Genomic DNA, 287,280 nt, shown 5'->3' with positions numbered 1-287,280 from the left:
GTGGTTTGGGAAGCAGAGACCCTGCTGGTGGTCCGGGCACAGGTGGGACTTCCAAACCACAGGCAGCCCCTGCTGCTGTCCCTGGGATGCCTCTGGCTCCCGCCACTGCTATGGGGCACCTGTCTTAACTGGGCTGCTGTCCTTGGCTGCATGAGAACTCTGTACAGGATCCACACTCCTCGCTGGGGCCCCGTCCGCGAGCAGGAGGGTCTGCGTGTGAAGAGTGGTCTATGGACGCTGGGGCCCCGTCCGCGAGCAGGAGGGTCTGCGTGTGAAGAGTGGTCTATGGACGCTGGGGCCCCGTCCACTAGCAGGAGGGTCTGCGTGTGAAGAGTGGTCTATGGAGAGACCCCAGGGCAGGGACTGAGAGGGGCTCGTTGAAAGACACCACTGTCCAGTCCCCAACGGTGAACACCCAGCAGGGGGCCCGCACGCCATGCCCCCCTTGGCCCCATCCTCAGCCTGGCATGCTGGGCCCTGCCTGGCCACCCCCACAGCTCAGCCAGCAGTGGAGCTCACCCCTGGCCTCGCTGGGCACAGACATCCCCTGCAACACATACCTGCCAGGAGGACCCTCACCCCCGCATCTCTGGTTCGCTCCGCCCTAAGCACCTCCTCTTCCAGGAAGTCTTCCCTAACCACCCCGGCCCAGGTGGAAGCACTTCCCTTCCTCTGAGTCCCGGATACTTCCTCTGCCTCTCTCCGGGCCTAATCGTCTGCTAGACCGTCGGTCACCTTAAGAGCACAGTCTGCACCTGACTTCCCTCCCTCAACACAGCCCTGACACAGCATGAGCTGAGCACTGGGGTCTAGGGAACCAAAGAAGAACTGGAAAATTCTGGCTTCACTGAACCCACCGTGTGCCGGGCACCAGGGACAATCACACACACCACCCACTTCACCCTCCAGGATGAGGGACTGCTCCCCTCATTTTACAGAAGAGGAAATCGCTGCCCAGCAAGGACAGAGCTGAGGGCCCAAACTAGCCTCGCTGCTCCGGAGCCCTGGGTGGGCAGGTGCCCTGCCGTCCAGAACCGGTGGCACCGAACCACAGCCACGGACAGACAGGCACCTGCTCCAGGACGGCACATCCACGCTCCCGAGCTGCGGGGATTGCGGTGCTGAGACTGTCTCTGCAGAAGCCATTCCTCCACCCCTCCCCTCTCCCCAGCCCTGACCGCTCACGGCTTCAGGTGCATAGGCCACCTCGGCCAGAGGCCTTCCCAGCGCTGGACTGTGCAAATATTGGTTTCTTTAAGAGAAAAGAAGACCCTCTGGTACCTCCAGGGGGAGCATAAATGAGGCCCCGGGAAACCCCACCAGGATATGGCGCTGGCTGATGCCTGGAAGCACCTCAGAGCAAACCAGGGAATTACCAAAAACCCAGGTAAAAACCAAAAACAGACCAGCCGGAGCAGGACCTGACTTCACAGTGAACAAATGTTCTTTGTGTTTTCAAGTGAATGCTGCATTTTAAGCCAATCCCTTCCCACCCGCCCCTGCCACTGCCAGGCTCCCCCTGTGCCCAGGTCACCTGGACAGAGGCTCTTCCTAGACCAGCCCTGAGAATTTGAGGGTCCTGACGCTGCCATGGCAGTGGGGCTGGGTTGGAGGCACTGAGGGCGAGGAGGGAGTCCAAGTTCATGTCTTGGTTCCAGAAGAGGATGAAACAGGGCCCCCGGGAGGGGTGCATAGGGGAGAACAAGTCCGAGAGATCTGGGAGCCAGAGGGACGTGGGGCAGATACCAGAGAAATGACGGGATTGCAGCTCTGGGGCACAGGGATGGGATCTGGGGGCCAAGGTTGCCCAGGGGGACGTGAAGCCCCAGGGCAGGGGCAGGTGGCCCAGAGAGCGTGCAGGGAGGAGGACAGGGCTGAGGGCTGCAAAGGGAAAGACCAACGACACATCCACAGGGTGGGGGAGTGGCCAGGGTGGGGGCCGAGAAGTGGGCACAGATGCCAAGAGAAGGGCACTGGGGCTCTGCCCTTGAAGGCTGTGAGATCTCGCCCTGGCAGAGGCCTCGGTGGTGAGGGAGGAGAGGGCTGAGCAGCCTTGCAAGAGGAGACCGCCCCCCGGCCTCCATTTCCCCAGGGGTGCACTGGGGTAGGTCCCTGGGACAGGGCTGGAGTCTCCCACAAGGCCTCCCTGGGGGCTGCGGACTCATTTCCGAGTTTGCTCAACCTGCCCTGGCTCTGTGTTCATATATTGGCACCCGAAGCCATGATGCCTGTGCCTGGTGCACTGCCGCTAGAAGCTCTCAAGTGTGGCGGAGGCCCTCCTTACCCACCTTACAGCAAAGGGACCAGGAGAGAGAGTGGGCCAGCCAGCCACGGGTGGGGGGCATCCCAGCCCCTGCCTCAGCTCTGGATGAGGCCCTTGGGAGACAGAAGCAGGACAGCCCCCAAGAGCTGGGCAGAAAGACAAGGGCAGAGGGCTCTGGGTAGCTGAGCCTGAGACTGGGGAGCTGCCTGGAGGAGGGAGCCAGGTACACACAGTGGCAGGGCCATCCCCAGACCAATACCCAGCCACAGGCCTCAGCAGGCACATCCCATGTGCCAGCCCACCCAACGCCCAGCCCCTTCCTTCTCCCCTGCCTCCAGCTCATTCCTCGCCCCCAGAAGCCAGAGCCTGTCCCACTGACCCCACCATCCCATCTCAACCGCCACCCAGCTCCTCCAGCTGGCCGGGCTCTGGGTGCTGAGCTGCTCTGAAGAGTGAGGGCACCAGGCTCCCGGATGAGCCCTCAGGGCCAGCCAGTCTCTGGAGAGTCCATGCCGAGTGGGAGGAGGCCCCTCTGCCCCCTTGCAGTGCCCCTCTGGCCCCACCAGGCTCGCTCCAGGGGCAGATGCAACCCAGTGTGGCCCCGGGGGGGGCTGGCCCTCCTTGTGGCTGCCCATCCTCCTGCCCGGACCCAGGGCTCTGCTGCGAGGTGAGGTGGGGAGAAGCCTGGCTCTCCTTCCTTCCCTGTCAGCCTTTCGAAGGCTGGCCTGCCCTGGACCTGGCCTTCCTGGTCTGTAACAGGAGGTGACTCAGATACTTGCCCACACCTGGAAACGGAAGGCCCCCGATAAATCCCTGTGGCAATGGCAGCAGATAGTCACTGCCCTAGGGAGGGCCAGGCAGCGGCTCCTGGTGCCCCTGCCCTGCGCTGCTGGCTCCGGGCACTTGACAGGCCTTTTTCTATTTCCCAGGCTCCATGTGAAGTCCACACCACTGGTGGGAGCAGAGCCTGGCCATGGACCCAACGGAGGCTGCACTGTCCCCACGGCATCCTACCCCTGTCCACACCATCCCCATCAGAACCAAATCCATTGGCGTTCCTTATGTGCCAGGCATCACTAAGCCGCATACCCCCGGTCAAATCATATACCTGAGCCCCAGCGAGGTAGGGGTGAATACGGATCTCCAGTTTCAGAGGAGCACAGAGAGGTTCAGTAGCACACCTGGGGTCACACAGCAGGCAGAATTTGCACTCAGATAGCCCAGCTGGTGTGGGCACTGAGGCCAGTCACTGCCTGACACTCTGTCTTTGTGACACTAGGTGAGCCCCACCCAGGAACGAGAGGCAGGAACTGGCAGGCCCTGGGCCGTGTGGTCCATGCAGGTGGGTTCCCAGGCAGAGCCGCCTCTCCTGCGCCGCTTCTCTGTGATGAACACGAGACCCAGGAGGTCAGCCTCGATGGCCGCCCCAATCCACAATTGCCATTCAGCTGACGGCAGCGTGGATTTACAAGCAGTTCTCCACCTCCCCACAAGGCCGAGCCACCATGCCCACCCCAACCTGGGCCCAGTCCTCAGACCTCCGAGGGTCTTGGCCTGCACGTCCTCTGTTCCCCTGGATGCAGGTGCAAGGGGAGGCCCCTGCCCGCATTCCCCACCTCTGCCTCTCACCCACCAAAACTTCTTGCCCCAAAGCCTCTGCTCTCCCCATTCAGGGACCCACCCACCTCCACTGTTCCGGGAGCCCTAGGCCTCCAAGTTCCTGTTTCCATAATGGGGAAACTGAGGCCCAGGGGGCTGAGGTCACAGGTCGGAGCTGGCTCCTGCAAGGCCAGGCTGTGGCTCTCGCCAGATCTTTCCAACCTCCATCCTTTGAGATGCAAAGGTCAAAGGGCAGTGTCATTTCACCAGTGCGAGGCCAAAGGGCTTTCCTAGGTCACAGGGCGGTTTTTGATGCTGAGTCTGGGAACACAGCCCACCCTGCAGCCTGGCTCATGGCGGAGAGTGGGCAGGAGGCACGGGATGGAGGCAACTGGGGTTCAGGACAGTGAGCTGCAGGCCGGGCCAGCCCCACCCACTGCCCCCAGGGTAGGAATCAGGAATGGAGACAGCTAGCCCAGACCCCCAGCCTCCCCAGCACTCCCACCTCAGCCTCTGCGCCTGCCCTTCCCGCTCCTAGAGTCCCCTCTTCAGAACCAGCCACATAATTCTGGGGGGCCCACCGCGTAATAGAAACCCTGGGCACCTTGTCCAAGAGTCGTCATGAATTTCAAGGTGGTGGTGACTGGACATAATACAGTGTGGGTCCTTCTGAGTGTGGTGCCATTGCTGCCCAGGTCTCAGCCCTGCCCTTTCCTTCCATCCTGCCTCCTCCACCCACATCCCACCCTCAGCAGCCCCCTTGCCCTCCCGCACGCCCCCTCCCCTGGGCTCCACAGACGCAGCCTACACCGGGAAGCCCATCTGCCCTGGGGGACCCTCTGGGGGTCTGGGCCAGCCTACCTAGGCTCTGGCCTGGAAGTCACCAAGCACAGCTGGCCACAGGCCACCAGAGGCCGCCTTCCCATGCATGGCCTGGCCGGGTACCAGTCTGAGATAATACTGACCCAATAGAAGCTTCTGGAAGAAAATGCTGGTGCTCTACTCCAGGTTCCTTCAGGGGAGAATCCAAAGCAGCACTGGGCTCTAAGCTGAAGCTTCAATCCCCAAACACAGATTCCCAGGTCCTCCCACCTCAGATCCTCAGACCCAGGACCCCCAGACCTCCAAACCCACAGCCTTGAACCCCCAACCCTGGAGCCCGGCCTCTTCCTCCTGGCAGCAGCTCGGAGGCCTCCTCTGCCTGCAAGCGGCAGCCCTCGGTCTAGCACCTGAGCCCAGTGTCCAGCAGACTGGGCTTGGGTCCCCAGGCCATCCAACCTTTGCTGGGCAGATTTGCTCTTCATGCCTGTCTGTGGGAACCAAGGCCAAGCTCCTCCCCTCCCCACGGACTTGCCAGGAAGAGCTGGAGGTGGGGACCGGTGGGGGAGCCCCCAGGCCAGGGCTCCAAGAAGATGGACATAAGCACGGGGCATTGGGTCCCATCACTCCTGAGTGCACGTGTGTGCGTGCATGCACCCATGTGTGCATGTGTATGTGTACATGTGTGTGCCCACGTGCATGTGCGCCCATGTGTGCATGTGTGTGTGCATGTCCCTAGGTGCATGTGCACCCGTATGTGTGTGCACGTGTGTCCCTACATGCGTGTGCCCGTGTATGTGTGCACCTGCACAAATCTGCACACACCAAGTGATAACTCTGGCCGCCTGGTGGAGGTGTTTTATTCTCCTCTGCGTCTTATTAACAAATCGCATGGCCTGACGCACACAGCGGGGACTGAATCTCTCAGGCAGATCAGCATAACAGGAAGTAAGTAAATGGTGGCCTGCACCAGCCACCTGCTCGGCCTGACCTGTGTCCTGCACCCACCTCCAGGTCCCGCCTCGGACTGACTGAGCCAGGGGGCTCCTCCTGCAGCAATGGCTCAGAGCTCTGGCCATGCCGCCAGCCCCGTGGCACGGTGAGGTTGTGGGGGGCCTGCTACCTGCTTCTTCACCCCCTGTACTGTCCCAGGGACCCTGGCTCCCCTCACACAGCAGCCAGCCCTGAGGAAATGCCCTCCCAGGCGCTCAGCCAGCCCACTGGGTAAAGCTAACGGGAGCCTTCTGGGCTGCTGAGGAGGAGACAATGAACGCAGGTGCATGGGGACCTCACTGGGGTTCCCCCGAGACAGAGTGCATCGCCCCCTTGCTCTCCAGGCCCCCGCCAGACCGGCTGGGCCCCATCCCTGCCCATCCCGGGGAGCTTCTCCAGCAGCCCAGGTGGTAAAAGTGGCAGAGCTGGGGTTGGAACCCTGGCAATTTCCAGTGCCGATGCTTTGCAGGCTGTCTCAGAAGCAGATGCCCTCCTGGCTCACCCACCCTCCAGGCCAGAACGGACTGATCCCTCCTGCCTTGGCAGAGAGGTGTCACCTGCCCACACCCCAGGAAGCCTGGGTTCCCTACGGGCAGGACCTGGATCTCCCTCATCAGTCCCCTCTCAGCTCAGCTTGGCCCAGAGCCCAGCCCACGCTGCTCGGGAAGTGCCCCCCTGGACAGCTGTGTGCTGTGAAACCTTCCTGAAGGTGAATTCCAAGGCTCCCGGAGCAGGAGCAACAGGAGGCAGACACCTGGCTGCCCTCAGCCTGGGCCAGAGCACCCCGCCCAGTGGGTGTGCATGGCCGCTGGTAGGCGGGGGCCACCCAGGCTGTAGATCACACCCAGCCTGCTCTGGTTCTCAGTGAGGCTCACCCTGCCTCATAAAGATGCCAGCGAGCCCTGCGCCAGCACAGGCAGGCCCACAAATCAGCCTGGGCGCAGGATTTAGAGTGTCACCCCTCTGCCAGGCGGATTAGCTTTGTGGGACAGCCGCTGAGGCTGCAAGAAATACGGCCCACCACCCCTGGGGCTAGAGAAATGGCAAAGATTTATTCCAAATCAACCAGCTCAGATGCAGCGGACAGCTACAGGAGGGGAAATCAAGGCACAGAAAGGGGGCACCTGCCCAGGACCCGCAGCGCAGTGGCTGGCCAGGCCCCATCCCTGCGCCCAAGTCCCTGGTCCCTTCCTGCCCAGCTATGCAAGGTCCCTTCAGGGTTCCAGTGTCACCAACGGCCCTGCCTGGGACTTTCCTCTGTGACGCACGTGGGCTTTCCCTTGAGGGCAGCAGAGCCATTTCCGGAACTTGGACCAAGTGTTTCCCCAAAGGGCTGAGACAATCAGGAGCCCACCAAGGAGAGAGGCTGCCTTCCTCCAGGTCAGCAGTGGGAGCAAATGGTGACCCTGCAGCCCCCCAGGAATGGCAAGGAAGTGGCAGCAGTCTCAGCCCTCTCCACCCTCAGGCCATCCCCGCCAGGTCCAGGGGATGCTTCAGAAAGCCGGCTGAAGCTGCGGATGGCAGGCGGGGCAGACTCGCAGGCGGGGCAGACTGGCTGGCACTGGCAGGGGGCCTGACACCCAGGGCAGCATTTCCATCTGACCTCACACTCCCGTGATGGTGACGACAGTGTGAAGGCAGCTATGCAGTGATGTCACCCTGTGGGTTCTCAGGAATGTGACTACCCCAGGGCCAGGCCGTGTCACAATGGCAGCTAGCCCAGCATCGCGCTCCTGCAGCCAGCAGGCGCCTCCCACATGCCATTCATCCACTCCAGCCCACCGAGTTCACCAGGGAGGCCCCAGCCTGGCACGGGGCTGCGACCCTGGACAGCACCCTCCTGGGGCATGTCCAGGGGCCTCATTTCACCTCAGACCTCCTGGGTGGAGGGTCCTGGGCTGCTCAGGGGCCTGGGCTGGGGAGGGGTCCCTCTTCCCAGGTACAGTTCCGCCCAGCAGGAGCTCCTGTCTGCTCAGGGGCCCAGAAACACTCCCTTCCACCTGGGTGCTTGGAGATCTCGACCTCGCACCACGCTGGGGCCTCAGTCATTTCAACCCCCCACTTCTGCGGCTTCAGACGGGTAGAGACTCCCAGGCCTGTGGGCTCGGGGTCTGTCAAGCAGAGAGCTAAGGACCGTGCGAGGCAACTGGTGTGAAGTGTTATCCAAGGGCTGGGGCAATGGCTCATGCCTGTACTCTCAGCACTTTGGGAGGCCAAGGCAGGAGGATCACTTGAGCCCAGGAGTTCCAGACCAGCCTGGGAAACAAAATGAGACCCCTCCTCTGCAAAAAAAATACAAAACTAGCCAAGCATGGCGGCACACCTGTGGTCCCAGCTACATAGGAGGCTGAGGCTGGAGGATCACTTGTACCTGGGAGCTTGAGACTGCAGTGAGCTGTGATCACGCCACTGCACTCCAGCCTGGAAGATAGCGAGACCCTTTCTAAAAATAAATAAATAAATATATAATCACACGTCACAGCAGGGACGCGTCAGCCACGTATGTGGCGGGTGGGAGAAGGGAACGCACATGCCCGCGGGCCTAGGAACCAGACAGCACCAGCTCACCTCCGGGGGCCACGGGGGACTGCGGGCAGTGGTTGAGGACTCAAAACCAATGCCAGCCAGCTGAAAGGCTCCCAGTGGCCAGAGCTGGAACAGCTTTAGTCATGAAACTAGTAGTATTGAACGTAACCCATTCTACTGTTAAGTATTTGAATAAATTAATAAATGAGAGAGAAGAGACAAATCTCTCGCGCAGAATTCCAAGGGCTTTACGTCTCTGCCCCAGGAGGTGGATCGTGGAAGGGGTAGTAGACAGGAACTTGGGCAACCTGAGTTGGGGCCACCGCCACCACCTCGCTGCATTGCTCATGGGAGGCGGCACTGGAGCCTGCAGTCGGGTGTGGGAGCTCTGTGTGAGCCTCAGAGTTTTTCTGCAAGCCCAAAAGAAGGCTTAGTTTTAAAAGATGACTCTGAAACAAACAGCACCCCCGAAGGCCAAGGTCTGGTGCAGCTGGGGGCAGGTAGACAGGGGAGGGCGGGGGGGACCCACATTTGGGACATGACACCTCCTCCTGACAAGGCAGCCAGGAGGGCGTTTAGGTGGGACTCTCTGGCTGCCCCAGGCCCAGGTGTGGAGTGAGCACCTTCGAGACCCCACTCTGCTCCCAGCCCTCCTGGAAGCCCCTGCCCTGAAATTACAAACATTTGTGCTCACGTGTCCCCTGTGCCGGCCACAAGGACTCTGCAGAAGGAGACACTGTGCCTCTCTGCCTTGGCCTGTCTGAAGGGAGACAGACCTGGGCCTGGGCCTCCAGGTCCCAGTGACAACATGGGGACACAGGGACGTTCAAGGCTGCCACCAAATCCAGAGCTCTGAAGCGGGTTCCACCACAGCCACCCGGAGCCCCAGGAGCCTCTCTGGCCTCCTAGCTGCTTACCACCTCTACCCTCAACACTCACCCGACTCCCACCCCATCCTCCACACCCACCCCAACCCCATCCCATCCTCTACCCCACCCCACCCCATCCCTCTACCCCACCCCATCCCTCTACCCCACCCCACCCCATCCCTCTACCCCACCCCATCCTCTACTCCACCCCATCCCTCTACCCCACCCCATCCCATCCCTCTACCCCACCCCATCCCATCCCTCTACCCCACCCACCCCATCCCTCTACCCCACCCACCCCATCCTCTACCCCACCCCATCCCTCTACCCCACCCCACCCCATCCCTCTACCCCACCCCATCCCTCTACCCCACCCCATCCCATCCTCTACCCCACCCCATCCCATCCCTCTACTCCACCCCATCCCTCTACCCCACCCCATCCCATCCCTCTACCCCACCCACCCCATCCCTCTACCCCACCCCACCCCATCCCTCTACCCCACCCCACCCCATCCCTCTACCCCACCTCATCCCTCTACCCCACCCCACCCCATCCCTCTACCCCACCCCATCCCATCCCTCTACCCCACCCCATCCCTCTACCCCACCCCACCCCATCCCTCTACCCCACCCACCCCATCCTCTACCCCACCCCATCCCTCTACCCCACCCCATCCCTCTACCCCACCCCACCCCATCCCATCCTCTACCCCACCCCATCCCTCTACCCCACCCCACCCCATCCTCTACCCCACCCCACCCCATCCTCTACCCCACCCCATCCCATCCTCTACCCCACCCCACCCCATCCCGCTACCCCACCCCATCCCATCCCGCTACCCCACCCCATCCCATCCTCTACCCCACCCCACCCCATCCCTCTACCCCACCCCATCCCATCCTCTACCCCACCCCACCCCATCCCTCTACCCCACTCCATCCCATCCCTCTACCCCATCCCTCTACCCCACCCCACCCCATCCCATCCTCTACCCCACCCCACCCCATCCCATCCCATCCTCTACCCCACCCCACCCCATCCCATCCTCTACCCCACCCCATCCCATCCCATTCTCTACCCCACCCCATCCCATCCCATCCCTCTACCCACCCCATCCCTCTACCCCACCCCATCCCATCCCATCCTCTACCCCATCCCATCCCATCTCATCCTCTACCCCACCCCACCCACCCCATCCCTCTACCCCACCCCATCCCATCCTCTACCCCATCCCATCCCTCTACCCCACCCCATCCCTCTACCCCACCCCATCCCTCTACCCCACCCCATCCCATCCTCTACCCCATCCCATCCCATCCCATCCCTCTACCCCACCCCACCCACCCCATCCCTCTACCCCACCCCATCCCATCCTCTACCCCATCCCATCCCTCTACCCCACCCCATCCCATCCTCTACCCCACCCCATCCCTCTACCCCACTCCATCCCATCCTCTACCCCACCCCATCCCAACCCTCTACCCCACCCCATCCCATCCTCTACCCCACCCCATCCCATCCCTCTACCCCACCCCATCCCAACCCTCTACCCCACCCCACACCACCCCACCCCATCCCTCTACCCCACCCCACCCCATCCCATCCCTCTACCCCACCCCACCCCATCCCTCTACCCCACCCCACCCCATCCCTCTACCTCACCCCCACCAATCCCCTATAATCACTCCCACCCCATCCCCCCCATTCCCACCCCATCCATGTACTCCCCACCTCTACCCCTACCCCATCCCCCCATACCCACCCTCACCCCACCCCATCTCTCTACCCTCTGACTCCATCCCTACCCCAACTCCATCCCCCCACATCAACCCTAACCCCACCCCATCCATCTACTCCACCCCATCCCTCTACCCTGCCCCCACCCATCCCCTACAACCACCCCCACCCCTTCCCCCCACACCCACCCTCACTCCACCCCCATCCCTCTACCCCCCACCCCATCCCTACCCCCACCCTATTCCTATCCCCATCCCCACTACCACACCATCCTTTTACTCCACCCCCATCCCATCCTTCTACCACCACCCCATCCCTCTACTCATACCTCCCACACCCACCCCACACCTCTACCCCCACTCCCACCTCTACCCCATCCCTCAACCTCAAACCCACTCACCCCACAGCTCTACCCCCATCCCACCCCACCCCCACCCCACACTGCCTGCCCATCCTACAGGAAGCCGGAGCGTCTTGGCCGGCCCAGGGAATTCCTTCCCGGCCTCTTCCAGCCTCCTGGGTTTCCTGTGTGGAAACCGGCCTGGATCCCGCCTTGGTAAACACAATGTCAGGAGGGAGAAGCCATCCTGGGCTTCCTGTTTGCTGGGAGCACATCCCAGGCCCCCAACCCCGTGGGGCGGGGCTCATTCCCAGGAGAGGAGCAGGCAGGGGGCCTCCACCCCAGGAATCACCCTCCTGCCAGGGCTGCAGACAGGCCCTGGGGGGTGGGGTGCAATCACAGGGCAGGGGCCTCCTCCGATTCCCAGGGAACCATGGCGTGGGTGCCCGAGACTGGTCCCCTTCCGGAAAGCCCAGAGCACCGTCCATGCCATGGCAGCTGGGGGTGGCCCCGGGGACGGGAAGCAGATGAGGACAGGGGCTGAGCCATGTTCACACACATGCCCGCACACGTGAACACGAACCTCGGCAGAGGGGGAGACTGAGGCTCGAGACACAGGGGGACTAGCAGAGCCTCCCCTCCCAGCCCAGGACCCGGGGAAAACGTAAGCATCATCGGGCAATAACCCCGCTGCTGTTTATTTAGGGCTCCCATCCCGGGCACTCCAGGCCGCCCCCATTCCCCCAGTTCAGCTGTTGGGGCTCAGGACCCAGTGAGAACCCCGTGGAGGCTGCTGATGTGACCTCACTCCCAGTTCCCAGGGAAAAAGGGGTCAGGAAAGGGCCAGGCCCAGGCCACGTCCTGCTGGTCTCATGAGGAACCCAGGCCCGAGGGCAGCGAAGGGACCAGCAGGCCAGGAGGGGCTAGTCACTCCACTCCAGTCCAGGACGCTGCCCCATCGGCCAGGCTGGTGCGATCTCTGCTGCCACCATCCCCAGTATTGCTGCTGCTGTGCCAATGGCCCCACCCCGGCCACCGCCACCAGCCTCCCTGCCACCAACGCTCCTCCGCCAGGATTCCCACTGTCATTGCTGCCACTGTCCCCTTACCACCCTACTGTCACCGTCCCACGACCATCGCCATGGGTTGCACTTGCGGTCCCTGGGATGGTGACCACAGAAGGACCACAGTGCCTGCTACTGAAGCTGCAGGCCACTTCCCAGACGCCTGCCATGCCCAGCCAGGTAGGAGGATCCTGAGTCCAGGGATGAGGGGCCTCTGCTCTTCCGCCTCCTGCGGATCCCAGTCCTTGGAATAGGAAACCCCCTGCCGCCCTCCAGTAGGAGGGGGGCAGACAGCCTGGCAGGGCCCTGGGGAACCGCCACTCTGGGAGCAGGGCAGGCTGTGGAGTAGTTCTGTGGGCCCCCCAGGCCATGTAGCTCAGTTCCTGTCCCACCGGCCTGCCCAGCCTACCCAGCTCTGGCCTCCTCTCAGCCGCCTGATGGCCCCTGCCCTGGCTGCCTCATCCCACAACGTGGTCTCCCGTGCTAGGGCTGGGGTGGGCAGGGCTGTCAGGGCAGGCCTGGACTTACTGGGTGAGTCAAGTGGGCACCTCACCCCACGGTAGGGGCAGGTTGGCCAGATGCCAGGCCAGCCTCAGAGGCTACAAAAGACGCCAGCTGGGAGGACCTTGCCAGTGCCTGGCACAGCCCAGCAAGGTCCTTTCCTGCGCCCACTCCCCTAACCCCAAACCCCCCTCAGCCCTGGCCATCCACCGTCAGCAGCTGCCTGGCTCCCCCTGGGCCGCCACTTCTCCCGGCCTGAGCTGACCCTGACCCTTCCCCAAAAGCCCCTCCCATCCTGCCCCTGTACGCTCCAAATCTGCCCCCCCTACTCCTCAAGGAACACCTGTTGGAGGCTCAAGCAGTCCTTGCCCTCTCAGGGCCTCAATTTCCCCAAAGGTTCCAGAAGCAGGAGGTGGAGGCTCCCTGCAGGCTGCGTCGGTGCCACTGCCTTAGCTTCGGCTTTAGTCAAACAGCTGGGTCCTGGGCAGCTGCCGCTTTCCCATCCATAAAATGGGTGACTCCTACTTGGGCCGCTCCCCAGCCAGCCTTCCAGCCCCTAATGACAGGGCTGAGGGCTTTGAAGTCCCAGATGAAAGGCCGCCCCAGCTCCTGGGGTGGCCCCAGGACAGTGGATTCCACGTCCAGTAAAACAGGCACCGCCCTCTGAGAGCCAGGCCTGAACTGTGGGAAATGGGCCCAGCCTGACCTGCCCAAAGGCCACCATCCCCGAGGCCCCAGCCAGGCCAGCCCAGCAGGCAGGGGACCAGGGTCCAGGCAGGGAGGCTCCCCAGCAAGAGGCAGGCTCTGGACCCCTCCAATGACAGAGAGACTGGGACGGGGCAGTGGTGCTCTATGAAAGAAAGGAACCCACGCAGACACACCTCAGTACCCACCCATCCCCTGCAGGTGTGCAGGTGCAGGGCAAGAAGGGAGCAAGAGCCTAGCACCCCACAGTGGTCTGGGCTCCAGGGCAGCTCCCCAGCCTCCCTCCTGGGTCCAGCATCACCCTGGTCCCTGAGGATGAGGTACCCTGACCCACCCAGTCCCACTCAGACCCCAGCACTGTCCTGGATCCCATGGACGGAGTGCCTGGCCAGCGCCTCTGTGCAAGTCAGCGGTCACAGCCAGCTGTACCGGGTTTGCAGGACATGGGGTGGGTGAGCTTCTCAGGCTCTCCTGAGAGCAGGGTCCTGAGAGGATCACCCCTCCCCACTCCATGCTCCATGACACCCTGCCCCGACCTGACCCTTTTGCCGAGGTCTCCAAACCCAGCACAGAGCCGGCATTTGTGGCCCTTGGCTTCTTGGGAACAACCCAGCCCTCCACATTAGTCTGAGTTTCTGCTGGGATGCAAGCTGGCCTCAAACAAAAGCAGAGCTGGGGCTGGAGAATCAGGGGCCCCAGTGGCCTCCTGGGCCGGCCTGCAACCCCAATCCCAGAAAGGGCCACTTGTGATGGACACTAGGGGCCTGGGTGTGGATGACCCTGTGGCCTGATCTGGGGGGCCCTGTGGCCACACGAAGGACTGGGTCTGTGTGGGACCACAGTGCAAGGCCGGCAGGAGACTCTCTGCAGACGGCCAGAGCTGTCCTGGACCTGCTTCCTCCACAGCCGGAGCCTCTTTAAGGGGATGCCGTCATTCACGTATTCATTCATTCCTTCTTCAGCCTGTGTCTCCCCAACCCTGTGCCCAGGATCGGGGAAGGTGATGACTCCAACCCCATCAGGCACCAAGAGCCCCATCAAGGCAGGGAGAGAGGCAGAGACCACACAAGGTGTGACGTGCCATGGCGGAGAGGCCTAGGGCAGCCACCAAGGAGGGACCCCACGATCTCCCGCCTGGAGCCAGGGAAGGGCACCTAGCCAGGGACAGGGGAAGTCCCTAAGGGAGGGAGGGGCTGCACAGCCAACTACTGGGCAGGGGATCACAGCACAGGGGATGGTGAGGCCTCATGGCCAGGACCTCACACATTGAACGTGGAGTGGGGCAGCTGGAGGCCAGTGCAAAGCTGCAGAAAGGGGCAGGTGCCCAGACGAAACCTTCGCAGGCCAGGCAGGTGGGGGATACTGGCATGGGGACAGTGTAACAGGCTTAAGGAAGCTAACTGGTTCAGTTGGGGGCCTACCAGATGTGAAAGAGGCCAGAGAGGCCAGGAGGCAACCAGAGCAACAGCTAAGGTGGCCCCAGAGGGCATATGTACAGGTCAGGTGAGGCCATGAGCTCAGAGCACTCAAAGGGCTGGGGATCCCCAGAGGGTCTGGGGCCTCTGACCGTGGGAAAACCCAGCAAACCAGGGCCAAGACAGACCCAGGCCTGAGTCCTCCAGGGAACAGCCTCCATCCAGGCTGCTCCGGGAAGGGCCTCCTGTGGTTCAGGGGTCCTGAGCCCATGAGCAAAGGCAGGCAGGGGGCAGAGAATGGCAATAACACTCTGGGAGGGAAATGCTGCCATCACTCCTGCCTCAACTTCCCCATATAGCATAACCCAGAGAGAAGGGAGCCAGGGGCCACTTACACAAGGCTGTTTCCCACCAGCCCAGCCCCCAAGCCTGGCTCCCTCCCCCAGCCTCGGGACCCTAAGATCTAGGCAGAGTCAACAAGAAAGTGGATCAGAGAGGAAGCACAGGCTTGAATCCCAGCTCTGTCGTGTTCCACCTTCTCTGAAGGGCCCTCATGGCATCATGGGCCCCACAGGGGCTGCAACACAGGCCCTGGCACAGCACCCAAAGCCCTGGTCCCCATGGATGTATCCTTCCCACACTTACTGCCCCTCACCCGGGAACCCTCAGAGGGCAGCACACCAGGGCATGAGGGGTCTGCCGACACCCAACGAACTCAGCAGCCGTGGGAACCACCGATGCATCTTTAATTCACAAATAAAAGCTGTAGCAAGATGTCATCTACACATTTGTACAAAGGTTCAGACGTCCTATACTATGCACGATCCTCAGAAAGTATGAGCCTGTCGTGCGGGGACGTCGCAAATGCTGGCAGGATCACCCCTCGTCTGCACTCGGCAAGAAGTGCCTCCCAAGGCCCCCCACCCTGCTCAGGGTGCCCCCCACAGGGAGCAGGCCTCCCACAGCTGGAGACAGCCTGGCCCCCAGGACACCTTCCCTAGAAAACCATAAAAACATAGATCATTTGTCTTCAAATTCCCACGGCAAATTCCGCATTTATGAGCAAAATGATATAAAAATATGAACCTAACAGAACCTTTACAAAACCCTATCCCCCTATCTCTGTTGTTGGTCGTGGTGGTCTGTTTTGTTTTTTGCTTGTGGTTTTGGTAAAAATTCCTGCCGTGGAAGAGGCAACCTGTGCCTGGGGCTCAGCCCTTGTTAGCTGCCCTCGGGACAGAGCAGGTTCTCGGGAAGGGAGGGGACTCGAGGTCAGCCGCCCCTGCCCAAGAGACCCCGGGATGGATCCGCATTGAGAACCCCACAACCCGGGCTCTGCCGAGAGGAAACCATTGTAAAAGAAAAGTCATCCTAAATCCTGAAAGACCCCTGGGGCACGCAGGTAAGTCCCGCTCCACAAAAACTGCTTGGTTGCAAAGAAGGCAAGATGGACGCAAACACAACCGGCGCCAGCCCCAGGCCAGACAGGCGCAGCGGGGCCGGGCTGAACACAACTTCTGCTGGTGTCTCAAGTCTGTAGCACCAAATGCAAAAGGGAGAAAAGTCCAAATCAAGGTCAAAGGCACTTGCGTTGCTGTTGGGTGGTGACGGTCTTCTGGTCACTCTGGCACCCTCGCTCTGTCCACCGCGTGGCCGGCCCGCCCTCCCTCACACTCCGTCTCCTCTCCGAGACTCCCATCCTGCACATAAACCCCTCCCTCCACATCCTCCTCCTACAGCCCCCACCACATCCTCGCTCCGTCCCACGTCCCGTCCTCCAGCCCCCTGCACGCCCCATCCTGTCTGGTGCCCAGCCTCAGACGTCCACCTCCTGCGTCCCCGGGACTGCAGCACTGGCTGCAACGCTGATGTCGAAGCAGGTGACCATCATGACGTGCGCCTTGCACAGGTTCACACACTGCTCCAGGGCTGCCGTGGCTCGCTCCAGGGCCACCAGGTACTCGGCCGACTCAGGCTCCAGCTCCGGGTCCACCTCAACTGGGGAGGGGAGGAGAGGGGAGGGGCACCTGTGTCAGGCCCGAGGCTGGGGGCAGCCACCTGGCCCCCCAGAGTCCCCAGGAAAGGCATCTTGGCCCGGCCGACCCTGCCTTCCAGCCTTCCCACCACGAGGTACGGGAGAGCAGGTACAGGAGAGCAACGGGGCTCGGGGAGGGGAGGGCGGGCGTCAGGGCACATGGTGGGCCAGGCTGGGTCCGTGGGCAGGCGGGACTCACACTGCTCCAGCCAGCGGCCAGGCTCCAGCATCAGCCGGCCCTGGGTCTCGGCCAGCTCCTCACACAAGTGCTGGTGCTTGGCCTGCACCTCCCGTAGCCGCTGCTGCCTGCGCTCCACCAACCGCAGCCTTGTACTGACACACGCCAGACCCTGGGAGGCAGGCCGGGTGGGGGACTCAGGCATGGGACCCTCTCCCCAGAGACCCCCAGCAGCCCTGCCGTGGCCCCCGCCTCCCTTCACCTGCCAGACCTTGGCAGGCACACAGTGGGGCCCCAAGGGCGGGCAGGGGGCAGACCCGGGGCAGCCCAGCCATGCCCGTCTGGGTCCTGGCACCGCTCTAGGACCACCCTCCCCACGACTGGGGAGAATTCCAGCAGACAGCAGCAGTGGCCTCAGGACCCCCCAGCCACCCACCCACTGCCCAAGGAAAGTGTCGGAGCTGCCACAGGGCAGAGCCACTCTTACCTTCGTGTCCTGGGAGGGCTGTGGACAGAAAGTGAGGTCAGGAGCTGCACGGCCGCAGTCCCAGAGGCCTGATGAGCCCATCAGATGGCTCACTCTGCCATCTGTGACCAGGCCTCCCCACCAGGGCTCACAGACCCCAGCCCTACCTGGGTGGGGGCCTCCCTCGGGGTGGGGCGGGGCCGCTGAAGGCGCTCCACGTCGTCAATCTCGTACACCTTGATCTCGAACGGCTCCTTCAGGGAGCCGGCCAGGGGCGGGGGTAGGTCCACCCACTGCCCGGGGAGGCTGGGCTTGCGGCCCAGGGCAGAGGAGTCAGGCAGTGGGGCGGGAATGAGGCGCCGCCGCTGCAGACCTGGAACAGAGAGCCAGGCACAGGGTGAGCAGAGGCGGGGCCCAGTCCAGGCACAGCCCCTGAGGGGACGCTGAGGAGCCAGCCCAAGTCCTGACCGGGAGACCTTAGGGGTCCATTCCAGGAATCCTCAGCCTGGTGCTCTGCCCAGGGCAGGGAGGGAGCCGAACCCAAGCCAGGCCCACAGCTCTCGAGAGTGCCGCCACTTTCCCTGCCATGATCTGAGCAGTTCTGTCCCTTGGGGCAGCCCTGGTGGGGCCCTCCCAGGCAGCTGGACACTCGCCAGCAAGGCACCAGGCCCGGGACCCAAACCAAGTCCAGTGCCCCAGCCTGGCGACCCGTGCAGGGCTGCCCTTGTGTTCGCCCTGACACAGACTAGGATTGACCCCTGGGGCAGGGTGGGGCCACAGAAGGGCAAGCACAGGGTGTTTATAAACTGCAGAGGGCTGTGCACGTCCACACATAGGAAGCGCCAGGCGAGTCTGTAAACTGTCCAGGGCTGTGTGCGTCTGGGACCTTGAAGGCTGTGCCCGTCTGTCCAGCATCTCCTGGCCCTATAAACTGTAGAGGGCCGTGCACAGCTACACACAGCAAGCTCTGTAAACTGTGGAGCGCTGTGCACAGCTACACACAGCAAGCTCTGTAAACTGTGGAGCACTGTGCACAGCTACACACAGCAAGCTCTGTAAACTGTAGAGGGCTGTGCACCTCCACACCTACCTGTGGCCCTCTTCTTGGGGGACTTGAGGCTGCGGGTGCGGGCACCTGGGGAGGCAGCCCCACTCTCGCTCATGGAGTCAGGGGCGGAGGAGGCGCTGCCAGTGGCCTCACTGTCACGCCGCAGACTCTCATAGCCGCTGCTGCCACCACTGTGGTGGAAAAGGGCGGTGCGGCCCATGGCGGGCGGCAGCTCTCCACTCAGCACGCTGCTGTTGTCACTGCCATGGCCGCTGCTGTAGCGCTGGGGCCGCCGTGGGGCAGTCACCTTGCTGTAGGGTGAGGGCAGGGCCGGGCCTGGGGGTGGCCGCTCCTCCCCAACATTCACACCGCTGTCATGGCCGCTGTCCGAGTCTGCTGAGGCCCAAGAGGAGCCACCTCGGCCCGGGGCTCCACTGGCCGACAGCTCATGGACGCGGCTGTGAGCAGCCCGGAGTGCCTGCTTGGTGCCCATGATGGTACCCCGGCCGGCCTTGGCCCCGACACTGGGCCCGGCCCGTGGGGCTGCTCTGGGACCGGCCACAGGGCCGCCAGGGCTCCGGCCCGGCACAGAACCCGCCGACAGCTTCACCGAAGGTCCCAGAGCCCGCGACCCGCCAGCCACTAGGCTACGGCCCTTGCCTCCACCTGCAGGGGGCTTGGGGGCCCCCACAGCCTTGGCTGCGCCGCTCCTACAGGCAGGAGCTGGACTGTGTGTGGGGCTGGACGGTGGCACACCCAGCTTGGGTACGGCTCGGGGAGGCCGCCCAGGGGCTTCCCGGCCCTTGCTGCTGCTGTGCGCCAGGCCTTCGTAGCGCTCCAGAGACGCGTGGCCAGCAAGACGATGTGCCGCTTCTACCTTGCTGGCCCGGGCCTTCAGGCTGGATGTGGCCCTGGGGACAGAGTGGTCAGCCCGGCTGCCAGGCCTGGGCTCCTCCTCTCCTCGAAGGACGGCAGCAGCCCCGGCACGCGCCAGGTTCACGGCATGGGGAGGCGCCAAGGCCGGGCTGCTCCTGTGCTCCAGGCTGGACTTTCTCATGGGTGGGGCCGGGGGGGCCGCCCCACTGGGCCTCGGAAGGAAGCCCCCCTTGGGAGCCAGACTCTTCTTGCTGGTGGGGGAGGCCTTCAGGCTGCCCGAGCAGGCCACCACCTCTGCCGGAGGATCCCCCCAGGACACAGCTGGCGCTGTCACACCCAGTGTGGTGGCACCCCTCCGCAGCGGCGGGATCCGAGCCACAGCCTCTGGCCTGCGGGCCACCCTGGCTGCCACCTCACACCCATCCACCACTCTCTGGGCACAGGCTAGCATCGCCTGAGCCTCAGGCAGCTGGGGGGAGCCAAGTGTGGGGCTGGGCGCCCTGCTGGCAAAAGCTGCCTGGACATCACACTGCCCTGTCCGGAGCAGCCATGGGTCCTCAAAGAGGCCTCCACGACCAGGTGGGCTCTGGCCCGGGCGAGTGCAGCCCACACGGGTGGTAGCAGAGGCAGTCCTCGGTTTCCGGGGCAGGCTGGAGTGGATGGTCTGTGCTGCAGATGCCCCCCGTGAGGGCCCGGCCTGGGGCTCCCTGCCGGGTCGGGATGGGGCCACTGCAGCCACTTCCCCAGGGCACGGACCCCAGGTTGGCCCGGGACTGTCAGGTCTGTCTGGCTCCAGGAACCCAGAGCTGCCATCCCCCAAGGAACCATCCAGGGCAGGGGGGCCCCCAGGGTCAAGCCCTGCCAGCGAGTCGGGGCGGAAGGGGGGCTGCGGCGTGGGGCCACGGCTGTCGGCAGTACAGATGCTGACCTCGCTGAGCCAGGAGCTGATGGAGGAGCTGTGACTGCTGCCAGCCCAGGCCGCCCCCTCCAGTGGTCCCCCTTCAGGGGCCTGAGAGGTGTAGGCGTCGAACTCATCGTTGATGCTGCTAATGATGCTGACCGGCCGGGATCCCGAGGCCAGGGCCCTCAGGGAGCAGTCGCTGTCGAAGCTAGCCAGGCTGGTGGGCCGCCCAGCTCCAGCAAGCCCCCCCAGGGACAGCTCCTCCACCACCGTGAACACCAGCTCGTCCTCGCCGTTGAGCTCCACAGGCCGCTGCAGGGTCACCGTGGTGGTGAGCAGGCCCCGCTCCGGACAGCGACTGCCAGCAGCCAGGCGGGGGCAGGTGGCCCCAGGAATCATCGGGGACCCAGCCACCTGCCCACTCATGCCCACGGGAGGGGTCCGTGCCACTCCATCAGTGCCCTCTCCCCCAGGCTCCTCTGGGGCTCTGCAGGCTTCCAGCAACTGAGGGGGTTGGGGAGCCGGGCTGGGCAATGGCCTCCTGCCTCCAACCACTGCGGCCTTTTCCGGGACCACCAGCTGGGGCCAAGTGCTGCCGTCCTCTCTCTGGTCACCCCAGACAGTGGCCTTGCAGGGCTCAGGGGCACTCTGGTGGGTGTCTGGGCCAGAGCTGCCTCGAGGGGTGCTGGCAGCCATCGGGGTGCCCACGGCCTTCCTGGGGGACTCAGCCTCCGGTGGTGAGGGCTTCCGGCCCCCACGGGCAGGGCTGGCCTGAGCTCCACTGGTGCCACCTGGACCTCCTGAGGGACCCTCACTGCCGTTCATGCATTCCAGCCGCTCCTGCAGCTCCGCGAAGGTGCTGCAGCGGAAGTGGTCTGCATCTCGGGGGACCTTGGAGGGCCGGTGGCGGCTCAGGGCAGGGATGATGGGCACAAAGTCAGGCGGACCTTCATTGTCGGTGAGCTCCCGGTCTGACAGCGCTGCTCCACCAGGCCCCACGTAGATGACCGTGTCACAGGACTGCTCGCTGCTGGAGGAGTAATCGGGGTCGCCGGGCAGGCAGGGGGGCATGGGGTCGGGGTCCAGCGCCACAGTGCGTGGGTGGAAGGGCCGCAGGTGCGGGGGCCGACGGGCCCGGCCTTCCTCGCAGGAGCTCTCCCCACCAGAGGAGCTGGAGGCGTACTGGGGAAAGAAAAGTGGAGCTGGTGAGCCCAGTCTCCCCTACACCCACTCATCCCATCCCAACCCCACTTCCCCGACCCTCCCCAGAGCACTGGGCCAATGCTGTGGTCACTGTGATGAAAACCACAGCAGCCACCACCGACCATGTCCCGCCAAACACTAGGAGCGGTACTGAGTCTCAGGGGAAGAACCTAAGTGACCATTCTTAGCAACTTTACAAAGAAAACGGTGTTACTCCACACAGGGAGGGAACGGGAAGCTCAAAAGACAAGCATGCATGCCCAGGCCAGGGGCCGGGACTCACACCAAGGGCTGTGTAACCCCAGAGTGCCCCTAACTCCACCCTCTAGCCCCAGAGATGGGTCCCTAAGAAGTCCCTGTGGAGTTGGTGTGGCTCTCCTGAGCACCCCAGGGCCTGTGCAGGGGCAGCAGGCTGGAGTGAGGCCACCACAAGCCGCATACAGCAAGCCCCAAGGCATCCAGAGATCTCAGGCTGCGCTCCTCACCCCCCAGGGAGGGCCACATGGGCACGGTCTCATAACACCAGAACACCCAGGACATGTACCCAAGCTCCAGGCCACCTGCTGCCCGCCCTCACCCCAATCAGGCCAGCAGAGAGGCCTGCAGTGGACACAGGAGCCGGGAGGGCCCCCGGATGAGGTGGGCAGGAGGTGGGGAGCACCTTGGCCTTCTTCCTGCGCAGGCGGTGGATGCGGGCGGCGAGCTGCACAGTGCTGAGCGTCTCTGCATGCTGTGCTGGCGCGTCCGACACGTGGGCGATCATGGTGGTGCGGCAGCCGGCGGTGGCCAGGGACTCACGCAGCAGCATGGTGAGCCTGTGGTCCCTGGGGGTCGAGGCGGTTCAGATGCCAAGGGCTTGGGAAGGGAACTTAGGGAAAGGCTGGCCAAGGGCAGCCCTGGGATGAGTCTCGTTCCCACCCAGCTCCGGCACCAGCACAGCGTGGTGCCCCAGGCAGCCCACGGGCAGCGAGGCCTGTCAGGTGGTGGAGGAGCAAAGCCCTGAGGAGCTGGGGACCACAGCAGCATCGGGCACACCAGACACGGATTTACCAGGTCACCAAGGGGCCACCCTGGTCGGCACCTGCCCAGGCCCCACACTCACCGGTATGGCACATGTTTGGCTCCATTGACCAGGGCCAAGATGACACTGCCCAGGGCTGACAGGGACAGACACAGGGGACCCCCAGCAGCCTCCCCGGCCCTGCCAGATGCCGCCTCACAGCTGCCCAGGTCGATGAGGTGTAGGCGGCTGCGGCCTCCGGACACTGGAACCGCAAGACAAGCAAATGATGGTGTAGCCAGGGGCCCCCAGACCCTGCTCCACAGCCCCACCCCAGGCCCAAGCAGGGGACAACCCCAGGGACATCCCCAGGGGCCACTGGATGACGGGCCCCTGTGCCTGGGTCTCCGCTGACACACGTCCCACAGGGGTCTGGGAGTGCGGGCGTGGTACCTACTTCCTCCCCGGCCGCACTTCTCCATTCGGTACTGGTAGACGTGCAGCGTGAACAACATGTGGGAACTGCGTCGGGCGTCCTCGCTGCAGCCCGCTCGGCTGGTGCTGCGGGCCGCCAGGGCCGCATCCAGGTAGAAGGCCGCCTTCTCAGCCGTGGGTGCCCGCAGCTCGCTCTGGTTCTGGAGCTGCAGGAAAGGCAGAGCCTGCAGTGTCTTCAGCAGCTCAGGGCCGAGCACAGCCCCCCTCCCCCAAGGTGGGACAGTAGGCAGGCGCACCTGCGCCCCACACACGGGGTCCTCCTGCAGGTACACTCCCGGAGACTGGGCGTCCTGGAGGCTGCCAGGGGCCACCTCAGCCAGCAGGTCCCGCAGGCTCTGGTCACGCCCGCACACCTCCACAGCTGAGACCCGGACGGAGAATCGGGTGCCTGTCCTCTCCCTGCGCTCCTCGATGAGCCTGAAGAGCCAGGAGATGGCGCAGGGCACGATGCCCAGGCTCTGCGGCGAGCTGTCCTTCCCGATCATGGTGTACGACTTGCCTGGGGGCCATGCAGGCGTCAGGCCCCACCACACACCATGCAAGGAGCCTTTATGGCTCCTGGGGTCCCTGGGGTCAACCAGGGGCACTGAGATCTGAGGGGCCTCTTTGGATCCATCCTAAGCCCTCTGCCTTTTAGTTCTGCAGGGGTTCAGCTTCCTCTCCACAAGCCCCTCACCCCATATGCCCACGACTGCCCATGTGTAGAACCAGCCTCCTTTCCCACCAGAAGCTGCCAACCACCACCATAATGAGGACGGGAGGGGGTGGCCAGCAGGACCCATCCAGGGTAGGGCAAGGGCACTTACCCAGGCTCATGTGGCCAAAGGAAAAAATGCAGCCATCAGCCCCGCTGACCACCGACTGGAGCACGTCGGCCACGGTCCCCGAGCAGACTTCGGCCTGGGGGGGCACAGAGAATCAGGCAGGTGCCAGGGCCCAGGGGCTGTGGCCCCTTCCTTCTGCCACATCTGTGGGCCTGAAGCCAGTCTGTCCTGGCACATGCAGGCAGTCAGCCCACAAGGAGATTGCGCTGCACACCCGGGACCAAGGACAGGTCCCATGTGCACACGGAAAGCACAGAACACAAGAACAGGACCCAGGACACACGCAGGAGGGACTGGCCAGACACGTGCAGACACACACCCGAAAAGCACAGAAGTCCGGCTGCCAAGGGCAGACCACCACGCGTAGAGATGCACACATGGCCACACAGTCCACCGCTTAGCATAAGCAGGGAGCACCGGGCGACCCCAGAGCCCAGAGCTCAACAGCTGCTCAGAAAACTTCCCCGGAGGGCGGGCTCCGGAAAACCAGGCCTTTCCCTGTGGACTTGGCCCAGAGCCTCAGCAGGGGCAGGTGGAGACACCCAAGGACGCTGGCCAGGTGGATGAGGGAGGTAAGCCAGCAGGCACCGCAGGCAGCGGGCCCCCCTTGCTCACTCTTCCTCTGCACCCTGCACGGAAAAGCAGGCGCAGATCTAACCCATGTGCTGAGCCAGCAACCCGGCTCCGGAACCCCAGGAGGACGCCCAGTCCACCTGCCCATACCTGCTCGGAGTCCTGGGGGAAGACGGCATCGAAGGCAAACATCTTGGGAACTGCAGCAGTGGCGGCTCGCCGGGGGCCTGCGCTGCCTGGGGGACCGGCGGTGGGATCATAGAGGATCACCTGCTTCTTCCGAGGGTCCACCTTCAGGAAGGACATGGCCTCGGCCGAGCGCTGGGCCCCCTGTGCGGGCCAGATCCGAAGCATAACCTTCACCTGGGGCAGAGGTGGGCGGCACCTGAGAAGCTGCCTCCGCCCAGCTGGCCACTAATTACAGGGCAGGAGGGGCCCAGCTCAGGAGGGGACAGCGGGCCAGGCCTCACACTGGCCCCCCACCGCAGGAATGTGGACACCGCGCCCCTGCTCCAGGCGAGAGCAGATCCCATGTGAGGTCAGCAGAGCAGAGAGAAGGTGAGAGAGGGCCAGGGAGAGGCAAGGCCTGTGCACAGCCTGTCAGCACCGAACGCGCAGCACAGAGAATGAGGGGGCGGCAGGCTCCGGGCGCCTCCATGAAAAGACAGACGGATGCTCAGGTCCTGCAGAGCAGCTCAGTCCAGGAAAGGGCAGGAGGGAGGAGCACAGCCCCCCGGCCCAGCCCCTGCAGGCTGCTCCCCAGGCTGAGGTGGAGCACTTGGAAGATAAGGGAATGAACTGCCCCACAGAGGGGTGAGAGCCGCAGAGGGCTGGTGCTGCCAGGGGAGCCATCCAGGGGCATGGCTGCCTCCGACCTGGGCCAGCTGAGGGAACCGAACCCTGGCACCCTGTGGCCTGCCGGACTAGGGTCAGCAGAAAGCAGGGGGAAGCCCATTCACATGCAAACGGGGAGGGGCAAGACAAGAAGGATCCCATCCAAGGGAAGATGTAAATTCTGATGCCTCAGTCTCACCGGCCCCACTGCAGGCTTGGGGAGACTGAGGTCTGGGGGGCAGACTGAGGGTGGGGCTGGGCTTCCAGCCTGACCTCCTGAGCTGGCAGGGAACCAGGCAGCCCTGGTGCTGGGCAGAAGCAATGGTGTCTCCAAAGCACACACACACAGATCCCAAACTGGGCCCCACACGGGCACCGGAAGATCCTGACACCAACCCCAGCACCCTGAGAGGGGACAGATGCTGGGGAGGGGCAGGACCCAGGATGCCAGAGCCCAGAGCAATCACTGCAAACACTCCGAAACCCACGCACAGGAGGGACACCCCACACAGGTGGATCTGGTGTCTCGATGCTAGGAGGCAGCGGCTCCGACCCATCAGAGGCTGTGCACACGAGGGCCACCCTGAACCAGGGCTCCAACGCAGGGCCGGAGACAGGCCCCATTTCCTGCTGGAGGACACCACAGTCCACTCTGCACTGATATCTCTGATTTCTCCACTACAGCATAAATCAAATTACCCGAGACGCATTTCAGAGCCAATATTTTTCACAGATTTAATTGTAAGTGACACATACATAACGCCGGCAAAATTGGTTTACCGTGGGTAGTTCGCACCAGGCGCCATCTACTCCCCCTGGGCACGGGGCACATTGATATGCAAGCCGCTGGAGTCGGGAGTGCCCGCTCTCTGGGGAGCAGCGTGAAGAAACACTTTTCTATTGTACTACTCAGAACCTGGGCTCCATTAGGCGAGAATCGATTCTTTTATTCCCCTGACAACGTGAACAAAACTATTTCATTTCCAGACGCCGCCGCAAAGCAGACGAAAACGTGCACTTCCCGGTAATTTTTGGCAATTTTTTTTCCAGCGTGAACTCCTCACCACTTCAGGAGCCAAATGGGTTCTGCAGATTCGAGAGAATTCCTAGCAGGAAGGAGTGGCGTGGAGAGGCCCACGGTTCGGCTCTCAACACCTGCCGGCCGCCCTTTCCACCAGTGGCATTAATCCCAGAACCGGCTCACAACCAGGAGGGAGGGGAGGGTGCGGGCCTCCCCAGGGAGGGGATGGAGCAGCCCACAGTGCGGGCACTGGCCATCTAGCCTGCCCCACACTGCCCTGGTCCCAGCCCAGGCCATTGTCTGCCGAGAGTGAACCCTGTCATTACTTCGGGGAAATGACAGGGTCTTTGCAGGAGAAGGCACAGCAAGTCTCTCCCCTAAATGTTCAGATATTACAAAGCCCTGCTGAATAGCTGCCTGGTAGGGAAAAAACACATTTTGCATTAAAAAAGGGCTTCCAGCTCTGGAGAGGTGGCCCAGGCAGCGAGGGGGAGGGGCGCTGCTCAGCACCCACCCAGACAGGGATGTCTTTTTTAATACCACAATGTGATGAATTATCTTAAGTAGCACATTAATGTCAGAAATTGAACGTAATCTAACTTCTTTTCTGTGACAATATTAAACGCCTTTCAGGCGGCATTTCTGACTATGTGACATTAGTGCTAATAACACCCGGGAAGCTGCGGGGTGTGGAGGGTGGAGGGGCTGGAAGGCTGGTGACCCAGGGCTCCTTGTTGCTGGGGAAGCACTGAGCGCTCCAGGGCAGGGCGGGGGTGTGACTGCCATGGAGAGAAAGGAGAAGCCCCGCCAAGGCTGCCCCCAGGAGGAAGTGGGGCAGAAGCTGTCCCCTAAGAAATGCGGGGCCCTGGGAAAAGTGCTGAGGACTCCTGAAGGAGCTGCTGACTCCTCTGCCCCCTGCCCCAACCGGATGGCACAAACAGGCTGAGTGCCAGGCCCAGGCCAGAGCCAGGGCCCCGATCCCAGGCCGGGCGGGGAACTTGGATGCTGCCTGCCCACCACCGCCCACACCTGACCTCGGCGTCCTCCCCAGCTCTCAGCACAGCTCTGCAGCCCACACAGCCGAGGCAGCGGCCGCCTGGCCCACAGCACCCACCTGCCCCGTCTCAAGGGGACTGTTGAGGGTGGGGAGGACCCAGGGTCAGGACTGGGTCACGCCAGGACTGGCCTGGAGAGGTTGGGGGGCTCAAGTCACTGAAATTAGCATTCCAGGGGCTGCAAGTACAATGCTCACTACATCACTGGGCGGGCAGGGGGCAGAGCCCCCCGACAGCTGCACCACTGAGGGCAGGGCGGGACACACAGTCACTTAAAGCCCTTCCCCGAAGCCAGCACGTTCAGAACCCTCCCACTAGCCTGCCACCTCCCGAGCTCTAACAAAGCCCCAAGGTGTGGAGGCCCCTGCAGGACTACAGAGCTGTGAATGTCAAGCAGGCTGTCACCAGGACCACGGGGGCGGGGGGTGCTCCTGGCACCCTAGACCCAGTGCAGCTAGGGCAGTGGGAGGGGCCTGTGGCAGCCCCAGACCCAGGGACAGGGGCCTTCTGTCAGGGGGTCTCCAACGTGGGCATAGAGTCCCCTCCAGACCCTGTCCCTGGGGAGCAGAACCCCTGGGAATCATGGTCCAACTGAGTCCAGAAGGGCACGGAGCCTGATGGCCCACGTGGGGCACAGAGCCTCCAAGGCCTCCTCTGGGCCTAGAGGCGCCAGGCAGTGTTTTCGGGGTGCTGGGCGGGAGGGGGCTGGCTGCAGAGCAGGCAGAGGGACGGGAAAAAGCCACAGGGGGCACACACAGAGCTGTGTGACTGGCTTCCCACCCTCCATGGGCACGGACAGCCTGCCTCACTCCATGGGCCCATGAACCAGGCACTGCCAACTCCTAGCAGAAGGCAGGGCCACCATCCGGCCAGGGGCAGGTATTTCTCCAAGACTTGGAGGGCACAACCAGCAAGCCACAGGCCCCAGGCTCAGAGCTCCAGGGGCAGCCAGGAGCCAGCCTGTCCTATCACTGATGGAGACCCTGTGCCCTCCACAGGCTGCAGCCTTCCCTGGAGCGTGGCGCCAGAATCAGCCTATCACACATTCCCCTCCCACAGCAGGGGCCCACCTGCCCACGGTGACTCTGGAGAGCAGAGAGTCCCCTCCTGCCCTCAGCCCCCTCAGGGCCGCGTCTCAGTGGAGCCTTCGCAAGGGGCTTCCCTGAATCAAACCCAATCCTTAGTCCCTGGGAGCCCCGTGACCTGGCTGTCCCACCCCACGATGAACCTAGCACGTGCCCCTGGGACCCCTAGGACATGCCACTCCCCGCCCATCCCCTCAGTCCCAGCCCAGCACAGGCTCCCAGGCGCCCTGCTGCCGCCTGGGCCTCAGTCTCCCCACTGACCACTCTTATCCAACCCAGAGAAGGAAGTGGCAGCCCCTCCACTCCCACGCCCCTCCTGCATCTTCTCAGATGCCCCTGGCCTCCCCACCCAGGGCCCCGAACTCAGGGCTGCGTCTACCTTCCCGATGCTGCCAGGGTTGTCCTTGGTCTTGGAGGCAGCCCTGAGCAGGCAGGGGGGCGCCGGGGGCGGCCACAGCTGCAGGACCCCACTGAAGTCGGTGGGGTAGGTGGAGGCGCCGCGGGTGGCTGGAGGTGGTGGCGGGTGGGGCTTCTTCCGCTTGGAGGCCAAGCTGAGCTTCTGCACAGCCCTGGGGAGGAGAGGCAGAAGCAGGATCAGTGGTGGGTGACAGCAGCTGTTCCTGTCATCCGCCTTCGAGTCACCAGGCGGTCCCACCCGGGGACCTCATCAGCCACCATCCCAGGAAACACAGCCCAAAATGTGGCTGGGAGGCCTGCACTTCATTTCTGCAACTGGATGGTTCAGGCTGACGCCTCCGTGGCGTCCCTGCCCCAGGGGCTCTGCCCAGCATTCGGACCAAACTTGTGACAGGGTCCAGACCCACACGGGCTGAGCGCCCCTCCATGCACTCCACACTGAATGCCACCCCCCACCACAGGCTGTGCCCTCATCCCCCACCTGCAGCTGCTGTGGGGGTTGGACAGTGAAAGCTGCTCCCACCCGATGCCCAGACTGTGGGCAGCCATGCACAGCTGTGACCCGGGCATGTCCACCTGGCCTGCCTGTGCCTCAGTTTCTACATCTCCAAAGTGGGATGAGGTGACAATGGAGGCCTCTGTGTGGTCCTAATGAACTGACACACTCAGGGCACCCAGCACAGTGCCCACATACAGGAGGGGCTCAATGAATGCTGCTATCAAGATTACCACGCCCCAGGCCCCAGGTGAGGCTACCTCGCCCCTTGCCGTACACTGAGGCCCTAGAGCCATCCTGGAGCCACTGCCCCGCTCCTGGCCCCTGTGGCCCTTCGCCACTCAGGGCTGCTGGGAAATGCCCCCGCTGCCACCCTGCCCCTCAGCCAGGGTGAGCGCCTCCCTACCCCACAGTCCACCCTGAGGCTCAGCCTTGCCCCAGCACCTCCAGGGCTGCGGGATTCCTGCACCCACAGTGCAGGACTCCCAGAAGGTGCAGTCTCCTGAAGCCTCCAGACCACAGGACCTCCCGGGGAGAGGCTGACACTTGGGTTTAACACACCCTCCAGGGGAGGCCAATGCATGCTTGGGAGCCACTGGGGTGGACTCCCAGGGGACCTCGACATGCACACCCTACAGAGACACACACAGAAACACACACATGCATACAAAAACACAGAGACACATGCATACAGAAACACAGATACACACAAGCATAGAGACACAGAGACACACACATGCATAGACACACACACACATGCAGAGACACAGAGACACAGACACACACATGCATACAGAAACACACAAAGACACACACATGCATACAGAAACACAGACACACACATGCATAGAGACACAGACACACACACACAGAAACACAGAGACACACAAGCCCATAGAAACACACACGCATACAGAAACACAGAAACACACAGACACACATGCATACAGAGAGACACACACAGAAACAGATGCACACACAGACACATGAACACATACAAACACACACAGAGACACACACATACACACATGCATACAGAAACACAGAGACACACAGAGACAGAGACACATAAAGACATATAGAGACACACATACAGAGAGACACAGGCACACAGACACTCTAGAGACACACACATACACAGAGACAAGGATACGGAGAAACACAGAAAAATGCAGACACACACAGAAATGCACACACAGACACACGCACAGACACGCACACATACAGACACACACACAGACATGCACACAGACACGCACACACTCACACACAGACATACACAGATGTACAAACAGACATACACACGCAGACACGCACACATACCAACAGACATACACACACAGATGCACAAACACACACAGACATACACAGACACGCACACACAACCCCACACACACATACAGATGCACACATGCAGATATACACACGCAGACATACTCAGACATGCACACACAGACACGCAAATACACTCATACACATACACAGATGCACACACACACACGCAGACATGCACACGTACACCCACACACACACACACACAGATGCACACACACATACACACGCAGACATGCACACATACACCCACACACACACAGCGATGCACACACATACACATGCAGACACACACACACATACACACACAGATGCACAAACACACAGACACACACACACGCAGACACACACAGACATACACAGATGTGCGCACACACATGCAGACACACACACAGACATACACACACAGGTGCACAAACACACAGACACACACACACATGCAGACACACACACACACAGAGTACAGGCCCGCTGCGCCTGAGCCTTGGCTGCGCTAACCCTGCTGCTGGGGATGTGTCCCCAGCTCAGGTCACTGGGCCACACCCACTCATTCCCTGGCGTGGCTTCTCTGTGGCCCACCCACCCGACCCCTGCAGGGCCCCACACCCTCCCAGCACATTTTCTGCTGCAGGCACCCAGAGCCCCTACCCTGGCTTGTGGACCCACCAGCACAGGGACACCAGGACGCCACAGGGGTGCACGAACACACACACTGGGTGTCACCACCTCCCAACAGGAGTGCTCCCATGTGGGCCAGAGGCCAGGATGCCACCCGGCGAAGGGTGTGGTGAACGCTGCCCACTGGTGCTCTCCCGACCCACCTTGGGCTCCTCTGTCCCCTAACGTGCCCCACGCCGCCCACAGCCCTCGGCCTCTCAAGTCTATCTTGACTCCCTAAAACTGACCCCAGTGTGGAAGGACCTGCACCCCAGAGCCGGGCCCAGCCTCTCGCGGCCCCCACTGCGGCGGCTGCAGCACCGGCGTTTTGCTTAACTTCTTTCATCTTGAATAGGAGCTGTCTTTTAAGAGACCCCAGGGACGGCGTTCCTCCTAGTGAGGTGTCATCGTGGAAAATAAAAGTAATCTACGACACATGGTGGAGTCCTTAACAGGGCAGTGGCAGGCGGTGCCTGCAGCCACCCAGGCAAGACGTGGAGCTCGGGGGGAGGGGGGGTGCCAGGAATAAGAATCCCAGGAACCAAACCCAGGGTTACCCAGGAGAAGCCCTGGTCGTTCCAGGTGTGGGAAGCCCACTGCCGCGGGGACCTGGGTTCTTCGCCCACAGCTGGAGGTGGCAACAGCACCTGCATCCTGGGGCCCAGGCTTGTGTGCCTGAGACCCCTGGATTTCACCTGGCATCGCCAGCATGTACCCCATACCGTGCCTAAGCCTCATCTCTGTAAACCTCACAACTGCCCCACAAGGGAGAGGCCCTTGTCCCCTCCTCACCCAAAGATCACTCACACAGCAGATCAGGGACAGGGTGGAGGCCGACACAGTCGCCCGTGCTGTCTGTGTGTCTGTGCGCCTGTGCGTCTGTCCACAGGGCAAGAAGCCCGGGCAGAGGGGAACGCTGGGAAGTGCAGAGGACAGAGCCACAACCCAAACTCAAAGTGAGCCCCCAGAGGGGCACAGAGACTGGGCAGGGGCCCGGGCGAGGCCAGAGGCAGGCAGGCAGGGCTGCATCTGTGCGTGTAGGGGCCTGGGTGGGAGAAGGCTTGGATTTCACCATTGTCTGCTCTGGGGTTCTTCCTGCCCACCCACCACCCCAGCCTCAGCCTCCTGTTCCAGACCCCCCCACCCCACAACCCTGGGTTATACCTCAGCTTCCAGCCAGCCGCCCACAAGGGAAGAAGCTGCAGCCTTGCTCTGGAAAACATCTACATCTAGCAGGCAGGACAGGGACAGGGCTGCCCCACCCCGCTGCCTGGCGCTGCCCCAAGGCTGGGACCCCAGGTTTCTCAGGGCATGGAGGGAGGAAGGGTAGGGCCCTGCAGGTGCAGGTGGGAAGCCCCCCAGCCTCCCTGGACAGGCGGGGCTAAGGATGGTCCCCACGGTGGCCCCTATAAGGGACAGGGAGACTCCCTGGACCCCTTTACTCCTCTGGAAATGGATGTAGGGGGACACCCAGCACAGGCCCTCACTGGAGGGTGTTGGCTCGGCCTCAAGTGGACAGGGAGAGGTCACGCCCACCCAGAGCCAGCTCCTCAAACCTCCCCTGCAGCCCCTCCCTAGGCTGGGTGGGGTCAGGGTACCAGCTCTGACCCAAGGCTGTGGGCAGTAGGGCATCGGCACCCACACCCCCAAGCCTCCAGGGGACACGGAGCACCGGAGACTGCAGCAGCACTTGGAGAGGCCAGAGGGATACTGGGGCTGGAGCCTTAGGTCTGCAGAGGCCAAAACCAGGCTGGCGCTTTGCTCCATCGGCCACGCGAAAGGCCACAAGGGCTCTGCCCTTCCAGTGACTCTCCCAGGAGCCAGCGCCTCCAGCACAGACCTCAGGTGTGCCTGGGCCACAGCAAGCACACCCAGGGCCCAGGCCGCCTAGACATATGCTGGGACCCGGCGTCTTCTGCGGTTCCACCAGCCCTGGAAGTCTGGAAGGTTGGTTGCCGCACATCTCCACCCCACAATCTGACCTAACTTGAGGGGTCCCCTCCTCCTGGGGCCCATCGCCAACACGCTGCACCCCAGCCCTGGGCCCTCCCAGTGCCGGCTTTTACGGGGTTACCTCCCTGGTATGACTCAAAGGCCTGTCACTGCGTTAACGAGGCCCCAGAACGGGCATTCTCCTTTGATGAAATTCAGGTCCCCATGGAAACACCCGTCAGACACAGCAGCCCCACCCGGCTACCATGCTTGGGTTCAACAGCCCTTGAGGGCCGCCAGCCTTGCGGAGGCATGAACTTACTTTCTGAGCAGTGGGGGTTGTCTCCCCCAGGCTACAGCAGACACCACTCACACCCAACACTGCCAGGGAGCAGCAGCCCTCAGTGTGCAAGTCTGAGGGGTTTGACTCTGAAGGGAAGACTCAGAAAAGCAGGAACTTCACCTGCATAAACAGCCCCCATCTTCACAAGCCACCTCCTCCAGGAAGCCTGCCCTGATGCCCTGAGATGGGCGTCCCCAGCCCCTGCGCCTCCTGCTTCTATAGAAACTACCCCCTGCCGTGAGACACCAGTTTACACAGCTGTGTCCCTCCCAGGAGGGGGTCTGGGGGCAGATGCTCACAGAAGACCTCAGAATATGCGTGATTGAGGATGAACCGCTCCTGAGCGGCCCACAGAGCCACCGGGTATCCTGCTGCAATCCCACAGCCTTGCCTGAGCTCATTGGCCCTGGCCATCGATTCATGTCAACAGAAAGGGAAATATTTTCCTTTTTACAGAGAAAAATCACCTCTTCCAAACAAGAGGGTAATTTCACAGGCAGTTGGCCTTGATGGCAAGGCCCTTAATTACCCCAAGGAGACACACGAGCCTGTTCTGTCGCATGCAGGAATCAGTTATGGCCAACCCAGAGATTCCACACTGGGCCGTGTGGGGCTGGTGGACTAAGCCCCACCCTCCCTACTCCACCTCACCCCAGGGACACCTGCCACCTGCCACCTGCCAGACCTGCCTCACCAAGGAACCAGGGCAGCCGTCGGGGGACCCCAGCTGGGTCCTGCAGACCTGCGAAGGGGACCCTGGACCCCAGCTGGAGGCAGCTGGGGCCTGAGGCCAGGAACTGAGGCATCAGCCCCACCAACTCCCAGCCCTGCTGTGGCCCGCACTTCCTGTGTCCTGGATTTTCAGCCACAGGCCAGAAGACAGGTGGGGAGGCATCTCCCCAGACGGTGCCTTCCATGTGGGTCCCCAGCTAAGCCTCTGGGGAATGCACCGCCCCCCCAGGCGCTGCACTTCTGCTGGGTGCCAGCCTGACCATCCATGGGCCTGGGCATCCAGGCAGACACCGGGGGGCTCTGCTGAGGCCATAATGGGGTGGGGAGTGGGGGGTTTGGGTACCTGCGTGTGCCATGAGGTGCCCCCCACCAAAGGGAAGCAAACTCCTTCAGCAGTTTTTTCGAAGACATTTGATTTGGGGTCTTGGAGGTGACCCCCATACCAGCATGGCAGCGAGCAGGTGAGAGTGTGATGGTGGAAGTACCTCAGAGGAGGTACTGCAGAGGCTCCCAGTGCCAGCACAAACCAGTGGGGCCGCAGACAGTATCATCAGAGTTGTCAGAGCCTTCAGGGGTCACCGTAGCCTTTGGAAAACTCCTAACCCTGGGGGCCACCCGGTCCACGCACCCCACCTTTCTGAACACTTACTGGGCCAGCATGCCAAGCTCTATCACAGCTGCGCGGCCTCAGTCCCTGCAGCTCCCCCAGGCCCCACCCACGGGGTGAGGGCACGGGGCTCAGCCCCTGCTCTATCTATGCCCCTGTTAGCATTAACGAAACCCAGGCACCCGGGCACCCATGGGATCACTGCACATCCCAGCTTCCCGGTGTGGAGATGAGGAGTCCAGAGGCCATTGGAAGGATTGGGGGCAGCCTGAGGCTGGTGTCCTAGCCAGGGTTGGGGCACTTGTGGGCAGCAGCAGAGTTGAGACTCCCTAGGCCCACAAGATTCAAAAACCCAAACTCCTGACCTCTACCCTATTCTGTCCCCACTTGGCAATGCTGCCTGCCAGACTCCTACTTAACCCTCAAAGCCCGCTCCCTGAGAGACCACTCTGCCCCGGCTGCTGCACGGGTCCCATGCTGCCATCTAAGGCTGCCTCCACAGAAGTGTCCCTCGTCCCTCCAGACTGGAAACTTCCCAAGGGCAGAGCAGGGGCTGGAGTCAGTGCCACCCCCTCCCGGGTCCTCTGCAAGGGTGGAGGTGGGAACACAGAAGGTATCCTCAGCACGTGCCCAAGAACCCTGGGGCGGGGGCTGAAGCTCCACTGTCTCCTAGCAGACTCATCCCCACTCAGAGCCACGCCCACATCCACAAAACCCAGGAGCAGACACTCCCTCTGATCTCACCCCGAGGGTTCAGGGTACTGCAGTCCCACTGGAGTCACCCAGTGGTGGGTCACCCACCACTGACCCCAGGCCACGTCAGGCACCCACCAACGGGGCCCACCTGCCAGGACGTCCGCCGCCACAACCTGACCCACGGCCTGCCACCTGCAGTGGCCTGGCAGGAGCCGCTGAGACCCAGGGTGCCTAACAGGCTGGAAGTAATGGCGGCCGGCAGCACCCCCCGCCTCAGGAGACCCGCCTCTGGGTCCCCAGCCTGATGCGCTGGTTTCTATGGTAACTTCCCAAGGTCAGCAGGCAGCGAGGCTGGGGAGCGGCACCAGCCTCAGTTCCCAAACAAAAGGCAGCCAGGGCTGCTCTGCTGGACTCCAGGACAGCCAGGCTGGGGGCCGACACCCTACCCTACTCCTACTTCCTAGGGTCAGGAACTCTCCTTGGGCACCAGGGGGCTTAGCATCAAGGATGGGGGCAGCTCTGAGCACTGCAGCTATTCTTTCTTTTCTGGAAGTCTCCACGTTTCAAATCCTCCTGCCAAACAGGACCCAAAGGAGCATGGCCACAGGTCCGTGCCCGGTCCGGCCGCACAGGCCCTTTAATTCAGGACTAGGCGGGTTGTGACGGGGTGGGCTGGCACACACACGGGGGACCCCAGAGCAAGCTGGGCAGGACCCCCATCTGCTCCCACCAGGGTCCCCACCCGCCGTGCTCTCGGCGCCTAATTGGGGTAGCGCTGAGGCCACACTGGTCACGTGCGCGGCCTGGCTGGGCTCCAATGCGGTGGTGTGCTCATCAGCCCTCAGCCCGGCACACGGCGTGCGACAATGCCCTAATCATATGCCCCGTCACTCTGCAATCAGACCGCAGTCCCCAGGGCCGGCGCCGATAAGACGCCCTCGTCTCTGGCCGTCGGGTGTGATGCATGTTCAAGCTTATCAGCACCCGCGCGGGGCTGCTAATGGGACAGTGACCCGCGGCTGGGCCTGCCATTACCAGGCATTATGGCAATTACATCCTGTGATCCGCATCCTTACACCCAAGGATAAGAGGGGGCTCTGCCACGGGTCCCCAGGACCAAAGGGCCTGCCGGGAAGGGCCCAGTGGAAGCTCCCACGCCATGCCCCTCCATGCCGACTCCCCCTCCCCACCTCTGCTCCCCTGTTCCCTCTGCCTGGCCCACCACATCCACAACAGCAGTCAGTCGAGGACCTGGTGCCTGCAGGGCCTCAGGCTTGGCATTCTGGTAGTGGTGGGGGTCAGCAGAGGGGAGCGCAGAGAAACCAGGCACCCGAGCTCACGGCCTAGGAAAGGAACCAAGTGATGTCAGACATGGTCCCCCAATGGGGGATGCCCTGGTGGAGCCGGACCTGCCAACCAAAAGCCCGACTGGCACTGTGGGCACCCACTCAAGCCCCTGCTGCCCCTCCCTTCGTGCTGCCCTGAAGACCGGCCTTGTCATCTCTGTGGCCCCAGCCTGCACCTGCCCCGAGCAGCCCCCAGTGTCCACAGCTGAGCTGCCCCACTCTGGGCCAGCCACATTCTCCGGGCTTCACACACATTTTCTTGCTGCAGTCACAGTGACTCTATGAGGAAGAGCCCAGCTGATGGGAGGAAACCCAGGCACAGAGAGATTAGGTGATTTGCCCAAGATTGCACAGCTCAGAAGAGGCAGGGACCAGGCTCCAACTCAGGCAGGGTCCTGGCCACAAAGCCCCTCCTTGGCAGCGCTCCCCCAAGGGTGAGATGCCCCCCAACATTTCTCTTGACACCCACAGGACAAGCGCTGTCCTGGCATGGGGCCCAAGAGGCCGGCAGGCTGTGAGCAGCTCAGCAGTTGCGTTCTGTGCAGCTCCCTGTCCACTCATCTTGGCAGCAAGCACGCCCGACGTCCCCCAGGAACGGCCCACAGGTCCCCAGGGGCTCAGAGCCGGGGTCATGGGGCCCCGCCCATGAGGCTACCCAGGAAACCCCAGGACATACCTTATGAAGAAGGAGGCTGCAGCTGAGGGGCCTGTGGAGCCCCCCACCGAGCCCGGGGTGGGGGTGACCAGAGCAGATGTGCAGGCCCCACCACGGCCCCAGGCCTTCGACAAACCATCAGGGCCCGCCACGGGGGGGCCTTCTCGGACCGTGTCTGCCACCGCCACGGCCGCCACCGCTGCCTCGGCCTGGAGGGAAGGAGAGAGTGCGTATGAGGAACCCAAGGGCAGAGACACCACCGCCCCGGCACCTGGAGTGGAAGAGACAGGCCTGGGCACCCCAGAGCCTAGCACATTCCTGGAGGCTCTGCACCCCCAGGGCCCAGCCTGTGAAGCCGGGAAGGCCCCAGAAATCAGAGCTGGGAGACAGGGCCAGTGGGGAAGGCCTGCCTGGGCCCTGAGGTCACAGCCCCGGCTCGGGGTATGTGGGTGCTCTGCCAGCAGGACTCCTTGGAGGCAGAGAGGGAGGCAGACGGTGGCCCAGGAGCCAGACTTTCTGCCACTCCCCCATCAAGCTCCAGAATCGCAGTGACCACACTGGTCAAGACCGATGGACACAGACCCCCCACCCTCCCACCCTGAGCCACCCGGGAGCACCCAGCGGCATAATTCGAGAAGAAACCACAGTAACTATTTGGCAGGAGCACTAATTGCCCCACGTATGGTGATGTATGGCGCTCCCTCATCTGAAATACTACCCTGGCATTTCCAACTCATTAGCTCAAATAAATCCCAGAAAGGGAGGCCGCCTCATAATGAAGCACAAACGTAATTAAACGTCCGGGACAGCCGAGCAAACATGAGCTCCACCTCCACACGTTCTGTTCCCAGACACGTGGGACCCTCAGGCCAAACCGGGCCCTGGGCTGCGTGGGGGGATGCAACCCCAGGCAGGGCAGGGAAGGCAGCCTGCTTCAGCCTGGCCACCCCTCGCCCCGGCCGCCCGCCCCAAGGGCCCACTGCCCCAAGCTCTCCAAGGACCCCTTTAGGCACTGTGGCCTGGTCAGGTCACAGTCACCCGGGTGCCAACCGTCATTCGGCCCCAAGTGTCCAATCAATAACCACTGCCCGAGGTGTCCTTTGTGCCCAGGCTGGCAGAGGACTGGGGTCCCCATGCTGAGGGGACATGGGCTGGTCTGGAGGGCCCAGCATCCTCAGGGTGTCCCAACTGGCACAGGTCAGAGTTCAGGCATGGCACATCAGCAGAACAAGTCACCCCAGGACCTGGGAGGGACACTCCAGACAGAGGCCCTGCCGTCCCAGACAGTCTCCTTCCTCACCACCATGGAGGGGCTCACCCTGCCCAACCCATGGCCGGCACCAGCTTCCGGGCCCCTCCCGGGACCTGCAACAGAACCAAGTCTGCGAAAGGAAGTTCACAGAGAGCGCCAAGACTTAGGCTGGATGGAAGCTGGGTGCCCTCCCAGGCCCTAGGCACCAGCCACTCCTCCGGGGCTTCCAGAAGGACTGCCCAGTAGCAGAAAAGGGCGAACCTGGGACCTGGAACAGCTCACTAGACACTGTGCCAGCACACCACACCCCACCACCAGCCTGCAGGCCAGGAACTCCTATACATCCCTCTGAACCCAGCCCGGCCAGCCCTCTCCTTCTCCAAGCCACCCCCTCACCTCAAATGTGAATTCTATGTCATCACTTAATGTACGTGTTCCTTATCAAAGGCCTAAACTCCTTTGCTAAGCAGACAGCAAAGAGTTATCTTTAAAGTTACAATGTTAACAGCAGGTCCTGAGTCCCCTAAGCAGAGCTGGGTCTGGTTGAGCACACCTGGGCATGGCAGTCAGCACCTAGGGCCAGTTCTCCTGGGGGCCAGGGTCGGGGTCGTACCCCCCACAGCTAGCGCGGCACCCACAGGTGGCTTGTCGCGATGGCACCACCGTGGGGCCACATTTGGCATCCTGGGCCAGGCCCAATCACAGTGTCCAGTGAGGCACCAGGATGCCCTGCCTCCCCCACCGGACAGGGGCACTGAGGCTGGAGGGGCCACAACAGGGACAGAGCTGCTCCACCACAGCCCACCCGGCTCCTCCGCCCTCTTCCCACAGGGCCCGAGCCCTCCCCCAGCTCAAGCCGGCCTCTCCGCCTCCAGCCAGAAGGCTCCGGCCCCGCCCAGCAACGGTGCAGGCCTGCGGCCAGCTGGGCCTCCCCACACTGACCTGTGTCAGGACTCCGGCGCGCGCCTCGGCTCCACCGTCCCACGCGCTGCCGGGACACCGCCCCATCCGCCGGGACGGCCACTGCCAATTCCTGCCGGAAGCAGAGCCCGGGCATGCCAAAAGAAGCCGTCTGGCAAAGCGAGAGCCGGGGGCGGGGGAGGACGGCGAGAGGGAAGACCACAACACGGGGGCAGAAGAGAGGGGGGGCGGGCGGCCAAACAGAACATGTGATGGAGGCGCCACAGCAGCAGCGGAAGGAAAGGCAGGAGAGAGGGGAGCGTCAGGCCGAGGGGCGCAGAGCCAAGGGCCCCAAGCATAGCCGCACGGGACCCACCCCAGTGGGAGCTTCCTAGCCACAGCAGGCACCAGGCGGCCAGCAGAGAGCACCTGTGACCTCGGGGAACACCAGGGTTCCATGGAACACAGTTTAGGAAACGCCAAGCTAACTCTTTTCTTAGGAGCCCTCCAAGCCTAAACGCATCTGTAAGGTTCTGGCCCGCGAAAGACACCAGCCCCCCAGATAAATGCTTCACTGGGTGCTATTTTGTGCTGAAAAGTCGGGGGAGAAAGGGAGGAGGAGGGGCTGAGGAGCGGCCAGGGATGCTCAGAGCTGAACTCTCCGTTGCCAGTGTCACCCCTGCACAGGTGTGGATGTGTGCCACCCTGTAGAGCCCCATGGGGCAGATTCACCCGCCCACGCGAAGCTCCAGCCTCGTCACTCAAAGGGCCTTAGGGCCTGGACAGCCCTGAGTTGAAAGATCTGGCCCTGCCTGGCCTGTCTCAGCTGTGAGGACCATGGGACACCCTCCAGAGCCCCTGCAGTCCGGCACAGGGGTGGCAGGAGCCCCCAAGCTGGTGCCACCCAACCTCCATGTACAGAGGCACCCCAGCTCCTCTGGGCCACCGCCAACACTTCCAGCACCCCACACTGCCCACCGGGCCGCCCCTCTGTGGGCGTCCACTGTGCTGCTTGCAGCCCACTGTGGGCCCTGAAGGTCACAGCCTCGGTCTCGCGGCTTGGTTCACAGTGTGAAACGTGCCACGGTTCACAGCGTGTCCCAGACCCTGACAGCCTCTGGTGGTGCAGACGGGGCACTGGGGTGGCCCCCATGACCACTGTCCAGAGCTCTCAGGCCAGGACGGGTGGGGGGGACAGGCACAGGGACAGGCACAGGGCCAGGTTCCGTGGGCAGCTTCTGCCCTCTGCAATGGCAGCGCTGCCCCGGCCCAACAGCCAGGAAAGAACCGCTGGACAGCCCTGCCAGGCAGCTCTATAGCCCAGGAGTCTCCGGATGCTCAAGATGTGGGATGTCCCAGGCCCCACCTGTGGCTGTAGAGGGTCCTGGGAGCCCTGGGCCACCCACCACCCCTCCAAGGATCAGCCTCTTCTGGCCAGACCCAGACACATTCAGCATCCCCTGCCAAGCCTCGGCCGAAGCCAAAGTGCCATGGCTGGGCCCCGCCCCTCCTCTCCACACCGTGTAACAGAGAGGGCTACAGCACCCCCGTCCCACTCGCTCGCCCCAGATCAATGTTCGCCTTGGAACAATCTCACTCGGTCCAGGGGTGGCTGACGGTCTGTGGTAGAGATTTGCAGCGCGTCTCTCCACAAGTATTTAACTCTAGAGTCTAACAGGCAACATTAACATTCCAGGGCCACGCTAATGATCGATGCCCTAGTTCAGGGGAAATTACCTCATCTGAATCCTAAAGTTCTATTTATGGTTCTAATAATCTCCCTATTGATTGCCCAGACTGTTGTCTAATTATAAATCCATTCCCACCCACCCTGGCCACGATCAATGTGCACATAACACAGAGAGGGTGCCTAAATGCCTGCCGTTCACAGTGCGCCATCCACCAGCAGGGCTGCCCAGCAAGGGGTCTGCAATCTTCTCCACCCCCACCCGCTGGGACCCTCAGCAACAGACAGGGTGCAGTGAGGCCGACTGGCCAAGGGAGACAAGAGCAGGAGACGGAGGCACCTGTGCCCACCATCCTGGGTTTCAGGCCCAGCCCCTGATTCTTCCACACAGGCCCAGCTCAATGCCACCTCCTCCAGGATGCTGCCCAGCTCACCTGCTGCAGCCCCCAGCACCGTCCCCACCTACCCCTCCCAGGATGCCCAGCTCTGGGGCCAGGAGGCACCTCATGGCAAGGGTAGGGCTCCCTCCTCTCGGCCTCACCAGGGAGTTCATAGGTGAAAGGGTGTGGGTCCCGAGGCCACCGGGGAATCACCACACCAGCTGGGACTCAGGGGGTGTCCAGAAGTTCCTCCCATGGGCCTCTGTGCACCTTGACCCCTAGGGCAGCCCAGCAGCCAGTGCCAAGGCAGCTAGAGCCAAGGCCAGCCCCCAGCTGGGGCAGGATCTTGATGTCCAGACAGGCCACCTCACCAGTCACAGGGAGGCCAAAAACCCAGAAGGCAAGGGCAGGGTCTGGCTGGCCTCAGGATCAGCGGCCAATGTTGCCCCAGAGACTACGGGGTCTCTGCACCTCTGTCTGCCCTTGGAAATGCCACCAGGCCTGGAGACCAAGGGAGAAGGGCAAGCTTGCGCTGGTCACTCTGCGGTGACTGGACAGTGTGCCAGGCAGAAACAGGGCTCTTCACAGCCACCCACACGTCCCTCTGTCCCCGGGGTGCCACAGGGGCGGGCGATGCAGGGGAGGCCCACACGTCCCTCTGTCCCCGGGGTGCCACAGGGGCGAGCGATGCAGGGAGGTTTCTCCACGCAGCCACACACACCGATGTCCATGGATGCCTCGCACCCCCAGGCCTCCGCACGGGCCCTCGCTCTGCCGCAAGGCTCCTCCTACTCCATCTGCCTGGTGAGCCCTGATCTACGTACAGTGCACTGTGCATCGTCAAGCCCTGTGTTGGGCGCTGGTGAGCCCTCAGCCCCAGTCTCAAAAGACAGCCAGGGAGGGGCACGTGCTCCCAAAGAAGGTCAGGCAGGGACCTGAGAGCAGCTGCAGTGCATCATGGAGGGTGCATCTGATGTGGGGCCCCAGGAGTATCTGGGGAAGCCCCATGCCCGCAGTCCCTCCCTTCAGGGAAGCCTTACTGCAGGGCACTCAGCGTGGACAGAAACCCCCGAAGGAAGCCCAGTTCTGAGGGAGGAGGCCAGCGGCCCCCATCCACTGAGAAAGGCACTCACCAGGCACGCCGGCGGGAGGAAGCTGTTGACCCGCGAGACGCTCCACATGCCCTCCAGGCACTGCTGAGCCTGGATGGTGACCGTGCTCAGCGCCCCTCCAAGACCCGCAGGTGCCACAGACACCTGGACACTGGGCCCGGGGGGCCAGGCCAGCCCCTTGGTCCTGTCTGGCCCGGCTCGGCCTGGCTGCCTCCCTGCAGGACCTGCTGGTCCTGGCGTGTCCCTCGAGCTGGTCGTGGTGCTGGGGGGTGTGACGTTAGGGCCTCCGTGGGGGACGTCGAGGTCCTCGTGGCTGGCAGGGGCCTGCAGCAGGTGCATGGCCTCCCGTGTGAGCTGCTGCAGGTGTGTGGCGCAGACGTCACAGCGGTGCTCGGCCTCTGGGCGACAGGCTGGCAGGGCCCCAGGTGCTGGGAGCTTGTCAAGAAGCAGGGCGGAGAGGCAAGGATCCTGAGGACAGCAAGGGACAAAGGGAGGGTCAGCGCCTGGGGAGGGAGGGCCGGCACCCAGAGCCCACCAGCACTCTCGCCCTCCATGAAGCCTCGAGCCCCCGCCTGGCCACCACATCATCCGTAACAGATTAATAAGCCCCAACAGTTTCATCCACACGAGCCCAGCAGGAAAATAATTATCGGGCTTCATCGTGAGGCTCGCAGCGTCCTTGTTAACTGCCCACCTTCCCCAGCCATCATTAACCGCCCCAGCCTGCGGCTAACAAGGAAGGTTTGTGGCTCCTGGACAACCAGACCACTGTCAGCTAAGGTCGCCTGGCCGGGGACACGCAGGAGACTGGCGAGAAGCAGCGCCCCTTAAAAGCAACGTCTCTTCCAGAGCCACGAGGGCCTCCCTCACCCACACTCACTCAAGGCGGAGTGGGTGGCAGGAGACCCTCCCCCTTCCTCTCCAGGTCTCCAGCCCCAGTGGGGCAGGTGGAAAATCAAACCAGTGCTGCTGTAACGGTGTCAACAGAAGCCAAGGCCGCCCTCGGAGACACTCCTAGAGGGCACACGAGCTCAGCGCAGGGGCGCAAGGGCCGCAGGATTGGGTACAGCCCAGGGCACCGCCCCCTGCCACACACTCCAGCTGCCCCCAGGGCCTGAGCTGTGCGCTGGGCTGCACCCTGTTTGGTGACTGTCCCCTTCCCTGAACTGGTGGGACACACAGGTTTCTCCGGCCATGAGACTGGGTTTTAGAAACGGCTAAAAGCAAGAGCCAGGAGAACCCAGAGGATGCTCCTCACCCAGTCTCAAATTCAGGGAGGGCTTCCTGGAGGCAGTGACGTCTTCCAGAAGGAGGAGGAGGAGGAGCAAGAAGGAGACGAGCCACAGAGCAAAGCTCACCGGGAGAGAATCAACCAAGAGGCTTACTCCTCCCAGGGCCCACCCGTGTCCCTCACCACCCCACCAGGCTCTGGCCTTGCCCCTCCCTGGGACCGCTCTGCAACAGTCAGGGCCAGAGCTAGGACCAGTGTCTGTCCTGCTCTCTGTGGAGGGGGCCAGGCCCTCTGCGTCTGCACCCCCTCCCCAAGGGGTGTTCCAGCTATAGGGCACCCAGCCTGGGCAGCCCCCCGGACAGCACCAGCCCAGCCCTGCTATGGTCATGACCACCCAGGGCTTTCTGAACACCACCCGACAGGGGTCTTCCACCAGCCCCCAACTTCCCCACCAGCCGCAACCTGGGCCTCCCCACCCCACCTGGTCCCAGGCAGACCCTGGCTCGATGGCTGGCCACACTGCCCCAAGGGATGCCAGGCAAGACCAGACTCCAATGCAGCCACCCTGTTGGCCACAGAAGGCACTTCTCAAATGTGCCCATTTCTCAGATGAGGGAGCTGAGGCCCATCATACCGGGGAAAGGGTGTCTCATTCACCCCACCCACATTCCTTGAGCCTGTCCTTGGCTGGCTGGGCCCTTGTCCACAGACGCCTTGGAGGTTCACAGTGGTGACAGTTGTGGTCCAGAGTGGCCAGTGTCAGCCAAGCATGTGCGGCAATCATGTTCCCCCAGGACCACCTCACACTCCCCACGGTCCCAGGCAGACCGGGTCGCATGAAAGGGCGACCCCCACCAGGCCTAGATGCCTGATTTATGGGCCACTCCAGAGGCCTGGATTTCCTCCAGCCAGGGGCCTGCAGAGCCTCTGAAGTGCCTGGCGCGTCTGGTCCCGATTAGCCAATGCCCCTCCCTCCTGCTGCTTTGGGGATTCGCTGAGGTCAGCCACAAGGAGCCCTGCAGAGGAGGAGGAGGGGGAGGGGGAGGGCCCTACCAGAGCAGACTCTGCAGGAGCCCCGCTTAGCTCTGCTGATGCAGCCAGTGGGCACACAGGTCTACATGTGGAACCCAGAACCGGCCCCTGGCCTCAGTCCCAGCCACAAGCTGAGGGCAGACAGGGCCTGTTTTCCAGTCGGGCTCAGATTATGCTGATTTTCCACTCAGCAGGAGGCTGCCCTGGTGGCCCGAGTGAAGGGGAAGGAAGTCCCCGCCTGCTGGAGCCATTAACCCAACCTGACAAGCGGCGGCCCTCAGCCCGGCCCCCAGCCCCCCGTTCTGCAGCTTCTCGACAGGCCAGGCGGCCTCTGCCCATCCAGCGACCTCAGCCTTGGGAAGCCCACCCTGCCCTTCCCTCCCGGGCTGCACGGCAGGAGGCAGGAAGCAGAGCGAGGGCAGGGGAGGGAGGGAGCCCCGACCAACCTGAGAATGCACCGCCCACCACGGGCTGGCCAGGCAGAGGGGTGGCAGGGAAAAGGGGACAGGAAGCCAGAGGGGCCTCCGCCCAGTGCCCCCCACCCAAGCCCCCACCCAGCTTCGCCATCAGGAATTCAGACAGCAGCTGCCAGGGAAGCCCCAGACCTATCCAGGCCTCAGAGCTCCGGGCATCCAAGTCCCAGGTGTTTGGGGGCCTGTGCTGGAGGGGGGCCCATCAAGCTGAAGCCCCCACTGGGGAGAAGCCGAGGCTGCCGGTTACCTGCTCAGCAACAGCGGCGGCCCTGGCATCTGGGCCAGGGTACCTTCCCCCAGCAGCCCAGGTGCCAGGCAGCATCCTGGAGGCCGGGCCCCACGGCGAAAGCCCTGAGTGGGCCACGCATCCCTCCCCAGGACGGGCCACCAGGTCCTCCTCTCAGGGACTCTCACCACCCAACCCTGACCCAGCGGGCTCCATGGGGGGCACTGAGAGGCCCACCCAAGGCCCCAGGAATTCAAGCCCCTGAACAGACACAGGGCAGGGGCCATCTCTCCAACCCTAGTCACTCACGCAAGACCGGCCTAGCACAAGACAGCAAGATGCTGAATGGGGCCGGGCGCCATCACCCCCACCACTGAGCCATCACACCAGCCAGGCTGCACCAGGCTGGCACAGCACAGGGGCCGGGGCACAGGCTGCTCGGGCAGAAACAGAACCACAGGGCTGCTTGCCGGGGCCACGCAGAGCCACACAGCCCAGCCCAGGGGACCCGAGACCTCCCATTTGTGAGGACCAGCCTGGGGCCCAGCACACTGTCCAGCTACGACAGGAGGAGAAGTCAGCGCCTCACCCAGCACACTGGGCTCCAGGGCGGGGCTCAGGGAGGCCACTGCTGACACGGGTGGCTCCCAGAGATGGGCATCTTGGGCTCCAGAAGGCAAAGGCGAGGGTCTCCCACACCACTGACTGCTCCCCGCATGGCCGACTCCAGACGTAGCCCTCAGAGAGACAAAGGCCGCCCAGCCCTGCAGCCCTGCCCCTCCCCCGCCCCGACCGCACAGCCCCCGCCGCCAACAACAACAAATCCTGCACTGTGGCCACTTCCTGCACCTTCCAACCTCTGCACAGGCCGGGCAGTGGGGCCAGGCCTCCTCTCCCAGCCATCCCGGAAGCTCGTGAGGTCCTCTGGCCCAAGCCCCCAACGGGTTACTGCCCCAATTTCAGGAATCTGAACTCCTAAAAGCCCCAGACAGCAGGACTGCCTGTCACCCAGGCCTCCACAGCCTTGGTGCCTTGAGGCACAGCCTTGGTGCCTTGAGGAAGACAGTAATTACTCCACTGCAAAATATGACTTTTAATTTTCTCTTTATGGTCTAATTAAACAGATACTTTACTTGCATTTGGAAAATGTTTTTCTTCATTTGATTCAATTTAGCATCAAGCACAGCCTACCCATCAGGCGCCTGGGTTTTAGGGAGCCTCCCCGCTACTTACAAATCATGACTTTGTTCTTTATTTTGTTTCTGGGGTCTCTGAGTTGCTTTAAGTAATCTTTCCATTTTCTCCTGCATGTGAGGCCTGAGGGACTTCACCGGGGACTCCCCGTTCCCCGTCACTGAAGGAGAGAAGTCTCCCAGCTCCAGCCAGCCAAGCCACTGCCCATGGGAAAGAACAGCTGATCAAACCTCCCCGCCAGGCAAGGCCACCCTGGGACAGCGAGCGGGGGGGCGGTCCTGCTCCCAGTTCAGAGACCACGCCATCAGACCCCAGGACCTCAGCCATACGAGGCCCTCTCTGAGTCCCCATCACCTGTCTCCACAAAGGGAGCTCTGGCACTCACTGGGAAGGCAACTGGGCCCCAAAGCCCCTCCTTGATCCACGCAGTGAGGCGTGCATGTGTGGGCAGCCCGCGTGAGAACCCCACAGGTCATGACCTCTAGATCTTGCCCTCCCTTTCCTTCCCAAACAAAGCGTGCTGGGCTGCAACCCCGAGCCGCCACTGTTTCCGGAGCTGACAACAGGTCCAGGAAGGGACCCCCGGCCAGGCGGCAGCCCTTCTGTCCAGGGCATTTCCACATCTGGTGCAGCCCATCAGGGCGGGGGGCAAGGAGCCGGCTCGGTGCTCCGATCTGGAAACTGGCTGGCCACACCTGGCTGCCCCAGTGCCCCTCCTGCCCAGCTGGGCACCTCTCTAAAGGCCCAGACCCTCCCAGGTCTGCCAGCCAGGACTTCAGGGACCATTCCCATCCTATGGGTCTGCAGTTCTGAAGGCCTCCTACCCCCTTTCTCTTCTGCTGGGAGGGGAGGGAGCAGGGACACAGCCCAGTCCACCCAGCACTGGCCGGCACGCCATCCCCAAGGGCCTGTACCAGGCGCCAGCCCAGCTGGGCAACTCGGGGCACAGACAAGCTCATTGAGACCCTCGTCCCCTCAATGGCCTCCCCTGTCTTCCCCCGCATGCCATGCTGGGGCCTGCAGCTATGGCTGGTAAAAGGCCAGATAGGCAAGGATGGCCCCAGCGAGGTGGGGTGGCAGAGGGGCAGGCTCATCAGGACCCCCAGTGCTCAGAGGCATGCTCAGTACACTGCAGGGGCTTGGGGGTCACCTGCACACTCAATCCAACTCTGTACAGGCTGTAGTCACCGGGCAAGGCAAGGGGCCCCGTGAACTCAGTTTCAAATCAAGCCCCTGCCTCCCAGTGGCCCCAGCCATCCCTGGGCAGAAACTCAGAAGCCTCTGCATGTGAGAGGCCACAGGACTGCGCACACCACCAACTCCTCCTCCAAGGCTGCCAAGAGTGCCCAGGATCCCAGGGCTGGAGCGCAGCTCCACTCCAAACACGGCCCCCAGAGCGCCCACCTCCTGTCAACTGGCCTGCCCCGTGACAGTCTTCACGTGAGCTCCAGCCAGGCCCATCTGGGGGCTTTTCACAGGCCCACCCCTTGGAGACCCCCGCGCCGTCTCATGGGTTTAACTCTGAGATCAAACACTGCCGCCCCAGGAGCCGTCCAGACGCCAGGACCACACCTTCCCAGGACCTTTCCCATGGTCACAGCACTTTGCTTATGGAAACACAGTGGCGAAGGAGAAGCCAGGGAGAGCCTGGCTCTGTAGCTGCGAGTGAAGTCACTCACACCCCACGCCCCCACTTCTTCCCCAGCGGGCAAAGAGGGTCTGTGGTGGTTGCCGCCCCTGCACCCCTGCTGCCCAGCTCCTCAGGCCCGAGCCCTCCGTGCCCTTCACGCCACACAGTAGGCACAGGGATGAGTTCAGACCTCCCGGCCTCCGCCCTCAGGCCCCTCTCCTTACAGGCCTCTGGGGCATCTACAGAGGGCAGGGACCCCATGCCCCACAAGGTACAGCCCTTCCCACAACACCAAACGCAGCCAGGAAGCTGGGCAGGACCAGGACAAGCCTTCTCCCAATCACCCAGCAGGCAGGCTGGGCCCCTGGCACCATCCCAACACCCAGACACACCCCTGCCAGGCACCCCAGGCCTCCCTGCACAGCCTTAGCGGCCACCCACCCCCAAAAACAACCACCTTGTTCACTGGTTGCCATGAGTCTGTGACCCCTTAATCGACTGAGGCTCAGAGAGACTGAGACACCTCCCTCAGGCCACAGCACCAGGGCCACAGAGCTGTGGTTCCAACTCAGACCTGGGTGACCACAAGGCCCAGAGACGCACCCTTGCCACTGCCTTGCTGGCCCCTCTTGGGGAGCCTCTGGGTTGAAGAGGGGTCCCAGCCCCACCCTCAGGAGAAAAAAAAAGAAAGCCAGGCGTGGAAAATAACGCTTGGAGCCAGGTCGCCTGACACTTCTTCCTGGTGAAGGCAAATGTTGGGGGGTGGGGGAGAGGGAGCCCCAGGGATGAGGGAAGGAGAGGCCTTTCGGCCTTGCTCAGGGGAGCCCCCACCGACTAGGTCAGGTGGCTGGAGGACAAGGGCTTTGTGGAGGTCATGTTGGCGGCAGGGGTGAGGGTCCTGGAGGCCGCTGGGAGGCAGAGCTGGGTGGCAGCCATGAACTGCACCTATGAGCTGGAGAAGGAAGATGGGGACAGGACACTTAGAAAGAGTTCCCTGAGGGCACTGGGCAAGGGCCAGCGTGTGGCACGCTCCACCAGAAACAGAGGCCAAAGCTCAGGCAGCACCCATCACATGGGGTCAGAGGCCAGCGCAGGAGGGACGCAAGTAATCCATCCCAGGCCCAATGCAGCACGTTGAGCTGAGCGGCCTGGCTCTGGGCCAGGTGGGACTATACGTTGCCTTCAGCCCCAGGCACCGGGCTGGGCCACACACCCCTCCCCAGCCCTACAGCTGAGGCCTAGGATGCTGCTGGGGTCGGGGACAAGTGGACTGAAGAGTCTCCATGGAGCACAGCGCAGCCCTGCGGAGGGCCTCGGGCCACCACAGCCCACGGGTCCTGCCTAGAAGACTCCATCCTGGAGAGGCAGTTGTGGCCACAGCATGCCCCTGAGCAAAATCAAGACACTGTGACACCTGAAGTAAAAGTGACCCTGAGCGCCAGAGGAAGCAACAGTGACGACGCAGCCCAAGGACTCTGTTCACAGGCGGGAAACTGAGGCCCTGCAGGGCAAGGATACACTGTGGTGGGGGTGGCAGCCTCCAGAGCCTGCCCTGAGAAAGTCTCATCAAGCACAGTGTTCACCCCAGCAGGAAGGGAGCAGCGGGGGTGCAGAGCTCAGAGGCTGACGAGGGCTGCCCATTCCTGGGCCAGGATTTCCAGAGGCCAGACCACCCAGCCTGGCTGCCACCAGGAACCGGGGAAAGCCCAGCTGACAGCCACTCCCCCAACAGCCCAGACTCCGCTTCCACGGACCAGATGGAGCAGGCTGAGGCAGACACGCCGAAGGCACAGTCAGTCCACTTTTACTCTGTTTACTTACTCATAGCCCACACTGTCTTGCATAAAGATTGTGTGATGGCTTGCAGGAACTACAAAAATAAATTAAAAACAAAACCATGCAACCACAGTCAGTCGTAACTGGAACAAAAAGAATGATCCGTTCCCATTAAAGACAGAAGAAAAGTCCCATGTGGTCCAGAGCTGAGTAGCAGATTTGCCATGAGTTTCCTAGCAGGCAAAGGAAGAGAAGAACTAGACTTTGTTACTTAAGGCAAAAACCAGCTCTTCTGATTTCCAAATAAGAGATCCTTCCGGGGTACTTAAGGGAGCTTTGGGAAGGCCCCAGACTCATTCCCTTAGCCCACTCCAAACCCTCACAACTCCCTCCAGCAGGACTCTGAACAGCTGAAGGTTTGGGGGTGGCCTGCAGTCCCCCTCCTTCGCTGTCCTCCACCTGGAAGCAGAGAGGCAGTGAGACCAGTGGCCACAATCCCATCCCCACCCAGCCCACGTGTGACCACGGCCAGACTCCCCCAGAGCACGCCCTGCCTGACATAAAGCCTGTACCCCGGAAGCCGCTAGGGCTCCATCTCCGCTTCTGGCTGGTGTTCAGAGGACGATGGTTCACATCCCTTAAGCTCAAGTCCTCCCCCAAACGCCCACTCGCAATCCCTGGGACCCCAGAGCAGCCAAAAAGACAAGACAAGCACAGGGACGTGCCCTCAACCCATCACATGCTGAAGCACAGGGATACCCGGAGGCAGCACCGCCCGTCCAGGGAAGAGAAAGCCCAGGTCCCACAGAGGCTGCACAGCAAGGCTGGGCCTGACCAGGCTTCCTCCTGGCCCTTCCCCGGGCTCTGTCCCCGAGAGTAACTGGGAGCTCCGAGCTCCACAGCCTCCCGAGCAGTGCCCTTCCCAGTAGAGTTAGCCAGTGCCCTGCCTGCCAGCCAGGGAGCCGTGCCCCTCTCACCTCCAGAGGCTGCCACCAAAGCCTGCAACACCTGGGCTCAGCTGGGAGTGCTGCTGATGCCAGGCACCCCACCCTGCGGATCCCCGAGGCGGGTGCCATTGCCAGATACAAAGGTGGCCCCAGCAGCAGCGGAAGCTGGGCCAGGCTCCAAGCAGCAAGGGAAGGCGGCAGCCCCAAGTCTGGGGGTCCAGGACCCTCCCAGGACCATTGCCTATCTGGGGGCAATAGACCCGGGACCCTCAAATCACAGGCCTGGAGGCTGTGAAGACAGAGATGTCCCCATCCATCCAGGGGGCTAAGAGGGCTTCCTCAGACAAGTGACGGAGGAGGAACGAAACGAAGAGCTGGCAGGAGTCACCTCCAGTCAAACCAGAGAGGCAACAGGAAAAGCAAACAGGACTCGCCAAGCCATGCAGAGCGGGAGGAGGGTTCCCGGCTTCAGACCCGGGACAGCTGATTCCCTGTACACAGGGGCCACTCCAGAGCTTCGCTGGGAGGAGAACCCAGAGCCACAGCCTCGATGGGCAGCTTCCCTCACTGTTCAGCTGCGTGGCACCAGCGGGTGGCACCAGCAGTGGTTCTGTAGCTCTTGGGGGCATAAGGACGAGGCCCCTGCCTGGATAAGCAAGAGATGCACAGGAGCTAAATGAGAATTGATCATTTTCCCCATCAGGGGCGATAATCAATTCAGCACTGGTATTGACGCTTCAAATGTCATGGGGTCTCAGGAGGAGCCAACACCTCACATGACATGTCTGTCAGCAGCTGGAATGGATCCCCAAGCAGGGACCCTCTCCTTGAAGCAGGGGACCATCCTTTGTGGGGGAAGGGGATCGTCATCCTCCACTTGAACTGTCATTTTGAGGGGCAGAGAGACGGAATCCAGCCCCAGCAGTCCCTAGGGTGACCACCAGCAAGTGGGGTGTGGGAGGAAAAGTCTAGTCACTCAGTCATTCAACAAACACCTCCAGGTGACCCGGACCCCATGCCTGACCTGGCAGAGCTCCTTCTTGTGGGGGAAACCAGGACTGGGGTCGGGGAGAGGGAAGAGGTCTGTCAGAACCAGTTCATGGTGGTGGGTGAGCATGGGGAAGGGAAGGGGCCTCACGGAGAAAGAGGGAGGCCCCAGCTTTGCCTGCTGAATGGGAGGCACTGGGATGCAACCTCCCACAGGGACATCTCAGAGCTGGGGGCACCTGAGAAGGGGCCTCAGAGGCCAGAGCAGGGACACTGAAGGGCCTCCAGCCCAGGGAGGCCAGGGGGTCTGGGGAGAAGGACAGCATCTGTAGCACAGCAGACAGAGCAGCCCATTAGAGAAAGGACCCTGGAGGCCAGGGGAGGCCAGGCCACAGGGGGCCGCTCCAGGCCATGGGGGTCCTGAAGTAGTCAGCCCGGAGACAAGGCCTGAGGACCCTGGTAAGAGCGGAGGGCACAGTGTGGGGGCGCAGTGAGGAGCAGGAGCCACGGCCAGAGACCCAGCATGGGGCTTCGCCTCCACACCCAGGGCCAAGCAGCTCAGGAAAGACAATGCCCTGGGGCTCCAACCTGGGCAGGAAGAGAATGTCCCCCTCCCCTACAGCCCCAGACAGGGCACCAGGCTCAGAAAGGTGGGGAGGGCACAGTCTTATCCATGCCATGGGGATGAGGTCCCCAGATGGGAGACCATGGTCACCCTCACTGCCCAGACAATGGAACTGAGACAGGCTCAGGCAGATGAGAGCACGCAGCAGTAAGGGAGAGGCAGGCCTGGAACCCGGGCTCTGACAGACCCAGGCACAATGACTCGGAGTCCCTAACTCAGCAAATAGCAGGAGCAGCCGCCAATGTGAGAGTGCATCCTTTCCGGGCACTGCTCCACATACCTGTGCAATGGGCACAAAGATGGTCCCGTGTCACAGACGAGGAAACAGAGGCCAAGAACTCTCAGGAACCTGCTCAAGGGAACTGCCTCCTGGCAGGAGGGTGGGCAAGGGCCCAGCAGGGGATGAGCATGGGCAGGACCATGGGGGCATCGTGGGCTGGCTAAAGAGCAACACATTCAAGGAGATGCTAGCAGGCAGGCCCTCGACCCTCTAAGCGCCCCTCTACAACGGAGACAGGCAGGGAGCCCAGAGGTGAGGGCCTCTAACATACAGGCCGGGTCCCAGAACGTTTCCCCACTTCTCTGGGCCTCTGAAGATCCAAGCATGAGACAGACAGATGATTGTGAACCTCTCTGTAAACTGTAAAGGGCTATCCTCAAGGAAGCTCATCTCTCCCCTAAAAAATACGAAATGGGCCCCTGGGGAAATCCTAGAACACCAACCCTAAATACCGCTTGCCACGTTGGCCTTAGACAGCAGAGGCCAGGGCCCCTTGGACAGTGCACCGGACTCCAGGGAGCACACTGGGGTCACCCTGGCCACCCCAGAGATTTCCCTCCCAACCCAAACACAGAAGCAGCCATGTCCACACATCTGGGCCCAGAAGGCCAGGCCAGGGCTGCAGGCTGCAATTCTGCTGGGACTCTGGGGACCTACACCCACACAGGGGACAGCACAATGACACCCGTAAGGCCCCAGGATAGCAGGTGCAGCCCCCTGTGCCCTGTGGAGAGACAGTGGAGGATGGGGCCTTCTCTCCTGGGGGCACAGCACCCTGCAGGCGGGACAGCACTTCAGAACAGACCCCAGGTGCCAGAGGAGGCCACAAAGCAGAAGAAGGGGGCCCAGAGCAGAACAAAACCCTGGCTGAACCCAGCCCGGGACCCCGGTGTGCTAAGTGCCAGTGCCAGCCAGAGAAGGGGGAGCCCCCAGCTGGCACGGAAGAGGAGTTTCCAGTGTCAAAGGCCAAGTTCAGGGGAGGCTGGAGATGAGTGGTCTGGGACTCCCCTGATGACCCGTCTGCCAGAAGAGAACAAGACGCCCCCCTAGATGAGGAACCTCGAATCCACCAGGGACTAGTATGACCTGCAGCTCTCTCCACTAGGACCCCTGGCCTGCCCACGACCAGGAGCCCCCTCCCCTCCACGACGCCATACCAGGACCATGGTCCCAGGGCCAGGCAGCAACAGCTGTTCAAGTCCACTCCAAGAATGGGGAGACCAGCTCAGCCCTAATGCCCCTCCTGTCTCTGGCCTGTTTCCCCAATGAGGCAGCAAGATGGGCCTTTAGCTCTGGCTGGCCCTCTCCAGGGGGCCCTCAAAGGTCTCCTGCTGCCTTTTAAACTAGATATAGGCCATTGGGGCACAGACTATAGCCAAGGCTGCAGCCTGTCCAGAGCAGAGAACAGGGTGGGTCCAGTCCTACCCCAGGACAGGCCCACAGGTGCCTGGCCTGAGCCAGAGAGAGAGCTGCAGCACTCCTATCCCTCGGCAAGACTCCTGAGGGCCCAGAGAGGGTGCCCAGGAGACCAGTGCCCTGCCCTACCCTGCCCAGCCCCAGACAGGGCAGTCAGGGTCTCAGCTCACTCCAACCCCCACAGCCCTCCTTAGAGAACTATATTTAGATTCAATGGGGATTATGTGGACTTCCCAGGAACTCTTTCATAAAGGCTGAAGGCTGGGCAGCGGGCTTCCTCTGGAGACCCCCACCTGCCCCCAGCCTTTGCAAACTTCCAGTATGCATTGTTCCTGGAACAATGGTCCCTGCTCCCTCCAAAGCCGGCAGGCCCACTGGCTGGAAATCCAGAACCCCTCCCCTGCAAGCACCTGCCCCTGGGGCTGGAGCCTGGGGAACCCAGAGGGCCTAGACTCAATTCCCCATGGGCGGCCACTGTCTCACTCTGTCCCAGGAGGTGTGGGACAACAGTTCTTATCCTTGAGGCTGGGAGAGAAGCAGACAGGGACCCCCCAGCTGCTATGGCCCACCCTTTCACCTGCCAGGCCCCCCGGCCCCAGGTATGCAATTTCCAGACACCTGGCTGGGGGCCCAGGTGCCCCAAGGGCCACAACGCACCAAATAACCTCTCCCTGCTGGCAGGGCAGGAGCTGTCCCGCCCTGGGTGGAGTCCCTGCCATCCGCTCTCTCTCCTCCTCCTCCCACGCAAACCTGCGTTCCAGCTGTGGGACATCTGGGCTGGTGGAGGAACGCCAGCCCAGGCCCCTCCCATCCGAGGCAGCAGGGCCCCTGGGGGGGGGAGCTGAGCTGCCCTAGCTCACACCTGGTATTACAGACCGGGAAATTGAGGCCCGCAGAGGGGAAGTCCTGGCTGATAACTCTCCGTGGAAACAGCAGCAGGGAAGGAGTGGAACCCTGCTTCCCTCCAAGTCCCAAGTTCCACCCAAGTTCGGCGTGGCCCTGCCCGGAGGGGTCGGCCTAAGGAAGGGTCACTTACCCGGAGGGTCGTCCCGGGCCCGCTGACCAGCTTCCACGCCTGTCGCTTGAGCTCCACAAGCTTCGTGTGGCAGTGGCGGCACCAGCCGCCTCCGCCGGCCGAGTGGCCCTGCTCTGCGCCGGCCCCGGCGCCCTCGGGCGCAGGGCGGCTGCCGTATGGGTCCTGGTCGGGCCCGGCGGGTAGCCTCTTTCTGGGGGACACCTCCAGCAGCGGCGGCGGCTCGCGGGCCGGGCCGCCCTCGGCCACCTGCAGGGTGTGGGGGCGGAAGCGGACAGTGAGCCTGGGACGTCCGGCGGCTCCAGACCCCAGCGCGCCCTGCCCCAGAGTGACGCTCTCGCCAAAGTTAGAAGCCTTGGGCACGACCCTGGCGCTCACCCACTCCCTCCATCCCCGGAGGTCCCGCCTGCGGGTCCGCTACCCTCAGCAGGAGGCCCCGCCCCCAGGGACGCCGCGCAACCCGCGAGTATCTTCGCCATCCCGGGCCCCCGCCGCCCGCCTCCCTCTCCAGGCCCGGCCGCGCGTACCGCGGGCTGCGCCGCGCACAGAGGGACGCCGCGGCCGACCATGGCCCGGGCACGGGAAGAGCCCGGCGGGCGCTCCAGGCCGCGCTGGCTCTCCGAGGGCGCCGCGGCTACGTGATCCGGCCCCGAGGCGCCCCCATGGCCCGACCCAGCCGCTCGGAAGTTCGCAGATCCTGCGAGTGTCGCGGGGCGCGCGGTAGCTTCGGTGGGCGCGCTCAGGAGGCGAGGGCGGGGCCGGGGCGGGGCGGGGCTCGGGCTCCCGGGGCTGGCGGCAGGGGGCGGGACCCCAGAGAGTGCCCCGCCCCTGCCCAGTGCTGGGCGGCGCGTCGGGGTTAGGGTCCCCGCTTCCCTGCGCGGCCCCGCGTACTCCAAGGACCCCAACCTGTTAGGTGAGTCCCTCCCTTGGGGAGGGGCGCTGACGGCCGCGCGAGGCGCTAGTTGCGCGCGCGCATGCGCCTCCCGCCCCTCTCCCGGGACACCAGGGCTGCGCGTCTCCCAGGAGGCACAGACGCCCCTCCCTCTACAGGCGGGAAAACTGAGGCTGCGGAGGGGACGCTCTTGACCAAGTCCCACGATGTGGTGGGCCGAGGAAGGGGTGGGACCCCGGCCCCCAGACTCCCAGGCGCCTTTCCAGGAAGCCCAGCGTACTCTGCGTGTCGCGGGCCACTTTTGGTCTAACTGTCGCGCGTGGGTGAGTGTCGCGGCGGTGTGCGCCTCGGGCCGGGAAGCGCCCGCGCCGGCGTATCTGTGCCTCGGCGCGTCTACGAACGGCACGTGTCTTAACAGCCGCGCGTGTGCCCGCAAGTGGGTGTGCACGCCGTGCCGCCCGGGAAGCGGGAGGTCCCGCGGGCGTGCGCCGGACCTGTTGTCAGCAGGCCTGGCAGATGGGAACTCAGCTCCGGAATTAATTGCCTGTTTGTCTCCGGCTGGGAGGCCGCCCCCCCACTTCCCTGGCGACCAGTTGCTCTGTGCCTAGCCGGGCCCCGAATGTCGCCGGCATCCGCGGCCGCAGGCAGCTCCGGGGCCAGGCTCCGGGTCAGCCCCAAAGCCGGGGTCAAGCCAGGCGGGCGCGGCGGGCGGGCTCCCTGTGACGCGAGCGCCCCCTGCCGGCCGCTGCGCACACGGCTCCGAGACGGGCAACCCAGCGCCGCGCGTCCCAGGCCTGAGGCGCACGCGGAAACTCCGAAGGTCGTGATCCCGGCGGAGACCGGGACACGCGACTGCCGGCGCATACAGTGAGGCCTTCGCAGAGACTCAATACGTCAAAGTGGCCCTTTCCGTTTTGCCCACCCTCTTTTACTTGGATAAGCCTCCCCGCCCACGCACGCACTCCCTAGAAAGTGGGGTGGGTGATCCCCCTCCCGGCTTTCCGGGTCGTTGATGACCTTCGGGGTTCGAAAACGCAAGGGGGTATGGAATAAAGTGGCAGGGGCTCTCCACTCTCTGAGATCCGTAAGCCTGCAGCCCCTTTCCACCCAGCCTAGGGGTCCGGAAGCGCTTCCCCTACCCATCTCATCGCAGCCTGGAGAAAGAAAACGGGCGTCAGCCCACATCAGGATCGGGGTACCCAGAACAACACCCAAACCCCACCCGGCACTGCCGGCTGACAGCACCACCACTCGCCGCTCCACTGCTCCTGGACACACACACTCTATATCCCGGGCCCCCCACCCACACACGCAACCCAGAAGCACGCAGCGGTCGGGAGCCCTGGTCCTGCGCCCCGGGCCAGCCACACCCGCAACTTCAGCGCTTCTACCGCTGTGGCGCTTCGGGAAGCACAAGCTCACATCCTATATCCGCAGAACACGGGGTGCACGAGGGGGCTGAAGTCACCTCGGGAGCTCACAATCAGTCAGGGGTCCCTGACCCCCTACTTCGCCCATCCTAGCAAGGCGCAAGGTGAGCCCGAGAGTCCCTGCGCTGCGCTCTTCGCCCTAGCCACAGCCTCCGGGTGGGTCCGGTTGGGGCACAGCCTTGATGGGAGAGGGAGACGCGGACAACGCTAATGGGGGAAAGTGCGGCAGCGAGTCCCAGCCCGGACTGCGGGACGCCGCTCCGGACCGGCTGGCTCCTTCCCCGCGCCGCACCCCCGGCCGCGCGAGCCGCGCCGCAAAGTCGTGGGACGGCGCCTACGCCGCCCGCCCCTCCCGCCAGCCCTCACCTTGCCTCGTCGCCGCAGGAGGTGGCTGGTGAAGCCCAGGATGATCTCCGAGTCCAGGCAGAGCGCCCCCATCTCCAGCAGGCTGGGAACCTTGCGGGGCGCGCCGCGGGGCGGCTCGGGCGGTCCGGGCAGCGCCATGGAGGAGCGAAGCGCGGGGAGCAGCCCCGAGCGCCTCCCGCCACCGCCGTCCCGCCCGCGCGCTCACTGGCCGCGCGCCCGCCAAGCCCTGGTCCTCCGCGGCCCGCGCCCCCGAGCCCTACGCTCGCTCCGCGCCGCGCGCCCCCGCGCTCCGGCCCCGCCCGCCCGCGCCGACAGCGCCCCTTCCGCCCGGGCGGCGAGCCAGACATCAGCCACGCGGACTGGAGGTGGGGGGGCGACGGCCCCGCCCGCCACGGGGCGGAGGATGAAGACCAGAATCGGGTCGCGGTCTGCACCCACCTGCCTCGCGCGCCCCCAGACGTCGGCGCCTACTGCCGGGTATCCGGCAGGGAGAGGGCAGCGCGGCTGCTGTAAAACCCTTCCGACTGGGGCATAATCGCAGCCCAATCTGTCCTGAGGACACCGGGCGTTGGGGTCCTGGCCCATGGAAACGCTCAGAGCCCAGTGACCTGTGCACTCCACCCCGCCCACGCTCCGGAGCCCCCATTCAACCTTGGCCTATGGACCTCCAAGGCCCACCCCAACCGGACCACGGAGCGTGCCCAGCGGGACCCGCAGTCTGCACCTCCACTCCAGGATCCCGATCCGGTGGCGACCGGTGGCCTTCCCTGCCCGACCCCGACTCCCTGAGGGCTGGAAGATTCGGGCTGGCCGCCGGGCACGACGACTTTACTTTCAGGGTCCGGAGCTAGGGGAGGGGGTGGGCGCTCTGCCTGGGTGCAAGCTCAAGCCCGGGTCCGCTCTCCTCCTGTGGGCTGTCCCAGCCTCGAGCGCAAGTGGGTGGGATGCCTGGCTTGAGACAGGAAGGGGGAAGGAGGATCAAGCAGGCAGAGAGGTTCGCCTAAATGCGCTAGGCCCACGTGGAAGGTCTTTGGGAGTTAAGGAAGTGTCAGGGACCCTGCCCAGGGGACATTATGCGCCTTGAGCAGGACCTGGAAGGTGAGCAGGCGAGGGAAGGAGAACGTTTTCAGCAGCGCCGGCACGCACCTATGGCCTGGCTGGGGTGCTAAGCTGGGCTAGACTTTCTGTGCTCTCTGCCCCCTGCACTCCCCTGCTGTCCCTTGGGAAGGACTCTGGCCATGCCCCACAACCCCACTGCCCCAGCGCCTGAAGACCGTCCTGCTCCCCCTTCCCCTGACTCCCCCCAGTGGAGGCTGGAGGACATTGTCTCAACCTGACTCTAACCCAGAGCCCAGCACTTCCATTTGTCTCCAGCAGAATCACCATGAACGCTGGATTTGCTGACCACATGGCTGATCGAGACCACATGCTCTGTACCCACCCAGGCTTCAGGTCAGGAGAGAGGCGGGGAAGAGCTGCTCCCTCTCTGCGTCCACTATCACTCCTGGCCTGGGATCAGGGCAAGTTATAAAGGGGGCCAGAGTCCCCCCTTTCTGCCTGTCCCTGTCCAGGAGGACACTCTGGGGACTTTCCACCCTCCCTCCCCCACAGGAAGGGGACTGGGGAGGACTGTCCTCTTCCCCACCCTGTCTCATCCAAGACCTTGAGCCTGAGGTGAGGGTGGGGGGGCTCCCTTCAGCGGACCAAGGGCTTCTGGGAGGCCACCCGCCATGTCAGTGGATTGATTAAAGTCATTGTGGGGATTTTTTTTAACATTTAATTTACCAGGCAGGCGGCGGCTGGTCAGAGCTGTCCCCAGGGAAATCTAGACCAAGGGAGCAAAACAGGAAAAACCTCCCACCATTCAGCAGGGCCCCTCTGATGGGATTAATGCCGGAACTCAGCTTCCAATCAGACCACACGCAGAAATGTTTCAGGGAGGGAGGAGGACATGGGGCTTGAGTGCTCAGATTCCTTCCCTGGGTGCTTGGAGCCCAGGGCCCTCCATACTGCCATCTCTCCCCAACCTGCTGATGCCGGCCAAGAGCCGCACACCACCACCCCCCCCACCCCCCACCTCTCCGCGCCTTCCTGTCTCCATATGTGATGAGGTGGACGGGACCTGGAGGCAGACCAGTCCTTCTAGAGCCCACCCCACCCCCATTCACATCCCTTCAGCCTGCGGGGTGGGAGCTAGGAGGCACCCCAGACACTCACGGAAACTGAACACCTGCCAGAGGTGTCTGTAGTAATGGAAACCAGCTAGGTAGGAATGGCCAATCCTCACTTCATCCTTGGTGACACTGGATGGACGGCAGGTGGCCCCAGGACAGGTACAGGGACAGGCATGCAGTGTGCGGCACAGCCCGGTTCGCCTCTGCAGAGAAGGTTTATGCTTGTGAAGGTGGGGACCTTTCCTGGGACAGACACAAGTTAACAGGTAACGCTTGTTGCCTCTGGAGAGAGTAGGGGTGGGGTTCAGGAGAAGTTTAACTTCCATTTTACACCACTTTGCATGGTTTTGACTTTTGTGGGGTTTTTAACCATCCTGTTTGGCATTTAATAAAGAGATAAGGAAGGGTTACAGGGCCTAAACTGTCCACAATAAAATGCTCCAAGGTCCTTGGCCCTAGGATCACACCTGGTATCAGAGAGACCCTCATCCTCTCCAAGAGTTGACGGGGATGGAAAAAACCCTTCTCCTCAAGGAGACCTCGGGACACTCCCCACACTTTCCCAAGCTTGACCAGCTCCCTGGGCTCCCCACTCACCTATCCCTCCTGGAGGCCATGTCTGGGGTGCAGGAGAGAGGGTGCCTCAGGAAGGCAGCCACAAGGGAGGCTGACCCCGGCTCAGGGTAGGGACCCCTAGCTAAGCGAGGCCCCGCCTCCTCCTCAGTACCAAGGGCAGGCTTCAGGTGGTCACTGCACCAGTTCTTCAGAGAGTGTCTGAGTGCTTAGGGGAGGGTGGTTGGCCGTGGGGTTTAGCCAACAACCGCCTGTTCTCCGGACCAGGCTTTGTCTTACGCACTTGGTGGTATCCACTCATTTAGTCTGCCCAGCAGTGCCAGGCGAGGGTATTGTATGATCGTTGTTTTACAGACGAGGAAATGAGGCCCAGAGTGGGGAAGTCAGTCTCCAGGTTTCACCCCAGGAGTCTGTGCTCCTACGCCCTGTGTTTACAGCCTCCTTCCGCCTTCCCCCAAGGCCCAGCCTCAGGAGTGTGGCTGCAGAGCAAGGGACCCCAGCCCTGGCCTCGGAGCCAGGACAGAGCAGGAGGGAGGGTGGTCAGCTCTGAACTGAGCTGTGGGAGCCCAGCCAGGATCCCACAGAGGACCCTGTGCTAAGGGTTTGCTGAGTAGGGAGAGACTGGGGATGCTCGCTGGTCACCAGCTGACACAGACCTCCACAGACCTCACCCTGCGCCAGAGGAGCCCCAGGTCCAGCACAGCGGGACAGCCCAGGATGTGTGGCTTCAGCACCTTGGCCAGCGCCAGGAGGGGGCCTCTAAGGGGAGGGGGATGGGGGAGTGTCCATCACTCATTCGCTCATTCACTCTTTCAATTCAGTCATCCTGGAGTCGTCCTTGACTCCTGCTTGCTCACCACCCCCGCAGCCCATCCATCAGGATCTTCCATCCTAATGGAATGTCAGCCCCTGGAGGGGGTTCTGCAATGCCATGCCCGCTTCAGCACAGCCACCAGGTGAACCTTTAAGAAGGCAGTGGGCTCCTTTCACGTCTCGGCCCTGGCTGACCCCTCTCCTCTTGCTCTGCACCTCCTCCGCATTCTGCTCCAGCCCCAAGGGCCTCCTCGCTGTTCCCAAATGTGCAGTCACCCCCATTTGAGCGTTTGCTCCACCATTCCCACTGCCAGCGGGCTCTTCCCCCAGACATCCACATGCCTGCCTTTCTCCAGGTCTTTTCTTTTTCGAAATAGGGTCTTGCTCTTTCGCCCACCACAATCACAGCTCACTGCAACCTCGGCCTCCCAGGCTCAACCGATCCTCCCACCTCAGCCTCCTGAGTAGCTGGGACCACAGGCATGCATCACCACACTGAGATGACTTTTTGATTTTTTTTGTAGAGACCGGGTTTCACTATGTTGCCCAGGCTGGTCTCGAACTCCTGGGCTCAAGCAATCCTCCTGCCTCAGCCTCCCAAAGTGCTGGGGTTATAGGCATGAGCCACCAGGCCTTTTCTAAGCAAAGCATTCCCTGCCCACCTTACCTAAAACGTCAGGCCCGTCCTGCATCCTGCAGCCTAACCCATGTTTCCTCTCCCTCCTTAGCACTTAACAGGAGCTGACTTAGATGTTTCTTACTTGTCTAGTTTATTGTCCTTCATCCCCTTTAGAATATCAGCTCCATGAGGACAGGAAACGTTTGGTTGAGCACCTGGCACAGCATTGAAGCTCATTCACATTCGTTGAAGAAATAAAGGAATGCATGAACCCCAGGCTTGTTCTCTGTGCTGCCAGGTCCTGCTGCGTTCCCCCTGCAGAGGGTCTCCTGTCCTTCCTATCCCAGCCTTGTCCCAGCCCTGCCACGCCCTCACCCTGTATTCTGCTCTGACCACCTCACTGGCCCCACCCTGGCTCCTCCCACCCCCCACCACACTGCACCTCGAGGCTGCAGTGCCAGACCCCACCCTCAGGATGCCTTGCCCGGGCTCCCACAGCCCAGCCCTAAGCCAGGTTGACCTCATGGGACCTGCAAGCCAGTGTGTGGCTCCCAGCCGCCCCAGCCTGAGGACTGTTCCTGGGCCCAGGTGGAAGTATTCCTGATCTACCTGCACCTTCTCTATTCCCTGGGAGGAAATGTGTGTAGCACCAAGTGGCCTCCAAACCTTCCAGCCAGTGCCCTCAACACCAGGATGGAAAGCCCTAGCCTCCAGCCCAGCCTGCAGGGTCCGCAGCCTGGATCTCTTCCCGCCGTGCTTGGCTCCCCTCTCACCTCCTACACAGGATCTGACTGCCTGAACCTCCCTCCCTGCCCACAATACCCAAGCCCTGGCAGGACTCCGGAGTCTCTACCTTCCTCAGCCACATCTGTAATGGGGACACTGCCACTTGTGGCCAGCAGATGGCACACTTTGGCCACAGTCTGTGGCCAGAGGAAGATTAAGCATTCTCTTGGTCCATTTCCCCTTCTACACAGATAGGAAAACTGAGGCCCTGAGACAGTGAAGGGTGCACCAGGGCATGGAGCCTAGGGCCCACCTTCAAGGCCCATGAGGCCAGCCCTGTGGCCTTACCAGTACCCCTACTCCACCTAACAGGCCTTGGCTCATCTAACCCCATATCCCTGACTTCCTTCTCCCCTCCTGTTCCTGCCTCTTCTCCCTCTACTCCTTGTAGGCTGGGCTCAGCCTCCAGCTTGAGGACAGGCAGTGACCGGGGAAGAAGGGCACCTGGATCAGGAGTCTTACCGAGTCCCCAGGCACTTTGGCTGAAGGTGCAATCTGCAAAACTTTGGGAAACCCCTTAGCACAGGTGCATTGCCTGGACAGCCCCACCAACATGCCAGAAGTGGCCCCACTGCTTCCTGAAGAGCCTGGGGGTGAATCTCATACAAAACCCCCAGCCCCCCTCAGCTCTGGATCCCCAGGGACCAGGGCTGGGCATGAAGGCAGCCTCATGAGTAGAGGCTGTGGGGGGGGGGGGGTGTATGTGTGTGTGTGAATATGGCTTACACGAGAGTGTAGAGTATTGACGCACCACACAGAGAGTGAGGTGCTGAATCAGTGAAGATGGGAATGCTGAGGGTGCCACTCCCTCAGACCCTGGGGTCCAGGCAACACCATTAACCACATCAAAGACACCACACCCTTCAGGAGCTGCCACCCGGGGCCAAACAGGATATGGCATCTCCACAACTAGTCCTGAGCATGGCCGTGAAATTTCCTCAGAGAAAGAAAATATTGACTTCCATAAACTTGAGTGCAGATGCAGTTCAGAGGACAATTTAAAAAGCCCTTGGGAAATAAAAATATAATAACAGAAATAAAATTCAAGAAAGAGGGTGAAAGACAAAATTAAGGAAACCTCCCAGAAAGTAAAGAAAAAAGAGTTGGAAAATAAGATGGAAGCATTTTTTGAATTACAGAATTAGAGTAGGAAATTCAGTGTCTGAATCACAGGCATTCCTGAGAAGGACAGAAAAAATAAAAGTGAAGTAATAATACAAAAATATTTTCCCAGAACTAAGAGCTAGAAATCTTCAATGCCCAGCACAAGAAAGGGGGGAAGAAAAGGCCAACATCTTGAAATTTCAAAATAACCCCAGGAAAAAACAAAAGATACTAAAAACTTCTGGGGGTGAGGAGGAGGATGGATCAGGAAGCCGACTGACATCTGACTTCTCAACAGAAACAATGAAAACTAGAAGACGATGGATTTCAGCTTCCAAAACTGAGGGAAAGATTCCCTGTCTAGAATTCTATACCCAGCTAGACTATTAATATCAACTTAACATAAAAGTAAAGACAAAAAGTTTTGCCTTTGATTTTTCTCTTTCTTTAAGTTCTTGGATAATGGGCTCCCCCACAGCAAGGAACTAAACCAACGAAAAAGAGGACGTGGAATCAAGGAGATGGGAGCTAACCCAAGAAAGTGTTGAATGGAGATGAAGGATGTCCACTGAACCACAGTCCCAAAAGGTCCATATTGGAGCAAGCATTAAGCACTCCCTACAGGTAGGGAGAAGGAAAAGAAGGAAGGAATTAGATTACTTCATGTATTTTAACACATTTAGAAGAAATTTAAACTTCTATCAAAGAGCATGGGGCTGGACATAGTGGCTTATGCCTGTAATCTCAGTACTTTGGGAGATCCAGGCAGGAGGATCACTTGTGACCAGGAGTTCAAGATGAGCCTGGGCAACATAGTAACACCTTGACTCTACAAAAAAAAAAAAAAAAAAAAAAAACCACTAAAATTAGGCATGGTGGTGTGTGCCTCTAGTCTCAGCTACTCAGGAGGCTGAGGCCAGAGGATTGCTTGAACCCAGGAGTTTGAGCTTGCAGTGAGCTAAAAAAATCACACCACTGTACTCTAGCCTGGGTGACAGAGCAAGACACCATCTCAAAAAAAAAAAAAAAAATCAAAGAGCATGGGAATCATTCATAATACAAAATATAATTATACCAATTTTAAAACAAAACAAATTTTAAGTTTAAAGCTATATCAGAAAAGAACTGTGATCACAGTATGCTAAAAGGCTCAGTTGTTAATCATCTTTACATAGCTCACAATCCTAATGTAAACTCTGAATGCTGATTTAATCAAAAATTGTGACCAAGCTATAAGAAGGATAGGAGTAGGGTGGAAAGAGAAAATGATCATAGTGATATAAAATCCTCAGCTTCCATAGTAGATCCCTAGAAGGACATAAGACTGAAAAGTAAAAATTTCAGGAAAAGTGGGTTATTTGGAATACAGAAGTAAATAGGAGAAGCAGCTAAAAGAGGTCACTGCCAAGAAGTGGGACTTGAGGTAGGAATAGGTGGGGCAGGAGGCTTCTGTTTTTCTTCCAACACTTATGATCATTTGACTTATTAAATTATATACTGTTTAAATTTCATTTTAAAGTAATTATTTGTTTAATTTAAATATGTAGATTTATACTTCTGAGTAACTCCCAGAAGAAATCCCAATGGAAATTATAAAGAAAGCAAGTGAATGAATACTACCTATCACCGTGTGTGGTCTGAGACCAAAGTGGTTCTCAAAGGAAAATTAAATCCTTACATATGTCTATTATGAGACAAGAAGGAGTATTAATAAAGGCTAAATGACACTTTGGGAGGCGGAGGTGGGTGGATCGCCTGAGGTCAGGAGTTCAAGACCAACCTGACCAACATAGTGAAACCCTGTCTCTACTAAAAATACAAAAATTAGCTGGGCATGGTGGCACCTACCTATAATCCCAGCTACTCGAGAGGCTGAGGCAGGAGAATCGCTTGAACTCGGGAGGCAGAGGTTGCAGTGAGCTGAGATCATGCCACTGTACTCTAGCATGGGCGACAAAGCGAGACTCTGTCTCAAAAAAATAAATTAATAAATAAAAAGACTAAATAAGCCAGACTTTGCAAAATGTGCTACCAAGTGCTGCCTTAGCCATGGAGTGTTGCTTAGCCTGTGTGTTGGTGTGTCTTTCCAATAAACTATTCAGTCAGGAGGATGATTTGGGCAAAAAAAAAATTTTTTTTTTGAGACGGAGTCTCGTTCTGTCGCCCAGGCTGGAGTGCAGTGGCACGATCTCAGCTCACTGCAAGCTCCGCCTCCCAGGTTCACACCATTGTGCTGCCTCAGCCTCCCGAGTAGCTGGGACTACAGGCGCCCGCCACCACACCTGGCTAATTTTTTTTTGTATTTTAGTAGAGACGGGGTTTCACCGTGTTAGCCAGGATGGTCTCGATCTCCTGACCTCGTGATCCACCCATCTCAGCCTCCCAAAGTGCTGGGATTACAGGCGTGAGCCACCGCGCCTGGCCAGGGCAAAATTTTAACTGGAACTAAAGGAAGGCTGGCAGGGAGTGAGGTGGGGGAGGGGAATACCTGGAGAGTCTCCTCAGAAGGGACTGAGTTGGGCCAGGCGCGGTGGCTCATGCCTGTAATCCCAGCACTTTGGAAGGCTGAGGCGGGTGTATCACAAGGTCAGGAGATCGAGACCATCCTGGGTAACACGGTGAAACCCCATCTCTACTAAAAATACAAAAAATTAGCCGGGCATGGTGGTGGGCACCTGTAATCCCAACTACTTGGGAGGCTGAGGCAGGAGAATGGCGTGAACCCAGGAGGCAGAGCTTGCAGTGAGCCGAGATTGTGCCACTGCCCTCCAACCTGGGCAACAGAGCAAGACTCTATCTCAAAAAAAAAAACAAAAACAAAAACAAAAAAGGAGGGGGGGACTGATTTGGCTGTATTACTTAGACATCATCAAGTGGCCACTTCTAAAGGTAGCCTCTCCTGCATGGTACTTCTGCTGACCCCAAGCCTTCAGGGAAGATGTATGAGTATGTGAAATGGTACATACGCATACAACTTGCTTATGATGGGTGAGCACACGTCCCATCCCTGAGCCAGTTGGTACATCTGAGCCACTAGGAGAATGCAGCAAGTGGTGTGAGGAGTCTGGCAGAGCTCTGGCTCCAAATGAAGGCATAACAGAGAGCATGGCAGAGGCCACCAGGGCGTACCTGCAACAACACTGGCAGGCCCTGGAGACAGCCACAAATGTCTCAGGAAAAGGAATGTGGTTTTAAAAAAATGTCAACAGTCCACAGGTAGGAGTATGAGCCAGTGTTCTTGGTGTAATAAGAAGATGGGTTAGGACTTTCACTCTGGGCCAAGATAAAGTAACAGAGACCAGATTTATACTCCCACCAGAAATAACTTAAACATTGGACAAAGTATATGAAACACCAGTTTACAGACATTGTCTATCAGGCAGGACAGGAGAGTGATCCCTGAGAGCAGGAAAACAAAGGTGAACCCTGACCGCCCCAGCCCACTGCCTGGAGAGAAGACAGGCCTCAGCATGAAAAGGGAGGACCCAGAAGGGGCCCACAGGTACCCCTAAACAGAGGAGACAGAGTTGAGAGTCTGGAAAGACCAAAGTGGCTAGAGAATGCAGAACAGAGTATGCACAAAAACTTAGTTCTGGAGATCTGCAGAGAGTGCCCCTTAAATCTTCAGCTGAGTATGGATCAACCCATGAGGGTCCATAAATTACCCATGGCTTTGGATAAAACCACCTAAAATGAGTTGAGGGAAAGCTGCCCACATTCCAAACCATGCTGGGAGCTAAAGCAGATGTTTGTGTACCTATGTTCATTGCAGCATTACTCACAGCAGCCAACAGATGGAAGCAACCCAAGTGTCTGCCAGTAGATGAATGGATAAACAAAATGTGGTATATCCATACATGGAATATTACTCAGCCTTAAAAAAGGAAGAAAATTCTGACACATAGTACAACACGGATGAACCTTGAAGTTGCTATGCTAAGTGAAATAAGCCAGTCAAAAAAGGACACATACCACAGGATTCCATTTAGATGAGGTCCCTAAAGTCATCAAATTCATAGAGACAGAAAGGAGAATGATGGTTGCCAGGGACTGGGGAAGGGGAAATGAGGAGTTATTGTTTGCAAGGTAGAGAGTTTCAGTTTGGGAAGATGAAAAGTTACAGAGCTAGCTGGTAGCAGGTGGTTGCACAACCATGTGAGTGTACTTAATGCTATGAACTGTACACTTAAAAATGGATAAAATAGTAAATTTTACATTATGTATTTCCTCAATTTTTTTTTAATTTAAAAAAAGGACGTTAAACCCATGGTGGAAATAGTTTCTGTTCCCACCAACCAGAAGGAAAAAGTCTTATCATTTAGAAGACATACGGTAGACTACTCAGAAAAGTTGCCTCACTGTTGGGGAAAAATTAGTCCCATAATAAAGGATGAACTGGTCCCACTTAACAGAGCTAAAAGCAAGCCTCAAAAGGATCAAGCAATTTCACAAGTATTTACAAGTAATTTAACTATGTCCCCAAACAAAGCTCACAAATATTTATAGGAAATGAAATTATCCAGCACCCAACAATGTAAAATTCACAATGTTTAGCAACCAACAAAAATAACCAGGCATGCAAAGAAACAGAAAAATACATGATGAGAAGAAAAAAACCTATCCGTAGAACCCCAAAATGAAGTAGATGATGTAATTCATAGACAAGAACAATAAATGTTTTTATAACTATATTTCAATATGTTCAAGAAGATATAGAAACATTGAGAAGATATAAAACAGACCTAATTTAACTTAAGAAGTAGTTATTTGGATAGCAATAGGAACTATTCAAAATGAAACAAGAAAACCCGAAAGACTATTTTAAAAAATGAACAGAGCTACAGTGATCTTTGGGACAACTTTAAGTGGCCTGATAGATATGTAATGAAAATGCCAGAAAAGGGATAGGAGTTTGTAAACAATATTTAAAGAAATAATTGCTGAAAACTTTCAGAATTTGGTGAAAAACATAAACTCACACATCCAAGAATCTCAATGAACCTCAAGCACAAGAAAGATGAAGAAAACATCAAGGCACATAATCAGATTTCTGAAAACAAATGAAAAAGGGAAAATCTTAACTACATGGTAGAAAGGAGGAATATTAAATGCAAATGAACAAAGATAAGAATGACAGCATTGTTCTCATCAGAAGTAATGCAAGCCAGAAGACACTGGAACAACTTTAATGTAGTGGAAAAAAAAAAAAAAAAACCACTTTCAATCTAGAATTCCACAGCCAATGAAAATATGTTTCAAAACCACATGCAAAATAAAGATGTTTCAGACATTGAAAAGGTGAATAATTTATCAACGGCAGACCTGCACTACCAGAAATGTTAAAGAAGTCTTCCAGGCATAAAGCAAAGTACACCAAATGGAAATCTGGATCAACACAAAGGAGCACCAGAAATGGTACATATGCTGGCAAAAAATAAAATATTTTGGCCAGGCATGGTGGCTCACACCTGTAATCCCAGCACTTTGGGAGGCCAAGGCAGATGAATCACCTGAGGTCAGGAGTTCAAGACTAGCCTGGCCAACACAGCAAAACCCCGTCACTACTAAAACTCCAAGAATTAGCTGGGCATGGTGGTGCATGCCTATAGTATCAGCTACTTAGGGAGCTGAGGCAGGAGAATCGCTTGAACCCAGGAGGTGGAGGTTTCAGTGAGCCAAGATCATGCCACTGTACTCCAGCCTGGGTGAAAGTGTGAGACTTCGTCTCAAAAAATAAATAAAATAAAATAAAATATTTTTCCTCTCATTTTTACATATCTTTAAGAGATAACTGACTAAAGAAAAAACTATACTGTAGGGCTTAGAACATATATAGAAATAAATTGAAGAATAACAATAGTGGCCAGGCGTGGTGGCTCAAGCCTGTAATCCCAGCACTTTGGGAGGCCAAGACAGGTGGATCACGAGGTCAGGAGATCAAGACCAACCTGGCTAAAACGGTGAAACCCCATCTCTACTAAAAAATACAAAAAACTAGCCAGGCGAGGTGGCAGGCACCCGTAGTCCCAGCTACTCGGGAGGCTGAAGCAGGAGAATGGCATAAACCCGGGAGCTGGAGCTTGCAGTGAGCTGAGATCTGGCCACTGCACTCCAGCCTGGGTGACAAAGCAAGACTCTGTCTCAAAAAAAAAAAAAAGAATAACAATAGCACAAGGCCTGGGAGGAAGAAATGGAAGTGTTCCATTATGTATCTATAAGGCTGCAAGATTCTAATACTATACATAATTTTTTACACTGCACATAAATTGGTATAATATTATTTTAAAATGGAATGTGGTAAGTTAAAGATGTATATGTGAGTCCTAAAGCAAACAATGAAAAAACATATCAAAGAGTTGTAGCTAATACGACAACAAAGGGTATAAATTTGAATCATAAAATAGTCCATCAATCCAAAAGAAGGCAAAAAAATAAATAAATAGAGAACAAAACATGAATAGGACAGAAAGAAAATAAAGAGCAAGATGATAGATCAAAATTCAAATGTGTCAATAATCACAGTAAATGTAAATGGTCTAAATATCTCAATTAAAAGGCAGAGATTGATCAAATAAAAAAATAAGATCCAACTATGTGCTACCTACAAAAAAAAAGCTTAAATGTAAAGAGAGAAACAGGTTAAATGTAAAAGGATAAGGCCAAGTGTGGTGGCTCACGCCTGTAATCCCAGCACTTTGGGAGGCTGAGGCGGGTGGATCTCGAGGTCAGGAGATTGAGACCATCCTGGCTAAAATGGTGAAACCCTGTCTCTACTACAAATACAAAAAAATTAGCCAGCGTGGTGGTGGGCACCTGTAGTCCCAGCTACTCTGGAAGCTGAGGTAGAAGAATGGCACGAACCCAGGAGGCGGAGCTTGCAGTGAGCCGAGATCACACCACTGCACTTCAGCCTGGGTGACAGAGCAAGACTCCGTCTCAAAAAGAAAAAAAAAAAAAGTAACAGGATACAAAAAGAAACACATTCACACTAATCGAAAGAAAGTTAGAATGCCTGTATTAATAACAAAAAAGTAAATTTCAGAGCAAAGAATATAATCAATGATAAAGAAAGCAATTTCATAATGGTAAAAGGCTTATTTCAAGAAGAGGACAAAGGAATTATAAATGTTTATTCACAATATGACAGAGGTCCAGATATATATGAAGCAAAAGTGAATAGAACTGAAAGGAGAAATGGGCCAATCCACAGTTATAGTTGGAGACTTTAACACTCCTCTCTCAGTAACTGATAAAACAGCTAGACAGAAAATCTTAAGGATACAGTTGGCTTGAACAACACTATCAACCAACTTAACCTAGTTGATATTTATAGAACAGTACCCCCAATGACAGAAAAATACACATTATTTTTCAGTACACACAGAACATTTACCAAAATAAAACACATTATGGACCATAAAACAAGTCCAATAAACTTAATAGGACTCAAGTAATACAGAGTATGGTTTCTGACTATGATGGAATTAAATTAGAAATCAATATCAGAAAGAGACTGTGAAAATTCTCAAATATTTTGAAACTAAATTATACACTCCCAGGCTAGGTGTGGTGGCTCATGCCTATAATCCCAGCTCTTTGGGAGGCCAAGGCTGGTGTATCACCTGAGCCCAGGAGTTTGAGACCAGCCTGGGCAACATGACAAAACCCCATGTCTACAAAAAATACAAAAATTAGCCAGACATGGTGGTGCACACCTGTAGTCCCAGATACTCCAGGGGTTGAGGTGGAAGGATTGCTTGAGCCTGGCAGGTAGAAGTTGTGGTAAGTGGAGATCGCGCCACTGCACTCCAACCTGGGAAACAGACTCGGACTCATCAAAAAAAAAAAAAGAAAAAAAGAAAGAGAGAGAGAGAGAGAGAAGAAAAAAGAACGAAAGAAGAGAACGAGAGAGAAAGAAGAAAGAAAGAAGAAAAGAAAGGAAGGAAGGAAGGAAGGAAGGAAGGAAGGAAGGAAGGAAGGAAGGAAGGAAGGAAGGAAGGAAGGAAGGAAGGAAGGGAAGGAAGGAAGGAAGGAAGGAAGGAAGGAAGGAAGGAAGGAAGGAAGGAAGGAAGGAAGGAAGGAAGGAAGGGAGAGAGGAAGAAAGAAAGAAAAGAAAGGCACTTCTAGATAATCCAACTGTCAAAGAAAAATTCAAAAGGGGAATTAGCAAGTATTTTAAAGTGAATGAACCTGAAAGCACAATATATCTAAATTTGTGTAATGCAGCTAAAACCAAAAGCTGGTTCTTTCCCAAAACTGATAAAAATTATAAGCCTCTATCCAGACGGATCAAGAAAAAAAGAGAAAACACGTAATTAATACTAAGAATGAGAAAGGGTTCATCACCACAGAGTCTACAGATATTAAAAGATAATAATGGAATAGTATGTATAACTTTATACCAATAAATTCAACAATTTAGATTAAATAAATCCTGTAAAATATCCAAACTACTAAAACTCACTCAAGAAGAAATAGATATACTGAATGGTCCTATATCTAGGAAATATGTTGAATTTGGAGTTCTTTCCAACAAAGAAAACTCCAGGGGTGGGAGGAGTTGGGGAAGTAAAGAGGGATCACCAAGGGCTGTATGAACCCTGCAGGTAGCTGTGTTTGGTCTGTTTAGCATCTTGACTGTGGTCATGGTTTCACAGATGCGCACATATGTGTCAAGAGTCATCAAATTGTACCCTGTAAACCTGTGCACTTTACTGTATGTCAGTGGCATTACAATAAACCCAAGAAAAACAGTGACACCCCTGACCAAGACTGGAGGGCTCAAGGCAACTCTGCTTCTACGTGTGCCCTCCCAGCACAACTTTGCTCCCCTGGCAGCCTCAGAACCACAAAAAAGATGTTCAGAAAGCCAGTCACAGTGACCCCACAGCCCTATGATGGATCTGCTGTCCCATGGGGCTTATCTAGTCACATAGAAAGGAGTCATCATCTGTCCTCTCTCTGATGATTCTCAACTGCAAATACATTGCCATGGCTCAAGTGCTTGTGACCCCTCCAAAATTCATGTTGAAACTTAATCCCCAGTGCAACAGGATGAAGAGCTGAGGCCTTCAGTGGATGATGAGGTCATGAGTGCTCCACCCTCATGGGTAGGATTTGTGCCTTATAAAAGGGCATGAGGGGGTGAGTTTGCCCTTCCCATCCTTTCTACTGTTCATCCCTTCTGTTGTGTGAGGACATGGTGTCCCTCCCCTCCAGGTCACGCACACAAGACACCAACTTGGAGACAGAGACTGAGACCTCACAAGATATTGAACCTGCGGGCACCTTGGTCTTGGACTTCCAGCCTACAGATCTGTAAGAAATAAATTTATCATGTTTGATTTCTCCATCTCAGAGGTTTTGTTACAGCAGCACAAATGGCCTGAGACCCACATATACAATTAGATTCCATGAGCCTCGAGTGGGCACTCCCAGACCCTGGCCTGGCAAGTTACCTGTGCAGCGGGGGCTGTGGACTCCTCTGGGGAAGGACAGAGAAGCTAAGATGCAAATTCTGCTCTAGGCTCCTGCTCCCAGGGGAGTAGAGGCCAGGACACCACCCATAGCAGCAAATTCAGGGCCTGTCTCCCCTTCCTCCAGCCTGTCTCTCTTCCTGAGGTCTCTCGCCTAAGACAGCTGCTCTCAGCCTTGGGCAGGCTCGCCTGGGAACGTGGTGAAGACCCAGATCCCTGCTGCCCGTCCTACTCACTGAGCCCGGGCCTCTGTGGTGAGTCAGAACCTCTGCCTTCGCATACTGGTTTAGCTACTTTAACAGAGACCAAAAAACACTGGCTTTAAAAGGCAGAAGGTTCCTTTCTCTTGTGGAAAAGACAAGCTGTTCAGCTGTCCAAGTGGGCAGGGCAGTGTGTGCATGAGCTGGTCCCACATAGGGTGATCAGCAGTCCTAGTTTGCCCCAGACTCAGAAGATTCCAAGAATGTTTCAGTGCCAAATCTGGAAACATGCAGGCACACCTGGACAGGTGGGTCAGCAGGGATGCTTTGCCCTGCCCTGGCGTGGCCCTCCAGTGGCACAGCTGGCACGTCTCAGCGCCACAGTGCCCCAGTTCCACCCAGAAGTTGCATCTGCCTCTGTTCACACTTCCCTGGGCAGAACGGTGGCATGTGTCTCTACTAGCAGCCCAGGAGCCCCACATGCCCAGCTTCCCTTCAGGAATTCTGTGGCTGAAGGAATGGACCCCAAGGAGCCATCCTTCACCTGAGTCAGAGGCAGAGGCTGGAGAGGCTGGAGTGGAGGGGCTGGGGTGCCGGGAAGCACAGGTCTAGTCTCAGCAAAGTAGGGGCCCGGCCTCCTGGTGTCCCCAGGGACCAAGCAGGGTCTTGTTGTAAGACCACACCTCATTGCCACCTGGGGCCTTCCACTGGTCCTCCAAGGCCCTGCTGAAATTCGGCCTCTCCAAGGATCCCCCACTGGCCCTCCCACCACGTCAGCTCCAGTGACAGCTTTAGCTCTGCCCAGCTGAGCACTCAGGAAGTTTGCTGCATCATCTAAGAGGAAGCTCCAGCGAGCTCCATGTTATCCTACAGAAGGAAGAAATAGGTCCTCCAAGGAGATAAGGGATTTGCCTAGGTCACTTGCTTGTAGGCATAGAACTGGGGTTTGAATGCGTGACAGACTCTCGGTCCCCTGTGCCAGGGGCAGGGATTGTGGAGGAAGGTGCCTCTGCCTCTTCAACCCCTCAGCCCTCCCACCTTGCCCATTCTCCTGGCCAGGTCCCCAAGGCTAGCCTACAGGCTCCAGCGGGAATGGGTGGGAGCCAGCCAAGGCACCAGTGTTGTGGTGAGTGGGAGGAGCGGGAGCAGGCTGGAGCCTCTGAAAGTGGGGCCCCTGGGAGCCAAGCCCTTTCCCCAGCCTGGCTCCTTGAGGCAGTGCAGCTCAAACCCGAGGGGGTGGTCTGGCCCAGTGGCCCAGGGGAGGTCAGTGCAATGAGAAAGCTGGTGTCAGGGGCTGGGGGCTTCCCTGGAGAGCAAAGTGCCAGAGGCAGAGTTGAGGGGAGGGCCTTGGGTAAGGACCAGGCCCCTCCACCAACCATCCTCATTTCTGCTTCTCTGAGATTAGAAAGAAAAGGGTGGCTTGCTTTCGAGGGAGAAACCACTCTGAGACCTGGGGGGAAAGGACAAGCACCCCCAGGGACATAGTGATGCTTTGGAACATGTTTATTGTTATCGGTCTAAATTGTACAGACAGACACCAGACAGAATGCTTCCAAGCTGCAGAACAGGGACACAGCCACGATCCCCCACCTGAGCCTCAGCCTCTCTCATGAGGCTGCTGAGGGTTGAGGGCCCATGCAGAGGGCGTGGGGGAACATGCTTGTAAAATGAAATGGCTGCAAGGGGCCGTGGTGGTCAGGAGGCAGCAGCTGGGGAGGACACTGGACGCTGCCAAGGCCCCAGGCTCTGAAGCCAGAGCCTGAGAAGTGGCCACAGTGGCATTTGCTGGGCAACAGAGGAGGTGCTGGCCAGTGGTGGATGCTTTCCCGGGAACTCCACTCCCCCCACCTGGGTTGCCAGTGGATCCTGCTGTCCTGCAGCTGGCCCTCTTCTGGAGCAGCCCTCCACAGTCACCTCCTGTCTCCTCACATCAACCCCCCACGTGTGCAGGCCGGGCTCAGAGAGGGCAGGTGACTGGCCCAAGGCCACCCTAGCAGGCCTCAAACCCAGGCCTGTCTGACCCATCTCCCAGGACTCCCCGCAGCTCTCTAAACACTGGGTGAGGAGGTGGGGACTGGAGGGGGACCCTCCATCCCAGAAGACGCAGCAGGCCAGGCAGTACCAGGCAGAAGACCCTGGCCCCTGGCTGGAGGTGGGGACGGATTCAACCCTTTGCTGAGTCCCTCCCAGGACCGCCTGGGGCTTCACACGCAGGCTGGCGCCTAGACCTCTCGGGTGGGCGCTACCACGAGGTTCCAAGGAGGCTCTGGCGAAGGCACCTGTCATCGTGGGCGCCGCTTCTCCTCTACCTGGATGTGGTCTCCAAACTTCCTCCCCACCCCTAGTTTCTGTGCCTCGAGATCCTTCATGAGTCTAGCGCGCACTCGTAGGAGCCGCGCAGCGCTCCCTAAGGCCTCAGTGAGTGGAGAAGCTCTGGGGAGCGGGCAGCGGGAACCATCGGTCGGCCAGCAGGGTGTGGCTGCTGGCAGCCTGGTCGGCAGCTCCCAGGAAGCCCAGGGCAAGGAGCGCTCCTCAACCCTACGGGCCCACCGCCAGTTCCTCGCTGGGAATTCCACGGAGTTTCGAGGTGGGGGCCAGCGGGGCGCAGAAGGGCGGCGGCGGCGTCTCTAGGCCGGCAGCGCGCCAGGAGCGTGGGCGACCCAGCGCGCCCCCACCCGGCGGTTCCCAGAGCACAGCCCGGCCGCGCCCGGCCACCTCCCAGCAGCACTCGGCTCTCAGGCCGAGGGTCTTCCCTGGCAGCAGGTGGAGCCAGCCAGGCCCTGGGGGCTGCGGGGTGCGGCGCATGGGACGGCCGACCTGGAGCGCGGAGCGGGTCCGTGGACCCCTCTGGATTGGTCGCCGGCGCGCCCCTGGCTGTGACTCTGACTCCAGGCTGCGCATGGGACGTTCCGTCGCTGTCGCCGTGCCCGCCGGGTCTAGTGGTCCTAAACATTTCACAATTGCGCTACAGAACTGTTGAACTGTTAAGAACCACTGGACCCAGCGCGCGAGTCCCCAGCACCGTCGGTTCGCCGAGCTGTGGAGAGAGGAGGCCACGACGCCCTTGGGACCGACCGTGTCGCCTGCGGATCCTGGGGACCGGCCCCTGCGCCCAGATCCCCGCTGGTCGTGCACCCACTGCCCTGCTGCAGCCACCCGGCCCCGACGCCGTACCGGACGCAATGGCCTGGCGCTGGGGGATTCCAGCCGCCAAGCCCAGCCCCGCCGCGTCTTCCCAGACCCCGGCGTCCCCTCGTCCCGCGGGCCCCGCGTGGCAGGGCAGCTGAGCTCCGAGCGGCCGCGGCCAGCGCGGCGGCGCCTTTTATGCCGTGTGGCCGCCCTTCCCGGCGCCGGAATGCGCCCGCGCCGTGCTGGCCCGACCGGTTTTTCCGGGCGGGGCGGCTCCCGGGCCCACAGGTCCCGCGACTGATCCTCCACGGCCCGGGGACCTGCTCCGTGCGCCCGCGCGGGGGTGGCCCTGACTCAGCGGCCGCCCCGCCCCACCTGGCGCCCCAGCCTCCAGTGCCCGGCCTGGGCGCACCTGGCCTCCCGGGTTCTGGGTCCCCGCCGGGCCACGCCCGCACCGTCTGGTCTGGGCCGGGGGTACTCGGGTGCACGGAGGGCCCGGGGCTCCACCTTGACCGGGTCGGGGCCCAGGGCGGCCCGAGCAGGTGAGGACCAGCGCCCGACAGGAGCCCAGGGCCGTGCTCGCCCTCCAGTGGGTGTGGGGGCTGGGCTGGACACACCCACCCCGGCCCCTCTCACTTCAAAGGGAACTTCGTGGGAGGGGGAAAGGGAGGGGTAAAGAGAAAGTGAAACTGGAGGAAGGGAGGTTTCTGCTTCTCAGACCCTGAACCCTGAAACCGCCCAGCAGGTTTCTGCTTCTCAGACCCTGAATCCCCACCCCGCAGCCCACAGAAGTAGCCCCGTACCTGCCTCCTCATTTCCCACGCGGTGGGAGGGACGCCCTGCCCCCTCACGCTGCAAGAGCCCGCGCCTCGCTCTCCCCACTCACAGCCCAGCCCCGAACGCCCTGGTGCAGCTGGCCCTGCCGGCCCTGCCCACTTAGTCACCTGGAGGTGTCCGGGCCTGACCAGTGGAGCCTCCCAGGGACTGTGTTTCAGCAGAACATGGCAGCTGAGGGGAGGGCTCGGGCTCTAGGAAATACAGAGCAGGGCAGGAGGTGACCCCCTTCAGCGCTTGCCCCAAGTCTGGAGCCATTGGTGTGTCTGTATGGGGTTGGGCAGCAGGGTGGTGACCATTCATTCCAGTGCAGGGCGGTGACACGCCATCCCACCGCCTCCCCAGTCAGCCAGGAGCCAAGTGCTCAGGAACCAAGGTTGGCCCCAGACCGGAACACAACCACCAGATCTGAGGGCTCCCTGAACATTTCCACGTGTGCTGTGTGTGGCTCAACTGCCGCAGCCACCCTGGAAAGGGAATCAGAAAGGTTTTGTTATTTTCATTTTGCAGTTGGGGAAACTGAGGCTCAGGGAGGGACAGTGACTTGTGAGGACTGCACAGCTCTTGGTGGTAGAGAAGGGATGGCAGGCCTTGCCATCGCTGGGTCTGTGGGTCTCAGTGCCTGTGTGTGGAGTCCGAGGGGCTGTGGCATGGGGGAGGGGATAGAAGTGGACATACCGGGCCTGAGATCAAGAGCAGCAGCTTGGGAGCTCCTCCTGCAGCACAACTGCATGGCTGAGAAGAACCCACCTCTCTTCTTTTTTTTTTTTTTTTTTTTTTTTGAGACGGAGTCTTGCTCTGTCGCCCAGGCTAGAGTGCAGTGGTGCAATCTTGGCTCACTGCAACCTCCGTCTCCCCAGTTCAAGTGATTCTCCCACCTCAGCCTCCCAAGTGGCTGGGACTACAGACACAAACCACCACACCTGGCTAATGTTTTTATTTATTTTTTAGAGACAGGTTTCGCCATGTTGGCTATTCTCAAACTCCTAGGCTCAAGCTATCCACCCTCCTCGGCCTCCCAAAGTGCTGGAATAGGAGGCGTGAGCCACCAAGCCTGGCCACCTCTCCTTAATTCTAAGCCCTGGTCCAGCCCAGTCCTGGACAGACTCCTCCCAACACACAGCCACCTGGGTGGGCTCTCCTCGCTCAGCAAACATGGCTCCTGTGTCCAGCATCCAAAGGAACTGATGAGAGAGGACAGGGAGAAGGTGACAAGTACAAGCACCTGCAGTTCCCACCAGCAGCAGGAAATACTGAGCTGTGACCAGAAGGGGAACTTCCTAGCATACATGAGAACTCTGGTTACCTCCAGCTGGGGAAGGGCAGCCCTGGAGGGCCCTCAGCTGAGGAGTCTGATTTTAGGATAGAAAATGCTGGTTAAAAAGACCGTAGTCATGGTGGAGAGACGTTTCCCAGAGATAGACCTGGGATCCAGGTGATTCGAGATGGGCTGTAGGAACCAAGGCCTCCCCCAGCGTGAAATTACCAGGTGTGAGCAACGCCACCCCGCTGTGGGGAGTCGGGTCCCACGCACACCGGGCACCCGGCTGTGCCTCATTCCTGCATCTCCCATGGCCTCATGCCACAGCGAGAGACAAGGGGGCGCTGATTCACAGCCCGGCTCTGCCCTGTGCCAACGCAGAGCCCCGGGCGCAGGACAGGGCCACTCTGTGGCTTAGCTTCCTCAACCGTGAAGTGGGATAGACAGGGACCTGGTGCCCTCCTAGAGGCACAGTGGGGACGAAACACACCAACATGGGGCAGGACACGAATGCTCCAAGCCTGTCTGTCGCAGCTGTTCCCACTGCACACCAGAGAGCCAGAGGCCTTGGAGCCAGGTCACTGGCCAGCACAGCACCCAGGGAGACCTAAGCAGTGGCTCTGCACCCCCTGCCACTTCTGGGTGATTCTAGAGGAGTCCCCTTACCCAGGGCCCCTCTGGCCTCTCCCCAAGAGGCACAAAGCAACCCCCAAGGGAGCTCCCAGACTCGAGCCTGTGACTCTTCCCAGTCTCCTGAGACACTGGCCCAGTCCCGGGGCTCCCTGAGGTAGGGCCCTACATCCCACGAGGGTTTGGAGGGGACTGAAAATGGGGGTCTGGCTGCCCAGCCTTGTGAGGAGCTCTCCCCATCTGCCCAGCCCCTCCCCAGCCCCTGTGGCCCCCAAGCCATCTCCGCCGAACTCCATCAGTGGCCCAGTTGGAGAAAGGCCAGCTTGACAGGAGCTCTCTGTGGGACAAGCAGGATGAGTGGGTGTTTCTACACTACAGGACACTCACCCCAGGCGTCAGTGGGTGTGTCTACACTGGCAGGTTGGCACCTGCTCTGGGAGGGTGCTGCCATGTGGGCTAACGTGAGCCACCTGCAGCTTTCACAACCTAGGGCTCCGAGGGCCTGGAGCAGTGCTGAGTGGGGTGGCATGAGCAACAGGCTCTGCCCAGTCACTCGGGAGCTGAGTGAAGCAGGTGGACACTGCCGTGTGCAGGAGTCACCAGGGAGACCAGGTGGCTCAGCCCGGGCACGCTGGAGGTCGTTCCACCCCTTCTCACCTGCACCAGGCATTTGTTCAGATGCCCCACCACCTCCCGCAAGGCCCTCCAAGGGTCCCGGTCATCCGGGGACAGCAGAGGCTCCTGGTTCTCAGGCCCGGTGCCACCCTCCCTCCACCAGCAGCCCCTCATGGGCCTCACCAGGGTGAGGAGCAAAGGCTTCCCCGGCCGTTCGCTCGGCCTCACCTTGTTGTGCAAGGCCCAGGCACACCTGTGTCGGGGAGAGGACAGCAAGGATGCCGGCGGCAGTGCCAGCTGGGCTCAGGAACCATGCTGAGGAGCCCAGGGTATGCCCAGGTGCCAAGGGCCAGCTCTGGGGTCACACTTTTGCCCTCCTGGACCTCCAGCCAAACGGAGGGACCGACAGGAACCGTCACCTGGGCAGGTAGAGAGGCCTGGAAGGAGGCAGCTCCCACGCTCCTCACACCCAGCAAAAAGGGGTCAGGGGCTGGGGGCAGCAGCAGGGAGTCCCTGGCCATCCCAGGCCAGTGCATGCACACATGGTGGGGGCGAGGGGTCCACACCCCTGATTTCAGCCCCAGCTGAAATCACGAGGTCACCCCTGACCTTAGAGCACCACCCCCACCGGGCAGCAGCAGGGCCCACCCCACCCGCCCACCTGCCCAGGCTGTGCAACCAGGCTGGCACAGGTCAGCCTGTGCAGGGTGGCCTGGCTCACGGTGGAGGCTGAGTCAGGAGCGTCAGGCAGTGCAGGGTCTGGAAGGGTCCCGAGGGGCTCACCACCAGAGTGTGAAGCCCCCTGGACATTCATGGCCTTCTGCAGCCCCATGGAGCCCTGGTGTGACCCTGGCCTGAGAGGGGGGCCGGGTGCAGTGATGCCGGGATGACGGAAAACCAAACAGCAACTGGGACGGGATTGTGAGGACTAAAGAGTTAAGCGGGAGCAGCGTGCTCATCCAGGGGTTGGAGGGCTGCCTGGAGGAGGTGACTTCAAGCTCCAGAATGAAGGCGCAGGAGGTGAGGAGATGGGCAGAGGGTGTCTGGAGGAGGGACCAGTCTGGGCAAAGGCAGGGTGGCAGGAAGGAGGAGGGGCAGCTGGGAAAGGACCTCCTGGCCGAGTCATCTCCAGGCGCTCCTCCCCGCCCGGCTCACACAGCTACGCCGGGAAGGATGGGCCAAGTGCCCCCCATCACCCCCACAGAGCCTGAGCCCGACTCCCCACACACGTCCACAGTCCCGGACCCAGACAGGCCCACTCGGGGCCAGGCTGTATAGACCTGGTGAGGAGATGCCAGAGACTTTATTGTCATTATGCCCAACAAAGGCCTTCAGGCTTTGCATGAGAGCAGGCTGGGAAGCAGCCCCAGCAGTGGGGTCATGCCTGAGACCCCTCCAGCAGGTCACGGCAGGCAGGAATGGCTTACACTGCAGCAGGACGGCTTCAGGTTAGACACCAGGCAGCACTTCCTGAAAACATGAGGGCTCCTGAGAACATGTGGAGACCCAGGTAGTGTGTGAAGGCAGGGCAGAGAGACAAGCCCAGGTACCCAGTCTGTGAGGCACAGCCCAAGAGCCGGAGCAAACCCAGCTTGAGACTATGGGAGGGCCAAGCAATGGAGTGGGAATGGGGGTGTCAGCTGGGAACTGACCTGGGAGACAAGCAGTAGCACCAAGTCTAGGGGGTCCCAGTGGGGCAGGGTGCGGGGGCAGGGGTGGGTAAGGGGATGCTGCGCCCTGGCTGAGCCGTCAGTGTTCAAGTCTGGTCAGTTCCTTCAGGAAGCCCTCCCTGACTGCTCCTTTCTCCTTCCCCTCACCTCTAAACTGTGTTCCACCCCAGACATCCCCAGGAGGGGCTCTGAAGACCCTAAACTGGCTGGGATCCATCTCAGCCTCCTCTGGTTCTGCCCCCCTTGGTTACGCCCCCCGATCCAGCCCTGGGATCCAGGAGCCCGGGGATCCAGCCCTGCACTAGAAGCTCATTTGGGGGTGTCAGCCCCGCCTAGGGACTTACTGGGCATGGGACCTGGGCACCAACTGCACCCTCCAGGCTCTGTAGAAAGGCCACCACTGCCAGGTTCCCGGCTGCCTCCGCCTATGGGGAAGCAGTGGGGAGGCACTGCCTTGGGGCCACTGACCAGCAGCCTGGCCGAGGACCCCCATCCCCAGGACGCGTTCCCCCTCCCCCAGCTCACACACACAGGGTCCCAGCAGCTTCTTCACTCTCGTCACCCCCACCGCTCAGCGCCCCCGGGAAGGGGACCCAGTCTGTGTGGGTCCTGCATGGGGAGGGCTGGGGATTTGGGAGAGGGGCAGAGCAGGGAGCTGGTGAATTGTCCAGGTGTCCTTCCTGGAGGTGGCAGCCTTTGGAGAGGGTGCAGGGGGTGGGGGCACTCACGACGTGCAGGGCGCTGTGCCCATCATAGCCTGGCTGCCCCAGGTCAGCCCCTGCCTGCCACCACACCTGCAGGCCTTCGAGGTCAGCCCTGTATGCCAGCCTGGGGATGGGGACAGAGGAGGAGTTGTTGGCCACCTGTCCATCTGCCCACCTGCCTGTCCCCCAGGTGCCCTGGACGCTCTTACAAAGCCAGCCCCAAACAGCTGACCCAGCAGCGACCTGGTCCTGCGGCAGGAGTCGCTGGAGGTCATCGGGCAGCCTGGAGTCTGGTTTCACCAGTAGGTGGGACTACGACTCCAGTCATGGGTGCACATGCACAAACATACATGAACACACATGCATGCACAGCAGCATACACACCAGCATACATGCACACACACAGGAGCACACAAGCACACACCCACACAGGCACACTCACGAGCATATATGCACACACAGGAGCACATGCACCTTTGCGCACACATACGCACGCCCACCTGCTGAGCAGCCCGTGCCGGTTTCGTGTTTCACAACACCGCTCTTCCCGGGGCGGGGTCCGCAAAGGTGGAAGGAAAAGTTTGAGGCAGCCCAGTGGTTCAGAGAGGGGGACGCAGGAGGCACCCCAGGATAATGGTTGGCCCTGGACCCTGGCAGACTGCATGGGGGGTGGTCCTGGCTGGGACAGGGGTCTGGGCCCACCTGCCAGGACCTCGCCAGCTCCTCCTCACCCTGCCACCCTCCTGGGGAGAACTCACTCCCCTCCTGGGGCGGCCAGGCCAGGTAGGGGCCCGGCAGGGGAGGCCAGGCCAGGCCAGGTAGGGACCCGGCAGGGGAGGCCAGGCCAGGCCAGGTAGGGACCCGGCAGGGAAGGCCAGGCGCAGGCCAGGTAGGGGCCCGGCAGGGGAGGCCAGGCCAGGCCAGGTAGGGACCCGGCAGGGGAGGCCCCACCCCTGGTGTGCAGGGGCTGGGGGTAGTGGCCTGGTGAGGGAGGGGCTGCCCCCTCTTCCGGAGGGCCCTTAGGGACTCTGCTCCTACCCAGGAAACAGCAGCAGCCCTGCAGTGGCACTGGGTAATCTCTGGGGCGATTCTGCTAGGTGGCCTCACTGGCCCCTCCTGGACCTGCCCCAAGAGGCCAAGCCCCACACACACACTGGCCCCTGGGAAGGCCTGGTCGAGGGGCTCGAGTCCAGCCAGCAGGTCGGGCGGGCCAGGCCCACTTCCAAGCAGAGTCCCAGACCAGGATTCTGGTCCCAGCTCCCACAGGACCTAACTACTGCCTCAGTTTCCCCATCTGTCAGTGGCGCCAACAAGGCCCGCGTGGAGTGCAAATCTGGACCAAGTCACCCCAGAAGTCCCTTCAAAAGCAAGACCAGGGGTTGTGGGCCAGTCCCAGAGGAGGAGCCAGAGCTGCTAGTCCTCCTCCTGCTGGGCAGGCGCCTGCACCCACTCCCCTCCCAGCCAGTGAGCCAAGCCCCCGCCATCACCCACTCCCCAAGCCTGGGACTCTGGACTTACAGGGACACAGACCCCACCACTCACAGCACCCCCACTCCAGCAACCACCTGTACCCGGCCCAGGTCTCCTGCCTCCGACTCTCCCTTCTGGGTCCCTCAGAGCCATCCTGGCCTCAGGCAGCCCAGGCTGGGCACAGGAGGCAGCGCCAAGTCACCAGGCACAAGGCTTGGGGTGGGGGGCAGCGATTCTGGCTGTGGTGGACACAGTAGGATCCCTGCAGCCCTGGCCCACCTCCACCCACAACCAACACCCTCACCAAAGGCCTCCCTGCACCTCAGCCTCCCCAACAATAACACGATGTCAGAAGGCCTGAGCCTGCCTCGGTGGTCACTCGGGCAGCATGAGATCAGAAAGCACATTGGCCACTGGTGCCATGTGGCCAGCAGGTGGGGGCAGGGCCTAGGTCAGTTTATCGCAGGACGGGAACCACGCTGGGCTCTCGAGACCTGTCACCTGCCAGGGGCTTCAGCTCCCCTGTGCCCCACCTGCCCCAGCCTCCCCAAATGCAGCCCCAGCCACCCCCCAGCCCACATCCCAGCCCCTCTCACAGCCAACCGCCAACTCCCATACCCCTCCTCAAGCCCACCACACACACACGCATGCACAAACACACACACACGCATGCACAAACACACACACGCATGCACACACACACGCATGCACACACACACGCATGCACGCGCACACACACGCATGCACGCACACACGCATGCACGCACACACGCATGCACACACACGCATGCACGCGCACACACACGCATGCACGCGCACACACACGCATGCACAAACACACACACGCACAAACACACATGCATGCACGCACACACACGCATGCACAAACACACACACTCATGCACAAACACACACATGCATGCACACACACTCATGCACAAACACACACGCATGCACAAACACACACACGCATGCACACACACATGCATGCACAAACACACACTCATGCACGCACACACATGCATGCACACACATGCATGCACGCATGCACACATGTGCACACACGGACACCCTTGCTGGACTGTTCGCTCAGCTGAGAACAACTCCTTCCCCTGCCCCATGACATGCTCCCAGGCAGACACCTCTTCCCGCCAGTCAGGCTGGTGCACACTGAGGTCAGCGGGCCTTGCCTCTGAAGCCCCCACACCCTGACTCACCTGTCCCTCCCAGCAGGTCTAGCTTTCCTTCCCCAAGCTGTGTCCCCCACATGCCTGGAAGAGCAGGTGCTGTAGCTGCGCTCACCTGCACAGCTCCGTCCCTGCCTCCTCCAGCTCCTGGGTGGACAGGGAGGCCCCGGCTTCCCGAAGCAACCCAATGACACCTGAATGCCTGTGTGAGAATGAGCATGCTGACCTTCTGCCCTGGCCAGCCCAGCTCCGCTGCACCTCACTCAGGAGCCAGCAGGGACAGGGACTTGCCTGCCCAGGACCCCACAACCCTAGCCTCAGATGAGGGCCCATCCCTCCATCCTCTGCCTAGGCCCATGCGACATCATCTCGGGGTCCCACCACCTCCATTTGTCCAGAACACCTTCTTAGGGCAGCTCAGGTCTGCAAGGGGTAGGGGTCAACTCTGCGGCAACCCCGCACCCAGCCCCCAGGGGAGGGCATTGGTTGGTGCTGGCGGAATAGCTCCTCCCAGGGCAGTCTCCCCCACCCATCCCAAGGGGACAGCCCATTCCAGAGGACAGCCTTACATGAGCTGACCGGCCCCACTGCACACCCAAACGCTGATCACACCCCATGGTGACCTCCTCAGCCAGGCCCAGCAGACACTGAATCAATCCGGCTGACTGCCCTTGGGGTGCAGTGGGGGCGGGGCACCCGGACAGTGGAGTCTGTGGTGGGGTTGGGGCTCTAGCAAGGCCTTGGAGCAGACGCACAAAGGCCCGAGGCCACATAGCCCATTGCATGGGGTGACCTAACGATTGTGCCGTAATCACTGGCCATGCCCCCACCCCTGCAAAGCACCACAAATCCCCCCCGTCACCCCATTTAGGGAGCCTGGGGAATAGGTATGAGGCGGTGGCCTCCTCGCACCCCACTAGGGCACAGCAGGGCCAGGCAGGCGGCCTCGGGGAGCCTGGCGGTGGAGTGAGGCCGGGAGACCAGTTGGGGGGTCGCTGTGAGCCTGGTCCTGTGAGTCAGGAAGGGACGAGGGGGTGGGCCTGTGTGAGCTCATCTCTGTGCCACCCACCCACGCCCAAGGACTCCCAGTCTAGAATCTCCAGTCCAGACCACCCCAGCCCTGCTTGGGGGACCCTCAGCCCCTCCCCTCCTGTCCACCACCCTGTTCTCTCCTGTTCTTTTGAGTACCCTGTCAATGCTCACAGGAGCCTGGAAAGAACTTTCTACCCCAGTCACTGACTTGACAAAGGGCACCCCACCCCACCCCAGGACTCACCGCTGGGGAGGGAGACCCACAGCTGAACACGGCAGGGTCATATGACCCTAGGCTCAGACACCCCGGCCTTCTCTCCATGGGACTCCTGAGCACTCCCTCCCCAAACAGAACCCAGGGTCCTGCAGGCCAAGTCCTCCCACCCGCAGGGAGGAATCCCCAGGAGCCCTGGGATCTCTGAGCAGCCACGTGCGTCTGGGCAGTGGCACCAGCAGACAGGTCCTCGGCCTTCCCAGGCCCGGGGCTGCTGGGCGTCCAGGGGCAATAGAGTAGGAAGGGGAGACAGGACACAGATCCCACCAGTGCTGGCCCCGCCCCCTACGCAGGGGCAGAGGCACAGACTCTGCCTCTGCTACTGCTCGGGGCTTTGGGAAGAGACACCAGCCAGGGCTTGTGGGTGGGGCAGGGGACCCCCAAATGCATGGGCTGGGCCTGTCCTCCAGGACCCGAGTTGCCTGTTGCAGCCCCAGATCTGCAGCCGAGTAGCCTGCTTTTTATTGACCGCATCTGGCTGCTGGGCCAGGACCTTCTGCCCTAACTCCACCCCAGCCCCCCATACCCACAGGTGTACAGAGATGACTCGGGAGCACCGGGTCCTCCCGGCTTTGTCCATACCATTTTTGTTTTCTAGGAACTCTGGGCTGGGGTCTTACTGGGCCCCAGGCTAGGGGGGCAGCCTTTAGGAAGCAGATGTCCTCCTCCTTTCCCAGCCCAGCCCCGGGAGGCTGTTTGAGCACAGGAGCCCACAGCCTCTCTGCACCCACCTGCCCAAGGCAGCTCTATGCACCGCGGGCCCCACTACCTGCCCCGCACGGCCAGCAGCAGCGGGCTGAAGCCGTCCGTGTCCCGGGTGTTCACGTCCACACCTCCCTGCAGCAGCATGGTGACGGCCTCTGCGTGGCCTCCCCGGGCGGCCGCGTGCAGTGGGGTTTGGCCGTTAAAGTCCACCAGGCCCAGGTCACTGCCCTGAGGTGACACAAGGACACGCACCCCTGAGGGAGGGCCGGGCGGGGCCGGGTAGGCCATGGGGAGGGTGGGGTCCCTCTGAGGGTAGGGCCCAGCACAGCCCCTGCGCCCACCCCCAGAGCCGGAGTGAGACCCCACAAGCTGGCAGGACAGTCCTGCTGCCCAGCCTGGCCGACAAGGGCTTCGTGGGCGGATGAAAGGCCATCCTGCCTAGAGGGTTCAGAGCCCCCGGGCCAGGTGTGACTGGGGCTAGGCCCCCAGGGTCGGGGAGGCTCACCAGCTCCACAAGCACCTGCAGCACCTCCAGGTTGCCGGCGTGGGCGGCTGCACAGGCCAGGCTGGGCATCAGGGCATTCCGCAGGGCATCTGCCTCCTGGGTGGGGAAGGCGGCACCCTGGGACCCATGCCTCCCTCTGGCATCTGGTGGGACTGGCAGTCCCTGGTGCTGTGTGACCCCTGCCAGCCCCCACACAAGGGCCCACAGATCCCAGGGCGTGGGTGAGAAGGAACCTGAGCTGCCACGTCGGAAGGCCTGCGGTGGAGCCTCACTACCCCACCCCACCCAGGTCCCCTGCCCCTGGAGCCAAGGCCAGGCCACGAGACCACCATCCAGCTCTGTCCCCAACAGGTGTGTGGCCAGGGCCTGCTACCCACCCTCCAAGACACCCCCATCTGCTCCCACCACTGTCGGGACAGAATCGTAAGTCACCCTCGTGAGGAGTGTGGGAAGGGGAGCCAGACCCCTCCCCTGGGAGGAAGGCCCTGTTCCCACGGCTGCACCTTCCCAGAGGAGCCACCTGCCCCCAGCACCTGGCATCCAGGAGTTCACCAAGACGCCAAAAGGCCGGGGTCCTGGCAGAGGCCTCACAGGTGCCACCATACCCAGCAGGCACAACATGGCCTGGTGACAAGGCTGCTGCCTCTGGCCTGTCTCCCTAGAGCATTCAAGCCCCATGCAGCTGCCCTAATAACGGGCCATGCACGCCAGTCCTTTCCATCTGCGCATCACCCACCCCAGCAAGTGACAGTTGCAGCACATGGCTCACAAGACAGGTCCATCCCTATAGGGGGGAAATTGAGGCACTGAGGCCAGGGCAGGACCCCAGGCAGTGGGGAACAAGGCCATCTGGCCTGCCAGGCCCCATGTCAGGCCTGGATATTTGGTCCAACAGCCAAGGGGGCATGTTGCGGGGTCCAGGGAGGCCCCATTCCCCTGCAGACCCCAGGCCTCAAAAGCCCTCCTTCCTAGGTCTAGGCACCCCAGTTGTGCAGGGGACGTGCTCAAGGGCTGGTCCTCACCTCCAGGTTCAGGTGGGGGCCTGGAACCCCTGGTGCTCAGAGCCTGGGAGAGCCCAGAGCAAGCACCGCCCCCACTCACCCACCCGTCTTCTGGACAGGCAGCTCCCAAGGCAGCCCTGCACTAAAGCAGCGCTGCCAGTCAGAAGGCAGTGGCCTGCCGAGCCCTGTCCCCCAGCCTCCCTGCTGTGTGCCCACTGCCTGGCCCTTCCTGCATCCTGCCCCAGGGACCCTGCAAACCCTCCTTGCTGCAGACCCCAAACCCTCCTCCTGGGCCCCAGAACCGGGGTGTGCCTAACTGTTTGGGCTGGAGTGATGGCTACAGGGGCTCGTGCCTGCCTGGTGCATCCCAGGGTGACCAAGAGGATGCACAGCCCCCAGCTGCCACTCAGGCCCGTGTGCCACGCCATTACCTGGCTGCCACTCAGACTGAGGAGCCAGGAGACCCCACGGCCCAGCGTGTTGCCCTGCAGTGAGGGCTGGCACTCTTCCACCGAGGGTGGTGTCATCTCCCCACGAAGGTCCTTGGTCAGCAGCTGGGGGAGAGAACAGAGGCGCAGTGGCTCTGCAAGGGCTGGATGGGCAGCCCAGAACAGCCTGGAGGGTCGGGCTACCCAGGCACAGGTAGAGGTTGCCCTCGGCCTGAGCCTCGGCCGTGTGTGCTTCATCCCTCGGGCCAGAGTGGGCCAGGTCCCCTCGCAAGGCCAGCCCCCCTCCCTGGCCTTACCAGCTCGGGGTCTCCAGGGGCCCCAGAGGTCTCTGCCCAGCCCCAGGGGCTGGCAGCCCAAGGGTCTGGGGCCAACTGGGTCTGAACCCTACCCTCCAGGAAAAGTGGGAAGCAGGAGAGGATTTCCTGGCGACAGTTAGGGGAACTTCAGGTCTCCATGCAGGCTGAGAAGGAGCAAGGACAGGCAGAGCCTGGGCTGGGGGTCCGGTGAGGGCTGTGGGGAGCCTGGGCCCAGAGCTGCCCCTCACCACTATGGGGAGCCACATCCCTCCCCTTCCCAAACAGGACACACCCTGGGCCGGCCCCCAGGCTCTTCCGGCACTGCCCCAGGCATGCCCTGGGAGCCAGCTGACAGGCTTGTGCACACCGAGGGTCGCCCACAGCCCCAGAGCGCCCGCACCTCCTTCCTGTCATCCAGGCTCAGCCCTGGCTGGCCCAGCACATACGATAGCTTGGCCAGCGCGGCCTCCGACGTCATGTCGAAGCCTGAGATGACGCCAGCTCCCTCCATGGCCTGTGAGGAAGGGGCATGTGGGCAGGAAGGGTGACTCACCACGGCCCCCAGCCCGTGAGGGGTGGGTCAGAGCCCACCTCTGCCAGGCCCTCAGACTGTCCCCTTCCCTGCTAGGCCCTGATCTCCTGGCACTACCATGCCAGCTGCATAGTCTGTGGTCACAGTCCCCTGGAGGCAGTGGGTACAGTTGACGATGACCAGGCCGCGTTCTGTCGCCATCTGCAGCTCCTGCAGCAAGTCGGGCTTGGTGGGTCCGTTCCCCGAACCGAAGGTCTCCATGACCACGCCCTTCAGCGGAGGCTGCAAGAAGGCCCGCACCTGTGGGGCGGTGGTGGGAGGGAGGGCTGGATGGGGAGGGTCTCTGCCCTCAGCATCACTGAGGCTTGCCCCGTGTCCTCCCAAGGAGAGGGACCCCAAGCCAGGGGCAGCTGGTGCCTGCCCTGCTCCCAGCACAGCGGGGCTCCTGGCAGGTATGCATGGCTGCTGGCACCTGCAGGGGCTGCTCCCCCCACATTCTCCCAAAGGGTCGCCCTGTCTGTAGGGACGAAGGCCTTGTGTGGCAGAACACCGTGGAAACACTTCAGAGAGGTGGGAGAGGAGCCAAGAAGGCCATCAGAGGCCCCAGCACAAACGCCCTTGTCCAGCACAGCAGGGGCGGCTCCGAGCCAGCTGGAATCTGGGGGAGGACGCTGCCTCTAGGAAAGCATGGAGGACCCTGTTCTGGCTGTGAGCCGCGCCCCAACCCTGCCCACTCCCCAAGAGGCTGGAAAGCACCATGACCAAGGACGGGGACAGGGCCTGGGGCCGGTGTGGCCACACTGCAGACATCTCGAGTCCGTGTCTGGTGAGGGCCCCAGGGAGCCTGGGCACCACGGGAGCTGCAGAGGGCTGGGGCTCGGGGCTGCAGGGGCAGGATGGCCAGGGCGGTCCCTACCAGGGCGGCGGGGATCCCAGGGTAGAGGCGTAGCAGGCCCACATCCTGCTCCATGCTGCTGTGCACCACCAGCCCCGCCTTCCCGCCGACCTTCCGCACCAGCTCCCTGTTGACTGACGACAGGGAAGGGCCTGTGTGGCACCTTCAGGTCTCCCGCCAGCCGAGACCCCAGCCCAGCGCCTGGCCCTCTGCACAGGCCGCCTCCTCCCTTGTTTTCAGAGCCCTGAGCCTTCGCACCTCAGTCCCCTTGCCCTGCCTCCTCTCCCACAGGCAAATCCTCCCAGGCTGTGGCACAATCCGGCCTGTGCCAGGCTCCGCAGCATGCACGGGGCTGCAGGAGGAGGCACTCAACCAGCGAGAGACCGATGGGCAACAGAGTCTCAAGGGTGACAGCCCAGGAAATCTCCGCTGGCCAGGCAAGGGGGCAGGAGGGTCCCGCAGAGATGGAGGCCCAGCTGTGCCTTGCAGGCTGCATGGGGGCGTCGGGTGGGCGCAGAGACGAGGAGGGCAGGTGTGCCCAGCTGGGAGCCACCAGCAGTCGCTGCGCTGGGTCACAGGCGTGGGCCAGCATTGTCGAAACAGCCGGCCTCCTCTGCCCCTTGCTGGGCACCCACTGTGCCCACTGCCCACCGGCTCAGTGGTTGAATGAGTGAACAAATGGACTTTCGGATCCCTCACCTCTGGGGAGAGAAGGCCTCCATCCAGTTCACCCCAAAATCCTAATGTGCACCCCTCACCCCCTCCCCACACCCAGGGTGGGTGATGGTGGAGGTGCAGGCTCCAGGTGAAGTGGAGAGGGATGGATATTTGGGGTCAGTGCCCCTTGAACCCATCCATGCAGACGGGCTCCCCAGAGGGCACACCTGTCCTCGAGCTGAAGGCCGCCTCTCTGGCAGCACTTGAGCCCCCAGGGTTCTTCCGACCTTCTCGCTCCACTGTGGGTGGGGGTGGGAGGCAGACGCCGCAAGCCCGGCCCCCAAACCCTCAGAGGCCAGCGCCGAGGATGGGGTCCATTCCCTCGGCCCCTCTCCACACTCATGGCAGCCTCCAGCAGAGCAGGGCTGGATACTGGCGATTCCCACCGCACTGTGCGGTGTCAGAGCCTGCCCAGGGCAATAAACACCCTGGAGGCCGGAGAGCCCAGCCCAGGGAAACCGAGGCCCAGAGGCAGGGAAAGGCCTGGGCGCCTGGAGAGCCTGGCACAGTGCTGGGACAGGAACCTGGGCAGGAGGACCCCCACACATGGCTCTTCCTCCTGCCCTCAGGGAGATGTCGCCCATGTGTCTCTGGCCACTTCCACCAGAGCAGCTTGCATGCGATAAAAAGGACTTCCTTGGCATGGTGGAGCTGAAGAGGGGAGATGTGGGGTGCTGGGGATGAGAAAGTGGGGAGCAGGGACCCGGCAGTGAGTCTTCCACCCCCCCCAGTGCCCACAGCATCAGTCAGGCGCACACGATGGCAGCGTGAGATGCCCTTTAACTGACAGTGTGTGTCTCAGCTGGACAAGCAGATAAGGCATCAGCACAGGGAAGGAGGAGGCACCGCTGCCACCAGCAGAGAGTTATGGCTGCAGAGGGGGTTATTACACAGAGACAAAGAGGGCCCACGCCCACCCTGCACTGACCGTCGCCTCCTGAGGGTCTGTGGGGGCCACCCCTGGGACCCCAGTCCTTCCTGTCCAGGCCTGCTGGAGGCCAGGGGGATGATGAGTCCACACCCAGCGGCAGAGAGGAGCGCCAGGTGAGGCCTGCTGGCTCAGCCCCTCACCCCCCAGGAGGGACTGTGGCCCTGCTTTACAGATACCAGAGCTTAGCACAGGAGCCGAACGGTGTAGTCTGCAGCCTCAAGGCTGGATGTGGCACAGCTGGGGTGGCTGGGACATGTCTGGGAGGGAGGTGGCTTCTCCCAGTGCACAGGGAAGGGCTCTGGGGCTCTGTGTTGGGATGACCCAGCGAAAGGACCCACAGCTGGTGCGTGACAGGCCTGGCCTGACCCCAGAGCCATGTCCCCTTCTCCACCCTCCTCTGCTCCAAGGGCCCCAGCAGAGCGGGCCAGGGCCAGGGTTCAGCACAGAAGGGTAAGGGTGCAGGATTTGCCTGGGGGTGACAGTGTGGTCTCCTCAGACACATGGAAAGGACAGGGCCAGCAGGGCCTCCTCCAGCCTCCCATGCACCCCCCACTCCTTGGTGCCGAGCCGACTGTGGACAGGAGCACCAAGCCCGCCCATGACTCCCAGACCAGCCCAGCCTCTCACTTCCCAAACAGTAGGTAAAAAACCAGGACAAGCCCTCAACAGGGTGCTTGTAGCTGGCATCCCGGCCCAGGTTGGCATTGCTACCCCCAGCTGGTTCAGAGAGGGTGAGGGTGTACACTGCCAACCCGTGCCCCTCCTCAGGGGCCCCAGCAGCCACGCCCTGGGCAAGGCCTGAGGTTTCTCAACACCAGGTGCCAGAACCGGCTCGGCAGCCTGGCATCAGGTTCCCACACCCACATGCATGTGGGAAACACTCAGGGGTGGGGGGCTGGGACCGGGACAGCCTCTCGTCCAGACCAGCCTTAGAGCTACGCCCAGGAGCTGCTCCGCGGCCCTGGGCCTGAGGCCGGTGTGTCTTGAGCCTCATGGCCTGCCCAGGCTTAGCACCCTGTGCTGGCGGAGTCCCTGGAATCTGGAGCACGGTCCTCTGCGCCCTGCCGGGGTGGGGTCCACCCACCAGCAGAAGCTCCGCTCCTGAGCCCCAGGTAAGGTGTGAATCAGGCCCCACGGGGGAGCCGGGCCTGCAGGGCACCGCCCACACCTCTCGCTGCTCCTTCTCCCTGGGCTGGAGGGGCCGAGTGCCAGCATCCAGCATGGGCAAGCAAGCCAGTACCCCACCAGCACCAGCTCACAAGCCACCTCCTCCAAGAAGCCTTTCGGGCTGCTCCGGCCCTCGGTGAGCAAGTGGACCCTGCCCAGGCCCGATACCCGGTGTGCTGCACACGTGTCAGACACACTGATGTGTTCTGGGCATCACACTCCCTAGAAGGTGCTCGAGGGAGCAGCAGTCCCCCTGCTGGAACAGGGACACAGGCAAGGACCCTGGGGAGCTCCAGGGCCTGGCATGAGGGGGCCCTGGGAAGGGTCTGGCAGGGCAGGGGCCTTCCTGGAGCACCCACCAGAAGCCAGGGACAGGAGGGGCTCTGGGCACGTCTGGCTGCAGGGCCGTCTGCAGAAACGGGTGGAGGCAGGTGATTCTGAAAGCCCCCAGCATCTTTGGAGCTCAGGGTGTGAGCCCAGGACAGGAGACAGCGCAGGCTTGAGTCGGTGCCTCCCTGTGGGAGCCTGGCTCTCTCTGCCTCCGTTTCTCACCTGTAGAACCAGGCAGTTTCCTCTGTTCTGTCCTGCTGAGGGGCCCTGGGGCAACAAGCAAGGCCGCCACCGAGCCCGGACTCCCACATGCATGTCTTGTCTTGAGCGCCAAAGATGCCAGGGGCTTTTGGAATCACCTGCCTCCACCCATTTCTGCAGATGCCCCACAGCCAGACGTGCCCAGAGCCCCTCCTGTCCCCGGCTTCCGGTGTGTGCTCCAGAAAGGCCCCTGCCCCGCCAGACCCTTCCCAGGGCCCCCTCATGCCAGGCCCTGGAGCTCCCCAGGGTCCTTGCCTGTGTCCAGCAAATCTTCCGGGAGAGAAGTGGTGCCCCAGCAACCCACAGTCCAACCCTTTCTCCAGGAGGGTCTGCTCCTCCTTAAAATGGGGAGTGGGGAGCGGGGAGCCCCTGCTGCACCGGGAGATTCCCTAGGAAGCACCTCCTCAGGCGTCCAGTGGCCTTGTGGGCTTGAGCCATCAGCCCACTATGACCCAGGCCTGGATAGAAGCCCAGCGTGGGAGAGGGGGCACCTCCAGCCCACCCCTCAAAGACGGGAACAGCTGCTTCAGTCCTGGGCAGGCAGCCCCACCCAGCCCCAGGCGAGGCGTCAAATGCGCCCAAAGGAAGGCCAGTGCTGCCAAGCCCTGGAGCCTCCCCCGGGCTGGACCCCACCTCAGTCAGTCAGGATGAGACACAGGGCAGGTTTGGGGCTGCCACGAGACAGCAGGGGGCCAGGGTAGGCAGGATGCGTCCCGCAGGAGGGAGGGGACACTCCTGTCGCCTCAGGGAGGAGTGCTGGGGTGGGGTCAGAAGGACCGGCCATGCCGGTCATGGACCTGGAGCGGGCAGGAGCCGGGTAGAGTCCAGGAGGCAGGGGCTCCCTCAGGAGCCGCACATCCCAGACGGAGAGACGGTAGGCCAGGGAGTGACTTCCGGGCAGGCCATTGGAGAGGCCCTGCGTCTCAGGTGAGGTCTGGCAGGGCAACGGTCTCTGAGAACAAGCCCCAAGGCTGCTCCTACAGCCAGGGCCAGGGGGCAGGCTGGGCCCTCCAGGAGGAAGCCTCAGGACACAGGACCGGCTGGAGTCAGCCCCACAAGGATGGCTGGGCTGCCTACCGGAACCGGAGGACAGAAAGAGTCCCTGAAACTCCCGGGGACAAGGCACACAGAGGTGCAGCAGAGCCAGGTGGTCATTGAGGACCTCCTAGGCCTGGGGCCAGGGGTTGGGCAGGACACACGAGGGCCAGATGCCCCAAACCTGTCTTCCAGGTCTCCCGCCTCTGAGCCTACAGGGACCTGTGGAGGCCCCCACCTCTGTGGCCACGCAGCAGGCCTGTCCACGCAGCCCTGGCTTCTCCACAGCCCGGGCCAGAAATAAGCCAGGGCAACTCAGAACCAAGCACGGTGCTCTCAAATTCTGCCGAGTCCCAGCCACGAGCTCCCTGTAGCCACCCCTTGGCCAGCACCAGCACTGGGCAGCCACCTGGCCCTGCTCTTGCAGGGCTTACCTGTGACGTCAGCACCCACAGTGGCCAGAGGCGGCAGGTTTGGGGAGCAGAAGGCCGCGAACCTCCGAGCGTCCACCTTGGTCGTCCGGTTGCCCCGAAACAGCTGATTCTGGAAGAAGAGGCAGACCTGCGGGAAGGAAGCGACAGAGCTCAGAGCAGTGGCCACCCTGTCCCTGACCCCTCTGCCCTCCAGCTTCCTCCCTGCCATCAATGGGGTGCCCAGGCCCAGGGGGAGGCGGGACTGTAACCCCACCCACCACAGGCAGAGACCCTCCTGGGAACAGGTACTGCCCCGCTCAGGCCCTTTCCTGCCCTGCCACCTACCCCCAGGCTAACTGGAGCCCACAGAGGCCTGGGGACCCCAGCGCCTGGGGTGTGCAGGTGGCTGGGTGGCAGGAGGGCACCGTACTTCCTTCCCTTCCCACCTGCCCACTGCCCCCATCCCTGTTTCTTAGAGCGCCCTGGGAACTCATCCCAAAGGTGCAGCGAGCACAGCTGATGCTGGAGACCCCCTGCCCACGGTGAATGGGAGTCCCTGAGGCCCTCAGGAGCCGGTGTTGGAGCTCTAGTCAAGCTGCTCAAGAGCCTAAGGGAAAGCCCCTGCCCCAAGGCTGGAGGATCTTTGCACACATCTTCCTGGGATACCACATGACAGGGAAAGACATGGAGGAGGGCAAGGGACACCCTTCAAAGCCATGCTGACTGCAACCTATTTTTATAGAAACTTGTATACATATCTCTAATGTAAATATCCATCGTAGGAAGTCTTATAGAAGCTTTCATACATATCTCTAATGTAAAACTTACATACATATCTCTAATGTAAAATGTACATACATATCTCTAATGTAAAATGTACATACATATCTCTAATGTAAAACTTACATACATATCTCTAATGTAAAACTTACATACATATCTCTAATGTAAATATCCACAACGTAAGATCTAGAAGACAGAGCACCCAGCCATTGGCAGTGGCGTCTGGGGAGGGGCCTGGGGGGACTTTGTTTCCTGGCTGCTCTCGGGCTCCCGCCCCCGCCCCACCTGCCCCGCCTCCGTGCGTGCCAGGCAGGTACCTCTGGGATCACATACTGGCCGGCCATGAGCAGCGCCCCCAGCAGGTTCTCACGGCCGTCACTCCACAGGGCATGGATGGACACCTGGGGGAGAGGCCACGGAGGAGCTGAGGCCTGGGAAGCCCAGAAGCCTGGGATGCCCAGCTCATCACTCCAGGGAAACCTCCAGGCCCAGCCCAGGAGCCCCAGGTGGGGTGTGAGAGAGAGGACCGGCAGGCTTGGACTGCAGCAGGCAGCCTGGAGATGGGTGTCTTGGGGGAACGGGGTGCTCAGAGGAGCTGGGCAGTAAGCCCATCTCCAAGACCGCCAACAACAGCTGCCCCTGCGGACGATGCCAGCCTGCACCCAGGACCTCAACCCACCCACCAGCTCCCTTTACAGGTCCAAGAGCCGAGTGCTGGCAGCAGAGGCCAGCCGGTCCCCATACTGGAGAACACATCCCAGGCCTCCCACCCCAGCTGCCCTGCCCAGCTCCCTCGCTACCCCAGCAGAACTGTGGGCTGGAAGGAGGGTAGTGGGGGTGAGGGGTGGGTGGGCTGTGACAGAAAGGAACTGCCTCGTGATGCCAGGCACAGTACAGCTCCTCCCGCAGCTGCCTGTGTCTAGCATGGGCGACCGTGCCCTATGGTTGACTGAGTAGCGTATCCCAGGAGGGCACAGGTGGCCATGCAGAGGCCAGGGTCTTCAGGAGGAGGCGGCCGGGCAGTGGTCAGTGCAGGGCCTCTGGAGGGAGAGAGCCCTGGCAGGAGGTGGCAGTCCTGGGTCCTGGGTCCTGGGTCCTCCCTGGCTCAGCCCTCATGTGGTGCGTGGCTGTGGGTGAGTCCTTGGCCTATTAGCCTCAGTTTCCCCATGGGTATAACAGGGATAAGGATGCCCCGACAAAGGCCAACATCAGGGAGAGGAGAACACGCATGTGAACATTCCTGGGGCCCGCAGCGCTCATAACTATGCCCTTGATTCCCCTGGAGAGGCCCATGGGACGCTCTGCTGCCCCAGGGCTCGGGAGTGTCTGGGAAGAGGAAAACCAGCTGGAGTCCTGTCCCTCCTTCTCGAGCTCTGGGACAGGAGGTGCTGCTCCCTCCCTAACAGGTGTGCAGTGGGCCCCAGGGAGACCCTGGAGGGACAAGGGAGATGGCTCTAGGTAAGCAGAGTGGGATGGCTGAGCCGTCTCCCTGGACTGCTCCCCGCAGACCTCCTAAGAGAGCCTCCATGGAGTTTTCTGGAGCTGCCACCAAGCCCAAAGGGACATAGGTACCAGTTTCCCACACAAGACCTTAGCCTCAGCCATGGGAAAGGATCCCAACGGGCTCAGGTGCCCATTGCCACCCGCAGGCAACAGGGACCCCTAGTCAGCCTCTAGCCGACCTCCCCTGCGACCTCCCCTTCCACCTCCCCTCAAATCCAGTTTTCCAGAACAATCCACTGGCCTTGGCTTATGGGATTTGTGCTGGGTTAGGTTGAGAGAAGCGGGGAAATTGTGTGCCAGGGCGCCCAGGATGGCATTGCCTGGAACCACAGTGGGTGGACCAAAGAGAGGGACAAAGGCAGGGACGCGGCGGGAGCCTCCCAGTGCTGCTCTGTGTGCAGCCATCCTGCTGCGCCAGATGGAGAGGTGGGCAGCAGCCTCGAGCAAGCATCGGGAGGAGAGGAAGGGATGCCTGGCACCCCCAGGGCAGAGGTGGGCATGGCTCTGGGTGCTCCAGGGCCTCACAGCTCCCGGGGCCACCAGCAGGAGATGACCCCCCCCCCATGAGGCAAGTGGGCTGGCACCCTGGCAGGACCTGAGCATTGGCAAGGCCCAGCACGGGCCCTGCAGCAGCCGGCTCAGGAGCTGCTGGGCTGAGCAGGAAGCCCAGGATCCCGCAGTGGCCGCCGGCAGCACAGACTTGCCCTGTGGCCTCAGGAAGCCCCGATTCCTAGGAGCCCCGGGCCCCTGAAGTTACCTGGGCCCCAGTGAGGATGACGGTCTTCTGCAGGTTCTCCAGCATGAAGGACAGCATCGAGGCAGCAAAGGCCATGGTGTCAGTGCCGTGGATGACCACAAAGCCGTGGTACTGCTTGTAGTGCCTCTGCAGGAGGGGCGCACACTCAGGCAGGCCAGCCCCTCAGGGAGCAGGCGTGGGGGAGGGTGCAGCAGGGGGAAAGGGTCCAGATGCAGAAGGGAGGACTCGGGGGAGGCGCCCATGGGGCCCTGGCCTGGAAGTCCCTCTCTGGAAGGTGAGCACCTGGCGTGGAGTCCTGGGACCCCCCCACTCTCCCTGCCCCGAGGCTTCCATGCCACTCAGGTGCACCCACTGCGCGCTGAGGCTCCCCTCAGAGCACTCGAGAATGAGTCCCTCTGAGGGGCCTCTGCACATTCCTGGAGGGTGGGAGAGTGCCTCACATGGCAGCAGGGGGCTGTGGTGGTGTATGAGCCTCGAAGCCCAGACAGCAGATCAGGCAAGAACACAACGGTGGGCACAAGGACGCCTGCAGGGTCAAAGCACAGCCATGGCTGGGAGCCAGCAGGTGACCATGGAAGTTGCCTGAATCTGGACCTGGGTGGGTGGGCAGGACACTGAAGGGCAGCAGTGAAGCTGGCCATGCAGGGATGTCCTGTGGCCACCACCCCCTGGAGGGTGGCAGGTCCAGGCTGTGGCTGCCAGGGCACCATTCCAAGAGCCCAGGGTCCCATACTAAGCCTGGGCCTGCCCGGTGGGCTATTGAAACACCAAGCCCTGTAGGCCCGGGGCCTGCAAAGGAGCGGAGGCCAAGGAGGGGAAGGGCGCCCTCTGCTGGCCACTCGCGGCAAGACGGCAGGCTGACCCCTGAGCTAAGAAGGCCTTTGTGAGGCTGTCCAGGGCTGGTCCCTGCAGTCAGGACCACAGGGCACCTTCGTGGGCCTCAAACAGCAGTCAGGCCTTGTCCGGTGAGGGCTGCCGGCCACAGATGGAGGAGCCTGTCCTGGGTGGTGCTGCCCCCCACCCCGCTGCTGGGAAGGGGAAGCCTAGGTGTTCCCACTCAGGGGAGCAGGGGGTTTGTAAACGAAGCAGGTGAGAATTGGGACTGGAGAGGGCAGGAGGCCCCTGCCAGGGGAGGCAGCTCAGGTAACATGGGAGCGTGCTGTGGTGGGGGAGAACGGAGAAGAAAAGCTGATGAGGTGGGGGGTGGTTCTGCCTGCAGGGTGAGCACACAGGTCGCTATAAACCACAAGAATCTGCAAGAAGTGCTGTGGTCCTAAATCCACTAAGACCCCAACTGCGGAGGGGACGGACAGAGGGCAGTGAGCCGGTCACCAGCCAGGCACAAGGAGCCTGTCGGCCCTCGAGGTAGCATCACACACCATGCCCCAGCTACTAACGGAGACAGGCTAAGATAGCTGTTCCCGCTGTGTCCTCGCCTGGGAAGTCGACTTGGCCCTCTACGTCCACCCCCAGCTTGCATGAGGGAGGGGGCCTCAGAGTCTTGCCCCCAGCTCTGACATGTGGACCCTGCCCTTTCCTGAAGCTGCCATTCCCAGATGCTCCTAGGCCCCAGGCTGGGCAGGCGGACTCCACCCCAGACCCTGCAGCTCCTCACCTGTCCCAGAGTGTTTCTGTGGGCCACTGCCCATCCACCAGCCCCGCCCATACCCAGAGCCCTGCCCACACGCATAGCCCCACCCACACAAATAGCCCCACTCTCACTCTACAGCCCCACCCACAACACAGCTCCACCCATGAAACACAGCCCTGCCCACACAACACAGCCCCGCCCACACCCACAGCCCCCAACACTCCACAGCCCCGCCCACTCTCCACAGCCCTGCCCACACTCCACAGCCCCGCCCACACTCCACAGTCCCGCCCACACTCCAAGCCCCGCCCACACTCCCCATTCCCACCCTTGCTCCCTAGGGCCACTCACACCCAACAGCCCTGCCCACTCTCCGCAGCCCCACCCACACACCACAGCCCCAGCCAGCACTCCCCAGCCCCACTACCTCGATGGTCTGGGCAACGCGAACCCACTCAGCGATGGTCATGTCACTGGAGTCGAAGAGGGGCTGGCACTCCAGCACGGTGTAGAGGATCCTCTGGTTCGGGGTGGCCGGGCTGCGGGACGGGAACAGCAGGAGGCAGAACTGCAGACCCCTGCTCTGCACCTCCAAATGTCCTGACCTGTTCTGCTCCCCTCTGGCGGAGCTGGGGCCCCTACGTCAAGGGCTCTGCACATAGCAAACTCTCAGCATCCCAGGCACAGGGCCCCTTCCACCTGGAGCTCCCCACAGGGGTGAGGATGTGGGTCAGGATGGGCCACTCCCAGCAGTCTTCTTCCCACAGCAGCTCGGAGAGGGGGGCTGGGACCAGCCCATGCCCCGGCAGGAGAGGCTGCTCCCAGGTCACCCCCAGCTGTGGGGGACATCAAGGAGCTGGGCCCAGAGCAGAGAAATGGAAGGATCTCCATGCTGGGGGCAAGGCCGCCTGGGCCAGCCGGCTCCTGATATACAGGGTGCCTAGATGGGGAGCCCTCATCACACTTGCCGAACCAGCCTGGCTGGGGGTGTGGGAGAAGGGCAGGGAGGGAAGGTGGGACCAGGCACAGGGGCACCCTCAGAGGCTCAGGCTCTGGTGGAAGGCGGCTGCTGGTCAATCCTAAAGCCCTGTGAGCTGAGGGGATGTTAGAGACAGGGGTGAGCAAATGGTTCACGTGGGCCTGGCCAGCAGTGCCCAGCCTCGGGTTCGGTGCCCCCCAGCAGCCATGCCCTGCCCGGGACCAGGAGGAGCCCACACTCACGGCAGCACCAGGATGTCCTCAGAGAGGCCGCAGGCTCGGGCATGCTCTTCGTCATGGAACATGGGCAGTGTCCTCAGGATGGCAGCCAGGCCCGTCCCAGGCACGAGCACTGCAGGCAGAGTCCAGGTGGATGGTGGGGTCAGGGACTGGCAGCCATGGCCTCCTCCTCCCTCACTGAGGGGCAGGACCAGAGCTGGTGGGATGGGGCTCCTGTCTTATGACAGTCAGAGGCTTGGAGGAAGGGCTATGGCTGCCCCTGGGACGCCTCAGAGGGCAGGCCGCTGACGCACGTTTAGAAGCCATGGCTTCCTGCCTTGGAGCCCATGGTGATTCCTCATTTCACACCTGGACAGCCCCAGGAGCTCTGCCCAGGTCTCCAGCTGCTCTACCCCGGCCCTGCCCCTGCTCCCACCCCTTCTCCAAATGCTCAGTCCACACTCCTCACCAAGGTCCACGGAGCTCAGCCTTTGCCTCACTGTGGATGTGCTGCAGGCTCTGCCTGGAAGTCCTGCCTCATCTCCACTTCTCACCTAGTAGGTGCCTCAAGACCCAGATTGGGTCTTGGAAGCCCTCCCAGATGCCCAGGCTGTAGTGCTGTTCCCACATTCTCCCTCACTGACCCTCGAGCTCCGAAAGGGCATGGACTGTGTGACTCCCTCAGGGTCCAGCCCAGGTCCCCTTCCCCAGCTCCCCGACCCAGAGGGCCTCGCACACAGCAAGTAGAGTCTGTGCGAGGTTGGCCCCACCCCTAGCAGCTCTGCCACCTTCCTGCAGCCTCTGCATCTCAGTTCCGTCCCATAAACGGAGACGTGGCCACACCACTCATTCCCTGGGGCCAGCCGCTCAGTGTAAAGCCCTGACCCCTCAGCCACCCCTCCAGGGCCTCCAGCCAGCCCCAAAGCTCCCTCCTGGCCCTCCCTTCCCTCCCCCAGCAGCAATACCTTATCCTGTCCTGCAGACCCCGGCCATGGTCACCTGCTTTCCCCTGTCACCCTCTGCAGCCACACCCATCTCCTATCACTGGTTCACAAACTAATCCCAAACTCGGCGATTTAAAGCAACCCCCTCTGATATCCCTCCAGCCGCACCCCTGCTTGCCGTCGCCCTCCACCGATGGGCTCAGCCCGGTCTCCACATCTCTGCCTGTTAAGTCACCGGCCCCAGGACACCAGCCCCTTGGCCCCATGAAGGTTTACGGCACCCATGATCTTCTCTGGCCTTACACAAAGGCCGGTGGAGCCCCGGCGACGTTTGCCGGAGGACTGGATGATACAGGTCGGCGGAGGTGCAGCCGCTGACAAAATCACCCCGCCAGTAGGGGTCAGCCAGCGGACGGGGGAGGCAGAGCCCACGCGTGTTTGTCTACCCGTCTACCCTCCGAGGCGCCCAGAGCGCAGCCAGGACACGGGCTGCCAGAACAAAGGTCTGGACTCACCAGCCCTGTGAACCCCAAGGACCCAACCTCAGACCCTGGGCATCCAGAGGGCCAGGGTCCACTCCACACTGGTGTCCAAGTGTCCCTGTCTCATGTGCGGTGGGTTGAAAAAGCATCTTAGAAGATGTCCACATCCCAGGGCCCGGCGCAGTGGCTCAGGCCTGGAATCCCAGCACTTTGGGTGGCTGAGGTGGCGGATTGCTTGAGGTCAAGAATTCAAGACCAGCCTGGCCAACATGGTGAAATCCCATCTTTACGAAAAATACAAAAATTAACGGCATGGTGGCGCACACCTGTAATCCCAGCTACTTGGGAGCTTGAGGCGGGAGAATCACTTGAATCTGGCAGGTGGGGGTTGCAGTGAGCCAAGATGGCACCACTGCACTCCAGCCTGGGTGACAGAATGAGACTGTGTCTCAAAAAATTAAATAAATACATAAAAATTAAAAAGATGTCCACATCCCAATCCCCAGTACCTGTGGGTGTCACTTCATATGGAAGTGTCTTTGTGGATGTGATATTAGGGGTCGTGGGGGTCATGGAAGTGTCTTTGTGGATGTGATATTAGGGGTCGTGGGGTGGGAGGTGGGCCCTAAATGCCCTCTTGTGTCTCCTTACAGGTGGGAGGCCACAGGGCATGGGGAGGTGGGAGGCACAGAAGAGAAGGCCATATGACGACAGGGCAGAGCGGCCCTTGGAGATGCTGGGCTGGATGACTGGAGTGATGCGGCCACAAGCCAAGGATTGTGGCATCCACCACACAGTGGAGGTGGCAGGGGCAGTTCCTCCCACAGAGCCTCAGGAGGGAGCAGTACCCTGCAGCACCTTGGCTCAGCCCGGGGAAACCCCTCTCAGGCCTCAGCCTCCAGAACCGAGAATGAACTTCTGTGGTGGTCAGCCGCCCGGCACAGTGGCCACAGGAAATGAAAAGTCACTCTCCACTCCTTGTGGTAGGTGAAGCTGGGGTGTCTTATAGGGAAGGTGGAGGGACACATCTGGTTTGGCTTTGTGGGACATACGTTGCGCAAGGTCACCTCCAGCTGCTGCTGACTCATGCGGGGGAACAGCTTCCAGAAACTTCCAGGAATGCTGCAGAGTGGTAGGCGTGGATATGGGCCCTGCTGTCCCTGCCAGGGGGATGCGTGGGCACCACAGGCGAAATCAGCCAAAGAAAAGACTAAATTCTCTTGGTGTCCTCTTCTCTTGAGCAAAACACTGAATATGTACTTTGCAGTGGTTTGTATGGCTCATACCTGTAAACCCAGAATTTTGGGAGGCTGATGCAGGAAGATCATTTGAGCCCAGGAGTTCAAAACCAGCCTGGTCAATTTCTTTCTTTTTTCTTTTTCCTTTTATTTATTTATTTATTTTTGAGACAGAGTCTCGCTCTGTTGCCCAGGCTGGTGTACAGTGACGCCATCTCCACTCACTGCAACCTCCACCCTCAAGGCTCACGCGATTCTCCTGCCTTAGCCTCCCGAGTACCCGGGGCGTGAGTAGCCAGGATTACAGGCATGCACCACCACACCTGGCTAATTTGTTATTTTTAGTAGAGACGGTGTTTCGCCATGTTAGCCAGGCTGGTCTCAAACTCCTGACCTCAAGTGATCCACCTGCCTTGGCCTCCCAAAAGTGTTGGAATTACAGGCCTGATCCACCATGTCTGGCCAAATGTTCCTTTTTCAAGCCCATACTGTCGCCAGTAGTTTTCTTACCAACCTGCAAGTGAACCACTTTCTAATTCTGGGGCTCCAGCACCTCACCCCGAAGTCAATGTGTGGTACGTCAGCAGCCATTCTAACAGGTATGCAGTGGGATCAGGTTTTTTTGTTTGTTTGAGACAGGGTCTCACTCTGTCACCCAGGCTGGAGTGCAGTGGCAAGATCCAGGCTCACTGCAACCTCCATCTCCTGGGTTCAAGCAATTCTCATGCCTCAGCCTCCCCAGTAGCTGGGACCACAGGCACCCACCACCACATTATGGTTAATTTTTTTTTTTTTTTGTATTTTTAGTAGGGGTTTCACCATGTTGTCCATGGCTGGTCTTGAACTCCTGACCTCAAGTGATCCACCTGCTTCTGCCTCCCAAAGTGCTGGGATTACAGGTGTGAGTCACCGCACCTGGTCAGCCAGAGCAATTTCTTTTATTTTAAGGAAACACCGACTTTCACACCTAACTCTGATTTTGTAAGTCGTATTACTTTTCTCAATGAGGGCCTCCAAAAGCTTTAAGGTCTGCAGATCCTGAACGCTCCGGCCCTGCCTGGAACCTCTTCCTTGGCCCGTCCAGGCAGGTGCCTGAGTTCGCTGGTGACCTGGAAACTCCTCAGCCCCTGCCAGACACCTGGAAGGGAGGGCCCCACTGTCACCACAAAGTCAAGCTTCGGCTCAGAAACTCGGGAACGTATAGCACCCGTTCAGGAAGGAGGTCCAGGCCAAGGGCACAGACCCCGCTGCAGTGACCAAGAAGCCACGGGCATCACTCCACCCACAGTCTCAGCTGCTGGGACCCATGTGGCCAATGGGCAGGGAGCTCCTCTCAGCTGCCTGGCCCCAAAGCTCCGCCCTCCCTGCTGTGCCTGCAAGGAGCCGGGCTCAGGAGGGACTTTGGGACAAGCGGGCAAGTAGGTGGGGCTCCCAGTTTGACACAGGAAGTCTGCAAATTTCTCGGCCGTATGGAATGTGGCCACTGATGCCAGCTTGGGCTTATCAGCCGTTTTTGGATTCACTCTGCCCCTTGACCTGTGATAGCTTCAGTGAACTGAGAGAAGGGATGGGTCGAGGGGCGTCCCCGCAGGCATCGCCTCTGCCCTCCCTGAACTCTGGCAGGGCTCCAGGTGTGCAGCGTTCCACCCACAGGTCGCTCTTTACCAGCAGGCACAGAAGCTGTTCCAACAGGGACAATCCAAACAGCTTTACTGTGGCAAGGCCACCACTCCCCTCTCACCTCCCCAGGGAAGGCCAGAGCCCACGTCAGCAGTGTGGAGGGAGTAAATCATTGACACCTGGCGGGGCTGGGACTCAGGGCAGTCATGGTGGTATGGAGGGGTGGCTCGCCTGGACTCCAGGCCTGGCTCCCTCCCTGGCCTGTGAGTGCTGCCCTCGCTCCTGAAAGCCTTGTCACTTCCCACACCATGAGGGTCTGCATGTCCCCAAAGGATGCCTGACTGCCGTCACACAGCAGAGCTGGCATAAGGGCCCCTGGTCTCCCACAGTCCCGGCCCTCGGGCTCCCCAGCTGCTCCATAGGCGTGCGTGGTCTCCTCATCCAGGAAGACAGTGGGGACCAGATCTCCTGTCTCTTCCTCCTTCGTCTTCTGGGGCTGAACCATGGGCTCCCTAGAAGCCTTCCTGAAGTGGAGAAGGGTGAGCAGTGAGGATGCCGGCGACAGGGGCACAGGAGGGCCTGGGGCTGACAGCAGTGTCCTGGAAGCCCTCAGCGTGGAGCCAGGAGATGCCGCCTCATCCTGTGGTGAGAGAGACCCTCACCTTCATGAGGGCTCTGAAGACACGCGCCCTCGCCGTCTGGGACAGGCTGGCTGCTCCAACCTCACGAGGGGTCGGGGGAGCCCATTCCTGCAGGTTCCTAGAAGTGGATGCCCCACTTGGGTCAGCTAGCAACAGCTAGGGGTGACCTCACAGCCACACGAGGACGGGCTGCTGAGCACAAGCCAGGACCCCAGTGCACAGAGCACCGAGGGATCTCAGAAGGCTGCTTCAGGTCTGAAGACTGACGCCCCACACCCAGTTTCCAGCATCAAAGTCTCTTGTTCCCCACCCAGACGCAGGACCGCACAGCCTCTTTCAGAAATGTGGTTCATGCATGTGAGTGCGCCCACGGGCTGCTGCGGTGAGCACGCAGGGGCCAAGCGAGACAGGTGTGCGGCGGGGTTGCAGTCAGAGTCCCACCTGTCCCTGCAGCTTGGACCAGTCAAGAACTATGTGTTGAGCTCAACGAAATTGCAGGTGGCCACACACCAAGCCTGAAGGGGTAGTGTCAGGGGCGTCGGACCAGGCCCCAGACAGAGTCCCCAGGTCCTGTCCCCGCTCAGGGGCAGCTCTGGCAGGCTCCGGCCCTGCTGGGCTCCCCCCTACTCTTTCCTGCACCTTGCAGGGCTGCTCCTGGCCTGGTCCTCTCCCACCTTTGTCCTGCAGGCTTTGTGTCCTCAGAGAAGCCCTCCCTGGGCTGCCTCAAAACTCCAGCCACCCACACACCAGGCCCAGGTCCTGTTATCAGCCCACAGCCCCTGCAGGGCCCTGGCAGATCCCATCCCTGGGACTAGCTCCTTAATGCGTGCCATCCCTTCAAAGGCAGCCTCTCTCTCTGGCTTGTGAGGGTCAAGCACAGGAACTGTGTCACTCTATGTCAGTGGAGTGTCACACAGGGGCGTTTGCCAAATTGTGAATGACTTTGTTCCATTCACAGGCAGAGGGAGAAGCGCAGAGGAGGCTCCCAGCAGCCTGGACAGCCATGTTCCTGGGGCCTGAGTCCCTCGTGGACGAGTCCCACTAGGCTTTGTCTCCTGGGCTGGGCACGGAGTGGGCCTCCAGAGGGTCTGCACCAGTCACGGTGCGGCAGGTGGAATCTGAGAGCACCGACAGAGTGCTGGTGGCTTCTGAGCGGCCACTTCAGCGGAAAGGGGTGGCCAGGAGGGACAGCTGCTGGGGAACAGGCCGTGAGAGGGGGTGGGGAATGGAGGGGCAGGGAAGTGGTTGGCAGATGGGCAAGGGACAAGAGAATGTTCTGGTCATGCCAGGGGAGGCCCTGGGGCTCCGGCAGAGCCGGAGAGGGTCCCAGCCATCTCAGGAGGGAGAGCTGCGGTGGACACAAGTAGTAGTGTGGGGAGGGGCCAGGGCAGCTGGGAGTGGGAGGAGGAGGAGGAGTAGAAAGGGCTCCCGAGGGAAAGGCAGGCAGCGGCCCATGGAGGGTCGCAATGAGGTTCAAGACGGGCGAGGGGGCTGTTCTGGCCCCGAGGGAGGGAGCACCCCACATCACAGCAGAGCCCATGTGGGGGCCCCAGGAAGGTCCTGCCCTCCTGGGGAGCGCCCAGGCATTCTGGAGGCTCCAGTGCAACTGTCCTCTCCCCATCCTGGTGGCCTCAGGCTCCCCAAGCTACCATCCTTCCTGTGCCCAGCCCAGGCTGGCAGCACTGTGCTGGAGTACCACAGAGCTCGGTGCCTGTCCCAGGCCTTGACCCTACCCAGGCAGAACTCAGTCCGGGTGTAATCGCTGGTCTCTAGTCAACTAGGTCCACACAGGCGCAGAGGAAGCAGGGCTCTGAGGCCACCTCCAGTGTGAACACATGTGTCCCCGCAGATGCCAGGTGGCCCCAGTATCGTGCCAGGCACTGCTGCCTGACCAGGACCCCAGGGAACTCAGGGGATGGGGACACCCTCCCGGGTGTCGCAGGTGAGGGGTCCTCGCAGCCTCCTAAGCCTTCCCGGCTTGTGTGTCCAGGGCAGGAGGGGCAGACCAAAGCCCTGGGACCCTCCTGCCCCACATTCCAGGGCTCCAGGGCGCTGGTCCTCAGGGGCGCAGCGGCAGCACAGGGCGCCTGGCCCCAGGGTCGCAGGGCGCTCCCAAGAGCACGGCGACCACAAGGACCCACCGCGACCTCCTCTGTCCAGGTGGGGGCTCCGCGCGCGGGGCCGGCGGTGGCTGGAACCGAAGGAGAGCGACCCCAACCCGCAACCCCCAACAAGACGCGGATCTGACTCCTCCACAACCCCCGTGGGTGCAGGAGGGTCAGAGGCTCCCGGTCTCGGCCAGATCCAGAGGCCTCCCCCCGCCCAGGGCGCCGGGTCTCAGACTCACCGCCGAGCTCACTCCGCATGCCAATGGTGCCGCCGGTGTAGACGGCCAGCAGCCTCCGCTCGGACCCCACCGCGCGCGCCATGCCGGACCAGGGACCACGGGAGTGGACGGGGGTGCAGCGGGGACGCGGGGCCTGCGGGACTCAGGGACTGCCGGGAGGAGGCCCGGGGCGCCAGGGGCAGCCTGGGAGGGCGGGGCCGGCGGGGGCACCCACGGGGAGGGGGCGGGAGTGGAGTCCGCCCGGGAGGATGGGAGGCCCCGCAGAGTCAGGCGGGGACAGGACCGGGGGGCGGGGTGGGCCCAGGTGACTGTCCAGGCTCGGAGAGAGAGGCGGGGCGTGACGGGGTGGGGGCGGGGCCTGGCGGGGTAGGGGGCGGGGCACGGCCTTGGAAACATGTAGGAAGAGGTGAGGTCTGTGAAGGCGGCAAGGGTAGCTCCTGCCTGAGCAAGGGATTGGGTAGGACCCGCTGGGGGGTGGGGAGCGTCTGTCCAGGGACTAGGGGGCAGCCAGAAAGGCAGGGACAGGGGCGGGGCGGGTCCTGAGCCACCCCGCGGCCATTGGCCCTCCGTGGTGGCCCTGGGTGTTTGAATAGCTGTGACATGTGGTGCCTCGCAGACCGTAGTGCCCAAGGCCCTCCAAGACTTGAGCACAGTGGGGGCTCCGTGTCCTTTCAAGCAGCCTCCACGGCCCCGGTGCTCCAAGGCGGCATTGCTGCCCAGGCCCTGCTGTCCCTCCACTGGGTGGCTGGAGGCAGGCAGAGCTGGACCAGCCCCTCCACATGTGCACGTTCACACACCATCCAGAGGAGCCCCCAGGGCTGGAACTGGACCGGCAGGAGTATCGCCGTCTTGGACAAACACCGCCATTTTAAGTTCCATTTGATTAAAAAACTGCCTAAATCCAACCCAAAACACCTCAGCCTAATAGCTAATGTCAGCACAACCATAAACCACAAGTAACATCTCCAACCAGAAACATGCCAGCCTCGAGATAACCTCCCCTCGGACCGGAGACATTCCAACCCCGCAATAAACTTTCCCTCACATAGAAACATTCCAAGCCTGCGATAAGCTCCCAGCTTCCTAAACCCTTAAAGATCCAACCCTCTGAGGTTTATTCTCCAAAATAAACCGGTCTTCGACTGTTGAGCCGCTTTGCATGTTTCTTTCCTCTTTAACTCCTACAGAGTCCACCCCACTTCACTCCCGTGAGAGCCCAGGAGGGCAGGGCAGCGGCGGGTACAGGGTCCCAGGAGGGTCCCAAGCTGCAGGCTTGCTCCCAGGTGGACAGAAGATCCACGGCCTCCTCACCTCCTGGCACCTTGACTGCCTGGGGCACTGATGCCCTTTGGTGGGAAACTGTGCCCCCAGAAGGCGCCAGCACTTGACAGATTCCATAATAAAAATTATTATTATTATTCTGTTACCTGGAGGGCAGTAGCAAGATCTTGGCTCACTGCAACCTCTGCCTCCCAGGTTCAAGCAATTCTCCTGTCTCAGTTCCCTGAATAGCTGGGATTGCAGGGTGTGCACCACCATGCCCGGCTTTTTTTTTTTTTTTGGGGGGTATTTTTAGTAGACACGGGGTTTAACCATGTCAGCCAGGCTGGTCTTGAACTCCTGACCTCAGGCGCTCCACCTGCCTCGGCCTCCCTGAGTGTTGGGATTACAGGTGTGAGCCACGCAATAGTGCAAAATCAATCTTGTCTGCAGAGAAGCAAATGCATTCTGCCCAGCAAGAGTCCATGTTAGTTTTCTGGGACTGCAGGAACAGAATGAGTGATTTACAGTGCAAGGAGGTCTACTTCTCACAGTTCTGGGGGGTGGAAGTCTAAGGTCAGGGTGTCACGGGTTGGTGTTTCCTGCGACCTGTCTCCTGGGCGAGCAGACGGTGCCTTCTTGCTGTGCCTCACAGGGTCTTTCCTCTGCACAGTCACGCCTCCGTGATGTATCTCCAGATGTCCAGACTTTCTCTTTTTATAGACATACCAGTCATATTGAATTTGGGGCCTCATTTTAATTCGACCATCTCTTTAAAGTCTACCTCCAAATACAGTTGCATTCTAAGACATTGGGGTGTGGGGGACTTCAACATTTGAATCTAAGGGAGACAATCCAGCCCATCACAGCCCCCTGAAAATCCAGTTTCGCATTCGTTGGCACATTCATGTCAAAATTCCTCATCTGTAAGTGTCGGTTTCAGGACTTCGCCTCTGAGCTGGTCCTCACAGCTGCCTGGGCTAGGGAAGCACTTCGATGCGTGCTCACCCTGCATCCCTGTGAACATCACATCTGGCCCTTTTGGGGAATCATCCTTTAACAACCTGCCTGCCGCCATAAATTCTAGGAAACCTTGTTTGGGGCCAGGGCAGCCTTCACCGGCAATAATCCTCACTGGAGTGGCTTTTCTCCCAGGTGCCAGGAGCCCGTCAGGTTTCTGCTGTTGAAACCTCGAAAGCACCAGAGCTCGATGCTGCAGCTTCGCCTGAAGACACTGCTGGTCTTTGGACAGCTCCACTGTCCTGCTTCGTTTTTGCCTGCGTCCACCTACATCTACAGCGTCCTTTCATGCAATATATATTGAAAGCTGGCTCTGTGCCAGGTGCCTTTGTAGGCACGGGGGAGGCAGCCCCTGTCCTCCTGAGTGTACCAGCCAGGGTGGGGGCCATAGTAGACAAAAATACCAGCATCTGGCAGTGACAGTGCCCTGAGGAATACTCAGGGAACAGAGAGACAGGCAGCGCTGTTTACAACAGGGGGGTCAGGGAAGGCCTCTTCGAAGGGTTGTCATTGGAGCAAAGCCAGCATGCCAGGCACGGACAGGTGCCGAGGCTCGAGGCGGGAGCGAGCATGGCCCCACAATGCCCAGGTCAGTGGGGCGAGAGCACTCAGAGGGAGGGGACACCCACTGAGTGACTGTGGTGCCAGGTGAGGACTTGCAATTTAACTCCAAAGGTGAACACCAGCCCCACCAAGGGTTGGGCTAGTTTGTTTATTCTCTGGCTGCTGTGTGCAGAGAGACTGAGACAAGAATAGGGTCAGGAGGGCTTTGGGCAGGGTGGGGGAAGAGCTGGGGATGGGGAAGTGTGAGGTGGGAGTGCTGGGAGCACAGGTTGGATATTGGGGGGTACCAGCCGAAGAGAAGAGGAAGGGTCACTCTCCTGTCTTTGGCCAGAGCAGCCACGGAATGGGGATGTCCTTACTGAGAAAGCAGGGGCTGCAGTGGGGCTTGAGGCTGGGCAGAGGGAAGCAAGGTGTGTTGGACGCATCCTGCTTGGGGGCCACCTGGGCAGGTTCGAGGAGACTCGGCTGCGCGTCCTGCAGTCAGCGGCACAGGGACGACAAGGTCACAACAGCAGCGAGGTGTCAGCAGAGACAAAGGCCCCAGTCTGAGCCTGGACATTCCAGCCTCAAAGGCCAGGAGGAGAGAACCCAGGACCGCGAGGGGAGAAGGCCAGGAAGCGATCTGCACGTGAAGTCGCACGGTGTGGTGAGGGGAAGCCAGAAGCTGGCCATGTGTGGAGCAAGGTGGAGGCTGCTGCGGCCTCACCCCAGCTGAGTGGCGTGGAGGGGCAGACGTCTGTCCCCCTGGAGGGACACTTGGCCATCGCTGTGCTGCCTGCTGCTGAAGGAAGTGCTCTCCACCAGGGGCTGGGTTAGGAAGGTGCAGGATGTGCCGGTTGCTCCCTGGCTCCTGGCCCCCTGGCTCCCCAGGCGGTGTAGTGCCAGGAGGTGAGTCCAGGGAACCTGGGCAGCCCCAGCCAAGTCCCCAGGTTCTGCCCGCCCCTCCTTTATTTCTGATTGTTCAGAAAAATGTTTCCTTGGCCACCCAGGTCTCTCCTCATCCCTCTTCTCTCTCACTTCCCGTCTACACCCTCCCCAGTGGCCCTCCTTCCACACAGCGCAGGAGAGTTCTCGGTGGGACCCTCCCAGAGTGTTTATAAAGTCCACTCCAACCCCACCCAGAGCTCACTGCGTGGAAGGGCATCTGCCATTTGACAGTGCCCAGTGGTCCAGACCACCCCACAGCCCTGCCTACCTTTTCTGCAGCTCTTCTTCTAGAGCAAGGTGCTCAGAGCATGGCCTCTGCTCCAGCAGCAGCACCTGGAACCTGTGGAAATGCAAAGCCCAGGCCCCTGACAGCGACTCTGGGTGGGGCCCAGGAGTCCAGACGCTGACCCTACTCTGGGTGATGCTGATACAGGTGCACATTTGGGAACCACTGGTCTAGAACAAAGGACGGCAAACCAGGGCTCGACGGCCAGGCCTGGTGCACCTGTGTGTGTAAACACAGTTTTCTTGGAACAGCCACACCCACTCACTTATGTATTGTGTTGGGGAGGTGCCGGGGGCAGGCGCCCGTGGCCGTGCCATGGCTGGCTTTCCAGAGGCAGAGGGGCAGAAGGAAGCACCTGGGTGCCAAGTAAGGGGCCGCAGGAATGCCTCACATACTCCTGTCTGTCCTTGGCCACTCACTGGGGCAGATCTTGGTCCGGGGTGGTCACCTCCACCCTGAGGCTGTGGGACCTCAGGTCACAAGCTCTGCTCTTCCAGTCCCCAGCTCCACACAAACAAGCCAAGACTCCTGGAGACGAGGCACAGTGCTGAGGCTGCTGGTAAGGTACACGGTGCCCCCCTGGGTTCTGGCCGTGGCAGCGGGCCTGGAAAGGGAGTCCCTAGGAGGCCGCACTTCTTCAGCTACTCAGGCTTTGTCTGTTGCCCTACACTGTGAGTCTTCATGGTACTGCCTTTGGTCCAGGCACTGTTGCAGCCACCCTGCAAATCCAGGCACACTTCACCCCTGTAACCACACCAAGGCAGAGGATGATAATCCTATTTGGTGAGTGAGGGGACTGAGGCACACAGCGGGTCCCATGGCAGGTGAGCGCTGCACTGGGCTTGTGGACACTATGGGGGTTCCTGACACTGTGTTGAAGTAGGGGCTGGCCTGGCCTGGGCCAGTGGGCTGGAGGGGAACAGAGGTGTGTGGGGACCCCAAAGAGAGGAAGCCTAAGGAACTTTCCGATGGGCGAAGGAGTCTTGGGGCCTGGGCAGGGAACTGCGGAGAGCTGGGGCATTTTCGGCAGAAGGTTGGACCCCAGCGGAGGTGGGAAAACATGGAACGGTCACAGTGGCTATGATCATGCCACTGTGCTCCAGCCTGGTGACAGACTGTGCCCCTGTCTCATAAATAAATAAGGCCAAAGGACTTGAATAGACATTACTCCAAAGATGATATACACATGGCCAAGAAGAATATGAGAAGACACTCAACATCACTAATCATCAGGGAAAGGCAAATGAAAGCCACGTGGTGTCCCCACTCACCCTGTGGGACGGCTACTACCAAAAAAACAGAAAGTAAGTGTTTGCAAGGATGTGGAGGCATTGGAATTCTGGTGCACTGCTGCTGGGATTATAAAATGGTACAGCCACTATAGAGTGGCTCCTCAATAAATTAAAATTAGACCTACCATAGGGTCCAGCAATTCCATTTGAGAACAGAGACAAAAGATTGGAAAGGAAGACCTCAAAGAGATGTTTGCACACCCACGCTCATAGCAGCACTGCTCACAAAAGCCAAGAGGTGGGAGCAACCTAAGTGTCCATCCCCAGATGAGTAGAGGAGCAAGGCAGTATAGCCACAGAACAGGAAGGAAATCCTGCCACGGGCTACAACATAGGGTATGCTAGGTGAAATACGCCAATCACAGAAAGACAAATACAGATGTTTACAATGGACTATGTTCTAATAAACCCATCACAGGTCAAAAAATCATTAAGTTCAACCATTGTAAATCAGGAACCTTCTGTACAACAGGATCCCACTTATATGGGGTACCAGATGCTGTGGTCTGAATGCATCCCCCAAAACTCACTTGTTGGAAACTTAATCCACAATGCAACAGTGTTTGGAAGTGGGGCCTTTTAGAAGATGTTTAGGTCAGGAGGGTGAGCCCTCGTGAATGAGTTAATGCCACTACAAAAAGACCTGACTGAGGGAGTTTGGTCTTTTTTCCCCTTCTGCCACGTGAGAACACAGACTTCAAGGTGCCATCTTGGAAGCAGAAGCCCAGATCCTCACCAGACGTCAGATGCCAGCTCCATGACCTTGGACTTCCCAGCCTCCAGAACTGTGAGAAATAAATCTCTGTCGTTTATAAATTACCTAGTCTCAGGTATTCTGTTACAGAAGCACAAAACAGACTGACTCCACGAGGAGCCAAACATACAGAGACAGAAGTGGAATGACAGTTGCCAGGGCTGAGAGGAGGAAGGACTGAGAAGTCGCCTCATAGGTGCAGAGTTTCCAATGTGCAAGATGAAAAAGTTCCAGGATCCCTTTCACAACAATGTGAATGTACTTAACACTACTGAACGGTACACTCAAAAATAGTTAAGATGGCACATTTTTATGCTTTCTACCACAATAAAAAAAAGTGAGCAGGCAAGGATAGACTAGAAGAAAATGTTCACAAGACATACACCAGACAAAGGACTTGCATCCTGACGAAAGAACTCCTACAACTCAATAAAAATACAAACAACTCCCCCAAAACGGGGCACAAGACTTGAGCAGATACTTCACCAAGGAAGATACGGGCAAATTTTAACATAAAAAAATTGGGGGACCAGGTGTGGTGGCTCATGCCTGTAAACTTAGCACCAGGAGGCCAAGGCGGAGAAAATTTTTCTCTACAGAAATTAAAAACTGGCTGGGTGTGGTGGTGCACACCTGTGGTCCCAGCTACTCAGGGGGCTGAGGCAGGAGGATCGCTTGAACCCAGGAAGTGAATCGCACCACTGCACTCCAGCCTGGGTGACAGAGCAAGACTCTGTTGCTAAAAATAAAAATAAAAATAAATGCTTAAAGGGAATGAACTACTGAGAAGGGTAGAAACATGTCCGAAGAACACAGGAAGAGCAGATGTGCAGCAGCCACTACCTCTAGGATCAAGGACAACACCCATGGGAGGAAGAAACTTGGAAGAGCCCTGCTCCGACACCCAGAATGAGACTCAGATCTCTTTGGAGAGAGAGTGGCTGGGGCCACGGAATGACCAGAGGTGCAAAGGCTGGGCCTGGGGGGCAGGAAACTGCTTATTGCTGAGACGTGCTGGGAGGCCACCTGCTGGCAAGAAGTTCCGAAACAGGAAGAGCAGCTCCCCTCCTCCTGCAGCGTCCCTCCAGTGCCCTCTGCCGGCAACGCCTAACATTGCATCAGCTGGGAAAGAGGAAACGTTTACAGTCTAGCTCCAGGATGCCGGACGGCAAAGAAGGGTGGATTGAGGGCTGAGAGAGAAAAGCTCCAACTAGCACGGAATGTAAGTATTACAACCGCTTTAGACAATCTGGTAGTTTCTTACAAGATTAAACAATCACCTGCTCAATGACCCAGTAATCCCACAACTCCTCGGTATTTATCCAAGAGAAACAAAAATATATATCTACAAAGACTTGTTCACAGAAATTTTATTCATAATAGGTAAAAAGTGAAAACAATCCAATGCCCATCAGTAGAAGAATAAAGAAACATGTGTGTCTGTGTGTGGTTTGAGACCGAGTCTCACTCTGTCACCCAGGCTGCTGTGCAGTGGCACAATGTTGGCTCACTACAACTTCTGCCTCCCGGGTTCAAGCGATTCTCCTACCTCAGCCTCCTGAGTAGCTGCGATTACAGGGGCTGGTCACCACCACGTCTGGCTAATTTTTGTATTTTTAGGAGAGACAGGGTTTCACCATGTTGGCCAGGCTGGTCTCAAACTTCCACTCTCAGGTGATCCACCCGCCTTAGCCTCCCAAAGTGCTGGGATTACAGGCATGAGTCACCATGCCCAGCCAAGAAACTGGTATATTTATACAAAAGCAAACAAAACAAAACAAAAAAAGTATTGACTTAAACGTGTATCTTGGTCTGTTTTGTGCTGCTATAACATAAACCTCAAACAAACATATTGAGCAAAAGCAGCCTGATACAAAAGAGTACATACTGTAGGATTCCATTTACATGAACTTTTACAACAATCAAAACTAATCTATAGGCTGGGCGTGGTGGCTCATGCCTGTAATCCCAGCATTTTGGGGGGCTGAGGTAGGAGAATCACTTGGGCTCAGGAGTTTGAGACCAGCCTGACCAACATGGTGAAACTCTGTCTCTACTAAAAATACAAAAATTAGCCAGGTAGTCCCAGCTACTTGGGAGGCTGAGGCAGGAGAATTGCTTGAACCTGGGAGGTGGAGGCTGCAGTGCGCTGAGATCGCACCACTGCACTCCAGTCTGGGTAACAGAGCAAGACTCTGTCTCAAAACCAAACAAATCTATAGTGAAAGTAATCAGAAGGGTGGTTGTATCTATGGGAGCATCCTATGGTGATGGAAATACTGTCATCCTAGTAGCCGTGTGGCCGCATGGGTATATCAATTCATCAGCACTCACTGCACTAGAATTCAGATCTGTACATTTCTCTGTAAATTATGCCTCAAACAATTTCAAAGGGGAAACAAGAATCTCTAATCTACAGCTCTCTGAAAACAGGAGGGAACAGACTATCAATGCTGAAGTTCTATTTCTTACCGTAGTAAACTATCCTTTAGTCTTATACCATCCCAAATCAAAAGTTGTTACAATGAACCTAAAAGACCAATAACAACAAAACTCTTAATCTAACAGTTCTCCAAATTATTTTTCTTGTAAGCAAACGTTGAGAATGTTATTAGAATTTGTTTCTTTCTCCACTGGTTCATATTACACAGGCTTACATGTGTAGCTAGAATGGGCAACTGTAAGCATACTTTCTCTTTTTCATTTTTTTGAGACAAGGTCTCACTCTGTCACCCAGGTTGGAGTGCAGTGGCACGATCACAGCTCACTGCAGCCTCAAACTCCTGGCCTCAAGCAATCCTCCCACCTCAGCCTCCCAAGTAGCTGTGACTACAGGTACACACCACCACACCTGGCAATTTTATTTTTCTGCAGATGGGGTCTCACTACATTGCCCAGACTGGTCTCAAACTCCTGGTTTCAAGCCATCCTCCTGCCTTGGCCTCCCAAAGTGCTGGGATTACAGGCATGAACCACCATACCCAGTGTCTTTTAAACTTTTTTTTCTTTTGATAGATTTAGGGGGTACAGATGCAGTTTTGTTACATGGATAAGTTGCCTAGTGAAGTCTGGACTGTTAATGTAACTGTCACTCTAACAAAAGTATACATTCTACCCAATGGGTAATTTCTCACCCCTCACCCCCATCCCCCCTTCCACCTTTTCCAAATCCTTTCTAAATATGCCTCACAAAGTTGGAAGAAGCTATGCTTTCTTAACTTGCCATTATTTCCCATCAATGTTTCCAATTGTTGGGGTTTTTCTTAAGTTCTGAGATATTTGCTACTATTGATAGTTTGCGAGCTAGTATTTAGAAAAACTACACCTTTTGCCTACAAAGTCAAAAGCTGCAGAGGCAAAACCTGCAGTTCTAAGAGAAATGGGCTAGAGGGCAGTGCTGTTCTCTCAGTGACATTTCTCAATTTACGAGAAAAACGTCCCCTAGTCTTGAACGGGTTTAGTAAAGCCCAAGTATAAAGATCTCATTACAAAATATAATTTAAGCAGAAAATATTACAGAAGTGATTCTATGCTCCTTTCTAATTACAGATCTTCAGAAACACAGTCAAACCTAAGACTCCCCTAAAGTCTCTGACAGTCAGATTTCTGCATTGTACTACTGCCATGAACCACATCACGACATTTCGGCCCACAGACCACCTAGAGGATAGTGATTCCGTAAGATGATACTGTATTTTTCTTGTACTTTTCCATGTTTAGATACTTACCAATGTGTTACAATTGCCTACAGTAGGCCGGGCGTGGTGGCTCACGCCTGTAATCCCAGCACTTTGGGAGGCCGAGGCGGGCGGATCATGAGGTCAGGAGATTGAGACCAGCCTGGCCGACATGGTGAAACCCCGTCTCTACTAAACATACAAAAATTACCTGGGCATGGTGGCGGGCACCTGTAGTCCCAGCTACTCGGGAAGCTGAGGCAGGAGAACGGCGCGAACCTGGGAGGCAGAGCTTGCAGTGAGCCGAGATCACGCCACTGCACTCCAACCTGGGCAACAGAGCGAGACTCCGTCTCAAAAACAAACAAAACAACAACAAAAAAACAACTGCCTCCAGTATTCAGTAGTCACATGCTGTGGAGGTTCTTAGTAGAGGAATAGGCTCCACCAGATAGCCTAGGTGTGTCCTACGCCGCTGTACCATCTAGGTTTGTGTAAGTGCACTCCATCATGTTTACACAACAAAATCGCCTAATGGCACAGTCCTCAGAACATATCCCTGTCAAGTGACACATGACTGCGCTTCTCTGAGGTTATAATGGCATCTTTCTCTTGCTTAAAAGGCCTTTTCAAATTAATGTACTAAGATAGTTCTTCCAAACACAAAAGTGAATCCAGAGAATAATCAACCACCTGCCTAAAGGCCGTAGCGCTTCCTCACCCTGGTATCTCATCACAGCATCTGCTACTGTGCTCTAGTTTCTTAGTGAGTCTTAACATGGCATCAGGAACTGGGTCATGTATTCCTTAGAGTGGTTACTTTATGGTGGAGAGAGATGCTTAATAATACTTTGTTACCTGAATTCTGATTATTGAGATACCGCCTGTGCTTCTAAATGGAAGCAAGCCTGAACTTTTCATAGTAGTGAGTAGGTTTTGGTCGAGCTACTTTGAGCTTAGGCAATTCTGAATAGCCTGGAAGCAAATATCCACGACCACAAGCAGTCTAGGATGCCTCATTTACTGTGGTCTCTTAATTCACACTTTTAATACTCCATCTGCAGCTTGGCACTTTGTGATTGAATGTGTATTCTTTTGATTTCTTGGGTTTTTTAGTATATACTGTTTTAAACAGGAACTATGGCTGCTTGTAACACAGACAAAACCTAACAGAGGCTTTAAAAAGTTAATTTCTCTCCCACATAAAAGAAGTCTCCAGGTAGGCAGTCCAGGCTGGTGGGATGGCTCTGTGGTTGAGAGGAACCCAGATTCTGCCATTGTTTGTCAATGGTTTCCATTCTTAAGGTCCCCTCAAAGTTGAAGATGGCTTCTCAAGCACCAGCCGTCAGGTGTGCATTGCAGGGAAGAAGCAGGAAAGCATCTAAAGGAACAAAAGGGCCCATATCACCTGTCTCCCTTTTAAGGAAGGAGGCTTTAACCACTTCCTGCTTTTATCTCACTGGTCAGAACTAGCCACATGACCATGCCTAGCTGCAAGAGAGGCTGGGAAATGTAATCTCTTAGGTAGGCACACTGTTGCCTTCTCAAGAGAACCAGGTTCTGTTACAGAAGAGAAAAGGGGAAAAAACAATATAAATTCTACCACAGACAACAACTCATGGATTTACATATCTTTGGTGAGAAAATGTGATCAGATGCATGCATTTGCATAATTGCGTTCCCGTTTATCCATGGCTCCCTCTCTCTGTTTACCCTCCTTACCACCCAGTCCCACCATCTCCCACCTCGGATAACCGAGGTCATTATCTAGAACATCCTTCCATGTTGTTCTCTGTGCTCTTAATCCCATCCCGACACGCACAAGCACATACACACTTACACAGATACATCTATGTGGGTTTTCTGGTTACTGATTTTTTTTTTTTTTTTTTTTTTTAACACAGTCTCTCGCTCTGTTGCCCAGGCTGGAGTGCAGTGGTGCGATCTTGGCTCACTGCAACCTCTACCTCCCAGGTTCAAGTGTCTCAGCCTCCCAAGTAGCTGTGATTACAGGCGGGTGCCACCATGCCCAGCTAATTTTTTGTATTTTTAGTAGGGATGGGGTTTCACCATGTTGGCCAGGCTGGTCTTGAACTCCTGACCTCAAGTGATCTGCCCACCTCAGCCTCCCAAAGTACTGGGATTAGAGGTGTGAGCCACTGCACCCAGCCTGGTTACTGATTTTTAGGAAGATATTACGCACACTTTTGCATCTTTCTCTTCTCACGTGCCGTATCTTGTGGACATCTTTTCAGGCCAACAACTGTAACTCTCAACTCACTCTTCACACGGCTGCACGGTATTCCTTGACATTGACTGCTATCACGTGTTCACCATTTCCTTTTGTGCAACATTCATCATTTCTAGTGTTCAGTTATTACACTGTACAGTTGTCCTGACATATCTAAGTCAAAGGGTATGCCTGTTTTTAATTTTCACAGATGTTACCAGATTGATTTCCAAAAGAAACTGAAAGACTTCATACATTTACCAGCAACATGCAAGTATTTCTTCCCTCCACTTCCCCAACAACAGGCCATACAGCTCTTTTTAAAATCTTGCCAGTCTATAAAGCTCACTGATTTATGATTCCCTTACTACTAAGGAATTTGAGCATTTTCACGTGTTAGTCATTTGGACAATTGTTAATATCATTGTCGTGTCTTCCTATTTGACTCTTGTGCTCTTCCCTGACAATTTTTTTTGATTTTATTTCTCAGAGTCTTGCTATGCCACTCAAGTTAGAATGCAGTGGTATATTCAAGACTCACTGCAGCCTCAAACTCTTGGGCTCAAGCTATCCTCCCGCCTCAGCCTCCTGAGGTACTGGTACTACAGACATTCACCACCTGTGATTTTTTTTTTTAAAGACATCAGGTCTCAGTCGGGCATGGTGGCTCACACATGTAATCCCAGCACTTTGTGAGACTGAGGCAGCAGATCACTTGAGGTCAGGAGTTTGAGACCAGCCTAGCCAACATGGAGAAACCCCATCTATACTAAAAAAATACAAAAACTAGCCAGGCATGGTGGTGGCCACCTATAATCCCAGCTACTCAGGAGGCTGAGGCATGAGAATCACTTGGACCCGGGAGGCAGAGGTTGCAGTGAGCCGAGATCTCACCACTGCACTCCAGCCTGGGTGACAGAGTAAGACTCCGTCTTAAAAAAAGAGAGAGAGAGAGAGAGAGAGAGAGAGAGAGAGAGAGAGAGAGAGAGACCGATCAGGTCTCACTGTGATCTTCAACTCCTGACTTCAAGCAATTCTCCTGCTTTAGCCTCCCGAAGTGCTGGGAATACAAGTGTGAGCCACCACTCCCAGCCTTGCCTGACAATTTTTAAAAATATTTTTGTGTATACATATTAACCCTTTGTTGTTTACATCAATCTGTCCAATCCAACCTATCCACTGATTGGTTATGGTATCTTTTGCTATATGAAGTTTTTAAAATGTTATATAGCCAAACGTGGGTATCTTGGGCCATATGGAGTTTTAATGCTTATGTAGTCAAATATATTTGTATCTTTTTACATAGCTTCTGATTTTCCGATCTACGTTAATATACCTAAAACGTGCATACAGTAGAATTCTATTCTTAGGCATTTATTCATCTCCACAAATTTTAAGATACTTTTTATCCAATTCCCAAAAGACACTGATGAGATTCTAATTGGAATTACATTTTCATATTAACTTGGGAGAACTGACAAAAATGATATGAAATCTTCTCAGCTATGCTTTTTCAGCTGTCTGGATTTTATGTCTTTTTTTTTTTTTTTTTTTTTTTTTTTTTTTTGAGACAGAGTTTCACTCTTGGCATCCAGGCTGGAGTGCAATGCTGCAATCTCAGCTCACTGCAACCTCCACCTCCCGGGTTCAAGCGATTCTCCTGAGTCAGCTTCTCGAGTAGCTGGGATTACAGGCTCATGCCACCACGCCCAGCTAAATTTTGTATTTTCAGTAGAGATGGGGTTTCACCACGTCAGGCCAGGCTGGTCTCGAACTTCTGACCTCAGGTGATCTGCCCGCCTCAGCCTCCCAAAGTGCTAGGATTACAGGCATGAGCCACTGCACCCGGCAGATTTTATGTCTTTCAATAAGACCTCAGTTTTCTTCATTTAGGGATAGATCCTACACCTTTATTCTAAAACATCTTATTTTTTTCACCACATACACAGAATTTTTTTTTTTTTTTTTTTTGAGACAGTCTCACTCTGTCCCCCAGGCTAGAATGCAGTGGCACAATCTCGGCTCACTGCAAGCTCCACCTCCCGGGTTCACACCGTTCTCCTGCCTCAGCCTCCCGAGTAGCTGGGACTGCAGGTGCCTGTGACAACACCTGGCTATTTTTTTGTATTTTTAGTAGAGACGGGGTTTCACCATGTTAGCCAGGATGGTCTCGATCCCCTGACCTCGTGATCCGCCTACCTCGGCCTCCCAAAGTGCTGGGATTACAGGCGTGAGCCACCACACCTGACCCCACAGAATGTTTTCTCCATTGCTAGGTTCTTACTGCCACAGCAGAGAAGGCCATGACTTTTCTATCTTTAACTTATATCCAGAGGCCTTGGCAAAGTATCTTATGATAGCAGGCGGTCTTCTAGGTTATGCAGAAAAAGAATTCACACAGCAAGCCCAAGACTGCACTCCTTAGAAAGGTCTGCTTCCAAAGTTGGCCCTTGATTGGCAGCCGGGAGCCTGAATTTTAGGAGGGTTCCCACCATTCTGACGTGGGTGTCTCACTGTGCCTCAACTACTTGAACAAACAATGTGGTCTACGTTGAACTGGGAGTCTAGAATTTTGGTACATGCTAGGCAGAGGGTTCCTACATGACCAGTCTCCAATAAAAACATGGGCTGGAATCACAGGCGTGCGCCGTCACTCCTGGCTAATTTTTGTATTTTTAGTACAGATGGGGTTTCTCCATGTTGGTCAGGCTGGTCTCGAACTCCTGACCTCAGGTGATCCGCCCGCCTAAGTTTAAAACATATTAATCAGCATTATACCAATGATTCATTTTCACTGAAAAAGTATTTTCTTAAATGAATTTTACTAAGTCAGTATACTTCTTTGCTCAATTTTCTAAACAAAGTAGTTTCTACATTTTATATTTTATTTTTAAAATTTCCTAAAAGATTTTTCATCAGGTTAATTCTCTTCCAGACAAGCTTTGGGGGAGGCCTATGTTTTTGTTGGTGAGAGCGTCTGTGTATGGATTATCTTTGGGAGCCATTATTTTCCTGGGTCAAATTTTACAAAAATAGCTGTTCTCTCCATTTTTAGACAGTAACCACTGTCACTGGCTGTGGTTTTAGGATTATTCCTCTCAAGCTTACTTTTCTCCAGGTAGATTGTAACAGTTTTCAATGTCACCATTAAATGTGATTCTTCCGTTTTCTATAATACATTTTATCATTGTCTGCTGTATTTTGTGTTTTCTACCAACTGTGTTTACTAGGAATGATATTAATGATGGGGCTGTATCTACCTCCTGGCTAAGTCATAAGAGGGTTGCACCAAGTACCAAGGACAAGGTAGTGAAGTACCCTTCAGTAGAGCTGAAGATGAGGAGACGAGCTGCGGCTCAGTGGACCACCTGCCTCCCACTCCCTTGGCAAAACAAAACCAACAAAAACACTAAACCTGCCAGTCAGTGCCTGGCAGGAGATGGGGTTCACTCTACAGAAAAATAATTAGCATACATAAAAAGAAGGAAATCTTGTCATTTGTGACAACACGGATGAATCTGGAGAGCATGAGGTTAGATGAAACAGGCGCAGAGAGACAAATCCTGCAGGGTCTCACTCACATGTGGAACCTACAACAGCTGATCTCATAGGCAGACAGGGTAGAAAGGCAGTTACCACAGCTTGGGCAGTTGCAGGGGGTGCAACGGGGAAAGATGTTGGTCAACGGATATATAATTACAAGGGGCGGGATGTCCAGAACAGGCACGTATATAGAGACAGAACAGGCAAAATACAAAGACAAAGCGGGTAAGTGATTGGGGCCAAGGGTGAGGCTGGGGCAGGGAAAGGGTGGAGAAACTGGGATGACCTCAAATGGCTCCAGGGATTCTTTCTGGAGGGATGAAAATGCTCTAATGTTGACTGTGGAGATGGCTGCAGAACTCTGTGAACATACTAAAATCACCGGACAGGACACTTTTAAATAGGTGAACTACATGGTATATGGATTCTATCTCAATAAAGCTTTTTTTTTTTTTTTTTAAGGAAAACAGTGTGAAGGATCTGACTTCAAAACACTAGGTTTGGCACCACTGAGTTCTTCTCACTGGCTAGTATTAATCTCTAAAGAAAGTTGTGGTACTCACTCTTCCACACCTTCACTGCTAAGTTTATAACATCATTATCACCAGCAAGAAAAAGCATCAGGCCAAATACAGATGAGAAATCAAACATCTTGGCACTGGTTGTGGACACTCCAGGAAGTCCCAGCACCCCAGCACCCAGACCTCCACATACTCCCTTGTCCCCTGGCAGGAAAGGGTTTCTAAAGATGGAAATCAAGAGACGAGAGGCAGGATTCTGTCCCCCACTGGAGGGACAGTGTACAGACTTTAGGGCAGCACACACCATTTGGCTGTGGTATATAATCCTTCTAATGTGCTGTTGGATTTGGTTGCTAGCATTTTGCTAAGGATTTGTGAATTTGTATTCATAAAAGTATCGCTCTGGCTGGACGCAGTGGTTCATGCCTGGAATCCCAGCAATTTGGGAGGCCGAAGCAGGTGGATCACGGATCAGGAGTTCCAGACCAGCCTGGCCAACATGGTGAAACCCCGTCTCTACTAAAAATACAAAAATTAGCTGGGTGTGGTGGCGGGCACCTGTAGTCCCAGCTACTCAGGAGGCTGAGGCAGGAGAATTGCTTGAACCCAGGAGGCAGAGGTTGCAGTGAGCCAAGATCGCACCACTGCACTCCAGCCTGGGCAACAGAGCAAGACTGTCTCAAAATATAGATATATCTGAGAACATCTGGTTGTGGGGCTGTCTGTTCCTGGATTTTGGTGGGAGGATTTTGATCACTAACTCAATTATTTTTCTTGTTATAAGTCTTTTGAGATCTTCTATTTCTTCTTGGGTCAGTTTTGATAATTTACGTGTTTCTAAAAATTTGTCTAATTAGTCTACTTCACCTAGATTATCTAATTTGTTGGTGTATAACTGTTCATAGTATTCTTGTATAATCCTTTTAATAGTTATCTAAGGTTGGTAGTAAGGTCCCTGCTTTAATTTCTGATTTTAGTTATTTGCAACTTCTGTTTATCTTAGTCTAGCTAAAAGTTGGGATTCTTACCTCACCCCATATACAAAAATTAACACAAAATGAATCAATGCCTTACTATAAAAAGTAAAACTATACAACTATTTGAGGAAAACATAGGAGTAAATCTTCATGAACCTGGATTTGGCAATGGATTCTTTAACACCAAAAGCATGAACAACAAAGAAAAATTGGACTTCATAAAAATTAAAAACTTTTGTGCATCAAAGGACATTATCAACAATTTTAAAAAGACACTTTACAGAATGGGAGAAAATATTTGTAAATCACATATCTGATAAGAGTATAATATCCAGAATGTATACAGCACTCCTAGCACTCAACAAGAAGATAACTCAATTTAAAAATAGCCACTAGCGCCAGGTGTGGTGGTTCACACACCTGTAATTCCACCACTTTGGGAGGCTGAGATGGGAAGATTGCTTGAGCTCAGGGGTTTGAGACCAACCTGGGCAACACAGCAAGACCTGGTCTCTACCAAAAAGAAAAAAAATCAGCCAGGTGTGGTGGTGCATGCCTGTAGCCCTAGGTACTCCAGAGGCTGAGATAAGAGGACACTTGAGCCTGAGAGATTGAGGCTACAGTGAGCTGTGACTGTGCCACTGCACTCTAGTCTGGGTGACAGACTGAAACCCTGTCTCAAAAAAAAAAAAAAAAAAAAAAACTAGTCATAGGACTTGAACAGATATTTCTCCATAGAAGATACACAAGTAGTCAACAAGCACATGAAAGATGATCATCATCACTGGGGATTAGGGAAATGCAAATGAAAACCACAATAATATATGCATACCCATTAGGATGGCTTTAAATTTTTTTTAAAAGGGGGAAATTAAGAAGTGCTGTCAAAGCTGTAGAGATATGGGAATCCTCAGACACTGCTAGGGGGAATGTTAAATGGTGCGGCCGGTTCGGTCTCTCTTCCAAAAGGTAAGCATAGAGTTACCACATGACCTACCAATCTTCCTCCTAGGTATATACCCAAGAGAAATGAAAAAACATGTAGACGCCAAAACCTGACACAAATGTTTATAGCACCATTATTCGTAATAGCCAAGAGTCTGAAACAATTCATATGTCCATTAACAGATGAGTAAATAAACCAACCGTGGCATCTACATCCAACAGGATATTATCCACCTAAATAAAGGATCAAGGCACTGATACAGGCTGTAACGTGGATAAACTCGACAATATTATGTGAAGTCAGGGCAGCCAGACACAAACGGTCACCTACTGTATGATTCCTTGTATATGATGTATCCAGAATAGGTAAATCCATAGGGACAGAAGGCATATTAGTGGTTACCAAGATATGGGTTAAGGGGAAGGGAAAAGGGGAAATTATTACTTAACTGGTAAGTACTTACTTAATAAGGTGCTTTTCTGGAAAATGAAAACATTTTAAACTACAGAGTGTTCCAGAATATTGCAAATATAATAAATGCCTGAATTACACATTTTAAAGTGGTTAATCAAATTATGTCAATTTCACGTCAGTTTAAAGTAAAAAAATTAAGTAAAAAGATGGAGAAAGATACATCATGCTAACAGACAAATCAGAAGAAAGCTGGAGTAGCTATATTAATTTCAGACCAGCAGACTTCAGAACTAAGGACATTAGAAGGGCTAGAGAGGGACATTACCTAATGATAAAGGGGTCAATTCTCCAAGAAGACATAACAACTCCAAATGTGCATGTGTCTAACAACAGTGTCCAAATACAAGAGGCAAAAACTGATGGAACTGTAAGGAGAAACAGACTAATCCACTATTATAGCTGGAGACTTCAACATGCATTAGTAATTGACAGACTGGCAGGTGAAATTTCAGTGAGGATACACTTGAACTGAACAGCATCATCAATCAACTGGATCTAATCAACACCTACAGAATGCTTCATCCAACAAGAGCAGAACACACATTCTTTCTAAGCTACATGGAACATTCGCCAAGCTACCAGACAACATTCTGGGACATAAAACAACACTTTAATAAATTTAACAGAAATCATAGAAAGTACGCTCTCAGACTACAATGAAATAAATAACAAAAAGATGGCTTAAAATCCCATATTTGGATATTTAAAAACGTATTTCAGAATAACACATGGGTCAAAGAACAAGGCTTAAGAAAAACTTTAAAATATTTTTAACTAAATGCAAATTAAAACACAACTTTTCAAAATCTGTGGCATGTAGCAAAAGTGGTACTCAAAAGGAAATTTATAAAATTAAATATATACATTAGAAAAGAAAAAATCTAAAATCAAAAAATTTGAGCTTCCATCTCAGGAAATTACAGAAAAGAGGGGCAATATAAACCTAAAGCAAGCAGGAAAAAAAAAAAAAAGAAATAGAAATTAGAGTAGAAATCATGAAACTGAAGACCGGGAAAACTAAAGAAATTGATCAAACCAAAAACTTGTTCTTTGAAAAGATCAATAAAATTTATAAAACTCTAGCCAGGCTAACCAAGAAGAGTCAAGAAATATCAATTACTAATAACAGAAAATAAAAAAGGGCCATCACTATTGATCCCATGGGCATTAAAAGGGAAATTAAAAAATATTATTTGCAACTATATGCCTACAAGTTTGATACATAAGATGAAATAGACCAATTTCTTGAAAGACATAGTCTACAAAAACTCACACAATGAGAAACAGATCATCTGAATAGGCCTACATCTACTAAAAAACTGAATCAATATTAAATAACTTTTCAAAAAGAAAGCACTAGGCCCAAATGGTTTCACTGGTGAATTCAACCAAACATTAAAGGAAGAAAGGATACCAATTATCTACAATCTCTTCCAGAAAATAGAAGCAGAAGGAATATTTTCAAATTCATTCTTGAAGGCCACCATTACCCTAATACCAAAACCGGATAAAGACTGCCAGAAAGTTAAATTACAGATCAATATCTCTCATGATCCTAGATGTAAAAATCCTCAACACGATCTTCAACAAAGATTAGCGAATAAAACAAATATAAGCAAACAGAATTCAACAATTTTTTTTTTTTTTTGAGACAGAGTCTTGCTCTGTCGCCCAGGCTAGAGTGCAGTGGCGCTATCTCGGCTCACTGTAAGCTCCCGGGTTCCCGCCATTCTCCTGCCTCAGCCTCCCGAGTAGCTGGGACTACAGGCATCCGCCACCACACCCAGCTAATTTTTTATATTTTTAGTAGAGACTGGGTTTCACTGTGTTGGACGGTCTCCATCTCCTGACCTCATGATCCGCCTGCCTCAGCCTCCCAAAGTGCTGGGATTACAGGCGTGAGCCACCGCACCCGGCCAAATCCAACAATGTTATTAAAAATTATACACCACAACCAAGTGGGACTTACTCCAGTTATGCAAGGCTATTTCATCATCCAAAAATCAATTAATGTAAACCATCACATCAGCAAGGCCAAAGAAGAAAAATCACACAATCGTATCAATAGGTGCAAAAAAAGCATTCAACAAAATCCAGAACCCACCCATGATTTTAAAAACTCTCAGCAAACTAGGAATAAAAGGGAATTTCCTTGATATAAGAAAGGTCATTTACGAAAAACCCACAACTAACATCAAATTCAATCTCAATGAGGAATGACTGAAATCTTTACCCCTAAGCCAGAAACAAGGCAAAGACATCTCCTTTCACCACTCCTATTCTACATTGTAGTGGAGGTCTCGGCTAATACAGTAAGACAAGAAAAGGAAACAAAAAGTAAAACTATCTTTGTTCACAGATGATATGATTGTTTTCACAGAAAATCCCAAAGAATCTACTTTGACAAATCCTCCTGGAATGAATAAGCGATTATAGCAAAGTTGCAGGATACAAGGTTAATATACAAGTCAATTGCTTTCCTATATTACAGCAATGAACAATTGAAATTTGAAATTTGAAACACAGTACCATTTGCATTAGCACCAAAAAAGAGAAATACTTAGGTATAAATATAATAAAATATGTGTAAGATCTATATGCAGCAAATCACAAAACTCTGATGAAAGATACCAAAGAGCTACAGAAATGAAAAGATATTCTACTTTCTGGGATAGGAAGACCCAATATTATTAAGATGTTAGTTCTTCCCAAGGTGATCTAGAGATTCAACAGAATCCCAACAAAAATATTTTGTGATATTAAACTGATTTCAAAATTTATATGGAGAGTAAAAAGACCCAGGACAGCCAATACAGTACTGAAGAAAAGATCAACATTATCCAACTTTAAAGTTACCATAATCAACACTGTGTGGTATTGGTGAAAAATAGACAAACAGACAAATGGAACATAATGGAGGCCCGAAAGTCATATCCACACAAATATAGTCAATTGATCTTTGACAAAGGAGCAAAAGACAATTCAATGGAGAAAAGACAGTCTTTTCAACAAATGGTGCTGAAACAGCTGGACCTCCACATACAGAAAAATCAATCTAGATGTAGACCTTACACCTCTTACAAAATTAACTCAAAATGAATCATAGACCTTAATGTAAAATGCCAAACTATAAAACTTCTAGAAGAGAACATAGGACCTGTGTGACCTTGGATTTGATAAGTTTTTAGTTTTACCACCAAAACCATGGCCTACAAAAGAAAAAAATGTTAACTTGGGAATTATTGAAATTAAAAATATCAGCCGGGCATGGTGGCTTACACCTGTAATCCTAGAACTTTGGGAGGCTGAGGCAGGCGGATCACTTGAGGTCGAGAGTTCGAGACCAGCCTGGCCAACATGGTGAAACCCCATCTCTACTAAAACTACAAAAACATTAGCTGGGTGTGGTGGCGGGTACCTGTAATCCCAGCTACTTGGGAGGCTGAGGCAGGATAATTGCTTGAACCTGGGAGGTGGAGGTTATTGTGAGCCGAGACTGTGCCACTGCACTACTCCAGCCTGGGCCAAAGAGTGAGACTCTGTCTCAAAAAAAAAATTAAGAACATCTGCTCTGTGAAAGGCATAAAGAGAATGAAAAGCCACATACTAGCAGAAAATATTTGCAAAAAAATATATATATGATAAAGATTGTTTCAAAATATACAAAGAACTTTTAATTAAAACTCAACAAGACGACGACAACCCAATTCAAATGGGCAAAAGATCTAAATAGACATTTCATCAAAGAATATACACAGATGGCAAACAATCATATGAAAAGATGCTCAACATCACACGTCATTAGAAAAGTGCAAATTAAAACGATAATAAAATATCACTACACATCTATTAGGATGGCAAAAATCCAAAACACTCACACTAAACGCTGATGAGGACACGAAGCAAAAGGAATCCTCGTCCACTGCTGGTGGGAATACGAAATGGTGCAGCCACTTTGAAGACAGTATGACAGTCTCTTACAAAGCTAAACACACTCTTACCATACGATCCAGCAATTGCATTCCTCGGTATTTATCCAAATGAGCTGAAGGCTAATATCTATGCAAAAACTTGCACACAAATGTTTATAGCAGATTTATTCAAATTGCCAAAAACTGGAAATAGCCAAGTAGCCAATTAACATCCATAAATGCAAGTAGCCAATTAGCATCCATAATTTTTATTGCTGGAATATCATTCAGCAATAAAAATGAGTTATTGAGCCTTGAAAAGATATGGAGGAACCTTAAATACACATTGCTAAGGGAAAGAAGCCAGTCTGAAAAGGTTCCATACTATATGATTTGAACTATTAATGTATATCATTCTGAAAAGGGTAAAACTCTGGAGACAGTAAAAAGACCAGTGGTGGCCAAGGGGAAGGGAATGGGGGGCAGGATAAACAGGTGGAGCACAGAAGATTTTTAGGACAATGAAACTGTTCTGTATGATACTGTAATGGTAGACATGTGACATCAGTCATCTGTCAAAATCCACAGAAAGTGAAACACAGAATAAACTCTGAGGATGTAAACTGTGTGCTTTAGTTAACATGTGTCAATGTTGGTTCACCAACTGTCACAAATGTGCCACATGAACACGTGACGTTGGTCAATGTTGGTTCACCAGCTGTCACAAACGTGCCACATGAACATGAGGAACACGAGACGCTGGTCAATGTTGGTTGACCAACTAACAAATGTGCCACATGAACATGCGACATCAGTCAATGTTGGTTCACCAGCTGTCACAAACGTGCCACATGAACACGCGAGGTCGGTCAGTGTTGGTTCACCAGCTGTCACAAACGTGCCGCATGAACACGTGACGTCGGTCAGTGTTGGTTCACCAGCTAACAAACGTGCCACATGAACACGCGAGGTCGGTCGGTGTTGGTTCACCAGCTGTCACAAACGTGCCACATGAACACGTGACGTCGGTCGGTGTTGGTTCACCAACTGTCACAAATGTGCCACATGAACATGTGACGTCGGTCAATGTTGGTTCACCAGCTAACAAACGTGCCACATGAACACGTGACGTCGGTCGGTGTTGGTTCACCAGCTGTCACAAACGTGCCACATGAACACGCGAGGTCGGTCAATGTTGGTTCACCAGCTAACAAACGTGCCACATGAACACGTGACGTCGGTCGGTGTTGGTTCACCAGCTAACAAACGTGCCACATGAACACGTGACGTCGGTCGGTGTTGGTTCACCAGCTGTCACAAATGTGCCACATGAACACGCGAGGTCGGTCGGTGTTGGTTCACCAACTGTCACAAACGTGCCACATGAACACGTGACGTCGGTCAGTGTTGGTTCACCAGCTAACAAACGTGCCACATGAACACGCGAGGTCGGTCGGTGTTGGTTCACCAGCTGTCACAAACGTGCCACATGAACACGTGACGTCGGTCAGTGTTGGTTCACCAGCTGTCACAAATGTGCCACATGAACACATGACGTCGGTCGGTGTTGGTTCACCAGCTGTCACAAATGTGCCACATGAACACGCGAGGTCGGTCGGTGTTGGTTCACCAACTGTCACAAACGTGCCACATGAACACGCGAGGTCGGTCGGTGTTGGTTCACCAACTGTAACAAAAGTGCCACATGAACACGCGACGTCGGTCAGTGTTGGTTCACCAACTGTAACAAACGTGCCACATGAACACGTGACGTCGGTCGGTGTTGGTTCACCAGCTAACAAACGTGCCACATGAACACGCGAGGTCGGTCAGTGTTGGTTCACCAACTGTAACAAATGTGCCACATGAACACGTGACGTCGGTCGGTGTTGGTTCACCAGCTAACAAACGTGCCACATGAACACGCGAGGTCGGTCAGTGTTGGTTCACCAGCTGTCACAAACGTGCCACATGAACACGCAACGTTGGTAACAGAGACTGTGTAGAGAAGAGAGAGGAGAGAGAGGCACAGGGGAACTCTCGGCACTATATGTTCAATTTTTCTGTAAAACCAAAACTGCCTTAAAAAAATAAGGTGTGTTAATCAACTTCTAAAAAATAATATGTTAACTGAAGTTCTAGAACAGGCAAAACCAATCTGTGGAGAAAACACTCGGAACTGTGGCTGCTTCTCCATGAGTGACAGGCTGCCTAGGAAGGGAGAGGAGAGAATTTTCTGGGTGATGATAATGTCCTGTATCTTGGGGTTTGGTTCCACTCACCAGTACTCACTGGATAAACTTAAGATTTACATGTTTCACTGCATATACATTTCACAAAAAAAGAAAAAAGGAAACAAACACTGCAATTAGTATGTATGCTGAAGTATTTAGGGGAAGTGTAATGCTGTCAAGTTTACTTTGAAATGCATCAAAAAATAAGATGGATTGAAGAATAGAGAAATTGATAAATAAGTGATAAAAACAAGTAAAGTGGTAATGTAAAATCTAAGTGGTGAATATACTGATGTTCACTGTAAAGTTAGCTTTGCTGTATGTTTGAAAATTTTCATAATGTCAAAAGAAAATCACTTTTACAATAGTAAAAACATGAGATACTTAGGAATAAAGCAGTAGTGAAGGAAGGTTAAAGAAGAGTTAAGTAAATGGTGAAAGATACCTTGTTCATCAGTTTTCAAGATGTGCTCCCCAAATAGTCATAGACTCAACACATCTCAATTGGAATTCCAGCTGGCATTTTTGTAAAAATTCATAGGCTGAGCCCAAACTTTATAAGGCAAGGTAAAGATCTAGAATACTAAAACCATTCTGAAAGAAACAAATTTGGAAGACTTCCACAATCTTATTTCAAGGCTTAGCATTTTAAGCTGCAATAATCAATATTGTATTGTATGGCATTACTGTTTTAAGGACAGACATATAAACCAATGTAACAGAAGAGAATCCAGTTGTGACCATATATAGTCAACTGATTTTTTTTTTTTTTTTTTTTTTGAGACGGAGTCTCGCTCTGTCGCCCAGGCTGGAGTGCAGTGGCGCGATCTCAGCTCACTGCAAGCTCCGCCTCCCGGGTTCACGCCATTCTCCTGCCTCAGCCTCCTGAGCAGCTGGGACTACAGGCGCCCGCCACCTCGCCCGGCTAGTTTTTTTGTATTTTTTAGTAGAGACGGGGTTTCACCGTGTTAGCCAGGATGGTTTCGATCTCCTGACCTCGTGATCCGCCCGTCTCGGCCTCCCAAAGTGCTGGGATTACAGGCTTGAGCCACCGCGCCCGGCCTAGTCAACTGATTTTTTACGAAGTTTTCCAGGTAATTGAATGTGGGGTCAGAGTATATTCTTCTCAAAAAATGTATGGAAAAACAAAACCTCTCATCACCGCCAATTCTCCTCACCCACCCCCCAAAAAAAACAAATAAGCAAAAAATTAAAAACAAAACTTGAAATGGGTCACAGCCCTAAATACAAAAGCTAAAACTATGGAACTTCTGAAAGAATGCCTAGTAAGCAATCTTTGCAATCCTCATATGTAAATTTTACCTCAGTAAATTTTATGTAAAAAGTCAAACCACAAGAGTGCCGGAAGTAAATATGGGAGAGAATTCTAATAATCTCAAACTAGGGAAACACTTTTTGAGAGGGCATAAAAAATTCATAAACTAAGCTACGTAACAAAATCCATTTTAACACAAAGAAAGCCTGGCAAAAGATATAAACAGTTCACATACAAGGAGAAGCCAATGGTCCTTAGCATCTGAGAATGCTCAGCCCACTCATAAGGAGAAACTCAAGACTACTCATCCGCCAGAGAGAAAGGGCATCTCCTAAGTGTCCAACATTGTCCTAACTCTGAGGGTGAGTCTGGGAATGGACTGTCCTATAGTGCTGCGGGGAGCGTGTGCTCTATGGAGAGCGATGTGGCAACATCTAGGAATGGAGTGATTTACTAAACGCCTTCTGACTCAGCAATCTCAATCCTAGGAATTTATTCTATAATAAATTATGCACATGTGAAATGACAGGTGTACAAGGACATCCATCGCGACACTGCGTATAATAGTAAGACTAGAAACTATCCAAATGCCCGTTGTGGGGGCGTCATTAATTATGAAACATCAATAAAATGATAAAGCCATGAAGCACTTAAAAAGAATGAGGTACCTCTTTGTGTAGGATCTAGCAGTGCGATCCACAGCAGTCAGTGAAAAGCCAAGGTAGAGATCAGCATGTGCAGTATGCAATGACTCATGAAAATAAAGAGGCCTGTGTCCATACATGAAGAGATGAGCTCCGAAAGGACCCAGAAGACGCTGGTTGGATTCTCTTCCTGGGGCCATCAGGACACATAACCACAAACAGGGAGCTTACAACAGAAATGGATTCTCACAGCTCTGGAGGCCAGAACTCCCACACCAAGGCGTCCAAGGTCCACACTCCCCTCCAAGGCACTAGGGAGAGCTGGCCTGGCCTCTCCCAGCCTCCAGCAGCCCCAGGTCTTTTGTGGCTGTGGCCACCTCGCTGCGACCTCAGCCTCTGCCTTCACTGGCCTTCTCCTCTATCAGGACATTTGTCACTGGCTTCAGGTCCCATCTTAAATCCAGGGCAATCACCTCATTTTGAGATCCTTAACTCAGTCACACTGGCAAAAAACCCTTTTCCCAAATACAGTCACATTTATAGGGAGTTGTGGGGGTTTGGACATGGACATATCCCCAGGCTATGTCCAGGGAGGGGACACCACTCTGCCCACCACCATGGTGCCTCCGAGAACCTTCTCTTCCGAGCCATGGTGCCCCGTCTGCCTCGGGTCACTCTGCTGTCTCTCTGGTGCGCGTCCTGTCTGGCCACCTGCCCTTCCACTGCTCCCACCCCTGCTGCACACCAGTGTCTCTTCCTGGACTTAGCTGTGCTGGTTTTGCGCCCTGTGCCCCATGCAGCAGTCAGAATAATCTTTCTCAAAACGTCATCAAGGCATGACACTCTCTTGTTCAAAACGCTCCAGGAGCTCCCCACCTCACTCAGAGTAAATCCCAAAACCTGCCTGCGGCCCACATGGCCTGGCTGCTCTCCAGCCTGACCACCGGTACCTTCCACACTCCGTGCCAGCTGCACGGGCCGCCTGGTGGCTCCTCATGTGCACCAGGCCTGCTGCCTCCTTGGGGCCTCGCACACCTCCTCTCAGCTATTCCAGTGCAGCCTGGGCCACGCCTCTGCTTGAATGTCACAGGGGAAAGGCTGTCCCCAGCTGCTTCTCTAAAGCAGCGTCGCTCCCTGTACCTCCCCCCATCACAGGATCAGTAGCTAAGACCCAAGCTCAAGTCTGACGTCTGTTTCCATAAATCAAGTTTTGCGGGAACACAGCCCTGCTCATTTGTTTATGGCTACTCCTGAGCTTCAACACAAAGCTGAACAGCAGCAGCAGCAAGCACGTGGCCCACAAAGCAAAAACAAGTGTGCACGCTTCTGTCCTGCCGCTTGACAGCTCTCACTCTGCCACCTGACACGTCTGACCACCATCTGCCTCTACCCACTGCTCCCTGAGTGCGGTGACACCTGGGCCACTTTGCTCCCAGTGGATCTTCAGCGTCCGTGACAGTGTGTGGAACACAGGGCGTGCTGACAGGATGCATCAGGATGAAACAATGACTCCCTCTGAGGAGCACTCGGGCTGGGCATGAGAGACTTCACTAGAGACCCTTTTCAAATGTCTTCATTTTGTGTCATGGACATGTATTATTATACTAAGAACATTAATACGTATTTAAATATGAGGACAATTTTGCAAATAAACAAGGCAAGTACCCTCTTAAGACAGATAAGGAAGGCAACGCAATCAGAGTGCACCACTTGGTTTTACAGAAGATAATTTTCTTTGCTATCTACAAAATCCATGTTATAAAGCACAATGACTGACCTGGCCAGTGATGTTGCTGTGACCGTGCGGGTGCAGAACAGTGGGAAGGAGCCAATATTCATCTACTGCTCAACACCTGATGGCTAGGATGGCAATCACAAAAAAGCAGAACAAAAACATTCCTCAGCAAGATGACAGCAATCCCAGAAAAATATAGGGAATAGTATGGTTTCCTTTGAGAGTTGCGTGTTTTTGTTTTTAAACAAGCCTCTTGGTACTACTTAATTTTTTTTTTTTTTTTTTTTGATATAGGGTCTTGCCCTATTGCCCAGGCTGTAGCGCAGGGGTACACTCACAGCTCACTGAAGGCTTGAACTCCTGGGCTCAGACAATCCTCCCATCTCAGCCTCCCAAAGTGCTAGAATTACAGGTGTGAGCTACTGTACCTGGCCTAAATTTTTAACCACTTACTAAAAGTCTGGTTAAAAAGCAAACAGGAGTGCTTGACCGTAGTGAGCGCCCCCTACTGCTAAGGCCACACATGGTAACTTTGTGCACATGGACTAAGTACTCATAGGTCAGCAAAGAGAAAAACCAATCAAAGCATCTGCTGCCTTCCCCAGAGGCTTTCCCAGAGGGCTTTCTGACAACGGGCAAAACCTTCACTTTACAGCTGAACTAAGTTTTGGGTGTGCTCAAATCCTTCCAAGAGCTCTCCATGTGTGTGCCAACTTGGTATGACTGCTTCCTATCTAAGGCTGGGAAGCACATTTCCCAGAATGCCAGGACAGTGGCCCAGTGACAGGGGTGCAGTGCCGCCTGGCCACTGCAGCTGCTTGGTGGTCTTCCCGCTTGGCATCTGCTAGCTTCCCGCTGCTGGCCAGCGAACCCACAGAGGCTCAGCACAGCACCAGTGCTCCCCAAGATGTGACAGCTTCTGAGACCCCACAGAAGCTCCTGTTTATGATCCCAAGCTAATGCCCACACACACATGCTTCTCCTGTTTCCTCACGATCTTCAAATTGTCCACCTGGGACAAGTCGGTTTAAGCAGAGCATTTCTCTGATCCTACAACTTCCCTCTCACATGTGTGAGCTCACTGGCGTCTTTCACTGCTGTATTTACAACAGCTCTGTTCTGACCAAATCCTCCTGATGTGAGTTGAGTTTTTAAAAGAGGTCTTGTATCCCTGTATCAGTTTTATAATTTCAGATTTTTTAGAACTAAATACACCTTAACCTCCTCTGACTAAAAACTGTCAGAAACAGAAACTTCATCTAATGCTTTTATTGTTTTAACACAGATAAGCTATGGCCATGTAATCTCTGATTTCCAAAATGTGAACCAAGAACTATAACTCAACTTAGTCTTACAAAAATTAGATATTTTCCCTCATGGAAAAAACAAATCAGAAAATACTACATGTTTTTTTTGTTTTTTAAGTTTTTTCCTGGACTACTGGTTGAAATCACTGTAACAGAATAGAATATGTAGGCACATTCTGGAACATTACATCTAAGATTAACTACTTATATTTACCTTCATAAATTTAAAGCAAAATATAGCTCTTTATCCAAACAGTCTTCTTTCAGAACAATTTTTCCAAAATATTTAATACAGTGATTTTCTGTTTCTAGAAAAGACTAGAGTTTCCAATCCTTCCCACCTGAACAAAAACACCACTCTCTGACTATCACCCAAACAGAAAAGAAGAAAGAAAAGGCCTTTAGGATGCAGTGGGCACAGACTGTAACGTCCAGACACAGAGGAAAGTCAGTCTGCGGAGGGAGCCTGGAATCCACCCTCCGCAGCTTCCTGAGGGGTGTGCTGGAGGCAGCCTGTGGACACGCTCAGGTGCCGAGCACAACCAGTTTGTGGAGCTGGTAGAGAAAGGTGTTCTTCCCTCTGCTGCTCTCACGGTCGGCCTGCTCCATGACCAGCTTTGGATCAACCTAACGGGGTAGACAAGAGGACCAGTCAGGCTCTGTGACAGCATTTCCAGACATAAAATACACATGCATTAACATCCAGGATGCACAAAGTATAATTCAGTTCTCCAAAAATATTTACAGAACACTTCTCTACTCTCGCACTTCATACTATATGTTTGATAATTCATTTTTAATTTCATGTTTAAATAACCCCATTAAAGATGGACAAAAGACATGAACGCTTCTCAAAAGAAGACACTCAAGGGCCAAAAACATTTAAAAATGCTCCACACATCACTAATCATCAGAGAAGTGCAAATCAAAACCACAGAATACCATCTCACACCAGTCAGAATAGCTATTATTAAAAAGTCAAAAAAGCAATAGATGTTGGCAAGGCTGCAGAGAAAAGAGAATGCTTATACACCATTTGTAGGAATATAACTTAGTTCAGCCACTGTGGAAAGCAGTTTGGAGATTTCTCGAAAATCTTAAAACAGAACTACCATTTGATCCAGCAATTCCATTACTTGAGTATATATCCAAAAGAAAACAAATTGTTCTACCAAAAAGACACATGCATTCACATATTCACCACAGCATTGTTCACAATAGCAAAGACATGGAATCAACCCAGGTGCCCATCAACAGTGGATTGAATAAAGATGTGGTACACATATACCATGGAATACTACACAGCCATTAAAAAGAATGAAATTGTGCAATCAGGATGCAGCTGGAGGCCATTACCCTAAGCAAATTGATGCTGGAACAGAAAACCAAATACTGTAAATGTTCTCACCTAAAAGTGGAGCTAAACATTGAGTACTCATGGACATAAGATGGGAACAAGAGACACTGGGGACCACTAGATGGGGGAGGGAGGCAAGGATTGAAAAGTTACCTATTGGATACTATGCTTAGTACCTGGGTGATGGGATTAATTGTACCTCAAACCTCAGCATTATGCCACATACCCAGATAGCAAAAGCTGCAAATGTACCCTTTGAATCTAAAATAAAAGTTGCAAACAAATAAATTCATGATTAATACTATGGCAAGCTTTACCGAGAAATCTCCCATGCATGCATATGTAAATGTGGATGGTAATTGCATTACAGGTTTTGAAAACACTGAAATTTTCTAAAACATACTAACCTCAAAGTGAAATTCTATTTTCAAAAAAGTCCTGCTAGTTCATCACCCTCAGACACTCCAGTCGAGCCTGATGGCCACAGGGGCTGGTGTGGTTGCCCCTCTCCTTGCCCATGGAGCTCTGCACATAATTGGGCCAGCTGCTGCGATCAGCCTTGGGGTCCCTAAAGCGGGACCTAGGCGCAGGGCACAGGGGGAGCAGACTAGCTTCACAGCAGGAGCAACCTTTAGGCACAGGATGGGACACAGCCCCCCAAAGTAGAACCTCACTTAGATCGCCAAAGGGGAGAGGAAAGACTGCCCCTGCTGCTTTATATCTAAAGACATCCCTGGCTCCAGAATTAAATCTCCAAATTCCTTTGGGCTCCCTTCTCTGAAATCACATTTTGTTCCATTTCTAGCCCTACAGACAGGAAGTATCAGGGAGCCTATGAAGGGCTTTTTCCTTCTTCATGACTCAACTGTGGCCCCTAAAAATTCCTTCACTGAAGTCTGAACCCCCACTGTGATGGTATCTGGAGATGAGGCCTCTGGGAGGTGACAAGGGTTAGATGAGGTCATAAGGGTGGGGCCCCCAGGATGGGATTTGTGCCCTAAGAGAGGATGTCTCTCTTTCATGTGAGAAGGTGGCCATCTGCAGATGTCCCTCACAAGGATCCACAAACTGGCACCTGCCCTAGGACTTCCAGCCTCCAGAGCTGTGAGAACAAATGTCTGCTGTTTCTAAGCCCCTACCCATGGTGGCACTGTGCCGGCAGCCCAAGCAAACAAAGATAACAACCAGTAGAGCCTGAAAGCCACCAAGCCAGTCACGTGGCAGGAACAGCCAAGGCGCATTTCCCAAAGACCACCAAGAGCAGGAGGGTTCAATCCAGACCCTCATACCTGTTTTTTCCCAACTCACGGGGCAGTGAGTTATCCTGGTGTCTCATTCTTTGCCAGGACATCACGTAGAGGACGCTGTGCAAAAACACCCTATCTGGTCTGAGATATTTGCCGGCTGGCCCCCGAAGCCATCCACTTTGCCTCCTATCTCTGCCTCTCGGTTCCTCACTCAGCCCTGGCTCTGAACCTTGGGTCTGCCCTGGGCCTGTCCCCTCCTCCATGTGGCCTCTACTCACTAGCAGCCTGCGTCCCACTCACCTGATTCCATTCGTAGGGCTTTTCATGCCACTTGGGAACAATCTTCTCTCTTGGTTTTGATTGACAGAACAAACTATAATTTTTAAAAAAAGGAAATTATCTTAATTATGTATTAGTAACTGAAAACACTGCTGTGATTTTTTTAAAGATTTAAATCCTATATATTTCTCACAGAATTAGAACTAGAATAAACTGTTTAAAGGCCAACACTGATGCAGTTATGATCAGAAAATATTTTAATTTATAGCATATTCAAAAGCAGAAAGAAATGGAGTGCGGCAGATCTGTAAGACCAAGTCTTGTCTCTATGTTCCCTTAGCAACCAGCACTGCACATCACCACATGAATGAGTCAAGTTCTCTGAAATGTAACAGGACATTTTGTACCATTAGCTCTCAAGCAGTCATGACAAGTTGGAAATATCATCAGCTTTAAAAGATAGGGAATTTGAGCAATGAGGGAGTAAAGAGTTCTGCAGAGCCTCTCCCCCCTAAAAAAGCTATAAAACAAGGCAACATTGTAAACATACATACATACATACAATAACGATTTGGAGGCTCTGGAAATTAACCAAAGGCAAACAAGTTGAGGAGCATTTGTTCATGACAAACTGCCGGCTCCAGGTGAGAACAGTGGAGTGTGTGGAGTTCTTACTGGGGTAAGGGGCCGCTCCCACCCCATACACCTGCCCCTGAACCCCACACCACAGCACTCCCAGGGCCATAAAGGCTACGTGATCTGGATCACAGGATGAAAAACCCTCACACCTTGATTTGCAGCACTGTCCATAAAAACAGCAATGAAGGAAACAGATGGGGAAAGCCCACAGCTTTCCAGCCTCAGGCCACATCCTGCTTGGGGCCAGCAGCAGACCAGACTATTCAGGAGGTAAGAGGGAGACCCTGGAAAGGAGGGTACCACAGAGGGAGAACGGGCCCTCCGCATATCTCTGACTGATGGAGGGGTGCACACATGTGGGAAAAACCTGGGAAGCCCTGAGAAAAACAGAGGCCAGGGAAGAATTAAAAAGAGCCTAAACTTGGAGTGCACTTTCCAACCCAATGGCAAAGGGCAGAAGCCTTCAGGGCAGTATTTAAACACAACTTCTGACTGATCACTGGCTAAGCACTAAGCTGTGCAGATCAGATACAAGGACAACACCTAGGAAGCCAGACTAAAAAATAAAAATAAGAATAAACAAAACAAAACAGGAGCTGGGAGTGGTCACACATGCCTGTAGTCCTACCTACTTGGGAGACTGAGGCTGGAGGACTGCCAGAGCCCAGGAGTTCAAGGTTGCAGTGAGCCATGACCACATCACTGCACTCCAGCTTAGGCAACAAAGTGAGACCTTGTTTCTATAAAAATTAAAATTGAAAACATAACAAAACACCAGAACCCAGACATCAGTGACCTCACATCATGGGGGATGGACTTACAGGTTAAGTCTAGGCATGCTTCTAAAGTGAAACAAACAAAACAAGAAAACCCAAAAACAACAGCTCTGGGGGAACTGCTCCAGTACCTTATCCAAAGTACCCAATTTCCAACAAAAAATTAGGAGACATCAAAGGCACAGGAATGTGTGGCCCACACACAGAAGGGCAGCCAGAAGAGGCTGAGTGTGTGGCCAGCTGCGGGTTCAGCACTTAAAAGACCTCAAGGCAGCCACTGTGAACAGGTGCCAAGAATTTTTTTAAAAATAGGATAATAATGAGTCAGGGATAATCTCAATAAAAATTAAAAACTACCAAAGAAACAATAGAAATCCTAGAGTTGAAAAGTACAATGAAATGGAAAATTCTCTGTACCACATCCACATCAATCTGAGATGAAACAATAAAGGATCAGTAACCTTAAGGATGGATCAGCAGAAATTAACCAATCTGAAGAACAAAGAGGAAAAAGACTGAAGAAAAGTGACCAGAGCCCCAAAGACCAGTGAGGCCATTCGGATCGTGTTAGCAGGTGTTTAACACCAGCGCACTAGCAGATGTGCAAAGCAATGTCTCCCCAGGGGAGAAGAGAGCAGGCACGAGGCAGAAAAAAATTTGAAAAAATTCAAAACTGCAAATATATTGTAAGTAAAATGACAGAAAAAGCTATGCTAAGCAAATGGTAGCTAAAGAGAGCTGGGGTAGCTATATTAATATCAGACAAAACAGGCCTAAGAACAAGAAGTATTACTAGAGAAAGAAAGCTTTCATAATAATAATGATTCTGTATGTAGGAAATCCTAAGGAATCTACAAACACTACTAGAATGCAGAAGTTTAACAAGGTCACAGGATAAAAGACCAATATATAAAAATCAACTGATCCTTTCTAAAAAAGAAAAAATTCAAAAACAAAGAAAACAATTTCATTCACAATAGCATTAAAAGGACTAAAATATTTAGAAACAACTGAAGTGCAAGACCTGCACACTGAAAATTCTAAAACAGTGTTAAGAGAAATTAGAGAATACCCAAAGGAACAGACACTCCATCTTCATGGACTGGACGGCTCACTACTGTTAGGGTGGCAATTCTCCCCAAACTCACTCACAGGTTCCACACAATCCCTATCACAATTCCAAAAAGGCTTTTTATACAAACTGACAAGCTGATCCTAAAATTTACATGGAAAGGAAAAGAATAGAAAGGAGTAAAAATAATTTTGAAAAATAACAAAACAGGAGGACTAATGCTACAGCAATTAAGACACTATAGCACTGGTACAAAGATAGATATAAAGTAATTGAACAAAACAGAAAGCCCAGTAATAAATCTTTACATTTATGGCCAATTGATTTTTGACTAAGGTATCAAGGCAATTCAATGGGGAAAGTATAGCTTTTCAGTAAATGATGTCATCGCCATTAGATATTCATATGCAAAAAATGACTTTAGGCTCTTGTATCACATACCATATACAAAATCATCTCAAAGTGGATCAAAAACCTAAATATAAAAAATTACAAAAAGAGAGAAAATGATTGTGACCTTGAGTTTAACAAGGATTTTTTTAGATATAGCCCCAAAAGCATAATTCATTTTTTAAAAAGATAAAATAGGCCGGGCGTGGTGGCTCACCCCTGTAATCCCAGCACTTTGGGAGGCCGAGGCAAGCAGATCACGAGGTCAAGAGATCGAGACCATCCTGGCCAACATGATGAAACCTTGTCTCTACTAAAAATACAAAAATCAGCTGGGCATGGTGGCAGGTGCCTGTAGTCCCAGCTACTCGGGAGGCTGAGGCAGAAGAATTGCTTGAACCCAGGAAGTGGAGGCTACAGTGAGCCGAGATTGTGCCTCCAGCCTTGGTGACAGAGGTAGACTCAGTCTCAAAAAAAAAAAAAAAAAAAAAAAAAAAATAGATAAAGTGTCTTAGTCCATTTTCCCCTGTTATAACTGAAGACCACAGAGTGGGTCACTTATAAAGATAAGAAATTTATTTCTCACACTTCTGGAGCTGGGAAGTGCAGGAGCATGGCTAGCACCTGGCCAAGGCCTTCTTGCTGCACCATGACATGGCAGAGGGGCAAGCGAGTACTTGAGACAGGAAGAGGCACCGGGGCAGGCCCACTTTACAACAATCCACACTCTCTTCATAACTAACCCTCTCTCGCAATCACATGAGTCCAATCAACCCCTTATTATGCCCAACCTTCCAACACTGTTGCACTGGGTATTAGGTTTCAAACACATCACATTCAAACCACAGCAAGTGGATTTCATCAAAATTAAAAATTTGTGTTCTCTGGAAGACACCATTAAAATAAGAAGACAAGCTACACAATGGAGAAACTAATTGCAAATTACTTACCCAATAAAAGACATGTATCTAAACTTTTAAAAAACTTTCTACAACTCAATAATGAAAAGACAGATTTAAAAATGGGCAAAAGATCTGAACAGACATTTCACTAAAAAAAAAAAAAAAAAAAGATAAATGACTGGCTAAGAGGATAAAAAGTTGCTCTATATCATTAATCATTAAGGAAATGAAAATTAATGCTACAATGAGAAACTACCATACTCACCACACCGACTACAGTAACAATACACTGACAGTGCCACATGCTGGTGAGAATGTGGAGAAGCCAGAGTCAGCCTACGTTGCTGGTAGAAATGTAACATGGTACAGCTATTTTGGAAAACAGTATGGCTGTTTCCTTGTTTTTTTTTTTTTTTTTTTTCCCAGATGGAGTTTCGCTTTTGTCACCCAGACTGGAGTGCAATGGCACAATTTTGGCTCACTGCAACCTCCACCTCCTGGGTTCAAGCGATTCTCCTGCCTCAGCCTCTCAAGTAGCTGGGATTCCAGGCACGTGCCACCATGCCCAACTAATTTTTGTGTTTTTAGTAGAGACAGGGTTTTACCATGTTGGCCAGGCTGGTCTGGAACTCCTGACCTCAGGTGATCTGCCACTTCAGCCTCCCAAAGTGCTGGGATTACTTACAGGCATGAACCACCACGTCCAGCCCTGGCCTTTTCTTAAAAGATTACCATAAACCTACCAATACAACCTACCAACTCCACTCACAGATATCTACCCGAGAGAAAGACACAAAAAGACTGTTCACATATTCACAAAAAGACTGCATGTGATTATTCAGAGCAGCTTTCTTCATAACAGCCAAATACTGGAAATAATCCAAATATTTTACCAACTGGTGAATGGATAAAACAAAAAGTGGCATATACAAACACTGAAATATTATTTAGTAAAAAGGAACATGATAGGACATGGATAAACCTCAAAAGTACTAAGCTAAGTGAAAGAAGCCAGATTTTAAAATTAAAATGTGATTCCACATATACAAAAATATCAGAGGAGGCAAACACATAAACACAAAGCAGATCAGTGGTACCTGGGCTGGGGTGGGAACAAGACTGCGTGTAAATGGACAGGGGCAACTTTCAATCCTAAACACAGCTTTACTGAGGTGTACTTTATATATCCTAAAAGTCATCAACTTTAGGCTCATAATTTATTACTTTTAGTAAATTTATTACTTTTAGTAAATTTATGGGGTTGTACAAACAATGACACATTCTGTTTCAATATATTAGTCAAGCAGGTGGCATCTGTTACCTGCTACCAGGAGAAGTCGGGGCACCCCTGCATCTTGTCTTGGAGTCACCAAGGAAAACACACATAGTGAGGCCCTGGCTGGAACAAGCCTTTACTTACAGAGAGAGGGGACAGGACAGGATCAGCTCTAGTGATGGGCACTGGTCCCTGTGGCCAGCAGGTAACTCCCGGAAGACAAGGCAGGCCTGCAGGCCCCTCTCCTGTGTGGCAGCAGGAGAGCCCTGTCCCATCCCTGCAGTGGTGGGATTGACCAGGTACCATATGACACACAGGCTTAAGCAGGGCAGAGCCTGAATCAAGGAAAGATCTTCCCACACATAGCGACGAGCCCTCCACAAGCTGTGAGGACCCTTAATTTTATGGGAAGGAAGCGTTCCAGGCCCAAGGCCCGTTCTCAGACAGCAGAGAGGGGATCAAAGGCTGCCTACGTGAGACTGCCTTTCCTGACAATACTTAAAAGTAAATTTCTTTGGATGACAGAAATGCTGAAAAGCTGGGTTGTGTTGATAAGACTGCACAACTATAAATTCACTAGAGTTATTGAATTGTTCAAACAAACAAACCAATACCTATCTATGGCATAATAAGGCAGGATACAGTTACCCTTGTTTTGGGGGCAGGGAGTGATGGTGGCTATAACCACACCCACACACCCTAAGGAGCACCGGGGCTCTGACCTGGGTGCTGGCCACATGGGCGTGTACCTGTGTACTTAAACTTCAACCCAAATTTTACATAAAAATATTTTTACCAGCCAGGGATGGTGGCTCAATGCCTGTAATCCCAGCACTTTGGGAGGCCAAGGTGGGTGAATCACCTGAGGTCAGGAGTTTGCCTGACCAACATGGTGAAATCCCGTCTCTACTAAAAATATAAAAATGAGCTGGGCGTCGTGGTGGGTGCCTGTAATCCCAGCTACTTGGGATGCTGAGGCAGGAGAATCGCTTGAACCTGGGAGGTGGAGGTTGCAGTGAGCTGAGATCATGCCACTGCACTCCAGCCTGGGTGACACAGAGCAAGACTCCATCTCAAAAAAAAAAAAAAAAAAATTACCAGCTTGGGCAACATAGCAAGACCTCATCTATAGAAAAAGCTTAAAAATTAGCCAGGTGTGGTGGTGCATGCCTATAGTCCCTGCTACTGGGGAGGCTGAGGCGGGAGGATCATGCGTGCCCAGGAGTTGGAGCTGCAGTGAGCCACGATCATACCACTGCACTCAGCTTGAGCAATAGAGTGAGACTCTGTCTCTAAAAACAAATAAATAAATATTTAAAATATTTTTATATAAAAGAAAATGAAGAGAGAAAACTAAAACTGGCCTTTCTCACCATTTGTAAGACAGCTATATATACCTTTTTAAAAAATGCTTATTAAACTAAAAGAAATCAACACAAAAGGCATAGGAAGAAGAGAAGTGTCACCGTGATACCAGATGCCACCTGCTCTCACATAGCTCCAGGTCCCAGCCAGCACAGGACACTGTCAGGCAAGGAAGGACCACGCCCTGCCGATGGAGACTGGCTCTGGGGCAGGAGCGCAGGACTGGGTAGGTGGAATGCTGGTTTCTCCTCCACAACCACTCCCGCTCTTCTTGGCCTTCCCAGGGCCCTCGAGCTGCCTTGGGCTCATGGGCTACACCAACAGGAGCCTTTGTCTCTGCATTCTGGTTTGGTTTGGCCCATGGAGAGTCCAGCAAGAGGTGAGAGACAGGGAGGTGAGGTCAGAATGCTCCTTCTCCGACCTCCCCTGCAGAGAAGCTCAAGAGAGGCCCAGTTCTGTGAGGCTCAGTTCTGTAAGGCCCAGTCCTGCAGGCTGGACTCCCCCGATCCCTAAGACACCCACCACTGGGAATGGTGGGTGACGCATTACCCACTGTGGCTTCCCATGCCCTGCCCACGCTGTCCCTTCAAGGGACACACACACACACACACACGGGACAAGGGTGCTGCTCTCCACAGGAAGAGTGTCCTACATTCTGATGCCTCCCAGTGCTGCCTCCAGCACTGGCACTCCACTTCAGGTGATCGACATGTCACACTGCCTACACAATTCAAAACAGCCATGATCAAGGCAGCTGAGAAAGTTGATTGGGAAGAAAAGAAGACCACGTCATCACACAGCTTACCCTAAAAGCTTCTGACGGGCACTATCCTGAAGCTGCGCAACTCTCTCTGGCCCAAGACATTTGCATCCATTTGGTCCATCACAGACTAGCTTGTTAATAGCAGCCCTGAGAATATTAACCTGTAAATAAACAGCAACATAAACACTCATACGGCTCCAGTGTAACTGAATTTCATCCCATGTTAGATAATCCATAGCATTCAGAGTTAGCATTCTCTGTCATCAATATGGTTTATCCACTCGCCTGCTGAAGGCATCTTGACTGCTCCCAGTTTTTAGCAATTATGAATCAAGCTGCAATTGATATTCACATACAAGTTCTATGAGGATGCTAGTTTTCAAATCTCTTGAATAAATACCTACAGATGGGATTCCTGAGTCATATGGTAGGTGCGGGCTTAACTGCATATGAAACTGTCTTCTAAAACAGTGACACTAATCCGCACTCCCACCAGCAATGAACAAAAGGTCCCCGGGACCTGCACCACATCCTTGCCATTGCTGGTTACTGTCAGGTTTTGGATTTTAGCCATTCCAGTAAGTATGTGGTGCTATCTCATGGGAGTGTCAATTTGCATTTTCCTAATGACATATGATGCTGAGCATCTTTTCATGTGTTTATTGCCATGTATATTTTAATTTTGTTGCTTGTTTTCTTATAATTGAGTTTTAAGAGTTCCTTACATATTATGGATACAAGTCCTTCATCAGATATGCAACTTGTAAATATCTTCTCCTAGTGTGCACTTGGTCTTTTCTTCCTCTGAAGAGGGTCTTTTGCAGAACAAAAGTTTTTAATTTTGATAAATTCAAACGTATCAATTTCCCCTTCACAGATTGTGCTTTGGGTGTTGTATTTACAAACTCATGCCACACCCAAAGTCACACAGATTTTCTGTATTTGCTTGTAGCATCTTAATAGTTTTACATTTTCCCATTAGGTCTATGGCTTAAGGAGTAGTTTCAAGCCCATAAGCCCCTTCTTGAGACCGAGCAATCATGATTTAACAGCTGCAGAGACAAACCAACACTGCCCCTGGAGCAACGGCAGCTGTCTCCGCAGCTCCTCCTTTCCCCCAGCCCTTCAGTGTGGTATGTTAACCTCACCCGTCCCAGGAACTTCTAAGAAAGAAAGGTACTTAGAGAGTAGCATTTCTCAAACTATTTGTGGTAAAGGATCAGTTTTGGTTTTCCCACTTTGAAAATGCAATAAAAATAAATTACTATAATGATTAAAGATATTTTTAATGTACACAATATGAGCCCACATTTCTCATTATTAGATTCAAATGACATACAAATACTTTCTGTACTTGCTACACAGTTTTCCTGTCTGCCTCTGCCACCTCACCCCAGAGCTAGTGCGGTGCCCAGACAATGCTGCAAGTAGCTCAACTCTGCACTCATGCCGACCCAGCCCTCTGCTCAGCATGGTCACCAGGCTGGGAGAAGGGCAGAGGGGCAGGAACTTGTGTCCTCCTTTCCCAGTAAGAACTAGCGAGGATGTTCCACTTCCTGACTCGGAATGAGACCCACAGCAGCCCTACAGCCCATGGTTTAGCTGACTGCCCAGAAAAAAGCTTAAGCCAGGAGACACCAAATGAGAGATTCAGAGAGCACCAGGAAGTTACTTTTCACAGAAAAGATACGTCAAATTGGCAAGTGAAGGAGCGGTCCTCCCGGAAGGCGACCCCAGGAGGGACAAGGAATATGCACATCTCCAGGACCAGAAGCATGTGTCTGCACCGCAAGCTCCACGGCAGACTCTGCACTCACTGTCAGGTGAGCAAAGCCAGAGAAAGACAGGGTTGTGGCGCCGTGATGCTGTGCTACCCTTACCTCGACAACGTCCTCCACGCTGAGCTGAACGTCAAACGCAAGCTCCATGTCGTGCTCAGGCAGTATGGAAGCCCCTGTAGTTGGATTCCACCCCAAACCACAAAGGACTCCAGTATAGTACTTGCCATTCTGATCAATCCTAAATGGAATGTTTTCAGAAGAGTCCATTAGTTCAGAATTGTTAAAGTACATGTTTTAGCATGTAAAAATTGACCGATAAAATTATCCTAAATTCTGCCAGCCCTAGCATAGCAATTAATTTCATTTGTGCATTTTTTCTGCCAGTTTTTACAATAGAAATATAGTTATAAAATATATAGGTAAGGATAGTAAATTCCGTATTTTTATTAATACTTAATTTTTATTAATACTTTATTAAGTTTCTAATGTGGTAGATAAGATAATGAAAAGAATATTTTATCATTAATGGGGTTTTTTTTCCCTTTACCTTTAAATTCCTTCCATGGGTTAAATTCTTATTAGGGAGATTTCTGGAGAAAGGCTATGCACATATTTATGACTTGTGAAACAAGTCTAGCACTTAGAAAAAGCCTAAAAAAAAAGTCTATTCACCTTTTCATCCTAAAACAATGGTGCACACTTACAAAGTTTTGTATCCCAGTTTTATCACCACCCTCCTCTGACCACTTCCTAGGGTTACAACACTGCCCTCAACACGTGACGTACCCTCTAAATCATGGCCAGCATTTGGCAGTCTCCTGAGTAGCAAAATCTGGCTCCAGGAACCAAGGGAAGGAGGTAAGTACAGTGTTCTTGTCACTACACCAATAAGAGCATGTTCTCAGATGTCTGCTCCCATCCTGGAGGTGCCAGGTGTCACTTTTACCAGTCCCTAAATCTGTTAGCCTCTCCATTGCTGCTGCCAACAGCCTGGTCCAAGCCACTGTCACTTCTCACCTGGACTTGGTAACAACTTTTCTGACCAATTCCCCATCTCTTACTCCTGTCTCTTCCAATCTTTTTTCCATAGAGCACACTGGGGTAGCTTTTCAAAACAAATCCAATATTACTCCCGTGCCTACGGCGTCTCAGTAGTTTCCAACTGCATTGGGAATTACAGTGGGATCTACAAGCCACAGTGGTCTAGATGTGACTGTGACTACGGTAAAACTTACACTGTGTGGCTTCTGCAGCTAGATTACAAAAAGCGACACAGGCCAGGTGATATGCTTAAGCTTTGTGTCTCCATCCGAATCTCATCCTGAATTGTAGTTCCCACAATCCCCACGTGTCATGGGAGGGGCCCTCTGGAAGGTAGTTAATCACGAGGGTGGTTACCCTCATGCTGTTCTCATGATGATGAGTGAATTCTCATGAAATCTGAGGGTTTTGTAAGGGGCTTTTCCCCCTTTTGCTCGGTACTTCTCCTTGCTGCCACCATGTGAAGAAGAACGTGTTTGCTTCCCCTTCCACCATGACTGTGAGTTCCCTGAGGCCTCCCCAGCCGTGCGGAACTGTGAGTCAATTCAACCTCTTCCTGTATAATTTACCCAGGCATGGGTACGTCTTTATTAGCAGCGTGAGAATTAACTAATACACTGGGCACAGTGGCTCACACCCGTAATCCCAGCACTTTGGGAGGCCGAGGCAGGCAGATCACTTGAGGCCAGGAGTTCGAGACCAGCCTGGCCAACATGGCGAAACCTCATCTCTACTAAAAATACAAAAATTAGCCAGGTGTGGTGGTGCACACCTGTAATCTCAGCTACCTGGGAGGCAGAAGTGGGAGGATCGCTTGGAGGCAGAGGTTGCAGTGAGCTGAGATGGCGCCACTGTACTCCAGGCTGGGTGACAGAGTGAGACTTCAACTCAAAAAAAAAAAAAGTGACAGTTGCCACCTGGCTCATTCTCAGGACCCTCAGCACCAACCCACCATGCTGAGGACACCCAAACTAGCCTACAGACAGACCACTTGTGGAAGTCCTCACCGAGAGCAACTGAGGCCTCTGGCAAGCAGCAACCACTAGATGTGAGCCTGGACACCTGCCAGCCTTCAAATCGTTCAGTTGGAGGCCCCAACATTGGGAGCACAACAAGCCGTCCCTGTGTACACTGACACAGTTCCTCACCCACAGAGGCAAAAAGGTTGCTGGAGCCCACTGAAGTTTTGGGGTAACTTGTTTTTAGCCATAGTAGCTGGAAAACCCAGTTAAACAATCAGTCTTCGTTCAATCCACCCTCATTTAACTTGTTTAATTTTTGTAGGTACACAGTAAGTATACATATTAATTTTTAAGTTTTAATTGACAGAACTTATTGTTGTTGTTGTTTAAAGATCCCCCCACCTTCTCATGCCTATTCAGAAGCACCATCTTCCTAGGGTTACAACACTGCCCTCAACACGTGACTTACCCTCTAAATCATGGCCAGCATTTGGCAGTCTCCCGAGTAGCAAAATCTGGCTCCAGGAACCAAGGGAAGGAGGTAAGTACAGTGTTCTTGTCACTACACCAATAAGAGCATGTTCTCAGATGTCTGCTCCCATCCTGGAGGTGCCACGCTCTGCTACCATGGAGCCTGCTGCTCACCCAGGGAGGCGGCCTCCACAAGGTACACAATGATGCTGCCACTGAATCCAGGCTGACACCATCAACTACTCCAACTGTTCAGGGAAAACACCTCGAGGACAGGGGCAGCAAGAGGAGTGATGCACTCCAGGGACAAATGCGTGGTGGATCAGCTCCACGATGAAGGTAAGAGGAAATCTGGCACCAAGGCTCAGTCACCCTGAGTTACTGAGGGTCAGCTACAAGCAAAGGTCACATGGCAGAAAGAACAAAGGAGGGGAGACAAATGGCAGCTAGGTCAGTCCACAGTCAGTTGGCAAGGAAGGGGACAGTGGCCTCCACTTAGATGTCTCTGCTTATGAATGGGGCGTAACACATATCTCCTTTCCCTTTTTAAATTGAAAATCAAGATAAAATTTTCTGTTTATCTTCCTTTCCTGCCACTGTTGTACAAAGGGTATGTTAGAGGTGGCAAAAAATTATCACTTAGTCGTGAAGTTCAATCAGTTGTGACAGGACAGTGACACATGTGGAGGGAGAACAGACTTTACCCAGAGACTGCAGGCTTCGAGTTTAACAAGTGGGGCCAGGACAGCCTCTAGTGCAGCAGCCAGACGCCACCCCAACAGGAGACGAATCCCATGCGGGTGCGCATTAGAGAGGTGGCTCAGAAAAGGAAGCAAGTGGGCACGGGTGCATGGCCCGGCAGCGGCTCTCGGGAGCTGTGGGCTTTGGAGGTCAGCGCCCCTCTGGAACACACCTAAGACACCGTGACGGGACCCCTGGGCCTGGTCTGTACTGAAGACCCCCCTCCTGCTCGCTGCAGAGGACTGCATACTTAAAGCGAAAGGAAAGGAGAATGCTCATCTCAAATCAAACAGCTCTCATCTTTCAAAGTTCCTCAAAAACAGTTGTTATTCACTCAACAAATTTAAAAAAAAACTCCAGCCTGAGAGACAGAGTAAGACCCTGCCTCAAAAAACAAAAACAAAATAAACAACAACAACACCAAGCTTATACAACTACTCAGAGGCACGCAGAGTTTGGAGGAAAATACGCCAGGCCCCTCTGCTATCTTTCTGACAATCACCTAGGTAAGCCTGTGGATTCAAAGACAACTAGTCTTAGGCACATTGTCACATAAACCATCCCAAATCTGGCACATTTCAGTTAATTCAACAAAAAGAATATAACCACCAGCAAAGCACTGTGTATTGTTATATATATAACCTTTTCCTATTAAGTTTGTGCTTTTTCTAGAAAGATGGTGTTTTAAATACCAAGTATGTCAGTATTTCTTGAATGTCTACAACCTAAACACCTGCACTCTGGAGTTTTAAAAATAACACATTATATTATTCAAATCTTCAAAAGCTGGTGTTGAAAAAAGGTGAAGCAGGAGCTTTGTCTAGTTAAAAAGGCAAGCAGGGCATCCAAAGTGCCACGAGAGGAAGGGACCTGCTTCCGCACTAGCCAAGTCTCGGGCCTGCATGTGCACAGCGTGCTATTGCTCATGAGATAATCCCACTGCCACGTGTGGTTCCTACACATTTGTCTCCCCAACGAGGGCTCCAAGATATCTGAACTTACAGAGAGATTTATTGCATCATCATTGCAAAATTAGGCCAAATTTCAACAATTAAAGGCATATTCAATTCTTTCAGAACAAGAGCTGCTCAGAAACAAGTGCATGTATAAATAAAATAGGGCAGTATTTTGGTAAGCCATCATATGCCCATTCAGTGATATATGATGCAATTATCAAAATGGATATTTACAAAGATACCATATGAAAAACCTGATATTTGTGAGAAAAGAATACAGTATAACAAGAATCTTAAATGAAAATATGTATATACATATAAATTTAAAATAAGTATACTAAATATTTAAGTTTAAATCTATAAATTTAAAAATGTGTTCATTTTTCACACTCAGCTTTTTCTAAGTAGCACATATTTTAAATAAAAAAATATTCTTACAACTAAAAAAAATCACTACACATTTGGAGATTGCACTGTCAGATTCTGAACAGGTGTAATGGCAAAAAGGACTGAGTAAATGGTGGGGCGCCTTCACCTGCCTTGACCGAACTCAGCCCGCTAGGTCTACAGACCACCCCTCCATGCTCATCAACTGACTAGAAAAGAAGAAAAGGGTAACTTTCCATGACCCCAACTCTTGAAGTGCTACCAGGCCTCTACTGCAGTCTCGTCATGGCCATTTCCATCCTGCCCAGCAGAATGTGAGTTCCTAAAGCCCAAATATTACTCCTTTTCTAGCCACCCCCACCCACTGCTCCACTAAAACCTAGGTTAGTGCTTTCCCAACAGAGAATGCTCTGTCAATCCCTAAAGTGCAAACAAAACCTTACAAAGCAGCAGCCCCCACTGTGAGGGTGACTTTAAGAGCTCTGCTCATAGCTTCATACACTCCTCTCTATCAAAGTCTCTGGGAGAAATCCTGGCTTAATTGTGGCACTAACAAGAGCTACAATCTGCTGGGCAATCTGCCTTCTGATGTCATGGTTATCAAAGGAAGGGGGACTGACATGTACTTGTTGAAAACTGGTCACCAGAAAACGTGGAATCACATTTACCACCCATTAACAATGGGATGTCCACCACCATGATATCCCATTTTGAGCCTGATTCCTAGCTCCATTTTTAATCTAGTTTGCCCCACTTTTGCCTCAAGCTCCTACGTGACACTGTGTGTACCTTTACAAGTTTTCTGAGCTTCTTTCAAAATCAGCCCAAGCATAAATAAATCAATAACAACACAGGCTTCACCCCAAGCAGCGAGCCATGTGGTGGCTAGCTTCTGTAAAGGCTTTCTTTCCAAAAGGAGCAAGGAGAGGCACCCATTTTTTCCCTGTCAGGTTCTTATTTTACAAAGCCTACAGACAAGAGGGATGCCCATACCTTAACTCCATCACCGGTGCAAATAACATGCTGAGGAGAGCCGGGAGGCCAGGGATATGAGGCATCAGAGAGGTTTCTCTCAGCAGCATCGTAGATCCTGTTCAAGTCATGCTAAATCAACATCGGGCATTAACTCACGCTGCTCAGGGCAGCGTTCCCTCCCGGCCCACTCCTACTAATCTGCAGGCATCCCCTCCTCTGCTGAGTCTGTCCACTCCCCACAGGCCCACCCCAATAGTAACACCACACTCCCTGTTCTCTGTTCCCACAGTACCCTACAGAGAGACACTCCACTATGATGCTTAACCTTTTACCCCACTTGGGGATAGCTCCTATTTGGTTACTCTTTGCATCTCTTTCCCCTCATCAAGCTATTGGATTTTTCCCAGGGCCAAGAGCTTGGATGTCTTCTACTCTGCAGTCAAGCAGGGTGGAATGAAAGAAAGATCCAGGAGTCAATTATTAATACTTCCCACATCCTTGTACAAAAGGAAATGTGAGAACGCTCCACCGCGTAAACCCGCAGCAGCCAAAGCAGTCAGAAAATGGCCTAAAAGAGTAGCCCATAAGCCGGGCGCAGTGGCTCACGCCTGTAATCCCAGCACTTTGGGAGGCCAAGGCGCGTGGATCACAAGGTCAGGAGATCAAGACCATCCTGGCTAACATGGTGAAACCCTGTCTCTACCAAAAATACAAAACATTAGCCGGGCATGGTGGTGGGCGCCTGTAGTCCCAGCTACTTGGGAGGCTGAGGCAGGAGAATGGCGTGAACCTGGGAGGCGGAGCCTGCAGTGAGCCGAGATTGGCCACTGCCACTCCAGCCTGGGCGACAGAGTGAGACTCCATCTCAAAAAAAAAAAAAAAAAAGAACAGCACCTAAGTGTACACTTGTTCACCAATTAGAGGATAAATTGTTCCTAGTAGCTGAAGTCAAGGAAAAGAAAAAAAGAGAGGACAAGGAACAAACAGAAGCCTTAAATTACCAGTCGCATTGATGGACAGGGAAGCTGCAACCAGCATTCTCTGGTGAAGGTCTTCAGGGGCGTCACTGATAATGACAGAGTTGATGCTCTCCTTCTCAATCCACACACACCTAAAAGGCAGGACCACCAGGAGATGGGGTGATTGATCCACCAACCAGGCAATGTGCTATGCCAACCCACAAGCAACCCATTTCAAAAATACAAACGGGCAACTGCGGTGATAGACGGGAAGAAATATTTAACCCCCTACTCTCTTGCACATCTCCTTTTACTAGACCACCTCTTCACACAGCAGTCCTCAAGCTGGTCCTCGGCCCTCTTCTCTCTTCACTTCCTCGTGGATGATCTCAACCACTCCTTGGCTTAGGAACCACGCACACGTTGTGGATGCCCAAACCTCCACCTCCACTCAAGACCCTCTGCCCTGCACTGCCAACCCATAAGGGCCATCACCTGCATCCTGGCAGAGGTCCACCCCACAGTTCCTCCGTCACCTCTCAGCAGAAGCCTGCCGCAGCTCCAGCAAGGCCACCCTTAATTCTTCCTCTTCCCTTCATCACTGACTCTAATGCAGCTCCATCCTGCTGCTTCCACTCTGAAAGCGCTGGTGAAGCTGTTTCTGTATCTCCTCCCTTGGACTCAGTCTCCCATATTCCCACCCTGGGTTACAGCAGGGACCAGCCTCAGAAGCACAATCCTGCCTAAGGATCTTTCTACTCTGAAATCCAATGCCGGCTTCACACAGGGGCTCCTGAGACTATAAGCGCAGGCAGGTCCCCAGAGGCCTTGTGGAAATGCAGGCTCATTTGGAAGGCCCAAGGGGACCTGGGCATCTGCATTTCCAATGTGCTCCCCGGAGGACATTTTGAGAAGACAAGACAGGACATTTTGAGAAGACAAGGCATCATTTTAAAATGCACATAGTAAGGTTCACCAACCCTTTCAGGATGAAGTCTACACAGCTTGCCCTCGTCTACCACAAGCTTGGCACCTCCCTTCCTCCCAACCAATTCTCCAATCTTACTAAACTCACTCGAGTTACTTACACGTGCAAACTCTCAAACTCAGGCCTATGCACTTGCCTGTGGAGCCACCCTCATCCCACCTCCCCTCTCTTCCTCCAACACCTGCACCTTGGCTGAAGCCTCTGTATCTGCCCGGCCTCAGATTTCTCTGGAAAACTCCATGGTCTTTCAAGGGTGGTTGAGCCCCCTAGATGCTTTCATGTTCTGTGCCCTTATCAAGAGCCCTATCACCCTATATTGTAGTTACCAGCTTCTTCTACACTCCCTGCCCACCAACTGGATCCATAATTTTCATGAAGACAAACAACTGTTTCTTATTCACTGCTGTTTGCCCCAAACCACACAGTGCTCCTGGCATACAGTTGGCTCTCACAGCTTTGCTGAATAACAATTGTAACAAGAACAGAAAAAAATGTAGTCTCTGACAAAAGATACTCAAAAATGTCTTATATAGAATGGCTTTCATGTGAGAGAGACAGAATACCTCAAATCAGGAACTGGGAGAGAAATGAGAAGTTAGAAAAGAAGGGAGAGAAATGAGAAGTTAGAAAAGATAATACATTCCGGCCAGGTGTGGTGGCTCATGCCTGTAATCCCAGCACTTTGGGAGGCCGAGGCGGGTGGATCACAAGGTCAGGAGTTTGAGACCAGCCTGACCAACATGGTGAAACCCTGTCTCTACTAAAAATACAAAAATTAGCTGGGCATGGTGGCGTGCACCTGTAATCCCAGCTACTCAGGAGGCCGAAGCAGGAGAATTGCTTGAATCCGGGAGGCAGAGGTTGTAGTGAGCCGAGATTGCACCACTGCACTCCAGCCTGAGCGACAGTGTGAGACTCTGTCTCCAAAAAAAAAAGATAACACATTCCAACAGTTTAGATATAAAGAGACATTATTTTCTGATAAGGTCTGTAAATACAAAAGCAGAGAAAAAAAATTCATGGAAAACTTAATCATACCTGAATTTGGATATTCTGGTCAAACTATGGCACTTTAGTTCATAAGGGTTAAAAGGCCCGTGAAGTACTGCCTGCATGCACAAATTATAGGAAGTGTTACCAATAAGCAAGATAACACTTAACATGAATTTTTAAAACTCAAAAGTCAGCTCATCCTTTAAAGAAAAAAAAAAGAAATCTCATTCATAATGTCTTTACGATTCAGTTAAGAAAAAGTGCCTTGAAGAAGGTATTTTTCTGGGATGTAACTCATTCTCTTCAACGATTTCACTAACATTCCTTGATATATATGTTTAAGAAAGCCTTTGAGCAACAAAAAAGAACCATTGACAAATAATTTAGTGAAAATACTATTATTTGAATTGCAGCAGACCAACTCAGTTGCATAGGTAGACCTGAGACCACACAGCCAGAGGCTGGGGAAACACAAGTGGAGTCTCTGAACAAGGAGATATCCTGGCCAGCCCTCCTCTCCAAGCAGGCAGGCAGCGCTGGCTCTAACAGCCAGCCAGGGAGTCCAAGGCTGGCACCAGTTCTCTGAACCCACACGGTGCTTCCTTTAGTCTGACAAAAAAGCACATTAGGAGGGTTAAAAAAAAAAAGAAAAAAGAAAAAAAAACTATTCAAAGCTTCCTCTAAACCCCACTAAACACTAAACTCCAGGGTTTTTCTTATTATAAGAGGATTCATTGTGAGAAAAGTAACAGCATTAAAAGCCAGAAAAGAAAAAACCACCATGACTACTGACTACAACTCCTAGTATATAAATGTAGAATGATACTAAGCTTTTAAATTACATTTTAAAACTCCTACAATCACCTTACAGTTTGGAGTACCCAGTTTATTGGAAGAAAAGCTCTCTAACAAAATCCGGATGAGATATTTCTCGTCGTCTTTCATGGGAAAGGGCGCACAGCCGTCTGTCACGTTTTCTACTGACTTGGAAAAGAGGCCCTTGAGAACTTCATGGCTTTGCTGAACAAACAAGAAAAGTTTGTTTGGTTAAAAGAATACATTACAAGCACTTTCTTCCAAACTAATCAAAATATTTCATAGGCACAGTCTTACTCTGATTTCTATGTCATTAATTAAAGTATAGGGAAATAATTTTATGAAGTTCATTTTAAGATTTAAACAAAAGAAATAAGACGGGATTTACAACTTTATTTCTCCAAACAAAAAAGAAATCAGACAGCCTTTGCGACATTTTAGCCATTAGAGAATTTAAGAGAAATAAACATTTTTTACAGTTTTTTGGTTTTTTTTTTTTTTTTTTTTTTTTTTTTTTTTTTTTTTTTTTTTTTTTTTTGAGACGTAGTCTCACTCTTGTCGCCCAGGCTGGAATGCAATGGCGCGATCTCAGCTCACTACAACCTCTGCCTCCCGAATTCAAGCAATTCTCCTGCCTCAGCCTCCTGAGTGGCTACGATTACAGGTGCCCACCACCACACCCGGCTAATTTTTGTATTTTTAGTAGAGACGGGATTTCACCATGTTGGTCAGGCTGGTCTCAAACTCCTGACCTCAGGTGATCTGCCTGCCTGGGCCTCCCAAAATGCGGGGATTACAGGCGTGAGCCACTGCACCCGGCCTACAGTTTTTTTAATTTTCTTTTTTCTTCTCTTACTATCGTTCCCAAGAAACATTTTTACAGGACTTTTTTATACATAAAATTTTGGTTTTATACTGGAAATACTAACATAATTCCCTGAAGTGTTTTTATATAAATTAAATACAGAATTTAGCCAGTACTCTGGCTAACATTTTGCTAGACTGTCCTTTCCTGATACTCAGTATTCTTCATCCCCAGCAGAAATAACAGAAGTAAAATAAAAGACCTTCAACATCAGCTTCAAAAGTGGCCTCTCTGATCATCTCAATAGATGCAGAAAAAGCACTTGATAAAATTCAACATTACTTCAAGATAAAAAATTCTCAGCAAATCAGGTACAGAAGGAACATATCTCAATGCAAGAAAGGCCACACATGACAAACCCACAGCAAACATCATACTGAGGAGGGAAAAGCTGCCATCTTTTCCTCTGAGAACAAGAACAACATAAGGATGCCCACTTTTATCATTTACATTCAACACAGTACTGGAAGTCCTAGCAAGAGAAATTAGGCAAGAGGAAGAAAGAAAGGGCATCCAAATTGGAAAAGAGCAAGTCAAAATGTCCCTCTTTGCAGATAACATGATCTTATATGTAGAAAAACCTAAAGACTCCACCAAAAAACTTTTAGAGCTGATAAACGAATTCAGAAGAGCTGCAGGATACAGAAATCAGTACACAAAAATCAGTAGCATTTCTAAACACCAATAACCAGCTAAAAAAGACATCAAGAAAGCAATCCCATTTACAATACCTACAAAAATAAAATAAAATACCTAGGAATATAATTAACCAAGGAAGTGAATGATCTCTATAATGAAAACTACAAAATATCAATTAAAGCAATTGAAGAGGACACAAGAAAATGATAAGACATCCCATGTTTATGAATTGGAAGAATTTATACTGTTAAAATGACCATACTATCCAAAGCAAGCTACAGATTCAATGCAATTCCAATCAATATACCAATGACATTCTTCACAGAAACAGAAAAAAACAATCCTAAAGTTCATATGGAACCACAAAAGACCCCAAAAGCCAAAGCAATCCTGAGCAAAAAGAACAAAGCAGGAGACATCGCAGTACCTCACTTGGAAATACACTACAAAGCTATGGTAACCAAAACAGCACTATACTGGCATAAAAACAGACACACAGATGACCAATAGAACAGAATAGAGAACCTAGAAATAAAGCCACGCATTTACAGACAACTGATTTTCAACAAAGGCTCCAAGAACATTCACTGGGGAAAGGATACTCTTCAATAAATGGTGCTGGGAAAACTGGACATCTAAATGCAGAAGAATAAAACTAAGCCCCTATCTCTTGCCATATACAAAAATCAACTCAAAATGAATTAAAGACTTAAATGTAAGACCTAAAGCCATAAAAACTACTAGAAGAAAACAAGGAGAAATACTTTAGTACACTGATCTAGGCAAAGACTTTAGGGCCAAGACTTCAAAAGCAGAGGCAACAAAAATAGACAAATGGAACTACAGTACACTAAAAACCTTCTGCACAGTGAAGGAAACAATCAACAAAATTAAGAGACAACCTATAGAATGGGAGAAAATACTTGCAAACTACTCATCTGACAAAGGAATAACATCCAGAACATGCAAGGGACTCAAACAGCAAAAAAGCAAACAGTTCAATTAAAAAGTGGGCAAAGGATCTGAACAGACATTTCTCAAAAGAAGACATACAAATAACCAACAAAAACATGAAAAATGATCAACATCACTAATTATCAGGGAAATTCAAATCAAAACCATCATGAGAGATAGCATCTCAACCCAGTTAGAACGGCTATTATCAAAAAGACAAAAAGCAAATGCTGGTAAGGATGCTGAGAAAAGGGAAACCTTACACACTGTTGGTGGGAAGGTAAATTAATACAGTCTTTATTGAAAACAGTGTGAAGGTTATTCAGAAAAACTAAAAACAGTACGAACATACAATCTGGCAGTCCCACTACTGGGTATTTATCCAAAGGAAAGGAAATCAGTACATCAGAGATACCTGTACCCCATGATTACTGCAGCACTGGTCACAATAGTCAAGATACAGAACCAAGCTAGGTGTCCGTCAACAAATCAATGGATACTGAAAATGTGGTATATACAAAATAAAATACCATTCAGCTACAAAAAGAAAAAATCCTGTCATTCTTGGCAACATGGATGAGCCTGGAGGATGGTATGTTAAGTAAAAGAAGCCAGGCACAGAAAGATAAATATGACATGTCCTCACTTATGTGTAAAAGCTTAAAAAAAAAAAAATTGAACTAATGGAAGTAGAGAGTAGGATTGTGGGTAATAGAGGCTGGGTAATACAGGGGAAGGGGAGAATAGAGAGAAGTTGGTTAACAAACACAAAATTACAGCTAGACTGGAGGAACAGGTTCTTGTGTTCTGCAGCACTGTGGGGTAAATATGGTTAACTATAAGGTATATTTTCAAAAAGCTAGAAGAAAGTTCTTGAATGTTTACAACACGAAGAAATAATAAATGTCTGAGGTGACAGATTTGCTAATTACCCTCACTTGATCATTACACATTATATACACATACAAAATATGACTCTATATCCCATAAATATGTACAATGATTATGTGGCAACTAAAAAAGGGGAAAAAAGTGGCCTCTCAAACCTTCAGATCATGAAAAATAACTCTAACACTGATTTTGAAAAAATAGTTGAGACTCCGTCTCGAAAAGAAAAAAGAAAAAATAGTTGAAAGAAGTTTTGAAATGCTTGAAATACCTGAAATATTTTATTAACTCCTTCCATTAGGGAGATAAGTCTTGGAATCCATTTTTAAAACTCCCCACATATAGAACAATTTCAAATCTATCTTAAGAAGATAAAAAGCTGAATAGGAGGCAGGGTGCAGTGGCTCACACCTGTAATCCTAGTACTCTGGGAGGCTGAGGCAGGAGGATCCCTTAAGCCCAGGAGTTTGAGACCAACCTGGGCAACACAGGGAGACCCTGTCTCTACTAAAAAATATATTAAATAAATAAATAAATAAATAATTTTAAAAAATAGAAAAGGTAAATAGGAGACCAACAAATACAATACCCACCAACAAAAACAATACCCAGTCACCATAATTTAGCCTCAGAGAAATCTAGAAGACATTTAAATTGGCACCGCCAGTCTTAACACAAGTACAGCACACCAAATGGTGAAAAGGCACACTGTCTGCCTCCTCCTATCTCAGGGTCCACAGAGAAGGAAAGCCCGCCCCGTTCTCTCTCACACAAATGCGTGCTCCAGCAAGGGTGAGAGCACACACCTTGGACTCGTAGGACTCCTCCGTGAGCTCAGCATAGCCCTGCTGGATGAGGACATCTCTTATGTTGATGGCATCCTGGACCCCCGAGTACTGGTACACGTCCACGTGCAGGACGCTGTGCACCACAGAGAAGACCTTCACAAGGAGGGTGCAGCCGCTCACCAGAGAGGCGAACCACTGGCTGGCCCCGTCACTCCAGTGCTCGCCACAAACAAGAGACTTTGCCGATGGTCTCATTTTGCAAATCTTAAATTCCAAAGCCTACAAGGACGGAAGGGCACAGCTCAAACAGCTTTACAAATAAGCAAAACACTCACCCCAAATACCACTGAAAACAGACCTCGTTCATGTATCTTCAATGGTATTCTCGTAAAAGTCCCAATAAAATTGATGTTGGGGTAGTCAGAATTTCCTAAAGAAACTTGGTTATGCTTTTTAACAACAATAAGAAACATTTAGAATAATTTTTAGATTGTCTTCACACTGATGGTAAAGGGCATGTGTGACTATGTCTCCAGCCTACCTAAAAAGTCTGTCTGATTTCAACATAACCAGAAAACTCAGAAACAGTATTAGAAGATACTACTGGATTAAAACAACTTTTTTGCTAACTCTGAAACCTTTCATATATTTTTGGAAGAGCAGAAACCAAATTTGGCTATTGTGACAAAACAAGTCCCTTCCCTGTCCTGGGCCCTGACTCCCCTAGCTGTAAGCCGAGGCAGGCCACCACCTGACCCAGGAATCCTGTCTCGCATTCAGCATTCATTCCCTAGAGTCTTCTCTATCTTACCTGGAAAGGAAGTTCAAGAAATTGACCGGGAATCTCCATCAAAAGATGTAGATCTACATGAGACCTATTGCCATAATCTACAAAGAATACCTAGAAAATAAAGCAAGTACACACTTTAACACGGGGTCAAAAACAATGCCACACCTGAGCCACAGCAATGCAGCAGTCTGCTCTAATCCTATAACTACAGAATTATTAGAGTGACCTGAGCTTAAATCCACATATCAATGAGGGAAACAGACTACTCTGCTAACTGCAATTATTTTAAATTTAATTTCCACCTATAATTATAAAAGATATTTGATAAACTGCTGTATGTCAGTCTCATTTCCCTACCAGTGACTTATTATAGAAAAACCTACCTCAGCAGAATTTCCAGAAACATAAAGGACTTGAGCTCTAAAGTAGCGTTGTTTACCAAAATCAGCAAAAGGTGCCAGACAGACCAAGCCTGGATGTGGGTGAGTGGGTAAGGGCATCAACGTCAGTTGGTTGATTTCAGCAGTAAGCTTTTTCAGAATCTCTGAGTTTTTTTCATCAATCCTATATCCCCAAAAGTGTCCCACTTCAACCACCTAAAAAGGAAGAGGAGCAACAGAGATGAAATCTAGAAAGGACTTTCGTAAGGAGGAAAATGAGCTTGAATCACAGGGCTGACACCCTGTGCTGCACATCTCACCAGGATAATCCTCAGAACATAAGTATTCTACAGGTTTTTGACAGGTGTTTATGAGACAAAAAGAGGGGGTCCCCTGGTGAACTAAGGTAAGGAAATGTGTGGAATATATCCTTTTCTTGGCGGTACAAGACTCATTCTTACATAAATAAAGGTTCTGAGGTCATATAATCATTTCAGCCGGGCACAGTGGCTCACATCTGTAATCCCAGCACTTTGGGAACAGAGGCAGGCAGATCACTTGAGGACAGGAGTTCGAGACCAGCCTGGCCAATGTGGTGAAACCCCATCTCTACTAAAAGCACAAAAATTACCCGGGCATGGTGGCACACACCTGTAATCCCAGCTACTCAGAAGGCTGAGGCAGAGGAATCGCTTGAACCCAGAAGGCAGAGGTTGCAGTGAACGGAGATTGTGCCACTGCACTCCAGCCTGGGCAACACAGCAATACTTTGTCTCAAAAATATACACACTTTTTTTTCCTCTAACATGTATCTTGTCACATCTGATTTATTGCAGAATTTTAAATGTACTTGGTATTTTAAAAATTAACTTTGATTCTAGAATATGTTTCAATTTCTATTTTAGCCATATTTCAATTTAACAAGTACAGTGATAATTCAAGCTCACCCCCATTAACAAGATTACCAAGGTGCACGAGTTCTCTCTCTCTCTCTCTGTGTATGTGTGTGTGGGGGGGGGCGGTGTAAACTTCCTATATACAACATGATGATTTTAGTTTAAGGAGGAAAAGCTCAATTACTTCATCCTTACCTCTGTGACATCAATAGTTAGAAGGAGATCTGTAACTGTCTGGGACCTGTCTGATGTGTTAAATGAGACTTGCATAGGATCTACCGTCTGCTTCTGGAAGTCCACATTCACCCTAAATAATATGAATTTTTAATAAAATAAAAATGAAGTTTTACAAAGAAAACACATTTACATAAGTGAAATTATCACTTGAACTATTCTAATATTTCTATAAGAAAAGAACATTTCAATAAAATACCTAAGCCAGAGATGACAAATTTGATTTCATCTCAAACATGAATTTCTGCTGGCTTTTTGAAGGGCTCTGGAAGGGGTACACACCCCAACAATTATATACTACCAGGTAGTATATAATTGTGAAGGCCAAGACTGTCAGAGAATATCTCCTTTCAAGGTATTATCAAGATAAATAGATAAATTATTAAATTTAGACTTTCAAGGTCTGAGATAAATTCTAAATCTCAGACCTACAGTGTTTCCTAACTTGTGTTTTCAAATGTGCACCCTGACCTTTAGAAAACTATAAGAATCCATGCCTGGCTCAATGCTATGTTAGAAAACACACACACATGATTTTCCAATAAACCCCCAAAATATCATTTTCCCTTAAAGGCAATAAGACAGTAAATGCTAAACTTCTGAATACAAAAGACAAATTTGATAGAAAATAAAAATTTCCTTTCCTAATACTTTATTCTAAAACGAAGAGAAAGAATTATAAGAAAGATCTTGATCCAACTCTTTTCCCGATCTCCAGACCCATTTTCAATGAGTGACTCAGGCAATGAGTGACTCCCCGGCGTTCAATGACAAAAGTAAGCGGAGTCTGACCTCACTAGAGCAGGACAGGTCTTCTCTACATGAAGGACTGAACCCACTACACTCCCAAACTCTCAGAAACCAAAAGTCACACACTGGGTGAAACCAGATGGAACAGATTTCCCTTCCTCCACCAACTCCTCAGATTCCTGTTAAATTCCTCTCAAAACTGAAAACTCTACAATTAAGAAATAATAAATGAGACTTCCCACATATGTGACTATGGGGATATGGCCAAAAGGCAAGCAGTCTGTCACAAATACCATGGGTGACTCAGTTTGGTCCAAGAGAAGATCCACCAGGGTGATGCCAGCTGCATGCAGCAAGTGCCCCTGCCCTGGGCTGACCAGCCCTACAGACAGCCCTATCCCTGAACCACTCTCTGGGTGGGAGTCAAAAATGCTATTTGGCAAGGAAGGGCAGCTTACTCTGGTAAGCAACTAGGTGCTCCCAGCTGCATCTCCATTATGTCCCACTGATTGCTGTGTTGAAGACAAAGAATATTCCACAATACTTAAAAAGAGAATTTGCAAAACAAAATGCATAATCCTATCTAGGAAGAAAGGAAATTAACATTAGATTTAATCCCTACTATTTAACTAAAAATTACATAAATGGTATCACTCAATCCTCTCAACAGCCTTGCACCATAGGTACCATTTCTTTTTTTTGTTTGTTTTGAGACTGAGTCTCGCTCTGTTGCCCAGGGAGGAGTGCAGTGGTGTGATCTCAGCTCACTGCAACCTCTGCCTCCCGGGTTTAAGTGATTCTCCTGCCTCAGCCTCCCACGTAGCTGGGATTACAGGTGTCCGCCACCATGCCCGGCTAATTTTTTTGTATTTTTAATAGAGATGGGGTTTCACCATGTTGGCCAGGCTGGTTTTGAACTCCTGACCTCAAGTGATCCTCCCGCCTCGGCCTCCCAAAGTACAAGGATTACAGGCATGAGCCATCTCGCCCGACCGGTATCATTTCTATTAAACAGAAAAAAAAACTCAGGTTCAGAGAGGTTAGGTGATGCGCCCAAGTGCACAGAGTGAGGAGATGACGCAACCAGGATACAACGGCAGGTCCACTCGACCACAAAGCCGGTGCTTGTCTATTTATTTATTTACTTATTTATTTATTTGTTTTAAGACAGTATATTGTTCTGTCACCCAGGCTGGAGTGCAGTGGTGTGATCTCGGCTGACTGTAACCTCCACCTCCCGGGTTCGAGCAATTCTCCTGCCTCAGCCTCCCGAGTAGGTGGGATTACAGGCGTGTGCCACCAAGCCCGGCTAATTTTTGTATTTTCAGTACAGACAGGGTTTCACCATGTTGGCAAGGCTGGTCCCAAACTCCTGGCCTCAAGTGATCCACCTGCCTCGGCCTCCCAAAGTGCTGGGGTTAGAGGTGAGCCACCACACCCAGCCAAGTCAGTGCTTTTAACATAAGCTGAAGCAAGGTCAGATCAATAGTCATTTAAAAACAGTATCTGAATATGTGAAAGCAAGTAGAGCATGTCTGCCACCTCCCTCCTGAAAATACCTTGTGTTCCTGAGCTTTGAGACATTCATGCCTTGCACCTTCCCTTCAATTTCCTCTGCAGAATGAACGTTGAGTTCAAGTGAAACTTTTAGTTGAGACATCTTAATTGCCATATACACGGCAGGAAGGGTTTTAAATCTCTCTGTTGGATTTCGTGAGAATTCCACAAAGGCTCTGTTCCACAAATGTAAATTTAAAAATAAATTTATCAGGCATCTGATTAAAAACTGCATATTCATTTCTCTCAAGATTAGAAATTCTGTCACATCTCTCCTCAAAATGCCAGTAACTCTTCAATCTATAATTAATAACATGAAATAATTTCTCCAATGGAAAATTGTTAATTTAAGAGAAATAAAAGTTACAATGACATGTCATTAAACCAAAACCAAGTATCATCTTTGTATAATATAATGCAGAATAAAGACTAAAGTCACATGGAATTTGGGGCAAAAACAAATCTTACTTCATAATTACTTTCATAATTGCAAAATAATTTTCATGATTACAATAGAATGTCTTTCTTTACTATCATAAAATAAAACAGACACAGAAAACCACACAAATGTGTAACTCAGTGATCTTTGTAATTCCCCTTCAAAAAAACCATGAAATCATTTTTTCTTTAATTTTATTTTTTGAGATGGAGTCTCGCTCTGTCGCCAGTGCAGGGACGTCATCTCAGCTCACTGTAACCTCCGCCTCCCAGATTCAAGAGATTCCCCTGCCTCAGCCTCCCGAGTAGCTGGGACTACAGGTGTATGCCACCACGCCTGGCTAATTTTTGTATTTTCAGTAGAGATGGGATTTCACCATGTTGGCCAGGATGGTTTCTATCTCCTGACCTCACGATCTGCCCATCTCGGCCTCCCAAAGTGCTGGGATTACAGGCGTGAGTCACAGCGCCTGGGCCAAAACTGTTAAATTTATTGCCAAGTGACATGGTTTAGATCTGTGTCCCTGCCCAATCTCATGCCGAACTCTAATCCCCAATATTGGAGGAGGGGCCTGGTTGGAGGTGACCGGATCATGGGCGCAATTTCCCCCTTGCTGTTCTTGTGCTAGTGAGTTCTCACGAGATCTGGTTGTTTAAAAGTGTGTACCACCCTCCCCTTTGCTCTCTTCCTTTCACTCCAGCCATGGAAGACGTGCCAGCTTCCCCTTCACATTTCACCATGATTGTGCGTTTCCTGAGGCCTCCCCAGAAGCAGCAGCCTACACAGCCTGCAGAACCATGAGCCAATTAAAACTCTTTTCTTTATAAATTACCCAGTTTCAGGTATTTCTTTATAGCACTGCGAGAACAGAATAAAACACCAAGTAATGTTGATAAATGCCCTCCCTTACCTCAGCCTCTATTTCAGTGTCCCATTCCAGCCCCCTCTCTGGGGCATGAGCAGCAGGCATGGAGCAAAAGGTGCCTGCTGGACGTGCCAGGCAGAAAGAAGACAGCATCAAGTTTACCTTGCTATGCATGCATGTTCTAATGCCCCTGGGTTCCCACATCACCACAGAGCCACATAAACAGACCTGGGCCCCTTCCTCTACTATAAAAATCATCCTGTATTGAGGTCTCTCCTGGAAATGTACACCTTGAGCAGTTTGGAAAGACGCCCGGCAAGGGAGGTGTGTGGAGTAGGTACATGAATAGACCCTGATTCACTCTGCCCTCCTCTGCCCTCCTTCATGCCCCATCCTCTTCACTCATAAATCCATGCATTTTCCTTCCACCCACCACCTGATTCATGCACTTCTGCTTTATCTCCCTTCTTCAGAGTCTCTCCTAAGACTCCATAGAAGTAATTTTAAACTCCAGACCTCAACATCTGCTCCTCAAAGCTCCATCCTCCCCAGCTTCCAGGCTGGAAAGCCAGATGCTCTTGGGCTCCTCTCTCTTCTTTGCCCTCCACATGCAATGACCAGCCAAATCCAAGCCATCCTCCTTCCCATCTGTTGGCTCCTTTTCACGTCAACCACCACCATACTGCCTCCATATCTCAGTACCTCCGCTTTGGACTACTGCGAAGACTCCAGGCCGGCCTCTTCTCTTGTCTTGACCTCCGCTTATCCCTGAGTGAGTTCCATGAAACATGGTTCTGGACAGAACACTCAGACGTCTCCAAGTGCCCACCTAGTCACGTTCGCACTCATCGATCTGCTAAAAGACTGTCCCAAAGTCAGCATCTGACCTCCTCACAACAGACTCCATCTGACACGGAGCAGCTCTGCCCAAATGGCTGCCAGCTATGTGTGCACAGTCTCGGCTTTCCACCATCAAGATCAGCTCATGCCTGCCTCCTGCTGGAAAACTACCCTGACCCTGCGGGCACCACCTCTGCAGTGGACACTGCACCAGCCCGAGGCCTCACAACCCTCCAACGTCCACCCAAGGAAGTCTCAAATTAATGTTACTGCTCTGATATTGGGCCTCAAATAGAATGTCTTCTTCTAACCTTCTGGGCCTCTCCCATGACTTCTCACAGCAGGCAAATGTCTGTGAAACTAATTTGACTCTCCACTCCTACCACGAAGTTGAAAGCTTCTTATGGGAGAACATGATATGCCCAGGTACTACCTGTGCCCATCTGCCCACGCACCCTTGGCACCTCACAGAGTCTACACAAAGTCACCCCTGCTCTATGCCAAAAGAAATACAGTTCTTATTCTTTTAATCACTATATCTTCCTTTGCCTTTAAATACTTGAATCCCAAGAAATGGTACTGGTATAACCAGAAAGAATACTGTTACTTCCCCCAAAAAATTGGTATGACATTTGTATTACGACTAGAGAGCTGGAAATGTGAGGAATGTAAAAGCTATAAACACCTATAAAAAAGGTCCCAGGCAATGGGAGGCAGAGGTTGCAGTGAGCCAAGATTGTGCCACTGCACTCCAGCCTGATGACAGAGTGAGACTCCGTTTCAAAAATAAATAAATAAAAATAATAAAACAAAACAAAACAAAAAGTCCCAGGCAAGAAGAACAGGAAACAAACACAGATCTCAATCCAGTCATAAAGATGAGTGAACAAAAATGCTGCAATCTCATGGGAGCCAAGACTTCTGACCCTCAAATCGGTCAAAGGAACATTCACGCAGAACTGGAACCTCACCCAGGTAAGCGGACGCACAATATTCAGGAATTAGTTCAGCTGTGTGATTCCAGCTTTAAGTAAGCTACTTTATATATGTGACTTACTATCTTACTATAATTTACATCAGAATATTTAAGAAAAGTTCAGACACTACAAGTTTAATTCATTAATTCTCTAAGTTGTTAAAAGCACTTAGGAAGGTTTTGCTTGTTAGGGAGTTGTACGTCTGCCTCATGAGGCATTTACAGGCCTACAAAGAAAATCAATATATTAATCATAGAAATGGAACTTAAAATGCTGGAGGGAATTACCCCAAATTGAAAATGGACTTAATGTTCAACTTGAGTGAATTGGACATTAAAGAAAAAGTGTTTGTTCTTATTTACAAAGCTTTGTCAAGTTAAATAAAAATTTATCAACATTCATAGAACACTGGAAAAAATTTCTAACTTTAAAAATTAAAAATCATACTTTAGGCTTTTTGGTACATAAACATTTCCTGTTAGAAATAAAAACTGAGTGATACTCCAAAACACACCATTTGCTCCTTACATGCAGTAAGTAGAGCCAAATTGAGTTTTTACAATGTTTGCCTTCCAAAAATATTCAAAACATATCTGCTTTAGACAACTATAAGCAGATACTCTCTATTCTGGAGCATCTTCATGGCCCACAAAATAACTCTTACCAATGACTCACTGAGAAAATCTGAGGACAAGTACGTGAAAGAGAAGATCACTTTAGGAGAATCCGCCTTAGCATCACACTGAGTTACTGAGCCTTCTTGGAGTGACCACGCTTGACCGCTAACCAGCAGCTTGGTCCTTTAGGAGGTTACTTAGCAGAAAGAGAAGATAAATTGCTTCTGACCATAAGATAAACCAAAGCTACATTTTGAAAGCCAGTTGCAGCAGCCCATAGGAGGACCCATTTCCACGGGCACTCAGTTTTCAGAATCAGCATCTGGAAACATTTGAATCTTTATGCTTCTTTCATAATTGCAGTTGATTACAAAAATATACTTACTTTGCACCATCAAATACAATAGATTTGACTTGACCACATTGTCTAAAGAGAGACTGTAGTTGTTTATAGTAAAGAAATCCATAGGGAGGAATGTGCTTCAACTGTAAAATATAATACAAAATCAGAGCAGATTACTAAAGCTAACAAAAGAGTTTCAACATTCACAAGCTCAAAACTGATGTACACTGTTTTAGTTTCTAAAAACACAGTTTGCTATCTTTAACCATAATATATAAACTCTACATATCAGTGCATTTAATGACTTTTAAATTCTAAGTTCTATAATAAATATGTTAAATAAAGGCTAATTCTACCCCTGTTAAAATGGTATAAGTCTAATAAAGCAAATTAAGATTTGTTTACTTCTGTTCTCCCTTAAAATAATCAAGCTCACTAAACACTTCTTTTTAAAACGTATTTCTACATAAGGAATAATGGGAACGTAAACTTTAAAGGAAAATGTCTAACTAACGAGAGGAGTGCATATTTCCTCATCACCACAGTGGAAGGACCAAATAGCACATGATCAAACTGGCATTGACCTTTGATGTATAAACTCTCAAGGCACCACGCTGGGTTTCTGCAGAGCACTCCACACTTTCCTCTGGACCAGGGCAACTCCTGTGCCAGCCCAGCTCTGCACAGGGCTCCATGACAGAAGGCACGTAAGTGAAGGCATCCAGTTAGATCCTGTCTCCTCACTCCCTGAATCCGCATGTCTCCTTAGGCAGGTTATGGAGTTGCCCTGAGACCCAACTGCCACATCATGAAATGAGAACGGCGTGAGAAATCCCCAACTCAAAGGGTGGAGTGAGGCTCAGAGAAGAATAAAAAGCACCCAACACACAGTCTCTCAAGTGCTAAGTAAAGCTAGCTATTACGTAGCTTTTAAGATATACACACTAGGTAATTGGAGCCCCCAGACTAGGTTCCCAGTGCTCGAGCGATGCAGGCAGAGCTGCTGAATGTCTGAGGGAGAGTCCTATAGAACCCTTCCCGCTGTGCACAGCTGAGGGAAGAAAACCACAATGGGGCAGAGGGGTGAGAGAGGAAGCCAAGCAAAGAGCTTAGTCAAACCTGACGGCCAGCGAGAGCACAGGTGCCAATCAAATGATTCTCAGTAGCTATAAAAAACTAATGACTTCCTTTTACTGTCCCTTCCATAGGTATCAAGTATATCTCAGCTGGCTCTCTCATCTCCAGCATGAGCACCAGCTCCTTTTGGTGCTCATCAAAGACCTCCAATTGTAATCTCAAGTCATCTGTGCCCTTTCCTTATGAGCTGTTTATTTCTTCAGGATTAACAGCTGTGTTATAACAATAACCAGGATAAGGATAAAAGCTGGCAATGACCGAGCGCTTATGATATGACACGAAAGAAATTCAAGTGCTTCTCATCCCCTCTTATCAGATAGAGGCACATACTGGAACCAAGTAATCCGAAACAGTCCAGTCTCAAATGCTTTCTTCCAGTGTGATTCTCTCTGCTGCTGGGCTTTAAACAACTGGGTTGCAAATGTTGATTCAATGGTCAGGGTCTATGGCTGATCATTAGAAATGCCCAAAGTACACACTACTTGAATGCTGATTTCCAGGGCAGACTTTCTAGCTCAGATCTCACAGGGTCCTCAGATCTGAATTTCAACAAAAATAAATAAAATAAGCACTCTCTAGGTGGTTCTGTTTGGCATCCAGGTCAGGGGATCACTGGCTTAAGCCACAGCACTCAGCTGCCAACCAATAACATTTTATTCTGTATGAAATGAAGTTGTGAATTAAGAAAATGTTCTTAAACTTATAAGTGCCTTAAATCCTTCAAAATAGCACATGATCAAATCAGCATTGATCTTGAACGTATAAACTCTCAAGGCTTCCTTATAAGGCCAGGTCTGTAAAGGGAGACAAGAGACTGAGGGACAAGTAGATGTACCTGAAAAGGCCAAACAAGCCTAATATTCACTCCAGGGGGAAATTCACTTACAACTCACAAAAATAGAAACAATTAGAGAACAAAAACGTTCTGCCTGACCACACCCCAGGGAGGGATGCCTGCCCCCAGCACCTACCACTACAGTTGTCTTGGGGTCCTTGCCAGCCAGCTCCCTCACCGCCATCTCCTCATCAGGCTGTCCGAAAGTAAAGTAATTTGGATAGAAAGCACCTGCCAATACAACCTGGAAAAGAAGTTTATTTTCATGAAGTAACAGCATTGTTTTATCAGTTATTCTCACCAATATACTAATCTCAACCCAGCATGATATGACATCTACAAATGTAAAAGACGGTTATCGTTTGTATAGAAAACCAGACCTTCCACCAACCAAGCGGAAAGTCACAATTCTGGTAATTTCATCTAACAGAAACACTAAAAAAGGAACACTTTTCTCACCTAACAGAAACATCTTTCTTCAAAAGAGCTTAAGTACTTCTCAGAATGAGGCTTGGGAAACAGTGGCAAGTTGAACAAGGACACAAACCCTCCTACACACAAAGCCCCAGGGTTGGGCAACTTTCTCCACTTCTCCCCACACGTGGGGAGGTACTCTCAAGGTGGGGAGGTAGTTCTCCTCACACACATGTGCGAGGTACTCTCAGATGTTCAGAAAGAACTCCAGTTGGAACACTTAGATTTAGGGCAGCAGGCTGGCATCCACTATTCACCTCTAAAATGCACTCTGCGAAGAGTCCCTTCTTCAATAAAAATATACCCAGTTTGAAACACACCCACCAAAGACTCCCCCAGCCTTAGAGCAATTTTACATCCAGGAAAACACTCGCACATTTTCAGCACCCCCAGTTTACAGGCATCTACCTCAAACCCGATTCTGTATGCATCAGCCAACCCTTCCAGGAAACCCTACAGCAGAGGCAGTCTCCACCGGCCAGGACACACCTCCCGCTCGCCACATTCCATCTAACCACCAGTAATCCGAATCCATGGCCTCCAAAGTTAAAATAATATTTTCAGTGTAGGGGAATAGCTACATACACTGAAAAATATAAAGAGCATTTCACTTTCTTAAAAGTTAAAACAAAAGGATCTCTCCTGAAGCAGTGATAACGCAGGTACTGTACAGAAACACTCCCCTGGAAATTAGAAATGGGTCTGAATCCATTAAATGTTAATAAATAAAATAAACAATAAATACTCTCTACATGAATCATCAACTCAACAAATAATGCAAACTATGAAAGACAAGAATGTTTCCCGGTTCCCAAACACAGTATGAACATTATGGACCTAAAATCTCCTTTGAGATTTGGTTTGTATCAGAAAGCAGGAATAAGCGGTTTCTCAACCACAAGACCCTGTAAGTACAAAGAATCAGGAAAAAACGATCCAGGAAACTCCAGTACACCTGTAGGATGAATCGCTGCTTATATATATACTCTTGGTCCATGACAGGTTGCCGAGAATCAACATGCATGTTGAACTGTGAGATTCTAGTCTTCAACTCTTCGTATAATTCAGCCACCTAAGAAAAATACATTGAAATCTGATGTCTCAAAGGTACATATGTTATCAAAGCAGTGAAAACACTAGAAAATAAGTGCACAATGGGTAAAGTATAAATATATCTATAGAATGAAACACTGCAGCTAATTAAGAATCATCTTTTAGCTGTGTGCGGTGACTCATGCCTCTAATCCCAGCACCTTGGGAGACGAAGGCAGGGAGATCACTTGAACTCAAGAGTTCAAAACCAGTCCGGGAAACATGGTAAAACCCAGTCTCTACAAAAAAAAAAATACAAAATTAGCTGCATGTGGTGGCGCACACCTGTAGTCCCAGCTACTCAGGAGGCTGAGATGGGAGGATCGTCTGAGACTAGAGGGCAGAGGTTGCAGTGAGCCACGATCGTGTTACTGCACTCCAGCCTGGGTGGCAGAGTAAGATTCTGTCTCAAAAAAAAGGAAAGAGAAAGAAAAGAAAGAAAAGGAAGGAAGGAAGGAAGGAAGAAAGGAAGGAGGGAGGGAGGGAAGGAAGGAAGGAGGGAGGGAGGGAGGGAGGGAGGGAAGGAAGGAAGGAAGGAAGGAAGGAAGGAAGGAAGGAATAATCTTTTTAAAATTTTTATTATTATTATTTTGAGACAGAGTCTCACTCTGTCATACAGGCTGGAGAGCAGTGGCGCAATCTCAGCTCACTGCAAGCTCCGCCTCCCAGGTTCATGCCATTCTCCTGCTTCAGCTTCCGGAGTAGCTGGGACTACAGGCGCCCCCCCACCACGCCCAGCTAATTTTTTTGTATTTTTAGTAGAGACAGGATTTCACCGTGTTAGCCAGGATGGTCTCAATCTCCTGACCTAGTGATCCGCCTACCTCGGCGCCCCCATAGTGCTGGGATTACAGGCATGAGCCACCACGCCTGACCTAAAATTTATTTTTAGAGACAAGATCTTGCTGTATTGCCCAGGCTAGACAGTGTAGTGGCTATTCAAAGGCACAATCCCACACTGATCAACACAGGAGTTCTGATCTGCTCCCTTTCCAAGTTGGGCTGGTTCACCACTCCTTAGGCAATACAGTGGTTCCTGTCTCCCAAGAGGTCACCATATCGGTGTTGAGTTTAATGCAACACCAAATCGGCATGGCACACCACAGCCCAGAACTCCTATGCTCAGGTGATCCTCCTGCCTCAGCCTACCAAACAACTGGCAATATAGGCATGTGCCACTGTGCCTGGCAAGAATCATCTTATTAGAAATTAATTAATAAGTAATGTTAAAGATGAACAGTATAACACTTATAGAAAACACCAGAATACAAAATCATATATGCTCCATGATCTGTTTATAAACACACACCCCTGATGGGAACCAGTGCAAACGCATAATTGTGCCCACCCAGAGATCAGAATAGCAGAGAGCCATGACCACAGCCTTGCTTTAGGTCCTCGAAACACATTCCAGCCTCTGCCATGAACATGTACTGCTTTTGTGATTAAAAACAAAATAAATGACCTATGGCCAAACGGTCCCTCCAAACAGGAAAATAAAATCAATATCCAGTTGTAATAAAAACTGTTTCATACAAAATGTCAAACTTTAATGTACACATGTGAAAATACACAATTCCAAATACCTACAAACTGACCATAAATTAAGTCACCACAAAATTATCGCAATTACAAAAAGAATACAGTTACAAGTGTGAACATAACTGGGGGAAATAACAACTAAAAATAATTGAAAGGACAGAAAAACTTAGCAGCCACTATCTCTGTGGAGGGAGGAAAAGCCTGGGACATGGGAAGCAAGGGAGAGTACACTCAGATGCTCGCCTCTGTACCCCTGAGGGATGGAACTCTTTCATGTGACTGTAATCACATGTAACTGAACGAATTAAAAACCAAGACTATGCCACTTTCTATACTTAAAAGCAATAAAATCAGAAATTAACAAGAAAAACAATGATATTTAAAAACATTTCAGGGCTGGACATGGTGGCTCACACCTCTCAGAGCTTTGGGAGGCTGAGGCAGAAGGATTGCTTGAGCCCAGGAGTTTGAGGCTGCAGTGAGCTATGGTCATGCCACTGCACTCCAATCTGGGAGACAAAGACCCTGTCTCTAAAAAATAAAAATAAACTCTTTAGTCAGAGAGGAAACCAACACTAAAAGAAATTATAGACAGGAATGTCAAAAATCAGTGGGATGTGGCTAAAGCTGCTCATAATAAAATTCATAGCCTTAAATGTTTTTAATTAGAAAGACTGAAAATATTATTATTAATATTAAATATTAATTTCAGAAAGACTCAAGTAAATTAAAAGTCATAGGATAACTAAATTAATGGAAAAAAAACAAAAAGCAATGATTTAGAATCCCCCACCTATTCCTCCCCTCCCAAAAAACATAGACAAGAAAACTGACAAATGAAACTATGAGTAAGCTCTCTGAAAATACAGTAACACAAAGGAATCTTGCCGACTGTGCAGTAAAGGAGTAATCCAGCAGGCCTGGCTGTCCAGACCACGCACATTCCAGAGAAAGGTTTGGCCCTGACCCAGCTCCTGAAAGGTCATTGCCAAGCCTCCAGGGACTCCTATCCTCCCTAATAAGAGTATCTATGCTCACCTGGGGCCTTGGGCCACACAAAAGAGTTTACGCTAGAATGTGATTTATGGTGGGGCCTTGGGCTGTAGGGTAACAGTTTCCTCTGGAGGGATTGAAGACTGAGTAACTAAGGTCAGCCACATGGGTACTCTAGGCCTATATAACCAATGCTCAATAAAAATCCTGGACACCAAGGCTCAGGGGAGCTTCCTGGTTGCAATACTTCACGCCTGTCGTCGCACACTATGGCTGAGAATTAATCACTGTCCATAAGATTCTACTGGGAAAGGACACTTGGTAGCCTGCACCTGGTCTCTCCAGGGCTCCTCCCACGGACTTTTTTTTTTTTTTTTTTAACCTTTGCCGATTTTAATCCATATCCTTTGGCTAAAATAAATCATAAGCATAAGCATAACAGCTTTTCTACTTCTGTGAGTCCTTCTAGCCAATCAGTGAACCTGAGGATGGTCTTAGGGACTCCCTGAATATACAAATATAATCAAGAAACAATGAGAGTACACAAATACACAATAATAAGAACAAGAAAGGTGTTACCATTTGACATGAATTTGAAATAACAAAAATTACGTGTAACTATACATCAATAAACTTCATGATCTGTATTAAATGGGTACCTGAATGAAAAACGTAACTCCTCAAAAATGACTCCAGAAGAATTAGAACCCAGAATGGATCAATAACTCCCAGGGATATTGAAAATATTTTTTTAAACTGATCCCTCAAAAAGGCACTAATCCCAAAGGTGTTTTTGAATGCGTTCTATCAAATACGTAGGAAATACATTTCTAGTTATTAAACTATTGATTAAAATGGTTTCTGGACACAGAAAGAGGTTCGTCCTACCAGGGTGGTATCGACACCAGCATCTGATAGTGTTGTGCATGCACGTGCGCACACATGCACACACACGTAAACCAAAGGCCAATTTCACTTATAAATACAGAGGCAAAAATTCTAGAGAAAATATTGGCAATCAGAACCCAGCAATGTTTTGGGAGAAAACGTTACAAACAAGCAGAGTTTATTCTGAGAACACGTGGTTGGGTCAACAGTGGGAAATCCACCATGTATTCATGTATAAGTCATGCACCACACAGCAGTGTCTCAGTCAACCATGGACACATACAGAACTGCGGTCCCATCAGACTGTAACAGAGCTAGAAAATTCCTGTTGCCTGGTCACATCATAGCTGTTGTAGTGCACCACATGTACTCATGTGTCTGTGGTGATGCTGGTGTAAACAAACCTACTGTGCTGCCAATCTTATGAAAGTCTAGCACATACAATACATACAGTACATTTCAGTTGACCCCTGAACCACATGGGGTTGAACAGTGAGGGCCCACTTATATGCAGGTTTTTCTTAACCAAATGCGGATCAAAAATGCAGTATTCAAGGGATGCAAGCCCGAGTATATGGAAGGCCGATTATTCGTGTACATGGGTTCCACAAGGCCAACTGCAAGACATGAGTATTCATGAATTCTGGTATACAGGGGTCCTGAAACCAACCCTCCTTTATATACCAAGGGACAATTGTACTTGATAATGATAATAAATAACTATGTTACTGGCTTAAGGATTTATCATACTATACCATCATTATTTCAGAGTATATACTCCTATTTATTTAAAAAATAATAATAACTTCACATGTCTTGAAACTAGCAGCAGCAAAAAAAAAAAAGGAAACAAACCAAAAAAGTTAACTGTAAAACAGCCTCAGGCAGGTCCTTCAGGAGGTATCCAGGAGAAAGCATTCTTACACTGTAAGAGATGACAGCGCCATATGTTACTGCCTCTGATGACCTTCCAGTGGACAAGATGTGGAGGTAGAAGACAGTGATACTGATGATCCTGATTCTGTGTATGCCTAGGCTAATGTGTATGTGTGTCTTAGTTTTTAACAAAAAAGTTTAACAAATAAAAATTATTTTTAAAAATAGATAAAACCAGCCTGGGCTACAAAGTGAGACCCTGTCTCTACCAAAAAATAAAGAATAAAAAAACTTAGGCCAGGCACGGTGGCCCACACCTGTAATCCCAACATTTTGGGAGGCCAAGGCAGGCAGATCACAAGGTGAGGAGTTTGAGACCAGCTTGGCCAACATGGTGAAACCCCGTCTCTACTAAAAATACAAAAAAGTAGCCGAGCGTGGTGATGCACACCTGCAATCCCAGCTAATTGGGAGGCTGAGGCAGGAGAATTGCTTGAACCCAAGAGGCGGAGGTTACAGTGAGCCAAGATGGCGTCATTGCACTCCACCCTGGGTGACAGGGCAAGACTCCATCTCAAAAAAAAAAAAAAGAAAAAAATTAGGAGTGGTGACATATGCCTGTAGTTCCAGCTACTGCAGACTGAAGCAGAAGAATTGCTTGAGCCCAGGAAGTCAGGGCTTCTGTGAGCTGCGATCATGCCATTGCACTCCAGCCTGGGCAACCGAGTGAGATCCTATCTCAAAAACCAAATAAATAAGGAAATAGACAAAAACTTATAGAATAAGGATATAAAGAAAGAAAATATTTTTACATAGCTGTACAATGTGTTTGTGTTTTAAGCTAAGTGTTATTATAAGAGCCAAAAAGTTTTTAAAAAATTAAAAAGTTTATCAAGTTAAAAAAGTTAAAATATTAAGTCACAATTAATTTTAAAAAAAATTTTATGAACTCAGTGTAGCCCAAGTCTGCAGTGTTTATAGTCTACAGTCATGTGCAGTGATGTCCTGGGCCTCCACATTCCCTCACAGCTCACTCACTGACTCCCTGACTCACCCAGAGCCACTTCCAGTCCTGCAAGCTCCATTCACAGTAAGCTCCCTATATTGGTATGCCATTTTTATCTTTTATATCAGTGATCCCTAACCTTTTTAGCACCAGGAACCAGTTTCCTGAAAGATAATTTTTCCACAGACCGGAGAGGGTGGGGATGGTTTCAGGATGAAACTGTTCCACCTCAGATCTGGCATTAGTTATATTCTCATAAGGAGAGTATGGCCCAGGTATTGGGAAACCCTGTTTTATAACCATATTTTTACTGCACCTTTCCTACATTTAGTTATGTTTAGGTACAGAAATACTTACCATTTTGTTGTAATTGCCTACAGTGTTCAATACAGTCACATGCTGTACAGGTTTGCAGCCTAGAAGCCACAGGCTACACTATACAGCCCAGGTGGCGGGCCACACCATCTAGGTCTGTGTAAGTATGTTCTATGCTGTTTGCACAAGGATAAAACCATGTAATTACTCACTTCTCAGAATGTATTCCTGTCATTAAGCAATGCAAGATTGTATTAGTAGGTTAAAAATTAAAACACCATATGTTTATCTTTTTCTTTTTCAAGACAGGCTCTCACTCTGTCACCCAGGCTAGAGTATACTGGTGCAATCACGGCTCACTGAAGCCTCTACCTCCCAGGCTCATGCAAACCTCTCACCTCAGCCTCCCCAGTAGCTGGGACTACAGGTGTGAGCACCACACACAATCTGTTTATCCTGACAGATACTGAAAAGACAATACAACAAGATTACACAACCATTCCTCATTAAACTATGTATAGGGAAAAAATATTCCTTAACTTGAAAAGGAGTATTTATTAGAAACCCAAGTAGTTCTACTGAAAGGTGAAAGAGACACTCCTACTAAAGCTGGAAACAGGCAGGAAATACACTTCTTGGAATACTCATTACTACCCATGTACTGTTGTTACTTAATAAATACTTTATAAGTCAACTTTATTTGCATCCATTTGGTCAAAAAACTTAACTTACCTCTCTAATTCTCTTGATTTGAATGTAATTTAACCGTCCCCAATTAAGTTCATCCTTTAAATATATAAAAGCAGAATACTCAATATTAAGGTAACAAATTAGAGCTGAATTTAGCTAATTTAATACGTTTCATCCAAAAATTTAATAATGAATGTAAATTACTGAGCTATTAAACATGTACTCAAGTTGACCGTGGCAGTCCCTCTCCAGGTACATCCAATTTTACATTGAAGCCAGAGAGCATAATACTCAACCATAAACATGATACAGAAACTCTTCTGAGTTCACCTGTCTCAAAAATTAAAGGTAGACATAACTTGATTATCTTGAAAAAAGATGTCTGACAAATTATATACCAACAAGAAAAATAATACAGCTGAGTCTTTTTTTTTTTTTTTTTTTTTTTTTGAGACGGAGTCTGGCTCTGTCGCCCAGGCTGGAGTGCAGTGGCCGGATCTCAGCTCACTGCAAGCTCCGCCTCCCGGGTTTACGCCATTCTCCTGCCTCAGCCTCCGGAGTAGCTGGGACTACAGGCGCCCGCCACCTCGCCCGGCTAGTTTTTTGTATTTTTAGTAGAGACGGGGTTTCACCTTGTTCGCCAGGATGGTCTCGATCTCCTGACCTCGTGATCCGCCCGTCTCGGCCTCCCAAAGTGCTGGGATTACAGGCTTGAGCCACCGCGCCCGGCCACAGCTGAGTCTTTAAAAGACTTTAAACAGCTAACTCATATAAGTATTAGTAGAGATCTATCTAGGCACAGCAAATCTCAATACAGAAACAGCAGACCTGTAAACAGTCTGTTGAACCAAATACGTTTAGAAGAAGAACAAAGCCTGACAAAAAAAAAAAAGAATAAAATGGAGGGTAACAGATTACATTTCTTTTAAGCCCATTATCTAAAAGAGCTGAAAACAGAAACAGCAGCCACATGGCTCTCAATTTTGAACTGACATGTCCAACCCAGCACCCACAGCTATGAAATACAGCCAAAGAGGCTACAGACACCACGGCAAGATCAGTACAATGTGGAGCTGTGAAATAAGCAGCACATCTCCAACATAGGACTGAGAGCAAGCGGCCTCCTGAGAAGCGATGGAAGCAAAAGGACCAGTCTGCAGAGATTATGGCCTGCCACTCTTGGGACAGTCGTGCGAGCACTGTCTACAGTGATCTCGACTCCAGCTGCAGGCGGCACATCATGATTCACATGCCGTGACTGTGCCAAGCCAGAGTCCTTCTCTCATCACTCCCAGCCATCTAGAAAGCAGCTGGAAAGGGCTCACCAACCTTTGGGTACCGCAGCTCCCCTCTCTGTCTGCAAGCCTTCCATGTCTGAAAATAAATGATCCAAAGTTTCAAAATAATGTGTTGGCTCACTGAATTTTTTTAAGTCCAATCTCAACTTTTCAACTGCATGTTGAAAATTTACAACATAAAAATGTACAAATTTAATTTTTTCAATCAATTTCATAAAATTGGATTTCCATCTCACCCACTTCTTCCAGCACAGTTAATTTAACATTGGACACCAATAACCCCGATAATACTTTCACAAGATAAAACATTGTCTCTCTCTACCTCATACGTTTGTGGTATGAAAATGTACTAACAATCTGTGGTAGCTGCTTTCGTGGTTTACACAACAGAAAACTTACTTTAAATGCCTCAACAAGTGCAATGCAGTCACTCTTGCTACTGCCAGAGAAATTCACTTTGTTCCTACAAGCAGATAACGGTGTCATTCAATACCATTAAAATACATTGACACTTTAAAATATGAATGTTCAGTACCTATATCCATCGAGATGCTGCCGGAAAGGCATTGCAAAAAAATTCTTCAAAGAAAGAGCTGCCGCTAACCATAAAAAATAAACAAGAACAATGTAAGATTGTGAGAGTGGTGTTATATAAACTTCCCATTAGCATGCATTTGTTCTCACACTTACCTATAATAAGACATTCATCTAGACATCCAAATACATGTCCAAGGACTATGAGTTTACCAAGTTGCTGATTTACAGGAAGTTGGGCTAAAACTCTTCCTAAGAAGGTCAATTCACCGTCATGGGGGTTTTCATCTTCTCTCTGCCCACTCACTGCAAGTGCTCCAACCTTCATACAATAAAATTAGTGTTATCAGCAAGCACTGACTTACTCATACTTTTTCCCCTTAAGGTAGAGAGTCCAAAACAGGAAACGAAGACCACATTTTGGTGAATAAGGCTCTAAGTCAATTTATGAAAGGCTGATATGCTACCAAAAAAAACTTTTTAAATTTTCCCTTGAAACTTACAACACATTTTACTGTTTTTTTTTTTAAAGTATGATCCCAGGAGGTAACACTAAAGGACTTTCACAAAAGTCTACTCACCTCACTCTTGAACAAATACAGCATGCACAGTACTAAGTGAAGGATCTCCCAGCTGCCACTGTCGACAAAACCTTACTGAACTACGTATGGGGAAAAACTTCTTTAACTTGACACAGTGTTTTTCATAGAAACCCAAGGAGTTATCCAATTTTTTTATTAAAGGAAGCCAAGTGTGGTGGCTCACACCTCAGTCTCAGCTACTTGGGAGGCCATAGTGGGAGGGTTACTTGAGCCCAGAGTTTGAGGCTGCAGTAAGCCATATTTGCATCACTGCCCTCCAGCCTAGGCAACAGAGCAAGACCCAGTTAATCAACCAATCAATCACAATAGAGAAGGTAAAACACCAGAGGCATCCTCAACTTCAAAGGTCAGAAGCAGAACATCCACAGCCCCAGCACAACATGTACACTAGGATACAGCTTGTACCAAGGCCTTGGTTACAGGTTCAAAGGGCAGAGTATGAGTCAGGTGTGCAGTCAAAGAATCCCGAGTAGGAAGAGCAGGGTTTCCAGGAATGGATGAAGAAAGCCAGAAGGAGGCTGAGGAACAGAGTTAGTGGGAAAGTGAGGCAGAGACTGAGGGAGCTGCAGTAGAACAGAGCTCTATAGATGCCAACAGTACTAACCATCAGGCAGTCCTACCTCCTTTAGTAGAAGGATGGTGCGCTCAATGTCACTCAGACCAGGCGGGGAAAGGGCAGTGGCCAGCAGAGCTCTCGGCTCACCCATGTCGAGTAATTTCGCTTTCAAGATTGTGCTTCCTAATGGACAACGCTGAAAAGAACCAAGCCTGAGATTAGAAATAATAACGTAACTAAATCAGTTAGCTGATTCACATAACCAGTGCTTCAGAGGGAAAGAGGAGGAGAGAAGGAGAGGAGAGAAGGAGAGGAGAGAAGAAAAAATGGAGAGGATTGAGGGAGGGAGAGAAGAGAGGGGAGAGAGAAGGAGAAAGAACAGGAGAGAGAGACGAAAAAAGACAAAGATGGGGAGAGAAAGAAGGAAGCAAAAAGAGAAGGAAAAGAGGGGCTGAAAAGTGGGAGGGCAAGAAAGCAGGGAGAGGGAAAGAAGAAAAAAGAGAAGGAGGACAAAAGAAGAGGAGAGACACAGAAAAGAGGAAGGAAAAAAAGCTGATCCCACAATTACTCATTATAAAGGGATACAGAAAACAGCAGCATTTAAAGACAATCCTATTATAGAGCCCACAGATACCAGAAAACATCCTCTCATTAAAACTGTGAAATGTGGGTAACGCCCTAGACAGTAGCCTGATGCGTAATCAATAGTGAGCCTGGATTGTGAGGGGGAATGTGGCAAGACAGGGATTTTTCTGGAACCAAAATTAGATGACACTAGAAATTATATTACTTAGGCTGTTTGGCAAAACTATCAACTTTGACACTTTGGGAGGCCAAGGCGGGCGGGCGGATCACACGGTCAGGAGTTCGAGATCAGTCTGGCCAACATAGTGAAATCCCGTCTCTACTAAAAATACAAAAAATCAGCTGAGCGTGGTGCTGTGTGAGCCTGTAATCCCAGCTACTTGGGAGGCTGAGGCAAGAGAATCATGCAAACCCAGGAGGCGGAGGTTGCAGTGAGCCAAGATCGTGCCATTGCACTCCAGCCCAGGCAACAGTGCAAGACTCCGTCTCATAAATAAATAAATAAATAAATAAATAAATAAATAACTTTGACAATGACCAAAGTGAATTACCAACATCTCAGGAACAACATGATCAGGGATGGAGTTGTCCCAGAAATCCTTGTGTACCAGCCGGTAACAGTACCCTCTAGACACTCGTCCAGCACGGCCTTCAAAGGAAAGATGTGCAAACAGCGTTTGGCATTAATTACTTTAACATCAGCATGAAGATATATTTTTAAACAGTCATTAAATATTAATTAAGCAAAGCCTTAAGTGTCTTCTACTAGACCATGTCAGTAACACCTTTAGAATATGTTAGTGTATTCTTAATAAGTTATTCTTATTTTAAATGTTATTCTAAATGACTATCCTAAAAAGTTAGAACAAGACTAAATGCTGACTTCTACTCAGTGACCAATATTATCAAATCTAATGCATCTTTCTTTTTTTTTTTTTTTTTGATACGGAGTCTCGCTCTGTCGCCCAGGCTGGATGGAGTGCAGTGGCCGGATCTCAGCTCACTGCAAGCTCCGCCTCCCGGGTTCACGCCATTCTCCTGCCTCAGCCTCCCGAGTAGCTGGGACTACAGGCTCCCACCACCTCGCCCGGCTAGTTTTTTGTATTTTTTTAGTAGAGATGGGGTTTCACCGTGTTAGCCAGGATGGTCTCGATCTCCTGACCTCGTGATCCACCCGTCTCGGCCTCCCAAAGTGCTGGGATTACAGGCTTGAGCCACCGCGCCCGGCCTAATGCATCTTTCTGAAGAAGACAACCTTGGCCCAATATGCAACAGAAACCAAGTACACCCTTCTGGAAAATGCACCGTTCATAATAGAAAGTCACGAGGTTAGCGACAGGCCCTACGATGCCATCGAGGAGGCTGTCTCAACAGCTTGTGCTTCCAATGGCTTCTGCTACCCACCCATCCTCGCCCCACTGCAAAGCACCCTCCCAGCTGTCAGCCACACCACATTACGTGACTGAGTGAGGAACAAGCAGAAGGCTCAGAACCAAGGCTGGCCCACGGAGACCATGACATAAACTGTTACTCCCTTGTGACTCTATCACCTATGAAGTAGCAACTCTTTTATCCTAACATGTAATAAAATTGTCCAAGGAGAGAGAGTGGAGGGAGGGGTAGGAGGGAGTCTTAAAATGCAGCTTTAAAAGAAATGAGGCAACCCAAAAACCATCCCTTCCCCACCTACAGGTATCTGGATCCTGTCCCCTGCTGCCCTGTCTGCCTTTCCAGGCATCCTCCTCACTGCCAGGAGACTGTGGAGAATCTGGGCTTCTTCCTCCACCACCACCCACCTTATTTGCAAATGACAGGATGATCTAAGAAAATCCCAAGACATCACAAAAACAAACACCCAAAAAAAGCCTTCCGAGAACTAATAAGTGAATTCAGTAAAGATGCATGATACAAGATCAACACACAAAAATCAACCACATGTCCAGATACTAGTAATGAACATATGGAAACCAAAATTGAAACACAATGTCATTTACAATCACTCTAAGTCAAATGAAATACTGAGGCATAAATTTAACACAGCATATACAGGATCTATACGCTGAAAATTACACACTGCCGATGAAAGAAACCAAAGATGGCTAAATAAACAGAAACACATATAGTACTCAGAAATTGGAAGATTCAACATAGTCATTATGTCAATTTTCCACATATTCATCTATGGGTTTAACATAATTCCTATCAAAAGCACGAAACTTCTTTGGTATCTATAAACAAGCTTATTCTGAAATCTATCTGGCAAGGCCAAGGACTTCGAATATTGAAAACCATTTTGAAAATGAAGAATAAAGTAGGAAGAATCACTCTGTTTCATATAACAACTTCTTCTACAGTAATCAAGGCAGTACAGTGCCGGTGGAGGGAAAGAGAAAGAGCAACGGGACAGAACCAAGAACCCAGAAACAGCAAGAGCAAGCACATGCAAGTGATTTTCTTTACAAAAATGCAAATGCAATTTATATTCTAAATACTTTTTATTTTCTGTATAGCATGATGCTTTGGTATTTTTAAAAACCCTTCTGGCTGGGGTGAGACTGCCCCTCCCAAGACTAGCCAATTCTTAGAGCAAAGGACCCAGCCAGGAACATGTCTTTGATATGTAAAACTAACCAACCACAGCCATACATCCTCCGTTCTCTGTATGGACCAGTGCACCCAGGAGGCAATATTCCTCTGCCTTAATCACCACAGGGCCAGATGCCAAAAACTAAGGATCACCACCCCTACTATCCAAAGTCCACTGAAATTATTCCAAATAGGTTACTAGAAAATGTGTTCTCTCATGGGTCATTCATAAAAAAATCTCCAGTGACAGAAGTGCTTGTTTCACTAGACAAGTTATAAAACAGTTAAATAAAGTATTACAGATACAATAGCATTAGAAAAAACTAACTAGATTGTCATAGTCAAAGGAATTACAGATTGAAGACAATCAAATCCACTTCAGTAAAAAACAGAAGGTAATCCCTTGTAAAATAGTCACTAAAAGGCCTCTATGCACCTGATAATAGAGTCTCATGTATCTTCTGCTACTAAACTTTAGTATAACTAAATGCCACAAGACTTTAATGCATTATACCAAAATATATTTTCACCAGGTAAAAAAAAGCTTTTCATGGTCCACCAACTAAGGACAATCAAATACTTCACAATCTAAAACCCAGAGATTGACTCTTCTAAAAACAACATCAGAAAAAGACTGTCCTTGCTACCCACATTACAAAACTTTGGGATCTCAAAACTTAAGTGCATAATCTCACAAATTAAAAGAGCCCCTCCAAACTCTTAGAAACTATACACCCATTAGAAACCTTAAGGTAAAGCTAACCAAAAAAGTTTCTCCCCAAAAGCAGACAACATCCCAGATGTGAACAGCTTTTCCAAGATCACAAATTAAGACTTCTCTATCATGAGACTCCAACCTCTTATTTTTCCCCTTGCTTCTGCCTCTATAAACAATAATGCATATAGTAACTTCCCTAAAAAAAGAGGTTATTATATACACTCATAGGGTATACTTTTATTGGTAAAAGATTTTACAGCCAACCTTACCCATGGACTATCTTATGCCTTAATAAACAAAAGACAAAGGGTAGATATAAAAAAATTTAATAGTACCTTTGTTAATCCATAATCAGTCAGAAACAAACCATTGGTTCATCCCTCTTGACCTACATCATAGGTTAAAGAAAACATTGCCAAGAGGCCTTCACCCTTCTAGATAGACGTCATTTGTTAGGTCTCCTTTCCCACAGTTTAGAGTAAATAAGACAATAATTAAAAATGTATCACTCCTAATAGGCTCTAGAATAGATTCTACTACAAAGCCTATGATTACACAACAGACTTCTTTAAATTCTCTTGCTAAAGTTGTGCTAGGTAATAAAATTTCTCTAGATTACTTACTGACTAGATTGGGGAAAAAAAAGTTGCTGACACTACTTATTATACATAGATAAATACATCAGGTATTATAAAGCATCAGTTAGGCTGGGCGTAGTGGCTCATGCCTATAATCCCAGCACTTTGGGAGGCTGAGGCGGGTGGATTACCTGAGGTCAGGAGTTCGAGACTAGCCTGGCCAACATAGTGAAACCCTATCTCTACTAAAAATACAAAAAATTAGCCGGGCGTGGTGGCATGCACCTGTAATTCCAGCTACTCAGGAGGCTGACGCAGGAGAATCACTTGAACCCGGGAGTCAGAGATTGCAGTGAGCCAAGATCACACCACTGCACTCCAGCCTGGGCAACAAGAGCAAAACTCCATCTCAAAAAAAAAAAAAAAAGACTCACGATAAAGATAAACAGAAGGTAAACGGACTGCTTGGTTAAAAGCAAGCCTCTTTATCTGACTCATCCTTTGATCTATTTGATTTTCATTGGTATGGTTCATGGAAACCCTGGCTAAAGAACATATTCCAAACTTTTGGTATTATTCTCCTAATAGTCATAGTAGTAGTCTCCCTGGTACACTGTATTCTCTCAAAAGTTTTAAATGTTTATATACAGCCACCTACAAAATGTTGGCTGAGTGTGGTGTCTCGTAACTGTAATCCCAGCACTCTGGGAGGCTGAGGTAGGAGAATCACTTGAGTTCAGCCTGGGCAACATAGTGAGATCCAGCCTGGGCAACATAAGTTAGAACTAGCCTGGGCAGCACAGTGAGATCCAGCCTGGGGGGCAACACAGTGAGATCCCTGTCTCCACAAAAAAATAAAAAATTAGCTGGGTGTGGTGGCACACACCTGTAGTCTCAGCCACTCGGGAGGCTGAGGTGGGAGGATTGCTTGTGCTTGGGACGTTGAGGCTGCAGTGAGCCATGATCATGCCACTGTACTCCAGCCTGAGTGACAGAGCAAGACCCTGTCTCAAAAATGAATACATAAAAATGTCAGTCTCTTCTTCACTTAAAACAACAAAAGCTCAAAAAAAAAAAGTGTCATCATGAAAAAACCATAGCCCATACATAACATGTCAAGACTAAAAAGCCAAAATGACAATAACTGAGAGTGACACTAAAGCCCTAAGTTTTGGTCACACTCTCACCTAAGTCAAAACCTGACCAAAAGGAGGAAATTGTTAAACAAAATGATGAGAGACTATTGTTTTGGACTAAATTCATACACTAGGCTCCAACAGACCAGGCTAATCCAAAATAAAGTCACTCATACTAAATGCAAAATAATCAAACTAAAATATTTAAAAGCAGATAGATGCTGGCCAGGCGCGGTGGCTCACGCCTGTAATCCCAGCACTTTGGGAGGCCGAGGCAGGCAGATCACGAGGTCAGGAGATCAAGACCATCCTGGCTAACACAGTGAAACCCCGTCTCTACTAAAAATACAAAAAATTAGCCAGGCATGGTGGTGGGCGCCTGAAGTCTCAGTTACTCGGGAGGCTGAGGCAGGAGAATGGCATGAACCCGGGAGGCAGAGCTTGCAGTAAGCCAAGATCATGCCACTACACTCCAGCCTGACAACAGAGCAAGACTCCGTCTCAAAAAAAAAAAAAAAGAAAAGAAAGAAAAAAAAAGAAGAAAAAAGTTTAGCCTAAAGATGCCTCCTTACATATTTTAAGTTCAGCCTAAAAGTCTCTCTGCACATAGTAAACTGTAACCTAACTACATATGCAAACAGACTATAACTCACTCTTATGCCAATCACCGGGTTTCAGCCAATCAAAGGCAACCAACTGCTCAAACCACATTCAAAGATGACCAATGTTCAGCTGTAGTCAGTCTGGCCATTTCTGTAACTCACTTCTGTTCTCTACACGTCACTTTCCTTTTTCTGTTCATAAATCTTCCTTGACCATGCAACAGCACCACAGTCTCTCTAAACCTCTTCCAGTTCAGAGGCAGACCCATTTGCAAAATGTTCTTTAAAACTCTGTTGGCCGGGCACAGTGGCTCACGCCTGTAATCCCAGCACTTTGGGAGGCCGAGGCGGGTGGATCACAAGGTCAGGAGATCGAGACCACGGTGAAACCCCATCTCTACTAAAAATACAAAAAATTAGCTGGGCGCGGTGGCGGGCGCCTGTAGTCCCAGCTACTCAGGAGGCTGAGGCAGGAGAATGGCATGAACCCGGGAGGCAGAGCTTGCAGTGAGCCGACATCACACCACTGCACTCCAACCTGGGCAACAGAGCGAGACTCCGTCTCGAAAAAAATAAAATAAATAAATAAATAAATAAATAAATAAATAAATAAATAAAATAAAAATAAAACTCTGTTAAGTTTAATTTGTCTAAAATTTTTTATTTTTTCAGAACAGCATCTCACTGTCACACAGGCTGGAGTGCAGTGGCGCAATCACGGCTCAACTGCATCGACCTCCCCGGCTCAATCCATCCTCCCACCTTACCCTACTGAGTAGCTGGGAGTACAGGCACATGCCATCATGGTTGACTAATTTTTGTATTTTTTATAGAGATAGGGTTTTGCCATGTTGCCCAAGCTGATCTCGAACTCCTGGGCTCATGCAATCTGCCCATCTCACCCTCCCAAAGTGCTGGGATTACAGGCATGAGCCACCGTGTCTGGCCAAAATTTTTCTTTTAACAGTGGTGCTGGCAAGAATATGGAAAAAACAGATCTCACACATTGCTCGTGGAACGTAAAATGACACAGTCACCATGGAAAGAGTAGTGCCTTATAAAACTAAACACAGGCTGGGCACAGTGGCTCATGCCTGTAATCTCAGCACTTTGGGAGGCCGAGACAGGAGGATCACGAGGTCAAGAGTCAGAGACCAGCCTGGCCAACATGGTGAAACCCCGTCTTTACTAAAAATACAAAAATTAGCTGGGCGTGGTGGGGCACGCCTGTAGTCCCAGCTACTAGGGAGGCCGAGGCAGGAGAATTGCTTGAACCTGGAAGGTGAAGGTTGCAGTGAGCTGAGATCACGCCACTACACTCCAGCCCTGCGACAGAGTGAGACTCCATCTCAAAACAAAACAAAAGAAACTAAATATAGATTTACCACATGACCCAGTATATTCTTGGGTTTTTATACCAGAGAAATGAAAACTTATGGCCACACAAAAACCTGTACATGAATATTCACAGTTGTTTTATTCACATGGCAAGAATTGGAAAAACCTCAAATGTCCTTAAACAGGTAAATGTTCAGTGGAATACTACTTAGTAATAAAAAGGAATGAGCCACTGATACATGCATGCAGCTTGTATTGGCTTAGATGGCTCCTAAGAACACTATGGTAAGTCTTGGAAAAAGACAATTTCAAAAGGTCACATACTGTGTGATTCCATTTATCTAACATCCTGGAAACGACAAAGCTGCAGAGATGAAGATGGGTCACCAGTTGGCAGGCAGAGTATTAGGGGCAGGTATGGCTGCAAGGGGGCAGCACAGGGCCACCCCTGCATAGCAGTGGGACAGGACAGTTCTGTGTTCTGATCACAGTAGTGGTTACACAAACTTACACACAGGATCAAACTGCAGAGAACCATACACACGGTACAAGGAAAACTGTGAAACAAGGTGTATGGTCTAACAGTGTTACACTATGTCAATTTCCTGGTTGACTACATATACAAATGTCCCACTCCAGGAGAAGGTAAGAGAAGGATTCAAAGGATTCTATGTACCATTTTTACCATAACCTGTAAAGGAAGAAATTTTATAATAAATATCTAATTACAGAAATTTTGAATATACAAAAAGGTAGACAAAACTCCTATAATCCCAAGACTGACCCAAAGATAATCACTTTTAAAATTTTTGTATATTTATTTCTAGTCATTTTTTGTTGAGGGTTTTTGTTTTGAGATAGAGTCTTGCTCTGTTGCCCAGGCTAGAGTGCAGCGGCGTGATCTAGGCTCACTGCGACCTCTACCTCCCAGGTTCAAGCAATTCTCATACCTCAGCCTCCCAAACAGTTGGGATTACAGGTGTGTGCCACCACATTCAGCTAATTATTGTATTTGTAACAGAGACAGGGTTTCACCATGTTGGCCAGACTGGTCTCAAACTCCTGACCTCAAATGATCCACCAGCCTCAGCCTCCCAAAGTGCTGGGATTACAGGCGCAAGCCACTGCAACCAGCTATTTCTAGTCATTTTTTAAGCATAGTTTTTTGGGAAGTTTGAGGGGGAAGGAGGTTAAACATAATGAGGTGATTACAGTTTAACAGCCTTTTTTCTCTTAACTTTATAATAATACATAAGGTTTTTCCAAAGTGATGAGAACCTCTGTGACTTTTTTTTTTTTTGAGACAGGGCTCTCACTCTGTCACCCAGGCTGGGGTGCAGTGTGTGTGATCTTGGCTCACTTCAACCTCCACCTCCCAGGCTCAAGTGATCCTCCCACTTCACCCTCCCGAGTAGCTGGGACCACAGGTATGCGCCACCATGCCCAGCTAATTTTTTGTGTTTTTGGTAGACACAGAGTTTTGCCATGTTGTCCAGACTGGTCTGGAACTCCTAAGCTCAGGCAATCTACCCACCTCGGCCTCCCAAAGTGCTGGGATTACAGGTGTGAGCCACCACGCCTGGCCTCTGCGACCCTATTTTAACGGCTGCTTAGTCATTCTCTTAACCCCTCTCTAGGCAAGTCATTTCAGGAGAGGTGATACAACAAAAAGGTTAAGAATATAGACCAAAGTCAGATTTCTGGGTTCAAACCTCATTCCCACCACTTCCTACTATAATCTTGAGCAAGTTACTATTTCCATGCCTCTCAGCTGCTTCACTAAGAAATGGGAATCTTAATTAACACACTATGTATGTACTTACCTCACAGGGTTGCTAGGAAGATTAAATAAGTTAATAAATACTTAGAAGAATGTCTGGCGTACGGTAAATATTAAATCAATGTTGCCTTTGAGGGGTGTATTTAGTATTTTAGTATTCTTGAAATGGTCTTTTATCTACCCTTCTCAAAAGGTTCTCTAAAAATAAAAAAATAAGCCACTTCTCAGTCTGCACTGAGAACGCTGTTCTGCGAAATCAGTTCTTGCCACAGGTGATCTTAACAACCTGTCCCAGGTATGTCATGAATACACCTCCACTGTGGTCGAAGCATCCCAAGACCCCAAAAGTGACCTTACACCCTCATCTCTGCCCAGTGATATGTGTGGCTGATGCAGCAAATCCGGAACTCTCTGTGGAACCACTTTAGGAAAACTAACCCTAGGAAGATCAAAGTGAAACAGAAATCAGATGATCAAAAATTACTGAAGTGATCCACTTGGTTTCCATAGTTCTTCACCAATAATTTTTTAATTTCACTTTAGGAAAAAAACAGTGTCAGGATGATTGGGTTTATCCAGTTTGTACAAAGACCTCATACATTAGAAGAGAGGAGAAGCATGGATTTAAATGGACACTCTGACAATATGAGAAGCCATTGCTAAAAACTTAAAACTGGTTCCAAGAAAGGAAATAACTGAGTAAAAAGTGCAAAAAATGAATTTTTTAGAAAAGCATCTGAATGGCCGGGCGCGGTGGCTCACCCCTGTAATCCCAGCATTTTGGGAGGCCAAGGTGGGCGATCACAAGGTCAGTAAACAAGACCATCCTGGCTAACACGGTGAAACCCTGTCTCTACTAAAAAATACAAAAAATTAGCAGGGCATGGTTGCAGGTGCCTGTAGTCCCAGCTACTCGGGAGGCTGAGGCAGGAGAATGGCGAGAACCAGGAGGCAGAGCTTGCAGTGAGTCGAGATCGCGCCACTGCACTCCAGCCTGGCGACAGAGCAAGACTCCAGCTCAGGGAAAAAAAAAAAAAACCACCTGAATGTGCCGCTGTGTCACCACTGACTCATTACTGTGCTTTAACACAAATGTCTTACCTTTTCTCTGATTACAGCTGGTTTTAGAGGCCCAACTCAATCGCAGACTCTGATAATTTGTATCTTCATCACAGACCAAAGTTCTAGTCAAACAAAAATCTATAACTGCCATTTAAAAAGAAAAGAACTATAAACACCATGCTAATAAGAGATCATTGCATAATAAATCACAATGCATAGTGATAAAACCATTTGAAGCATGCAGCCTTAAGAATTAGTGAACAGGCAGAAATATTTGACATGCACTGACCACTCCTTCTGCCCAGGACAGGGAGCTGGTGGTCACATCCTTTCTTGCTGAGTACTGGGAGTCTTACGACCCAACGTGTCATAAGAAGGCCTACCTGGACTGCACCCGAAAGAGTAATGTTCTCCAAAAGAGCCTCATTACAACAGTAGCAGAGGAGAGCAGCTGATGCAAGGGACCGCCAGAATTCAAATCCCACGTCTGTGTGTGCCTGTGGATCTGGTGTCTGGGTATGTGTATGTCTGTCTGGATGGGTGTGTGTGTCTGTGCATCTGTACACGTGGGTGTGCCTGGCTGGATAAGCTGCTGAGTGTCTCTGCGCTTTAGTATCCTCATCCGTGGCCTGCCTCCTCCCCTCCACCCCACCTTTTCCCCTCACACAGCCAAAGCACTGGGGATCTCCCATCAGCAACACTCACTCCCCTGGGCCACCCCTTCACTTACTGCCCCAATTCCTCTGCTCCCCTACAGCAAAACACCTGTGGAGTGTTGTCTGCCGCCACCGGTTCTTGGTTCATTTCTTCCCACTCTTTCTTGAGCCCATTCCAAGCAGACGCTTGCTTCCACCAAAGCTGCCCTTGTCAAGGTCACTGACAACAGCGCTGTTGGGAGGTTCTCCTTGATCTGCCATGAGCATCTGATGCACTCTTCCACTCCATCCCCTCAAGACCCTTTCCTACTGGGTGTCTAGGCCCCTGTGCTCACTGGCTTTCTTCCCACTGCTCTGGAGGCCCCTCTGCTCTTATTGCCCACCTTTAAACACTGGGGCCACCCTCCCTCTGTGCACTCCCAGAAGAGTTTGGCCAGGTTTCTGCCTTCCAACGCCAGTCACCAGCTGACGCCCCTGCCAGCTGCTCCCTAGCCGTGGTCTCCAAGCTCACACAGCCAGCTGCTTCCACGACACCTCCACCTGAACATCTAGCACATGTCTCAGCCCAAATCTCAGCTCCTCACCTACCCCACCCTGCTCCTTCCACAGCCTTCACCATCTCACAGGAGCCTCCATCCTCCCAGTCTCTCAGGCCACACGTCTAGAGGGCTGACCAAACGTGTCTCTCACAATTTCTCCATCAGACACCTCAGCACATCCTCACCAGCTCTGCCTTCAGAATCTCCCTGGGATCTGCCCCCACCTCCTGTCCCCCTATCACTACTGTCCTATTCTAAACACCACCGATTCTCGCCTAGATTCTTGTGACACCCTCCTAACTCTCTTCCTTTTATCTCCTTTGCCTCATTCTAGTCTATTCCCAGAGAAATCCTGTTAAGTGAACTTCAGGTTATATCATTTCTGTTATCAAAACTCACCAAGGATTCTCCATCTTGCCCAGCACAGCAAAGGATGCACCAGGCCCTACGGGCCCTGCTACCTCCAGGCCTCTCTTCAGGCTCCTTTCCCCTGTGTTCACACTGGTCCAGCTGCCCTGGCCTCCTCGCCTGATGGTGCTGTTTCACAACCATCAAGCACACTCCTGCTTTCTCCTACTCTAAACACTCTTTTGCCAGGTACGGACCTGACTCCTTCCCTAACCTCCTTCAGCATGTGACTTGTCACATTCCCTGGTCACTCCACCTACAATCTCAATGGTGCTTCCCTAACACTCCCTACCCAATAACCCCCTCTTTTTTCTTTATATACTCACCATCATGTAACTTACTACATATCTGTATTTATCTACCCACCCCTGAAAGTGTCACGAGAACAAAGGCTTTTGTCTATTTTGCTTACTGCTATTTCCCTGGTACAGAGACAAAACACCTGCTCATTATCATCTGCCCTGGTTTACCCATTCCAGCCACACTGGCCGTGTGCTGCTCCTCAAACCCATTCCCCACACCCCAGCCACCTTTTCGCAAGGCTCACTCCTCATTTAATTCAGGCCTCTATTAAAATGTCACTTCCTCAAAGAGGTAATTCCACATCATCCTATCTGAAAGATCATTGTTTTCCCAGTAACTGTAGCCCCCTCCCCTGATTTATTTTCCTACACAACATTGACCTGTACCTGAAATTATAAAGACCTTTTTACCCGCTAAGCGTCCCTCTCTCTCCCACCAGAACGCAGCAGCCATGAGGACTGGACTTTGTCTTATTCACCACTGTACTGCCAGCATTGAGAACAGTGCCTGGCACACGTGTTAGGTTCTCAAATATAAATTAATGAATTTAGAAAACTCATTGATGAAGCAATCTCACAAAGTAATCACAGACACAGATACAGAAAATGGGATGACAAAGCGGGCTGCTCCAGAGTTGACATGGTGTCCTGCCAAGCAACCTTCAGAACTGAGATGGCCTAAGTTCCTCCCCACATCTGCCTCGCTCCAGTCACAGAACTCCACCTGGCAGCCCCAAAGTTGTTTCCCATAAGGCCCAGTGGGAACACCCCAAACACTTCCTACTAGCCAGCTTGCCCTAAAGCATGAAATGGTGCACTCAGAGGAGGAGGTGGTGAACTGAGAGTACGGGAGAAACTACGTAAACCTACTTTTCTCAATTCTATCTTCCAAAACAGGGAGAGATGGGGAGGAAGAGAAGAACAATTCCTGAGTGAGGTGAATAAGCCAATAAATACGGCACTACAGCTAATGCCAGGAGGTAAACAGAGAAGTATCTTACCATATTTGACATCTGGAACTGTGACAGAACTCTCTGCAATATTGGTGGACAGAATAATCTGTTAAACATCAAAGAAAAAAGCTGACATTTCTACTATATTCTGGACATCATTAGGCAAAGTTTATGAAAATGCAAAAATTATTTTAAAGCTTCTGAATGTAAATACTGAACTCAGATTTCAAAATTAGCCATTTTTCTATTTTATACACATCACAATTGATCAAGAAGCCCCTGGTGAATGGAAAACCAGCCACATACAACACAGCAAGGGCTTAGACACAGGCAAAGGGAGCTGTTCCTGACTTCTGGGGTGGTAGCTTTGGTGGGGTGGAGAGGGGTCCTGGAATTGCCCAGGGGTACAACCAGGTTTCTAGAAGAAGGGCTGTAGCTTGTAGTTGCCCTAGAATACCACTCAAGGCTGCTCCTAGGGATTCCAAAGCAATCCAGGGGCGAGGTTGCCAGCTCAGGCCCCCGATCACTGCAAGCAGCTCTAGAAGGGTCTTGTTAAAACAACTCCATCATTCACATATAATCTGAGATAAAGAAATCCTCCTGAAGCAGGACCTAGAATATGGCTTCTAACCAGTCACCAGAATGGTTTCAGGGACACCAGAACAGTTCCAAAGTTAGAGAAATACTAAAGAAGAATTAAAAGGCATCAGAATTCCTGAATTGAGAAAATAAAAAATCTTAGCTTTTTAGCAAACTGATTTACAAAATAAAACACAAAACTAAACAACGTACCTGGCTCATCAGGCAAATACTTGTTTAAGTGACTAACCACTAACTACAGAACACACTGCTGAAATGTGAATTTTTTTTCCTTTCCTTTTTTTTTTTTTTTTTTTTTTTTTTGAGACAGAGTCTTGTTCTGTCACCCAGGCGGGAGTGCACTGGTGTGATCTCGGCTCACTGCAGCCTCCAACAGCCAGGCATAAGCCTCCTACCTCAGCCTCCCAAGTAGCTGGGACCACAGGTGTGTGCCACTGCACTCAGGTAATTTTTATATTTTTTGTAGAGATGGGGTTTCGCCATGCTACCAGGCTGGTCTCAAACTCCTGAGCTCAAACGATTCACCCGCCTCAGCCTCCCACAGTGCTGGAAACACCAGCACGAGCCACGACACCCAGAAAATATTTTTCATGAGTAGAGTCTCTAAGGAAAATTTACCTAAAGTGCTTAGAACTTGTCTTCCCAGTTTTCCTACCTTTCTGTACCCAGGGACTGGACTTAAAAATACATTATTCTGTTCTTCTAAAGCCACACTTGAATGGAGTGGATAGACCTGCAACCTAAGAAATTACTAAAATAAAATCTCCATAAAGAATAGATACACATGAGATACAAAAATAAATACTGAGATAATTAAAATTATTTAAGGCAGAAACAACACAAGGATTTAGAAGAATACAGCTGTATCATTTTCAACACACCTTTTATGAACCAGGTTTGTGAGAAGTTCATGCATATAGTTTATTTCACCCAGACCTAGGGAAGAAAAAAGTGGAGGAGGGAAATAAACATCTTTGTATTTACTGCTGGAAACCAACTTTTAAATTAAAATGGCATATCTTTCAAAGAAGGCCCTACCAATTCATTTGACTTTTTTATCCTCTTTGCCTAAATATACCAGAAACACAAGTAAAAGTACACAGTGACATTGATTAGTAGTATCTCAAAAATAAAGGGAAAAAACATATTCTTCCAGTTTTCCTTTACATAGCAGTGACTTCCTGTGGGTGTTAGCTATATGAGTAATTTTTGCATTTCTTTTTTACCCCCAGATTTTCTAAATTTTCTATAATGAGCATACAAAATCTTTACAATCAAAAAATAACGTTTGTAAAGTTTTGGTCATGAGGATGTGCTAAACCATTTCCATCAGGCCTCCGTCCTGTTTGCTGAAAGCTAAGCTAGCATGTACTTTTGCCCCACCCTGATTTTCAAATCTGAGTCTGTTATGGGTTGAACTGTGTCCCCTAAAAAGATGTACTGAAGTCCCAACCCCAGTAATCCAGAATGTGGTGTTATTTGGAAACAGAGTCATTGCAGCTGTAATTAGTTAAGATGAAGTTATACTGGAATGGGTTGGGCCCTGGTGTCCATACAAGGGAAGAGGCACAGACAAACAGAGAATGCCATGTGACGACAGACACATGAGTGAGGCAGCCACAGGTCAAGGAACACTGGGGACTGAAGGCCACTACCAGGAGCTGGAAAGAGGAAGAGGCTCAGAAAGAGCATGGCCCTGCTAACAACTCGACTGTGAACATCTAGCCTCTGAAACAGGGAGAGAATACATGGCTGTTCTTTTAAGCCATTTAGTTTGTGGCCCTTTGCTACAGCAGCCCTGGAAAACTACCATAGAACTGTACACAAAAGATCAATTAACACAGAAACATCTATCAAACTTGAATTCACATGAACATATTAAAAAGATAGCAACCCTAAATGTAAAATATCACTTATAAATATTTCCTTAAGGCAATGTCTACCAGGTAAAAAGTATTTATCAGCCAGGAGCAGTGGCTCACATCTGCAATCCCAACACTTTGGGAGGCTGAGGCAGATGGATCAATTCATGGAGACCACTAGAGCCTAGCAGCTCGAGACTAGCCTGGGCAACCTAGTTAAACCCTGTCTCTAAGAAAAGATACCAAAAAAAAAAAAAAAAATTTGGCCAGGCACGGGGGGACACGCCTGTAGTCCCAGCTACTTGGGAGGTGGAAATATCACTTCAGCCCAGGAGGCAGAGGCTGCAGTGAGTCAGGGTCACACCACTGTACTCCAGCCTGGGCAACACAGCAAGACCCTTTCTTTTTTTTTTTTCTTTTTTTTTTTTTTTTTTTTGAGGCGGAGTCTCGCTCTGTTGCTGCCCAGGCTGGGGTGCAGTGGCGCGATCTCGGCTCACTGCAAGCTCTGCCTCCCAGGTTCACGCCACTCTCCTGCCTCAGCCTCCCAAGTAGCTGGGACTACAGGCGCCCACCACCTCGCCCGGCTAATTTTTTTGTATTTTTTAGTAGAGATGAGGTTTCACCGTGTTAGCCAGGATGGTCTCGATCTCCTGACCTCGTGATCCACCCACCTCGGCCTTCCAAAGTGCTGGGATTACAGGCTTGAGCCACCGCACCCGGCCAGCAAGACCCTTTCTAAAAAAACGAATGGAATAAAATAAAAAGTACTTATCTCATGTTAGGTATTCTTAAGCTAGTATCAACATGGCTCCACTTTGGTGATGTTTTTCCCCTTAATACAATATTATGCACATAGCAGTCATTTGATAAATATTCTCCAAGGCAAATGCAACACCACCCCACTGTCAGCTAATGGTTCCCTGCATGTAAACAAATCCTTATCACCTAAGCAAAACATGACAAAAGTCTGAAACTCGTATGTTGCATTCCAAAATTAAATAAGCTATTTTCATTGCATGATTTTCATTCTCCATTATTATAAGAACAAATCCGTTTATGCGCTATACATTACCTTACAACAGAAAATATTTGAATTATTGTCATAATGTTTCATCAAGCTATACTACTTAAATTAAAAATCAAGTAATTTTGAAAAAGTACAATTTAACATAAATTCATCTTTTCAGAAAGGTATTTTAAAAGCCTGTTTTCTCAAACACTGAGAAGGGAACTCAAGGATTACCCTGATGATTCTCATGGTATTACAATAACAGTATGTTTTACTATTACTAAATAAGCTTTCAATGCAAACTAATGACAGTTACCTCACATTTATAACCATATATGTAAAATGCAAATTTAACAAAGCCAAATATTTTACTGGAAATTTTGAAGGTGGCAAGACTGTCTTCAAAAAGTTGAACTCTAGACAAGCATGGTGATGCGCATCTGTAATCCCAGCTACTTGGGAGGCTTAGGTAGGAGAATCGTTTGAACCCAGGAGGCAGAGGTTGCAGTGAGCCGAGATTGTGCCACTGTACTCCTGCCTGGGCAACAGAGTGAGACTCTGTCTCAAAAAAAAAAAAAAAAAAAAAAAATTGAACTCTTAATAATTTATTAATAAGAAATCTTTTTAGAAATACAAGGGTTGGCCGGGCACAGTGGCTCACATCTGTAAACCCAGCACTTTGGGAGGCCACAGAGGGCAGATCACAAGGTCAAGAGATAGAGACCATCCTGGCCAACATGATGAAACCTCATCTCTACTAAAAATACAAAAATTAGCCGGGCATAGTGGTGTACACCTATAGTCCCAGCTACTTGGGAAGCTGAGGCAGGAGAATCACTGGAACTGAGGAGGAGGAGGCTGCAGTGAGCCGAGATCATGCCACTGCACTCCAGCCTGGCAACAGAGCAAGACTCCATCTAGAAAAAGGAAAAGGAAAGGAAAGAAAAAAAAAAAAAGAAATACAAAGATTATAATAAAAAGTCAAACTGAAAGTTACATTTGTTCACATACTCAAAGCGTAAAAAGAACAAAGTCCTATGGAGAACACCGTCTTTCATAATCTCTGTTAGGCAGAAACTTAGCCTCTCTCCAGAGTATTAGGATTCCAAGTCACAAAATTATGACGCTCTTACCTGGCAAAAACACCAACACACTGCTTCGCTCCAACACAAACTGGGCACCCGACCAGGCCTTGTTCCTGTTAAAAATGTGATGTGCACAAATATCAACGAAGGCTGCTTCTCTACAATCCTAATAGTACAGGCTTTTAATCCTGAAAGCCTCTTACAGGTCATCCAGTGTAATGTTCTTTATTGTACATAAGAAAACACAGAAGCCCAAAGAGATGAGAAAACATCCAAGGCCCCGTGGTCATTCAGGGGACCTTAAGCTTTTTGACTCCCAATACTTTCTCCTATCAAAACTTACTATCTACAGAAGTTTTCCTTGAAATTTAGTTATTATAATCCGGAACTTCAAAGTAGAAAACATTTAAAACAACTACAAGCAAAATTTAAACTTTCAGGAGTCCAAACTACTATTGGAAAGGATTTGTACAGACCAAAATCTCAAATCATCTACTCGCTTCCCTGCTACTGTCAATAAATTTACTTTCGTGTGAATTTAGAACTTTCATTCCTCCATAAACCTGTGAGCCCTTCCTACATGCCAAGCCCTCCTCTGTGTAGTCAGGATACAGCAGTAACAAGACAGACAAGCTCCCTGCTCTTTGGGGCTTACATCCTAACTGGAGAGACAGACAAGAAACAAGAAAACAGGCAAGGCACCTTCAGTTTAGCAATAAGACAAAAAGAAACACCTGGGGAAACACAATAAGCAGTGCTAAGAGAAGGCATATGTATGGAGTGCTCTCAGAAGGGCTGGCTGGGAAGGGCCTCTCTGGGGAAGTAACAGGAGCTGAGGAGGGAGCCATGGAAAAGCCATGCAATGGCAATCCAGGAAATGCCTGGGAACAGTCACTACAAAGGAGAAAGGGGTGTGAGGGGTAAACCAGTCGCTGCAGCACAGGCAGCTCAGCATCCACGGTCACTGCTCCTGCTGCTCATCCATCTCTCCCTGTGAGTGTGAGCCACACGTATGACCTCAGGCAGCAGCCACCACCATAAAAAACACAGGCCTGGTTTGTAGATGGGCCTGCATGGGATGCTGGCAACAGCCGAGGTGAACATCTGCTGCATCACAGCCCCACCCAGAGGAGGGATGCTGGCAACAGCCGAGGTGAACATCTGCTGCATCACAGCCCCACCCAGAGGAGAGGCTCACACACAGTGAGTGGGGAAGGGAGCTCCTCCCAGTGAGCAGAGGTCAGGCAGTCCATCCAGTGGTACCACTTCGGGTGGAAGGAGACATGGCCATGAGTTTGGGTTCACTCCAATCAACAAGCAGATGCTAATAGCTTGGTCAGCTGGTCAGGGATGTGGAAATGGCAAGACTGATAATAAGGAGATCTGATGGAGAGGTACCAAGAAATGCCCAAAAGGCAGCCACAGTGAAGGAGGCTTTCAGTCATCAGACAGGCCAGAGGCCCTGCCTGTGGATGTGACCCAGCCTCCTTCTCCAGTACCCCCAGGGTTAGACAATGCACAGAGTGGATGGGTAGCATGGATGAGGGCTTACACACAAACTCAACACCACCCACTTTCCTGAGATGAGACTCATCCGGCTGCTACCATCACTGGATGCCAACCACACAACAGCAAGGGCCAGTGCCAAGACCCAAATATGGCACCATTCCCTGGGGGACCAGTCCAGCCAGCTGAAGATAGGTTGATTCCATCATGAAGGAGATACTGATTTACCTTCATGGAAATAGACACAGATCCAATTCTGGATTCAGATCTGCCTTCTCTGCACGTAAAGTTTCTGTCGTACCCCCATCCATGGACCTAAAGATGCCTTTCTCGCTTCCATTATTTCCTGCACAGCATGGCCTCCTGCCAAGGAACTCAGTTTAGTGGTCAATGGACTCACGAAATTCAATGGTATTACCATGCATCCAAAAGCAGTTGGCTTAAAAGAAAGATTAAATGCCTATTAAAGGCTCAGTTATTGTGCCAGTCCTACAGGAAGTCATAAAAGCCATAATGAAATTCAAGGACAAGGTGAAATCTTGAAAGTAGCAAGAGAAAAATGACATGCCACACACAAAGAAAACCCCAATAAGATTAACAGCTGAATTCTCAGCAGAAACAATGGAAGCCAGAAAGCAGTGGGATGACATATTCAGAGTGCTGAAAGACAAAACTGTCAATCAAGATTCCTATATTCAGTAAAACTCTCAATAATGAAGACTAAATAAAGATTGTCCCTTGGCCAGGCGCAGTGGCTCACACCTGTAATCCCAGCACTTTGGGAGGCCAAGGCGGGTGGATCACCTGAGGTCAGGAGTTCAAGACCAGCCTGACCAACAAGGAGAAACCCTGTCTCTACTAAAAATACAAAATTAGCCAGGTATGGTAGTGCATGCCTGTAATCCCAGCTACTCAGGAGGCTGAGGCAAGAGAATCGCTTGAACCTGGGAGGCGGAGGTTGCGGTGAGCTGAGATCGCACCATTGCACTCCAGCCTGGGCAAAAAGAGCGAAATTCCATCTCAAAAAAAAAAAAAAAAAAAAAGACTGTCCCAGATAAACAAAAAAATGACATTATTTTTTGGCAGCAGACCCACCTTACTAGAAATACTAAAGGAAGTTTTTTGTGCTGAAAACAGCTGACCACAGAGAGTATTTCAAATCCACATGAACGAAGAAAGAGAACTGGTAAAGGTAATTAGGTAATGACAAAAGATACTGTAAATACATATTTTGCCTCCTTCCTTCTCCTTAGGCGATTTTAAAAGTAACCGGATACAAAAATTAGCAGGGCGTGGTGGCAAGCACCTGTAGTCCCAGCTACTTACGAGGCTAAGGTGGGAGGATCAATTGAGCCCAGGGGGTCAAGGCTGCTGTGAGCCATGATCACTCCATGTACCCAGCCTGCTCAACACAGTGAGAACTTATCTCAAAAAAAAAAAAAAAAAAAAAAAAAAACAGTAAAATGCTACATTGCAAAATACGTATTAAATGCAAAAGAAAGCAGTAAAAGAGAAACAGAGAAACAAAAAGAATATGAGACACACAGAAAGCAAAAAGCAAAATGGCCAACATAAATTCAACTATATCAGTGACAAAATTAAATGTAAATGGATTAAACAATGTAAATAAATTAAACAACCCAATCAAAAGGCAGAGATTGTTAGATTAATTTTAAAAATAGGGGCTGGGCACGGTGTCATACCTGTAATCCCAGAACTTTGGGAGGCCAAGGCGGGTGGATCATGAGGTCAAGAGATCAAGACCATCCTGACTAACACGGTGAAACCCGTCTCTACTAAAAATACAAAACTTAGCTGAGTATGGTGGTGGGTGCCTGTAGTCCCAGCTACTCGGGAGGCTGAGGCAGGAGAATCACTTGAACCCAGGAGGCAGAGGCTGCAGTGGGCCGAGATCACACCACTGCACTACAGCCTGGTGACAGAGCAAGACTCCATCTCAAAAATACATATATATATGATCCCACTCAGGATATGTTGTCTACAGGAGATATACTTTAAATGCAGAGACACTAAGTAGATTGAAAGTAAAAGAATGAAAAAATATGTGTCATGCAAACAGCAAACTACAGAAAAGTGAAGTAGCTATACTAATACACAAAATAGGTCTTAAAATTAAGTGTTATGAGAGATAAGAGGGGCATTTTATACTGATAAACAGGTGAATCAATCAGGAAGATAAAACAGGTATAAACATATATGCACCTAGCAACAGAGACCCAAAATACATAAAGCAAAAACTGACAGAAAAGATTGAAGAAATAGGCAATTCAATAACAATTGTTGAGGATATCATTATCCCATTTTCGATAATATATAGAGCAATCGGGCAGAAGATCAAGAAGTAGAAGACCTGAACAACACGGTAAGTTAACTACACCTAAAAGACATTTATAGAACACTCCATCTAACAACAACAGAGTGACATTATTCTCAAGTGCACATGTAATATTCTCCAGAACAGTCTACATGCTAGGCATACAACAAACCTCAATAAATTTAAAAGAACAGAAATAATTCTCCAACCACAATAGAATGAAATTCAAAATGTATAACAGGAAAAATAGGGAGAAATTCACAAATATGTGCAAATTAAACACCACACTCCTAAAAACCAATAAACCAAAGAAAAAATCAAAACAGAAATCAGAAAATACTCTGAGATGAATGAAAATGAAGACACAACATAGCAGAAACTAATGGGACACAGCTAAAGCAGAACATAGCAGGAAATCTGGAAGATGAATGAACAAACTGTGGTACATCCAGACAATGGAATTTGGCACTAAAAATAAATGAGCTATCTAAGCTATGAAAAGACATAAAGGGAGCTAAATACATATTACTAAGTAGAAGAAGGCAACATGAAAAGGATACATACTATATGATTTCAACTACATGACATCCTGGAAAAGGCAAAACTATGGAGACAGATGTAGTAAAATTAGTGCTATAAAGGCTCAATCATGAGATACATATACAGGTTTTTTGTTTGTTTTTGTTTTTGTTTTTGAGACAGAGTCTTGCTCTGTTGCCAGGCTGGGAACTGCACTCAACATGGCTTTAATTATTTAAAATAGAAATTTCCAATTTAAAAAATTCCGAAATACTAACCTGATTTTAAAATATGTACAGTAACTACTGAAAAAGTACCTATAGTTATAACTTTCTTATAAAAACACTAAAAAGTTTCCAAATGAATAATTTTTTAAATCACATATACATTAAAGTGCATTACCAACTGAAGTGTCTCTTACCCATTCTCCTTCATATCCAAGTCATCAAACATCTGAATGAGAGAGATAGCAACTTCATATATATCCTTAGTTATCACCGGTTCCTCCAGGAGATGAGGAGAGAGCTAAAAATAGTGAAAGAAAAAAGTCACAATACCAAAACAGCATTACAGAAGAAAACAGGGGTTGGATGGGAGTGGCTCTCACTGTTAGTACAACACTGTAACAAACTCTCTAAATCAAAGTTCTTGGTTTTTACTAGCAGCAATGTCTGAACACGTGCTGTGTGCCAAGCACTGCTCAGGACAGCAGACACATAAAGTACCATACTCATCAATTTCCTCACCCAGTCACCAGAGCAAGAATGGCTCAGAGAGCCCAGACACGCACAGGCAGTGTGTTCAGCAGGATGTCTATTTTGAAGACATCAATTAAGTTACACCAAAGGTCTATGGAACCCAGGAGGAGTTCCTGATCTCAAAGCCAGTGCCCTTCCCCTCTTTCAAAACCCTACCTCAAAGAGCACTAAGATTTCCCTAAGACTTCATGTGTGAAAAGTTACCTTGTATATCAAAAGTACCAGAAAACTGTAACATCACATCCATATCTACCACTGTGTGGTGATAACATTACCACATGATGAGGTATCCGTCTACCAAGGTTTAGGGATTCCTCGACTATTTTGTCCATTAAAGCAAAGACACCAAGACCAGAAAATGTAAACTTGCCCCTCAGGCACTGTTACCAAACACTGGGCACCAACCACAAGCGGCAAACTCCCCAAGTCAGGCTGTGCATTAGTCCATCTTCACGCTGCTGATAAAGACATACCCAAGACTGGGTAGTTTACAAAAGAAAGAGGTTTACTGGACTTACAGTTCCACATGGCTGGGGAAGCCTCACAATCATGGCAGAAGGCAAGGAGGACCAAGTCACATCTTACATGGATGGCAGCAGGCAAAGAAAGAGAGCTTGTGTAAGGAAACTCTCCCTTACAGAACCATCAGATTTCATGAGACTTACTATCGTAAGAACAGCACAGGAAGGACCTGCCCCCATGATTTAATTACCTCCCACTGGGTCCCTCCCACAACAGATGAGAATTCAAAATGAGATTCGGGTGGGGACACAGCTAAACCATATCATTCTGCCTCTGGCCCCTCCCAAATCTCATGTCCTCACATTTCAAAACACAATCACGCCTTCCCAACAGTACCCCCAAAGTCTTTACTCATCTCGGCATTAACTCAAAAGTCCACAGTGCCAAGTCGCAAAGCAAGTTAGTTACTTCCTAGATACAATGGGGGTACAGGCATTGGGTAAACACAGCCTTCCAAATGTGAGAAATTGGCCAAAATAAAGAGGCCACAGGTCCCAAGCAAGTCCAAAATCCAGCGGGTTAGTCAAATCTTAAAGCTCCAAAATGATCTTCTTTGACTCTATGTCTTACATCCAGGTCATGCTGATGCAAGAGGTGAGTTCCCACGGTCTTGCGCAGCTTCACCCCTGTGGCTTTGCAGGGTACAACCTCCCTCCTGGCTGCTTTCATGGGCTAGCACTGAGTATCTGTGGCTTTTCCAGGTGCATGGTACAAGCTGTCGGTGGATCTATCATTCCGGGGTCTGGAAGACAATGGCCCTCTTCTCACAGCTCCATTAGGTGGTGCCCCAGTTGGGGCTCTGCATGGAGGCTTGAACCCCACATTTCCCTTCTGCACTGCTCTAGCAGAGGTTCTCCATGACAGCCCCGCCCCTGCCACAAACTTCTACCCTGACATCCAGGCATTACCACACATCTTCTGAAATTTAGGCAGCGGTTCCCAAACCCCAATTCTTGACTTCTGTGCACCTGCAGCCTCAACATGTGGGAGCTGCCAAGGCTTGAGGCTTGTACCCTCTGAAGCCATGGCATGAGCTCTTTGTTGGCCTCTTTCAGCCACAGCTGGAGCGGCTGGGAGACAGGGCACCAAGTCCCTAGGCTGCACACAGCAGAGGGGCCCTAAGCCCAACCCACGAAACCACTTTTTCCTCATAGGCCTCCAGGCCTATGATGGGAGGGGCTGCCGTGAAGACCTCTGACATGCTCTGGAGATATCTTCCCCATTGTCTTGGGGATTAACATTTGGCTCCTCATTACTTATGCATATTTATGCAGCTGACTTGAACTTCTCAGAAAATGGGATTTTCTTTTCTATTGCATTGTCAGGCTGCAAATTTTCCAAACTTTTATGTTCTGTTCTGTTTCCCTTTTAAAACTGAATGCCTTTAACAGAACCCAAGATACCTCTTGAATGCTTTGCTGCTTAGACATTTCTTCCATCAGATACCCTAAATCATCTCGTTCAAGTTCAAACCTCCACAAATCTTTAGGGCAGGGCAAAAAGGCATCAGTCTCTTTGCTAAAACGTAACAAGAGTCACCTATACTCCAGTTTCCAACAAGTTCTTCATCTCCATCTGAAACCACCTCAGCCTGGATTTCACTCTCCATATCACTATCAGCATTTTGTTCAAAGCCATTCAACAAATCTCTAGGAAGTTCCAAACTTTCCCACATTTTCCTGTCTCCTTCTAGTCCCTCCAAACTGTTCCATCATCTGCCTTTTTACTGAGTAACAAGTTGCTTCCACATTTTGGGTATCTTTTCAGCAGTGCCCCACTCTACTGCTACCAATTTACTATGGGTGTGACTGTCCAGCTTTCCTGGAGCTGAGGCCACAACTACACAAGCATCTTTCTACAGTATCCAGCACAACAGATGTCTCTGAATTTCTGAAAAGTCTATTTTATAATAATCCTGGGTTTTTTTCACCCACAGTAAGAAGCTTTTTTAATTAATAATTTTACTTGTTAAATACTATGTGCAAAACATTGCATTTGATTTTGATGAGGACAAATCAAAAGAAGTCTTCAGGTGATCAGAGAGGCCAATCACAGAGGCAAACGTTTTTTCCAATTTTTACTTAGAGTAAATTAAGTCAGCTAGTTTCCAAATAATTTATAAAAGTTGACTTTTACGCTGGGCACGGTGGCTCATACCTATAATCCTAGCACTTTGGGAGGCCGAGCCAGGTGGATCATTTGAGGTCAGGAGTTCAAGACCAGCCTGGCCAACATGGCAAAACCCCATGTCTACTAAAAATACAAAAGTTAGCCGGGTGTGGTGACACACACCTGTGATCCCAGCTACTCGGGAGGCTAAGGCAGGAGAATCACTCAATCCTGGGAGGCAGAGGTTACAATCAGCTGAGATCGCGCCACTACACTCAAGCCTGGGCAACAGAGTGAAACCCTGTCTCAAAAAAATAAAATAAAAAGGCCTTGACTTTTATTAATAATTTTGAAAAAGCATGTTTAATAAATCTATTCCTAATATTTAACCCTTTTTTGAGGCGGAGTCTTGCTGTGTTGCCCAGGCTGGAGTGCGGTGGCATGATCTCGGCTCACTACAACCTCCGCCTCCCAGGTTCAAGCGATTCTCCTGCCTCAGCCTCCTGAGTAGCTGGGATTACAAATACCCACCACTACGCCCGGCTAATTTTTGCATTTTTAGTAGAGACAGCCTTGTTGCCCAGGCTGGTCTCAAACTTCTGACCTCAAGTGATCCTCCCACCTCAATCTCCCAAAGTGCTGGGATTACAGGCAGGAGCCACTGTGCCCAGCCATAATATTTAACTTTTATCTTAGTTTTCTACTTTATCAAAATAATAATATTTGTCACAACACAACTACACAAAAAAGAAATGGGAAAAAAAAAAGCATACTTTTCACAAACACCAACAGTGGCATCCAAACTCATCTAGAAGTTTTTTCCTACAAACAAGCCATGTAAAAGGCATGGCACTGACTCACAAGTTATTTCACTTAGTTCCAAGCCAGTGAATATTTTTTGAGCACACTGATAAGATACCAAACACAGCCTGCTTCTCTAAGCCAGGCCTGAGACAACAATGAGGCACACCAGTTGCTGGCCCACTGACCCACTTGCTGAATCATCCCCTCCTGTGTGCTGCGACAGGGATGAAACATGAGAGACAGTGCCTCTGCTTTCCTACACTGCACAGCAGTAAGTCAAGGCACACTATGTCAGGGGAGATGCTCTGACAAAAAGCGAGGCAGGGGACAGGGATAGGGACATGGTGGGGGCACCATGAAAATTCATACAGATGGAGTCAAGGAGGGGCTCTGCCATTCCTCTCACAGAAGTGCTCAGCCAGTGTGACTCTGTCCACACAGCAAGGCACAGCGACAGTGTTTCTGTCCCCATTCGAAGCCTGGGAAGTTGGCACATCCGCCGCACATGCAGCCTATGAGACAGTGGGCGCCGCAAGTAGAGGGGGAAATAAATGGTGCCAAGACACTCACATTGGAGGAGGAGGACCTCTTACCCGATGTCAATACAAAATCGATCTTAAGTGGATTCAAGACCTAAAGATGAAAAACAAAGCCATAAACTGGATTATGTAAAGCTGCGCCCTAAGGTGGAGAGGTGAGAGCCAAAAGTGACATGCTGCAGGTCAGGCGCAGTGGCTCATGTCTGTAATCCCAGCACTTTGGGAGGCCGAGGCAGGAGGATCACCTGAGGTCAGGAGCTCAAGACTAGCCTGGCCAACATGGTGAAACCCTGATTCTACTAAAAATACAAAAATTAGCCAGGCATGGTAATGTATGCCTATAATCCCAACTACTCGGAAGGCTGAAGCAGGACAATCACTTGAACCTGGGAGGCAGAGGCTGCAGTGAGCCGAGAGCACACCACTGCTCTCCAGCCTGGGTGACAGAGCAAGGCTCTGTCTCAAAAAAAAAAAAAAAGTGACACACAGCGAGTCCAGGTGGGGCGGGGGACATGCTCTACTACTGGACCTGGGTTGTTGATCATGGATGTTCATTTTGCAGTTTCACTACAGTACACATTTACATTTTATGTAACCCTTTTTCTAAGGGTGTTCTTTCACTATTTTTTTTTTTTTTTTTTTTTTTTTTGAAACGGAGTTTTGCTCTTGTTGCCCAGGCTAGAGTGCAATGGCACGATCTTGGCTCACCACAACCTCTGCCACCTGGATTCAAGCGATTCTCCTGCCTCAGCCTCCCAAGTAGCTGGGATTACAGGCATGTGCCACCATGCCCGGCTAATTTTGTATTTTTAGTAGAAAGGGGGTTTCTCCGTGTTGGTCAGGCTGGTCTCGAACACCTGACCTCAGGTGATCCGCCCACCTCGGCCTCCCAAAGTGCTGGGAATACAGGCATGAGCCACTGCACCCGGCCTCCTTCACAATTTTTTCAGAAGCTGAATATAAAGGATGAAAAGGATTCTCCAAAGGACACTGAAAGGAAACAGCCACAGTTGGTAACAGAAAAAAACAGGAGGGCACCACAGAACCTGAAGAGAGGGTCAGTTTCAAGAATCAAAGTGGCCAACAATGTCAAATATTGCAGAAAGGCCAGGTAAGTTTAGGGCTGAGCTCTCCTAACGACAAGGAGGTCATTAGGGACACTGGCAGGTGCAGTCTGAGTGGGAACAGGGGACACCACCCTGCAATAAATGAATTGCCTGTGGGAGCTAGAAAAGTAGAGAATGTGAGAGTCCACAGGCCAGAAAAGGCTGGAGAGCAGCCTGAGACCTAAGGTGGGTGTTGGCAAAGGCGAAAGAGCTTCAGTTATGTTTCAGTGTGGACAAGAAAAGGACAGCAGAGAAAGATACATTAATGGTAACAATGGGGAGGGGGAAACAGCAGATCAGATGAGGTTCCTAAGAAGGTAAGAAAGATGAGACATGAAACCCAGGAGGCACGGCTGGAGTTCCATGAAGAAAGCGGGCTTCCCCTTGTAACAGCAGACAGTGTGGTGAGGTAACATGGCAAGAGTAGTGACAGTAACACATCTGAAATTTTAACCAAGGTCCTCTGACTCTGAAAGCTGTATAATAGGATCTATATAAAATATCATTTTTATAAGCTCAAAATTAATAGACTGCCCCTGACTTACAAGGATTCAACTTATATTTTTAGACTTTACAATGATATGAAACCATTCTGCTTTTTACTTTTAGCACAGTATTCAATAAGTAACATGAGATATTCAACACCTTATTATAAAATAGGCTTTGTATTTAGTGATTTTGCCCAACTATAGGCTAAATAAGTGTTCTGAACTCATTCAAGGTAGGCGAGGAGGATAGGTGTATTAAATGCATTTTCAGCTTAATGATTTCAACTCACAACGGTTTTCTCAGGGCATACCCCCATTACAAGTCAAGGAACATCTGTATATAGCTAAGTGTTGCATATTCATTCACTGAAATATTTACTGAGCACCTATCAGGTACCAAAAACAAGATGTTGGATAAATATTGCTAAAGCTGGACATTCTCTATTCTACCGAACATAACCCATCCGTGAGGCAAGGGGGCCCTGGTTGCCTAGAAGCTGGGTTGTCTTGACCACACAGGCCCAGACAGCAAATGGCAAGGCCTGACCCAGCTCCTCAGCGGGTCCACAAGGAAGCATCTAAGTGTTGTGACCTCTGACAGAAAATACACAATGAACATCAATAGGAATTAATTAGACTTCAGCCAGCTGGAAAGAAGACCGATAAACCATCATCACTCTCACATTTCAAACTAGTCAGAGGCCAGGCATGATGGCTCATGCCTGTAATCCCAGCACTTTGGGAGACCAAGGCAAGAGGATCACTTGAAGACAGGAGTTCAAGATCAGCCTGGGCAACAGAGCAAGACCCCATCTCCACACACACAAAAAAAAATTTAGTCAGTCAGTCATGGTGGTATGCATCTGTAGTTATAGCTGCTTGGAAGGCTGAGATGGGAGAATCTCTTGAGCCAAGGAGTTCAAGGTTACAGTGAGCTATGATCACACCACTGCACTCCAGCCTAGGTAACAGAGCAAGACCCAATCTCAAAGAAGAAGAAAAAAAAAAAAGAGTCAGAAAATGCAAAATGTTTAAATGTTGTAAATCTAAGTGCTACCTCCTCCCTACCTTGAATAGAGCCTCACCTGGCTACTTGTTTCTCAAGAGTACAATGTGGAAAGGAGGCAGTAATGCACAATGCAGAAACCTGGCAAACACAGCCTTTCCAGTGATTAAAATCTACGTCATCAGTGCTATAGTTTGTCTCCTCCAAATCTCATGTTGACATTTGATTCCAGTGTTGGAGGTGGGGCCTAATAGCAGGTATGTGGGTCATGGGGGCGGATGCCTCATAGATTAATGCCCTCCCTTGATGGGGAGACTGAGTTCTCATTGTTATTAGTTCCTACCAGAGTTTCCCTGATAGCTGATTGTTACAAAAAGCCTGGCACACCCACCTTCTTCCAATCTCACCATGTGATCTCTGTACACATCAGCTCCCTGAGCAGTGCCATGGTTCTTGTACAGCCTGCAGAACTGTGAGCCAAATAAACCTCTTTCTTTTATAAATTACCCAGACTGAGGTATTCCTTCATAACAGTGTTAAATGCTATTCACAATAGCCAAGATATGGAATCAACCTAGGTGTACAACAGATGGAGAAAGAAAATGGAGAATATATACACAACGGAGTATTATCCAGCCATAAAAACTGTGAAATCCTGTCATTTGCAGCAACATGGATGAAACTGGAGGACATTATGTTAAGTGAAATAAGCCAGGAACAGAAAGTTAAACACCACATGTTCTCATGTGGAAGCTAAAAAACAGTTTATTTAATAGAAGTAAAGAGTAGAGCAGAAGATACTAGAGGCTGGGAAGGGCAGGGGAAAGGAGGCAATAGGGACATTTGTTAAAGGATACAAAAGGAGCTAGATAGGAGGAGGAAGCTCCAGTTTCTACAGATAACAATAATACGTAGTTTCAAATAGCTATAGGAGGCTACTGAATGTTCCCAACACACACACACACACACAAAAATGTTTGATACAATAGACATGCTAGTTACAGAGCTCATCACCATGCATTGTATGTATCACATCACTATGTACCCCATGAATTATTATCTGACAATTTAAATTTTTTTAATTAAAAAAACATTAAACAGACTTAAGACAACAGACTTAAAGACAACAAAATCATGTTGATAGTGTATACCCTTGATATGTGACAAAAATGGCACCTCAGCCTGTGGTCTTCCTCCCTAAAACCAATAACCTCAGTCTAACCATAAGAAAAACATCAGTCGAATTCCAGTATAAGGGTGTCCTACAGAATACCTGACCAGTACTCTTCAAAATCGTCAAAGTCATAAAAAACGAGGAAAGTCTGAGAAACTACCACAGCCAAGGGGAGCCTAAGGAAACATGGCGACCAAATCTAACGTAGCATCCTGGATGGGATCACGGAACGAAGGACATTATGGAAAAACCAGTCAAACCAAATAAAGTGAAGTTTAGTTCGTAGGTTTTTTAAAGAGTTACTAAGTAAATTTTAACTACAGAATCTAGGTAATGGGCATACAGGTGTTCACTATAAAATTCTTTCAACTTTTCTGTTTTTTTTGAAATACCATCATTTAAAAAGTTGGAAAAATAAAGTGCTACATTCACTGGCCATCACTGGCCTGCCTTTGACATAATTAGATCTGACAAAATATGTCTTCTTATGGTAAATGAAGCCTATCAGCCATCTCATTGCAGTAAAGACTAGTGTTTAACATCACAGACGTTTTTAACAAAAGTTAAACTCCTATACAAAGCATTTGACAGTGTCCATCAAAATTTCAAACATATATAACCTCTGACCTAGCAATTCCACTTTCAAAAATTAATATTCTAGAAAGGTATACACAGGGGGTCTTGACAGAAAGGCGCTTTACTCCCCAGGGAACATGTGGCAATGTCTAGAAACATTTTTGGTTGTCTTAGGTGGAAGGCAGAGAAGGATGATATTTGCATCCAGTGGGTGGAGGCAGGGAAGCTACAAAACATCCTACAATGGAGAGGACTTTCCCCACCACAAAGAATTATGTGGCCCAAAATGTCAATAGTGCAGAGACTGAGAAGCCCTGGCCTACAAGATACACCTTCATATGTGTGACATGATATGTGTGCAAGGTTACTCACTGGAGCACTATTTGTAATGAGACCAGAAACATCAGATATTAGTTAATAAAGAATGGTGTATATATAATACACATGAATGAATGTCACGTAGCTCTTAAACAAGGAAGAAAAAACAATATAGTGATATGAAAATATTTGAGGCCGGGCGCGGTGGCTCACGCCTGTAATCCCAGCACTTTGGGAGGCCAAGGTGGGTGGATCATGAAGTTAGGAGATCAAGATCATCCTGGCTAACACGGTGAAACCCCATCTCTACCAAAAATACAAAAAAAAAAAATTAGCCGGGCGTGGTGGCTGGTGCCTGTGTCCCAGCTAATCAGAAGGCTGAGGCAGGAGAATGGTGTGAACCCGGGAGGCAGACCTTGCAGTGAGCCGAGATTGTGCCACTGCACTCCAGCCTGGGCGACAGAGTGAGACTCCATCTCAAAAAAAAAAAAAAAAAAAAGAAAATATTTGAAAATTTAAGTGAAAAAAGTAACATAAGCATAGAATGCTGCCGTTTCAGAAGAAAAGAGAAATACATTCGTATTTGCTCGCACAGACATAAAAAATTGTAAAAGGATTCTTAAGAAATTGGTAACAATGGTTTCTTCTTCGTGGCAGTATTGCTGGACAGATAGAGGAAAACAGTAGGAAGGGAATATGTTGAAATACACCTGACTTTTGAGCCCTCTAAATATATTACCCATATGAAAATAGTTTTAAATCACACACAACCTTTCTTAAGAATATATTATCAAGTATTCACCATTACAATACAATCCTCCTTCAGGTTTAGATAAATACAACTTATATTAGAAAATGTAAGTTTAATAAAAATAAAATTGTATTTATAATGAAATTACTTCCCACACCAAATGAATCTATAATTTTATAGCCGATCATATTCTGACATTTTATTTTTCAACCTCAGTAGGTATAAAACCAGGACCAATAATTTTGCCAGGGATATGCAATGTATTTATTATGTTCACAATTTATGAAAATAAATCCAGTTCCCAGAAAATAAAGGGCAGTACCCCTGCACAGGCTCTCTTGCCTACTACCATGTAAGACATGCCTTTGCTCCTCCTTTGCCTTCCACCATGATTGTGAGGCCTCCCCAACCATGTGGAACTGTGAGTCCATTAAACCTCTTTTTCTTTATAAATTACCCAGGTATGTCTTTATTAGCAGTATGAAAATGGACTAATACAGTCAACATTCTTTCATGATGAAACTCTAGACAAATTAGGTATAGAAGGAACATACATCAACACAATACAGTCCACACATGACAAACCCACAGCTAACATCATACTAAGACCTGGAACAAGACAAGAATGTCCACTCACACCACTCTTTTCAACATAGTACTGGAAGTCCTAGTCAGAGAAATAAGACAATAGAAACAAATAAATGGCGTCCAAATTAGAACGGAGGAAGTCAAGTTGTCTCCCTGCATACAATATAGTCTTATACATAGAACAACCTGGCCAGGTGCAGTGGCTCGTGCCTGTAATCCCAGCACTTCGGGAAGCCAAGGCGGGCAGATCACATGAGCCCAGGAGTTCGAAACCAGCTGGGGCAACAGAGTGAGATCCTGTCTCTACAAAACATACAAAAATTAGCCAGGAGCAGTGACACATGCCCGTAGTCCCAGCTACTCAAGGAGCTGAAGTGGGAGGACTGCTTGAGCCTGGGAGACAGATGTTGCAGTGAGCTGAGATCATGCCACTGCACTCCAGCTTGGGCAACAGAGTAAGACCCTGTCTCAAGGAGAAAAAAAAAAAAGAGAGAGAGAGAGAAATCTGAAGACACCACCCAAAAACCGATCAATTCAGTTAAGTTGCAAGATCAACATTAAGAATCAGTAGCATTTCTTTTTCTTCTTTTTTTTTTTGAGATGGAGTCTTGCTCTGTCACCCAGGCTGGAGTGCAGTGGCGCCATCTCCGCTCACTGCAAACTCCGTCCCCCGGGTTCACGCCATTCTCCTGCGTCAGCCTCTGAGTAGCTGGGACTATAGGCGCCCGCCACCATGCCCAGCTAATTTACAGGGTTTCACAGCGTTCGCCAGGATGGTCTCAATCTCCTGACCTCGTGATCTGCCTGCCTCAGCCTCCCAAAGTGCTGGGTTTACAGGCATGGGTCACCGCGCCCAGCCTAGAATCACTAGCATTTCTACACACCAACAACAAACTATCTGAAAAATAAATCAAGAAAGTAATCCTATTTACAATAGCTGTGAAAACTAATACCTAGGAATAAATCTAACCAACAAGGTAAAGAATCTCTACAATGAAAACTACAAAATACTGATTAAAGCAATTGAAGATGACACAAACAAACTGAAAAGACATCCCATGTTCATGAATCGCAAGAATAGATGACTGACTGACTGATTCACTAATTAAGGTCTTGTTCTGTTGCTCAGGCTGGAATGCAGTGGTACAATCATGCCTCACTGCAACCTTGAACTCCCAGGCTCAAGGGATCCTTCTGCATTAGCCTTCCAAGTAGTTGAGACTGCAGGAATATGCCACCGTGCCTAGCTATTATAATGTTTTTAATTTTTGTAGAGATAGCATCTCACTATGATGCCCAGGCCAGTCTCAAACTCCTGGGCTCAAGTGATCAGCCCACCTTGGCCTCCGAAAGTGCTGAGATTACAGGTGTGAGCCACTGTGCCTGGCCATGAATTGGAAGAATTTATACTATTAAAATGACTATACTACCCAAAGCGATGTAAGATTCATACAATTCCAATCAAAATACCAATGATATTCTTCACAGAAATGAAAAAAAAAAAATTCTAAAATTCATATGGAACCACAAAAGATCTCACAAGCCAAAGCAATCCTGAGCAAAGAGAACAAAGCAGGAGGCATCACATTACCTGACTTCAAAATATACCACAACGTAACCAAAACAGCATGATATTGGCATACAAACAGACACACAGATGATCAATGGAGCAGAATAAAGAACCCAGAAACAAAATCACATATTTATAGCCAACTGATTTTTAAGAAAGGCATCAAGAACATTCACTGAGGAAAGAACAGTCTCTTCAATAAATGGTGCTGGGAACACTGGATATCCAGATGCAGAAAAATAAAACTAAACCCCTATCTCTCAACATACACAAAAATCAACTCAAAATTGATTTAAGACTTAAACTAAATCCTGAAACTATGAAGCTACTAGAAGAAAACATACGGAAAATGTTTCAGGACATCTGTACAAAGATTTTATGGCTAAGACCTCAAAAGCACAGACAGCAAAAGTAGACAAATGAGATTATATAAAACTACCAAGCTTCTGCACAGCAAAAAAACAAACAAACAAACAAACAAAAAAGAAGCAATCAACTGAGTGAAGAGACAATCTGCAAAATGGGGGGAAACATTTGCAAACTATTCATTTGACAAGGGATTAATACCCAGAATATACAAGGAGCTCAACAGCAAAAACAATCCATTTTTTTTTTTTTTTTTTTTTTTTTTTGAGATGGAGTGCAGTGGCACAATCTTGACTCACTGCAAGCTCTGCCTCCCGGGTTCACGCCATTCTCCTGCCTCAGCCTCCCAAGTAGCTGGGACCATAGGCGCCTGCCACCACGCCCGGCTAATTTTTTTGTATTTTTTAGTAGAGACAGGGTTTCACCGTGTTAGCCAGGATGGTCTCGATCTCCTGACCGCGTGATCCACCCCTCTCAGCCTCCCAAAGTGCTGGGATTACAGGTGTGAGCCACTGTGCCCAGCCCAAACAATCCAATTTTTTTAATGGGCAAATAATTTATGTGAAAACACATTTCTAAACAGAAGACATACTACTGGCTAATACATGAAAAAATGCTCAGTATCACTAATTGTCATGGAAATGCAAATCCAAACCATACTGAGATATTATCTCACATGTGCCAGAATAGCTATTATCAAAAGACAAAAGCTGGGTGCAGTGGTTCACACGTGTAATCCCAGCACTTTGGGAGGCTGAGGCAGGAGGACCGCTTGAGCTCAGGACTTCAAGGTTTCAGTGAGCTATGATGGTGCCACTGTACTCCAGCCTGGGTGACACAGCAAAACCCTATCTCTAAAATAAATAAGTAAAAATAAAAGACAAAATACGACAAATGCTGACAAAAATGCAAAGAAAGGGGAACTCTTGTATACTGTGGGTAGGAATGTAAATTCGTATAGCCTTTATGGAAAACAGTATGGAGGATCCTCAAAAAACTAAAAACAGAATGACCATATGGCCCAGCCATCTGACTACTGGGTATATATCCAAAGGAAAGAAAAACAATATGCTGAAGAGACAGCTCCACTCTCATGTTTACTGCAGCATTAACCTAGGTGTACATCAAGAAATGAACGGATAAAGAAAATTTAGTATATATACACAATTAAATAAAGCCATGAAAAAAGAATGAAATCCTATCATTCTGGGCAACATGGCTGAGTGAAGTTGGTGAAATAATTCAGGCACAGAAAGATAAATACCATACATTCTCATTCAAATGTGGATGCTACAGAAGTAGAGAGTAGAAAAGAAGTTACTAGAGACTGGGAAGGGGAGGAAATAGGAAGAGGTTGGTTAATGGATACAAAATTATAGCTAGATAAGAAAAAACTTCTAGCGTCCTTTTTAAAAAGAGATGAGGGTCCCACTGTGACTGGAACTACAGATGCCCACCACTACGCCCAGTTTTCGTGTTCTAGAGCACCGTGGGGTGACTACAGTTGACAACAACTTATCGTTTATTTTCAAATAGCTAGAAAAGAGGATTTTAAATGTTCCCACCACAAAGATAAATGTTAATAATAATTAACAATGATAAATGTTGGAGATGATGGATTTGCTAATTACCTTGATTTGATCATGACACATTATACCTATGTATCAAAATACCACACTATACCCCATAAATATGTACATGTAGTATGCGTCAATTTTAAAATAATCATGTTTTCGCAGGGCCTTACAATCATAAGTGATGAATGCAGGTTTGATCAAATACAAAAGTATGCTCACTATTGGGAGGCGGAGGCGGGTGGATCACAAGGTCAGGAGATCAAGACCATCCTGGCTAACACGGTGAAACCCCGTCTCTACAAAAATACCACAAAAAAAAAAAAAGTACACTCACTATAAAAGAAACAACGCATTCCAACATACCTTGCTATGATGAATGTGCCCCAAATCATTAAGATAATACTCTTCAACTGAATGGGGCTTGCCTTCCACTTCAAAAATATATGCAGGATTCATCTTGTTTTGAACAGGAACAGCAAAGTAGTCTGCAAACTCTTTACAGTTGATGGTAGCCGACATCAGGACTACCTACAGAGTAAGAGAAAACATTAAAATAAAACAGTGAGAATAATAACCAAATTAAATACTTCTAAAATTACAGGCTTTTCTTCTGCTTCATTCCTTATTTAAGAACTTTTGAGACTTTAAAGAGACCACCTTGATTTAATCGCTAGTGTAATTATTGTAGTTTAATCAGAGATACCAACTTTTACCATTTCTCTTCAAGTACCTTATCAAGTGATAAATTTTATCTCCAATAAGGGTAAATTAAAATCATTTATCTGAAAGAAAACTTCACATCAGGAGACTAATTTTAAAAAAGAATATGGCCCAGGCAAATAAAGACACTGTGGCTCACACCTATAATCCCAGCACTTTGGAGGCTGAGGTGGGAGGACACTTGAGTCGAGGAGTACAAGACCAGCCTGAGCAACAACATGAGACCACTGTCTCTACAAAAAATAATAATAATAATAAATTAAAAATAAATTAAAAAAAAAGAGTAAGGCCAGGTGCCATGGCTCATGCCTATCATCTTGGGCCAAGAGTTTAAAACCAGCCTGGGCAACATAGTAAGACTCCATCACTACAAAAACTTTAAAAACAGCTGGGCATGATGGTGCCCTCTTGTAGTCCCAGCTACTCAAGAGACTGAGGTGGGAGGATCACTGGAGCCAAGGAGGTCGGGGCTGCGGTGATCTGTGATCACACCACTGCACTCTAGCCTAGGCAACAGAGCAAGATCCTGTTTCTGAAAACAAAAATAAAAAATAAATTAAAAATAATAAGTTACTCTATGATGTGTTCCAGAGAAATGACAGAGGAAGCCAGCAAAGAAGACAGGGGATCTAGAAAACTCTAGCTCCAACTCAAGAAACTGGAGAAGTCCCAGGACAACAGTGGTGCAGTAGCAGAGGAACAACCCCAGACTGGGGCAAGATGACTGAGTGCAGCTTTCAGTTTTGTCAAAAAGCAAATATGAAATGATATCCTTAATAAACTCAGCCATGAATGACAGGGGCAGTGCATACAGCACAAGATGTGCCTGGAGAAGGCGGCTGATTACGGAGGATCTCCCAGCTCAGCAGTCCCCACAATGCTACGTGGCGAGTGGGCACAGCAGTCCGGCTGGCTGCTCACCACCTACTGTACATCGCAAGTAGAGTTATCTAAATGGAAATCCTAGCCAAAAAGTAAATTTTTTTTATTTTTTGAGACAAGTTCTGGCTCTATCGCCCAGGCTGGCATGCAGTGGCGTGATGTCAGCTCACTGCAACCTCAGCCTCCTGGGCTTCAGTGATCCTCTCACCTCAGCCGCCCAGGTAGCTAGGACTTCGTAGAGGCGAGGTTTCGCCATGTTGCCCAAAGCCTGGTCTCAAACTTGTGAGCTCAAGCGATCTGCCCACCTTGGCCTCCCAAAGTGCTGGGATTACAGGCGTGAGCCACCGCAGCCAGCCAAAAAGTAAACATTTCATATAAGCATTGTTGTTGCAGTTATCGAGTAAAGAAAACATCTGTATTTTCCCCTTTAGAATGAGATACAAATGGTAAAAACTGTACAGACTAAAACTCATTTTGAGAAGAGATGTCTGAAGTTAAAAAGAATGCTCTGAGAAGCCACTTGGAGTGGAAGAGTGGCTCTTAAGGGACACACTCCAGTCACCATAAATATCTCTAAACTGGGTTTTAAGGAACGATGAGGCTAGTGAACTGCAGGACACTGAGTGCAGCCTGCAAACAAGAGGCCAAGCCTGGAATGCTAGGAGCAAGGAGGACTCAGCCTGGTGACCAGCCTCCCTCACCCACCCTCCCCTGCAGCCCTCTGCCTCTTCTCCAAACAGACAAGTCAGCAGACACCCAAGACAACTGCCTGTCTGGAGGAGGCCTGAGCTGAATCCAGTCAGCTAGAGGTGACAGCAAGGCCAGTGGCTGGAGGATGGTATAGAGGAGGCACTGAGAGGAAGCCAGGTCAGGGGAACCACAGGGACCTAAAGGTTGGCGGAAGAGGTAAGGGGAGGCCTTAAAGCCCATGTGCCCATGCCCCACACCCAGGTCCCCTTGACAATGGCACTCTCTTTAAAAGCTAATAAAGATTTTTTTAGAGTTTTTTAAAACCCTCTTACGAAACCATCTAGAATATAGTATCTAATTTCTTGGCCCAACTACATGTACCATATAAGTTCCTATATCAAGAAAATATGCTGCTTCATATATTTGCTAATAATTCATGAACATAGTGAAACTGACAACCCATTTCTTACAACTTATAAGTACCAAATTCCTTACCACCATGTCCATCAGTGTAGGGTTTTTTTAAACCCAATAAACACTTTAACTCTCTTTACCACTGAAAAAATGTGTAACCAACTCATTATTCCGACTTGAGTAAAAAAGAAGTGTCTTAAATGACATTCAAGAAAGGTCTCAATGTGAATAATCTTCAATGACAGCTTGGTTAAGATTCCAAAAAGGACTGAAATAGCCAAACTCTCTCATTCATTTCATGATCACCTCAAGCAATGAGATAACTGATTGCAAGTGTCAGCTTCCATTCATTCAGCACCTACCATGTGAGAAGATGAACATTCTAAGGCAGAAGCTTCCCCACTTGGGGACATGGGAAAGAGAAAGAGAAATGTTTTCCTCAACAAATAAACACTTGAAGACAAAATGCTTTATGGTTTAGAAAGCAACTGTTTTCCAATAACAGCAAATCCCTTAGCAGCTCCATCATAGAATAACTGAATATCCCAACCATGTGGCCTTTTATCAAGCTGTTTCCCACAGACCTCTGCTTAGCACAGCTGGGTTAAGGTTGACCTATGAGTAGACTTGTTTAGATTGCACAATTATTCTAAACCCTTTGCCATTTTGGCCTAGTCCACACCTTCTTCCTTTTTGTTCAAATAAGAAGTAAATGATATTTATCATTCCCATCAACTTTCACTTAACTTACGTCTCTCAAATAGTAGTACATATTCTGTTCTCAAACTTCAATGCACTTTGGTGCTATTTCGAACCCAGGGATTGCAGATTAATTCACTTACTTTTTGTTTTGTTTTTGTTTTTGAAATGGAATCTCTCTCTGTTGCCCAGGCTGGAGTGCAGTGGCACAATCTCAGCTCACTGCAACCTCCGCCTCCCGGCTTCAAGCAATTCTCCTGCCTCAGCCTCCCGAGTAGCTGGGATTATAGGCACCCACCACCATGCCTGGCTAGTTTTTGAGACAGGGTCTCATCTGTTACCCAGGCTGGAGTAGAGTGGCACAATCACAGCTCACTGCAGCCTGGACCTCCCAGGCTCAAGCAATTCTCCATCAGCCTCCCGAGTAGCTGGGACCACAGACACACACCACTATGCCCAGCTAATTTTTGCATTTTTTGTAGAGATGGGATTTAGCTATCTTACCCAGGCTGGTCTTGAACTCCTTGGGCTCAATCTGCCCATCTTCGCCCCCGCAAACTGCTGGGATTACAGGCGTGAGCCACTGTACCACCCAGCTTCATTCACATAACTTTAAATTAAGGTACTTAATCAACCAAAAGCAAAGCTCAAAACCCAGCATGTCATTATAGTTAACTACTATTAGACCATTTTCTGCAGCCTGGAGAAAATATGAGAATTTAAGGCAACGTAATAACCAAAAAGTATCCATACTCTGATCATAAAAGAATTCTCTTTAGTCCGCTTCCTGGCAAGATCTGGTGTCCTACACATGATCATGAATTTTAAGAGTCATCAGTTTCAAATATTTCTATTAAAATACAGTCAGCCTGGCCACATGCAGTGGCTCACACCTGTAATCACAGCACTTTGGAAGGCCAAAGCAGGCAAATCACTTGAGGTCAGGAGTTCGAGACCAGCCTGGTGCAAAACCCCATCTATACCAAAAAATACCAAAAAAAATTAGCCTGGCCTGGTGGCAGGTGCCTGTAGTCCCAGCTACTCAGGAGGTTGAGGCACGAGAATTGCTTGAACCTGGGAGGCAGAGGTTGCAGTGAGCTGAGATCGCACCACTGCACTCCAACCCAGGCAACAGAGTGAGACTCCATCTCTAAATAAACAAACAAACAAACAGCCCTAGGCTGGGCATGGAGGCTCACATCTGTAATCCAAGCACTTTAGGAGGCCGAGGCGGGCAGATCACGAGGTCAGGAGATCGAGACCATCCTGGCTAACATGGTGAAACCCCATCTCTACTAAAAATACAAAAAATTAGCCGGGTGTGGTGGCGGGTATCTGTAGTCCCAGCTACTCGGGAGGCTGAGGCAGGAGAATGGCATGAACCTGGGAGGCGGAGCTTGTGGTGAGCCAAGATCACACCACTGCACTCCAGCCTGGGCAACACAGCGAGACTCCGTCCCAAAAAAAAATATATATATAGTGAGCCCTCTGTATCCAGATTCTGCATTTGCAGATTCAACCAACTAAAAATCAAAAATATTCAGAAAAAAACAAAAATATGAGTTTAAACAATAGAGTATAGCAACTATTCACATGATAGTGAGTACTGGAGATAACCTGGGGTGACTTGGGGCGTATGAGGAGACATGCGACATGCAAATACTTTACTGTGCCGTTTCATGGAAGGCACTTGAGGATCCTCAGATTTCAGTACCTGTCGGGGGTCCCAGAATCCTCTATAGACACCAAGGGACTATAGAGAGAAACAAAACTCAACAATAAGTCTTACCCCTAAATAGGTCTGTTACTCACGAAATCAAATTTACCTTCACAAAACGTGAATTTGTTCTTAAGAGTTTGCGGACTACCAACAGCAGGAAATCCATTTCTTCTGTTCGTTCGTGTACCTACAAAATAAAAAAGGGGGTACCCCCACATGACATCAGGGAACACACATCACTGCTGACAGAAAGGCACCCCTGGGGGAATGGGGACTAAACCAGTTGTCTCTGCTAAATGCAGTTCCTCAGGGGGCTGGTATAACTCCTGGTTAAGGGGAAGCAAAGAGCATCGGCCAACAGACCACAGACCACCCACTCAGTCACAGCCTCCAGTGTTTCTCCTTAGGCCCCCCGGGAGAAGGCAGAGTAATGTTCGGCACCCTCGCCCCTGCTCATTTACTGCCAACTGTGCCCAAGGTTGCTGTGACAACCAGAAGCCTCTCCACCTACCCCAAGCACAGAGAACCACTGGGCCAGCCTCCCACAGCCCCTGCTTGCCACAACCCCTGCCAGGTCTGCAGGTACACTGTCATCTCAGCAAGCAAGCACAGGGTCGAAGACGTGCTAGTCTAACACTGACCGGGAGCCATGTGACCCCTACAGGACACATTCCACAATGTGCATAACTGCAGTTCACAAGGGTGGGCAAGGACTGGTTCTGGAAAAGCTGGGTCAGTCACAAACAGGTAAACCAGAGCAAGGTTAGGACCCAAGGTCAGTAGTGCTGACACTCGGGGACAGCAGTCGGGGAGGCAGCACCTCAGACAGACCTCAGACAGACCTTGCAGCCCTCGCAGACAGAGACCTCAGTCAGAGCCATCCCAGGACCCACAGTCCCCCAACCCCGCCCCACCCTAGAACCAGCTAGCACCCAAGGGCTAGGCAGCCTATTTTTCTAAAGAGACCAGTTACTCTAGAACTTAGGAAATGTCAATGTACAAGGGGACAGTAAGATTCTATTCTGTGACATTTCTCGGCCGAAGTGGAGAGATAATTATTAAGTTTCAAAGAGGGAGTTCTCCTTTCCTCAGTGTAAGAGGTGAAAGGATTTAGTCTGTAAGTAATTCTAATTCTATTCCAGACCCCACTATCTTCTGAACTTCCCACTGAAGGAGATGTCTAAGAAGTAGCATAGAGAAAAGAAAAACAAAAATCAGCAGCTGAAAGGTATTTAACACCATCATAAATCTCATGCTGTCCCTTGACTTCAGAACGCTTCCTCAGCACAAACATCCTCTCTTTCACTTGAGAAGAAAAATCAAGGCTATCATCAGCAAAGTGAGCTCTCCTCAGCTTGCGGCAGTCTCTCCTGAGTTCATACACCCACCATCTCCCCTCTGCCCCATAGCCCACTGGCTCCAGGTTCCCTGCACCAGCCTTTCTAACACATAAACATGCACACATCAGCAGATGTGTCTCCCCAGTACTCATCTTTATAACCTCAGCCCCTTAGGAGGCACCTTTTCCATAGCAGTACTCAAACAAATGTTTATCGAATGAATGATTTGCCTAAAGCTAGTTTATTCTTTTTTTTTTTTTTTTTTTTTTTGAGGCGGAGTCTGGCTCTGTCGCCCAGGCTGGAGTGCAGTGGCCGGATCTCAGCTCACTGCAAGCTCCGCCTCCCGGGTTCCCGCCATTCTCCTGCCTCAGCCTCCCAAGTAGCTGGGACTACAGGCGCCCGCCACCACGCCCGGCTAGTTTATTCTTAAGAGCTGGAAAATTAAAAACATTATTCCATTTGAAACTGGCTGGTCATCTTCAACGTTTGTTCTTGTATTTATTTTGAAATTCAAATAATCCCAGATAATGCAAACGATACTATATGTAAACCTAAAACTTAAGGTAGTAGAATCCAGTCCATTCATTTATGAAGCAAATAATCCCTGGGGCATCTACTAGGTGCTGACACCGCACTCGACAAAGGCAGAGCAGGAAGTTGTCGGAATGGCGCGACAGTCTTCTGTGGGTTACCACTCCCTGGTAGGGCAAGCTCTTGAAGAGAAGAGCTAACTTTTGCTCAGCTATTATGGCAGAGCTTGAGAAAAGGATATAGTCAATAACACAGTATTGATTGATTCATCTGTGTCACTCAAGTATGTGTGTGCAAAGACCACGTAGGCAGAGAAATATGTCAGACACACAGAAAATAAATGCAGGCACTAGCAGCACAGGCTCTATAGTCAACTACCCAGGGAAGAACCCAGCAACATCACTGATTACTTGTGGCCTAAGCGCTGAACTTTCTTAAACTTTAGTTTCCTTTTATGTAAAGTGCGCTCAATTATACTAAAAAGCCCAATGAAAAACTATTATAACCTTCATAATGTCATCTTTTGGCATATTATCTATTAAATCTGAATTTGATCTCTACCTACTATAAAGATATTCAAAACTGCCATAAGTCATAAAAGAAAATTCTGAACCGTATTATATATTACCCTATTTTGTAAGAAACAGTTGATCATTTTCACCCTCTCCTACTGTCCCATGAAACGCCCTATAATAATTTAAAACCAAGTGTCTGTACATACGATCACAAACGCACTGACTCAGCTCTACCTGGAGTACATGTTGTATTATTAGTAGTCCCACGCATCAAAATAGAGTAGGGAGACACTACTCTGAACAGTTGCCCAAATGGGTTTATCCTTTTGGTTGCTATTGTTGTTTTGAGACAGTCTCGCTCTATTGCCCAGGCTGAAGGGCAGTGGCGCAAACTCAGCTCCCTGCAACCTCCACCTCCCAGGTTCAAGTTATTCTCCCACCTCAGCCTCTCAAGTAGCTGGGACTATAGGACTGTGCTACCACCCAGCTAATCTTTTTTTTTTTTTTTTTTTTTTTTGTATTTTTAATAGAGATGGGGTTTCACCATGTTGGCCAGGCTGGTCTCGAACTCCTGACCTCAAGTGATCCATTCACCTTGGCCTCCCAGCGTATTGGGATTACAGGCATGAGCCAGTTGCCCAAATAGTTTGATTTCAGACAACACCCTAGCCTCATCTCACAACCTCTCACAAAACCTATTTATTTGCTGATGTGTCTAATTCCTCTAGAAATAAGCCAAGCTTCCCACACAGAATTACTGATAAGGTTTAAAACACAAGAGTTTGAGGAAGAACCATTTCCAAAGTTCCTGGGAAAGTTGTTCAAACACAACATTCCCCACCAAAAAACTCATGTTTAAAATATAAACAAAGTAAAAAAAAAAAAAAAAAAATTCCATCCTTACTGAGAAAAGTCCAGAAAGTAAAGGGGAAGGAAAAAACAAAGAAAGCTGAGACAGGCACAAAGACAGGGTTCACAATACTCTAAGAGAGTTTTTTTAAGAGAGATAAATATGACCTTTATAAGTAGATGACATTACTTACTTCATCAATGATGATATGTGTGAATTCCATCAAACTCTTGGCACTAACTACTTTCTGAAGCAGGACTCCAGTTGTCATATAAATTAGCCTAGTGTCCTCCGTTGCTATTTTCTCTAGCCCTACCTAAAATTGGAATTGGAAAGGAAAAAAGAGGAAAAAAAAAGTGATGTCCACTTTATTAATATAATGGAGGTAAGAAAGGGAATGAAAAATTATGGCATTTCAAAAGATACACAGGCTCCAAATTAAAAGTGACATTCTCAAGTCAACTTTCTTCTTTTTGGGGGGAGAGAGGGGCAGGAGTTGGCTCATCTCATTGCTATAACATTTTTAGGTTAAAAAAATGTGTATCAAGACATCTTCTAGATTACAGAGATATTATTAAAAAGATAAAATTATAAGTCATAAGCATGAGAATTCTCACTGCTTTCCTATTCAACTGGAAAGAAATTACAATTTATTTTCAAGAAATTCCTCTTTTTTTTGAGACAGAGTCTCACTTTGTCACCCAAGTTAAGAGTGCAATGGCGTGATCTCAGCTCACTGCAATCTCCACCTTCTGGGTTCAAGCAATTCTCGTACCCCAGCCTCCTGAGTAGCTGGAATCACAGGCATGTGCCATCACGCCTGGCTAATTTCTATATTTTTAGTAGAGATGGGGTTTCACCATGTTGGCCAGGCTGGTCTCCAACTTCTGACCTCAAGTGATCCGCCCACTTCAGCCTCCCAAAGTGCTAGGATTATAGGCGTGAGCCACCGTGCCCGGCCTTATTTTCAAGAAATTCTGTTTCACCGCCTTTTTTTTTTTTTTTTTTTTTTTTTTTTTTTTTTTTTTGGGACGAAGTCTCGCTCTGTCGCCCAGGCTGGAGTGCAGTGGAGACATCTTGGCTCACTACAAGCTCTGCCTCCCGGGTTCACACCATTCTCCTGCCTCAGCCTCCGAGTAGCTGGGACTACAGGCGCCGCCACCACACCCGGCTAATTTTTTGTATTTTTAGTAGAGACAGGGTTTCACCGTGTTAGCCAGGATGATCTCGATCTCCTGACCTCGTGATCCGCCTTCCTCGGCCTCCCAAAGTGCTGGGATTACAGGCGTGAGCCACCGCGCCCGGCCTGTTTCACTGCTTTTTAAAACTATGCCACAGTTCTCTTCTATAAGCAACTGGTTTTTTGTTTTGTTTTGTTTTGTTTTTCGAGACAGAGTCTCACTCTGCTACCCAGGCTGGAGTGCAGGGGCGCGAGCTTGGCTCACTGCAACCTCCACCTCCTGGGTTCAAGCAATTCTCCTGCCTCAGCCTCCCGAGTAGCTGGGACTACAGGCATGCGCCACCACACCCGGCTAATTTTTGTATTTTTAGTAGAGACGGAGTTTCACCACGTTGGCCAGGCTGCTCTCAAACTCCCAACCTAATGTGATCCGCCCGCCTCAGCCTCCCAAAGTGCTGGGATTACACGCATGAGACACCACTAATTTTCAGCAGAAAATGGTTACATACTACCAACTTACACAGAAAAAAACTTAACGAAATTAAGAAAGAGAGAGATAGCTGGCTCTCTTAGTCCCTCCATCCCTCCCGGTCTCACCTGGTAGCCCACCACACCCCCCAGGGTCCAGGCACGCTCTTTACTGATCCACCTGGCGATGCTGCTTGCCCCTATCTTCCGGGGCTGGGTGACCACAATGCTGCAGTAGGCGGAGCGCTGAACGTAGTGGTCCAAGATATACTGGGGGAGCTGAGTGCTTTTACCGCTTCCCGTGGCCCCATGTATAATCACCACGGAATTACTTTCTATCAAAGACACAACCTAGAAGTTTAAAAAATTCTTTCAGAATCAGCACAAAACGTCAGTGTCAAGTATCACCTATATTAGGAAGTCTTTCAGGATTTATTTTTCTTTCATCTTAAAGTTTTTGTTTTGTTTTGTTTTGAGATGAAGTCTCGCTCTATTGCCCAGCCTGGAATGCAGTGGCGCAATCTGGGGTCACTGCAACCTCTGTCTCCTGGGTTCAAACGATTCTCATGGCTCGGCCTCTCAAGTAGCTAGGACTACAGGCATGTACCACCACACCCAGCTAATTCTTGTATTTCTGGTGGAGACAGGGTTTATTTCACCATGTTGGCCAGGCTGGTCTCAAACTCCTGACCTCAAGTGATCCACCCGCCTCACCCTCCCAAATTGCTGGGATTACAAGTGTGAGCCACTGTGCCCAGCCCTAAAGTTATTAATTAACCATTCTAAACACAACACAAGAGAGCAAAGAGGTGACAAACAGTTGCCACACTTAAATGCAACTCTACTACCTATTTAACAGTAATTGGTGGCTGGGCAGGGTTGCTCACACCTGCAATCCCGCAATCCCAGCACTCTGGGAGGCTGAGGCAGGCAGATCACGAGGTCAAGAGATTGAGACCATTCTGGCCAACATGGCGAAACCTCGTCTCTACTAAAATTACAAAAATTAGATGAGTGTCGTGGCGCACACCTGTAGCCCCAGCTACTCGGGAGGCTGAAGCAGGAGAATTGCCTGAAGCCAGGAGGCAGAGGCTGCAGCGAGCCAAGATCGTGCCACTGCACTCCAGCCTGGCGACAGGGCAAGATTCTATCTCAAAACAAACAAACAAACAAACAAACAAAACCAGTAACTAGTGATAGCTGTGGAAAAACCAGGCCAGGTTAACTCCAGCTTTCTGGGTCTCAATTGCTTCTGTAAAAATGAAAATGTAAAATTAGATTTCTATGATTCTTACCAAGTTTCTATTATTTTAACATTTTGTAATGAATCTGCACATAATTCTACTGAACATGAAAAAAAGAGCTGTTACTACATTCAAGTGATTTTAAAATGTCATCTTAAATTCTTCAGACATATTTTTATCTATTAAATATCTATTTATTTATTTATTTATTTTTTTTTTTTGGAGACGGAGTCTTGCTCTGTAGCCCGGGCTGGACTGCAGTGGCCGGATCTCAGCTCACTGCAAGCTCCGCCTCCCGGGTTTATGCCATTCTCCTGCCTCAGCCTCCGGAGTAGCTGGGACTACAGGCGCCCGCCACCTCGCCCGGCTAGTTTTTTGTATTTTTAGTAGAGACGGGGTTTCACCGTGTTAGCCAGGATGGTCTCGATCTCCTGACCTCGTGATCCGCCCGTCTCGGCCTCCCAAAGTGCTGGGATTACAGGCTTGAGCCACCGCGCCCGGCCCTATTTATTTATTTTTAGACACAGGTTCTAGCTCTGTCACCCAGGCTGGAGTGAAGTGGCACAATCATGGCTCACTGCAGTTTTGACCTCCTAAGCTCAAGCCATCCTGTCGCCTCAGCATCCCAAGCCAGGACCACAGGCATGTGCCACCATATTCTGCTAATTTTGGGGGGTATGTTTTATAGAGATGAGGTCTTGCTGTGTTGCCCCAGGCTGGTCTGGAACTCCTGGCCTCAAGTGATCCTCCCACCTCCAGACATATTTGGAAACAAATAACTTCCACTTTTCCACTTACAGATTATATGCAGTATTTTTAAAACTCCACTCAAATTCCTCCTCCAGAACTCCCCCACCTCCACTCTAACCTTATTTAAACTCTTATCCTTCTAACAATTGATATGGTCAGGGAATACAAATTAATTTGAATACTGGCTTCTAATTTTTAGTTGCATGATTAAAGCAAAGTAAAAATTAAATTTGAAACATTTCTAGTTTTATCTATAACTGCTTTTTCCAAAAGTCTAGTTAATAAAGGTTTCAATATGCTTACTTTTAACCATGCTTAATAATACATAAGTAATTAGGAACTTAATCATCCTACTGCTACATCTGCCTGGCATTGTTAATACAATGGTATGTTAATGATTGATTACATTAATCAACAGGTAGAGCCAACGCTGTAAAGAAAACCCAATGGAAATGCTAGGGTATGTCATTTGCTTCATAAAAACATTTAGCAGTGAGTTTCTTTAAACAAGAAGTTCTCCTGGGGAAGATGAAGTGTTTACTTACAGATATTTCGTGGAAGGAAAGACTAGATAAACTAAATGTTAGGAGATGTACTCAGGTGAAGACTAAATAAATTAAAGTACAGATCAAAAGAAAAGCCATCGATATGGCTACTACACAAAATCATCTCCAGGTAGCCCTGAACACACCCTCCTCTTATCCACCACAGAGCCTTGTATACCACAGAAGTGTTCACCTGGCAACTGGTAACTTTCAAATTAGAAACCAAAAGTATTGGGCCTCAGACATGTATTCAAACAGCAAATTTATAGTATAACAAAACAATTTTACCTCTTCCTTATATCGACTTATAGGCAAATCAGGATATTTATAAGTTGTCCCTGGGATGCACGTCACATTGCTTAATTTAGCCAAAGATGGCCTTGGACCTGGATTAAGTCAAAACAAACAAACATAATGCCATTTCTTATCTGGAAAAAGATAACTCAATGTTCTATCTAATCTATATATATAGCATACACACATACACACACCATACACACACAATCAAATACAAAAATACATTTTCTACAGGTTAAAACTGCCATCAGGGCAATACCAAAGACATGGAATGAACATAGGTATTCATCAATGGTGAACTGGATAAAGAAAACATGGTATATATATACACTGTGGAATACTATGCACCCATAAAAAAGAATGAAATCATGTCCGTTGCAGCAAGCAATATGGATGCAACTGGAGGCCATCATCCTAAGCAAATTAACACAGAAACAGAAAACCAAATAGCACATGTTCTCACAACTGGGAGCTAAACCTTGGGTACACATGAACATAAAGATGGGAACAACAGCCACTAAGGACTCCAAGAGGAAGAGGGAGGGAGAGGCGAGGGTTGAAAAACTTCCTATTGGGTACTATGTTCACTATCCAGGTGATGGGATCAATGGAAGTCCAAACCTCAGCATCACCCAATACACCCTTGTAACAAACCTGAACATGTACCCCCGAACCTAAAATAAAATGTTTGATTTCTTAAGAAACTTCTCTTAGTAGCCCACTATTAATCTTGTCTAAAAGCAAACTGAGAACATTCCATCTCTCCATCACAGCCATCAACATTGCAAGCTCAGCACTACCTTCTAAAATAGGCCTGTAAAACATGCACTCATTGCTGATTCAATGGTACCAAAACAGTTAAAGAGAAAACTTTCCCTTGAAATTTCAACAGAATGCATCAATTTAAGTGTGCATTCCCTGCTACTAAAATACATCAGTGGTAGCAATAAATAAATCAAACAATGTATGAAATACAGGTATCAGGAAAGGGGGCAGCTTGCCTCTGCTCAGGATGCATGATACAGAGTTCTGACAAGGCACACTCCTCTGCCCTCTTGTAAACATACGCCCTGCTCTCTGGCTGCACTGCAAATTCTAGAACTCTGGTCATCACTCGACAAACTGACAAATCATCAAAACTCACAGAAGACAAACTTTTGCTGAGAAATAAGTTTTACTTCCAAAATAAACTCTTAGCCAAGTTTAGCACCACACTCATTCCCCCGCCCACAGCTCACCTTCCCTTCCTATCAGCCCCGGTTTCTGACCAGCATCTCCTGCTGCGTCACCCTCGGCCTTTCCTAATAAAACACACAACCAGGCTTCTCTCTTGCTTTCCTACATCTTTTCCCTACATATATTCCAATTTTCATAATTGGTCTAATAATATATAATTAAAATGTGGCTATTTTCCCACATTTGAATCAAAGTTATGTGGTCCCTGTTCTCAATTATATAAACAGGAGTCAGATCTGTCATACTTTCTCAAAGCAAAAATAGCTTCTTTGTGAGTAGCAGTGTTCTTCCTAAAACATTAGTGACCCCTAACTTGGGAAAGCTAAGTCCTGTCAATATGGCTTTTTTTTTTTTTTTTTTTTTTTTTTAAGACAGAGTCTTGCTCTGTTGCCTAGGCTGGAGTGCAGTGGCACGAACTCGGCTCACTGCAACCTCTGCCTCCTGGGTTCAAGCAAATCTCCTGCCTCAGCCTCCAAGTAGCTGAGATTACAGGTGCCCACCATCAAGCCCAGCTAATTTTTGTATTTTTAGTAGAGATGGGGTTTCACCATGTTGGTCAGGCTGGTCTCGTACTCCTGACCTTGGGCTCCCAAATTGCTGGGAGTTCAGACGTGAGCCACCACACCCCACCTATGGCTTTTTAATCTTCTAATCAGCCTCACTAGTGATTGCCAAGTTCACTAACACAGGGATTTTCTTTGCATTGTTAAGTCTCATTTTACTTCCATTACTCTTCTCAGTGCTATGATAATTACTGATGCCTTCTTGTTTTCCCAGTTAGTATACCTAGGCCTTCTTGAACATAATAAAAAAAGGGGAAGAGAATCCACATGACCCTTGTGAATTGGACTGAGAGAAAGAAGCCCCTGAGCCCAGACGCAGCATGCAGACAGAGGGAGAGGCAAGTATTATAGTGAGGAACAGGGTGGGAGTAAGAAGCTGAGGAAGAGCTATTCAAAGGGGAAAGAAGGTGACAAAGATTCTTTTAGAAAGATGAAAAAGGCTGCAGCCACATTCGTTTTGCTAGAAGACTTCAAGCCCTGGCTCACATGCTGCTAAACAAGCCCCGTTACTTTGACAATATTGGCTTACATTACTTGATTACACGCATTTTGAAGGTTGCTACTTAAAGACAGAAATTTTACAAGAAAAAATTCCAGAAGTCCTAACAGTACTGTCTATATGATAGCCCCTTCTCCATGTAACGCAAAACACAAGCTGACGTTTTTAGGTCACTGGCTGAAGCGGACCCAGCACAAATCAAGTCCTGCCTCCATGTACACTGCCAAAGGGCAGACAGGAAACCAAACAACAGAAATGTTCACAGCTGTATGGTTTTTGCACCTTTGCATCAGCAACAGAATAAGAAGGAAAACCATGGTGGATAATTTAAGGCAAATCAACAAACTACACATGACAAAGCAAAAATTCAAAAATGGCATGAGAAATAGCTCAATCTTAAAATTGACTATTCTTATTTTCTTGCTATCTCTTTATCCTACATGATTAACAACAAAATATTTTACATGAACCGGGAAAAACTGGAAGCCATAAAAATTGCTAGTTCTCTTCACTAAGACACTCCACTATATCATCATCAACCAAATATGAAATCTAACCAAAAAGTTCAGCACTTAGAGGTTCTAAACTGTATGTAAGGAATTTTAACTGATAAGTATTATGTCAGCTCATATGGTGAAGTTAAGACTTATCTTAAAATCTACACACTATATATTACAGAAAATAATTTTAATTACTGCATTACTGATTTGACCATAAAATTAAATCTTCAAAATAGATAATTATATATGACTTTTTCTGAGTATGGACTAGTAATCTGAATACAAAGTTAACTTGAAAGAATAATGTTTCCCTTTCAGTTATTAGACATTCCACATAGGCCATTCTCTTAAAACTAGAAGAAAAGCTAAAAGGAGGATGCAAACAGCCACTAAATATATCACCACATTTAAAAGGAGGCAGCACTGTGGAATTTAACTACAATCTAAAGACTCTATCCCAGGTCAAATTCAAATTGTCATGTGAAAGCAACAGAACCCTTCGGGAGTCGACAATCTAGAACCAGGCTCACATTGTTAGGAAAGATTTCATTTATCAATGCAAATCAATCTCAGTTTTCAAAAAATGATTAGTTTTTATGTAAAATGATTCTAATGTAATCTATAGAAATTCACTGAATGGGTATCCTTGGATTTCTATTTAGAAATAATTTTTAAAACTTATAAGTGAAATAACACCTGTATCAGACCAAAATCAAAAGTGTTTTGAATCAAATTATTTTATAACTGGATATAACAAAATGTTCATGTTGGAACCTGTGGCACGGGACTAGAATTAGAGGCATCAGTGTGACCTTATGGTTTTAATAGAAATAGAAATAGAAATAGCTTTGTGTCTGTGTGTGTGTATACACACACACACACACACGCGATAACCTGACCTCACTTCTTCAATGCTCCAGAGGCACTGCAACACTTCAAAACATTAGACATGATGGTGACACCTTTATAGTCCCAGCTATTCAGGAAGCTGAGGTTGCAGGATCACTTGAGCCTAAGAGTTCAAGGCCTGCCTGGGCAACATAGCGAGATCTCATCTCAAGGAAAAAAAAATGAACAGCACCCCTCTGCCTCCTGTGGCCCCCTCCTTCACCCTGTGTCCAAGGCATCACCAATTCCTGTCCGGTTTGTCCCTCAACTGGCCCTACTCCTCCACTGCCATCCCCTGTCAAAGACACCATCAAGTCTCACCTGGACTAGGACAATGCCTCCAATTCTCCTCAGGTCCACTCTGGCTCCCTCCAATCAATTCTCAAAAATATGACCAATGTATTTCTTGTAAAACACAAATCTAAACACACGACACCCACTTCCTCCCTTCACAGTCATCCCAAGAAAAGCATGGAACCTTTCATAGCTTCCCACTGCTCTGAGTATTAAGACTAAAACTCTTAGTTACAGCCCATAGGCCCTGTTACTAGTCTTGCCTATCTCATCCAACCTCATCCAATACAAGTATGTTAGTTTTCCACTGCTGCTGTCACGTTTTACCTCAAACTTAGTGGCTTAAAACATGCATTGATTCTCTTATAGTTCTGGAAGCAGAGGTTCAAAGATGTGAAGGACAAGGTGTTGGCAGGGCTGCTGGATCCTTCCGGAGGCTCTGTAAGGAAGAATCTATTTCCTTGCCTTATCAGCCTGGAGAAGCTGCCTGCATTGGCTCATGGCCTCTTCCCTGCATCACTCCAACCTATGGCTTCTGTTGTCACATCTACTACTGACTGATCTTCCTGCTTCCCACTAGGAAAAACCCTGCGATGACATTGGGTCCACCTGGAAAATCTTGCCACCTCAAGATCCTTAACTTATATCTGCAAAGACCCCTTTACCATGAAGGTGACATATTGACAGGTCCTGCGGATTAGAACATAGACCTCTTTAGGAGGCTATTAGCCTCCAGCTGACCCTGCCCAGCCCTCCCACACCCACTGTCTACTCCCTAGCAGCACTGGCCCCTCTCTCAGGGCTGGAATACCAGGCTTCCTTCCAGCACAAGGCCTCTGCACACATTTCCCTCCCAGCACCCCAACACTGCCTCGGTAAGGTTCACTCATCCTTCAGATCTAAGCCCAACTGTTACTTTCCTGACACCACAGCCCAAGTCAAATCCTTGTTTTATGCCCCTATACAGCTGCCTTTCAAAGAACTTATTTCCAAAAAGTATTTATTTGTGTAACTGGATGATTAAATGATCGTCTCTATAATGATCAGAGATGATCAGTGTTAAAAGTCTTTTTTACTTGTCAAATTCTTGTTGTCTCATACAGCCCCTGGAACACACCTTGATAAATGTCAGTGGCTAAGCAGCCAAAACCTCCATAAGTAGCCAAAGCCATAGTTGATCCGACTGCCCCAAATATATTATGATACCATGCATAAAGAAAGCAAAGAGAGTTTCACATATGAACTTAAAAGTATGAGAGCAGACACTTTGAGTTACAGGCATTCATTTGTAATCTAGCTAGTCCTAAAGAGTGGTAATCCATCTGGCACTCTACAGGCCCAGCCTGCAAGGTGTGCCAGATCCTGCCTGTGCCCCCGGGCCAGTACGTGAGTGTGACAAGAAGGATCACATCACACAGAGTCATCTATAAACTAACTAATGTGCTTTCCAAACAGAAGTATTAGATGATGGCTCTCTTTCCACAATAACACATATGGCTACTTAATACCTCCAAAGCTGCAAAGTACTCTTCCTTTGTACAAAAGACCAAAGTCACCAATCCTCTTGTTCACTGTCATTTAAGAGATTCTTAAGACTTCCATAGGTAAGCAACAATTCAATAAACATTCTTATACATACAACTTTGTACTTTTCTTAGCATAAGTAGAAACTGGACCAGAGATAACACACATTATGAATGCTCACTTCCGTTAATACACTGGGTTGTTCAGACAAATCTCCTTCCTGAGGTCAACTAAAGATGTTAGATGAAATACACAAACCTCTCCTTAAAAGCACCAAAGGGCTGATGAGATAGCAAGGAAACATCAGGCCAAAGCCTATGATGAGGCAAGAACACAGGAAGGGAGGCAAAGAACCAAAGGCTGCTTTTACCTTAAGGTGACAGATGTAGCAGAAATTAACCAGAATAGAGCATAGTGACCAAACAAATGAAAAACACAAAACTAAATGAAAGAGTGGGCCACAGATGATGGCTCGGAATTTTCCTGGACTCATTAAAAGATACCAATTGGTATAGTCAGGAAGCCCAAATCAATCCCAAGAATGATAAGGATTAATCCACTATTATGTATCGACTGTATTTTATACTTTTTAAAAGGCTAAAAAAGAAAGTGTTACTTGAACCCACACTTGTGCCCAACTCTGAGCACACGTACACAGGATGGCAGGACAGGAGGCAGAGCTTCTCAACTGAACTAGCAGAAATCTATGACAGATGACCTCTCATAAAGCAAAAAAATCAAAAGATAACTTCTATCACATGAATAGGGTCTGGTGCTAGTAAGACAATTTGCTCAGAAAAAATTTCATACTCACAGAAAGTAACTGTGAACTCTGAACAGTTGTACTCTTGGGAACTGGGAATTTAAGAAGGACCTTTTACTTTTTTATTTTATACATTTCTGCATTATTTAAAATTTCATTTTAATTTCTTTATTGTAAAAAAAAAAGTAGTTTTAATTAATAAGAAGGTAAGAGACTATTATTAGTCTTCCAAAGAACAGACTATGTAGGAACCACATTCAAAATAGAAAAAAATTAACATTTTACAACCTACCATACATTCATCCCAAAAAAAATCCCTAATTAGCAAGTAGTAAGGATTCCCTACTATAACTAAAATACTACATTTCTTTCCTTTTTATTTATTTATTCTTTTGAGAAAGGGTCTCACTCTGCCTCTGCCACCCACACCCACTGTTTACTCCCTAGCAGCACTGGCCTCTCTTTCAGGGCTGGAATACCAGGCTTCCTCCCAGCACAACGCCTCTGCACACATGATTTATATATATATATATATATATATATATTTTTTTTTTTTTTTTTTTTAGAGAGAGAGGGTCTCCCTATGTTGCCCTGGATGAACTTGAACTCCTAGCCTCAAGTGACCCGCCCACCTCAGCCTCCCAAGTAGCCGGGATTACAGACGTACACCACCACATCCAGCTAATTTTTTTATTTTTTGTAGAGACAGAGTGTCACCGTGTTGCCCAGGCTAGTGTTCAATTCCTGGCCTCAAGTGATCCTCCCACCTCAGCCTCCTGAGTAGCTGGAATTACAGGCATGCACTGTGAACCTAATATTTTAGCATGTGAACCACTCATGCATCCTATCTAAAATATTTAAAGAGACCTGTTTACCTGGCCCACTGGTTGGTTGGACACTGCCACACAAATCAAGCTCTTGTGCTTCAAGCTGTCTGTATTTGTTAATATACTCTACTTCTGAGCTCCTTTGGCTGAGTGACCTGAAAAGAATGGTAAAAGTTAGTATACTATTTCCAAAAAGCCAAGAAACCCTTGTGTACCAGAGAAGTTTTTCACATTAAATCATGGGAAAAAATGCAAATAGTCAATAAACAAATGAATATACACTCAAACTCAGTTACCAGGCAGATGCAAATTAAAACAATGACAAACCATTTTTTCACCCATCAAATTAGCAAAAAGAGCAAATATTTTCAGAATATGTATGAGGACAGATACGTTTATGGTAAATGGGTATGACCACTTATTCTGAAGGGTAGTTTGCAGTATCATTTTTTTGAGGCAAAGTCTCTCTCTATCACCCAGGCTAGAGTGCAGTGCTGTGATCATAGCTCACTGTAACCTCAGCCTCCTAAGCTCAAGCAATCCTCCCATCTCAGCCTCCTGAGTAGCTGAAATCACAGGTGTACACCACCACATCCAGCTAATTTTTTATTTTTTGTAGAGACAGGGTCTCACTATATTGCCCACACTGGTCTCAAACTCCTAGACACAAGCGATCTGCCTGCCTTGGCCTCCCAAACTGCTGGGATTACAGGCATGGGCCACCACACTCAGCTATAGTATCTTAAAACTTAAAACAGCCGAACAGGGTGGTTCACACTTGTAATCCCAGCACTTTGGGAGGCCAAGGCAGCTGGATCATTTTGTGCTCAGAAGTTTGAGACCAGCCTGGGCAACATGGTGAAACCCCATCTCTACAAAAAATACAGAAATGAGCCGGGTGTGGTGGTACATGCCTGTGGTCCCAACTACTAAGGCTGGGGCTGGAGGATCCCTTGAGTCAGGAATTGGATGTTGTAGGGAACCAAGATCGTGCCACTGCACTCCAGCCTAGGCAACAGAGTGAGACTCTGTTTCAAAAAAATTAAATAAACAGGCTAGGCATGGTGGCTCACGCCTGTAATCCGAGCACTTTGGGAGGCCAAGGCAGGTGGATCACTTGATGTCAGAAGTTCAAGACCAGCCTGGCCAACATGGTGAAACCCTGTCTCTACCAAAAATAAAAAAATTAACCGGGCATGGTGGCGGATCCCTGTAATCCCAACTAAGGTAGGCTAAGGTAGCAGAATCACTTAAACCCAGGAGGTGGAGGTTGCAGTGAGCCAAGATGGTACCACTGCACTCCAGCCTGGGCAACAGAGCCACACTCCATCTCAAAAAGAAAACAAAATAAAAACTAAAAACTAACCTAAACTGAAAACACACGTCTCCTACAATCCAACTTTTCCTCAGAATCTTTCTTTAACATCAGCACATGTAAACGAAGCACATGCAAAGACATGCATGGAAACATTCATTTGTTCAGCAAATATTTACTGAACACCTATTGCACAAAAGGCACTGTCTCCGACACTAAAGATACAGCAAGAAACAAAACAAAGTCCTTGCCCGCAGGAAACTACCATTCTTGTGAAGGAGACATAATAGATATGTAAAATGCTGATTAGAGATGTGGACAAAATTAAAATTGGGTGGCGGTATTAAGGATTCCAGGGAGGAAGGGTGTATTTTCATAATATTTATAATAATTAAAACCTGAAAACCATGTCCAACAGGGGACAAGCTAAAACGATGGCATACCTTAGTTAATGTATATCATTTTTAAAGAGTGTCATGCCTCTATTCATGCCAATAGATAAACATGTCCGGAACATTAAGTGAAAAAAGACAATTGTGATATGCATTATATGCTATCACCTATGTTTTCCTTATCAATATCTACTTTAAATGCACTGTTGTCAAAGAGATTATATGATACTGATTCTTGAAATTTGAGACAAACTTTATGTAATGATTAATTTTATGTCAACTTGAATGGGTCAAGGGATGCCCACCTAGCTGGTAAAACATTTCTTCTGGCTGTGTCAGGGTTTCAGGAAGAGGTTAGCATTTGAATCAGTAGGCTGAGTACAGAAGACCTGCCTCAGTAATGTGGATGGGCATTACCAGTCCACTAAGAGCCCACCCAGGCAGAACAAAAAGGATAAAGAAGGGTCAATATTCTCTTTTTGAACAGGGACATCCAGTCTCTCCTGCCCTGGAACACTAGAGTTCCTGATTCTCAGACCCTCAGCCTCCGACATTCAGCAGTCTCCCATCCCGGGTTCTCAGGCTTTGTCTTGGATTGGGAGTTACAGCATCAGTTCCCCTGGTTCCCAGGCCTTCAAATTCAGACTAAATTTCACCACCGACTTTCCTTCTTCTCCAGCTTGTGGAAGGTATATAGTGAGGCATCTCAGCCTCCATAATCCCATGCACCAAGTATCATCAGCAATCTCCCCCCTCTTACAGATCTATACATATCTTATTAGTCCTGTGTCTCTGGAGAATCCTGTCTAATACACTTTAATAAAATGCTGCTTGCATCAAAGCCAACTTTTACCTATTCCAAAATATCAGCATTCCTCTGGTTACTGTTTGCCTGACATTTACTCATTAATTCACTCAACAATAACAGTGTACCAGGTGCAGCTGAGAGAGTCAAGATGCCGGGGTGGCTCCCACAGGAGGGGGCGGGAAGAGAATGATGAGAAATGGAGTGTAGGGAGCAGAAGGGTATGGAGAAGAGCTGGAAGTACCAGGGAGGAGCTGGGAGTAATTATAAAGATTTTGGCTTTTGTTCTGAGTAAGATGGGTTTTGAGCAAAGACAGAAATAACAATACCTGACTTTTAGTTTAACAGCATGGCTCTGACCAGGTGAAGGGGAGCAGGTGATCATCTGAAAGAAAACATTTGCAGCAAAACAATTAAGAATTACTGGTCTATGTATGTCTCTGCATGTGAGATTGGTCTCCTGACTACAGCAAACTGATGGGTCTTGACTCTTTATCCAATTTGCCAGTCTGTGTCTTTTAACTGGACTATTTGGTCCATTTACATTTAAGGTTAATATTGTTATGTGTGAACTTGATCCTGTCATTGTGATATTAGCTGGTTATTTTGCTCTTTAGTTGATGCAATTTCTTCCTAGCATCGATGGTCTTTACATTTTGGCATGTTTTTGCAATGCCTGGTACCGGTTGTTCCTTTCCATGTTTAGTGCTTCCTTCAGGGTCTCTTGTAAGGCAGGCCTGGTGGTGACAAAATCTCTAAGCATTTGCTTGTCTGTAAAGGATTTTATTTCTCCTTAACTGATGAAACTTAGTTTGGCTGGATATGAAATTCTGGGTTGAAAATTCTTTTCTTTAAGAATGTTGAATATTGGCCCCCACTCTCTTCTGGCTTGGAGAGTTTCTGCCGAGAGATCTGCTGTTAGTCTGATGGGCTTCCCTTTGTGGGTAACCCGACTTTTCTCTCTGGCTGCCCTTAACATTTTTTCCTTCATTTCAACTTTGGTGAATCTGACAATTGGTTCAACCATTGTGGAAAACAGTATGGCAATTCCTCAAGGATCTAGAACCAGAAATACCAGTTGACCCAGCCATCCCATTACTGGGTATATACCCAAAGGATTATAAATCATGCTGCTATAAAGACACATGCACACGTATGTTTATTGTGGCACTATTCACAATAGCAAAGGCTTGGAATCAACCCAGATGTCCATCAGTGACAGACTGGATGAAGAAAATGTGGCACATATACACCATGGAATACTATGCAGCCATAAAAAAGGATGAGTTCGTGTCCTTTGTAGGGACATGGATGCAGCTGGAAACCATCATTCTCAGCAAACTATCGCAAGAACAGAAAACCAAACACCGCATGTTCTCACTCATAGGTGGGAATTGAACAATGAGATCACTTGGACTCTGGAAGGGGAACATCACACACCGGGGCCTATAATGGGGAGGGGGGAGGGGGCAGAGATGGCATTGGGAGTTATACCTGATGTAAATGACGAGTTGATGGGTGCTGACGAGTTGATGGGTGCAGCACACCAACATGGCACAAGTATACATACGTAACAAACCTGCACGTTGTGCACATGTACCCTAGAACTTAAAGTATAATTAAAAAAAAAAAAAAAAAAAAAAGAATTACTGGCTGGGTACAGTGGCTCACGCCTGTAATCCCAGTACTTTGGGAGGTCGAGGCGGGTGGATCACCTGAGGTTAAGAGTTTGAGATCAGCCTGGCCAACATGGTGAAACCTCATCTCTACTAAAAATACAAAAATTAGCCCAGCGTGGTGGCGGGCACTTGTAATCCCAGCTACTTGGGAGGCTGAGGCAGGAGAATTGCTCGAACCCAGGAGTCAGAGGATTCTTCTGTTTACGAAAAAAAAAGTCATTAGGATTTTGGCAGAGATTGCATTGAATCTGTAGATCACACTGTGTAGTACTGACATTTTAACAATATTGCCTTCCAATCCATGAATAGAGGATGTATTTCCATTTGTTTATGTTTTTAATTTATTTCAGCAATGTTTTGCACTTCTCATTGTCTAAGACTTTCACTTCTTTGGTTAATCCCTGAGTATTTTATTATTTTTTATGCTATCGCCAATAGAATAGTTTTGTAATTTCCTTTTTAGGTTGTTCATTGTTAGGGTATAGAAATGAAACTGAACCGGGCGTGGTGGCTCACACCTGTAATCCCAGCACTTTGAGAGGTTGAGGCGCGTGGATCACGAGGTCAAGAGATCAAGACCATCCTGGCCAACATGGTGAAACCCCATCTCTACTAAAAATACAAAAATTAGCTGGGCGTGGTGGCACGCCTGTAGTCCCACTTACTTGGGAGGCTGAGGCAGGAGAATCCCTTGAGCCCAGGAGGCTGAGGTTGCAGTGAGCCGAGATCACGCCACTGTACTCTATAGCCTGGCAACAGAGTGAGACTCTGTCTCAAAAAAATAGTAATAATAGAAATGAAACTGAATTTTGTGTGTTAACTTTGCAGACTGCTACTTTGCTGAATTCAATTATCAGTTGTGACAGTTTTTTGTGGAATCTTTAGGATTTTCAACACATAAAATTATATCATCTGCAAACAGAGATAATGTTACTTCTTCCATTCCAATTTGGATACATTTTATTTCTTAAACTTCCTTGATTGCTCTGGCTAGAAATTCTAGTACTAAGTTAAGTAAAAGTGGTGAAAGGAGACAACCTCACCTTGTTCCTGATCTTAGAGGAAAAGCTTTCAATCTTTCATTAAGTATGATGTTAGTTGTGGGCTTTTCATACATGGCTTTTATTATGCTAATAGTTTCCTTCTATTCCTACTTTGTTGAGTGTTTTTAATATGAACAACTCCATAGAAATGTACTTTTTTACCTTAAGAAAAATGAACCAATAACCCAGAACTTTTAATTCAGTAGCAAAATGAATAAAAACAGGCTGGGCACAGCGGCTCATGCCTATAATCCCAGCACACTGGGAGGCTGAGTGGGAGATTGCCTGTGTCCAGGAGTTCAGGACCAGCCTGGGCAACATGGTGAGTGACACCCACTCTCTACCAAACATTTAAAAATTAGTCAGGCATGGTGGCACGTGCCTGTAGTCCCAGCTACTTGAGAGGCTGAGGTGGGAGGATATCTTGAGCCCAGAAGGCTGAGGCTGCAGTGAGCTGTGACCATGCCACTGTACTCTAGCCTAGGTGACAGAGCAAGACCTTGTCTCAAAAAAAGAAAAAACAAAACAAAAAACAGAAAGACATGAGTCTTCCCACAATGAAAAATCTTACTTTGATTGCAATCAAGTGCTGTTGAATATTATATAAAGCAGCCCTGATTGTAATATATAAAAAGTTATGCCTGGCTCCTTAACTTGCTTTTCAAGGTTCCAAAATTTTGTCTTTCTAAACTTTTCATGTACTTCCTTACAGATCTTAAAATTTTACATAGACACACATATATTATGCATGACATGATCCTATTTCATTTTAAGTCTTACAAAATTTAATACTTAGCTAACAAGGTGTAAACTAGAAAACTATGACAATGACCAAAAAGCAAATGACCTGATAGCTTAAGCTTTATGTCATCCACACAAAATATCCTACTAAGTTTGCAATTCATCAGAAACAATTCATTCAACTCATTAAAATGTAAGATAAATACAATCTAAGACACTTCCTTACCTTTACTTACAAATATTTATGTTCTCTATCTACATAGTAGTAGAAGAAACACTATAATCAGAGAATTATTTGGGTCTCTACTTCAATCTGATAATCTCAGGAGGCAGGACAAAATAAAATTTGTAAGGCAAGTAGCATACACTAAGTACTAGAAAAATTGGTTCACACAATTAAGTTCAAAGGAAGGTATACTCAATGTGAGTTAAGGTGGTAAGAAAAGTTCTGAAAAGGTCTTTGGTAATGGTTTCAGTGGCAAGACAGGTGTCAAACAAGTAAGTGGAGAAGGAAGACTGCCTTCAAGAAGCTCTTCCAGTGGCTAGCTCATTGATCTTTAAATCTCTGTTAAAAGGACACCCACTACCCAAAAAGGCCTTCTCTGACCTCCAGTTCTAAGTGGGAGAAGTGCTTCAAGTATATTAATAGATTATGACCATCTATAATTACCTTACTGGATGATTTGTTTACTTATATTTGTCTTCACATTTGGAAGCTGGCTCCTTGGGAGTAGGAACTAGGTCTGTTTTGTTCACTGCTACACCTCAGCCCCTAACTATCCAGGCCCTGGCAGATAGTCAATAGATATCTGTTAAGTAACTGAAAGCCAGCAATTACAGTAGAGAACAGAGCAGGATCTAATTGGAAAGGATTAGGAAAAAGGGAAAAGCAGCCAGGTGCTGTGGCTCATGCCTGTAATCGTAGCACTTTAGGAGGCCAAGGCGGGCAGATCACTTGAGGTCAGGAGTTCAAGACCAGCCTGGCCAACATGGTGAAACCCCATCTCTACTAAAAATACAAAAATTAGCTGGGTGTGGCGGCGCACACCTGTAATCCCAGCTACGAGGGAGGCTGAGTCACAAGAATCACTTGAACCCAGGAGGCAGAGGTTGCAGTGAGCTGAAGTCACGCCACTGCACTCCAGTCTGGGCGAAAGAGCAAGACTCCATCCGAAAAAAAAAGGGTCGGGGGAAGAGAAAAGAGGAACACAGACCAAACCAGTCTTTCTATAAGTTTAACAGTGAAGATAAATAAAACCAGAGTTCAAAGGAAAAGTAGGGCCAAGGAAGATGTTCACGTTGACCCTCAGGTTGAAGGAAAAAATGAGTTGGTATTTGAGCTGGTCCATGAAAAAGAGAATTACTATGTGGATACATGAAAAAGACAAAGAAGAAGCTTTTCAGAAGAGAAAAAACAGTTGAACTAAAGCCGAAGGATCAGAAGTAAGCATGGCAAGTGTCTGGGGGCAATGTGGCCTGGCTGAAACAAAAGGTGTGCTCTAGGGTCCAGAAAGAAAGCAAGCCAGGTAAGGAGGGATAATATAAGACTGCAGAGGGCCTTGAAGGAGGGATAATGTAAGACTGCAGAGGGCCTTGAACAAAAATTTGGCTTAAGTTCCATATCCAATATGTTCTGATATTTTTGCTACCATTTCAGAGGAAAAAAATGTATGCAGTAACAAGGAGGTTATTCAAAGGAGTATGAGGCAAGATTCGCTGTAATTTTAGTATAAAATTTGGTAGGACACTTCTATCATGATAAACTTTACTCCTTTCCTTCTCCTAACAGTATATGCAATGTAATGTGAAAACCTTCTAGTTGACAATAATGAATCTTGACATCTGGCTTTTTCTAACATACAAGCAATAGGAGCTGTAGGATGACTACACACATCGCTCTTGATCATGCATGACATGCAAGTCTGATGTAAACAATATCTATTCTTCATGGCTCATTTGAAAGGAAAAGCAACAGAAGAAACAAATATTATAAAAGGGAAAACCACTATGCAGTCGTTTAACAGAGAACTGGAGAGTAAAAGACCTTTTATACTCTATCTACCCTTTAGCAAAAGACAAACACTTGCATAGAAAATTAGCACAGGCCGGTGCAGTGGCTCACGCCTGTAATCCCAGCACCCTGGGAGGCTGAGGCAGGAGGATTACTTGAGCCCAGTTTAGAGACCAGCCTAGGCAACACAAGGAGACCTTATTTCTACAAAAAAAAAAAAGTATGTGTGTGTGTATGTGTATGTGTGTGTATAGTTATATATACATATATAATACATACATGTATGTATATATACCTATGTGCATATATACATATATTACATGCATATATACATATATGTACACATATAAAATGCATACATATATGTACATATATAAAATGCATACATGTATGTAAATATATAAAACATGTGTGTACATATGTGCACATATATAAAACATATATGTGCATGTGTATTTTTTTTTTAACTAGCCAGGCATGCTGTGGCATGCACCTGTGGTCCTGGCTACTCAGGGGGCTGAGGTGGAAGGATCACTTGAGCCCCGCAGGTTGAGGCTACAGTGAGCCGTGATCATGCCACTGCACTACAGCCCTGGTGACACAACGTGACTGTGTCTCAAAAAAAAAAAAAGAATGGCCGGGCGCGGTGGCTCAAGCCTGCAATCCCAGCACTTTGGGAGGCCGAGACGGGTGGATCACGAGGTCAGGAGATCGAGACCATCCCGGCTAATATGGTGAAACTCCGTCTCTACTAAAAAAATACCAAAAACACTAGCCGGGCGTGGTGGTGGGCGCCTATAGTCCCAGCTACTCGGGAGGCTGAGGCAGGAGAATGGCGTAAACCCAGGAGGCGGAGCTTGCAGTGAGCTGAGATCCGGCCACTGTACTCCAGCCTGGGCGACAGAGTGAGACTCTGTCTCAAAAAAAAAAAAAAAGAAAAGAAAAGAAAAAAGAAATGGCACAATAACGACTGTTACAAACCAATATGCACCTAAACAGTAAATATAAGTTTTTCATCCTCAGCTCCAAAAAAAAACACTAAAATGATTTTTCTATGATGAATTACAAGATTTTGTTTTGAACTTTGTATGTTCTTATGCCTCTATTTTTCCCTGACAACCAATTACTGCCTTATTACCATGTTTTCAGAGATTATAAAGTATATTTTAAAGTTATCTAGCTAAGCGTTTATTATGTTCCCTAGCATTTCAACTTGCTTAAATATACAAATTTAACTATTTTGCGAGAAAAAACAAAATGAATACAGAATGTAACCTTTGCTAAATATTTCACAATTATGATTCACATCAACATTCTTTACCTATTTCGCTCAATTACAATGAGCTTTCTCAGAATGCATGTTTTGCAAACAGTCAAGTCTGATCTATTTTTCCTGTTTTCACTAGAGGGGACAATGACCCGGCTTCCAAATGGCCTGAAAGTTAAGCTGAAGAATAAAAGCAACATGGTTATTTTTAGAGCTCTACAGGCATAAAAATATAGCACTAAACTGTGACCTACAGCTGTGCACAGCAAAGCATCACATCATGCGACAGTCTTCACTGTAGCTCGGAGCGCATCTGTGGTGCTTTAGACGACCATTCTTCATTTCATTACCAAAGATATGTCGGAATGCATTTAGGACCAGCATCCATAGCTGCTGGCATTTTTTTCAAGTAGAATGAGCTACATTCAAAAGGCAGACCATTATATAACTTGTGAAGATTAAATAGTAAGTTATTTTTGTCATTTCTTCTAGCTTACTTACAAGGTGAATTAATAAGCATTCTCTCCAAATGAAGACATCACGGCCTCATTCCTAACGTAGAAAGTTATTTATTTCAAATACGATTTTGGTGGGTAAATAAGGCAGTGCATTCCTTCAACAGAGGACACTTTCAGGAGAGCAAGATATGTCCGAGTGAAACACAGCTCCGTCACCAATTTCAGGCAACTCTTTGGCAACATCACATCAGCCCATCAACCTAACAGGTAAGCTTTAAACCTTTTCTGTACAAAACATAAATCAAAAGTATTTACAGGCAGCACTTGCCTCGACATTAACATTTTAAGTCTCCTAAAAACTTTTCACAGCAAGTGTTAGTGTTATTTTCAGGTATCATTCAGCCTATGTATTACCTCTGACTTTGTATATCTAATTTCTGCTAAGCTACATAAAAGCATTTTCAAAGCTGGGTTTCTGCCACTGACCTAGTTAAAAATTAAGACGTTAATCCATGTTCTAATCTTATTTTGACCTGCACAGCTAACCTGTGAAAAAAAAATCATGCACTTTTCGGGCAAATTTATTGTAAAGAAACAAATATTTGCTCAGAAGAACCATAACGTTTTGAGCAAATAAACACGGGAAAATATTTCCATAGGCTAAAAATGCCACTTTTTGGCTGGATGAAATGGCCCAGAAACGATTCCTACAAATCCAGACACTATCCTGGCTCAGATGTAGTGACAAAGACTCTGCTTCAGGAATTAAAATGGCACCTAAAGGAGCGAGAGAGATTAATACAAGAAATCGAAAATGAACAAAAAGTGAAAAAAACAGGTGTGGATTACAACTGGCTCAGAAACTACCAGAATCCCCACACAACTATCCCAGTGACTGAACAAAGACAACTTGAAGTTCTTTGCTCACAAGTTCAACCCTGCCAAACTGGAACTATTCTCAGCAGGTAAAAACACTATGTTCTCTTATGATACTCGCTACTGCTAAGTCTAAGTTCCTCATACATTTTGACTAGAAATTGTATTCTATCATGTAAATTCTTTAACTGTGTAGATATCTGGTGAGAAATGGTTTTAAATTACATCTAAAATTTCTTTACTAGAAGCATAATTTTAAAACAACATGCATTAATACTCAAAAGGTGGGTAACTTGTATACAAGCACATTATTCTAGCTGTATTTTGGAGATAAGGAGATATAACAAAAAATGTTCTAAACAGAATATTCATTACCACATTCCCTCCAGATTTCGAGAAGTTTTGGCAGAAAATGATGTACTGCCATGGGAAATAGTCTACATCTTCAAGCAAGTTCTGAAAGACTTCCTAAGCAGCTCTGACAGAGGGAGTGAGCAAGAGGACCTGGAGGACTCAGGGAGCATGGACTGCCCTGCTCCTTCTGTGATCCCAGGTGACAGCTCCAAGAGGGCAGGCAAAGATGAAATACCCACCATTTCCAGTTACGTAGATAAAAACACAAAGGACAGGTTTCCAGGGTTCTCACACAGAATATGGAACCTACCATATTATCACCCATCTAGTTAAGTTACTTATAACTAGAGGAGTTTTTATGACCACCTTAGAACTCTTAATATTAAGAATAAGAAAAAGTGACGTGACTTACAGTTTTTCTTTGTTACAAGGTCAGTATCCTGTGGATGTATCCTATGTTTTAAATAGTATCTTTTTTTTAACTACTCTAAACATGCTATGTTTTCATTGAATAGTATGCTTTTAACTAAAATGTTTCCTAAGTATTTTGAAAAAATGTTTGAAGTATTTTCTTATACCTCAAACCCACCTCACAGGAACTAAATCAACTTTAGTATGAAGTTTGACAAATTCTGTACAAAACTTAGATATTAAGACTTTTATTCTACAATAAAGCTATATATAGAATTAAATAAAAGATTAATGTGAATCCTATCTTTACAATATAACAGAAATGAGAAGTCAACATCCCATTATGTGATCATTCTCAGCAGGGGATGGGGAGAAGGGCGGTGAGGGAAAAAATAACATGTAGTTTAAAAATGAAGCAGGGCTTTAACCCAACACTCAGCTTTGGTTTTAATCACAGTACTTTTAAGCTCAACATTAAGGGAACATGTAATAAAACTCAGCTCTATATTATATCAGTAAAGATAAATAGGCTGATTTAGCAACATGAGTAGCTGCTACTCTCAAAGAAAAACATTCACTGTTGGTGAATAATTTAAACTTATCCTCAGGTGAAATAGCAAAATATTTAATATATAAAATCTGGCTTTTCAAAACTTTATTAAAAGTAGGAAACTATATATTAGTCAGATTTTTTTTATAAAGTGCTAGAATTCATTCTTAAAGGTAAGTCCAAGGAACCTAATTATAACTTTATATTCGAAGATTTACCAGTTTTCTTTCATCTAAAAATAAAAAAAGTATGTATCAAAATTGGAACAAGTTGGGTGTGGTCACACACCTGTAGCATGGCTACTCAGGAGGTTGAGACAGGAAGCTCACCGGAGCCCAGGAATTCAAGGCTGCAGTGAGCTATGATCACACCACTGCACCCCAACCTGGGCAACAGAGAAATACCTTGTCTCAAAAAAACAAAACAAAAAAAACAAAAAAAAAAAAAACTTTTTTTCAAAAAGACTAGAACTAAATATACACTACTAAAAATATATATATATATCTTCTAACTTTATTCTCCCTGCATTCTTAGCCAACTTATGTACCATTTTCAACTGACCTCAATTTGGTCTTAAATCCCAACCATGTAATGCAACCCACCTGATTAGAGTTTAACAAGACAACATAAACAGAAACACAGTCCCAAGTAGATTTAAAATAAAGACACCTCTCATTCCTGCTCTGAAATTTTCAGTTTTCCTACATACTACCTTTGGCTTCTTTAGTCACTGTAAGATTTCCTAGAGTGGAAACTATATGTGGGAGAGATAAATGCCCCGAAAAGTACACAACTACTTATTGTGCAGTGAATATAGTAAGCAGCAAACATGAGTTTTAAGAAAATATCATTGCTTAAATCATGGTGAGAACAAAATTTTCATTTAAAGAAACATGGAGAACGTGAAGTTTGTATATGAAGCACAGTACTAGAATTGATCATCCCACCACACATACCAGGAAATACATGCCATGAAGAGATGCAAATCATTTCCTTCACTCTCCAAGGCTCCTCAAGCAGCCACTGGACAACACCATACCACTTGCTAGAGAGAGTCATCCTCTGTATTCAGACAGGGAGAAATAACTCCCGGCAAAAAGCTTCTGGTGACTGAAGCAGCTATGGACAGTGACATCACTCTGCTAGTTCAGGATGAAAATGAGTCCCAGACACTCTAAGTCACCCACATGCAATTTAATTAATTTTCCACCCAAGCTTGAAAAAAGAAAGGAAAAATACATTAAGTTTTGAGTTTCCATCTCTCACTTTGTTGTTGGCAAACCTAGCACTCACGTCCTGTGAGAGTATTGGTATACGTAATTTAAAACTGTAGTTATTTCTGGAAAACCTATAAATCAAATAGAAATTTTAATACAAATAACTTCCTGAATAGTGACAGATCCATGTTTTTATACACTAGCCTATTTATAATACCTAAAGCTGGCAAAGGAATCAGGATCGAAAATATAATGGGGGGACCGGGCGTGGTGGCTCACGCCTGTAATCCTAGCACTTTAAGAGGTGGAGGCAGGTGGATCACGAGGTCAGGAGATCAAGACCATCCTGACTAACATGGTGAAACCCCATCTCCACTAAAAATACAAAAAATTAGCCGGGCGTGGTGGCAGCATCTGTAGTCCCAGCTGCCCGGGAGGCTGAGGCAGGAGAATGCCGTGAACCCAGGAGGCGGTGCTTGCAGTGAGCCGAGATAGTGCCACCGCCCTGGGCGACAGAGAGAGACTCCGTCTCAAACAAAAAAAAAAGAAAGAAAGAAAATATAAAGAGGGCACAGGTGGGAAGGGGACGACTGGGAACACTTCAGGTGTGTTTTATGAAGAGAAAGCAGCATTCGTTCAGGAGCTACAATCTTTAGCTAGGGAACAGAAAGAATAAATGAATCCACATAAAAGCATTCTGCATAATCCCCAACATATAATACGCTCTCGAGGTAGCATTACTAGCCAGCCCAATCCATTTAATAATATTAAAATAATTATTTTACACAGCCGGCACATACTAAGCACTATGAGTGCATTCGCATTTCATGGTAACCTTATAAAGTAGGTGATATTATTACCATATGACAGATGAGCAAACTGCCTCAAATATGTCCAATGGCTTGCCCAGTATAGCAATAACTGGCAGAGCTGAGATTCACATCCAGGTTGCCGTGTCCCTCCCCCAACTGATCTCTGAGCTCCAAATGCACAGAACCAAGTGCCTATGTGACACTTCCTCTTGGATACTCACGGGCAACTTAAAATCAACATGTTCATCCTTCAGTATACTCCATTCAAAAAAGAAAATTAAAAAAAAAGAAAATAGGCCGGGCACGGTGGCTCAAGCCTGTAATCCCAGCACTTTGGGAAGCCGAGATGGGCGGATCACAAGGTCAGGAGATCGAGACCATCCTGGCTAACACGGTGAAACCCCGTCTCTACTAAAAAATACAAAAAAGCTAGCCGGGCGAGCTGGTGGGCGCCTGTAGTCCCAGCTACTCGGGAGGCTGAGGCAGGAGAATGGCGTGAACCCGGGAGGCGGAGCTTGCAGTGAGCTGAGATCCGGCCACTGCACTCCAGCCTGGGCAACAGAGTGAGACTCCGTCTCAAAAAAAAAAAAAAAAAAAAAGAAAGAAAATCAACATGTTCAAAACCAAAGTTATAGAGAAATTTTTGTGTTCTAAAGGGACAAACAGAACTCAAGAACCAGCTAGTACCAATACATACGCACCCTCTAAAAGCATAACTCTTCAAACGTTTCATCAATTGGTATTTTCTATCTCAGTAAATGACAGCACCACCTAACTACTCTATTCTACAAGCCAGAAATCTCAGAATCCTTCTGGTCCCCCCTTGGGGTGGGGGAGGGGCCAAAACCACAATCACAATCCAAAGGTAACTGGCAGAGCTGGATTTTGGTTATCACAAACAGGACTGGATGGAGGCAGGAGTTCAGTGCTTGGAGAAGGTAAAAAGTTGTTTAACAGACTAGAGAGAGTGTGTAAAAGACTAAAGAAAAGGAGGGAGGGAAGGGCTGCTTTAGCTATGGAGGTCACAGGAAACTTCTCTAAGGAGATATCTGAACAGGGTCCCAAATGAAGAAAGGAGCCTGTCATGGGAAGGGAGCGAGGGGAAGCACTGAATACAGAAGAAAGAGTCAATGTGGAAGCTGCAAGGTGGGAATGAGCTTGCTATCTTCAAGACACAGAAAAAATGCCAGTGTGACCAGAGCACAGCAAGAGCAGCAGACGAGGAGATGCCCGACGGAGGAATGCTCACCAAGCCTAGATGCAGAGTCAGACAAAATTTTATCCTAACAGCAATCGATACCACAGGAGGTCACACGTGTGCTCAAAGAACCTCAGGTGTGAAGGTTTACTCAAGAATTTGTTCATTCAACAATTTTTTTAGAGACAGGCTCTTGCTCTGTTGCCCAGGAGTGCAGTGGTGCAATCATAGCTCACTGCAGCCTTGAACCCCTGGCTTCAAGTGATCCTTCTGAGTCAGCCTGCCAAGTAGCTGGGACTACAGGCAGGCACCATAACGCCAGGCTAATTTTTTAATATTTTGTAGAGACATGGCCTCCCTATATTGCCCAGGCTAGTCTCGAACTCCTGGCCTCAAGTGATCCTCCCACCTCAGCTTCCCAAAGCACTGGAATTACAGGCATGAGCCACTATGCCAGGCCATCATTCAACAAATATTAACTTAGCATCTACGTCATGCCAGTCATTCTTGTAGGTGCTAGATTACTGCGGGGTAAGGTTGAAAAGTCAGGAGACCAAACATAGACAGTTTCTGCAATAATCCAGGCAAGAGATGATGGCAGTGGTTTAGTCAAGAGTGGTAACAATGTAAACTGTGAGAAGCACCCTTATTCTGGAAATATTTTATAGTACACTTACCAGGGTATTGTGATTTTTATTGTTTGATTGTATACCTATATACACACTCGGATACACTCCTTAGGAAAATCCAGTATGGCCCGAGGAGTAAGACAGAGATTTATGATTTATGATTCAATCAAGACAGGAATGCATGAAGCAGCAACTCTCACCATGTTTAGAATAAGGACATATTGTAAGCATTCAATAATTGGGGTCTTCTAGGTTGAGCATGGTGGCTCATGCCTGTAATCCTAGCACTTTGGGAGGCCAAGGTGGGAAGATCACTTGAGCCCAGGAATTTGAGACCAGCCTGGATAACATAGTGAAATCCCGTGTCTCCAAAAACATTTTTTTAATTGGTCAGGCATGGTACCATGCACCTGTGGTCCCAGCTACTCAGGAGACTGAAGTGGAAAAATCAAGGGAGGATCACTTGAGCCCAGGAGGTCAAGGCTGCAGTGAAACATGACTGTGCCACTGCACTCCATCTGGGGGAACAGAGGGAGACCCTGTCTGAAAATAATAATTATCCCCAGCCATTACCTTGCTTCCATTTTCCCATGGTAAATACGTAACAGCGCTCTGCCACGCTTATCTACTCAGCAAATGCCCTGCCTTCCCTCTTGTAAAAAAAAAGAATTACTATTATTGGCCGGGTGCAGTGGCTCACGCCTGTAATCCCAGCACTTTGGGAGGCTGAGGCGGGCAGATCACGAGGTCAGGAGATCGAGACCATCCTGGCTAATACAGTGAAACCCCACCTCTACTAAAAATACAAAAATTAGCCAGGCGTGGTGGTGGGTGCCTGTAGTCTCAGCTACTCGGGAGGCTGAGGCAGGAGAATGGCGTGAACCCTGGAGGCGGAGCTTCCAGTGAGCCAAGACTGCGCCACTGCACTCCAGCCTGGGGGACAGAGCGAGACTCAGTCTCAAAAATATATATATATATACTATTATTATTGTGACCTCCTAGGCCATTCATTCAAACAACAAATATTTGAGTTCCTACTACGTCAGGTACTGCACCAAGGGGTGGAGATTCCCTGATAATTTGTACCCTTAATAAGTTCTTATGTGAGAAAAATAACATCCAAAAGCATTCCCATGAAAGTGTTAAGATACGCATGTGCAGGGCATTAAGCAAGCTGTTGTTGATTAAAGTGGCCTCACTCACTTGGTGTTCCTCTGACCACTTGTTCTCAGTCTCCTTTTCTCACTGCATCTCCTCCACCTATAACACTCAAGCACCCCAGGTGGGCCCTTCTCTCTATACCCACTCACTAGGATACATCCTAGTTAAGGGACCTCATCAGTCTTGAAGTTAAACTTCCCAATGTCTAGTTCTGCCAGACTTCCTTCCTCAACTCCAGACTGCCTACATGTATTGCTGTCTAACAGGCATTTTAAAGTGAACATGTTCAAAATCAATCCTGGTATTCCCCCACAAACTGAAGGCAATACCTGTCACTTGCTAGGCCAGAAACCTTGGTGTCACCTGTGATTGCTTCCCCACTCACATCCTCCACTTGCTCCAGCTACAGAGTCCTTGCCTCCAGCTTAAGAACATGTCCCAAATGCCACCATTGCTTACCACACCCCCCATCCTCCACCCCTCAGCTACCTGCCTGGTCTAAGCCACCATCCTATCTTTTGCTTGAATGATGTGTCAGTCATAGTTCTCCAAAGAAACAGAACCAACAAGATGTGGAGAAAGAAATGTAGTTTAAGGAATTAGCTCCCCCAGCTGTAGAGGTGCAAGTCCAGAATCTGCAGGATAGGCCAGCAGGCTGGAGACCCAGGGAAAGGTTGCAGTGCAAGTCCAAAGTCAGTCGGCTGGCACAGTTTCTTCTTGCTCAGGGAAGGTCAGTCTTTGCTACATTCAGGTCTTAACCGACTGGACGAGGTCCTCCTACCTCATGGAGCATGAGCTGCTTTACCCAAAGTCCACAGATTTGCAATGTTAGTCTCATCTAAAAAACACCTTCAAAAAACATCCACAGTAGTGTTTGACCAAATATCTGGGCACTGTCGCCCAGTCAAGCTGACACACAGTTAATCATCACAGAGGACATCAAGAGATTCTTCTCTGACCACCCTGTTCCTGCCCTTGCCCCGCTTCAATCCACTCACCACAGCTGTGATCCTATTAAAGTCAGAAGTCACATCACCTCACAACTCTGCTCAGAACCCCAAAGCCTCCTCCAGTGGCTCCCTGGCTCCCTCAGATGAAGCAGCAAGGTCCTACCTGTGATGCAGGACATAACTCTTTTTTCCTTTTTTTTTCCTTTTTTTTTTTTGAGATACAGTCTCATTCTGTCGCCCAGGCTGGAGTGCAGTGGCGCAATCTCGGCTCACTGCAAGCTCCACCTCCCAAGTTCACGCCATTCTCCTGCCTCAGCCTTCCAAGTAGCTGAGATTACAGGCGCCCGCCACCACGACCGGCTAATTTTTTGTATTTTCAGTAGAGACAGGGTTTCACTGTGTTAGCCAGGATGGTCTCAATCTCCTGACCTTGTGATCCACCCGCCTCGGCCTCCCACAGTGCTGGGATTACAGGCATGAGCCACCACGCCCGGCCAGGACATACCTCTTGATCTCCTGTTAGCTCGCTGACCACACCTATTCTCTCCCTTTCAATTGCTCTACTCCAGCGGCACACAGTACATACAGAGAATATGCGCCAGCACTTTTTTAATCAATGGGAAAATTATTTAATAAACAAAATCTGTTAAACGACCAAAAGGTCTTTAAAAATGTGGACTTTGGCCAGGGCAGTGGCTCATTCCTATAATCCCAGCATCTTGGGAGGCCCAGAAGAGAGGATTGCTTGAGCCCAGGAGTTTGACACCAGCATAGGCAACACAGTGAGACATCATCTTTACAAAAAATAAAAAACAAATTAGCCAGGCATGCGGCATGTGCCTGTAGTCCCAGCTACTTGGGAGGCTGAGGCAGGAAAATCGCTCGAGCCCAGGAGTCCAAGGCTGCAGCGAGCTATGCTCTGCACTCCAGCCTGGGTGACAGAGAAAAAAAAAAAAAAAAAAAGTGGATTTTGTGGGTGAACAGAAAATACGAATTCTTGGAGAGTTACAGAGTCATACATTAACATCTATGTGATGCCTAAATACCAAAAGGCAACAAGACAAAAAGAAAAAAACAATATGCCTTGGAGTCCACACACCCATTCTACAATATAATAGGTATGTGGACGAGGACAAAGTAAACTTCAACTGCTCCGATCTTAACTTCCCCTGTCTGTCAGAAGGGCCTAGATGGTTCATTTCCTGTGTCACCTGACACAATGCCCAACACAGCAGGCATTCAACTTCAGTAAGAGACAACAAGTGCCAAAACCAAGACTTAGGGATCTGGGCCAGATGCAGTGGCTCACACCTGTAATCCCAGCACTTTGGGAGGCCGAGGCAGACAGACTACTTGAGCTCAGGAGTTTGAGACAAGCCTGGACAACAAGACAAAACCCTGTCTCTATTTTTTTTTTTTTTTTTTTTTTTGAGACGGAGTCTCGCTCTGTCGCCCAGGCTGGAATGCAGTGGCCAGATCTCAGCTCACTGCAAGCTCCGCCTCCCGGGTTTACGCCATTCTCCTGCCTCAGCCTCCCGAGTAGCTGGGACTACAGGCGCCCACCAGCTCACCCAGCTAGTTTTTTGTATTTTTTAGTACAGATGGGGTTTCACCATGTTAGCCTCCTGACCTCGTGATCCGCCCATCTCAGCCTCCCAAAGTGCTGGGATTACAGGCTTGAGCCACCGAGCCCGGCCTATTTTTTTAAATAATATTTTTAAAAATAATAATAGTAAAATAAAATAAATCAGGGGCCAGGCGCGGTGGCTCACGCCTGTAATCCCAGCACTTTGGGAGGCCGAGGTGGGCAGATCATGAGGTCAGGAGATCAAGATCATCTTGGCTAACATGGTGAAACCCCATCTCTACTAAAAATACAAAAACTTAGACAGGTGTGGTGGCGGACTACAAGTCCCAGCTACTCGGGAGGCTGAGGCAGGAGAATGGCACGAACCCGGGAGGCAGAGCTTGAGTGAGCCGAGATCATACCACTGCACTTCAGCCTGGGTGACAGAGCGAGACTCTGTCTCAAATAAATAAATAAATAAATAAAGGAGCTAGATGAAAGTAATCACCAGATAGTGGAAATCTGAAAGCTTTCTATGGTTAAGGCTTCCCAAAGGCAAAGAACATTTTAATAAGGTGTTGAACAGACAAAGACACAAAAGTGAGAATTAAGTAAGACCTTCATGAGCCAGGAGTTAATGCGAGCTGTGAAGACAGAAAGTCCACGGCAGAAAGCACAAAGAAACACAAGGCAGAAGGAAGCTGGGAGTGATGCATGGCTCCCAGCCATGGGCTGCAATAATTCACAGGAAAGCTGGTGGTACACACTAGAGGATGCTCAAAATGGTATATCACAGCCACTGAGGTTTTCTTTTTCATATGCGAAGGTGAAGACACGAGAATGTAAGGATAACAGAAAGAATAATCACCATCAAAGAGGAAAATACAGTACCATGTGGAAAAGGAGACATGGGGAAATCCATAAAAATCACTGGAAACAAAATTAATAAACCGTTCCCTACAGGCACTCCAGCAACACTTTCATCAGGGAGTAAGATTCATGCTGGGACCCACAGGCGCCCACAACATCTCCAGCAATTCTTGTCTGAGCTACCTATGATGTAGTCTGGCATTCTCTATTTCTTTTTTAAAGCTGGTGGTCACTACTCATTCAGCTGATTTAAAAAAAAAAAAATGCCCATGTTCTTCTGCTGATTTAAGCTGATTTAATCATTAAGCTGATTTAGCAACACTCTCCCAGACTGGACTACAGTGACTTGGTGTACACTAATTTTACCATTGAGTGACTATCTCTAACAAATACATTTTAACTGTGCAATACCCTATGCTTATAAAAGCCGTCCCTCCCCTATGTCAAATGTTCTCTCACTAATGTCAGTGCCTCACTCAACACTCTCCTTCACTGGGAAAAATATCACTCAACAAGTATCCAAGTATCCACTATGTGCCAGGCACTGTGCCAGGTTCACAGGTCAGCTCACCCCAATCTGAACCCAGCTCTGCCACCAGATTTGTACCCTAATGCAGTGCTGCCTCAACAAATCACACAAACATAGCCGTTTCAAACAATGCAAATGTATTACAAGTCAACTGGATCCCCTGCTTAGGGTTTCCTAAAGCTAAATCAAGGTGTTGGCAGAGTTGCCTTCCCTACTGGCAGTGCATTCAGGCTATTGGCCAAAACCAGGCCCTTGCAATTGTAGGATCAGTCCCTTGCAAACTCAGTCCCTTGCAACTGTAGGACTGACGTACCCGCTTCCTTACCTGCTGTCAAGTGGGATCCAGTCTTTGCTCCTAGCTACCCATATTCCATTCTCATGCTTTCGACATGGCCCCTCCAAGCAATGACATTTCAAATCTGTCGTTTCAAATTTATCTGACTCCATCCTGAGAAAGTTATCTGCTTTTAAGGGCTCGTGTGATCAGACTGGGCCCACTCAGACAATCTAGCTAATCTTCCTATCCTATGATCTGTAACTTTAATTACAGCTGCGAAATCTCTTTCACCAGGTAACATTAAATAGTTACAGGTTCCAGTGAACATCTTTGGGGGAGTCATTCTGCCCATCACCACCATTTGCTACAGGAAGTTGGACAAGTCACTTTACCACCAAAACCTATTGCTTCATCTACAAAATCATGAAATAATCAGTTGATGATAAAGCCATCAACCTCAAAGCGTTGTTGTGCGGATTCAATAATATAGCTATATTTAGCTGAGTGCCTGCTACATGCTGGAAACTCTGGCATCGAATACATATGCACCTAGAGCCCAGGAAGCTACTTCCAGAAGAATTTCATCAAAGCTAGCACTACCCATAGACAAACATTGCCTGTCACTGGTTAAATACAGAAGTTAAAGTGTTTACAGCAATTTCACAAAGCAATTTTACATATGTTGAATTTTTTTTTTTTTTGAGACAGGGTCTCATTCTGTTACCCAGGCTGGAGTGCAGTGGCACGATCTCAGCTCACTGCAACCTCTGCCTCAGGGATTCAAGCGATTCTCCCACCTCAGCCTCCTGAGTAGCTGGGACTGCAGGCACAAACCACCATGCCCGGGAAATTTTTGCCTTCTTTTGGTAGAGACAGGGTTTCACCATGTTGGCCAGGCTGGTCTTGGAACTCCTGACCTCAAATGATCTGCCTGCCTTGGACTCCCAAAGTGCTGGGATTACAGACATGAGCCACCACACCCAGACTGAATCTAGTAATTTTTTAAATGGGATTAGTATAGTGTCTTTTTTCATTTCATTGCTCTAAAAATTCATTTTTATTGATTTTATAAAAGTCTCAGCCCGGCCGGGCACGGTGGCTCAAGCCTGTAATCCCAGCACTTTGGGAGGCCGAGACGGGCGGATCATGAGGTCAGGAGATCGAGACCATCCTGGCTAACACGGTGAAACCCCGTCTCTACTAAAAAATACAAAAACTAGCCGGGCGAGGTGGTGGGCGCCTGTAGTCCCAGCTACTCGGGAGGCTGAGGCAGGAGAATGGCGTGAACCCGGGAGGCGGAGCTTGCAGTGAGCTGAGATCTGGCCACTGCACTCCAGCCCGGGTGACAGAGCGAGACTCCGTCTCAAAAAAAAAAAAAAAAAAGTCTCAGCCCATGAAGGCTAGAAATCGTAAAAACTTGTCCTTAGTGCTGAATACATCTATAGTTTCTGACAAGGTCAGTAATAATTTACTTCCAATATCACAATGAGTTATTTAATAGCAATGCTGTTAAGACTGTTAAGACTAAGGAGTAAGTGATGGACCATTAAGTAGAGGAGGCGGCCTACGGGATCATTTACCAGAGTAGCTCAAGGAAATAGTGTCAAATACACAAACAGCCACTCCAAAGTTGCACAAGGGGTCTCTTGGTCCTCTCTGCGCCTCCAAGAACCAAATTTACCAAAGATCCCAAGGGTGTACTTGAAAGAACTCTACAAAGGCTTGAAGCAACCCACAAAAGCTTGACCCAGAGTCTGGGCCTATCCATCAAATCAGACAAAACTAACAAACAAGAGTAACTTTAAAAAAGAAAAAGCCAGGCACAGTGGCTCACACCTGGAATCCCAGCACTTTGGGAGGCCGACATGGGTGGATCACAAGGTCAGGAGCTCAAGATCAGCCTGGTCAACACAGTGAAACGCTGTCTTACTAAAAATACAAATAGGCCGCACACGGTGGCTCACGTCTGTAATCCCAGCACTTTGGGAGGCCGAGGCGGGCAGATCACGAGGTCAGGAGATGGAGACCATCCTGGCTAACACGGTGAAACCCCATCTCTACTAAAAATACAAAAAAAAATTAGCCGGGCGTGGTGGTGGGTGCCTGTAGTCCCAGCTTCTCGGCAGGCTGAGGCAGGCGAAGGGTGTGAACCTGGGAGGCGGAGCTTGCAGTGAGCAGAGGTCGTGTCACGGCACTCCAGCCTGGGCATCAGAGTGAGACTCCGTCTCAAAAAAAAAAAAATACAAAATAAGCTGGGCGTGGTGGCGTGCACCAGTAATTCCAGCTACTTGGGAGGCTGAGGCAGGAGAATCACTTGAACCCAGGAGGCGGAGGTTGTGGTGAGCCAAGATTGTGCCACTGCACTCCAGCCTGGGCAACAAGAGGGAAATTCTGTCACAAAAAAAAAAAAAAAAGAAAAGAAAAAAGAAAAAGAAAAACAAAACCACCTTCTCAACTGTAAAGGGTGTTGGACTGGGGACTGAGCAAGAGTGATGGAAATACCCCAAGCTCAAGGTACTTCTCCCAGGGCCTTCTTTAAAGAGAAGAGGGAGCAGGTGTTTCTACTCACCACATCTAGGTCTTTCCTCTAAAAACAGAGGACATCCTCTTGCCTTTTTATTTCCACCAAAATCAAGTGAACAGAGTAACTGATGGTAGCTACTTAAAGCATAGTGAGGCTGGGTGCGGTGGCTCACGCCTGTAATCCCAGCACTTTGGGAGGCCGCGGCGGGCGGATCATGAGGTCAGGAGATCGAGACCACGGTGAAACTCCGTCTCTACTAAAAATACAAAAAATTAGCTGGGCGCGGTGGCGGGCACCTGTAGTCCCAGCTACTCAGGAGGCTGAGGCAGGAGAATGGCGTGAACCCGGGAGGCGGAGCTTGCAGTGAGCCGAGATGGCGCCACTGCACTGCAGCCTGGACGACAGAGCGAGACTCTGTCTCCCAAAAAGGAAAAAAAAAAAGTGCCAAAACTTGGAAACAGGCCGGGTGCAGTGGCTCACATCTGTAATCCCAGCACTTTGGGAGGCTGAGGTGGGCAGATCACCTGAGGTCAGGAGTTCGAGACTAGCCTGGCCAACACGGTGAAACCCTGTCTTTATTAAAAATACAAAAATTAGCCAGGCGTAGTGGCACATGCCTGTAGTCTCAGCTACTCAGGAGGCTGAGGTAGGACAATCGCTTGAACCTGGGAGGGGGAAATTGCAGTGAGCTGAGACCGTACCACTCCACCAATCCACTCCAGCCTGGGCGACAAAGTGAGATTCCATCTCGCGGTGGCGGGGGGAGTGAACTTGGAAGCAACCAAGCTCTCCTTCAGTAGGTGAATGGATACACTGTGGTACATCCAGACAGTGGAATATTAATCAGTGCTAAAAGGAAAGCAGCTATCAAATCATGGAAAGGCACGGAGGAACCCCAAATGCATAATAATACTAAGTGACAGAAACCCATCAAAAAGGCTACCCATATTGTGTGATTCCAACTAGATGACAGTATGGAAAAGCAAAATTATGGAGACAGTAAAAAATCAGTGGTTTCCACGTGGTGTAGGGAAAGGGAGGCATGAGCAGGTGGGGCCGAGAAGATCTGTAAGGCAGTGAACTCCTGTAATGCGTGACTTTAGGCGTTCGTCCAAACCCACAGAACGTCCAGTACCAGGGTGAACCCTCCTGTAACGATGGCCTCCGGGTGACGAAGACGCAGCGATGCGGGTTCGCCGGCTGTCACGAAAACCCACACTTGACACAGACGCTCAGAGCGGAAACTGCGGGAGGGAAGGGACCTGTGGGACCTCTGCCCTCTGCTGCCTTCTTCTGGAAACCTAAGAGTGCCTCAAAAACTGGTCTGTTAATTTAAACATTAAGAACTGAAGGAAAACAACAACAACAACAAAAACTCTAGCTCAGCTTCCTTGCAGGCACCGCTCTGGGCCGCGCGTCGGGTTGTGTGGTGACCCCTCGCCCCGGACGGTCGGGGGTCCCTGGAGCCCCACGAGAGGGCACGGGCTCGCGAGAAGGATCTGGGTGGCCCGAGCCCTCGTCGCCAGGTCTCGCCCGGCCGCCCTCGAGCCGCCTCCGCCCCGCCCGCGTCCTACCTTTCGAACGCAGCGGCCTGCTGGGCCGGAGCTTGGGCCAGGGCCGCAGCCTGGGCCGCGGGACCGGCGCCAGGGGCCACGTCCTGGCGCTGAGCCTCCTCCCTGGCCGCCCCGGCCGGGAAGGCAGGCGGCGCGCCCAGCAGCTCCACATTGGTCACGGTCTTGCCGATGGTGAACCAGTCGTTGATCTGTTCGAGGGTGAGCTTGCGCAGCATCCTCAAAGCCCAGGCGCCGGCATCCCTCAACTGCCGTCTCTGCGGCGGGAACAGGCGACGGCGGAAACGCGCTCTGGAAGCCCCGCCCCCGCTCGAGGCCTTCCAATCAGAACGCGTCGCGCGCCGTTGTGGGCGGGCTCCGGCCCGGCGCGTGCTGCCCGCGCTGTTTGGTCCTCGTGCCGCTGGCCCCGCCCCGCCGCGCTAGGCCTGCTGGGAGCCGCCGCCCCGAGCGAACCCAGGCTGAGCCTTTCTAGGGCCACAGGGGAAGGTTGACAAAGCCCGGAGGGTGGCCCAGGAGTCTGTTTGACGGGAGTTCCAGGGCAACCCCTGCGTGTACAAGAAAATGTCCTCCGGTCACTCCCTGGCCTCCCCGTTTAGAGACTGCTACCTCGGAGGTTTGTGCGCTTCGAGCATACCGGGGCCCTTCATGCGTTTCTTGAGCACCTCAGGGTGAGGAGACGCAAGGCAAACCAGAGAAGGGATTTGCGTTCGTGGGTCGGAGGTACCAGGACATCCTTGCACCTAATATGGGGGGAGAGGGACAAGAAGAAGGTCAGGAAGGTCTTGGAGAAGATAACGCCAGGCGGACCCCTGCAGGATACCGGCTAATGACCCGGGCAAAGGAGGACCCAGGATTATAGGGGAGGGCAGGCGGCCCTGATAGCTGAGGGGAGGATCATAACTGAATTCATCTTCCTTCCTAAACCTGTGTCTCAGGTGGCGGTGTCAGACTCACAGCTGGACACAAACAGGTGCAGACAGGAGGTCCAGGTGATCACATGGACAAAAGATACAGGCTGAGGTGGTCCTGGCCCATTTCTAGAAGGCGGTGGGTGGAGAACAGAGCCCTAGCAAACTCCCCGAAAGAAGGAGCAGAGGCAAGAAATCCAGCAAAGGATGCCCAGGAAGGCAGCCACATGTGCAAGGGAAGGGAGGGTCAGAAGAGAGACATGGCCACCTGGCCGGGGTATGTTCCCCTCATTGCCCAAGGCAGGATCTGTCTGACCCATGTGGGCTCTCAGGAAAGAGCCACGTGAACAAATGGAGAGATGGTATTGAGAGCATGGCTCTAATCAGCAGTGTGAAGCCCGAGCAGTGGCAAATAAGAGGGCGGTTTGAGAACAGGGTAGACAGAAGTCAGCCAGGCAGGTTGAGCTATTGGTGTCTCAAAAATTGAACCCATAATCATACTAAGCCAGGAGTTCTGGCTCCAAATCCTGGCCTAATGAGCTCTGGACCTCATGTTAGGACTTTGCCAAATATGACAGCTTCCAAAAAGTGCCTCAACACACTTTGCCAGGAAGAAATAACTTGCTGGGTTTTTTTGTTTTTTTTTTTCTTTTGAGGCAGGGTCTCACTCCTGTCGCCCAGGCCGGAGTGCAGTGCTGCAATCAGGGCTCACTGCAGCCTTAATTTCGGGTGCTCAGGTGATGCTCCCACCACAACCTCCTGCATAGCTGGGACTACGGGCTCACGCCACCACCACACCGGCTTATTTTTTGTATTTTTAGTAGAGACAGGGGTTTCACTGTGTTGCCCGGGCCGGTCTGAAACTCCTGGGCTCAAGCAATCTGCTTGGGAGCCCTTGGCCTCCCAAAGTGCTGAGACTACAGGCATGAACCACCATGCCCAGCCATGTTTCTCAAAAAATAAGAAAAAAGGTAATCATAAAGTAATCGAGAATCATAAAGTATGTCATTCAGCATTGATTGGAAAATATTGTAACTTCACACTGTATGTGGAGACTAGGATGTAATTCAGAATTTTACAAAATATACTGAAGCCACTTGAAGCAACTCCAGAACTCACTGACACTTGTTTTTTTGTTTGTTTTTGTTTTGTTTTGTTGTTGTTTTGAGAGTCTTGCTCTGTCACCAGGCTGGAGTGCAGTGGTACAATAGCTCCCTGCAACCTCTGCCTCCCAGGTTCAAGCGATTCTCCTGCCTCATCCTCTCGAGTAGCTGGGACTACAAACGAGAGCCACCATGCCTGGCTAATTTTTTGCATTTTAGTAGCGACGGGGTTTCACCATGTTGGCCAGGGTGGTCTCAGTCTCCTAACCTCATGATCTGCCCACCTCGGCCTCCCAGAATGCTGGGATCATAGGCGTGAGCCAACGCACCTGGCCTGTTTTTCTAGGATGTTGCCGTTCCCATGTGCTGTCATCCTTTGTTGATGTCACAATGAATACGATTTTAAGTGGAAGATGCTTTTCAGAAACATTTTCTGCAGGGCATTTTCTATATTCTTTGATCTTTTGGGGCTACTAGTTAATCCTTCTGAGTTTTGATTTTTTTTTTAAACTGCAATCTGAAGATACTCTCTTGATGCTTCTTTGGAAATTTGCCAATTTGGAAAGTTGCCATAGTGTTTCCTGACCAAACACGAGTTAACATTCTGAATCATCACAGACTGAATGGCTTTGAGCACCCTTCATTTGATTCAGTAGTTCTCGGTGCTCCCCACTCACTTGGTCAAGTTCATCTTGCATTCCTGTCCAAAGTTCAGAGTTAAAAGAAACAGCTTGGGCCGGGCGCGGTGGCTCACGACTGTAATCCCAGCACTTTGGGAAGCTGAGACGGGCAGATCACGAGGTCAGGAGTTCGAGACCAGCCTGACCAACCTGGTGAAACCCCCATCTCTACTAAAAATACAAAACTGGGTGTAGTGGTGCATGCCTGTAATCCCAGCTACTCAGGAGGCTGAGGCAAGATAATCGCTTGAACTCAGGAGATGCAGTGAGCCGAGATCACACAACTGTAGTCCAGCCTGGGCGACAGAGCAAGACTCTGTCTCAAAAAAAGAAAAAAGAAACAGTTTGACATCGGGTAGATCTTCGTGCACTTGCCACATCTAGGCCAGAACACATGGGAAGGCCACTGAACCCCTAGTGGGCCATGGCATTTTGGGGAGGTTTTGCATATTTGCATTCACTGAGCATTTGGAGCATTTGAGCTGTCCACCAAAAAGGGGAAACTAACAGCTGAGAGCAGTTACAAATGGTGTTGGTGCCATTAAGCAGCACTCTTCTTAAAGCAGAGGAAGCTGTGCTCGAAGTGTATTGCTGTCTTCTCCAGCCTTCCTAGTCACAAGATGCAGCATTCTGAACTTTGTTTTTTTTTTTTTTTTTTTTTTGAGACGGAGTCTCGCTCTGTCGCCCAGGCTGGAGTGCAGTGGCCGGATCTCTGCTCACTGCAAGCTCCGCCTCCCGGGTTCACGCCATTCTCCTGCCTCAGCCTCCCGAGTAGCTGGGACTACAGGCGCCCGCCACCTCGCCCGGCTAGTTTTTTGTATTTTTTTTTAGTAGAGACGGGGTTTCACCGGGTTAGCCAGGATGGTCTCGATCTCCTGACCTCGTGATCCGCCCGTCTCGGCCTCCCAAAGTGCTGGGATTACAGGCTTGAGCCACCGCGCCCGGCCTCTGAACTTTGACTAAATCTGCTGGAGTGGCTCTTTCCTTAAACATTTGGATTTTTTTGGCCAGGCGCAGTTGGGTGGATCACGAGGTCAGGAGATCGAGACCATCCTGGCTAACATGGTGAAAACCCCGTCTCTACTAAAAGTACAAAAAATTAGCTGGGCGTTGTGGCGGGCGCCTGTAGTCCCAGCTACTCCGGAGGCTGAGGCAGGGAGAATGGCGTGAACCCATGAGGTGGAGCTTGCAGTGAGCTGAGATTGCACCATTGCACTCCAGCCTGGGCGACAGAGCGAGACTCCGTCTCAAAAAAAAAAAAAAGAAAAAGAAAGAAAGAAAAAGATGTGCATTTCTTAGGGTGTTTTGGATTTGAAACTAAAGACATTAAAACTCTCTTGGTCTGAGCGCAGTGGCTCACACCTGTAAACCGACACTTTGAGAGGCCAAGGTGGGAGGATCACTTGAGGCCAGCAGTTCAAGACCAGCCGGGCAACATGGCAAAGTCTATTGATCTCAAGTCTAGTTGGAAGTTCAGAAGCTCTGTCTTGAAACAGCTCTCCATGATGTTCTTAAGTTTTTCCTAAATGCTTGTTCTCGTCCTCAGCAGTGTTATAAGTCATTATAAATCTAAAACATTTTTACTATAGGACAGTGGTTCTCAAACCTGGTCTGGTCTCAGAATCCCTTTACACTCTTAAAAGTTGCTAAGGACCCTAAAGATATTTTGTTTATGTGGGTTATGTCTATCAGGGATTACGACTGAAAAATGTTTTTACTTATTCATTTTAAAATAATAATAAACTCATTTGATGTTAAAGAGTGTATTTTTGTAAAACATCACTATGTTTTCCAAAAAACATTTTGTGTGTGCGTGTGAGAGGAATGATGCTTTTACATTTTTGAAGATCCCTTAGTGTCTAGTTGCATGAGAAACAGCTGGATTCTCAAATCTGTTTCTGTAGTCATTCTGATGTGATACCACAAGTCACATGACCCTGGAAAACTCCACTGTACACTTATGAGAGAATCCTAATGAAAAAGACAAAGGGCCGGGCACGGTGGCTCAAGTCTGTAATCCCAGCACTTTGGGAGGCCAAGACGGGCGGATCACGAGGTCAGGAGATCGAGACCACCCTGGCTAACACGGTGAAACCCCGTCTCTACTAAAATACACAAAAAACTAGCTGGGCATGGTGGCGGCGCCTGTAGTCCCAGGTACTCAGGAGGCTGAGGCAGGAGAATGGCGGGAACCCGGGAGGCGGAGCTTGCAGTGAGCTGAGATCCAGCCACTGCACTCCTGCCTGGGCGACAGAGCGAGACTCCGTCTCAAAAAAAAAAAAAAAAAAAAGACAAAGACAAAGAAGGCCAGCTCCGGTGGCTCACACCTGTAATCCCACACTTTGAGAGGCCAAGGCAGGCAGATCACTTGAACTCAGGAATTAAAGACCAGCCTGGGCAACATGGCAAAACCCTATCTCTAGCAAAAATACAAAAATTAGCCAGGCATGGTGGCACGTGCCTGTAGTCCCAGCCACTTGGAAGGCTGGGGTGAAAGAATCACTTAAGCCCAGGAGATGGAGGTTGCAGTGAGTGGAGATTGCACCATTGTACTCCAGCCTGGGTAACAGTGAAGCCCTGTCTCAAAAAAAAAAAAAAAAAGGCGAAGACTATTTACCATTATAAAGAAAATAGTTTTGACCCACACTTGGAGAACTGCTACCCTAAGACAAAGTTTTCAAGCTTTCTGTGCAGTTTCATTTGACCGTAAGCTCTTTTCTCTTCCAGCAGGACCATGTTCATTGTTCATTCCTTCCTGCAATCTCATCCTTGAAAATTTTAGGACCTCCAGGTTTATTAAGCTAAGTGGAAAAGTTAAGCCCTGGAAACTGAGGCAGGTAACATGGCTGTTTTTCTTCTCTAGTGCCTGACACTTGCTGACTTGTGTTGAGATGTTACACATTAACCAGACTCCCCAGTCTTCATTCAAAACTAGGCTAAGTGACATTGGCAATAGAGAGCCTTGTTAACTGTTACCTCTTTACAGCAGGATGCTAAGCAGTCAATCAAGTCTTCTATCTCTATGTTAGCCTTCGTATGGAAAATGTAACTCAGTTTTCAGCCCCTAATTTTGCCTGTATGAACAATCCTCATTTGAGCACTGATCACCTGTTTTTTGTTTTGTTTTTTTTTTGAGGTGGAGTCTTGCTCTTGTCGCCCAGGCTGGAGTGCAATGACACAATCTCAGCTCACTGCAACCTCTGCCTCCCGGGTTCAAGTGATTCTCTGGCCTCAGCTGAGTAGCTGGGATTATAGGCGTCTACCACCATGCCCAGCTAATTTTTGTTGTTGTTGTTGTTGTTTTCTGAGCCAAAGTCTCACTCTTGTCCCCCAGGCTGGAGTGCAATGGTGCGACCTTGGCTCACTGCAACCTCTGCCTCCCAGGTTCAAGTGCTTCTCCTGCCTCAGCCTCCTGAGTAGCTGGGATTACAGGCGCCCGCCATCACGCCCAGCTACTTTTTGTATTTTTAGTAGAGATGGGGTTGCACCATGTTGGCCAGGCTGGCTCGAACTCCTGACCTCAGGTGATCCGCCCTCCTTGGCCTCCCAAAGTGCTGGGCCAATTACCATTCTTTGGTATTCGGGTGTACCTAGATGCCTCATACTTTGTGCTTGAATAAACTATTTTAACTGGATCCGGGCCGGGTACTGTGGCTCACGCCTGTAATCCCAGCACTTTGGGAGGCCGAGGTCGGTGGATCAGGAGGTCAGGAGTTGGAGAACAGCCTGGTCAACATGGTAAAACCCCGTCTCCACTGAAAATACAATCAGCCAGGCATAGTGGTAGGTGCCTATAATCCCAGCTACTCCAGAGGCTGAGATCACGCCACTGCACTCCAGCCTGGGCGACATAGCAAGACTCCATCTCAAAAAGGATGATTTTAACTGGATCCTAAACCTTTTTATTCTTTTATCTTGACACATCTGAGCTCGTTTTCCTTGTGCCTGAATAATGAACATTTATTTTACTGTGGATCTGCTCATGATTATTTCAGTCCTAGCTGCACCATTTTATAAACCCCCCACCATTTCACAGACCTTGGTCAGAGTGAAACATTCCATGGGGGCTCCGGCCATAAGAAACATCCTGCCCAACCGCCTGACTGCAGGAACATCCTTATCACATCCTGCCAGGCAGCAAGCCATACTGCCCAGACCGATCCAGCCCAGACCTATAATTACCCCAGCCTGGAAGCAGCAGTGAGCTCGGGCACTAAGCTGGTTACCCCCTCCACAGGTTTTTGCTGGCAGTAAACCTGCATTGCTGTTGAAGCCACCATCTCTCTCCTCTCTCCCCTCTCCCCCTTCATCCTCTGCATGTGTATGTGTGTGTGAGTGTGTGTGTCTCGTCTGTCTTTAACCCTTGCCTTCCCTTCAAAACCTAATAATTTCCTCTTTTTTTTTTTTTTTTTTTCTTTAAAGATGGGATCTTAATACATTGCCCAAGCTGGTCTCAAAATCCTGGGCTCAAGCAATCCTCCCAAAGTGCTGGGATTACAAGCATGAGCCACCATGCCTGGCACGATTTCTTCAGTTTCTCCTAAACTATCTTTATTTCACCTTTTCCGAATGCCAATTTCCCTGTGTATAGAATTCTTGACAGGCAGTTATTTTCTTTGAGATATTATCTTTATCTTTTCTATGGCTTTAGTGTGGAGATTTCAAGGTATTGTTTTGTTTCTATTTATCTGCCTGCTTGGTTTCTGTAAGACTTTTTGAATCTTTGGCATGATTTTTTTATCATCACTTTTGGAAAATTCTCAGCCATTAACTCTTGAAATATTTCTGCCTCACCTCTTTCATTTCCTTCTAAGATACCAGTTACCCACATGATGGCCTTTCCTGCTGTATCCTCTTATTTTCTGAATGGCTTCTTCTTTTTTTTTTTTTTGAGACAGAGTCTGGCTCTGTCGCCTGGGCTGGAGTGCAGTGGCCGGATCTCAGCTCACTGCAAGCTCCGCCTCCCGGGTTTATGCCATTCTCCTGCCTCAGCCTCCCGAGTAGCTGGGACTACAGGCGCCCACCACCTCGCCCGGCTAGTTTTTTTTTTTTTGTATTTTTTAGTAGAGACGGGGTTTCACCGTGTTAGCCAGGATGGTCTCGATCTCCTGACCTCGTGATCCGCCCGTCTCGGCCTCCCAAAGTGCTGGGATTACAGGCTTGAGCCACCGCGCCCGGCCCTGAATGGCTTCTTCTATCTTGCAGTTTATTCTTCAACTGTCTAATCTGCCAAACCCATCCAATTTCTTTTTTGTTTTGCTTGTTTGAGACAGAGTCTCACTCTGTCGCCCAAGCTGGAATACAGTGGCACCATCTCGGCTCACTGCAACCTCTGCCTCCAGGGTTCAAGCGATTCTCCTGCCTCAGCCTCCCAAGTAGCTGGGATTACAGGCACGCACCACTACCACACCCGGCTAATTTTTGTATTTTTAGTAGAGAAGGGGTTTCATCATGTTAGCCAGGCTGGTCTCAAACTCCTCCAACTCCTGAACTCAAGATTTGCCTGCTTTGGCCTCCTAAAGTGCTGAGATTAGAGATTACAGGCCTCACAAAGTGCTGAGCCACTGCGCCCAGCCTCCATCCAATTTTTATTTGGCTTTTTTTTTGAGACGGTGTTTCACTCTTGCCGCCCAGGCTGGAGTGCAATAGCAAGATCTCGCCTCACTGCAACCTCTGCCCCCCTGGTTCAAGTGATTCTCCTGCCCCAACTTCCTGAGCAGTTGGGATTACAGGCGCCTGCCACCACGCCCGGCTAATGTTTGTATTTTTAGTAAGGATGGGGTTTCGCCATGTTGGCCAGGCTGGTCTTGAACTCCTGACCTCAGGTGATCTGCTCGCTAAATTGTTTTCTTTATGATTTCTAGTTCTCTACTGCAAAATACTTCTGGAAAAAAAAAAAGTATATAGAGAGAGAGAGAGAAAAAGAGAGAGAGAGAGAGAGTGCCACCACGCCCGGCATATGTGTGTGTGTATATATATGTATATATGTATATATAGTTTTTTAAAGACTGTTAAGGCCGGGCGCGGTGGCTCAAGCCTGTAATCCCAGCACTTTGGGAGGCCGAGACGGGCGGATCACGAGGTCAGGAGATTGAGACCATCCTGGCTAACACGGTGAAACCCCGTCTCTACTAAAAAATACAAAAAACTAGCTGGGTGTGGTGGCGGGCGCCTGTAGTCCCAGCTACTTGGGAGGCTGAGGCGGGAGAATGGCGTGAACCCGGGAGGCGGAGCTTGCAGTGAGCTGAGATCTGGCCACTGCACTCCAGCCTAGGCGACAGAGCGAGACTCCGTCTCAAAAAAAAAAAAAAAAAAAAAAAAGACTGTTAAGTCCAGTGTCTGAAGCCCCTGTGAAAGTTTTATATTAATCTGCTGAGAAGAATATGCACAGAATACAGACATAAAAATGTGCTGAGCAGGCCGGGCGTGGTGGCTCAAGCCTGTAATCCCAGCACTTTGGGAGGCTAAGGCAGGTGGATCACCTGAGGTCAGGAGTTCAAGACCAGTCTGGCCAACATGGTGAAACCCCCTCTCTGCTAAAATACAAAAGCTAGCTGGGCGTAGTGACTGGCGCCTGTAATCCCAGCTATTCAGGAAGCTGAGGCACGAGAATCGCTTGAACCCGGGAGGCAGAGGTTGCAGTGAACCGAGATCGTGCCACTGCACTGCAGCCTGGGCGACAGAGTGAGGCTCCATCTCAAAATATACATACATGCAGAGCCAAATAATTAACAACGCAAAGGGGCAAGACACACCACTGAAATGGGAGACTTAGTCTTTAACATAACAGTAAAGAGGGTCCTTTAGGTTAACCAACCCTCCCGGTTTGTGTAGAACTTTCCTAGTTTCAGCGTTGAAGGTCCTGCGTCTCAGGAAACCCATCAGTCGTGGGAAGATGTGGAGGGTTAGCCACCACACGGTGACACACACGGGCACACCCCTACCGCATCCTGTCCCCGCCGCTTCTTGCCTGCGGCACCAGGCGGCCGCCGGGGGCGCTGTGGTGCGCGGGCGCCGCTGGGGGGCACTCCGGCGTTGCGGCGTAGCTGCTGTTTCCGCCTTCCCGGCAGCCCCTGCGCGCGCGTGCGCGCTCGGTGACCTTTCTGAATTGACTACAGGTTTGTGGTGGTCTCTGAGGCGTCTGTCCTGCGCCAAGGTGAGTGCGGGGACATAGACCTGGCCCCCGAGGTGCGAGGTGGCGGGGGCGGGAGGGCGAGAAGCCGCCTTGGCCCCAGCTGACCTTGGGATCCCATTCCTCCGCCGGCACACGCCTGGTTTTCCGCCCGGCCTACCCTTCTCTAAAGGGAGACAGGCCAGGGTCGGTTGCCAGAGGGAAGCATCGCCTAGGCCTGCGCCGCGTTTCCCTTCTTGGCGTTAACGCGCTCAGTGCGCCTGTGTCTCCCACGCTTTTGACAGGGAGCGTCCCCTGGCCTGGAGAGGTTCCGCTGCCTAACCCGGAGGCTGCGCAGAGTTAGAGAAGCCAGAGTCCAAGCCAGGAACTCTGGCTCCACACCCAGTCCCTTCTGTCCTTTGTAACTCAAGTTTCCTTGCACCACGCTTGTCCTCCACGTTATGCTGTACGTGACAACTGGGGTGAGGCAACAGGGAAACAAGAGATCGTATGGTGGTGATTGAAATTGTATGGAACTCGCGGGTCAGACATTTCCCATTTCCAGTGTCCGGTAATAGTTTGCCCTTAATGTAATGTGCCAAAACTTTGCAGACTTAAGTGGATACACGTTTGACCTTTGAATAAGATGGATTTTTAAAAGGTCTGGTGCTGTAGAACTGACACACATTCTGCCTGGGCAGAATGGACTCAAGAAAGTAGGGGCCGGCCAGGCTTGGTGGTTCACCCCTGTAATCCCAGCCCTTTGGGAGGCCGAGGCGGGCGGATCACGAGGTGAAGAGATAGAGACCATCCTGGCCAAGATGGTGAAACCTCGTCTCTACTAAAAATACAAAAATGAGCTGGGTGTGGTTGCTGGCGCCTGTAGTCCCAGCTACTCGAGAGGCTGAGGCGGGAGGATCGCTTGCACCCAGGAGGCAGAGGTTCCAGTGAGTCGAGATCGCGCCATTGCACTCCAGCCTGACGACTGAGTGAAACTCCGTCTCAAAAAAAAAGTGGGGGCCCTCGTTTTATTATATATTAGGAACGTGTAGCCGGGCTTGGTGATTCATACCTGTATTCCCAGCACTTTGGGAGGCCCAGGCGGGCCGATCACAAGGTCGAGAGATCGAGACCATCCTGGCTAACACGGTGAAACCCTGTCTCTACTAAAAATAAAAAAAATTAGCCGGGTGTGGTGGCACGCACCCGTAGTCCCAGCTTCCCAGCTACTCAGGAGGCTGAGGCAGGAGAATCGTTTGAACCCGGGAGGCGGAGGTTGCAGTGAGCCAAGATCGCGCCACTGCACTCCAGCCTGGGTGACAGAGCGAGACTCTGTCTCAAACAAAAAAAGAAGAAGAAAGTAGGGGCCGGCTGTGCACGGCGGTTCACGCCTGTAATCCCAGCCCTTTGGGAGGCCGAGGCGGGCGGATCACGAGGTCAAGAGATGGAGACCATTCTGGCCAACATGGTGAAATCCCATCTCTACTAAAAATACAAAAATTAGCTGGGTGTGGCGGCGGGCGCCTGTAGTTCCAGCTACTCGGGACGCCGAGGCAGGAGAATCGCTTGCAACTGGGAGGCGGAGGTTGCAGTGAGCCGAGATGGCGCCATTGCACTCCAGCCTGACGACCGAGTGAAACTCTATCTCAAAAAAAAAAGTAGGGGCCCTCTTTTTAGTATGTATTGGGAACATGTTATTTGTCCAGGCAAATATGGCAACTAAAGTCAAGGGGAAAGGAGGGGGAAAGGTATTTGCAAGCTACTGTATAGCAGGCCCCTGTCGCACTGGGGACCAAGGGTAATTTTGTGAGATCATACCAGGATGCCTGGGCCCCGAGCAAAATGTCAGGATGACTCAGTTTCTTTAGTCCCTTCTTACCGTAGCCATTGTACCCTCCCAGTTTACTTTGCCCTTTTCCTTCTAGACCCTCATCTGACCTTCCTCTGTCCGAAGCCCCTAACTGGCCTAAATGAGGGCATCATTTTTAAGTCTTCCTTCTATTAGAATCCCAGTGGCTTAGTATTAATTATAGCCATCAACTGGATATTTGTATCAATTCTGTTACTGCTGTGATCATTCACTGAATTCTTTGTTGTTGTTGTTGTTGTTGGGGGGTGGGGGGCAGGGAGGAGTCTCACTCTTGTTGCCCAGGCTGGAGTGCAGTGGTGCAATCTCTGCTCACTGCAAGCTCCACCTCCTGGGTTCAAGCGATTCTCCTGCCTCAGCCTCCCGAGTAGCTGAGATTAACCACCACTAATTTTTGTATTTTTAGTAGAGACAGGGTTTCGCCATGTTGGCCAGGCTGGTCTCGAACTCCTGACCTTAAGTGATCTGCCCGTTTTGGCCTCCCAAAGTGCTGGGATTACAGGCGTGAGCCACCGTGCCCAGCCCATTCTCTGGATTTGTATTCCATACCAGGCACTAGGCTGGTCCTTTAGGTTTCCTCTCTGAATTACATTGACAGCCCTGTGGGGGCAGGTGGAGGCATCCATGTTTCACAGAAAAAGAAACCTCTGAAACAACAGCTAAAGGGACTTGCCCAAAGTTGAGAGCTAACCAGGGAGAGCTGGTGTTGGAGCCCAGGATTCCCAGGCTTCCAGACCCATTGGTCCTGTAGAATGCTTCCTTCCCAGTCGTTGCAGGGAGACAAGGGATTCATTCCATGCCTCTGAACTCTTCTAGTCTGGGGCTTCCAGAAACCTCTGGGTCTTGTTTGGATCATCTGTGACATATTCCCAAAGCAGGGCTGTTAGTTTCTTGGAACCTCACACTCTGTCAGAGCATTCAAGTACAGTTTGAGGACAGGAAATTTGAGGGCGGACTATCTGCAAGGTGTTCCAGGAGAAGGACACAGTCACATCCTGCAAGGTCACACCTCAGGCCAGCCTTCACGACCATCCTTGCCTAAATAAGTCCTCTCATAGAGTAGAGCAGGAAAGCAGGTGTTGGAGGCAGGTTCTCGTCATCGGGAGCATGACGTACAGATTTGGTGTGAGTGCAGTCCTGCTAACCTCCCACAGAACCTTGGGCAGCTTTCCCCAAGTACCCATTTTATAGGAGTGGAAAGCAGTGTAGGAAGTAAGTACGAAAAGCACTTTTAAAATGCTGTTAAAGGGATGGAAACAGAACTAACCACATCAGGGCAGTCCCTGCGGTGGCTCTGGCCTGGCCTCCCCGTTCTTGCCTAACTCAAGACACTAACTTAGTTCCTGGTTCGGTGCCCTGTGGTGCTCCTGTGTCCAGTAGCTTAGCTCCCACAGTGGGGGAGAAATCAAAGGGGCTCTGCAGCCCCCACCAGCTGCCCTCAAATCCCATCCAGGCCAGTTCCAGATTCTAAACTGAATTTTCTTCATGATATTGTCAACACAGGAAACAAAAAAATCCTAAAGCAAAAAAAAAAAAAAAGTTAAGTTTAGAGAACAGTTTTAGAATAAAAGCTAAACTCTACGCTAGGCTCCAAGGCCCTTGAATGACCTGTCCCATCTTCCTTCCCATAGTCCAGCCATGGTACTTTATGTAACAAGCATTTAATACATAGTACCAGACACTCAACGTTTGACATACAGTTACTCTATGTTATTCTCCATAACAACCGCTTGAGGTGGATCCTGTTTTTATCCCTGTTTTACAGATGAGAAAACTTAAGCGGTTTAAGTTAGCTAGTAAGTGACAGCCAGGATTTGAATCTGGCACTGTGGCCTCCCTGTCCCTTCCAGCTCTCCAAGTTCATTCTGAACTCAGAGTCTCTGCCGATGCCGAGGATTCCTCTCCCAGATGTCCTGACCCTTTATTGTTTCTCAGCTCCTAAAACAATGTCTGGCGCCTAGTATGTGCTCAGTGCACATTTGCCAATTGTTTCTGTGATTTGAGGGCCGCCATTGACCTTTGACTAGGTTGGACTTGTGAAGGATTCAGTGCTGTCAAGCCGACAGGCAGAGCTGCGAAGTGTGGGAAAGGGCAAACATGGCCAAGCAGTCGGATCCTGCGGAGCCTGAGTAGTGATGTGAAAGGAGCAGTGAGTGGGTCTCAGGTGTGGGCACAGGGAGGGTGGGGCGGAGGCAGCATTACAGGTCACAGCCAACGCACAGTTCGTTCGTTCGTTCGTTCGTTCTTTTTTTTTTTTTTGAGACAGAGTCTCACTTTGTCGCCCAGGCTGCGGTGCAGTGGTGTGATCACGGCTGCCTGCATCTTCAACCACACAAGCTCAAGCAGTCTTCCCACCTCAGTCTCCCAATAGCTGCGACTAACATAAAAAATTAGCCAGGTAAACACCACCACACCTGGTTAATTTTTTATGTTTTGTGGAGACTGAGTCTCCCTATGTTACCCAAATTAGTCTCAAGCTCCTGGACTCAAGTGGCCCTCCCACATCGGCCTTCCAAAGCACTGGGATTACAGGCATGAGCCACCACACCCGGCCAAAGCAGTTTCCAAGTAAAATGAGAAGTGCTTAGATCTAGTCATTCCTCACAGCTATTTGACTGTAGTTTAATAGACCACTTCAGATGTTAAAAAGCATATTAAAATGAAAATGAGGGCATCTAATTTGGGGTCTATAGTAGAGAGTAAATTTTTTTTTTTTTTTTTTTTGAGATGGAGTCTCGCTCTGTCGCCCAGGCTGAAGTGCAGTGGCGCGATCTTGCCTCACTGCAAGCTCCACCTCCTGGGTTCACATCATTCTCCTGCCTCAGCCTCCCGAGTAGCTGGGACTACAGGCACCCGATACCACGCCCGGCTAATTTTTTGTATTTTTAGTAGAGATGGGGTTTCACCGTGTTAGCCAGGATGGTCTCGATCTCCTGACCTTGTGATCCGCCCATCTCGGCCTCCCAAAGTGCTGGGATTACAGGCGTGAGCCACCGCGCCCGGCGAGAGTAAATTGTAAAAGTAATAAAAAGCATTATTTTGAGACCTGCACGGACAAGCAAACTGTAAGTTCGGAATTTAATGGCTTTTCCTGATCAAATTCAGTGATTCATTAAGTAACTACCTTTATTCATTAAATAAGTTCTATCATAATTGGCAATTCTTAGTAAGTGACCTCGTTGTCTTATGTCATCTGGTTTGTATTTAGCAATAGACTTCAAGATGGAGATACAGCTAATCAGAGTGTGCCGAGCCTGGCGTTAGTTTCACAAGGAAATGACCATGCCCTGGCCATATTCTTTTTCAGCTTTGAATGTGACATTCATAACATGAAGATGAGAAGATACTAATTTTTCCATTTAGACATTAAAGTAATTTTCAGTTCAGGGCATGGCATCAGGGTGGGAGAGGTGCTGGATGAGCTCTGTGATGTAAGGAATGAGAAGTGGCTAGGATGGCCGAAGGTGGGAGGAGGGCCCTGGCAGTGGGTTGAGTTGGAAGAGCTGTGGAAAGCATGAGTCCCAGGCCAGGCTCTGTGGCTCACACCTATAATCCTAGCACTTTGAGAGGCCAAGGTGGGCGGATCACTTGAGGTCAGGAGTTTGAGACCAGCCTGGCCAACATGGTGAAATCCCACCACTACTTTTAACAAAAAAAAAAAAAAAAAAAAAAAAAATGGCCGGGCACAGTGGCTCACACCTATAATCCGAGCATTTTGGGAGACCAAGACTGGCAGGTCCCCTGCGCTCAGGAGTTCGAGACCGACCTGGCCAACATGGCGAAACCCTGTCTACCTAAAATACAAAAATTAGCCAGGCGGGGTGGCACGCATCTGTAGTCCCAGCTACTCGGGAGGCTGAGGCAGGAGAAACGCTTGAACCTGGGAGGCAGAGGTTGCAGTGAACCAAGATTGCACCACTGCATTCCAGCCTGGGCGACAGAGTAAGACTCCACCTTAAAAAAAAAAAAAAAAATAGGCATGAGTCCCACGTGAGTCAGAACAGGTCTGACACAGGCAAGGCTCCCTAGTGGTCGTGGGAAATAGGGTTGAACTTAACAAATTAAAATCTTTTACCAGTTAGGTGTAGAGCAATAATCATTCTAATTTTTAATCATTGTGTTCATTTTCAGATGCTTCAAAGTTTTATTAAAAATGTGTGGATCCCCATGAAGCCCTACTACACCAAAGTTTACCAGGAGATTTGGATAGGAATGGGGCTGATGGGCTTCATCGTTTATAAAATCCGGGCCGCTGGTACGTTTCTTTATGTTTGATATTTTTGAGGTCAGGAAGAAAATGATTTTCAAAAAGAATCACAATTCACGTTGTAAAGGAACTATGGGGTTTTAACTAGGTATGAACATCAGAGCTACCTACAGTCCTTTGTAAAAATACAGGGAGCACATGTCAGCTATAAAAGACATTTGGGGACAGTGGGGAATTTTTTTGTTTGTTCATTTTGTTTTTTTGGAGACCGTCTCTTACTCCGACACCCAGGCTGGAGCGCAATGGCACAATCATGGTTCACTGCAGCCTCCACCTCCTGGGCTCAGGTGATTCTCCCACCTCGGCCTCCCAGGTAGCTAGGACCACCACCACCACCACCTGGCTAACTGTTTTTGTACCTTTTTTTTTTTTTTTTTGGAGAGATGGGGTTTTGCCATGTTGCCCAGGCTGGTCTCAAACTGCTGGACTCAAACAGTCCTCCAATCGTGGCTTCACAAAGTGCTGGAATTACAAGCATGAGCCACAGTGCCTGGCCCAATTGAGGAACTTTGAACAAGACTTTAATATCAGAATTGTGAGTTTTCTTAGGTGTGAGAGTGGTATTACATTCGTTTTAAGAGATGAAGTCTAAAATATTTAAAGTATGGTTTCATGGTATGTGGTATTTCATTGCACCTTTTCAACTGTTCTGAGTATTTGAAATTTGTTTGTAATAAAATTTAGAGGAGAAGAATAACCACTTGGTTCTCAGTAGAGCAGAGCAGTGTGGCCCAATCACGTGTTACTAAGCCGTTGATTACAAAGAGGAAAGAGAAAACTTTATGATGCGAGACTAGAGTTTAGGACGTTGCAGAGGGTAAGGAGCCCTGCAAATTTGAAAGGGCTGTTAGCTGTTCATAGAACATATTTGATAGGAATTTTACCATTTCGTGGCTATAAGACATATTTTTTGAACGCTTCCTGAATTGCTTTACCTAAGCTACAATGCCTTCAGCTAAATGTTAATTTTGACAAAGGCATTTTTATAAAGCATTGATATGACTGATTTTTTTTTTCCTTTCTTTTATTTTAGATAAAAGAAGTAAGGCTTTGAAAGGTAAGATTTTTGCTTCTGAAAATGGTTGGGAATGGAAAACACCATCATGTCTTTTCAGGACAAGGCATATCATTGTTCTGAATTGAAATTGATACATGGTTCAGTACATATGTAAGATGCAGTCGAAATGCTTCACAGCTTGAAGTTTGCTGTGCCTGCGGGAAAACAGAATTCTGAATTTCTGCTTTTTATAGTCAAGTGGATCAAGTAAAACTTCCCAGGAGTAATAAAAGAATGGATGAATTAGAGGTAGTCAATAGCATCACCAATAGGGAAGCGCAAGTGAGCTGTGTGAGCATGCTGTCCTAGAAGTTCCCTAATGATGTGGTTTGAATGGTTTTGGTTTGTTTTTGTTGTTTTTTGGTTTGTTTTTTGAGACGGAAGTCTTGCTTTGTTGCCCAGGCTGGAGTGCAGTGGCGCGATCTTGGCTCACTGCAAGCTCCGCCTCCCGGGTTCACACCATTCTCCTGCCTCAGCCTCCTGAGTAGCTGAGACTACAGGCATCCGCCACCACTCCTGGCTGATTTTTTGTGTAGAGTCGGGGTTTCATGTAGCCAGGATGGTCTCGATCTCCTGACCTTGTGATCCACCCACCTCAGCCTCCCCCTAATGATGTGTTTTTAATGGTTTGGTTTTGTTTTTTGTTTTTGTTTTTTGAGACAGAGTCTCGCTCTGTTGCCCAGGCTGGAGTACAGTGGCACAATCTTGGCTCACTGCAACCTCCGCCTTCCAGATTCAATTCTCCTGCCTCAGCCTCCCAAGTAGTTGGGATTACAGGTGGGATTACAGCCACAACACCAGACTAATTTCTTGTATTTTTAGTAGAGATGGAGTTTCACCATGTTGGCCAGGCTGGTTTCGAACTCCTGACCTCAGGTGATCCACCCGCCTTGGCCTCCCAAAGTGCTGGAATTACAGGCGTGAGCCACCGCACCCGGCCTTTAATGTATATTGAAAGAAAGCACCTTATAAATTTAGGCCCAGGTGACAATGAAACTGTAGCCATTTGAATGTTACACAAACCCAGGGCTGGCTACATGAGTTTGAGGAAGAGGTGTTTCCCTGCCCCTCTCTTCTTTGCGCTGTGGGTGGCCACTGCTGTCTGTTGTCATTATGTGGGCCCTTAAGCACTCTGGGTGTTTCATGAGCTGAGATCCGGCCACTGCACTCCAGCCTGGGCAACAGAGCGAGACTCCGTCTCAAAAAAAAAAAAAAAGAAATAATCCTACTTTTCAATAGTATTGAAAGGTGTCGTTTATATTTTTGGACTGTTGATCAACTTTTTTTGATACTTGTTTAATAAATTACATCCAACTTGTTCCTTCCTTCTTAAATTGTATTTATACATGCATCTCTTTCAAAAGCTTCGGCGCCTGCTCCTGGTCATCACTAACCAGATTTACTTGGAGTACATGTGAAAGAAAACATCAGTCCGCCTGTAAATTTAAGCAAGCCGTGTTAGATGGGGAGCATGGAACGTCCCTGTACACTTGTATAAGTACCATTTACTTCATGGCATGAATAAATGGATCTCTGAGATGCACTGCTTCCTGGTCCTGCTTTCAATGTGTTACCCCCTCGGCCTCCTCCAGTGTGTCGGACGTACTCTGAATAGATCGTTTGTCATGCAGCAGACACAATCAGAATCTCACTGAGCCACCCATCATTGTGAAATAATTATCTCAGTTGTCACAGGAGTTGGTGATCAGGATCCAGGCACTCACTTGGATTCTACTGCTTAATAAGTATTTATTAAACTTGATCCTGACACTTACCTTGTGACCTCTCTGAGCCTCTGTTTTCTTATTTGGAAAATGGAGATGTTAATTATGTAAGTTCTAACTTACAGTTATTATGAGGATAAATAAGAGAAAGATTTAAACTATGAAATCCTTTAGAAATAAGGTAGCATTCACTGACATAGTAGTTGAAATTATAAGCTGTAGGAGAAAATTGAATCAGGAAATAATCACAAGTCAAAGTACATAATAAGCCAATTGAAAAAAAATAAAGCCAGTTGATTCTAGTTAGGCTAATATCAAATGCCTACTGCATAATAGTTATCTCCATCTGAGACAATTACCAAGATCCCTAAATTGTGTGCTAAAAAGATTCTAAAGCAGCAAGCATGGGGTAAAAGTGAGTCCAGTTTGAAATCTGGCACTCTACAGGTGGGTAGGAGAGGAGAGCAGCTGTGGAATGGGGGTGGTGGCTGCACCCTGGGTGTCCTGTCCTCTTGAGACCATCCTGTTTTTCTTGTGTCTCTGGCATTTAGCCTCATTAGCTCTGGCCCGTGGTAGATGTCCAACAGATGACTGAGATCTCTGAGCCTCAGTTTCTTTTGATTAAAACCTGTCATGTCTTCCTCCAGCAGCCTCAGCGTTGTTGGGCTGTGTGAGAAGGTTGCAGGAAAGCATTACACAGCATCAGTGAAAGTCTGCGTCCGGTCGTGTGAGATTCAGAGGGTTTGGTTCTGACACAGGAATCGCATTTTTCCTGTGAACACATTTTGTTCTCTTCTGCCTCCAGAAGATGAATCTGCTGTGGTACAGAAAGGCCCTACCTTTAAAATTGTCCATCTGCCCAGCTGCTCAGGCTTGAGAATGCATTAGAATCACCTGGAAGGCCGTGACACAGCGCGCTGGGCCCCAGTGTTTCTGATGGCACTGCTGTAGGAAGGAGCTCAAGGACTTGTATGTCTGACAAGCATCCAGGATGTGCAGAGATGCCAGGACCCCAGTTGGAGAATTTGTAATGACACAAAGAACACAGGCCTGCCCTACCACAGCCTTCACATTCCACTGCGTTGGCACCAGGCTTCAGCCCTGTGTCGCGCATCTTAGTGCATTTAGTCCGCCTTAGAACCTAGCGAGGCGTCAGTACAGGCCCTGGCTATCAGAACAGGAAACAGGCTGGGAGGCAGTAACACGCTACAGAAGTCACAGTTAGCAAGCA

The 287,280-nt window shown here is 50.3% G+C and overlaps 5 protein-coding genes across 11 annotated transcripts; 2 read left to right on the top strand and 3 right to left on the bottom strand.

Moving 5' to 3' along the window:
- Positions 1-15,717: 15,717 nt before the first annotated feature.
- On the bottom strand, positions 15,718-58,703 carry KIF26A (kinesin family member 26A). Of its 5 annotated transcripts, XM_073011362.1 has the most exons (16): positions 56,350-57,167; positions 55,826-56,071; positions 42,994-43,440; positions 37,663-37,850; positions 28,808-28,997; positions 24,584-24,796; positions 23,843-23,936; positions 23,273-23,535; positions 22,999-23,182; positions 22,644-22,806; positions 22,119-22,365; positions 18,604-21,520; positions 17,681-17,886; positions 17,535-17,552; positions 17,069-17,219; positions 15,718-16,832 (listed from the first exon to the last, which is right to left on the bottom strand). In XM_073011362.1, exons 1-16 carry the CDS (start codon positions 56,389-56,391, stop codon positions 16,651-16,653), a joined length of 5,751 nt encoding a protein of 1,916 aa, XP_072867463.1. In that variant the 5' UTR covers positions 56,392-57,167; the 3' UTR covers positions 15,718-16,650. The 5 variants fall into 5 exon arrangements, with proteins under 5 accessions (XP_072867463.1, XP_072867462.1, XP_072867460.1 ...); XM_073011361.1 differs by lacking the exon at positions 56,350-57,167 and adding an exon at positions 58,511-58,703 and having other exon boundaries at positions 17,069-17,552; XM_073011359.1 differs by having other exon boundaries at positions 17,069-17,552; positions 56,350-57,168.
- A 20,360-nt stretch (positions 58,704-79,063) lies between these two features.
- ASPG (asparaginase) lies at positions 79,064-109,552 on the bottom strand. Of its 2 annotated transcripts, XM_007987971.3 has the most exons (16): positions 109,402-109,552; positions 102,154-102,262; positions 101,360-101,471; positions 99,342-99,467; positions 97,399-97,482; positions 96,320-96,446; positions 91,466-91,578; positions 90,667-90,849; positions 90,418-90,531; positions 89,704-89,826; positions 88,272-88,367; positions 87,831-87,994; positions 85,871-85,957; positions 83,123-83,222; positions 82,739-82,819; positions 79,064-82,194 (listed from the first exon to the last, which is right to left on the bottom strand). In XM_007987971.3, the coding sequence occupies exons 1-16, from the start codon at positions 109,481-109,483 to the stop codon at positions 82,174-82,176; spliced, it is 1,722 nt and encodes a 573-aa protein (XP_007986162.3). In that variant the 5' UTR covers positions 109,484-109,552; the 3' UTR covers positions 79,064-82,173. The 2 variants fall into 2 exon arrangements, with proteins under 2 accessions (XP_007986162.3, XP_072867459.1); XM_073011358.1 differs by lacking the exon at positions 83,123-83,222 and having other exon boundaries at positions 82,015-82,194; positions 109,402-109,526.
- Positions 109,553-134,224: 24,672 nt separating this feature from the next.
- Positions 134,225-267,550, bottom strand: TDRD9 (tudor domain containing 9). The gene is made up of 36 exons (XM_007987964.3): positions 267,336-267,550; positions 242,174-242,280; positions 235,023-235,120; positions 232,325-232,546; positions 230,741-230,863; positions 227,418-227,498; positions 222,550-222,714; positions 208,356-208,459; positions 203,623-203,687; positions 200,500-200,554; positions 200,274-200,358; positions 199,067-199,124; positions 196,200-196,304; positions 186,912-187,009; positions 185,840-185,971; positions 184,774-184,939; positions 184,619-184,682; positions 184,483-184,546; positions 184,115-184,159; positions 182,828-182,881; positions 176,339-176,455; positions 175,046-175,153; positions 172,980-173,080; positions 168,859-169,032; positions 166,511-166,622; positions 165,423-165,635; positions 165,061-165,150; positions 164,268-164,528; positions 160,164-160,319; positions 159,345-159,415; positions 157,361-157,470; positions 156,378-156,474; positions 150,926-151,064; positions 149,088-149,206; positions 141,884-141,956; positions 134,225-139,606 (listed from the first exon to the last, which is right to left on the bottom strand). The coding sequence occupies exons 1-36, from the start codon at positions 267,548-267,550 to the stop codon at positions 139,505-139,507; spliced, it is 4,149 nt and encodes a 1,382-aa protein (XP_007986155.1). The 3' UTR covers positions 134,225-139,504.
- Positions 251,596-253,775, top strand: RD3L (RD3 like). 2 transcript variants are annotated; one of them, XM_007987969.3, is made up of 3 exons: positions 251,596-252,103; positions 252,496-252,801; positions 253,102-253,775. In XM_007987969.3, exons 2-3 carry the CDS (start codon positions 252,503-252,505, stop codon positions 253,397-253,399), a joined length of 597 nt encoding a protein of 198 aa, XP_007986160.2. In that variant the 5' UTR covers positions 251,596-252,103; positions 252,496-252,502; the 3' UTR covers positions 253,400-253,775. The 2 variants fall into 2 exon arrangements, with proteins under 2 accessions (XP_007986160.2, XP_007986159.2); XM_007987968.3 differs by lacking the exon at positions 251,596-252,103 and having other exon boundaries at positions 252,348-252,801; positions 253,102-253,660.
- Positions 267,551-277,052: 9,502 nt separating the features above from the next.
- On the top strand, positions 277,053-285,868 carry ATP5MJ (ATP synthase membrane subunit j). The gene is made up of 4 exons (XM_007987962.3): positions 277,053-277,179; positions 283,133-283,256; positions 284,302-284,325; positions 285,690-285,868. Exons 2-4 carry the CDS (start codon positions 283,133-283,135, stop codon positions 285,716-285,718), a joined length of 177 nt encoding a protein of 58 aa, XP_007986153.2. The 5' UTR covers positions 277,053-277,179; the 3' UTR covers positions 285,719-285,868.
- The last annotated feature ends 1,412 nt before the right edge of the window (positions 285,869-287,280 follow it).

Source organism: Chlorocebus sabaeus, chromosome 24, assembly GCF_047675955.1.
Source record: "Chlorocebus sabaeus isolate Y175 chromosome 24, mChlSab1.0.hap1, whole genome shotgun sequence".
In the NCBI taxonomy this organism is placed as follows: domain Eukaryota; kingdom Metazoa; phylum Chordata; class Mammalia; order Primates; family Cercopithecidae; genus Chlorocebus; species Chlorocebus sabaeus.
The sequence above is the reverse complement of the archived record's forward strand: the minus strand, read 5'-3'. Positions and strand labels throughout refer to the sequence as shown.

Bases quoted from the DNA above. Each gene is read 5' to 3' on its own strand.
- KIF26A (XM_073011361.1), bottom strand. From the start codon at position 58,648: ATGGCGCTGCCCGGACCGCCCGAGCCGCCCCGCGGCGCGCCCCGCAAG. The intron at 23,183-23,272 runs GTGCGCCTGCCT...CCTTTCCTGCAG, and splicing joins ACCCCGTGTGTGGGGCGCAG to CTCCAGAACCAGAGCGAGCT. The intron at 21,521-22,118 runs GTGAGGGCGGGC...TTCTTTCCCCAG, and splicing joins TCTCTGCTGGCCTGATTGGG to TACGCCTCCAGCTCCTCTGG.
- ASPG (XM_007987971.3), bottom strand. From the start codon at position 109,483: ATGGCGCGCGCGGTGGGGTCCGAGCGGAGGCTGCTGGCCGTCTACACC. The intron at 87,995-88,271 runs GTGAGCCTCCCC...GTGTCACCTCAG, and splicing joins TGCAGGTGCTTGTGGAGCTG to GGCAGTGACCTGGGCCTGGT. The intron at 82,820-83,122 runs GTGAGTGCCCCC...GCTTCCCCATAG, and splicing joins GGCACAGCGCCCTGCACGTC to GCGGAGGCAGCCGGGAACCT.
- RD3L (XM_007987969.3), top strand. From the start codon at position 252,503: ATGCCACTTTTTGGCTGGATGAAATGGCCCAGAAACGATTCCTACAAA. The intron at 252,802-253,101 runs GTAAAAACACTA...CATTCCCTCCAG, and splicing joins ACTGGAACTATTCTCAGCAG to ATTTCGAGAAGTTTTGGCAG.
- TDRD9 (XM_007987964.3), bottom strand. From the start codon at position 267,550: ATGCTGCGCAAGCTCACCCTCGAACAGATCAACGACTGGTTCACCATC. The intron at 182,882-184,114 runs GTTGGTGAGCCC...ATATATTTAAAG, and splicing joins GGGAGCTGCGGTACCCAAAG to GATGAACTTAATTGGGGACG. The intron at 166,623-168,858 runs GTATTTTCAGGA...CATATTATTTAG, and splicing joins TCAAAGCTCAGGAACACAAG to GGTGAATGTGGACTTCCAGA.
- ATP5MJ (XM_007987962.3), top strand. From the start codon at position 283,133: ATGCTTCAAAGTTTTATTAAAAATGTGTGGATCCCCATGAAGCCCTAC. The intron at 283,257-284,301 runs GTACGTTTCTTT...CTTTTATTTTAG, and splicing joins TTATAAAATCCGGGCCGCTG to ATAAAAGAAGTAAGGCTTTG. The intron at 284,326-285,689 runs GTAAGATTTTTG...CTCTTTCAAAAG, and splicing joins AAGAAGTAAGGCTTTGAAAG to CTTCGGCGCCTGCTCCTGGT.